The 227,936-nt window shown below is 39.0% G+C and overlaps 2 protein-coding genes across 12 annotated transcripts; both read left to right on the plus strand.

The window, feature by feature from the left end:
- The first annotated feature begins 21,237 nt into the window (after positions 1-21,237).
- On the plus strand, positions 21,238-48,411 carry UBE2D3 (ubiquitin conjugating enzyme E2 D3). 11 transcript variants are annotated; one of them, XM_073237240.1, is made up of 9 exons: positions 21,238-21,367; positions 22,722-22,885; positions 35,835-35,898; positions 35,985-36,016; positions 41,178-41,255; positions 42,320-42,425; positions 44,570-44,663; positions 45,068-45,117; positions 46,937-48,411. In XM_073237240.1, the coding sequence occupies exons 2-8, from the start codon at positions 22,862-22,864 to the stop codon at positions 45,114-45,116; spliced, it is 447 nt and encodes a 148-aa protein (XP_073093341.1). In that variant the 5' UTR covers positions 21,238-21,367; positions 22,722-22,861; the 3' UTR covers position 45,117; positions 46,937-48,411. The 11 variants fall into 11 exon arrangements, with proteins under 11 accessions (XP_073093341.1, XP_017509734.1, XP_017509736.1 ...); XM_017654245.3 differs by having other exon boundaries at positions 21,299-21,441; XM_017654247.3 differs by lacking the exon at positions 21,238-21,367 and adding an exon at positions 21,558-21,735.
- A 12,060-nt stretch (positions 48,412-60,471) lies between these two features.
- Positions 60,472-213,329, plus strand: MANBA (mannosidase beta). Its single transcript, XM_037020209.2, has 17 exons — positions 60,472-60,744; positions 75,698-75,792; positions 78,396-78,501; positions 79,308-79,478; positions 84,308-84,431; positions 107,358-107,533; positions 108,495-108,605; positions 166,714-166,865; positions 168,826-168,943; positions 170,197-170,283; positions 173,147-173,314; positions 185,470-185,688; positions 190,688-190,852; positions 204,792-204,936; positions 207,839-207,981; positions 208,812-209,069; positions 211,431-213,329. Exons 1-17 carry the CDS (start codon positions 60,568-60,570, stop codon positions 211,653-211,655), a joined length of 2,640 nt encoding a protein of 879 aa, XP_036876104.2. The 5' UTR covers positions 60,472-60,567; the 3' UTR covers positions 211,656-213,329.
- The last annotated feature ends 14,607 nt before the right edge of the window (positions 213,330-227,936 follow it).

Below are 227,936 nucleotides of genomic sequence, written 5' to 3' on the forward strand. Positions count from 1 at the left end.
TTAGCCATTCTGATGGATGTATAGTGGCATCTCATTTGGGCATTAATTTTCATTTTCCTGATGACTGTTGAGGTTGAGCACCATTTTATGTTATTTGCCATTTGGAGAGCCTCTGCCCTGAAGTGCTTGTTCAGGTTTCTTGCCAATATTTCTGTTGGGTGGTCAGTCTTTTTCTTACTGATTTTTAGGGTTTGCTTATATCCTGGATATGAGTCCTGGTCAAATATGTGTGCACTAAATATCCTTTCCCATAACGTGGCTTGCCTTTTCTCATTTTCTTAATGGTATCTTCTGAAAAGAAGTTAATTTTAATGTAATGTACTTTACCAGTCTTTTCCATTCTTAAATTATTTTGAGTGTGCCATCTAGTTCTTATAACCCTAATTGATAAAGTAGCAGGTACCAGGAGTTGTTACAGGAAATGGACCCTCAAAGTGGGATTCTGGGGTTGGGTTAGAAACACACATCACACAGGTATAAAATCAATCACAGGGATAACCTCATTGCTACAGGGACAGGGCCACAGGTAATCATGGCATACAGTACTGTTAGGATCACCATTAATAGCATGGGATGGAGTGAAGGTGGGGAGAATGGATCACCATGATAACCATAGTAATTATGAGGATTGTGGACCCACCAGGCTTCCTTTATGGTCCTAAACAGAATGTCCATAGGAAAAAGTAAACTGTAGAAACTATGAGTATGCGATGGAGAATGCATGCAGAGAATCAGAATTCCACTGCAGTTTTGAAGGAGAGTCCATCTCCTATAATCAGCAGGCAGATAAGGTAGATTTGTAGCACCATTAAATGCTCAATTCTCCCAGTTTTCTCACTGTAGGTTAGAGCATTGGTGAGGAATTAGTGGGGTTTGAAGACAGAATGGGGACATTTGGGCAGACAAGAACAGAGCTGAGAACTCTGAACCTCCATCGTCCCCTGAATTTCCTTTGTTCTCTGAGGAAACCAGCCTCCTGTGCATGGTGGCATTTGGTGACTGCATTTGGGGAGCTCTCTCACAGGCTGATATCTATTCTCCTCAGAACTTAACCTTGCCACCTCCCAGTACTTCCAGTTAAATCCCAAGATAGCCTAAGTCAGAGAAGTAGACAGCCTGCTCTGGCAAGAGGCAACCTCCACAGGTGTTACAGACCTTGCCATTTTGATCAGCAGGAACCTGGGTTCTGAGGATGTAGCAGCAAGGAGAATAAACAGGGTTTGTCATGGCAAATTTATTGGCATGGGTTCACTCACCTGATAATCAAGATTTAATATATTCACATTAATAATTTTCCAGGGTGAGGCTTGGACTCAGTAATAGTCTATAAACAGTAAATATCCTACAAATGAAATTTGAAGTAATAATTTCAAAATACCAGCAGTTCCCTTGCATACTGTAGAGGAGAGAGTACAGAGGCCTCCTAGTTTTCATGTCCTTAAGAAATACGTTGATGGTGGGAGCCCTGGTGTCCCCGCAGAGCTCTGAAGTGGCTGTACTTGGTCTGCCAGGATGATGGTGATGCTGCAGCAAGATTGGGTTTCCTAATCTTAGCAGGAATAATGGAATCCCAAAGTAGTAGAGGCCACACAATACCTATGACCATCAGGGAAGAGGTGGGCACAATTACCATAATAAGCCAAAGAAGAATGTTAACCGGAGTGTTTTGACCCCCAAGAAAAGGTGGTAATGGCTAAATGATCAGAGCTCCCTGGAAATGAAATAGATTAAGTAACCTACTAAGATGCTGCTTGACATACATAGGTGGGACAATTTTGGGAAGTAAACTAACTTGTATTATTATCATGAAATTTGAAGCATGGCATCCAGTTCACAGAGCTGGGACTCCTTGATGATGGGAAGAGATTGGGTGCCTGTGGAGAAAGCCCTGCAATGCAGTCACAGCTGTAAACCACGAATCTTCCCCTAATCCAGTAGTTCCCAAACTTATGTGCACATTAGAACACCTTCAAATTCTGAAGTCCTGGACATGCCCCAGACCAGTGAAATCCTAGTTCTGGGGGTGGACCCAGGCATTGGTATTTTTTTAAGCTCCCCAGGTAATTACCAGTGAGCAAGTTAGGGCATCCCTGCTCCAACCCTTCTTTACTGGCCATTTACTCGAGAAAGGAAAATATCCAGATCTTCTGATGCTTATTAGATACTATATCTTAACTTATACTAATACCTAGAGACCCCAAACTGCAATCTGGACAACTGGCTAAAATAGGGGCCTCAAGAAAGTCAAGTGATAGATGAACTCTTGGCCTGAGTCTGGCTAACAGTGAGTCCAGAGAGACCCATACTGCTCATTATTTCCCATACTGCTGGTTATTTCCCCAGTCCCAGATGTTTAGTAAGAATAGATGTATTTTGATAATTGAAGCTGTCTTCATTTTGGTTTCCTGATGAATGGAGTGATGCTCTTATGGTAGGAAGGGCTTTGTAGAAGTTTAGAACTTCTTGATACCACTCCCCCACCAAGAGAGTAAATGAAAAATAACTCATCCCTGGGGAAGTTGCAGAAATTAATGTCTCCATGCTGACACAGTTACACATAGCACATTCCTGTGTGAATTCCCTTTGTGGTCACCAGATGGGCCATGGAGAGTAACGGTGTAAAAACACGGAAGGTAGTGAAGAATGACTGGATTATTGCAAGCCTTAAGCAGGTGGCGATGCCAACTGCAGTTGCTGTTCTAGGTGTTGTATCTTGGAAGACATTATTTAATAGAGACTTTGACATGTTATATAGGTATTAATCTGGGAGGGTCCCCCACTCCGCTTTCAATCAGTAAGGAAAATCAGGAGCAGATTGCATTTAAGTGGCAGGGACAACTAAGCCCTTACTGACTTGTCTCAAGACTATGTCAATATTCCTATTTTTTCTGTAATGTGAAGGAACCTTGATCATCTTGCTTTGCCATAGAGCATCACACTGGGCTATATTATAATTATAGTAATGAAATTATGTTAAATGAACCCAATAAGCAGGAAGTAGCAAGCGCTCTATGTGATTTGATAAGACATAGGCACACCAGAAGATGCTAGATAAACCTTGCAAAACTTCCAGGACCTGCTGCAAGTTTCTAGAGGCCTAGAGACCTGAGACAGGTTAAGGTATTCATTCAAGTGAGTGACAGGGTGTTGTGTTTTCCACCACTACAACAAAGAAAAAGGTAAAATGTGTAGCAGCCTTTTTGGGTTCTGGAGGTAACAAAACACAGTACAGTTGGGTGACCTGCTCTAACCTTTCTGGGTAACTGTAAGACTGGTTTTGAGTGGGTCCAAGAGCAAACTGTCTTGTCAGTTGGGATTTATGACTAGGCAGATCCAATGACGCTGGAAGTTTGTGTGGTAGAGATGTTATACAGAGCCTCGTGTAAGATCCAGTAGAATTACAGCACAGAGCCCTCAGTTTGGAAGTAAAGCTGTAGCTTCCTCAGCCAACAATACTTTGTTTTGTTTTGTTTCTTTAAGAGCAGCACCTGGTTTGTTACTGATACCTAGTAGAGAAGGAACACCTGACCATCAAGACAGAATGATCGAACTGCCCATCACAAACTAGTGGTATCTGAGTCCCCAGATCATACAGCTGGATAAACACAGCAGCAGTCCACTCCCTGTGTAACAGGGAACATGACCACAGCTAAAGTGAATGAGCAGGTGCCTCAGGCTACAGTAATCCTTGCCCCTACTCCTTCAGCAGTTCTCCCTCAGCCCATATAAACTGACTTCATAAGGAGTTCCCTCTGACCAGTTAATGGAAGGGTCTTGTTCATTCACAAAAGGATCTGCAGTAAGCTGGCAGTAGTTGGATATAAGTGGTCACTACACAGCATCATCACTCATTAGTGGCCCTGACATACAATAATAAAGGGAAATCCTTCCATCCAGGAGAACTGTAGGAGACATGACCTGACGTAAAGGTATATGCTGGTTCATTGTTAATGGCTTATGAATTGACAGGCTGGGCAGGAACTTAGAACAAATTGGAAAACTGGTTCAGTTTATGGAACCAGCTGGGAGATAAAAACTTACAAATTTGGGATGCTGACCTGTAGGATGAAGTATATACCTAAAACCAAGCAATAATGGTGCTGTCTTCCCCAGAAGATATGCAAAGTGAAGATGAGAATGGTTCCTCTGTTTTCTATATATCTAATTTATGAAAAAACTACTGACAGCATGTTTTCTGAATTTGGTGAAAAGCATAAAATCACAAATCTGCACAGCTCAGTGAACCACAAGCTGGAAAATTATAATGAAAATCACACCCATACACACTGTAGTCAAACTGATAAAAAAACAAAACAAAAAATCTTAAAAGCATCCAGAAAAATTATATTACACATGAGGGCAATTATATGAATTTTTAAAAATATGCTTTTTAATGGAAGCATAGCATACATATGGAAAAGTACACAAGTGCAATTGTATAACACAACTCATAACAAAATGAATATAATTATGTAACCACCACCCAAAACAATTACTATAACATTAATACTCCCTTTTTAATAATTACTTTTCTTCCTTCCCAATGGCAATCACTATTCTGAATTCTAACTTCAAAGATTAGATCTGTGGGTAGTTAATCTTTATATAAACTGAATGCATAATGTATCTGGTTTCCTTCCTTTAACATTGTGAGATTCATCCATGTTGTTACCTGAAGCAGTTGTTCATTTTCATTGCTATACAGTATTCTACATTATGAATATACTACAATTTATTTATCCATTCTAATTTTGATGGACACTGGAGATATTTCCATTGTTTGGCTATTATGACAAGTGTGTTATGAGCATTTTTGTGTATGTCTTTTGGTGTACACATTTACGCATTTTTGCTAGATTCTCTATTATACCTAATAACCCACTTAAGAATTTTTGGTCCCTGAAACTTTGGACTTAAATGGTTGTTGAGGTCTTAGTACTCAAGGGAGGAACAGTTTCTAGGAAACATGGCTTCCATTAATTAGAAGTGGACACTGCTCACTGAAAAGTTTGGGCTTTTTCTATCGCTAACCAGCAGTGAGAAGAGAATCACTCTGGCAGGTCTGAGGGATCTCTTTTAATGGGTAATTGAATTGCTGTTATAAAGGGGAGGAAATAGACTATATATGGAATGTAGGGTATTCACTGAGATGGTTCTTAGTATTCTCTTGGCCAATAGTCCAATTAAAAACTAGGATAATCCGAGGATGGCGGCATGAGTAGAGCAGTGGAAAACTCCTCCCCGGAACACATAGATCTATGAAAATATAACAAAGAAAACTCTTCCTAAAATAGAGACCAGAGGACACAGGACAACATCCAGACCACATCCACACCTGCAAGAACCCAGCGCCTTGCAAAAGGGGAGAGGAAGGCCACAAACCAACAAGAAGGGAAGCTCTTCCAGCGGTCACTCGTACCAGCTCTGCAAACTATCTCTATCACCATGAAAAGGCAAAACTACAGGCAGATAAAGATCACAGAGACAAAACCTGAGAAGGAGACAGACCTAACCAGTCCTCCTTAAAAAGAATTCAAAATAAAAATCATGAACATGCTGTCAGAGATGCAGAGAAAAATGCAAGAGCAATGGGATGAAGTCCAGAGGGAGATCACAGATATCAGGAAGGATATCACAGAAGTGAAACAATCCCTGGAAGGATTTATAAGCAGAATGGATAAGATGCAAGAGGCCATTGAAGGAATAGAAACCAGAGAACAGGAACGTATAGAAGCTGACATAGAGAGAGATAAAAGGATCTCCAGGAATGAAACCACACTAAGAAAACTATGTGACCAATCCAAAAGGAATAATATTCATATTATAGGGGTACCAGAAGAAGAAGAAAGAGGAAAAGGGATAGACAGTCTCTTTGAAGAAATAATTGCTGAAAACTTCCCCAAACTGGGGGAGGAAATAATCGAACAGACCACGGAATTACACAGAACCTCCAACAGAAAGGATCCAAGGAGGACAACACCAAGACACATAATAATTAAAATGGTAAGGATCAAGGACAAGGAAAGAGTTTTAAAGGCAGCTAGAGAGAAAAAGGTCACCTATAAAGGAAAACCCATCAGGCTAACATCAGACTTCTTGACAGAAACCCTACAGGCCAGAAGAGAATGGCATGACATATTTAATGCAATGAAACAGAAGGGCCTTGAACCAAGGATACTATATCCAGCACGACTATCATTTAAATATGATGGCTGGATTAAACAATTCCCAGACAAGCAAAAGCTAAGGGAATATGCTTCCCACAAACCACCTCTACAGGGCATCCTACAGGGACTGCTCTAGATGGGAGCACTCCTAAAAAGAGCACAGAACAAAACACACAACATATGAAGAATGGAGGAGGAGGAATAAGAAGGGAGAGAAGAAAAGAATCTCCAGACAGTGTATATAACAGCTCAATAAGCAAGCTAAGTTAGGCAGTAAGATACTAAAGAGGGTAACCTTGAACCTTTGGTAACCACGAATCTAAAGCCTGCAATGGCAATAAGTACATATCTCTCAATAGTCACCCTAAGTGTAAATGGACTTAATGCACCAATCAAAAGACACAGAGTAACAGAATGGATAAAAAAGCAAGACCCATCTATATGCTGCTTACAAGAAACTCACCTTAAACCCAAAGACAAGCACAGACTAAAAGTCAAGGGATGAAAAAACATATTTCAGACAAACAACAGTGAGAAGAAAGCAGGGGTTGCAGTACTAATATCAGACAAAATAGACTTCAAAACAAAGAAAGCAACAAGAGATAAAGAAGGACACTACATAATGATAAAGGGCTCAGTCCAACAAGAGGATATAACCATTCTAAATAAATATGCACCTAATACAGGAGCACCAGCATATGTGAAACAAATACTAACAGATCTAAAGAGGGAAATAGACTGCAATGCATTCATTTTAGGAGACTTCACCACACCACTCACCCCAAAGGATAGATCCACTGGGCAGAAAATAAGTAAGGACACAGAGGCACTGAACAACACACTAGAACAGATGGACCTAATAGACATCTATAGAACTCTACATCCAAAAGCAACAGGATATACATTCTTCTCAAGTGCACATGGAACATTCTCCAGAATAGACCGCATACTAGCTCACAAAAAGAGCCTCAGTAAATTCCAAAATATTTAAATTCTATCAACCAATTTTTCAGACCACAAAGGTATAAAAGTAGAAATAAATTCTACAAAGAAAACAAAAAGGCTCACAAACACATGGAGGCTTAACAACATGCTACTAAATAATCAATGGATCAATGAACAAATCAAAATAGAGATCAAGGAATATATAGAAACAAATGACAACAACAACACCAAGCCCCAACTTCTGTGGGACGAAGCGAAAGCAGTCTTAAGAGGAAAGTATATAGCAATCCAGGCACACTTGAAGAAGGAAGAACAATCCCAAATGAATAGTCTAACATCACAATTATCAAAACTGGAAAAAGAAGAACAAATGAGGCCTAAAGTCAGCAGAAGGAGGGACATAATAAAGGTCAGAGAAGAAATAAACAAAATTGAGAAGAATAAAACAATAGCAAAAATCAACGAAACCAAGAGCTGGTTCCTTGAGAAAATAAACAAAATAGATAAGCCTATAGCCAAACTTATTGAGAGAAAAAGAGAATCAACACAAATCAACGTAATCAGAAATGAGAATGGAAAAATCATGACAGACTCCACAGAAATACAAAGAATTATTAAAGACTACTATGAAAACCTATATGCCAACAAGCTGGAATACCTAGAAAAAATGGACAACTTCCTAGAAAAATACAACCTCCCAAGACTGACCAAGTAAGAAACACAAAAGTTAAACAAACCAATTACGAGCAAAGAAATTGAAACGGTAATCAAAAAACTACCCAAGAACAAAACCCCGGGGCCGGATGGATTTACCTCGGAATTTTATCAGACACACAGAGAAGACATAATACCCATTCTCCTTAAACTGTTCCAAAAAATAGAAGAAGAGGGAAAACTCCCAAACTCATTCTATGAAGCCAACATCACCCTAATACCAAAACCAGGCAAAGACCCCACCAAAAAAGAAAATTACAGACCAATATCCCTGATGAATGTAGATGCAAAAATACTCAATAAAATATTAGCAAACAGAATTCAACAGTATATCAAAAGGATCATACACCATGACCAAGTGGGGTTCATCCCAGGGATGCATGGATGGTACAACATTCGAAAATCCATCAACATCATCCACCACATCAACAAAAAGAAAGACAAAAACCACATGATCATCTCCATAGATGCTGAAAAAGCATCTGACAAAATTCATCATCCATTCATGATAAAAACTCTCAGCAAAATGGGAATAGAGGGCAAGTACCTCAACATAATAAAGGCCATATATGATAAACCCACAGGCAACATCATACTTAACAGCAAGAAGCTGAAAGCTTTTCACCTAAGATCGGAGACAAGACAGGGATGCCCACTCTCCCCACTGTTATTCAACATAGTACTGAAGGTCCTAGCCACACCAATCAGACAAAACAAAGAAATACAAGGAATCCAGATTGCTAAAGAAGATGTTAAACTGTCACTATTTGCAGATTATATGATTACTGTACATAAAAAACCCTAGAGACTCCACTCCAAAACTACTAGAACTGATATCGGAATACAGCAAAATTGCAGGATACAAAATTAATACACAGAAATCCGTAGCTTTCCTATACACTAACAATGAATCAATAGAAAGAGAAATCAGGAAAACAATTCCATTCACCATTGCATCAAAAAGAATAAAATACCTAAGAATAAACCCAACCAAAGAAGTGAAAGACTTATACTCTGAAAACTACAAGTCACTCTTAAGAGAAATTAAAGGGGACACTAATAAATGGAAACTCATCCCATGCTCATGGCTAGGAAGAATTAATATTGTCAAAATGGCCATCCTGCCCAAAGTAATATACAGATTTGATGCAATCCCTCTCAAATTACCAGCAACATTCTTCAATGAATTGGAACAAATAATTCAAAAATTCATATGGAAACACCAAAGACCCCCAATAGCCAAAGCAATCCTGAAAAAGAAGAATAAAGTAGGGGGATCTCACTCCCCAACGTCAAGCTCTACTACAAAGCCATAGTAATCAAGACAATTTGGTACTGGCACAAGAACAGAGCCACAGACCAGTGGAACAGATTAGAGACTCCAGAAATTAACCCAAACATATATGGTCAATTAATATTTGATAAAGGAGCTATGGACATACAATGGCAAAATGACAGTCTCTTCCACAGATGGTGCTGGCAAAACTGGACAGCCACATGTAGGAGAATGAAACTGGATCATTGTCTAACCCCATATACAAAGGTAAACTCAAAATGGATCAAAGACCTGAATGTAAGTCATGAAACCATTAAACTCTTGGAAAAGAACATAGGCAAAAACCTCTTAGACATAAACATGAGTGACCTCTTCTTGAACATATCTCCCCAGGCAAGGGAAACAACAGCAAAAATGAGTAAGTGGGACTACATTAAGCTGAAAAGCTTCTGTACAGCAAAAGACACCATCAATAGAACAAAAAGGAACCCTACAGTATGGGAGAATATATTTGAAAATGACAGATCCGATAAAGGCTTGACGTCCAGAGTATATTAAGAGCTCACACGCCTCAACAAACAAAAAACAAATAACCTAATTAAAAAATGAGCAGAGGAACTGAACAAACAGTTCTCTAAAAAAGAAATACAGATGGCCAACAGACACATGAAAAGATGCTCCACATCGCTAATTATCAGAGAAATGCAAATTAAAACTACAATGAGGTATCACCTCACACCAGTAAGGATAGCTGCCATCCAAAAGACAAACAACAACAAATGTTGGCGAGGCTGTGGAGAAAGAGGAATCCTCCTACACTGCTGGTGGGAATGTAAATTAGTTCAACCATTGTGGAAAGCAGTATGGAGGTTCATCACAATGCTCAAAACAGACCTACCATTTGACCCAGGAATTCCACTCCTAGGAATTTACCCTAAGAATGCAGCAATCAAGTTTGAGAAAGACAGATGCAGCCCTATGTTTATCGCAGCACTATTTACAATAGCCATGAATTGGAAGCAACCTAAATGTCCATTGGTAGATGAATGGATAAAGAAGATGTGGTACATATACACAAAGGAATACTACTCAGCCATAAGAGGTGGAAAAATCCAACCATTTGCAGCAACATGGATGGAGCTGGAGAGTATTATGCTCAGTGAAATAAGCCAAGCAGAGAAAGAGAAATACCAAATGATTTCACTCATCTGAGGAGTATAAGAACAAAGGAAAAACTGAAGGAACAAAACAGCAGCGGAATTACAGAACCCAAAAATAGACTAACAGGTACCAAAGGGAAAGGAACTGGGGAGGATGGGTGGGCAGGGAGGGATAAGGGGGGAGAAGAAGAAGGGGGGTATTAAGATTAGCATGCATGGGGGGGAGGGAGAAAGGGGAGGGTCGGCTGCACAACACAGAGAGGACAAGTAGTGGTTCTACAACATTTTGTTAAGCTGATGGACAGTAACCGTAATGTGGTTTTTAGGGGGGACCTGATATAGGGGAGAGCATAGTAAACATAGTATTCTTCATGTAAGTGTAGATTAAAGATTGAAAAAAAAAAAAAAAAGAAAGAAAGAAAAGGGGGATTACTCCTTGATAGGATAAAACTCAGTAAATCAAAGATAACGCATGCTTTAAACATCCTTAATGTTGATCACTTAAAGGGTGTCAGATGATCAGCTATGGAGGTACTCTTTTCTGATAATATTCCTTTCTCTTAATAAAAAAAAAAAAAAAGCAGTTACTGTGTGCTGACCTCCAATGAGTTCTACACAGTGGTATAGAGGGCATGTCAAAGTGTGGGCAAAGGGTCTGTTTGTTTCTATGCAGAAGATCAAGGCCTAGCTTGGCTACCCAGAAAATGAACTAAGATACGATATGAGGAGGAGCTTCCGGCATCAGCACTCTCTGGAGGACTTGTGCCAGGGGACGATCATCAAAAAGCCTCCACAGGGATCCGGACGATGCTGCGGTTGTGGCTGCATCCACCCCACCGTTTCCTGGACTTGCCATTGGAATGAGGAGGGAGATGTCCAGGCTGGCATGTGCATACAGTGAGACAGCGAATTTGACCGGATCTGTACTGTTGGAACTCAACCAGGAGTTGGGAGAGGTGCAAGTTGTAGCACTCCAAAATCTTATGACTATAGACTATCTACGGTTAAAAGAACATATGGGATGTGAACAGATCCCAGAAATGGGTTGCTTTAATTTGTCTGATTTCTCTCAGACTGTTCAAGTACAGTTGGACAATATCCATCATGTCATAGATAAATTTTCACAAATGCCTAGGGTGCCTAAATGGTTTTCTTGGCTTCACTGGAGATGGACGGTAATTATAGATTTGCTTTGTTTATGTCACTGTATTCCTATTATGTTAATATGTAAGTGCAAGTTAGTTAGTAGTTTAAAACCTATACATGCTTAAGGTACTCTACAAGAAGACATGTCAAAGAAATAATCAATCCTCCCATGTTTTCTTCCATATGCTACCTCTATAGTTTTTCTTCTTCCTTCCTAATTACAACCCTTAAATAGAATTCGTGCCTCATATCGAATTTACCGAGTATCATAATTCCTCCAGGTGGTAAAGATACCTCGAGACAAGTGCTGGGCATAGAAGCCACAGGGCATAAATCTGCAAAGAAGTAAAAAGCTAACCTTTTCAAACAATATGGCTTCTCTCTCACTTACCAACTTTACATTTCCCTGTATGGCCCCGGAAGATGACTGGTTAGCCAGAGACGGGTAAGATTCCTCAAGGGAGGAACAACCTAAGACAGTCACAGTCACAGGGGGGCCATCAGGTGAGAAATTGGGGATCAACAGTGGTGAGGCTCAGAACCTCACCCCCCCCTGTTTTGAGAGAAATCTTCTGCATCCGTGGATGTTTTGCTGCCCTTGTCTAGCTTGGATTAATACTTAGTCCATAGGCACACACCTGATCATCTACATTTGCCCTCTTACAGCACTAAACTATGTTTTCTACCTTTATCTTGCATCTACCTACCATTCAGCATTTTATTAAAAATAAAAATAATAATAATAATAAAGGGAGAAATGTGGGATCCACATAAAAAAAAAAAACTAGGATAATCCAAAAAGGACCTCTCTAGGACTCATCTTATAAGAATGAATGTTTGGGTCACCCCACTTGGTAAAAAATCCCATTCAGGTTAGGTCCAAGCAAAGAGTGGGACAAAACTAGAATAGGTGGTGAAAGAAAGCAGCTATGCTTATCAGTCTAGGTCTCATGCTGAGCTAAAAGGCAGGTTAGACTGATTATGTTGTTACTTGCTTTTTCCCCCAATTACATATATGAATAATTCTGGAGTGGCTAATGTTTATGGTTTTGGGTGAGAGTAAAACAATACCACCTCATGTTGATTTTGTAACTAATGGGAGGAGAATGCATAGTGGAAAAGAGTGAGGTGAATGTATTTTCCCTGGCTCCCTCCATTAGAGGTTACCTTCAACTGGATGTGTATCTTAACCAAAGGTCATTGCCTCTCAAAGTAAACTCTTCACAATTCTCCCTCCTTCCAGATTCTGGCTAACTTCTGTGCCAAAGGGTGGTGCAACTCCTTTGCTGTAGGCCCTGTGTTACAGAACTGTCCTTGTAATTCTCTTATCCCCTTTACATTTGTAAAGAGTCCCTTCGAAAATAAAACTTCCTTAAATTATCCTGAGTATATCATGTTACCTATTAGGACTCTGACACTCGATTTTTTTTATCTTTTGTATCGCCTCTTGCCTAAAATCTACTTGGATATTAGCATAGAGACACAATCTTTCTGTTAATGTTTGCATGATATATTTTTTCACCTTAAGCTTTTTCTGTATTTTGATATTTAAGATCTCTTGAAAGCAGGTGTGTATCTTTAGAAATCCAAGATGGTGGTCTTTGTATTTTAAGTGTGATGATCAATTTACATTTAATGTACTGATATGTGGGGCTTTAAAGATGCCATCCTACTGTTTTTTCCCCAATTTCTGTCTTTCCTGTTAACTTTTTTCTCTATTTTCTGTGGGATTGACCAAGTTTCCCTCCCACCATCTGCCCCCGCTTTTTCTTTTGATTAGCATTTTAGTTATATGTCGTTTTACAATTCTTTTGTTCTAGAAATTAGAATGTGCATCCTTGACTATCAAAGCCTACTTACATTAGTACTTTCTCCACTTCTTGGACAATGTGAACATTTTAAACCACTTTATTTACCCTCTCCTCTTGATTAATGTTATTATAATGTTTTAAACCTGTTGTTTTTAATACTACAGTGTATTAGCATTGTTTTGTAAAGTTAAGTCATTGAGATTTACCCTTGTTGTTTTTCCTTTTCGCTGCTCTCCATCTCTTCCAGAATCTGAGAGCTTCAATACGAGATCATTTCTCTCTGCCCACAGGCCACCCTTTCTTCTAAGCCAGAAATGTTGGTGACAACTTTTCAGTTTCTTTTTGCTTGAAAATATCTTTATTTTGCTTTAATTTTTGAAAGCTATATTTGAATATAAATTCTAAGTTGGAGTATTTTTAGGTCTCTGAGGGTAGCATCATTTTGGTTGCACAGCATGTCTTATTCATTTGATAACGTACTATGTCTTTGTTCTCTGGATACTTAAATTTTTCCTCTCTTTAGTTTCCAACAGTTTTACTACAATTGTGTTTACATGTAATTTTCTTTGCCTTTTTCTTGCTTAAGGCTTATAGTGCTTCTTGAATCTGAGGCATGATACCTTTTGTTTATAGACATCTCTTCAAGTATCCATTTATTACATTCGCTCATTCCTAATTATAACTGTATTAGACTTTTTTATTTTGTACCCTATACCATATGTCTTAAACTTTTTCCAGTTTTTTTATCCTTTGCCTCTCTGTAAATCTGCACATAAATTCTGAACTTCCAATTCCCTAATTTTAAAGGGAGGAATGCTTTGTAGGAAACATGGCTATTAAATCCATCTGCTGGGTTTTTGTTATATCTTTCAATAATAGAATTTCCACTTGGTTCTTTGTGTTACCATTTTCTATAGATATTCTTCCTCTTATAAGTTCCTGAACATATTAATCATACTTGAGTCATCATCTCATAATCCCTGTGGGTTCTGTTTCTGTGATCTGTTGCTTCTCTTTTGGTCTCATCTTCTCATATACCTGATTATTTTTTATGTGTGCTGGATATTGCAGAGGCATTTTGACTCTCTGAATAGCATTACTTTTCCCTGGAGAGGATTTCTTTTTCTTCTGTTAGGCAGCTCAATGGGGCCATTCACAGACTCAGATCACTAGAATCCAGTTAGGGCCTGAGATGATTCAATCCCTGCCAGTTCTGATCTATTTTCAGTTACTCTGACTCTTCAGGTACCACCCTTCAGGGTCTCATCTGAAAGACTGAGATGTTTCCCTCTTCATTGGTGAGCCCTAAACTCCAATTTTTCTCCCTTTTCACCCCCATGTAGGCCTGAACTTGGAAAAAGTTTTTCACCTTCTCAGGTGCTTTTGAGACAGATGCCTCCAGCAAAGGGGACCCCAAAAGGCCTCAAGCATCTCTCCAACCTTTCTCTCCTAGACCATGGTCCTGTAATCCTCACCAATTTGGTAGCTTTCCAATGCCTTTAAACAGATGTTGGGGGGTTTGTTTGTTTGGGCCCAGCTTTTCTAGTTGTTCTCAGCAGAAACATGATCAAAGCCACCTAATTCTTCATTACCAGAAGTGCAACTGCAGGGGACTCACTTTTGTCAAAAATTTACTGGATGTTCCCTTCCCACTCCTTATCAAAACAAACAAGGTTAATAGATAAGCTGTAGATAAACTATAAGTATATAATAAGCACAATAATGTATTTGTTAATTATGTTATAATCAATATTAATATATTAGGTATGGAATATGCTTACATATTGTATATCATATAATATGTATGTTACATTATATTTTATTTATAACATTATATATTATATATGACATATAATAAATGTCCAGGACCCCTGAAGTAACTGTTACTCAGGGATTTGTAACTCAAAGAAGGGAAACATGGCTAAAAGCAAAGACATGGTCTCAGGAATGTTAAAAGTATGTTTGAAGGAACATGAGGAACCCAGTTTGGTTAGAGATTTTATGTTTAAAGTTCTCATTTTCTCTGTACAATAGGAAAAGCTCTCATTTTTATTCTCTGTACAACAGGAAACCATTGAAAACATTATTGCGGTATCTTTTAATAAAAGTTGTTTAGCCTTACAGTTACATAAAAGATAAACTGGAGAATTGCAAGAGCAGAGGTGGAGAAACCCTCTGGAATCTACAGTAATGGACCAAATATGAGATGATGAGAGGCATCACAGTGTAATGAAAAGAATGTTGACTTCAAAATCACAGGACTTATAATTACTGGTCCTGTCAACTTGGGCAAGTCACTTAACCTGTCTGATTCTGCTTCTTATTTAAATGCCCGTCACCCTGTAGGCCTTCAATAGAATGATGAAATGTGTTAATAACTTAAGCTTAAGTCACAGACTGATTATACAAATATAATGATGATGAAAATCTTTAAAAATGTATATTATAAAAAGGTATTACATACATTTGAAAGCACAAAGAAAGCAAAAGTGGATAAGGAAGGAGAAGGGTGAAAGAAAAAAATTACTCAAATATGTTTAATCTTAGTGACTGGGTAGTATGTTCAACTAAATAGGGCAATCAGAAGAGAAACTAATTTTGGAAATCAAGATAAGGCTGAGGGAGAAAAATACACTCTGTTGTGTTTTGGTTTATTATCTTGTTGGGAGAACAGAAATAGATTCTTTCTGGCCACGTGAAAGCCAAAGGACATCAATGAAAGAATAAACAAAGGTTTCCTAAAGGCCTAGTAGAGGAAACTGTTCATTATATATAGAACAGAGCAGTCAGTATAGACATGCCAAATTTAAAAGAACCTAAATTGTGGCAGTTAGTTCTATATTTATGTTTCAAAAGGAAATTTAACTTGTAAAAAAATTAAAATCAAGTAAGCACATGTATTAATTTTATTACTTTACATTTTTCCACATTTAATATACAAACTTTGGTTTCATGGTTATTTAAGAGTTAAGAGCATAGAGATTTCTTAACAAGTTATATTTTGTTACTTTTATTACAATATTGTTAAAGATTATTATAATGTCGATACATGATTTTATTGTAACATTCTAATAAAAATAACTGGGTGGGGAGCTTCAAAAATTTTTTTCGTAAGGTAAATATACTACCACTAAAAATACTCTAACCCATAAATACACCAAGTTTACCCCCTGTGCTATGGGTCCTTAGTGCAGTTACTCCAACTATTTCAGGTCTTTCTCACTCACATGGTACTTAGATTATTTCACCAGCATCTCAAGTGGTCTCTGCCTGTAGTCTTCACCCCAACACACATTTTTCTTCATGATTCACATGGCTATCATAGTTACCTTTTTGTGATTAAAACCTGATCAAGACTTCTTTAAGCTAAAAGTTCAGTTCTCCATCCATATCCATCAGCATAAAATCTAAACTCATTAACATGGCATATTAAGGCCCTCAAGATATCCAGCCTATTCTTTCAACTGTTTTTTGTCTCTTCTCACACATCCCTCCCCCTGCCCCCCGCCCTGCCCCTCCACCCCCCCACTACTGTAGACAAAGTACTCCCAAAGTAAGTTTTGGAAACTACAAGTTATCACCAGATCAGGTTCTCTGAGACTTTACTTTGTTTCCCCTGCCTAGGAGCCTTCCTCTCTTTCCTTTTTCCAGCTACTCCTTTTCTTCGTTTGTTTAAAGATAACTCTCTTCCAGAAACTCTCCCAGACCACTCCAGCTGGATTAGGTACATTAATATTACTCTGTGCATATATTTATGTCATAGAACACACTATGGTGATTGTCTGATCCATAATGTCTCCCCACTTAAAAGACTTTCTTAAAGGTGACATCTGAGTCTTTCATCTATGTATCTTCAGCATCTAGTTAAGAGCCTAGCACTTAATAAGCATTCAATTTCTTTTTTGTGAATGAGCATTTAGGATGATGAGAATAATTCCATCAACAAATCTCTATTAACATTCTTCACCCTAAACCTCAAAGACTTCCATCTAGCCTAGTGCGACCTGAATAGCGCTGAGTGACAATGTTTGACAGTCTCTTGGTCTTGCTTCAACTTACATCAAAAGTAGTCCTATATTACAAATAGGTGTGTTTTTTTAAACTGTTGGTAAATAAGGAGGCTTTTTGGAAGGCAGGATGTACTATTATATATGAATACAATGTTACAGTGATTGGATTTCAAGGTAGCAAGTACTAAAAAGGCAATTTATGGTTATATAAAACTAAATCACCATAAGGGGAGGGGGAAGAAAGGGGCCATTAATATTAGCATGTATAATGTGGGGGGAGGCACGGGGAGGGCTGTGCAACACAGAGAAGACAAGTAGTGACTCTACAGCATCTTACTACGCTGATGGACAGTGACTGTAATGGGGTTTGTGCGGGGGACTTAGTGAAGGGGGGAGTCTAGTAAACATAATGTTTCTCATGTAATTGTACATTAATGATACCAAAAAAAACCGGAACCACCATAGCCTCAATTGTTCTCTAGGGTAGATGATATAGTGCTTGAGCAAAGAGAAGGAAGAAGAAAAAAGGCTTTCTCCTTATCCCCAGTTCCCTCAAGAACAGTTTAAATTTGCCTTTGACATTTTCTTTCCCACTTCTTTCTGCACACCTCTTCACCCAGTCTCCAATGTCCTTACCTTGGCTTTTGTCCCTAATTATAGTCCTATTCAAGCCAGTGGCAAGCATTTAGTCCTACCCCTAAAATGCCCCAGAGTAATCTTCCCTCTCACTCCATTGGTGCAGAATAGAAAGAAAACAAGGAAAAGCTAAATTCACACAAATCTATAAATATCTAACTTTATCTTAATTCTGGGGTTATTTAAATTACTCATGGAGAAGTGTATTTCAAGCATTGTAGCATCCAAGATTCGTTCTTCATATTGTTCTTTCTATAAGATGTGGAATCTTTATCATGCTCTTACCAGGGAAAGCCCAGTCTCATTATTAATGACTTATTATGGCTGAGATTTAGTGTGCTTTGATGATGTGATATCTCTGAAATTGTCATACTTCTAATACTGAATAAACCAAATTCTTTTAAGTTTCTTTGTAGATATAGTAGAATGTTTTTTAGTAAGTTTCATTCTTTCTTTTAGTGTCAAGTGTTGAATCACTGTTTCTGTGCAATGAAAAAATGAACAGGTACTAGATAGCATGTATTAGAAACTAAGTCTCATGAAAGTGCCTCCATTAAGTCACTTGGATACCTTATAGTTCTGATCCTTTAGAACCACTATGTACAATATCACTAACTTAAAATGATGTAATAAAACAATTTAAAATTTAACATCACAACTTACTAAAGTATTCTCACCAGGATATATTTAAATAATCAAATCCAGATTGGTACAGTGATCATTTCTGGCCTAAGTCACACCCTATCTCTGTTTACTATAGATTTCTTTTTGTTGTTATTGAAGCAAGAAAAATTATAATTATTGTTGGGAAGCAATTTTAATTCCTTATTTTTATTTAAGTACTGATAGAGTTAATTCATATGTTGGGACCCACAAAATGGGAGGCCACCCCATGTGGGGCATCAGAAATGTAAACTTATGTCTATGTTAAAACTTTATAGTCCCTTCAAGGCTTAACAACAGGCATAAGCCTTTTTGACTCTACCTAAGATTTTTTAACATGAAGTTCATGGATAGAATTCAGGGGTTGTGTGAACTTGGATGGAGAATAAAAATTATATTTTTACTGATCTCTAACTGAGAATTAGCATTTTCTTCAATTTTTAGTGTACCCAACAGCTGAACATATGTCTCTCACTAATAGGAATCACAGATCCTTCTTTATATCATATTACAAGTGTTGCAAACTCTGGAAATGCCATTTATCATTATATCAAAATTAAGTCTTTATTAGATCCACCACTAGATCTCACTGTATTGATAAAACATATAGTCCTATATGAAAAACTTATATTTCTTTAATATTTTGAGACTTTATTTTGGTCTGCATTCTATTTTATGCATTTATAAACATTATTCAAAGCAGAGTCCACAGCTTCACCTGACTGCCAAACTGGTTGTGGCACAATAAAGGTAAGAACTCTGACCTCAAATTTGTCCCAGTCTGCTGTACTATTGAGAAGATTAACATGTTCCATTATACTTCCCTACTGAAGCCTATTTAGGTAAGGGTACACAAATTGGCTTCTCTGGAACTTTTATTCATGGACCTTCTGGATATTTTGACTTCCCTTTGGGTAGATAGGAATGTTTCCTACCACTCTTTTGCCTCTGACCTTCTGAAATAACAAAGTAAGTCATATTAAGTCAAAATAAGAGTCAGATGGCATTGAAAGTAGAAATATAAAACATCCTATTCTACTTTTTAAATTAAGAGACAATATGTAATTCCATTTAATACATTTTCTGAAATTAACGGCATGAGTTCAAATTCTACTTCTGGTGTTCATTAACTATGTGACCTTGTGATAGTAACTTAAAGAAACTGATACACAGAGAAATTATTTGTAAAAGGGAATTAATAAGCACAGTGCATGGTACATGGTAGGTGTTCCATAAGTATTATCTATATTATTATTATTATCACATTTGTTTCACCCTGTGGCCAGTTTATGCCTGGCTAGTAACTTTCTTATATTTATACAGCATTGTAGTCTACAGTGCCCTTTCACATACATTATGACATTTAAACCACACAATAACCCTGTAAGGACAGCTATTGTAATTCGGTTTAGTGTTAAAGAAACTAAGGTAAGTAACCATACAGTATCACACAAATGGGAAGCAACAGAGCAGGAACTCAAATCTGGATTTCTCCCTCCACTCCAATTGCCTAATTTTGTGTTTCTACTCTATCAGACTTCTATACCAGTTGAAAAAAACAAAGATGATTGTGGTTGGAAAGAAGCAGGTATCCTACAGGCCATGAAGCGAGCACTTTAGTGCTTTGCCTCACAGGGTGGTTCTCAGACCAATCTGTATCATCTGCGAGCTTGTTAGAATCTCAGGCTCTATAGGGGCCTACTAAAACAAAATTCGCATTTTTTGAACAAAATCTCTAGGCGATTCACATAACAGTTTTGAGAAGTACTGTTTCACTAATTGCTCTAGTGACACTATTATGATCACTTGAACAGTGTATATTAGCCCATTTGTCCCAGACCTATTGAGTTTTCATAAGAAAGACTTTGAGGAAATAACTTGCTGCTCTCCTTTTTTAAGAAGTATATGTACAAGTTTATATTTCCATTTAATTCTTAAAGATCTCCACTTTATTAAGCGGGGTCATTTGACAAATGTTAGAAAAGTGACCAGGTTAAGTTACCCTTAAATTTCTTTTAGAAATGTCTTACTAGGGTTTGACTGAAGAACGCACTAGATAGCAAAATCACTCGCCGTACTTTTACACCTAGCTGAATAAAACCGGCCAATCCCATCTTTCTGTTTCTTCTGGATGTTTCAATATCGAGTTTTCGGACCCAAAACTCTGATTTCTTGACCAAGTTTCACAAGTTTGTGGCCCTAGGAATTGAAAGGAACAGAAGGAAAACGATTTTAAGCTTATTCTGATACCTAAACCTTGGGTTTAGTGAACGCTGATTACAGAAGCAAATACCGCCCCCCCCCCCCATCACTATCTTCCATTCTAATCAGTTTATAGTTGAGCTGATTCATAGGAGTGTTCTAACTCTGTGAACGGGTCTGTAGGCTGGCTCTTGTCGGTATTGATCCTCTAGGGTGAGAAATGCAGATTTCGGCAGGTGGGAGCGCTGATTAGCGGTCCGCCCGGCTCTACAGATATGATTGGGGTGCCTCCTCCCACTAGTTAATCAACCCAGATCGGCAGGCTAGTATAATTCGCTCACCTGCTCCACAGGAAACTTCAAAAGTCGAATCAACCAGGACCAAAGGTGCCTAGTAATTAACCTATGGTACCTCCCACCGCACATTCCTTATTGGGCGCGTGAGGGACGTAGGCGTCGGCGCGCGACCTCACTAGCCCGGGGAATTCCATTTCCTCCCTCCCGCCTGCATCAGCATTCATGGGCGGTGCTTCCCGGGCGAAGGCCCGCCTCAGCGCGAGCCGATGCCTCATTGTGTCTCGCGAGAATTTGCGGATTTGGGGGCGGACCCCCACAAGGAAGAGCGCACAAAACTGCCCGTAAGTCATTGCTGAGCTACAGCTCCTGTTAACCAGCCACGAGGTTCTCGCGAGATCCGCCTCCTCAATACCAAGTGAGGAAATTGGGGAACGCTGCTGGGAGGGGCGTGGGGGTCGACCGAGCAGCTGCCGCTTCCATTACCTTCCGCCCATGGTCTCCTTCCGGTTCTCGATGCTTCTCTGAATCTAAGGGTTTCCGCCGCTCGTCTACCCTTCCCCCAGCCCACGACCCGCCTCCGGCCCCCGCCCTCCCAGTCCAACCTCCAATCTGTTTAGTAAGAAGGCGTTGTTCCGAAAAGAAGGAAAAGGGGGTAGCAGATATCCTCGGCCTTGGACGTGGGAAGGAACCCGTTCCCCTTCAGCCTTAGGTCTCGTCTTGTGCTCCCGACGGCGGCGGTGGCGGACTGATACGCGGCGGTGAAGAGGCAGGAGGGGGGGAGGGGCGGAGCGTGGCAGCTGGCAGTAGTTCCGTCAGAGCGGACATCTTGTGGCTGTGTCGTGCGCGTGAGCCCCGTAGGGCTGGGGAGGCACCAGCTGCCGCGCGGGGAGGAGGCCGCGGCCGCAGTTGAGGGAGGCCCCGGCCCCTCTGTACGCGTGGGTGTGGACGGCTAAGGGAAGGGAAGGGGGCCGGCCTACTAGCCGGACGGGGAAGAGGGGAGATAGAGGCCCTGGCGGCTCGAGTGCCTGGCCTGTAGGGTGGGGTGGGGTAGGGTAGGGTAGGCTGGAGGAGCCAGGGCCTCTCCTGCTTGAGGGGAGGGGAATGGGCGCGTCCTCGTGCCGGAGCCGGGGCCTCTGGGACAGCCCCGGCGCGCCGCGGCTGTGGCAGGTCGGGCGCGTGCGGGAGCGCGCTGGAAGGCGGAGTGTACGGTGGCGTCCGGGGCGCCACAGAATAGATCTAGCTGCGGGGACAGTCACGCACATCAGGCCTCTCCTTTATTTCCTTCTTCTCCCCGGCCGCATCTTTGAGCAGAAAGCGAAAGAAGTCCGGAGTCTCTTGTTCCCCCTCCCCCCAGCCTTTCTTTGCCCTAGTGACGCCGGCATAGCGCCGACTAGGCCCCGGCTCCTCCTCTGCCGGGCTCCGGACCCTGCCCCTCACCCACCCCTTTCTCCTCCGCCTCTTCCTCCCACCCCGGTCTCTTCCTTTCGGGAGGCCGGGAAGTCGAACTTGTAGCCACCCCTTCGCTCTTCCAGTCACCCTCGCCCCCTCTTCGGGCTGAAGCACAGCATAGAGGCTGTTGGTGGCTTTGCCACGCCACCCCACCCACCCCGGATCGCGACCGATTTAAGGGACCTGGATTCATCAGGGTCTCTCCGGGGCCTATGCGAGTGCTGATCTGCTCCGTTTTTGCAAAAGGCGCCTGTGTCTGGCAGAGTCGGTGTGAGACGAAGAGACGGTCCTTCCCTGCCGCCCGGATAATCAAGAGTTTTGGCCGGACCCTTGAGCACAACACCGAGAGAGAGAGAGAGAGAGAAGCCAGACGAAAAGCACAGACTATGGCGCTGAAACGGATTAATAAGGTAACCAGTGGGGCTGAAGAGATTGGGGTCGTGGGAGGAAGGAAGGTTCACGCCCGGAGGAAACCATGGGGGTGGAGGGTATAATTATGAAAAGATATATCCTTGGGTTACTTCTTCCATTGGGGGATGGGGAATATGGACATCCTTCATAAAGAAAGGTTTAAAGCTAGGGAGCAGAACACTTGTGGCAAGTGAGGTGTTGACTTGAGTATGTTTCAGTGGAATCGGTGCAGATTAGGGAGGGGGGAGTGGTTTCAGTGCTCAGTTCTGCTGGTAGAACAATTAGTCCCTTTTTGGGGGTCGGAATTGCTGCGACGCTCCAGCAGATGTCATAGTTCCCTATCCTCTGTGTTTGAAAACTTATTTTTAGTTCTAAGATCAGTGCCTTCAAAGAGGAAGACCAGTAGGAAACGTGGGAGAAGATCGTAGAAATCCGTCGGGTTCCGAACTGTATTAGTGGTTGGGGTGGAAGTCTGCCAGCCGAAGAGTGATGAATGAGGCTAGTCGGGAACTCTTAAGTCGACTCTGGGCATATTACACAAGAGTAAGTCAGGTTGGAAGGAGATCGGCTGACAGAAAGTTACCACTTCCTATGTTTTGTACTGAAGGCTTTTCACCCGAAGCTGTTTATCTGAGGCACACCGGGAACTGATGTAAAGCTTTCTGGAAGCTCCTTTCTGGCTGGAGGAGGGGGGTAAGGGGTGCGATAGCCTTTTGCGAGGTTAGATGCACCTATTTTTGCCTCAGCCCATTTAACAATACCTTCGGGGAAAAATGTTTCTCTACTTAAAATGTGGTTTGATAGTAAACTATCCATCTAGGTTGGGGAAAAATGGGATTTTTCGGAGTGAGGGGAACCTCCACCTCCGGTGGTTTAGTCTCATTTTCTTGCTCTAACTTCTATCCCGCATTTTAAGATGGCGGCTGCTTTAACTGGTTCAGGCTCTTTCCGGCATCTCCTTTTGTAATATGAAATAATATTCTTCGTTAAATGTTAACTTGTACTTACGGTTGTACGCTGCTCTAAGACCTGCTCAAGACTTAACTATATTCAAACTCTCAGACTGTAGTTCCCTTTTTTGTAACCTGTGTGTGTTGTGTGTGTGGTGGTTGGTTCTTGCACAATCGAGGGTGGAGTATTTACAGCTAACTTGAAAAAAATGTCATGGAATAAATTCAACTTGACTAAAACTAGGAGACGGAAGAGGTGGTGGGTTGGTTAGAAACTGGTTCTGATAGGTTACTTTTTAAAAAAGTTCTGTGTGGAAAGAATGACAAGGATTTGGCTTTACTGAAATAGACTTGATGTTGCTTAATTTTAATACGTGTGAGTTTTATTTAGCAAAACTGGTATTTTGTGAAAGATGAAAGCTTAGATCTTCCCTCAGTGTATGGATGCTAAAATACTAGATTTTATTTTAGATCATCATTGCATTGTCATTGTGGGCTTACGTGAAATACAAACCTAAATCTTTGTAGTTCTGAGATGATGGACAGGAAGAAAAACTTTCTAGAAGTTGAGACTAAAAATAAAAAGGATTATAAACTGACCACATTGAAGACTAGCAGCACATTGAGAAGCACTATGTTCTGTATAGTTAATACAAAGAATAAAACATTCACTACAACTCAAAACCTTTTAGCTGTGGGAGTTAATTCAGATCACTACGATGTGAAATAATTTCAAATCCATAGCTTTTTATGCATGTGGAACAGACACATGAAGGAAGGTCTCAATTGATTTTTTTTCTTTTGCAGGTGATACCCAGCTGCTGTGACACCACTTTAATGATTTAATAGCTCTAGAGAGGCAATATAATGGTTAAGGGTGTAAACTTTGGAGCAGAAATGCTTCAGCTAGAACTCTAGGACTGGGCAAGTTACCTGTATGCCTTAAAATGAATGTTATATTCAAACAATAAATGGTTGAGTGCCTAGGATGTACCAGACACTATTCTAGATGCTAGAGATGCAGCAATGAACAAAACAAATTTTAAATTCCTAGGAGTTTTTTTGGGGGGGAAGGGGGATTAAATAGGTTAATGTGTGGTTTTGAACAGGCCACTGCACTTGGCATTCAGATTATTACTACTGCTATATTAATATCACTTTTTAATCTTCTAAACCTTACTGAAGAACTTGTGTGGTCTAATACTCTTGTTTCTTGTTAGTACCACATTTTGAAGATTTGTATAATGAAGTTAACACTTTACAAATAGGAAAAACAAGTGTTTATGTGAGACATTGATTGAAGCTATAGAAAATTTTTGACATCCATGTGGTTTTGGTGTTCATCTGTTACTGTCAGAATCAACTTGGTGAAACTTAGGTAAAATAAATGCATTCCAGATCCAAAAGAATTTAGCAGGTGGACCACTCTGATGGAACGAACATGCTCTTTTAGTCACCTCTACTCTAGAAATGAGGTCAAGTTGGCATTGATGTTAGTATGATTTTTCTTGTGTCCTGTACCTATTTTGAATTTATTCTTGTCTGAATTCCCTGCATTCCAAATACTAAGATAATGTCTGTATTCCTCATAGATATTGTATTGAGATGCTTATTGGAATGTTTTAAACATCAGTAATTTGATCAAGCCTTTGAGTTTATTTTCCTAAAGTTTATGTTGTTAAAGTTCATTTGAATATTCCTTAGACCAAGCAGCTTTATCAAACTTTACTTTTTTTTTTTTTTCTGTATTATGTACTTAGACAAGCTGTTCTCTGGTCTTAATGGGTCTATTTATTAAACCAGAGGAATCAAAATTGAGAGCCCAAAAGTGATTAGTACTATATGGGGGCCATAGACAGTTTTATTCTTTCTAATGAAATAACTACATTGCATGTGTTTTGGGGAAGTTTAAGGAGAACTTTACTTTTAAAGCCAAGCCTATAAATAATTCATGCCTGGAGTGTTTGAAGTGTGTCAGACTGCTTGAAAACTGTATTAACTCATTTAATCTTAAAACGACCTAAGGAAGTAGGTATCCTGTTTTTGAGATTAGAAATCTGAGGCATAGAAAGATAACCCAGAGACCTATGACAGAGTTGGGATAAGAACCTAGGCAGTCCACGGCTCCTCACAGTGTTTGTGCTCTTAACCACTATACCGTAGTGGTGTAGTATGGTTTTTGGTATTCAAAAGATTTTCTCTTGCATGTATCATTCTGCTACTAATAATAGCCAGGATGTAGCAACTACTGTGTACCAAATACTGTTTCTAAGCCCTTTATGACTTTCAACTCATGTAATCCTCAAAACAACCCTGTGAAATAGATGATCTTACTCTATTTTATACATGAGGAAACGGGTCCAGAGAGGTTAAGTTACTTGTCTGTTGTCACATAGCTCGTAAATGACTGAGAGTCAAATCAGATAGTGTACCTCAAGCACAGGCTGTTAAACTCCATGCTGTACTGCTGTTTTGAACCATTTCCCATTTTACAATTAGGTTGAATGAATGCTGTGGTTTAACTTTACTTGGGTTCTAACTAATTTGTGAATTAAGGTTTTAGCTAACATAAGTTTTATTAGGTAGTGAATCTCTTTTTGGTCTTCAAGGACTATGGGAACTACGGTGTGCCAACTAATTGCTAGGGGTATCTTAAAACAAAATACCCTTAACCCAAGGGGTCTGTTGGCTGGGTAATCCTGTGTTGTGTCTTGTGTGTGGTTCTAAGATCCTCAAGGCTTATTTATAGTTAGCCAAATTTGTAGGACATTGTGTAACTAAGGGGTGCTGATCACATAATGGCCTGAATTATTTATTTAATTTTAATAAGAGGGATTTACTTTCAACCATCATGCTTATCTGTAATCTCATTTTTGTTATACATATGTAAAGTTAAATATTCTTAATAGCACTGGGGGAAAGTTACTTACAACTAGATACTTCTGTCAAATTATATGTTAGTTCGTGGGTTCAGTACCTTTCGTCATTCATTAAGTCAATTCTTGAGGATTTTCCACAGTATTCTACTATAATATCTTTCTATTACAAAAGAAGGCACTAGATTCCTTACGTTGAGATCAAAATGTCTCATTAAATTATCAAATCCTAGATTAGCTTTTGCATTCTATTACATACGTTACTGTGAATGTGGATTTTGACATGAGTTACATTAAGATACCAAAATATTTAGATACCTTATTTAGATAAGAGTTTTTAAGGAATATAGGTACCTGGGGTCTTACCAGACTTAATGAATCATTTTCTCTGGGCACAGGCAGAATTTTGAAATGTTCCCTGGGTGATTCTGAAACTTCCCTCTGGTTAAGAATCACAGACATGGGGGTAATCATTTAATCAATACTTAACAGAGGTTTTACTGTTTTGCAAGTGGTCTAGTCTCAGGAGGTAAAAAATAAGGAAGCCTGTCATTACACATGAGAATTTCTACTTTGAGTGGAGGAAAAAGCATGTAAACACATGAATAGGGGTTTGTCACTTTACACAGCCTTCCAAGAATATAGGTCAAGTAGGGAAGACATTTAAAGAAACTAAGGAGAATCTTTATCAGATCAGATTTACCCATTTTTGTTAAAGATAGGTTCATCTAAATATCTTCACTGCGTTTTGCAATTATAGTGTGACTTCTATAACTATAATTTGCTTTGCCAAAACAACCCAGAATTTTGAAATTAACGAAAAGGATTTTTCACTCTTTAATTGGAAATTTGTGTTCTTTGGTTTTGCTACTGTAGCAATGATCTTTCAAAATTAAATAGTGTAATTAAGAATAGGTGCATTTAGTGTCTTACTAGCCAATTTACCATGTTACATAAAATTTATCATCAATTTCCTCATCCTTTTGTGGGGAGGGGAAAAGTTAAAAAGTATTTTATACTTTGCCCAAACATCCAGTTTTTAATCTTTTAAGTATACTTTCAATATACTTAGATGATTCAGAGGCCTCTAACCAATTTTTTATAAATGAATTTGTATTTGACCTTCATGATTGACTACTACTTGTTGATTTTCAGGATGGAATACTTGTTCATGTTCATCCTAGCTTTGTTATCATTTCAAAGGTAATACATAATTGGATGTTTTCAACCACTGGACTGCTGTTAATTTTTGCTTTTCACATCTATAAAATGCCCTATTTTTCTTTTAGAAATCAAAGCTTTAGAACCTAAATTTGACTTTCTGTCTTTGCCCGTTTAGATAATGTTTACAAAAGAGAACAGTGTTGAATAACCTTAAGTGACTTACCTTTAATGGTGATATAAAGAAAGAAAATTGTAGTATTCATTCAAGCCATTCTTTGTATCTTTGTCCAATGAATAAGCATAATGTCTCAGCCTCTAATAGCTACTGAACAGGAAGTATCTTGTCAGTGATGTAATGAGGCAAGTCTGCAGCACTTAACCTCTTAATCCTTGGATAAAAGAAACCTTAAAGATTTATCAGAAGAAATTACAAATTCCAAACTAAAATGATTTTAAGGGGCTATTCCTTCCCATTATTAAGTCCTATGACTAGTTCAGATCCTTAAGTCTTGTTGCCAAGCTTCTTTTGAAATAACTTGTAACCATATATTTCTGAGATGTTTCCTATCTTGCTATTTGTATCTGCATTATGGTACATATAAATTTCACGTTAACGTTAATTTTTTAAAGTTCATAGTAAATTTGATCTTAAGAACCATGAGAGTTGTTAGTTCTCTGCCTGATTGGACAATTATTAATTGTTCTGCATTTTGACCTGTATCATTGATTTGAATGTAGGTTATGAAGGATTCTTATCTCAAAATTTCTATAAAGGCGTTTACTCTTGCTTCCCACCTCATACCCTTATCTCATCCCTAAGGTAGTATTTTTTATGTTGTTCAGTATAGGTTTAAGAGGCAAGGAGTCTTTTCATAGTGCTGATTCATACAGTCATACAAATCTTGCCATTATAAGGTAAAATTTTGAAGGAAATAGACTGTTGGATAAAATAAAAAATTACCTTACCTTTCTGTAATTGTATGAGCTTTAAGTTGTCCCAGAAGTGATGATATGATAGGAAGTGTTTGTATACTACTACTGTCATATCATGTGATAATATGCAAGATGGATGGCAGATATTGGGATAACAAATGATTGTAGAACATGGTAATTGTACTCAAGGATAGAATCCATGAACTTGGCATTAAACGGTAATCACCTGTGTTAAATTTTGGCAAGCTTTTGGGAGAATGATGGAACTTGGACAAACTAGAGTAAGTTAGGGAGTTATACTTTTAAAAGCAGGAATAATAGAAACTTTTTGTAAAAACTGACTTGGGATATGTTGATCTGATTCTTAAGCAGTGGCTGTCACTGAAAGTAAGTTTAGCAGAGTGCTAGATAATTATTAGAAGTTGGTCTAATATGTCTGCTCTGTAGTTCCATTATTCATAGTAGTTCTTGTATTTCCAGTTTGTAAGATCTTTGGAGACAGTAACCATTTCTTAAACTTTGCTGTCCTCCCTTAAGGCCTTTAATGTGTGTAATACCTTGGCTTCCTGTTCTTTGTAGTCTATGGTTTAGTCATTTTACCTCATTTGAGAAAGATGTAGCGAGAATGGAGAAGCAAAAAACTGAAATTTAGCACTGTTTGGACTAGCCAGTGCCTCAGCTTTTTCATGTTTTACCTCCAGCAGTCAACTGTCAAAGAGCTCTGTGTCCTGTAATGATTGAAGCAAAGATCATCATCAAGATAAACTATAGGCTTTCTCAAGAGTCCCACAAAATGGATGGTCAAACTCACAACTTTAGTCATAAACCTCCAGAGGAGAACACTCAATGGCTTAATCTGTACTCTTTGGTTGACTCCTTTTCCTGTGAGTCTGTTTAGGTTGTTGAAAGAAAAAGCATTTTTCCCGATGAGAGAAAGTCTAGATTCTCACACCAGCCAAGTGTGTGGTTTCAGGAGAAGCAGTTCAGAGGAAGATGATCTTAAAAGGAGAAAATTGCCTCAAAAGAAGACACGGTGGCAAAGAAATGTCTAAGATTGGTGTGTTTTCTTACGCACAGTGTAGTTTTTAGCTAGTATACTCTTAACTGTATTCCTTCATCCATCATAGTGACTCTTCAGTTGAGGGGAGTCTTTAGCAACTTCATAGTGTGTGCCAGTCTCTCACCAGCTGTCTTCCTACTGCAGTGTTAATAGTGGCCAAGAGCTCACCTGAATAATGTTCTTGGGAGAGACATCGACAGAATGTGAAGACTTTACAGGTCTTGTATTTTAGCTGCTCTTTCTAGTTCTTGCCATTTTCCTCCCTAACTTCCTTTCTAGGAAGCAAAGAGCTAACATTTTCAGTTTTTACACAATTTTTAAAAAATTGATTTTGTTCCTAAAGCCCCTGAAACTTATAGGCTCTAAAATCTTTTCATAAGGTGAAAACCAAAGACAAAATTACTTTTGGAAAATCTTGGAGTAGGTGTTTCAAAGAAAATTGCTTTCCAGTCCAGTAAATACAGTTAACCTCTTGCAGTGGAACAGATAATTGTTAGTTGGCTCTCATTTAAAGGCTGTGTAACTTAAAAAATAGGTACTAGATTGATACTGAGTATAGTAGAGATGCAAACAATGAATAGTTATGGAGAAACTGGTCATAAGAAAACATGAATTTTCTGTATTTTGTTCAATCTTGGGCTTTTATTCCTTGTGTAGAATGGAGAGTTAGATAGGTATAATAGAAATTTTTTTCCTCCAGTTTGTATCTGCATTATGGTACATATAAATTTCACATTAAAGTTAATTTTTTAAAGTTCATAGTAAATTTGATCTTAAGAACCATTGGAGTTGTTGTTAGTTGTCTGCCGAATTGGTTTTTGTATCCAATTCTTTAAATATATCATTTTTGATAGGTACACAACTTGTCTCTCCTACTCAGTCTTTCCTTTCCCCTAGTAAGGGTCTCTCTAAAGTGGAATAAAGCCTACTTCCCTAAGGTGGTTGTAAGGAAAAAATGCTCAATATCTAAGATATTTTTTTTATCCCCAGCGACCAACTTCATATTCTTTCACCTAGATTATCACTATAACTTCCTAATAAAGTTACCTACTCTTCTGTCTCTTACAGTAGGAATTGCTACAATATAGGGATCAGGGTGGTCTGGGATATCCCACAAATTAAGTATAATTTTGTGTGGGCATGTATGTATTTTGGAGGATAGAGGTCAATAATTGGTCGGATTCTCAAATCCTTATCACAAGTAGTGTTACGAACCAGTGTTCTGAAAAGTATAGTTTTATATCATTAGAATTTGAAAACCTTCAAAGTAATACAGTGTTTAAGAGATCCATATCTAGTATGTATAAAAATGTGGAGTATAAATAGCAGAAACTAAGTTTGGGATACCTTTTTTACCCTGTGGGAAAGGAAGGGAGTATGGGGAGTACATGAAAGAGCTTCTGTTATAGCCGCAACATTCGTTCAAATCTGAAGGAAATGTAAAAATGGTGTTTGTCACACGTATGCATGGGTGCTTTTAAGCTATGAATTTTTAAAAATCACTTCTTTTCATCACTGCCAGTACAGAAAACAAATTTGATTTGTCTTACTCCTGCTTAAAATGCATTCCATAAGTTGTTTCCTGTTGCCTTTGGTATAGTCTTTGCCATAATATTCAAGGCTCTCAAAAGATCCAGCCCTGGTTAACCTTTCTGACCACATCTACTAATTGCTCACCTTTACTCTATCATGTCTCTGGTATACCAAACTACAAGCCAAATTTTTATAGGAGTGTACCCTTTCACAAGACTCCTGACTTCGAATAAATTTCACTATTTGGAATGGTTATCCCTTCATCAAGATCCAGCTCAAATATCACTGTTTTAAACCCAGGCAAGTTTAGTTATTTTTCAGAATTCACAAAGCATTTGAATGCCTTTGTTTTATTTAAGCACTTGGGTTGTTAAAACATAATTTTATGTTGCATTGTGCCTGCTTTCTGCTAGCTCAGTCTGGGAGGGGAGGCATTTGTGTTTTATCGTGGTACTTCCAAACTTAACTAACATTCTTGACATCAAAAAGGTGGTCTTCATATAAATGAATAAATGTTTTTGTGGTGGAACTTCAGCTAATAACTAATTATATACACTTTTCATTTTAGAAATAGATTTAAGTGAGCCTCTATTCTGTGATTAGATTGACAGTTAACTCTGTATTAGAACACATGGCTTCTTGCTCCCTCTAATTTAATTTTGAAACTTTGCTTCATTTAGGTTTCATGTGTTTTTCAGAAAGCAAGACTTGAGCATTATGTTATGTTTGGGATAAAATCTATATAATTGGTAATAGGTCCCAATAGCACTCTGCCTAGAAAGGCTCTTAACTCACTCTAATTATCTTTATACCCCTTGGATTTATTAGAAGGAACCTGGAGTAGTTGACAATCAGAGAATAGCTGTAGATAACCAGACCAAACTACAAGAAAGTATAAATAGCAGAAACCAAATGTTGGGATACTCTTTTACCTTGTGGGGGAAGGGAAAGGAATATGGGGAGCATGCAAGAGCTTCAGTTACAGCTGCAGCATTTCAGGGACTGGAGTTGTAAATCTGTGTGCCAAGCCAGCTCCTTACCGACTGTTGTCCAGTATCGTCTCTTTGAGTTAACTGTGTAATTTTAGAGCACATACTTGTCAGCAGCTCTGGTCACATCCTTAAAGCTCCTGATTAGAGAAGGAAGAAGTGTCCCTTTCAGCTTCAGTTCACAAAATCTTGGATAGGGATGACTGGACAGATCCTAATTAAGGTCAGGTCCTGGTTTAGGTTACTGTACAGTACTTTCCTAATAACAGGATGAAGGAACAAAATTCTGTGATTAGCCCTGTCTGTGTAATGGGTGATTGTCAGCCATCAATTAACCAAACACTACAACCCCATGTTGGGAGTAAAGGAAAAGCATTTCATGAATGTAGGGTAAGATGGTTGATAGAGTAGACAAAATATCTGCTACACAGAAAAGCATCTAGATGAAGACTTTTTACTGTGCTTTCTCTTTTTTTTTCCCTTGCTAAGATATACTTATGTTTCTCATTTGCTTATGCTATGGGCATAATAATGTCATGAGATTTTTAACCTTAGAGGTAAGTGCTGACTTGAAAAGCTGTTTTAATCCTTAAAATAACTACTTAGGTCATTTTTCAACATTAAATTAAAGTAGATTTTACCACAAGTTAATTAGCCTAATATTAGATCTTTATTATTTCAGAGGTATCTTGGTCATGGAGAACTTGGAAAATGAGGCATTTAGAAATTGTCTTAGAGTAATAGCATAAAATTATGGGAGTAAAAAGCTGAAATTCAGTGCTAACTAGCTGAAATTAACACCTTCACCCTAAACAAGTGATAATACCAGCATATAAAGGCTTAGTGATTCATAAATATCAGTGTGGAAAGAAAACTTGTTTAAGAAATACTACATTCTTCATAATTAAAAAGTGTTATTTTCAAGTACAATTATCAGTATTTTGCTTTAACATTATTATTGATATTTTGCTAGCCCAACCATCAGTAAGTTGCTTTTTATTTAAAAATAATTGCTAGGTATTTTTCTTGAGGCATTTTAACAAATGGGTTTATTATATACGTGATTTGGGGTAGATGTAAGAAATTCATTCTGGTAATACTTGAAATCAAATGCTTACCAGATATTTTTAGGTAGAACCACATGAAGTAACAGTTTCTGTAGTTAATGGTGAAATACTAGTAATTTCATATAACTCAACCTAACATGATTGTTAAAACTTCATACACAGATATTCTTTGAATTGCTGACCTTGGGTTTTTAATGTATAACATCATGGCCATGTAACTGCTAGATGACCATGTTACAAACAAGTGTAAAGATTAATCACATAGGCAAAAGATTTACAAAAGCTAATGCTATAGTATGTAGCCTATTTATGAAGCAGTTTTGCTTTTAGTAAGCAAATGATTTTAGTGCCTACCCAGGAAATCTTGCTTTCAGGATGGGTGGTCTACAAGTGGTCTGCTTGCTGGAGTACCTAGTACATTATGTAGATGCCACAGTGCTTTTATTCTTCCCTGTAAAAACAGACATTTCTATTTTAGAATGAGTAAATAAGCCTAGGAAATAGTGGATCTAAGATGGATTAAAAGTGAGACTCAATTGCATTTGTAAGTAAGTTTGTATTTGGTTATTAATAGCATTTTTGAAAATTCAGATCATCTGTTCTATGGGAAAGAGGTAGGAGGATGGTTTGGAACAGGTAAGTTTTTAACCTTAAAATAGACCCCCTTTTTTTGACCCTTATGTTCATTAAGAAAAAAGGGAATTAGACTCATAAGCTAGCTTCTGGTTTATATTTTTTTGGTGGGCCAGTTAAACAACAGAACTTGTTACATAAATTCTGGAACATGGAAAAATTCCCTGTTCATATCAGCTATACTATGCTCGATTCTTAACCTACAGCAATATCTGTAGACCTTGAGATGGTATTAAAATAGATTGCCATTAAAACTGGCTGATCATAGGGTGCAAATAATTGCTATATGAGACTTAACCTGGCCTATGAAGAAGTTGTTTTCTCAGATGCTTGATTAATTCAAGTTGCCAGTACATTTCTTTTTTAATGAGAAGCAAAGTAGTTTTCAAATATTTATTTCAGAACCATTTGATTTTTTTTTTTTTTTTTTTTAAGCTAAAACCATTTTAGGTTTCTTTTAACCAGTTGTTTAACTCTGAGATAAGACTTCCTATAATTTCTGGTCAGAATTAAGAGTGGAGTGAATTGCCTCTTGTTCTTATTTATGTTGAACATAATGCTGTATTTACATAGGCAAGCATAAAGGCCTGATCTCATCTTCCATCGTGATAAAATTTTGAACCACGAGAGCTCTGGCTGTCCTAAAGCAGTTGTGGTATATGAGCTTCAGAAGCAAGTTGGCAGTGTGTCAGTACAATTCTTTATTTCTTTCTCCCAGTTTTAATAAGATACAATTGACACACAACATACTAGTTTGAGAGGTACAACATAATGAGATAGATATATGTTTCATATTGATAGATATGTAAATGATTAATACAAAGACAAATTCTGCATTGGTTTTTTTGGATGGTGTGAATTTTGAATGATAATTCCTAAACAGTTGACCATTTCTGAAGTACATTTCGACAATACAATAGAGGCAAGTATTTGCTGTAGTTACCTTCCTGCAATGTTGCATATTCCCTGCCTTTTTCTTAGAAACCCATTATCATCTCATGGGTCTGTAAATCTCTCTAGAGATTTATATATAAACAGGCATATCATCTTTAAAAAAGAAAACTTAGTAAAGAAATAACTTCATTTTCTTACTACATTATTCATTATTTGTTAACGCACAAGTCATTGAAGGGCTAAGTACGTATTTGTTGTAAATACCAAAGTCAGATGGAATTGTGGGAACTGCATGTTTTGCTAAGAGCAAACTCTCTACCTGGTCAGGTAGGTTCTTACAGAGACGTAGTTTTATACAACATAGAGTAAAAAGACAAGGTTAAATTGAGGAAAGGAGATTAAAAGGGGGTACCTACGTAGTCCCCTAAGAGATCTTTGAAGTAGAAAATAAAGGCTTAATACAGAAATAACAGAGGGCTTAATACAGTAGAAATGAGGGCCTCCAAGATGGTCTGAAAGTGCAGCAAATGACAATGTTGAGAACTGCTTTGTTCTTGCAGAAAGTATTTGATAAGAGGACAGCTTTTGTTCACTTAATAAAAATTTCATGTCAATATGTATATACTTTTGTGATCCCTAGCCAAGATGATTATCTCAGTGTGTCCATTAAATAACAGTGTCCTAGGAACTAGATTCCTGCTTTCTCTCTTTTAATAGAATGTATTAGTGTAAATTGTGATGGATATATCCTTTAAAGAAAGGGTGAAAATAACTGGAAGTAGTTGACTCTTTGCTTACTTACGTTTTCTGTTACAGTTGCATGACATACCATTTTCTGTCTTGATGTAGGAACTTAGTGATTTGGCCCGTGACCCTCCAGCACAATGTTCTGCAGGTCCAGTTGGGGATGATAGTAAGTAACACTCAAGTTGACTTTATGGCTAATTCCAAAAAAGTTTATGTATTTTTAGATAATAACAAGAGTTTTTCTTTTTCTAGTGTTTCATTGGCAAGCCACAATTATGGGACCTGTAAGTATTAAGAGTTAAATAAGACTTTGCTTTTAATTGAAAATTCAGCATCGATCTAGATACAATATTTAACTTGCTCTTTAGGTTTATTTTATCATATAGTAATTCTATTTTGGGTGTGCTATAGTTCATACTGCATTTGAAAGAAAGAATAATAAACTAGTCCTTTGTTATGTATACTGTGTCTATCTCTTCAGGTTTTAGAGTTAAAGCATCTCTGACCTCCAAATACTTCTTCAGGTCTAGTTTTTTTCTTAGCTGTGTGTAAAGAAAGCATTGTCAAGAGTCTCCTTAACTGACTCTCGTAGTGTTACTCAAAAGATCTAACTATTCCTATAGCTGTCAAAAATTAGCTTTAATTGTATTATTTTGATAGTTGATATTTTATAAACTTTAGTTTTATGAAAAATTTAAGAATATTTAGATAGAAAGTGGTATTTTGAATACAGCAAAATTCCTTTCTATACCTGGGTAGATAAGAGACTATGCTGGATAATTAGATAATCAGTTAGGGATACTCTCTAATAAGAATTTCACAGAATTAGAATACAGTAAAACATCCTGGGATAAGACTGTATCTTGCACAGTAATTAACATTGTTTCTTATTTGGAAGGCACTTGAGGATTTGTATTCTACATTGTATGTGTGTCCTACTGAATTTTCTGTTTTTTTCCCCTTTTTTGGTGATTTAATTTAAACAAATGGCAATAATTTACTAAGTGAGATGATAGTCAATAAGTAGATGTTTATAATTCTAAAACAATAAATGCGCTTGGAAAAGCTAGCCAGCAGATAGGTTGGATCAACAAGTGTTTGTTCAGTAGTTCTGATTTTGATGACTTGAACCTCTTTTTCTGTCTCAACCAACACAAACCCTATCAATCTTTAGGGATCTTTAAAATCTGGGATTTTCAGCTCATCTTTGATCCACAGGGTGCTTTAGATGTCTCAAAATATTAGCTGTCGGTAGTAATAGTTAGTAATCTAGACTTCTTAATTGGATGGTACATAATAAACCAACTCTTTAAAACCAGTGTGATGTTCTCCTTGACTTTTGAGATTGCACCTTTTAACTGTTCTTTCCAAAAGGTAAGGAATATACCTGTAATAAATCAAAGTGTAGCATTAATGAATGTTTATGCTAATAATTTTCCAGAGAATAGTAAATACAAAATTGCATATTCTGCTGTTCTTTAGCTGTTTAATTTGCTTTCATTTTCAGGGAACATTTCATTTATTTTATATGTAATTCAGACTATGGCTATTTCTTCAAAAGATTTTTTTTTTCCAGCTATTCCCTTATTAACAAAAACAAAAACATTTATACAACAAGCAATTTTGCTTTGGTAGCATTTCCTGAAACAGACTTATATTCTAAGGGTTAATTTTCACTATTGGAGAATCTCAGGAAGGCATCAGATATTATAAAAATCCACCCAAAATACAGGTTTTACTGTGTTCTTTGTAAGTTAGCGCCTAACTTTAGATAGTGGGGTCATCAATGAAATAACTTGAGTTATTTTGGCTTTTGATTGCATCTTTGTGGGAAAAAAAATGGTTTGATGAGAGAAATACTATTTTTTTCATATGTGGCATGCAGGTGTAACCTAAGACAAATAGGGCCAGTGGTAGCATAACAACCCATAAATTGCACCTTTGCTGGGAGAACAAAAATAATAACGCACATTACTTTAGCTTTGGAGTACTCTGCGGGTCACAGTTAAAGTGAGAGTAGTGCCACAGAACTAAAAATTCCTGACTTGCTAAGGAATGAAACATCAAATTTAAGGTTCAATACAGAGAAGTAACTATTGAATTTTAGTGGGTTTCAGTCAAGAAATGCTCTTGGTCATTAAAGTTAGGAGGCGAAAGTGCTTGGTTGTAATAACCATATGTGCTGGCTTATTTCTGAAGGTACAATAGTTTGGGCACACAAATACTGTTAAAAAACCAAACCTTTGAAAGAATTGACAGAGCATTGCTAGTTAATTTAAACATAGGTTTTTTTATACTTTGTTATTTAAGGACAATTCCCATTAAGAATTGATGCAGTACAGAGATATTAACTTACCTATTCTGAGACTTAAATACTTGATTTTTCTTTATGGCACTGGCAGAAAGAGTTATTTTGTAAAATTATTTGAAGAACCACACTGACTTCCACATAATCTGTGATAGAGAGAGCCATAGAAGAAAGTATCATGCTTGTGAATAATGGAACCTTTGGCAGCCTGAGCAGAATTTGCTATAAAAACCATCTGAAGTACAATAATTGGCCTCTAGTTCATTGTTTTATTGGACCGTAGTGGTTGTTTTTTCAAGTTAAATGTATTATGTCATTTCCTGCAGAGGGGCTTATGATACATGAAAACTCTTCCTTCAGTGCCTTATTTTTTTAAGGTGCTTGGTAGTCTAGTGAAAAGGGGAAATTATATGTGAATAAGTTATGTTAGGTAATAGTAACTGTACAGGAAGAGGTATAAAAGAAGGGCTGCCAGCAGACTGGACTAAAGGAAAGGCTGTATTATGTATCTTTAAGGGCATTTAAGCTTAAGATAGATGCTACAGTCTATATAATATAGAGAAAAAGGAGGTGTGAAACATACCTATTTTATGTACAATTATTCTGGAGAAGAGGTGGAAGATGACACAAAATAGATTGATGGGAACCATATTATAAAGCTCCTTGTGTGCTTAGGAGTTTGAACTGTATCTTGAAAGCTATGCTAGATTTCAAGCAGGGGAGTAACTTCTATCTTTAAAGGACAAGTTCAGCATTAGTGAGGAATAAATGGAAAAAGGCCAAGGTGAAGGCAGAAATGAGCCATTGCCATAGTATAGACAAAGTAAGATCTTAACTAAGGTGGTAGTGGCAGTGGGTCATGAAGAGGAGGCTAGTTAAGAGATTTTAAGGATCTTTAAGATTTGTAACTACTAAGAGAAAAGGTGAATCCTGATTTGGGGCTTTATTATTGTGGTTTGACTTTCTGACACATGAGATACCCAAGTAGAAGTACTCATAGATACTTGAATATATTTCCTGAAATGAATAACTACAGTAGGGAAAGACTCAAGAGTTACCAAAATAAGTATACGGGTTAGGAGATAGAAGCTGAAGATAGCCTGGTAGGAATACCGACATTACTGGTTTTGTCATAAGGAGTACAGACACTGAGAAGGGAGTGACTTTGATAAAGCAACACTGGGGTAGGTTTTTAAGGAATAGATTTAACAAGTTCTTTTTTTTTAAGATTTGGGTCAATTTTAATTTGATATTGGTCAAAGTGTTCCTTTTTGTTTTTCTGTTTGCTAGCAATTTATAGTAAATTTTGATAAAAAGCCTCAAATTTCTTAGATGGCATAGTTTGACTATCTCTGGACCTACTGATGCCTATTTCTGCATTTTGTGGTTTTACCAGTTTTTCTTTGATTTGCTGGAATTTTAGTGTTCAGTTGTAACATTGAAATATTCTCATCCCATAAGTCCTTTTTTTTTTGAACAAGTGAAACAAAATTTGGTTTTGTCTAAATACCATCGTTAGATTGCCTTTATTCAGAAGCAGTCAGATCTAACAGCAATTGATTACATGAAACTTGGGATGAAAGCTTAAACAGAACCTTTATAGTTAGGTTTTATAAAAACTTGAACTATTTAGGCTTACCCTTAAATTGGCTAATTGTATGCAATATAAACACATTTTTAGTACTAGCCTATATCATAAAATTAAATGCTGTTTGATGCGTCTGATCCCTGCTAATGTAATGTTAGCAAAGATCATTAGCTAACTTAATAAATTCAGATCACTTTTCAGGTGCTTGCTTTATTTTTTCCATACTTCTCAGATGCTACTTACCAGTCTCAGTGTTTTTTAATTAAAATTTTGCAGAAAATATGGAAAAGAGGATCTTTGGAATAGGAAGGACTTAATTTAAATTGTAGCTCTTCCATTTACCTACGTATAGGTTTCTTTGAACTTGATCGGTAAAATCATCCTTTTACTTTTTAACCCTCACAACCCTGTTGATTTTTCGTAGTATCTGTAATATTTCATTGCATGTTTCTTTATAGGACTGTAAGCCCATCAAAATAATAAATTGTTCTCTCTGGCCCTTACTTCTATATTTCTAATATGTAGAAAGGAGTCAGATTAATTCAACTAGTGCTCAGTTATTTTACAGAGGGCTGGGGGTTAAAAGCTATATTAAAATGTCAGTCCTACAAATTATAAAGGTTTTTATTTGCCTGACATCCAGAATGGGCATAGTGAAAGGCTCCTATAAGCACTTTATATATACTCTCTAATGCACAGGAATGGATGTTGGTAATGATTCAGTTACTGTAAATGTTCAAAACACATCTTCAGGTTGCATACCCAGAAGCAGTTAAGAAATTTCACATTTTCTTTACCTTATAAATCACTCTTTCATCATCACTCCTTGATCCATTCATTGATCAGAGGTCTTCGTGAGAAATAGGTTTCAATCTTGGTTCTGTTATATACCATGTGTATACTTGAGTTACTACTTTTAAGACCCATTTTATTCATCTATAAAATGGGAGCAGTGATACTATTTGTCTGGTATTGGTGAAGTTAAATGCTAAAATCTTAGGAAGTAATTTTTCCCAAATGTTACTTGTTTTAAAACTGTTTTGTTGCTGTTCCATTTCTCTTAATGAAGGTGGTGGTATGTTACCTCCAGTAGCTAACATTTTGGTTTGCCAGTGGCCAGAAAGCCTTGTTGAGGTACAGAGTCATTTGTGTTGTATACATGGTTTTATTAGAAGAAATATTCTACAAATGTGTAAGATACTTACTTTCAAATTATAGTTCAATACATAATACTGTTTATAGAATTTGTTGTTAAGTGTACTTTTTGAGAATCAATCTAGAACACTTGTGCTTCTAGATAATTATTAAAATTCTTTGGTGACTTATGTAAAATGGGATCTAAGTAAATTAGGGTTCATTGTTCTATAGTAGTAAATTTTGATTTTTTTCATTAATACAAACTGAGTTGTGTAATAATTGACATTGTAGTATAGAAGATAGGTAATTTTAGTTGATAAAAAGAAGTGCTTCAACAATAGAAATGTTATATGGGTTAAGTTTAGCAATAATATTTTAAATATTGGAGTTAATCATATTTTTCTTTTCACAGAATGACAGCCCATATCAAGGCGGTGTATTCTTTTTGACAATTCATTTTCCTACAGACTACCCCTTCAAACCACCTAAGGCAAGTATTTTCTCCCAAAATGTTAGTATAGATTTATGCTTTATTTCAGAAGAATAGAGTGTCTTAGAAATTAGGGTTCTACGTAATTAAGGCTAAGTTTTCTGTGTGTGTGTGTGTGTGGAGTGGCTGGTTAGTAAATGCTGACTCAGCAATTAGTTAAAAGAAGAGCTAGACCTGGGTTTGAACTTTGTAAATGGAAATAAGAATTAATTGCCTTATCCTAAATGTTGTAAGGCTCCAGTATACTATGTGGAGACTTTTTTCCCTTTCCTGTACTTACACAGATACGGATTATTATAGTGTCTTATAATAGTAAGCTTCAAAATGTTGATGTTCAGTAAGTTGCAAATAGTGCTGCAACTTAATTTGTGTTTGGGTATAGACAGACTAATGATTTTGGGGGTTGAGTTTGCATACATAACTGAATAAAGCTATAAAACTTAGTTTATGCATTGATCCTACTTTTCGATATGAAAAGCATGTACTCCTAGACTTCTAATAGCAACAAAAATTCAACATACGTAGAACATTGCCAGTTGACTGTAGCCCTCTTTGCAGTTTTGTTAAAGGTACAACAGAACAGTTTACCTGAAACTTTTGTGATACTCAAATTTATGTACAGTGGGAATGAAGACTCAAATACATACCTTTGCAACTTGATAACCTTTAAATAAGCTGATCCAAAAACTGGGTTACGTTCAGGTGTTCCTTGTTTTTAATGAATGTTACATACCCATCAAATTGCTGTTTGACACTCACAACATGGTAGAGCCAAAGTTAACCTTCAGAGCATCCCACCTTATCATTAATAATAAAATTATGCTCCCAAATTGTATTTTCCATCTTAATTTTTAAAAGGGAGTCCCCGGGGGATCTTGGTCAGGATATAAAAACCAGTTTCTGTAATTTTTAGCCCTTTTATGTGTGTGTATTAGGTTTTGGCCATTTGATTTTTAAGGATTGTGACAGTATTTTAAGCCTTGATATTAAGTCATCTACTTAAGTTTAGGATGTTTGTTTTTATTTGGCGGGAAAAATACCTAAAGGTTTTTTATTTATTTTAGGTTGCATTTACAACAAGAATTTATCATCCAAATATTAACAGTAATGGCAGCATTTGTCTCGATATTCTAAGATCACAGTGGTCTCCTGCTTTAACTATTTCTAAAGGTAAAATACTATCAGAGAAGTAGTCTTTAGCTGCTTCAATTTTCTAATAAAGTAGTTTCATTTGGGGGCCTACTTAACTGGGTCTTTATTACAATATTTTGGTAAGAGGTGGGGAAGGAATAAGAGGTTATATCATTTTTGCTTTTAGCACTGATGAAAGAAATTTTTGTAGGAAGAAGTTAAAATTCAAATTAGAGTGTTAGGAGCATTGTATGCAGATAGTAATAGCAGAGTTGATTTTAATAAATTTCTGTGGTATTTCTCAATCCCAAGCCACTCTCACATACATCTCACTCACTTTTTGCCTTTTAATGAACATGGTATATATACCTAAATATACCTTTTAAATCTTGAGGTTTTCATTGTAGGAAAATTCTGGTCTTTGCTTTCCTATGTTATTTTTAGATAAAAAGCCTTTTTAAAAGCTTTTAGTTAGGTGATATGTGAACATAGTGTGTAAGTTGTTCCTATCTAATAGTCTGAAATAGAGGCTTGGAAATGTTTCCTGATCAGTTATGGACTTCTACTTTTAATAGGGATCCATTATGTGACATATGTATTAGGTTGTCCAATCTCCACATGAATATCCCAGATGGAGACGGAGTTTCTCCCCATCTTTTCTCCTTTTTGAATGACTGGTGATTTTTATGTCACTTCTACTTAAAAATAAAATTGCCTACCACAAATCTACTTAATAGGAAAGAAGTCTGCCTTCCAATAACTTTTAGTGTTATCTGATAGTGGTTTAGCTTTCCTTAAGTACACTAAATAGGTTTTTAATGTTAGTTGTGACGTTGTTTCAGATATTTGAGGAAAGAGCTGATTCTAGCATTCTCATTTTCTGGCTGAATAATTAATGCAGCATTCCTCAAATTATTTCTTGGGATAGTTAGTAGTATTTTACCAAAAAACATTTTTGGTTTTTTTTATGAGTATGGTAAATGCAAAGTAAAAACAGGTTGGGGTTTTTTTTTGTTGTTGTTTGTTTTTTCAGACAGGCCATCATAAAATCTTCCATATGCTTGAACAGTGCATTTGAGTCTCCTAAAGGGTTGGTGTAGCATTTCCCATACTTGACCTAGAACTCACTTTTTGGGGTGAGAAAGAAAACCAATTTAGGTGAATACTGTGATAATTCTTTCGAGTGTGACATAATTTTAGAATTATTTTTCACCCTCTTGGATATATTCCAGTTTTCTTTCAAATCAGGCTGCCTTAACACCAGATACATACAAGATAACTTAATAACTAGGTTCCAAGTTTTTTACCATTGCTGGGAATGCCCTGTAATACCAAACGCTGTGTTTCTGTAAATGTGAAATTGGGTTTAAGGTCTGCCACACTGTGCTTGGGTCCAAAATTTTATTTTCCATAATAATATATTACATTCATGTCTTTTTTATGGTATAGCTTTGTCTTCATCTGAAGACGGTCATAACCATTTTAAGCTTTTCTATCTTAGAATTTTATAACACTTCCCTTGCACACTCTCTGGCATATAACAGGCATTCAAGATGAATTAGATGTATGCTACTCTATGATAGTTGGCATCTTCTAAGTTGATATGTTGAACAGGTCAGGATGAAAGCTAGAGTAGATGGCTTACTTAGAAATAGATCTTAGTGATATGACCTCTGCCTTATAAATTCAAGGAGATAGAACATATATGTTCAGTGGAGCAGCTAGAAGTTTTTTGAAACCCTGAAGGCAGGTCAGAGAATGGTTTCTACACCATGCCTAACTAACAGTAGTAGTGCGTGGATATTCCCCAAATGTGAAAATATTTTGTTTTTACCTGCTCAGAATACCAAGAAACTTAAGTTACTTAAATTTTGATGCCACTTCTTGAAAATAATAATAAACTAGTGTGGCATCATTGGACTATCTCTGAAATTCTGAATTTGGCAATATTCTTATAACTAGTCACTGTTAAACTTGATGTCAACAAAGCTCTGTTTTTAGCATTCCCTATTTACAGGGAGCTTGTCTCCTGTGAAGTAGAAGCTCTGTAAAGCTTTGTCTCATTCAGATAAAGATATAAACTGATAAAAATCTTTTGATGATTGCAGTTTATAGTACATGTTTTTAAATATACTTTTATTTATCCAAATTCCCAGTGCTGAGTAATATTTGTTTTCTTGCAGTTCTTTTATCCATTTGTTCACTGCTATGTGATCCAAACCCAGATGACCCCCTAGTGCCAGAGATTGCACGGATCTATAAGACAGACAGAGATAAGTAAGTATGTAGTAGTTGAAGGAAGTAATATAGAGTGACTCTTCTTAATGAAGTAGGCCTATTCTCTGCTTTAAGTTGTGGCAGTGCCAAGATAACTTGATGCTTATTTCTGGTAAGATAATCTGAAATGTACAGAAAGCTCATTATTCATACGTGATTGTTTTTAAAATTACTAGGTTTTAGTTTATGTGACGGTGAACAGCCCTTCTAAAATATTTTTCTATCATGTTCAGTGCTTTGTCACTTTAATTTTGGGGGGACTTTCCACCTCAATTAATGTCTTTAAATAAAAATATATTAGTATTGTTTAAAGTTGGTCTAAATTTCTCGTATTTGTATTATCTTTACGACTTCATTATAACTTTGTATGTTGTAATTAATGCCAAGTATACTTGTTCAATTAGGTACAATAGGTTAGCAAGAGAGTGGACAGAGAAATACGCTATGTTGTAGGGTAAGAGGATCTCACTCTATGGTGCGCTTATTCATGGTATTGCCAGCACTTGAGTGCTGCATGCTTTAAAGCATTGTATTAACTAACAAAAGGTAACAGATCTGGTAGTTTTCTGAAAACTGTACATTTAACTGCTTAATCTCTGTTTAGTGTGAAAGTATTCCTAGTAGTCATCATTGCTTGAAAGTATTTTTGCATGGCAAAGCAGTTAATATAGTGCTAGTAAGAGATAGAAACTTAAGTAGTATCTTTCAAACCACCATGTTTAAATTGTAAATCTGCTACATTTTAAACTTCATACCGATACTGTATGGAATGTGATGATTTAGTTCAAATTTTGCTAAGAGACAATAATGTAAGGGAAGAACACATCTAGTTAAGCCTCAGCATCTAAACTAAATGTTCATTACTGACAAGCATGCATTGGTGTCAGCGATATTTTGTGGCTCCCAGTATGCTAATTGAAACCTTTTGTTTTAAAGTGCTGGCTTTTTCAAAACTGAAGGCACAAAATAGCAGACTCTCAGACACTGACAAAGGACTAATAGTTACCAAAGGGGTGGGGTTGGGGAGGGAGGGAGAAGGGGATTAAGGGGCACTATAATTAACACTCACAATATAGGTAGGTCACGGGAGGGGAGTACAGTACAGAGAAGACAAGTAATGATTCTATAACATCTTTCACTGAGGGACAGTGACCACAATAGAGGGGATGAGGACTTGATAACACGGGTAAGTGTTGAAACCACTGTGTTGTTTCTGTGAAGCCATCATGAGATTGTATATCAATGATACTTAAATAAAAAAATAAAGTGCTCACATTTTGAGAAGGTATCCTTAAATGAGGTGACCATGAATTGGTAGAAAGAATTTCTGTGAAAATTTAGAAAAGTGGTTGAACCATGCTTAGTTCATCTGAAATGAAGCTAGTTAGTATATTATAAAGTTCAAGCTAAATAATCTAAAAGGTCATCACTATTTTTTTGTTGGTAAGTAACCTATGGCATTGTGTATTACAGGGAGAAAGCAATAGCACTGATCATTATTGGTGATCTTTCTCAGTAATAAGGAACCTTGCTTATGTGTGAATTACTTGTTGATCTTAAAGATGCTCCAAGTTGTACTGGAGATTGCCTTTCATCATGTCTGAAGTGGGGCTTGTACATAAACTCCTGTTACACACATTTTTGAAGTAACACAAGTGGTTCTAATTAACACCATTCATATCCACCCCCTCTTGAAAACTGATCTTTTACCACCCCCACACCCCTCTATGTCTTAATCTTCTACCAGTGCCTAAGTCTTAAAGATATTTTCTGGTGTTACCCAGAGTCAAGTAACTTATCGAAGTCTAGGGTTCAGGTAAATGTCTAGTTAATTGTTTGGTTCCAGCCTTAATGAAAATTGCTTATAGGTGTATAGAATGTATGTGCTGTTCTGACATAGTTCATGAGGAACTGTAAAACCATTTTTTAAATGTTAAAATTTGTTGAAATGGCTACTAACTGTAGAATTTCTCATAGAAATTAACTCAATGATAGGGGAGAGAAAGGTCTTTGATTTTATTAGCCTCTACAATCTCAATGCCTCTTTATTACATTTATTAAAACATCTTTCAGTGTACATGGAACATGGCATTGAAAGTATAAGGTTCCACTTGCCCACATTGCTTTGAACCAATGCTGTTTTCCCCTATTGGCTTTATTCTAATCATAGCCATTAGAGATGACTCCATGATGAGTCTGCAGGTAAAATAGAAATCTTCCTTTAAGTATTAAAAATTCTTAAACTTTTAAAATAACATCTTCTTTATTTACAGGTACAACAGAATATCTCGGGAATGGACTCAGAAGTATGCCATGTGATGCTACCTTAAAGTCAGAATAACCTGCATTATAGCTGGAATAAACTTTAAATTACTGTTCCTTTTTTGATTTTCTTATCCGGCTGCTCCCCTATCAGACCTCATCTTTTTTAATTTTATTTTTTGTTTACCTCCCTCCATTCATTCACATGCTCATCTGAGAAGACTTACTAAGTTCTTCCAGCTTTGGACAATAACTGCTTTTAGAAACTGTAAAGTAGTTACAAGAGAACAGTTGCCCAAGATTCAGAATTTTTTAAAAAAATGGAGCATGTGTATTATGTGGCCAATGTCTTCACTCTAACTTGGTTATGAGACTAAATCCATTCCTCACTGCTCTAACATGCTGAAGAACTCACCTGAGGGGGAGGGAGATGGATGCTCAGTTGTCACATCAAAGGAAGCAGCATTACTCTAGCATCCATTCTTGTTTAAGCCTTCCACTGTTAGAGATTTGAGGTTACGTGATATACTATATGCTCATAACTGATGTGGCTGGAGAATTGGTATTGAATTCATAGCATCAGCAGAACAGAAAATGTGATGTATCTTATGCATGTCAATAAAGGAATGACCTGTTCTTGTTCTACAGAGAATGGAAATTGGAAGTCAAACACCCTTTGTATTCCAAAATAGAGTCTCAAAACATTTTGTAATTTTCATTTAAATTGTTAGGAGGCTTGGAGCTATTAGTTAATCTATCTTCCAATACACTGTTTAATATAGCACTGAATAAATGATGCAAGTTGTCAATGGATGAGTGATCAACTAATAGCTCTGCTAGTAATTGATTTATTTTTCTTCAATAAAGTTGCATAAACCAATGAGTTAGCTGCCTGAATTAATCAGTATGGGAAACAATCTTTTGTAAATGCAAAGCTGTTTTTGTATATACTGTTGGGATTTGCTTCATTGTTTGGCATCAAATGATGATGTAAAGTTCAAAAGAGTGAATATTTTGCCATGTTCAGTTAAAAGTGCACAGTCTGTTACAGGTTGACACATTGATTGACCTGATTTATGCAGAATTAATAAGCTATTCAAATAGTGTAGCTTTAGTATGCTGCACATGATACTGGCAGCCCTGGAGTTCATAGGTGGACTTGGGACCCAGCAGTTTTGAAACATGTAATACGGAGTTTAAGAAATTTATTTTCCAGGTGCAACCCCCATCTAACTAAATTTTTTCTTTGCCTTGTACACTTGACAGCTGGAAAAACCATAACATGGGAGTAATGGTCAAATTTACAAAATAAAGTACTGTTTTGGTGTGGGAGTTGTCATAAGGCTGTGTTGAAGTGACTTAACTGTGGGATATTGGGTATCCATTGAAATGGATTTGTTCAGCCATTTACATTAATGAGCATTTAAATGCAACATATCATTTCAGGTGACAACATGAATGAATAAAAGTCAATGCTATTGGATTATTTTTGTTTGACAAGTGCTATCTGTGCCACTGACTTCTGTAGTAACAAGGGCATTATCATTCTTCACTTTAATTTTAATCCTATAGTTTTTCTTTCTAGTTTGATTTGCCCATTACTTTCTTGCAGTCCTGTATTTGATTTCTAGGACATCTGTGACTTCTCCACATCCACATTTTGCACTGCTAACACTTATGTGCAATCTTACTCCTTGTCTGCACACAGATGTGGAAAGCTAGTTATAAAATAAATGTTAAAGCTTGATTTTTATAAACATTTTAATACGTAGTTTGGACATGGTTTATTGACTTCAGGTTCTCTAAACAAAGTGAAACGCATGCCTTCTGAAGATGTATGTTCTTTCTGGCTTTGTTCATTTTGTAATAAGCATTTCATTGAGAAATACCAAGCAATACAATTTTCCGATGAGTGAATTTTCTTAATTTTATCTTTCACTTTAAAAATGACTCTTAAGGGTAGCTGCCATACTGTTGAAACTATTTTGGATTCAAATTACAAATAAATTAGTAACAGCTCCACAAGGTAAGGAGTACAGTTCTTTGGTTCTATTTTCACATTGGTTATTCTCTGTTCTTAAGTTTTTAGTAGGCATATCATATCTTGAAAACAAACATGAATAAAACATTCGTTAGCTTCTGGACCCCTAACTGGCTTTCATATTGACCTTTTTTAGCCATAGATGACCTTTAAGTATTTATATATGATGACTTAAACTGTTGACGATCAAGATTGGTAGATGTCCAGTTCTCTGACTTGATGCTTTTCTATATTTCTTATGTCACTTCTAAGGGAATAAGCCATAAAGGCTTCTCCAGGTTTAAAAGAACAGTAAAGTACCTGGGAAAAACATTTTTGAATGTATGGACACGACTTGAGATCAATGAAAACTTTCAAGAGTCCAAGAGTTTGCCCTTTGCCCCCTCAGACATTACTAGTGCCATGTGTGGGACTGAAATGAATACTAAATCTGAGAACTGGTTATTTCTATACATTTCCTGTATCTTAATGCATAAACATATATATATATAAGTCTCAACCTATGAGAATCATAGTTCAGTTGACCTGTTAATGGTAAATTACATTTTAAGTGACTCATTTTTGTTCCTGGGCAAGTTTGCAATGTGATACTTTTAAAAGCTTATTGCTTTCTTGTGTGGGTGTACTCACTGTTTTTTAAAGTATGAACCACAGATAACTAGTGGTCTCAGGGGTAGTGAAACACTCACTTTTTTTTTATTGGCTTAGTTGAAATATGCTTCAGATATGTTGTGTTAGCGATCTTGGGGTGACTCAGTCGTGTTTTGTGTTGGCATAACAAAACTGTTACGTGATTGTTGATTACACTTTTAAGTGAATTTGTCTATGAGGAAACCAGTGCAAGTCACTAAATATTGTCTTACAGTGACATCTGCATAACACTTGTAATAGCTAAAGTTAACAGCTTAAAGGAATTGTTGCCATTAAAGTCTATGTTTAAAGGCGCTTTGGTCTTACTCAGTACTTCCAGCTAAGATGAAATCCACACTTTAACCTAATTGTGTAAGTTCTGTCTTGAGCTGTTAGAAACAAAACTGGTTTACAAAGAATTTAGGGTGGTGGTTCTCAAAAGTGTGGTCCTGATACCAGTATAATTTGGAAAACTTTAAAAGGGGAATTACCATACCCCACTCCAGGCTTGCTTATTGAGCATCTGTGGCATGGCACCTAGAAGGCAGTTTTATAAAGCTGGCCAGGTGGTGATGAATTGTGCTAGCTTACGCTTGTAATAGCATTAATACTTGGTTACTGTACTTTTGCAACTCTTGGTGTTTAGTGCCTGCCTGTAAGAGAACATGTTAGATTGTATGCTCAGTTATTACATTTTTATCTAATATCTGAAAATTTGTAATACTTGGAATTAAAAATGCTGTAGGTTGGTAAACATTCAAAATACATAAACAACCAAATTGAGTAACAGTCTACACTCTAACATTCAAATTTATAATGAAAATCTTAACTTTATTCAGGTATATATAGTTAACCAGTGCCAAGTAATATTTAAAAAGCAGCCAAGTACAAATTGTGCCAAGTTTTTGTTGGTTAGGTAGCAGAACAAGGATTTGACCCTGCTCCTACAATGTGGTCTTGTACTAAGCTTATTTTGAGTGAGAAGGTAAGATGTGCTTAAGGTGTTGGCAGCTCACTGAATTTAACATAACATACCCTAAGATAGCTCTTAAACTTTGTACTTTCCCACTGTAATGGAAAAGTAAATGCTAAAGATACTTGGAACAGAATCTAAAAACATGATAGTCTCCTCCTACCCTCCCCCCCCGCCCCCAACCACACACACACAAAATTGCTACAGAATGGAACTGTATTTAAAGAAAAAGTTTTCTGGAAGGGCTAGGAAGACTGAAGTTGGCTGAATTGTTCGTTTCTCCAGTAACTACCATTTTGCATTCTTTCCTGCTACCCTCTAACGACTTGTTCTTGCCTCATTTTGAAGAATTTATGGTTAATTCTCACAACGTTCTCATATGAATATGTTTTGGTTAAGTTTCCCTTGTCAGTTATCTCTTACTAAGTTGTACAAATTTCTGGATAAAATTTTTAAATTCTAAGAGGCCCCTAATTTTTTTTCTGTCTTACAGAAAATGCTTTTACAAAATAATTTTCATTTTTTACATACTCTGAACCTTATATAACGTTTATTTCTTCTTCAGCATATCAAATTTGAATTATATCCAGGGCAAACAATGGAGTACTTTCATGCCCTAGTTGCTTGCTTAAGAACAGTTAACCATTGTAATTTCCTAACCTTTCAGTCATCTCTCCTGGACTCCTATCTAGCTTCCTATTCATTATCCAGCTGGCTACCTACCTAACTGGGTATGTTTAAGATGACTAAAACTCGTTTTGCTACACACACATAAACAACCTACCTCTTGGCCTCGTAAATGTAAACATTCCTTGAGTTGTACTGGTCCAAAACAAGCACCAACCTTGATTTCTCACACTCCACTTCCAAATTAAGCAGCAATCCTGTCATACTTACAAATTTTATTCATAATCTACCTATTCACATATAGCTTGCTACCGTGGTCTAAACTATCTCAACGTGGATTATTGCAACAGCCTCCTGGGTGGTCACCCTGCTTTTTACTTTGCAATAATCTGTCCCAACCATGACACCCAGCATAAGCCTCTTAAATCATGTCAGATCATGTCATCGCTGCTCAAAACCTAGCGGTTTCCCATGATTCAGAGCAAAAGCCAAAATACTAGAGCAATTCACAAGCTGTAGTAACTCTTCCCACCACCTCTGTTTTTTCTTTTTTGCCCCACCATCTCTTCTCCCATAGCTCAGTGACACAGGCCTCTGCTGAGACTAACACAGTAGGCTTTCTCAAACCTGACGTTTGTGCTTGTTCTTCACTTGGTCTGAAATTACCTTAATCTTAGATGCCGAAAGATTCCCTCTTCCTGAATTGTTATATCTCTGTTCAAATGCCTACTTACCGAAGTGGTTTATCTATATCATACTAACACAGCACTGCCATTATAGAGAGCACCATAGCATATTCAGTACTTGCAAATGGTAGTTAATTGTTCCACAACCCCATCCCAGAATGTATGCTCTGTGTCTGTTCTGCTCTTTACTGCTCAGTGACTAGATGACTACCTTGGCACATTGTTAGGTGGCTAAATAATTATGACTATAAGCACTGGTAGACATTGCCAAATGTATTCCTTGCTTTTAACTCCAAAAGTACAAAAAAAAACCCTGCAGTATCCTATGGAAAAATACAGTAGTTCCCCCACCCCCCCTCACTTACCTGCAGTTTCAATTACCCATGGTCATTTGTGGTCTGAAGCAGATGATCCCTCTGACATTTTCAGAAGTCAGTAGTAGCCTAACATGTTTCAATGCCTGTCATTCATCTCACTTCATCTTATGTAGGCATTTTGTCTCATAGCACATGAAGAGTGAGTACAGTACAATAAGGTATGTTGAGACCACATTCACATAACTTGTTAGTATATTATAATTCTATTGTTAATCACACTGTGCCTAATTTATAAATTAAACTGTCATATATATGTATAGGAGAAAACAGTATATATAGGGTTGGCACAATCCCTAGTTTCAGGCATCCACTGGTGTTCTTGGTTGATAAGCAGGGACTAATGAATGGAATCTTCTGTACTATCTGACTACTATAAGCAAAATACTATGACAGTGAGTAGATGGGTATTTCAGTTTCAATCAGTACAGATGATTACCCTCTCCTGTGAAGAAGGAACCAAATATGTAAAAACATCTTTTTAGCATGTTAATCTGTTAAGGAAGAAAGGTATTCTCAAACCAAAGTAAATTGAAACCATGAACCCCAAAAGGAAGCAGAATATAACCAGAAACCAGCTTTCATCTTGAAAACATCTAAAAAAAAAAACACAAGTGAATTGTATAATTTTTGAGACACTGGCCAAGTCCAGAAAGTATCCAGAGTGTTGTCAAAGAAAAGAAACCCATCGTAATACAACGGGAGTCTGCTTATATTGAAACTTACTATATTCAAAATTTACTATGAAACTACAGTAATCAAGAGTATGGTACTAGCGTAAAGATAAACATATAGGTCAATGAAATAGAATTGGGAGTGCAGAAATAAAACCATATATCTGATCAATTGATTGTTCCATAAGGATGCCAAGACCACTCAAGGGGGAAAGAAGAGTCTCTTCAACAAATGGTGCTGAGACAGCTGGATATAGTCACATGCAAAAGAATGAATTTGGATTCCTGCCTCAAATTACATGTAAAAATTAACTCAAAATGGTTTGAAGTCCTAAATGTAAGATCTAAAAACATAAAACTCTTAGAAGATAAACAGGAGTAAATTTTCATGACTTTGGATTTGGCAATACATTCTCAGATATGATACCAAAAGCACAAGCAGTGAAAGAAAAAGTAGGTAAATTGGACTTTATCAGAATTCTAAACTTCTGTGTGTCAAAGAATACTACTGAAGTGAGCACAACCTACAGTACAGGAGGAAATATTTGCAAACCATATACCTGATAAGGGTTTAGTATCTAGAATACATTAATAGGTTTAATAGCCCAGTATATACAGCTAAATAAATAATTAGGGCAGTGGAAGATATGATGGAATTATGAGTGTGGCACAGAGAAATGTAAAAATAGGAAAGAGTCTAAAAACAGACATGAGTCAGTCTAACATGTCTATTGGAGTTTGAGTTCAGTTTGTTGCCTCTAGGCTCCAATTGTACCTTTCAATATATCTTCGACAAACTGAATTCCTTTAAGCATTTCTCCTTTAAAACGAACATGATGTTAAGCTTTCTCAGTAAAGGGCAACGGAGGGATGTGGCAGGAGAAAAGAGGCTCTCCAGGTTTCCTGGTGTGGGTTGGGGGTGGGCTGGTGTGAGTGTGAAGACATCAGTAAATGTCCACAGGTCCGGGACATGATCTTGCAGCCTTGGCCAGGTGAGAATCCTTTTTTTTCAGGTGGTATCTTTTTGCAGCTTTCTTGAGACAGAAACCAAAGTTCCTGCATGGCCTACACACAGCTTCCTATTCTTCCTTCCTGGAGAGCCCCACCCCTGAGCTCACTTCAACAAGCTTCTACTCAGCCCTTGTGCTGTCCATCTGTGATCCAGCTGTCCACACAAAGTTGCCACTTGTTCTGCAAGTAAAATAGGTTACTTGCAAAGAAACAACGTATTGACTCAAGAGCAAAAATGAAAGATCCTTCATAAATCTTGGAAGTAGATGAGAGTTGAATATTTTCTTCAGTGCTCTGAGAAACAAATAGCTACCACTCTAAGGAATGACTTGGATAAATTTGAAAAACATTCTATTGAACAAAAGTTAAAAAACAGTTTGTGATTCCATTTCCATGACGTTCAAGGAGAGACAAATTTAAACTATGGTGAGACAAATCAGAACAGTGGTTACCTGGGATGGGGGGAATGTGGTTAGAAAGAAACACAAGGGAACTTTCTAGAATAAAATGTTCTGTATCTTAGTGGGATTAGTGATTACACAAGTATTTCCACTTGCTAAAACCCACTGAATTGTATACTGTAATTGTTAGTTTTGTGGGTCAATTTGACTGGGCCACGAAATGTCCTGACAACTGGTTAAACATTATTTCTGAGGTGTATCTTTGGAGGTGTTTCCAGAAGAGATTAACACTGAATCATTAATTCAGATCAGATTAAATAGGTAGACTAAGTAAATCAGATTGTCCTGCCTGATGTGAATCAGCATCACCTAATCCACAGAGGGCCTAAATAGAACAAAAAGGCAGAGGAAAGAGAGAATTTGCTCTCTGCTTAACTACCTGAGCTAGGACATGAATGTTCTTCCATATACAAACATCCTTTAAAAGATAGTCTGCAACAAAAGTAGTGCCTCTGGATACACAATGTTCAGAAATATAAGAGACCCAAGCAGAATTGTCTCAATATTTTCGAGCAAATATGAAATCTTTATCATTGTAAAATGTATAAAATTGAATCAGATCAAAAGTTAGCATTTAAGTTGAGATGTGCTGTAAGTATAAAATTCACAGTAGATTTTGAAGTCTTAGTATGGAAAAGTGAAATATCTCAATAATTATATTGAATACATGTTGAAATAATGTTTTGAACATAATAGTTTAATAAAATGTATTATTGAAATTAATTTTACCTGTTTCTTTTTACTTTTTAAAATGTGACTATAAATATTTTTCAGTGACATATGAGTCTCACATTTCATTTCTGTTGTCTAATTTTTATTGGATAACCCTAGAATGATTGAGTAACCTAATGAATAAAAATTGGAGAGAGTATTGTCTTTGCCTGAATTCCCTAGCAGACAGAGAGAGACTGAGGAAAGCTTAATTAATATTTAAGGAGGAGGTACATTTCCAGAATAGTGACAGTAGAGGAAAAGAGAAGTGAGGCAGAGAAAGCAGGAAAGAACTTTAGGGCAGTGCTGAGGAAGCCTGATTCCAAGTGATGACAGCAGCCAAAATCATCTTGGGACTGGGTAGGTCAGGCCTGGACTGGGGCTCCTAGGCCCATGTAGGTTGCCTTGGTGGGTTGTCTTGTCTCTCTTGGGTCACAGTTACTGTGATTTCCCACTGACAGTTAACACTGGGCATGGATGTGGTAAGAGAGAGTCCACTGACTCCCCTAGGTTCCAAATATAATTCCCCTGCATTCATTAGGTTGCAGCAACCCTAGCTTCATCTGTTAATCAGAGTTCATTACCCCAGCCAGTACATTAACTCCATTTTCCACCTGTTTGTTTCATAGAATGAAGAAACCAAAGTGACTTCAAAGTATTAGTCACAACTTCCAACTGGGTGGAACCCTGTACCCTCCCCACCCCTGGAAGCAAGACTTCTGACCTAACAGAGTCCATGGTTTCAAGGACAGGAAATTCTAATTTAATCAGTGAGTCACTGAGAGTGATGATGAGAGGAGCTACTCCTTATTCTGCATGTTGGTTCTTATACCTGTGTATTCCGTTTCTGGGGAACATGGTACCATACCCTGGCCAGAGTCCAGAGCATCCACTGCATCCTGAAGGACGACGTTCCGACGCCACAAGATGCCATCCTACAGCTGACACCAGAGCTTGGATTTCCACAGCCCATTCCACTGTTTTTCTTAGGTTGGTTGCTATGCTCCTGAGTGATAGGCTGATGGATAAAATTAATGATTCTCAAGGTCATGAGCCTATCTTCACATCTTCTTTGACATCAAGTCCATCTATTTTCTAAGGCAATATTGTAGGGATACCATGTCTAAAGATCAAGAGTTCTATAAATTCTCAGATGGTGCTAGTAGATACATTGCATTCAGGGAAGGCAGAGCATATTCACAATATGTATTAATTCCAGTAGGTCAATTTGGTGCTCTAGCAAGGAGGAGGGGGTCCAAAGTAATCAATCAGCCAGGTGGCTGGCTGGTCCTCCTGAGAAGTGGTTCCATTATCTAGGGCTCAGCATCAGTCCCTGCTCCTGGCTGGTTGGCAATCAGAAAAGGCAGCACTACCATCCTTGGTGAGAGAAAGCCCACATTGTTGGGTCCACGCAGTCTTTATTCCCGTTACTCTGGCCTCTTTCTTCACATGCTCAGTGTCAAGTAATGGAGTGGTACACAGAGAGGCTGGCTAAAATCCATAGGACTGTCTTTCTATGTACTTGATGGTCAAGAGCCTGCTCTGTGGTACATGTTCTCTTGTGAGCATAAATGAGAGACACAAAGAAACCGCATGTGTTGTGCCCACTCCTACAGTGCCCATCTGCTGCATGTTATCTACTCAGACCTCCGTGTCACCCATCTTCCGTGCTCTGTTTTCATGCTTACTTCTTTTAAGGCCCTGATCAACAAGACTTGGCTCTGCCCAGGCATCAGTATATAATAGTTCCTTAGGCCACCCGTCCTTTTACATCAAGTGAAAAACGAAAAGGAGTGTCTCACACAACTCTGTGCACTGGGAAGATTTCTCTTCACAGGTGTCATTCGGGGACGCTCCTGACTGGGGCTGTAATGTGGCCGATGTCTATGGTGGACAGCTTTACTGAGTCCAAGTCAGGCCTATATGGCCTATATACTGTGGACAATTCCTATTTCTGTTTCCTGAATTTCCTAATCCTGACCCAGACAATCACTCTAGCCATCTTGGTTTTCAAAAGGAACTATCCTCCCTGTGTCTGGGATTGCCTGAGACCTCACAGTCATTCCATATCCCTATCAAGTTACTCTCACCCTGTGTGAGGCCTTCCTCCCACTAACTCAAATGCCTGAAACAGAACTTGAGTCCTCTCCTGCCCCAGCTTTGTTGCTCTTGACTATATTTCCATTGACCTGATTTATGTACAATTCACTTTTGAAGACATAATCCTCTACCCAGATGGCAACCCTGAAACAATTTGGCATCTTCCTGACCCTTACATCAGTCTTGCCCATTGATTACTTATCTGAAATATTTCCAGTTCTCTTACTTCTTCCAAGTGTGACCCATGCCTTTTTGGCCCACTCTTTTGTCCCCCTGCTATACAGTGCTTAGCCTCACTTACTAACATGTCCAATTTGCACTCAAGCAGGTCATTCTTTATAGGAACTGGAACTCCTTGGAATTTCTCTCTCTCCAGAAGGTTTTTTTTTTTTTTTAGCTTCTCTGCCTAAAATAATGGATTCTCCTATACCCTAATATTCCCACTCATATGTGTCTGGCTTTGGCCCACTACCCAGTTTAGACAAAGAAGTCATCCATGCTGACCTTGCCAATCACTCACCCCACCCCTTATGAAAAATATATCATCTTTCCTGAAAACACTCCATCCATTTACATGAACAGTGAAGGATTCAGGCCTTTCTTAGGGCAACTAGATCCAACCCTATGCCACTATACCATAGAGTTCAATTCCACAGAAATGACCTTCATCCCTGTTAATAACATTCCTGAATATAACATATCTAAATGTAGCTCTGACCTGGGGATACCCCTTTATTAACGTAATTGGAAATTGGGAGGCCAACATCTTCCCCATCCCCAACACCTCTGGGGGAATTGATCAATGTTCAGGGAAAACATGGAAACTCAATAATACCACTCTCCTAAGGAGGTCCCCCTTCTCTTATATAATCTCATGAACTCAACTAGTTCCACGAAGATCCCCAAACCCTTCCTATTAACTCAGAGTCTCTGTATCCTATAGTGCCACTGTAATCCTCTCGCAACTCTTTCCAGCCAAACTACTCCCCTATGAATAGATGATTATTACCCAGTTTATACCCTATCATGGCTTAATAACCCCTGGGCTACCTGGAAACCTGCAATGTTCCCAACAGAACTGGGCATCAATACTACCCACACTAAAGTCTGAAAATGAGGGTACAACAGTGTAGTCTTCCTTGCAGACTCTGGATATTTCTTCCTCACCTAGCCAGGAACCAGTAGTTTTAGAGCATTACTCCCCAATGCATATAATCTGACCTCTGTAGGCCCCTCTGCCCAGATATCTAATTCAGGTTTCTTTCTCTACCAATCTTTTCAAAAGAATCCTATAAGAGACCTTGATTTCAGTTTCACACCTTTTGGCAACTGGTGGACCACCAATAATCCTAGTATTGATAGAAAAGGAATGGACCACTTTATCTTAACATATTTTTTTCTGGTTATATGGTATTGGTGAACTTGAAAAATCCATTAGAAATATTTCCATTTTAGTACAACAGTCCTGGGAGGCTACTGCATCTATCATAGAAGAACAACAAGCAATAATAGACTCCTTGGCTGACATAGTCTTTTAGAACTGAAGAGCTTGTGACATGTTAGCTGCCCAATTGGATGGACTATGCTCGCTCTTAGGAAAATGTTGTTTTTCCATAAATAAATCTGGAAAGCTTGTTCAACAATTAGATGTATAAAAGGCTAACACCGCCGTATTAGAAAAAACCCAAGATATTTTTGGGATTGTCTGATCTTTTTAGCTGGTTACCTACTGGACTTGAAAATCTATTCTGCTAAGGTCTCCAGCTATTCTTCCAGATTATTTTACTATCACTCACATGGTTTGTATTCCTTATGTTGTTCCTGATCACTGTTTCCAAATGTATCCAACTTCTCTGGATACAGTGTATCATGGCCTTAATCCCCAAATGTCAGACTCTCTAACCCACTTTTCCTGCTTTAAACAACAGTCACCTCTATCTAAAATATCTGTCAGATCCTGTCCCAACACACAACTGCCTTGTTACTCAAATGAGCCTAATCTGACCCAGCTCCTAGACAGCCCCATATACTAAACCATTTTCCCCCCACCAAGGGACCAGCTGGATAGATTGACCCAGGGCAATAAATATAACCACCCTAGCAATGAAATGGGACCTTCCTCAAACAAAAAAAGAGAAAAACTGATCATCAATGCCTCCATTGGACACATTTTTATCAAAAGGGGGAAATATGAACACACTTAAAAATTTTTTTTCAGGAATCAAGACAGTCACATTTGTTGGACAATAGAAATCAATCAGGTTGACGTTTGTGGAGGCAAGGCCAAACACATAATCACTTGTGGATAAAGTGAAGGTTCCTGTGGCCAGGATTCTCACCTAGCCCTGGTCAGCTAGCTCACTACACGCGTGTGGGCAATGCAGCGTTATTGACTCTATATAAAAGAGCTCCGCCCAGTACTCTGGGTGGAGGTTGAGACAACGGAGGATTACCTGCAGACTGTTGGATGCAGATGTAACTCTAGTGCTCGGCCTACCATTGGGAGAACAAGCCGGGTAATAAACCTTTTCGCCCTAGGAATGTTCTACTATCGTTTCTGTGGTCACACTGAATCCATAGCGAACTTGCCCCGGGCTGAAACCCATTGGCAAGACATCACTCTAATATGAACCTGAACTTTGAACTGTGCTATACAAGTTTTTTTATTTTCCTCTCCCCAATCCAGCCTTTATTGTCACCGTTTCATGGCTGAGCAGGCGGGAGGGGGCTCAACCCCCAGCCTGGCTGTTCCCAGACCCAGAGACAGCTGGAAAGGACCTGCAAGCCTTCTATATCAGGCACTGAGGGAAAGGGGCTGAGGGAAAGGGGAAAGGTCTCGGCTTCTGCTTTCAAGGACTAACTTGAATTCTGCTGACTTCCACCTTGTAGTACTTCAAAACCCAGCTGAAAATCGTAACTTTGTAGTTCTAAGAGGTCTTCCTCTACCAACCGCACCTAACAAGCACCCTGACCTCTTGACAGCACCAATCATAATTTTGACAGATAACTTAAGATGATTTTCTTTATTTTAGCTTTGCAGTTTTTCCCTTTGTAAGTCTCCTCCCTTTTGCAGTATCCCGGAACACAGTTCAAGTGCATGTTGAATCTGTGTCTCCTTAGGCTGCAGGCTGACAAACCCTCAATAAATCTGTTTAACCTGCCCGGGACCCTCGCTTCCTTTCCAGGTCCACAGCGCCCGCCAACGGCTACTCCTAGCTGCTTGTCAGGCCGCCCAGCTGAGGGGAGCGGGGCGGGGCCGGATGGGGGTGGGGCCGGGCTCTGGGGAGATCGCGGGAGCCAGGTCTGCTCTCCAGGGCGCGGCGCTTCCGCCAGGACCTTGGGGCCGCTGCCGGCATGCACCTCCACCTGCTCCTACTGCTCGCTTTGTGCGGTGTGAGTCCCGCTGTCGCGGAGCGCAGCTTCAGCTTGCTGGGAGGCTGGACGATCCGCAACAAGAACGGTTCGCTGGAGCTGCCCGGGAGGGTCCCGGGTTGCGTGCACAGCGCGCTGTTCCAGAGCGGCCTCATCCAGGTACCGCGGGCGGCCCCCCGCCGCGAGCCTGCGCCCGCGCCCACCTCGTGCCGAGCGGGCCCTGGGACGCCTGGGACGCCTGGCGCCGACTTCCCCTTTGTATCACGCGGTCCGTGGGGGGGATGCCCGGGCAGTTAATCGCTGTTGGCGGAGAGCACCGCTGGGGCCCAGGCTTGGGGAAGACTGGGCGAGCACCCTTGGGGCATCAGTAACTTTGAAAAGTGGAAGTATAGATAGGGCAAACGGTATTTCCACGGGCGGTTTACTTGCTGCCATGGTTCTCTGCAGAAGCGTGTATAGCAAAGAACGTTGTCACTGTCAAAACAGAAGGCCGGAGGTTACAGTTTCAGCAACTTGGGTACTATGGGGTCAGTAGTTTTCTGCTAAGTAAGTGTTAGCTATTCAGTAATGTCTCAGTTCTTCATTTTCATTTTTAGGCCTCAGAGGGACAGATTTGGGTTTGATGCAGCACATAGGTGGACCGGAATAAGACCCGCAAGTGTAATGTTAGGATTGTCAGTGCCAGTGGAAAGGTGAAATAACTTTTAAGGCTGATTGGGCTATGATGAAAGGTGCTATTTCTTCTCAGGGCACGTGAGAATACATGCTTCTTTCTTCTCTCAATACATGCTTCAATTTATAGACTCCTTGTGGAGGACGTTTTCCTGTTTGGCTGCCTGTGTGCAGAGGTTTGCAAACAGATTTCCCCCTTCCACTTAAAAAAATTTTTTTAATTTTGTGTGTGTCATTATTATTTAATATCTTCAGAATTCACAAACATAATACGTATGGTACATAATCACATTTAAAACATGTATCCTAAAGGGTAGAGGTTGGTGCCTATTTTCCTAGAATATTAAGTACATGTCTTTTGTTCTTAAGATACTAAAGACCAAATAGCAGATAAAGAAGATTAATTGTACTGTAGACCAGTGGTCTTGAAAATCAAGAACCTCTGGTTTGAAACTGAAACTAATCCTTCTCTATACATTTTGTAATTTCAGTGAGTTGCCAAATATCCAAGTAGTGAACAAGCCGCTAAGATCAACAGAGTTGGTAGAAAAATTAAATATAAAATTTAAGCATTTCATGTGGTTATAAGCTGTTGGGTACTTTTGACCTATCCCTAAGCTGCAACGCTTTTCTGATTAACTTACTAGACCTATGAAAATTATCCTGTAGATAGAGTGTTTATTTCTCTAGATTCAGCACTTGTTATTTTACTTCCTTTGACTTTTTTTTTTAAATTATCAAATGTACATCACAGTGGTTCAGCAGTCCCTCTCCCCCTTGGTAAGCCCTGGTCACTTCTCAGTGTCTATGAGTCTAATGCTATTTTGTTCCTTCTGTTTTGCTTTGCTTTTATATTCCACAAATAAGTGAAATCATATGGTACTTGTCTTTCTCCGCCTGGATTTTTTCACGGAGCATGATACCCTCTAGGTCCATCCATGTTGTTGCAAATGGCAAGATTTCTTTTCTTTTATGACTGAATGATATTCCATTGTGTATATGTACCACATCTTCTTTATCCATTCAGCTATTGATAGACACTTAGGTTGCTTCCATATCTTGGCTATTGCAAGTGCAGCAATAAACATAGGGGTATACATGTCTTTTTGAATCAGGGATTTTGTTTTCTCTGGTTAAATTCCTAGGAGTGGACCCCCTTCCACTGTTTCTGTGGCTCTGTTTGCTGAGTGCTGTTTACTTGTTCTTTAATCATCTTTTCCTGGGACAAGATGTACTTGATAAGTGGTTTGCATGCATTGTCTCCATCTTCATAACACTTCTGTACAATGGGTCTTCTTATTTGCATGTTATAGATGATGAGTTATGGAGTCCAGAGAAGTTAGAGAACTGATCTAAGATCACACAACAACTAACTAGCAGAAATGGAATTCTAACTCAGGCTGGCCTGACTCCACAACGTGGATTCTGCACTGTGCTATACTGACTCTGGTGTTTTGAAAAATCGTGTTTTTAAACAACTGTAGTTGACTGTCAGGAATGTCATTCAAAGTTTACTTAAATGACAGGACAACTAGAGTTATGGAGATTTTCGGATCTGGTATGGGTCTGCTTTTTTACAAGAATGTATATTAGAAAGGACGTGAATGTTGTAAATAACGTTGACAATACTCTAGTTTGTCTTTTAAGTAATTCTCCAACTTAAGAACTTTATCTATTTTTAGTTAACATACTACTTGTGAGATACAGACCACAGCTGACCTTGCTACCCTGAGGCTTCACCCTCGCATGCCTTGAGAATGCCTGTGTTTATTTTTCAGGGTCTCTTCTTGCCACATTTTACTGATATAATTAAGCCAAGGGAAAATATTAGTGGCTTTAGCAAATCATATTATTGTTCATTGTTACAGGGCAACATGTCAAGAAACAATGGTTATTGGTTAACGGGAATGAAGTTGCTCATATTATGAAGTAACTGACTTTTCCTCAACCTTTCTTCATGGAAATAATTTACAATGTCTGTTAAATCTGTTCATAAATTCTTAGAAAACCTTTAACTTTCAATAAGGTGGATGTGGGTCTTAAATGGTAGTGCGATGAGATATGGGGAGGCTTTCTGGGGGTTGGGGAACTCCAGGCCTATTGACAAGAATCAGCAACGTCAACATTGTTCTTGAATAATGTGATGCTGGTATTCTACCTGCTTATCACAACATCCCTTTCTGGTGTTCACCTCAAGAAATATTCTGTAGTTTGGAGCAGACACTGGCCCAAATACTGGGATTATGTGAGAACTTGAAATATGTCTTGCTGAAGTCATTCATTTATTCATTCATTCACCTAATTATCTCGTAAGTATTTATTCAGAATCTTCAGTGTGGCAGGCACTGTTTGTAAGTGCTTGACATCAAATGGGGGAAAGAATATGGTCTTTGTTCCAATAGACATTCTAGTGGGGGAGATAGACAACCAATTAATTGATAAAATTATGGTAGGTGGTTCACCGAAGGAAAATAAAGCAGTTTAAAGGAAGAGTGAGTGAAGGCTAGTTAGGAAGAATTGCTGTTTTAAAGAAAAGTAGTTAAAGACAGCCATTTTGATAAAGGGACTTTTTTAAATTTAATTTTTTATTAAGTTATTATTGATATACACTCTTATGAAGGTTTCACATGAAAAAATAATGTGGTTACTACATTTACCCATATTACCAAGTCCTCACCCATACCCTAATGCAGTCACTGTCCATCAGTGTAGTCAGATGCCACAGATTCACTGTTTGCCTTCTCTGTGCTACACGGTGATAAAGTGACTTTTAAGCAGAGATCTTTTTGATAAGGTAAGTTTTAAGAAGGGCATTCCTAGCAAAGAGGAAAAAAAGGTGAGAGTGGGGAAGGGAGAGGTTGGAACATGCTTGACAAGTTCTAGAAATAGTAGGCAGGCGCCTGTGGCTGGAGCCCTGTGAGCCAGTGGGGAGGCAGGGAGGTGTAGGTTCAAAGTAGCCATCTAGGACAGATCATGCAGGGCTTGTAAGGCCTGGGAACACTTTGGGTTTTATTCTACATGTGATGGGAAACCATTGAGGGTTTTGAGCTTTCAGTGGCATGATTAGATTTGCCCTTTAGAAGGTTCTTTTGGCTGTTGTATGAAGACTGCAGTGCATCAGAAGAAAGCATGGTGAGCAGGCAGGGAACCGGTGCAGGGGACCTGTGAGATGATCTCAGAGCAGTGAAATGGGGAGAACACATAGGTGTGAGGGAAAAAGGAGTCAGTGAAAACTTCAGGATTTTTCCATTTGGGCAGTTGGTTAAATGGAATTTGTATTTACTGAGAGGCTCTGGCCAGCCTTGGGTGTTCCACAAGTGACTGGCCTATATAGAATCTATATATAGAATATAGAATCCAAATTCAGTGCTTGGGGCGACTTTGGGGCTCCTTGCTAAAGGTTATCATTCATCCATTCAGCTTACTACCATATCACACACTAAAATAGGCATTAGAAATAAAAAAAGGAATGAGTAAGACTCAGTTCCTATTTTGCGAGGACTCACATTCTAGTGAGGCAGGAAACCTGATTAATAACCATATGATGTACCAAGTGTTTAGATAAGGGGACTCCTGTAAGGAATGTTCTTAGCTTTCCTATGCAATTCCTCAGGGGTATAATTTTGAAAACCTTTTTTAAATAAAAGATTTCTCAGTGCACCCAAATTAGGAAATATAGAGAAGTAAGAAGAAGAAAACTAGGAACCTAGCTTCCGAGGTAACTGCTATTAAAAGTAAAAAAATATATCCATTCAGAATTTTTCTATGTATATACATTTATGATAATCATTTAAATTTACAGTTTAACAACTTTTTTGTACTAAATATTTTGTTTTACATGCAGCAAACATTTCTACAAACCATCTTTTTTGTTGTTGTTGAAGTATCATTGATATACAATCTTTTTTTAAGTGTACTTTTTATTCAAGTATTGTTGATATATAATATTATATTGGTTTCAAATACACAGCACAGTGATTCAACAGTTACACACATTATTAGATCCTCACCTCAACTAGCACAGTTACTATCTATAAACATAGAAAGATATTACAGAATCATTGGCTATATTCTCCATGCTGCATTTCCATCCCCATGACAGATTTCCATCCCCAATGCAGGTTTTTGTGCCTCTTTATCCCCCTCACAGACACACACACACACACACACACACACACACACACACACACACACACCTCAACCTACATGGTAATTGCCTGTCACTTCTCAGTGTCTGTGGGTCTACTGCTGTTCTGTTCACTTTGTTTTGTTTTGTTTTAGAGTCCACAAATAAGTGAACTCATATGGTATTAGTCTTTATCTGGCTTATTTCACTTAGCATAATACCCTCTTGGTCCATCCATGTTGTCACAAATGGCAGGATTTCTTTTTTTATGGCTGAATAATATTCCATTGTGTGATATACAATCTTTTACTGGTTTCAAGTATACAGTGCAGTGGTTCAACAGTTATCTATAGTATTAAATCCTCACCCCCACTAGTGCAGTTACTATTTGTCAACACAGGAAGATGTTAGAGAATCATTGGCTATATTCTCCATGCTGTGCACTAACCCTGTGACCAACTTATGTTATGACTGAGAATTTTTGTGCCTCTTTATCGCTCTCACTTTCCCTGCCCACCCACCCCAACTCCTCCCCCATGGTAACCACCTCAGTGTCTGTGTGTCTACTGTTATTTTGTTCATTTTTACAAACTATCTTGAATGGCTCTTTTTATACCACTGTATGTTTGCCATCATTTATAATGAGTCACTTACTGCAGGGTATGTACTTTTTTATCTTTTAATGTGTACTTTAAAGTTGTTCTCTGTAAAAGTTGTACCAGTTTTACACTCCTATCGTCATTTTATCAGAGTGCTCATTTTAAGTGCTGGATTTGGATATTTTTTTAAAAAACAAAAACAAAAATTTACTTTCTAGTGAGGTTGAACACCTTTTATATGTTTATTATGTTTATTGGTGATTTTGAGGTAGGGCAGGGACATGGGACAAGCATCATGTTAACTTTTCCTGCCTATGATGAAAAATGCTGAGATATGAACAGTATGGTAAGAAGAGGAACGACTCCATCTTAAGGCTAGAATTCCATTTTAAAAGCAGAAAGTTGAGAAGTTAGATTCCTAACATATTCTTTGCTAATCAGCCAACAACCTATCTTAAAACAGGGCAAGCAGTCTTAACTGATGTGTTTCCAGTGCTTGAGAGAGCCCACTATCTTGGAGAGGAACCGGATCAATAAATTCCTTGTGTTAAGTTTATCTTACAGAATATCTAGAGGACTGACTGTGGATAGTAATGTAATGTCTCTCATCAGAGAGAGACATCATGAGACCAAGTGTCAAGCCTGCGCCCAACAACCCCCGCTACCCTCCTTAGCCCCATTCTTGAAAGCCTTAAAAGACAGAATCCTAAGCCCTTACGTACACGTCCTCTCTGAGGCTGCCCACACTCCCGTTTCTTTGAGTGTGTACTTTTTGCCTTAAATAAAAAGTTCTCACTGCTCAACTTGCTGCATTTTGTCTCTGTGCTCTTCCAGTGGTAAGTGTCTTTGTTAACTTCGTTATTTCACTGTTTTCTAGACTCAGCACAAGTCTTCACTCTCTCTGTTCTACTTCAGCTTCCTTGCTCTCTGCTGCCTGCAAGGCAGCTGCCATTCCCTGCTACTCTTACTTTAATGACTTCCTTCCTTATGTGTACTCTTCCAGCCTACTGGAGCATCTTGTTCAAATTCAAGAACCCTCCCCATCCAAGTTAAGGTTCTCACCTGGTACATAGAGAGAGAGCCCTCCTCAGACACAGCTGCCTGGCAACAGTTTGGGGTTACTTATTCATGTTTTTTATTTTTCTATTGGCCTCCACCTTTTAAAATACGAATTTGTTAGACCCCTTTACTTGTTATATATGTTCAAAACTTTCCATTTGTTAGATTTGTTAGTGGTGTGTTATGTCACAAAAATGTTTTAAGTTTTATATGTAATATTGTAAGGTTTTTTCCTTTTATAATAGTTTCTGTTTTAGTATTATGCTATGAAAGTAATTTCCCCTTTCCCAGTTAAATATCTACATATATTTCCCCCTTTTGGTATCTTTTATAGTTTTCTTTTGTATATGTTTAAATTTTTGATTCATATGAGTTTTTAAAAATGGTTAATCAGTTTTTTATATCCCATGATTTGAACAATTTTCCCCTTTGTCCACTAATAAAAAAACAGTACCTTTAGCGTGTACAAAATTCTCATCTACTGATACAATTTTCTAATTCCCTCTTAAAATTCTTTTAAAAGGAATGATAAATATTTATGCTTATTGTACAAAAAAATTGATGTAGGAAAATATACACTACAAGGAAGAAGAAAAAAAACAAACTATAAAGCAGAGGTAACTACTGTTAAATTTTTCCTGTTTATTTTTACAGATTTTTCTAAAATATGCAAACAAATGCAGTAACATACAAATGAAATCAATTCCTGAGACAGTTTTGTAATCTACTTCTTCGTTTAAAATATATGGTGAACACCTATCTTTACCTACAAGTATCTATAAATGTAGATCTAGAATAATTTTTAATGACTGTATAGTCCATCATAAAGATGTGTTCTTACTCAAAATCTGTACTTAAAAATAAGAAAATACAAATTATAAATATTTGAATATTTAAAGTACACATATACTAAAAAATGGTAGGCACCAAATGCATAGTACTTTTTCCTCTAAATTTTATTATGACCTTATATTCTTCACATGTAATTGGGACGAGTGGTCAGAAAAGGCTCTTTTTTAGATGTGTAAATTTATGAAGTATAAACTATAAGATTATATCATAGTAGCTATACATGAGACTAACAAGTTAGTCTTAATTATTTTGTCCAAGGAGCCATGAGTCTGTCCATGGAGGCCCTAATCTGCAGGTTATCACACATAAATACATTCCAATGAAACATATACATGAGTGTGGATAAATGTATATTTTAGTACTCTTTAAGTAGCCAAGAATATTCAGTTGTCATGTGAATATACTTCTAAACTTTTTATTATGGTGAATTTCAGACAAATAAAAAAATAGAGTAGCAAAAGAAACTCTCATTTACCCATCACCTGGCTTGAACAGTTATCAATTCAGGGCTAATTGTGTTTCTTCCCCCACCTTCCTTGCCATCCTTTATTTTGAAGCAATCCTAGACATCATATCATTTCATCACAACATGTCAGTGTGGATCTCTAACCACAATGCCAGCATCGCCCATATGAATATTTTTGATGAGTTTCAGAGGAAGAAGTCCCAGGTTTATGGTTCAAAATGTCTAAACATTAATTTATTCTAAAATAGAAGGTACTTTTTCTGATTGCTATACTAACCTTATACTGAGGACTTAAGAATGGAATGTTTGACCTTACTTTGATTGTTTCATGATGTGAAATGATCTCAAAAGCTTTTAGAAAAGGAACCATTTAAAGATCTGTTGTCTTCTAAAAGTTTGACTGCTTAAACAATGTGTGACATTAAGGACATACAGTAGCTAAGGACTCTGTATTTGAAGTTTAAATTTGAACAGAAATGGTCATCAATTAATAATGTCACTCAACTTTTAGGAAGAGAGAGCCATGAGGTTTAAGCCCTCATTTTTAAAAAATTTATTTATTTATTTATTATTTTTTTTAAATTAAATTAAATTTAAATTTTTTTTGAGAGGGTATCTCTTATTTATTGATCAAATGGTTGTTAACAACAATAAAATTCTGTATAGGGGACTCAATGCACAATCATTAATCAACCTCAAGCCTAATTCTCAACAGTCTCCAATCTTCTGAAGCATAATGAACAAGTTCTTACATGGTGAACAAGTTCTTACATAGTGAATAAGTTCTTACATGGTGAGCAGTGCAAGGGCAGTCATCACAGAAACTTTCGGTTTTGATCACGCATCATGAACTATAAACAATCAAGTCAGGTATGATTATTCATTTGATTTTTTATACTTGATTTATATGTGAATCCCACATTTCTCCCTTTTTTTTTAAAGTAAAATGCTGAAGTGGTAGGTAGATGCAAGATAAAGATAGAAAGCATAATTTAGTGCTGTAAGAGGGCAAGTGTAGATGATCAGGTCTGTGCCTATAGACTAAGTATTAATCCAAGCTAGACAAGGGCAACAAAACATCCACGGATGCAGAAGATTTCTCTCAAAACGGGGGGTGAAGTTCTAAGCCTCACCTCTGTTGATCCCCAATTTCTCACCTGATGGCCCCCCTGCGACTGTGCCTGTCTTAGGTTGTTCCTCCCTTGAGGAATCTTACCTGTCTCCAAGCCCTCATTTTTTAAAAAAAGAAATCTTTTAAAAATCCTGATTTTTAGACTGGACATATGCTTCCTTTTTGATATGACATGGGGTGTGGTATAGAAGGATTTGCTTCTCATGGCCTGACACTGAGAATCAAAGGATCATCTGAGGGTTGAATCCTTAGGTGAGGGCTGGCTGGTCCTTGCCACATGTGAGTGTTAACCTACTCTATGAAATTATCTTCAAGTAATGTTTGTTTGGTGTCTTCTATGTATAATGTACTGTCCTTGGCCCTGCCAGGTATGCTTGTTCATAAAATTCCAACAAATGCCCTGGGAGTGGGTGTAATTATTCACATTGACTGAAGCTTAGAGAAATTATGGTCTAAGACTGTGCATCTGATAAACGATGGGGCAAGTGTTCAATGCACATCTATTTTTCACATTCCTCACTGCTTTTTTACAAGAAGAATAAATAGTAAGCAAAGGGAACAATTGTTGCTTTAATTTAAAGATGTCCAGTGAAAACAGTGATAATAATGCAATATACTGTTGTTTAAAATATACCACCAAAAGCATCTTATTTACTAAAATTGTCAATAAATGGAAGCATTTCCTGAGGGTCAATTGACCCATCACTTCTCTATTTTTGGCCTCATGGAAAACTCTTAGTTTTAGTCATCACCCCTGTGCCAGAATTGTTCAGATACCTTTATCTCTAACTGCTACCTTGTCCCGAGTTGTAGCGGGAAATTTTGCTCCACTTTTTTACCTGAATGTCTTCATGGCATTTTGAGACTCAATGCAAATGCTTCTTTCAGTCTTCCCAATCCTTAGTTTCTCTTATATTATCTATTTCTAATAAAAGCACCAACAGTTTCTCAGTGAATGAGGCCTGGAATTTTAATGCCATTTTTGCATTTGTTTTTACTTTTCATGTTTGTTCTTAGTTGCTGGATCTTGCAGTTCCAGCCTACGTCTTTTGTTTTTTAATTTTTATTAAAGTATCATTGTTATACAATCTTATATTGGTTTCAGATGTACAACACAGTGGTTCAGCAGTTACCCACATTATCAAATCCTCACCTCCTCTAGTGCAGTTATTAGCCATCAATGTAGAAAGATGTTAGAGAGTCACTGACTATGTTCTCCATGCTGTACTACTGTCCCTGTTACCAACTGATATTGTAATTGTGAATTATTGTGCCCCTTCATCTCCCTCCTCCTCCCCCCATTCACCTCAGCTCTGCCCCCTTGGCAACCACTAGTCACTCCTCCATGTCTGAGTATACTGCTGTTTTGTTCCTTCTGTTTCGCTTTGTTTTTATATTCCACAAACAAGTGAAATCATATGGTATTTATCTTTCTCTGCCTGGCTTATTTCACTGAGCATGATACCCTCTAGGTCCATCCATGTTGTTGCAAATGGCAGGATTTCTTTTATTTTTATGGCTGAATCATATTCCATTTTGTATTATGTACCACCTCTTTATCCATTCAGCTATTGATGAACACTTAGGTTTTCCATCCTACATCTTATAACCATTTCCTTCTAATCATTTACACTGTTAGCAGCCTCACTTATTGCTTTCTTTTTAAGAAAGAGGTCAGTTAATTTTAATGACTTAGAAATGGATAAAGGATGTAAATGATGAAAAAATTTAAAAGTAGGATATATAATGAAAAGCAAGTCTTCCTTCTATCCCTGTCTTCTTGCTGTCCCATCCCTTGCATAGAGACAACCACTGTTAATCAGTTTCTTGTAAGTATTCATACATCTTGTGATACATGTCTATGTATGTAATTATCTTTTCTCCCCAGAAATGACAGCATTCTATGTATATTGTTTGATACTGACTTTTTTCTTTAACTTAATGTATTTTAGGAATAACTTCAGATCGGTACACATAACTGTAATCCTAGCTGTCATTTATCCAGTGCTCACTATATGCCATTTCTAAGCACTTTCCATACATTACCGGCTGCAAATTTCGTACTGATCCCGGGAGGTACTATTATTATCTCCATTCTAGAACTTAGAAAATGCAAGCATAGAGGTATTCAGTGAGCTTTACAAAGTACCACAGGTATTTGGGTTGAGCTGGGACTCAAACCGGTGAGAGAAAGATTGCCCCCACTGCTGCTTTACCTGCTAGCTCCACTCACCTCCTAGCTTCACCTCAGACGCAGGGCTGTGTGTCCCTGCTTCCGCTGCCCAGTCTCATTCCCTGAGCAAGGGGATCTCTTCCTCTGACCCTTCACATCAGTCCAGAATCTCTCTCCAGGCATTTATCGTAATCTTTAATGAGTTCTAGTCTGGCCCTTACGAGTGGGTGAAGAAAACTGTCTCGTTTCTCCTTTTAAATCTTCTTTGGTCAGATAATGAGTTTCCTTAAACAAACCCCTTTTCACCTAAAGCTGTATTGGATGGGAAGCAGTATTGACTAAGCTTCAGGATTTTCGCAAAATAGGTATTAAGGCCAACCAAAAATGTTCTGACTGACTCAGGAGCTTGAGATCTCGTTCCTATGTGCCCCTCTGACGGAAGAATCGTAGCTGAAGCTCATATGAAGAGACCGAGCCTGGGAGAGCATAGCTTCTTCAGAATGGAACACGTAACCGCCCCTGTGAAATTTAGAGTAGCTTACCTTCCCATTAATATATTTTTTCTGTTTTTATTATATAGTACTCAATACATGGAAAATTACATGCACATGTGTGTTTGTGATTTTTAAGATCAGTAATTAAATGAATACCCATGCCATTAGGGTCTAGCTTATGGGCCTGCGCATGCCCGGTGCCACTGCAGGCACCTTGTCCGCCCACCCCATTGCCTGCCTCCCCCACGGTAACCACTATCCTGAATTATTATTCTCTTTTTACAAATAAAGGTTTTATCAAATATCTGTGTATCTTAGTATATTGTTTAATTTTGCTTGTTTTCAAATAAATGTCTTCCTACACTTTATTTTTTTGCCTGTGTGTCCAGGAAAACAATATCTGTAAATGAAACAATTACAAAGACGTCCTTTTTTCCTTAACTGCATTTGAAGCAATTGTTTCTGCAATAGGATCAAATTGGACTGAACCAGAACTGGGGAGTGGAAAACTACACCTGGGTAAGGAGGCTAATACAGATAGGCAGGTAAAATAGATGATGTGCAGAAGCTTACAGAGAAAATGAGACTGATAATTGCCATTTGCATCATGTGATGACACATAGTTTGTTGATATACAGTAAATATGGTAAATATCAATTAAAAATAATTAGCTCAGGCCCCACATAACATGTTTATCTCTTCTACTCCGTAGGTAGCACTTGACATTGTAACTATTAATGGCCTTTGTGACACTGATGGCAATATTAGGTAATATTAGACTCTAGGTAATATATAGACTCTAGGGCCAAATTTCCTGGGTCTGAGTCAGTGCTCTGCCACTTATTAGCCAGTTGGCTTTGAGCCTTGGACTCCATTAGTAGATGGGAGTGATGGTAATACCTGCCTTATCAGGTCAGAAAGTAGCTTCATATTTTGGAGTTTTAGTTTCTTCCTGTATAAAATGACATTTACTGCACATACTTGTATTGAAGATTGTATGAGTGCCTGTCTTGGAGGCTGGTATATATAGGGTCAACAAATAATAGATACTGTTACTGTTTTTAGGGTTCATGGGTTTGCTTAGCAACTCAGCGATTTGCATGGGTCCTTGCTCTCAGACAGCTGCTGAGCTGCTCTTTGCTTTAAACAGGAGTCATGATTTTAATATTGGCAAAGGGGGTCAGACCAATCGAGAACTGAATTAAGTTGGTTGCTTAGCATTTGGAATGGTTAGTAGAAATGTAAGCTAAGCCTCTGCAACTTTTACTTTATGAAGAGTAAGATATTTTCCCTTAGTAAGAGAAACTTTTTTAGTAGACTATTTTGGGGAGCAATTTTAGATTCACAGCAAAATTGATTAGAAAGTACAGATAATTCTCTTATGTTCCCACACACGTGCAGGTGCTCATGATCAACATCCCCAGCAGAGTGCTGCTTCTCTTCCCATCAAGGAACCCACATGGATGCATCATAATCACCCCAGATCTACAGTTTACATAGTGTTCACTCTTGGTGGTGTACTTATATGCGTTTGACAAATGTACAATGACATATATTTTGAGTAGTTTCATGCTCTAAAAATCTTGTTTTCTCTGCTGGTTCATCCTCTCCTCCCGCATCCCTGGCAACCACTGATCCTTTAACCGTCTCCATCGTTTTGCCTTTTCCAGAGCATCATGTAGTTGGAATCAGTGTAGGCTTCTCATTATGGCTTCTTTCAAGTAAGGGAAAATTTAACATCCAAATACTGTTTGGCTAGAAAAATCCTCTCAGAAGCTTGCCCTCCTGAACTCAACATGCAGCTTCCTTTAAGTCTCAGGGAGACAGGCAGGGTACTGGAGCCCTGGGAGCCAGATGATCATCAGGCAGCCCTAAGGCTTAACAGAGTGGCATGTCGCAACTGCGTTAGCCTTCACACCTTCCTTCTCATGGTATTTTTAACTGCACTAGAGTAAGTCTATGGTGTAGAGTTATAAATAAGGCTGGGTGCAAACACATGGGCACACCAGTTATTCGTGTCTCTTCAAACGTGGGTCCTTAAGTATTTATTCTGTGTTTATTCATTGGAGAGGCTGAGTTCTGTTTGGTGGGAAGAGCAGAAAAAGAAGCAAGTTGTCTGGGCCTGGCGCACCCTGTTCAGCAGAATAAAACCTCACTGTTAGTTAGACCTTAAAAGTCAGTTTGTTATCTGTTGTTATTAAATGTCATGAACTATTCCCTCCCTTAGTAGCTTGTCAAAATATTTCTTCCAGTCAGAAGTGGTTTCTGGAAGATAGCTTCCTTCCCATTGTGATACACACCTAGTGATGTAGTGCCTCTTATAGATTTGTGCTCTGAGCAGGTGGCCCACTGGCCATCACCAGGCTAACGTGGTCATCCAGCCCTTACTGCTGTGGAACTTAGACACAGTTGGCTTTTCTTTCTCCCTCTGGAGTTGCAGTCTCTAAGCAAATCACCCTTGGCCCCCGGCCCGTCCGAGGGGAGAAGCCCTCTTGAGCTCTGTATAGCCCTGCTGCTGTGCACAACCAGGGGATCCAAAAAGCTTCACTTAGGACTTTCCATTCTGCCTTCTGGCTGACTGGGAGCCCCTGTCTGGGAAGTAAAGGGTGGGAAATGGGTAGGCTAAGCAAGACATAAGGGTTGTGACTGGGAGGACTTGGGGATGGACACTCTGATGAAACAGCACCCGTGAGTACACAGCAGGCTGGGCTTTTACGGTGGAGGTTGGCAACCCTTTTCAGTAAAGGGCAAAGTATAATGTGTAAAGGGAGGGGCATGGCTGTGCTCCAGTAAGACTTTATTTATTGATACATGTCCCTTCTTAGTTCGCTGACCAAGCGGGAACAGGCCGCTAGCTGCATTCGGCCCGTGGGCTGCCGATTGCTGACTTGGTCTGGGATAACATGGACAGCCTGAGTTCCTGAAGTCTGATGGTTTCTGTGCCGCCTCCGTTTTCTCTGCACGGATCCTTTCTGTGCTCACTGTGTAAAGCTGAGTGAAAAATGGCTTTGGAAATGCCAAGTGAACCCAAGGAGTGGGCGTGGCACAGCCCTTTGGGAGCTGAGAAGCATTCCGCCTTGAGGCCAGCTGAGATAGTGGCAGCTGTCAGTGCAGTGAGGGCCCTGGATGAGGCAGTCTGTCTGTCTTTCTGTCCTGCATCCTCCGCCAGTATCTTGGAGGTTCTGTGTTGGATTCTTGCAGGGGAAGCCAATCTTAATCTCCACCCATGTCCTTTGCTTGTGTAACTGCATTATCTACATCTCAGAGCCCTTTCATTTCAGGTGCTCTGTTGGACTTTTTCTTAAAACATATTTTAGTACTTTTAGTATGTAAATGCCATTATCTACTTTGAGTGGTAGTGGTCTCTTAAATGGGTGGGGCTTTAGCTTTGAGGGTGGGATGTGGTGGCAGATGAAATGCTTATACTAGAATTCATTAATTCTTAGGTGATGAATAGCTATCATTAATAATTTATTTCATGTTTGTTTAATTTTTAAGTTTTTGCATATTTAATTATCTATCATAATTTTTATCAACAGGATCCATACTACAGATTTAATGACCTTAACTACAGATGGATTTCCTTGGATAACTGGACCTATAGGAAGAAATTTAAAATCCCCTTTGACATTAGGTATGTATGCATATATATAGACATTAGGTAAGTATACAGATATATATTAGTGTCTATATACTTACTTGTTTATCATTTGAGCTTTTTTTCTGTTTCTGTCTCTGCAATAATGTTTTGTTTGCTTAGGTTGCATAACAGGGAGTTGTCAGACTTAAGCTCTGTACTCTAAAAGTGAATATATGATTTATCTTTTGACTTATATATGAGGATGATGTCATAGATCATTGGTCACAAATTAGGTCTTGTTCAGTCACTTTTTTCCAGTGGTTATAATGTAATCACCTAGACTTAGTCCATTGTTTTAATTGCATTTCCTTCTCCCAGTGCCCCAGTATCAATAGCGTGTATATATTTATAACTGGTGAAGTAGGATCAGAGATACACCATTTGTTTGGTGTGGTATTACAGCCATTGAGACCATGGCATTGGCCTTTTGTCATGTTAAGGCCAAGAGGAAAAGCATGGTATAGTTTTCAGTAATGTTCCATGTAGCAGAATGTAACCCAATTTTATCTGTTGCCATTATTGTTAAAAAAAAATTCTTCTGTCCCTTTTTTATGACCAGTGCCTTGAATGAGAAAAGAAGCCAGGAAGAATATGGTGCTGAGTGTCCTGGTGCTCCTTCACTCCAGGCTCTTAATACCAGAACATACTTGAAATGTCTGGATTAGGTGTCTTCTTGCACACCTTTTCTTCCTTTCCCTGTGTTCAGTTTCTGAGTCCTGTTATTTCTGCCTGTCATTCCTTTTGATCCGGACCCTTCCTCCTCATTTCCAGGTTTTCAACTTTACCTGGTCCTTTATTGGTGAGTGCCTGGAATTAGCGAATCTGCCTAACTAAATTTCTTGCCTTGTCTTTTTATTCTCCAGTCTTTTGTATGTAGAAACACTTGGCTCATCTTCCCAAAATACTGATTTTACTGTGACATTCTTACTCAGGAGCAACCGTGTCTACCTTTTTGGTTGGCAAATCAAGTTCAATCTTCTCTGCTTGTCTGTAAAAATGCTGCTGAATGTTGCCCATCCCTGTACCACTCTTTGTCCTCTGCCCCGCCCCGCCCCGCCCCGCCCTGCTAACTGCCTAGCTCTCTCCCCTTAGCACTGCCACCCACTCCTGACCCGAATCAGTCAGACCTCTGCCCGCCAGTGTGACCGATGCTGTCAGCGCTCCATGATGCTGGTAGCACTTTGGTGTTTGTTCTCCCTCTGGGGGAGGGGGAGCCTACCCTCCGCCTAGGCATTTCTACTCATTAAACACAAGTTGCAGCTCTATGGAGACATAATTCACACACCATACAATTCACACACTTAAAGTGGCTTTTAGTGTATTCACAGAGTTGTGTAACCATCACTATGATCACTTTTATAGCATATTTCTCATCCCTAAAAGAAATCCATACCCATTCGTAGTGTTTCTCCACTCTCAATATCTTGCCCTCTGCATCCCTGTCGCAGAGCTAGGCAACCACTGATGTATTTCCTATCTCTATGGATTTGTCTCTTCTGGGACTCACATAGAAATGGAATCATACAGTATGTAGTCCCTGTGACTGGCTCCTTTCACTTAGCTAATTTTTCAAATTTCATCCATGTTGTCACATTTGCCAGTATTTCATTTTTTAAAATTATCAAATAGTTTTTTATTGTATGGAGATACCACATTTAAAAAACACTTACAATTTCCAAATGCACTGACTTTTTTCTAGAACTTCAGGAAGTTCTTATGAGAACCACATTAAATAACAGATACAAAACGCTGTCACAAACTATTACCTTTACTGACACTACATCAGGGAACACATTAGCCAGCTAACAAGTATCTGTGAGTGAATGTTATGTGCCCAGCACTCTGCTAAGCCTTACAGGGAATTAAAACACTCTGAATTTAAGGAATCTGCAATCTGATTGACATTCAAGCCAAAAACAATTATCAAAGCCTATTATCCTGTAAGTTCTTGTTTCCTTCTTGAAGTTTTTCCTTATGACATGAATCCTGATAGCTCTTGTTGTCTGTCCAATAAGGCTAAACTACAAAGTAGAAGAGATGGAGAACTATTCTTTTGTTTCTTGTGTTTTTGGCTTGAATGTCAATCAGATTGCAGATTCCTTAAATTCAGAGTGTTTTAATTCCCAGTAAGGCTTAGCAGAGTGCTGGGCACATAACATTCACTCACAGGTACTTGTTAGCTGGCTAATGTTGTTCCCTGATGTAGTGTCAGTAAAGGTAAAAGTTTGTGACAGCGTTTTGTATCTGTTATTTAATGTGGTTCTCATAAGAACTTCCTGAAGTTCTAGAAAAAAGTCAGTGCATTTGGAAATTGTAAGTGTGCCCATGATTTTATGGTGATTGAAATATTATGAAGAAAGATAAGCTGGATCACTCAACATAAAAAAGTGTGTTAAACCACTGTGCCTGAAAATTTTACTGGAAACTGCCTTTTAAAAATGTTTATTTTCTGTGAAAGATTTATTCTTTATTTATTAATATATATTATATTTATTTCATGTTTTCTTATTCTTTTAATATTTATCAGTTCCTAATAAAAAGACTTATCTACATTAATGTTTTACATGTCTTGTTTTAAAAATCTTTTCTTTTTTTAGCAAATGGAAAAAAGTAAATTTGATTTTTGAGGGTGTTGATACAGTTGCAAAAGTCCTGTTCAATAATGTTACTATTGGGAAAACAGACAACATGTTCAAAAGATACGTAAGTATATTATGACATCAGGTTAAAAAAAACCCCACTTCCATGTGTTTGTGTCCATTGTTACTGTGAGTAGAGAAAGGCGTACAGTTGCTGCGCAGGCAGGCATGCTCTCTGCAGCCCTGGGTAAGCACTGTCTCTCTTCATGTTTGCAGAATGATGGAAACACTATAGACTCTGTGGAGTTACTGTGGGGATTTAATAAGCTATGTAATTATATAAAATGAGTGACACAGTTCTCGGCACATGGGAGCTATTCAACAAATGCTATTCCTGTCGCTTTTATTTGGTGACCCAGAGTTTCATGGGAAATGACAATTGGCAAAATATTTTAAAAGAAAATGTTCCTTCCTTTCTGGGATAATTACAAGATCATCTCCTGATCTACTTCCCTTTCAAGGGTAGACGTTTCAAAACAAAAATAACTTATGACTTAGAAAACATGTTATTCATACCCAAGAATCAGATTGTCAAGAGGCGTCTAGGAAATCCTGGGCAGTCTAAGGCTTTATATGTAAATAGCCAGAGTAGACATTCCACGGCTAAAGATACTTTCTGCTTGATCTACTTACCTAGGACCATCTTCTGTCTGTGAAAATAGTAGGGGAAACCTAGAAATCTACATTTGGGTAGGAGAATGTGCTCAGTTACAACTAAGAGCGAGCAATTAAGTGATACTATTTCCAAGAAGTGTTTCCTTACGCAAAAAGGCTAAATAAACCTAAGGATCTCCAGTCTAGTTTTCATATTTTTGCCTGTATCTAAAATTTTGCACATGAGGCCATGTCTGTTCTTTCCTTTTAATTCAGAGCTTTGATATTACCAGCGTGGTCAGGGATGTGAACTCCGTTGAGCTGAGTTTCCAGTCACCGGTCTTGTATGCGGCCCAGCAGAGCAAAGCTCACACTGAGTACGAGGTGCCCCCAAACTGCCCTCCACGTGTACAGAAGGGCGAATGCCATGTCAACTTTATTCGAAAGGTAATGGTCTCCAAAAATGGGTAGGGCTTTAGCTTTGAGGGTGGGATGTGCTGGCATATGAAGTGCTTGTTTGAAGACTCGAGGGCTTTCCTGCCCCCTTTGTGGGATTTGAAAACTTGAGGGAAGAACCAGAAGATACGAATTTTTGTAGAGAATCTTTCTAGGTTTCCTCACTGAAGCTCACTTCAGAACTTCAGGAAAGTCAGGAAAGGAAGAAAAACAGGAGCCTGATGATGTAACTTTACAAATTACTTTTTAACATTTAGGTCATTTGGTTTTTCACCAGATTATAAGGTTCTTATTTATTAGTGATTCTTGTTACTGGGGTGCCTTCTGCAAATGTTAATATATTTGCTGATATGTTCTTATATTTTACTGCTAGGTTCTCATAAAATCTAATAAAAAGATAATAAAATCTGCAAGGTGATTGTTTCTCTTGCATCTGATTTCACTCTAGATGATTCTGATTTATTCTAATACATGGTCGACTTAATATTCTATGTGACATTGAGTTTTTTATATAAAATATTTTCACATATATCACAGAATTTGCCATTTTAGCCATTTTCAAGTGTAGAGTTCAGTTGTATTAACTGTATTCACGCTGTTGTGAAACCAGTCTCCCAAACTTTTTATCTTGTAAAACTGAAACTCTACACCCATTAAAAAATATCTCCCCATTTCCCCATCTCCTAGCTCCTGACAACCACCATTCTTTCTATGAGTTTGACACTTCTAGATCCCTTATATAAGTGGAATCATACAGTGTTTGACAGGCTTATTTCATTTAGCGTAATGTTCTCACAGTTCATACATGTTGTAATATAAGTCAGAATTTCCTTCCTTTTAAGGCTGGGTGATATTCCATTTTATATACATACCACATTTTTGTTTAATCATTCACTGTTGATGGACATGTGGGTTGCTTCCATCTTTTGGCTGTTGTGAATAATGCTGCTATGTATGAAGGTACAAATATTTGAGACCCTACTTTCAATTCTTATGGGTATATATCCAGAAGTGGGACAACTGGGTTGTATGGTAATTCTATTTTTAATTTTTTGAGGAATTGGCATTTAGTTTTAACAACACAAGTAATCATTGGTTTCATTGTGAAGATAATAAGTACTTTTCAGCACTTACTAAAACCTCCGTTGATAAATTCCAATTATTTAAGTTAAGTGGCTCTGTTTAGATTGGATGGACTTAAGTTTCCTTAATATAAGTACTAAGGTCAAAATTACACCTCCTCCAGTTTGGTTAAATGTACCCAAATTTGTGTTATTGCCTCAATATGTCCCCTGTAGTCTCTGCTTCCTTCTCAGTCCACCTTGGATTGGGATCCATTGCTTCAGATACTCTTTTAGCAATATTTTGCACCATCCTCCTTGTTTCCCACCTGTCTCTCAGAGTTCCTTCTGAGTCTTTTCGTCCAGATGAACCTGCTCCTCTTAAGTTCCATTTTTCAGGCCTCTGTCTGTTATGGACATTTTTCTCCTCTCATACCCTCTCTAGGCTATCTCTTTTTTTTAATACTTCTTCAATAACGGATTGAATTTCTAATGACTCCTAATATTGTATCGTCAGTTTAGAACTCTCTTCAGTTCCAGACTTCATACTCGATTGCCTGTCATCCTCACCTGGTTGATTCACAGAAACCTAAAGCTCACGGTGGCCAATACCACATGTGGGACCAAAACCCTCTTTCAGGGCTCCCTGTCTCACTGAATGGAACACTGTCCACAGTGGTTCTCAAGTCAGACACCCAAGAGTTATTTTTGACACCTCCCTTTCTCTTTTTTCCTTCCTCCAGTCAAATATGAAGTCCTATTAATGAAGTGGATCTTACCTCTTCAATAGTTCTTCAAGCTGCCCAGGCTCCATTTCTGCTTCCATGCTTGAGTTCAGTCTGTCATAACTTCTTGCATGAAATATTGCCCTGGCCACTTACGTGGTATCCCTACAGCCTCCCTTGACTTCCTCCAATTAGTTTTCCATGAAACAGCCAGAATGTTCTTTTCAGACAAAAATCACCACAGCACTCACCTTCATGTTAAAACTCTTCAACAGTTTCTTATTGCCATTAGGCTAAAGTCTAATGCTCTTAGCTCTGTCTGGCCCATGTCCACTTTTCCAGTCTTCTTCCCACCTCTCCCATTGTTCTGTTTACATATCCTGGAAGGCATCAGATTTCTTTGCACCTTGAGGCCTTTGTACATGTTTCTTCTGAAAGGGATGCTTTCATTTCCTTCTTTAAATACACTACACAAGTGATAGTCACCCTTCAAGTTCTCCATGTAAAAGTCCCTATATGTGATGTACTTCTAGCCTGTAACATAGAAGTCACTTCACAAATATTTTTTGAATAAGTGAAAACTTACTTGGAGAGGTTGCATTTGTAGCCCTTGTTGGAGAAAACAGTCTGTCTTATAAGAGATTGAATATATTTGTCTCTTTCTCCCTATCCCTAATAAAAGGATAACATATATGAACTTAAAAGTTTTCTAGTGAATATTCCCAAGATGGTTTTCATTCCAAACACGGGAATCTGATATGTAACTGGTGAATTTAGACACATGCAGATACTAAGCAGTGGTTTTAATTTTTTGTTTTTGTCTGTAATGGAAACTAATTTCTTTCTGGTTTAGATAAATGTAGACTTTAAGAAATAACACTTAAAGAAGTTTGGCCAAATCCTCAGGCTCTACTCTATAAATGCTCCATTAGAAAGATCTTAGTTCTTCCTCTGGTGTTTGTTCCTTTTTAGAAGTTGAACTTACAGCTTCAACTCATTTAAATTAACTATGTTTTGAAAATAATTTTCTTCTTTAAAGAAAAGGAAATTAGAAAAGTTCTTCTTGAAAAGGGATTTATTTTAAGGGAACCATTTCCTGCTTTTGAATTTGAACCTTTGTAATATGGAAATAGAGTGTCTGAAGGGAGAGACAGGTAACCAGGCTGAAAAAGATTGAATAATATGTTTGCCCTGGCACCTGTGTCAGTGTCTTAATTTTGAACTGTTTTGGTTTGCCAGTTCAAAAACAAGGACTTCTGAATTCATACTGGAGGAAATAGGGGTTGGCAAGTCTAGCTGGAGGTTTCTAAACCTGTTTATAAATATCTTTATCTTTCAATATGTTTGTTTTCTCATTCTTTATAGTTATTACATTTGAATACAATGTAGTTATTACTTTTAAATACAATAGTAGGTTCAGAGATATTTTGGAGAAGTTTAAGTAATAATTGTGTTGCTTCAGTGTAATAGACTTTTGAAGAATAAATGTATATAACTAGATTTTATGTTCTTAGAACATTGCTGCCAAATTTAACTATGTTGAGTAGATTGATATATTAGTTATTGTATTAGTTATCTATTGCTGGGTAACGACTTACTCCAAAACTTACCAGCTTAAAGCAACATTTATTCTCACAGTTTCTGTCAGACAGGAACCTGACTGTGGCTTAACTGGGTGCCTGTGGCTCAAGGTTGAGTCACAGTCAAGCTGTGGACCAAGGGCCACAGTCATCTTAAGGCTTGACTTACGTTCACTCATGGTGATGCGCGAGCCTCCAGGCAGCTTCCAAGCTCATTCATGTGAGCTTCCCCACAGAGCTGCCTCACAGCATGGCAGGCATCTTCCCCCTTGGCCAAGAGGAAGCAGGAGAGGGTTCCCAAAATGGAAGGTGCAGCCTTTTATAACTTACTTTTGGAAGTGATATCACCTCTGCTGTATTCTGTTGGTTAGAAGTGATTCACTAGGTTTAACCCATACTGAAGGGGAGGGGATTATACTTGGGCACTAATACCAGTAGCAAGTCAGTGTGGGCCATTTTTTAAATACAATAGTAGGTTCAGAGATATTTTGAGTTCACACCGCACACACACACACACACACACACACACACACACTGTTGTGGATTAATTGTATGGCCCCATACCCACAGATTTGTGTGTTGAAGTTCTAATCTTTGGTAGCTCAAAATGTAACCCTATTTGGAGATAAGGTCTTCAAAGAGGTGATTAAGTTAAAATGAGACCATTAGGGTGGTCCCTAGTCTGGTGTGAATGAAGTCCTTACAAGAAGAGGAAATTTGGATAACAGAGAAAGACACTAGGGACACATGGGTGTGCACAGAAGGCCACGTGAGGGCAGAGTGAGAGGGGGCCTCCTGCAGCCAGGGAGACAGGCTTTAGAAGAAACCAAGCTGGACACCTTGATCTTGGACTTTGCAGCTTCCATACTGTGAGAACAGACATTTCTGCTGTTTAAGCCACCCGATCTGTGGCATTTTGTTATGGCAGCCTGTGGATAAAGTGAAGGTTCCTGTGGCCAGGATTCTTACCTGGCCCTGGTTGGCTAGCTCACTACACATGTGTGGGCAATACATCGTTATTGACTATATAAAGGACTCTCTCTGCCCAGTGCTCTGGGCAACATGGTGGCACAGCTGAAAGGCTGCAGGAGAGCAGAGACTGGAGTGGTGATAGTGCCAAGGACAGAGACTGAGACAGCTGTGGGGCCAGAGGGGCCCAGAGTCTGAGACTGGCTTGCTGCATGCAGACTCGCTCTGAGTGGGTGGGATTCTAGTGATTGACCTGCCACCGTGTGAATAAAGCTGGGTATAAACCCTTTCACCCCACGAACATTCTACTGTCATTTCTTCGGTCACATTAGATCCATAGTGAACTTGCCCAGAGCTGAAACCCACTGGCAAGACACAGCCCTAGCAAACTAATCTACACTTATATAGTATTTTAAAAGAAGGTTTTTCATAATGTTTAAATTTCATGGCAATCAATTTGTCTTTTTTTCCCTTTGAAATTACAGGAGCAGTGTTCCTTTAGTTGGGACTGGGGGCCATCCTTTCCCACTCAGGGTATCTGGAAAGATGTTAGAATTGAAGCCTATAACACATGTCACCTGGACTATATCACGTTTTCCCCTGCGTATGGTAAGATGACAGATGTGATTTCTTGTTTTTCTTTTTTTTGAGTCTCCTCTGTATTATAAAAATGGGTCAATAATTTGACTACAGAAATATATTTTTCAGAGACTTCTTTTTAAGACTTTTGTGGCACATTAAATTTGTAAAAGTGAAAAATATATACAGACTGACTCATCATGAAAATATACACCATAAAACAGGGAAGTAGGTAGGTAAATATATTTTAGCGTATTTTGAGAGAGAAAAAGAGACAAAGGAAGAAAGAAAGATTAGTTCTAAGTTTTCCCAAGCTGAATATTCTTTCTTAAAAGAGTCGCACCTTCTGGTTTGTTTCCCTTTTTGCTGCCTCTGTAGTTGAGTGCTTGGCTTGCTCACGTTGTGAGCTGAGTCTCTCCTTTGAGGGCCTTGTTAAGAGCTGAAAATAAACTGGGAAGCAAACAAGGTGTAAGGGAAGTTTTGTAAGGTAAAGAGCACTGATGCTTTGTTTGAAGACATTATTCACAAGGGAGGAGCATCGAATGAGCCCCAGAAATGTCACGGATGTGAATGACCCAGTTAAAAACAGGTCGGATATTTGTAAGAGTTCTTTGCCCAGCACTGTGTGTGTTGCTCATTGAAAAGAAACAGAGTAAGAATACCTCACCCTTGCACTTTGGGTGGGGTGGGGGAGGAGACAGAAATAATCACCAAACCAAACTGATTACACAGCAGTCTTCGTGGGTGGTAGCCTGTCTTGCCTGAAGGTTTCAGCCTTGGGCAAGGTCACTATGGATTCAATGGGACTGAGAGATGAAAATGGAACGTTCGGCTTTATTTTCCCTGCGGTTTGTCACCCACAAGAATCATGTCTGCATCCAGCAGTCTGCAGGTCTGTAATCCACCTGTCTCTGCCTCTGCCCAGTGCTCTTATATAGTGACTCAGTGAGTAACAGCTCACTGCTTACGGGTGTGGAAGCTGTAGCCAGCAGCAGGCCAGTTACGTCATCAAGCAGTTTAGGGGCAGGTGAGGAACTTCCATTTTCCCCACAGAGTTCAGGAAAACAAAGGTCAGTATTTGAGAAGTTAGGAAAATCAGGGTGAAGGTGGAGGCAAGTGGCATTTTAAATGGTAGCTCCAGTTCCATGCCAGCCTAACTAGATGAAATCAGAAAGCAAGACTGTGGTGTGTCAGTACAGGAGCTCTATTACCCGTAGGGCTCTGGTGACCTCAGATTACTATTCCATGGAACCAAATCTGTTTTCTAAAGGCAGAAGACAAGAGCAAATCAGATGGCTGATGACTGAGGAGGTGATTAGGCACTGCTGGCATTTTTAAATGTTAAAAAGGCATTAAAGGATCTAATTTAAATCGCACATGCAAATGTGGCTGTTATTGCTCTCTAGTTTAGAGCTTCTCAAACTGTTCTTTGGAGATAGAGTCTGAATGGAGTCCTGCTACTAACATCTAATAATGGAGCATTCTCTCCCATCCCCACCCATAATTTTTCTCAGGTATATATAAAATCTAGTAAGAAGGGGTCTGTTTGCAAAAACTTATTTATTTAATAATTTTGAAGCCTAATCAGTATTTAGGTGGTGTGCAAAAAGTGCTGAGTTCTAGCTACCCTGCTACCTGAAGGAATTTGAGTAACACTGTTCTTACTTAATTTAAAGTTTTCAATATGTAGCTAAACATTTCCTGAATATGAGTCATGAGAGCTCAGTTTATTAGTCACTAGTGACCGGCGAATTTTATTTGAATTAAATCAATTTAAATGATGCTTAAAATTTAATTTAGATTCAGTGCAATCAGTTCCTCATATCAACTACGTTTTTGATGTTAACATAGAGAAAAATGGTTCCTGTTTAGAAGATATGCCTTGTGCATAGTAAGGAGTAATTCTTGTATTTTTGATTGATTTTTATAGATTTCAATTTGGTTACTTGATGTAATAAATAAAACTGAAGTGTTAGAAGAGGAACTTTCTTTAGGTGTGTTTTCAGAGTTTTTTCAGTTTGTATTTGGAAGACAGCAGTCATCAGTGAAATCAATAGGAATTTAAAAGTCAGAAAACAATAAAAATGATATAATATGTCCTGAATTATGTATTTGGTACCTGCTATGAGGCAGGCATTGTGAGAGTTACTAAAATTTAAAAGAAAAGGATTTTATAATAAAAAACACATACATGTAATTTTTATTTAAAGTCAAATATATTAATTGAAACAACGTAAGTGTGAAATGAGGTTGGTCAAAATGAATGCCAGTGGTGGCTATCTCTGGGTAATAGTACTACAGATAGTTTGTATTTTATTTTTCTGTCAACTCTTCTTTCTAAATTGAGCCCATATTGTTTCTATGGTATGGAAGGAAAAGTAGTTAAAATTATCTCTAGTAATTTCAGCCAACTCATTATGAAAGGCTAAACTAATTTGACTCTGTGGCACTTTCTGCTTTCTCCCTATTGAGACTAGAAAGAATCTTTTTGCTTTTCCAAATTGTGGAGCAAGTGAAGATTCCCATGGCCAGGATTCTCACCTGGCCCTGATTGGCTTGCTCACTACTCATGTGTGGGCAATACGATGTTATTGACTATATGTGAAGAGCTCCGCCCAGTGCTCTGGGTGACACGGTGGCACGGCTGCACGGCTGCAGGAGAGCAGAGACGAGACTGGAGTGGTGGCAGCACCGAGGACAGAGACTGAGACGGCTGCAGGGATAGAAAGGTCCAGAGGCAGAGACTGGCTTGCTGCATGGATGGGATTCTAGGGACTGACCTGCCACTGTGGGAATAAAGTTGGGTATAAACCCTTTCACCCCAAGAACTTTCTACTGTCATTTCTTTGGTCTCATTGAATCTATAGTGAACTTGCCTGGGGCTGAAACCCATTGGCAAGACATGAATATTCAAATTATTTCTTAATTTAAAATTGGTGAGTATAGCCCTGAAGATCAAATGACCATATGCCTCAGTTTTATTGCATATGATATGACAGAAAAAGGGCTGTTAGACCTTTAAAAAATCAACTTGAAATTCCTGTGACTTAACTTACTTTGTATATATATGTGTGTGGGTGTGTATATTTCTTTTCTGCATTCTTAGTCCTTGTCATTTCTAAACTTTTACACTCCTCAATATCCTGTGGTCATTTGATTTTGCCCTAACCTCAGCTTCCTTAATGATTTTTACATATTCTTAATGTTTAATATAATAAAAACAAATTTATATTTGAAAAAAATATTGAGGTTAAAGGAAAATAAGAATTACTCCCATTATCTCTTAGGCTTTTGTTTTTTAGGTATTAAGATGTACCAATTCATTGATAAGACTTACTTAAAAAAAAAAAAGTCTGGGCTGAATTTGGGTTTCCAAGGTGTGTGAGGAGGGGAGATGGGGAGAAGACAACTGCTAGGGGTGGATGCCCCAATTCCAAAGATTAGGACTTTTACAAGCAAATGCTCTCATTCCAAATGCAGGCTCTGTGTGGGGTGGTCGTGCATTTGTGCACGTGTGTGTGTGTGTGTGTGTGTGTGAGAGAGACAGAGAGACAGAGACATATATCTACTTACTGACTGTCTTCTCCATGCCAGATCTTTCATATTTGTGATCTGACAAGAATTGGTCACATTATACCCTAGAATTTATTTGAGAGGAGTGATTGTCTAGTTTTATGAGATTCTCATAAGCTTACATGAGCGTATCAGGTTCAGATATATAATAAGTATGTTCTGTTGAAATGCTCCCTTGTTTAATCTTTTGTTACCACAGTTAGAATAAAATAGCATAGACATGCTTTTCAACACGTGAGCTGTGGGTCTTTGAGCTGCGCTTGGGCCCTTTCACACTCACAGAGGCTGCGTTCCCCCACCCAGTCACGTTTGCTTGCTGTCTGGGCCCAAGTGCTCTGCCCCTCATTCTTGCAGATGCAGCCTTGAGTTGGAGGAGTGTCTGTGGCTGTCAGCTAGACCCTGACGTGCCCACAGAGGCCTGTACTGAAGGTGGTCGCCGCCCTTTGCTTACTTAGTCCAGAGAACATGGTGTTACAACATTGCAAAAATTTGTCAGTCTTGTTTAGCGCCTTTTTTGATGCATTCATTCACTTTTTTCTTGCATTCATTTTGAGTCATTTTTTCATTCTTCTTTCAATTACTTCACCCATAGAATAACAGTATTCACCCTTGAAAATATCATTATGGGTCGGTAGGTTCCTTGAATAATCTGTCTTCTGATTAGGTGCCTTGGTTGCGTAAGTAAATTTTTTTTTCTTGGAATTTACCAATTTATCCCTGTGTTGGAGAGAATTTTGCTTTGCATTAGTTTTGTCTTGATTCCATCTCTGGTGACTTTTGTCCTCCTGAGTAGGCAGGGAGATCTTAGTGCTTGGTAAAGAAGGGGAAAACATCTGTAACTAACTGTGAGCCTGCCTTCTGGCCGACCCAAGCTGTTAGCTCTTTGCAAAGCGGCTTCTAAAGTTCATCCCTTAGTTCTAGCAGGAGCACAGGAAAATATCCTATATCTGAATTTAAACATTCTGTGGCATGGGCATTTCAGCTTGTTGTCATTACTGTTTTGTCAAATGTGCAGAGATACCTTTTCACTGCAGCATTTCAGCACCTATTAAAGATGTAGGAAAAAGCAAGCAGGCAAAAGGCGGAGCTGTGAGGAGCTCTGCAGCCAAAGCTAATCAAGGCAGCTATCTTTGAATAGCTTTTCCCCCAATGAGGGGAAGCATTGTTTTCATCTTACATAAGCAATCCACCAATGTCTGCATATGCCTCCCATGCTGACCTGAATGTCTGTCCATTTATTTCCCTGCTAGCTGTTAACCCCCCAGCTAACATCCTGTAATCTTAACTGTTACTTTTTGTGTATACTTTATTATTTATTTATTTATCTATTTTTATTTTGGTGTCATTAATATACAATTACACGAGCAACGTTCTGGTTACTAGATTCCCCCCATTATCAAGTCCCCACCACATACCCCATTACAGACACTGTCCGTCAGCGTAGTAAGATGCTATAGAGTCACTCCTTGTCTTCTCTGTGCTGTACTGTCTTCCCCATGCACCCCCCTACATTATGTGTGCTAATTGTAATGCCCCTTTCCCCCCTTATCCCTCCCTTCCTACACATCCTCCCCAGGCCCATTCCCTTTGGTAACTGTTAGTCCATTCTTGGGTTCTGTGAGTCTGCTGCTGTTTTGTTCCTTCAGTTTTTGCAGATGAGTAAAATCATTTGATACTTGCCTTTCTCTGCCTGGCTTATTTCACTGAGCATTAATACCCTCTAGCTCCATCCATGTTGTTACAAATGGTAGGATTTGTTTTTGTCTTATGGCTGAATAATATTCCTTTGTGTATATGCATCACATCTTCTTTATCCATTCATCTACTGATGGACACTTAGGTTGCTTCCATTTCCTGGCTGTTGTAAATAAAGCTGCGATAAACATAGGGGTGCATATATATGTCTTTTTCAAACTGGGCTCCTGCATTCTTAGGGTAAATTCTTAGGAGTGAAATTCCTGAGTCAAATGGTATTTCTATTTTTAGTTTTTTGAGGAACCTCCATATTGCTTTCCACAATGGTTAAACTAATTTACATTCCCACCAGCAGTGTAGGAGGGTTCCCCTTTCTCCACAACCTCGCCAACAACATTTGTTGTTGTCTGTCTTTTGGATGGTGGCCATCCTAACTGGTGTGAGGTGATATCTCAATGTGGTTTTAATTTGCATTTCTCTGATGATTAGCGATGTGGAGCATCTTTTCATATCTCTGTTGGCCATCTGAATTTCTTCTTTGGAAAAGTATCTGTTCAGATCCTTTGCCCATTTTTTAATTGGTTTATTTGCTTTTTGTTTGTTGAGGTGCGTGAGCTCTTTGTATATTTTGGATGTCAACCCCTTATCAGTATGTCATTTATGAATATATTCTCCTATACTGTAGGATGCCTTTTTGTTCTACTGATGGTGTTCTTTGCTGTACAGAAGCTTTTTAGTTTGTTATGGTCCCACTTGTTCATTTTTAGTTTTGTTTCCTTTGCCTGAGGAAATATGTTCATGAAGAAGTTGCTCGTGTTTATATTTAAGAGAGTTTTGCCTGTGTTTTCTTCTAAGACTTTTATGGTTTCATGACTTACATTCAGGTCTTTGATCCATTTCAAATTTACTTTTGTGTATGGAGTTAGACAGTAATCCAGTTTCATTGTCTTACATGGAGCTGTCCAGTTTTGCCAACACCAGTTGTTGAAGAGGCTGTCATTTCTCCATTGTATATCCATGGCTCCTTTATCATATATTCATTGACCATATATGCTTGGGTTAATATCTAGACTCTATTCTGTTCCACTGGTCTATGGGTCTGTTCTTGTGCCAGTACCAAATTGTCTTGATTACTGTGGCTTTGTAGTAGAGCTTGAAGTTGGGAAGCGAGATCTCCCATGCTTTATTCTTCCATCTCAGAATTGCTTTGGCTATTCAGGGTCTTTTGTGGTTCCATATGAATTTTAGAACTATTTGTTCCAGTTCATTGAAGAATGCTGTTGGTATTTTGATAGGGATTGCATTGTATCTGTAGATTGCTTTAGGCAGGATGGCCATTTTGACAATATTTTTCCTACCCAAGAGCATGGGATGAATTTCCATTTATTAGTATCCCCTTTAATTTCTCTTAAGAGTGTCTTGTAGTTTTCATAGTATAGGTCTTTCACTTCCTTGGTTAGGTTTATTCCTAGGTATTTTATTCTTTTTGATGCAATTGTGAATGGAATTGTTTTCTTGATATCTCTCTCTGCTAGTTCATCATTAGTATATAGGAATGCAACATATTTCTGTGTATTAATTTTGTATCCTGCAACTTTGCTGAATTCAGATATTAGATATAGTAGTTTTGGAATGGATTCTTTAGGGTTCTTTATATACAATATCATGTCATCTGCAAACAGTGACAGTTTGACTTCTTCCTTATCAATGTGGATGCCTTTTATTTCTTTGTGTTGTCTGATTGCTGTGGCTAGGATCTCCAGTACTATGTTGAATTAAAGCTGGGAGAGTGGGCATCCTTATCTTGTTCCTGATCTTAGAGGAAAAGCTTTCAGCTTCTCACTGTTAAGTATGATGTTGCCTCTGGGTTTGTCATATATGGCCTTTATTATTATGTTGAGGTACTTGCCCTCTATACCCATTTTATTGACAGTTTTTATCATGAATGGATGTTGAATTTTGTCAAATTCTTTTTCTGCATTTATGGAGATCATCATGTGGTTTTTGTCCTTTTTGTTCATGTGGTGGATGATGTTGATGGATTTTCGAATGTTATATCATCCTTGATTCCCTGTGATGAATCCCACTTGGTCATGGTGTATGATCCTCTTAATGTATTTTTGAATTCAGTTTGCTAATATTTTGTTGAGTATTTTTGCATCTATGTTCATCAGGGATATTGGTCTGTAATTTTCTTTTTTTGTGGTGTCTTTGCCTGCTTTTGCTATTAGAGTGATGCTGGCTTCATAGAATGGGTTTGGAAGTATTCCCTCCTCTTCTATTTTTTGGAAAACTTTAAGGAGAATGAGTATTATGTCTTTTCTAAATGTCGGATAAAATTCAAAGGTGAATCCATCTGGTCCAGGGGTTTTGTTTTTGGGTAGTTTTTTTTATTACTGATTCAGTTTCGTTGCTGGTAATTGGTCTGTTCAGATTTTCTGTTTCTTCCTTGGTCAGTCTTGGAAGGTTGTATTTTTCTAGAAAGTTGTCCGTTTCTTCTAGGTCATCCAGTTTTTTAGCATGTCGATTTTCATAGTATTATCTAATGATTCTTTGTATTTCTGTGGTGTCTGTTGTGATTTTTCCTTTTCCATTTCTGATTCTGTTGTGTGTGTAGATTCTCTTTTTCTCTTAATAAGTCTGGCTAGGGGTTTATCTATTTTCTTAATTTTCTCAAAGTACCAGCTCTTGGTTTCATTGATTGTTTCTATTGTTTATTCTTCTAAATTTTATTTATTTCTTCTCTGATCTTCATTATGTCCCTCCTTCTGTGGACTTTGGGCCTCATTTGTTCTTTTTCCAGTTTCAATAATTGTGACTTTAGACTATTCATTTGGGATTGTTCTTCCTTCTTTAAATAGGCCTGGATTGCTATATACTTTCTGCTTAGAACTGCCTTCTCTCTGTGTCCCACAGAAGTTGGGGCATTGTGCTGTTGTTTTCATTGGTCTCCATATATTGCTTGATCTCTATTTTAATTTGGTCATTGATCCATTGATTATTTAGAAGCATGTTGTTAAGCCTCTATGTGTTTGTGAGCCTTTTTGTTTTCTTTGTGCAATTTATTTCTAGTTTAATATCTTTGTGATCTGAGAAGTTGATTGGTAGGATTACAATGTTTCTGAATTTACTGAGGCTCTTTTTGTGGCCTTGTATGTGGTCTATTCTGGAAGATGATCTGTGTGCACTTGAGAGGAATGTGTATCCTGCTGCTTTTGGATGTAGAGTTCTGTAGATGTCTATTAGGTCCATCTGTTCTAGTGTGTTGTTCAGTGCCTCTCTGTCCTTACTTATTTTCTGTCTGGTGGATCTGTCCTTTGGAGTGAGTGGAGTGTTGAAGTCTCCTAGAATGAATGCATTGCATTCTATTTCCTCCTTTAAATCTGATAGTGTTTGTTTCACATATGTAGGTGCTCCTGTGTTGGGTGCATAGATATTTATAATGGTTATATCCTCTTGTTGGACTGACCCTTTTATCATTATGTAATGTCCTTATTTGTCTCTTGTTACTTTCTTTGTTTTGAAGTCTATTTTGTCAGATACAAGAACCACAACACCTGCTTTTTTCTTTCTTTTTTTTTTTGCATTTTAAATTTTTATTAAGGTATGATTGATACACACTCTTATGAAGGTTTCACATGAAAAAACAATGTGGTTACCACCCATACCCCAAAGCAGTCACTGTCCATCAGTGCAACAGTATGCCAGAGATCCACTATGTCCCTTCTCTGTGATACACTGTTCTCCCTGTGATCCCCCACACCATGTTTATCCACCACATTATGTTTAGTACATAATACCCCTCCGTCCCCTTCTCCCTCCCTCACCCCTCCCTTTTGGGAAGCACTAGTTCATTCTTGAAGTCTCGAAGTCTGCTGCCACTTTGTTCCTTTGGTTTTGCTTCATTGTTATATGCCACAAATGAGGGAAATCATTTGGCATTTGTCTTTCTCTGCCTGGTGTATTTCACTGCATAATGTCCTCCGGCTCCATCATGTTGTTGCAAATGGTAGGATTTGTTTCTTTCTTATGACGGAATAATATTCCATTGTATATATGTACCACATCTTCTTTATCCATTCATCTACAGATGGACACTTAGGTTGCTTCCATATCTTGCCTATTGTAAAAAGTGCTGCGATAAACATAGGGGTGCATATGTCTTTTTGAATCTGAGAAGTTGTATTCTTTGGGTATATTCCAAGGAATGGGATTCTGGGGTCAAATGGTATTTCTATTTTTACTTTTTTGAGGAACCTCCATATTGCTTTCCGCAATGGTTGAACTAGCTTACATTCCCACCAGCAGTGTAAGAGGGTTTCCCTTTCTCCACATCCTCACCAGCATTTGTTTTTCTTAGTCTTTTCAATGCTGGCCATCCTTACTGGTGTGAGGTGATATCCCATTGTGGTTTTAATTTACATTTCCCTGATGATTAGTGATGTGGAGCATCTTTTCATGTGTCTGTTGGCCATCTGCATTTCTTCTTTGGAGAACTGTCTCTTCATATCCTCTGCCTATTTGTTAATCAGGTTATTTGCTTTTTGGGTGTTGAGGTGTGTAAGTTCTTTATATATTTTGGATGTTAACCCCTTATCGGATATGTCATTTACAAATATATTCTCCCATCTTGTAGGATCCCTTTTTGTTTTGTTGAGGATGTCCTTTGTCGTACAAACTGTTTTAGTTTGATGTAGTCCTATGAGTTCATTTTTGCTTTTGTTTCCCTTTCTTGAGGAGATGGATTCAGGAAGAATTTGCTCATGCGTACATTCAGGAGATGTTTGCCTATGTTGTCTTCTAAGAGTTTTATGGTTTCATGACATACATTCAAGTGTTTAATCCATTTTGATTTTACTTTTGTGTCTAGGGTTAAACAATAATCCAGTTTCGTTTTCTTGTATGTAGCTGTCCAGTTTTTCCTACACCAGCTGTTGAAGAGGCTGTCATTTCCCCATTCTTTGTCCATGGCTCCTTTATCATATGTTAACTGACCATATATGGTTGGGTTATATCAGGGCTCTCTAGTCTGTTCCATTGGTCCATGGGTCTGTTCTTGTGCCAGTACCAAATTGTCTTGATTACTGTGGATTTGTTGTAGAGCTTGAAGTTGGGGAACATAATTCCCCCTGCTTTATTCTTCCTTCTCAGGATTGCTTTGGCTATTTGGGGTCTTTGGTGGTTCCATATGAAATTTAGGATGATTTTCTCTAGTTCATTGAAGAATGCCATTGGTATTTTGATAGGAATTGCATTGAATCTATAGATTGCTTTAGGCAGGATGGCCGTTTTGATAATATTAATTCTTCTTATCCATGAGCATGGGATGTGTTTCCAGTTATTGGTATCTTCTTTAATTTCTCTCATCAGTGCCTTGTAGTTTTCATAGTATAGGTCTTTCACTTCCTTGGTTAGGTTTATTCCTAGGTATTTTATTCTTTTTGATGGTATTGTGAATGGAATTGTTTTCCTGATTTCTCTCTCTGCTAGTTCACTGTCAGTGTATAAGAATGCCACAGATTTCTGTGTATTAATTTTGTATCCTGCAAATTTGCTGTATTCAGATGGTAGATCTAGTAGTTTTAGAGTGGATTCTTTATGTTTTTTTTATGTACAATATATGTCATCTGCAAACAGGGACAGTTTAACTTCTTCCTTGCCAATCTGGATGCCTTTTATTTCTTTGTGTTGTCTCATTGCTGTGGCTAGGACCTCCAGTACTGTGTTGAATAGAAATGGGGAGAGTGGGCATCCTTGTCTTGCTCCTGATCTTAAAGGAAAGCTTTCAGCTTCTCACTGTTAAGTATAATGTTGGCTGTGGGTTTGTCATATATGGCCTTTTTTATGTTGAGTTACTTGCCCTCTATACCCATTTTGTTGACAGTTTTTATCATGAATGGATATTGAATTTTGTCAAATATTTTTTCAGCATCTATGGAGATCATCATGTGGTGGATGATGTTGATGGATTTTCAAATGTTATATCATCCCTGCATCCCTGTGATGAATCCCACTTGGTCATGGTGTATGATCCTCTTGATGTATTTTTGAATCAGTTTGCTAATATTTCATTGAGTTTTGTTGCATCTATGTTCATCAGGGATATTGGTCTGTAATTTTCTTTTTTTGTGGTGTCTTTGCCTGGGTTTGGTATTAGAGTGATGCTGGCTTCATAGAATGGGTTTGGAGGTATTCCCTCCTCTTCTATTTTTTGGAAAACTTTAAGGAGAATGGATATTATGTCTTCTCTAAATGTCTAGTAAAAGTCAGTGGTGAATCCATCTGGCCTGGGTGTTTTGTTCTTGGGTGGTTTTTTGATCACCAATTTAATTTCAGTGCTGGTAATTGGTCTGTTTAGATTTTCTGTTTCTTCCTTGGTCAGACTTGGAAGGTTCTATTTTTCTACGAAGTTGTCCATTTCTTCTAAGTTTTCCAGCTTGTTAGCATTTAGTATTCTCATAGTATTCTCTAATGATTCTTTTTATTTCTGTGTGGTCCATTGTGATTTTTCCTTTCTTGTTTCTGATTCTGTTGATGTGTGTAGATTCTCTTTTTCTTTTAATAAGTCTGGCTACGGGCCTATCTATTTTGTTTATTTTCTCAAAGAACCAGCTCTTGGTTTCATTGATTTTTTTCTATTTTTTATTCTTCTCAATTTTATTCATTTCTTCTCTGTTTTTATTATGTCCCTCCTTCTGCTGACTTTGGGCCTCATTTGTTCTTCTTTTTCCAATTTCAATCATTGTGACTTTAGACTATTCATTTGGGATTGTTCTTCCTTCTTTAAATAGGCCTGGATTGCTATATACTTTCTGCTTAGAACTGCCTTCGCTGCGTCCCACAGAAGTTGGGGCTTTGTGCTGTTGTCATTTGTCTCCATATATTGCTTGATCTCTATTTTAATTTGGTCATTGATCCATTGATTATATAGGAGCATGTTGTTAATCCTCCATGTGTTTGTGAGCCTTTTTGTTTTCTTTGTACAATTTATTTCTAGTTTTATGCTTTTGTGGTCTGAAAAGTTGGTTGGTAGAATTTCAAGCTTTTTGTATTTAGGCTCTTTTTGTGGCCTAGTATGTGGTCTTTTCTGGAAAATTTTCCATGTGCACTTGAGAAGAATGTGTATCCTGCTGCTTTTGGGTGTAGAGTTCTGTAGATGTCTATTAGGTCCATCTGTTCTAGTGTGTTGTTCAGTGCCTCTGTGTCCTTACTTATTTTCTGTCTGGTGAATCTGTCCTTTGTAGTGAGTGGTGTGTTGAAGTCTCCTAAAATTTATGAATTGCATTCTATTTCCTCCTTTAATTCTGTTAGTATTTTTTTCACATATGTTGGTGCTCCTGTATTGGGTGCAAATATATTTATAATGATTATATCCTCTTGTTGGACTGACCCCTTTATCATTATATAATGTCCTTCTTTATCTCTTGTTACTTTCTTTGTTTTGAAGTCTATTTTATCTGATACTAGTACTGCAACACCTGCTTTTTTCTCCCTATTGTTTGCATGAAATATCTTTTTCCTTCCCTTGACTTTTAGTCTGTGTATGTCTTTGGGTTTGAAGTGAGCCTCTTGTAAGCAGCATATAGATGGGTCTTGCTTTTTTTTTTTTTTTTTTTTTTTTCTGAAAAACTGTTTATATTATCTTTGTTACATAATTAAAATGAACAAATGTATACATTTATTTCCTTAAAAGAATTTTTATACATGATCTTTGTGACCCTGTAAGACATGTAACTTTATTTTCACTTACAGCTGAGGACAGAGACTCAGAGGAGCTAAGTGACTTTCCCGGAATTACACAGTACATAGGGCAAAGCCAGATTGGAATTGCATTTTTTTTTTTTTTTTTTTTTTTTGAGAGAGCATCTCTCATATTTATTGATCAAATGGTTGTTAACAACAATAAAATTCAGTATAGGGGGGTCAACGCTCAATGTACAATCATTAATCCATCTCAAGCCTAATTCTCGTCAGTCTCCAATCTTCTGAAGCATAACGAACAAGTTCTTACATGGTGAACGAATTCTTACATAGTGAATAAATTCTTACATGGTGAACAGTACAAGGGCAGTCATCACAGAAACTTTCAGTTTTGATCATGCAATATGACCTATAAACAATCAGGTCAAATATGAATATTCATTTGATTTTTGTACTTGATCTATATGTTGATCCCCCATTTCTCCTACTATTATTATTATTTTTATTTTTAATAAAATGCTGAAGTGGTAGGTAGATGCAAGATAAAGGTAGAAAACATAGTTTAGTGCTGTAAGAGGGCAAATGTAGATGATCAGGTGTGTGCCTATGGACTAAGTATTAATCCAGGCTAGACAAGGGCATCAAGACATCCACGGATGCAGAAGATTTCTCTCAAAGCAGGGGAGGTGAGGTTCTGAGCCTCACCTCTGTTGATCCCCAAATTCCCACCTGATGGCCCCCCTGCGACTGTGCCTGTCTTAGGTTGTTCCTCCCTTGAGGAATCTTACCCGTCTCTGGCTAACCAGTCATCTTCCGGGGCCATACAGGGAAATGTAAAGTTGGTAAGTGAGAGAGAAGCCATATTGTTTGCAAAGGTTAGCTTTTTACTTCTTTGCAGATTTATGCCCTGTGGCTTCTATGCCCAGCACTTGTCTCAAGGTATCTTTACCACCTGGAGGAATTATGATACTCGGTAAATTCGATATGAGGCACGAATTCTATTTAAGGGTTGTAATTAGGAAGGAAGAAGAAAAGCTATAGATGTAGCATACGAAGGAAACTTGGGAGGATTGATTATTTCTTTGACATATCTTCTTGTATAGTACCTTAAGTATGTATAGGTTTTAAACTACTAACTAATTTTCACACATATATTAACATAATAGGAATACGGTGACATAAACAAAGCAAATCTATAATTACCATCCATCTCCAGTGAAGCCAAGAAAACCATTTAGGCACCCTAGGCATTTGTGAAAATTTATCTATGATATGATGGATATTGTCCAACTGTACTTGAACCATCAGACAAATTAAAGCAGCCCATTTCTGGGATCTGTTCACATCCCATATGTTCTTTTAACCATAGATAGTCTATAGTCATGAGATTTTGGAGTGCTACAACTTGCACCCCTCCCAACTCCTGGTTGAGTTCCAACAGTACAGATACGGTCAAATTCGTTGTCTCACTGTATGCACATGCCAGCCTAGACATCTCCCTCCTCATTCTTATGGCAAGTCCAGGAGATGGTGGGCTGGATGCAGCCACAACCGCAGCATCGTCCGAATCCCTGTGGAGGCTTTTTGATGATCATCCCCCGGCACAAGTCCTCCAGAGAGTGCTGATGCCGGAAGCTCCTCCTCATATCCTATCTTAGTTCATTTTCTGGGTATCCAAGCTAGGCCTTGATCTCCTGCATAGAAACAAACAGACCCTTTGCCCACACTTTGACATGCCCTCTATACCACTGTGCAGAACTCATTGGAGGTCAGCACACAGTAACTGCTTTTTTTTTTTTTTTTTAAATTAAGAGAAAGGAATATTATCAGAAAAGAGTACCTCCATAGCTGATCATCTGACACCCTTTAAGTGATCAACATTAAGGATATTTAAAGCATGCGTTGATCTTTGATTTACCAATAGTTTTATCCTGTTAAGGAGTAATCCCCCTTTTCCTTCTTTCTTTCTTTCTTTCTTTTTTTTTTTTTTTTTTTTAAATTTTTAATCTACACTTACATGAAGAATACTATGTTTACTATGCTCTCCCCTATATCAGGTCCCCCCTAACAACCACATTATGGTTACTGTCCATCAGCTTAGCAAAATGTTGTAGAGTCACTACTTGTCCTCTCTGTGTTGTGCAGCCCACCCTCCCCTTGCTCCCTCCCCCCCATGCATGCTAATCTTAATAACCCCCTTTTTCTTCCCCCCCCTTATCCCTCCCTGCCCACCCATCCTCCCCAGTTCCTTTCCCTTTGGTACCTGTTAGTCCATTTTTGGGTTCTGTAACTTCACTGCTGTTTTGTTCCTTCAGTTTTTCCTTTGTTCCTATACTCCTCAGATGAGTGACATCATTTGGTATTTCTCTTTCTCCGCTTGGCTTATTTCACTGAGCATAATACTCTCCAGCTCCATCCATGTTGCTGCAAATGGTTGGATTTTTCCACTTCTTATGGCTGAGTAGTATTCCATTGTGTATATGGACCACATCTTCTTTATCCATTCATCTACCGATGGACATTTAGGTTGCTTCCAATTCTTGGCTATTGTAAATAGTGCTGCGATAAACATAGGAGTGCATCTGTCTTTCTCAAACTTGATTGCTGCGTTCTTAGGGTAAATTCCTAGGAGTGGGATTCCTGGGTCAAAAGGTAGGTCTGTTTTGAGCATTTTGATGAACCTCCAAACTGCTTTCCACAATGGTTGAACTAATTTACATTCCCACCAGCAGTGTAGGAGGGTTCCCCTTTCTCCACAGCCTCGCCAACATTTGTTGTTGTTTGTCTTTTGGATGGCAGCTATCCTTACTGGTGTGAGGTGATACCTCATTGTAGTTTTAATTTGCATTTCTCTGATAATTAGCGATGTGGAGCATCTTTTCATGTGTCTCTTGGCCATCTGTATTTCTTTTTTGGAGAACTGTCTGTTCAGTTCCTCTGCCCATTTTTTAATTGGGTTATTTGTTTTTTGTTTGTTGAGGGGTGTGAGCTCTTTATATATTCTGGACGTCAAGCCTTTATCGGATCTGTCATTTTCAAATATATTCTCCCATACTGTAGGGTTCCTTTTTGTTCTATTGATGGTGTCTTTCGCTGTACAGAAGCTTTTCAGCTTAATGTAGTCCCACTTGCTCATTTTTGCTGTTGTTTTCCTTGCCCGGGGAGATATGGTCAAGAAGAGATCACTCATGTTTATGTCTAAGAGGTTTTTGCCTATGTTTTTTTCCAAGAGTTTAATGGTTTCATGCCTTACATTCAGGTCTTTGATCCATTTTGAGTTTACCTTTGTATATGGGGTTAGACAATGGTCCAGTTTCATTCTCCTACATGTAGCTGTCCAGTTTTGCCAGCACCATCTGTTGAAGAGACTGTCATTTTGCCATTGTATGTCCATGGCTCCTTTATCAAATATTAATTGACCATATATGTTTGGGTTAATTTCTGGGGTCTCTAATCTGTTCCACTGGTCTGTGGCTCTGTTCTTGTGCCAGTACCAAATTGTCTTGATTACTATGGCTTTGTAGTAGAGCTTGAAGTTGGGGAGTGAGATCCCCCCTACTTTATTCTTCTTTTTCAGGATTGCTTTGGCTATTCGGGGTCTTTGGTGTTTCCATATGAATTTTTGAATTATTTGTTCCAATTCATTGAAGAATGTTGCTGGTAATTTGAGAGGGATTGCATCAAATTTGTATATTGTTTTCGGCAGGATGGCCATTTTGACGATATTAATTCTTCCTAGCCATGAGCATGGGATGAGTTTCCATTTATTAGTGTCCCCTTTAATTTCTCTTAAGAGTGACTTGTAGTTTTCAGAGTATAAGTCTTTCACTTCCTTGGTTAGGTTTATTCCTAGGTATTTTATTCTTTTTGATGCAATGGTGAATGGAATTGTTTTCCTGATTTCTCTTTCTATTGATTCGTTGTTAGTGTATAGGAAAGCTACAGATTTCTGTGTGTTGATTTTGTATCCTGCAACTTTTCTGTATTCCGATATCAGTTCTAGTAGTTTTGGAGTGGAGTCTTTAGGGTTTTTTATGTACAGTATCATATCATCTGCAAATAGTGACAGTTTAACTTCTTCTTTACCAATCTGGATTCCTTGTATTTCTTTGTTTTGTCTGATTGCCGTGGCTAGGACCTCCAGTACTATGTTAAATAACAGTGGGGAGAGTGGGCATCCCTGTCTGGTTCCCGATCTCAGTGGAAATGCTTTCAGCTTCTCGCTGTTCAGTATAATGCTGGCTGTGGGTTTATCATATATGGCCTTTATTATGTTGAGGTACTTGCCCTCTATTCCCATTTTGCTGAGAGTTTTTATCATGAATGGATGTTGAATTTTGTCAAATGCTTTTTCAGCATCTATGGAGATGATCATGTGGTTTTTGTCTTTCTTTTTGTTGATGTGGTGGATGATGTTGATGGATTTTCGAATGTTGTACCATCCTTGCATCCCTGGGATGAACCCCACTTGGTCATGGTGTATGATCCTTTTGATATACTGTTGAATTCTGTTTGCTAATATTTTATTGAGTATTTTTGCATCTACATTCATCAGGGATATTGGTCTGTAATTTTCTTTTTTGGTGGGGTCTTTTCCTGGTTTTGGTATTAGGGTGATGTTGGCTTCATAGAATGAGTTTGGGAGTATTCCCTCTTCTTCTATTTTGTGGAACACTTTAAGGAGAATGGGTATTATGTCTTCTCTGTGTGTCTGATAAAATTCCGAGGTAAATCCGTCCGGCCCCGGGGTTTTGTTCTTGGGTAGTTTTTTGATTACTGTTTCAATTTCTTTGCTTGTAATTGGTTTGTTTAACTTTTGTGTTTCTTCCTTGGTCAGTCTTGGGAGGTTGTATTTTTCTAGGAAGTTGTCCATTTCTTCTAGGTTTTCCAGCTTGTTGGCATATAGGTTTTCATAGTAGTCTTTAATAATTCTTTGTATTTCTGTGGAGTCTGTCGTGATTTTTCCATTCTCATTTCTGATTATGTTGATTTGTGTTGACTCTCTTTTTCTCTTAATAAGTTGGGCTAGAGGCTTATCTATTTTGTTTATTTTCTCAAAGAACCAGCTCTTGGTTTCGTTGATTTTTGCTATTGTTTTATTCTTCTCGATTTTGTTTATTTCTTCTCTGATCTTTATTATGTCCCTCCTTCTCCTGACTTTAGGCCTCATTTGTTCTTCTTTTTCCAGTTTTAATAATTGTGATGTTAGACTATTCATTTGGGATTGTTCTTCCTTCTTCAAGTGTGCCTGGATTGCTATATACTTTCCTCTTAAGACTGCTTTCGCTGCATCCCACAGAAGTTGGGGCTTAGTGTTGTTGTTGTCATTTGTTTCTATATATTCCTTGATCTCTATTTTGATTTGTTCATTGACCCATTGATTATTTAGTAGCATGTTGTTAAGCCTCCATGTGTTTGTGAGCCTTTTTGTTTTCTTTGTAGAATTTATTTCTACTTTCATACCTTTGTGGTCTGAAAAATTGGTTGGTAGAATTTCAATATTGTGGAATTTACTGAGGCTCTTTTTGTGAGCTAGTATGTGGTCTATTCTGGAGAATGTTCCATGTGCACTTGAGAAGAATGTATATCCTGTTGCTTTTGGATGTAAAGTTCTATAGATGTCTATTAGGTCCATCTGTTCTAGTGTGTTGTTCAGTGCCTGTGTGTCTTTACTTATTTTCTGCCCGGTGGATCTATCCTTTGGGGTGAGTGGTGTGTTGAAGTCTCCTACAATGAATGCATTGCAGTCTATTTCCCTCTTTAGTTCTGTTAGTATTTGCTTCACATATGCTGGTGCTCCTGTATTGGGTGCATATATATTTAGAATGGTTATATCCTCTTGTTGGACTGAGCCCTTTATCATTATGTAGTGTCCTTCTTTATCTCTTGTTACTTTCTTTGTTTTGAAGTCTATTTTGTCTGATATTAGTACTGCAACCCCTGCTTTCTTCTCACTGTTGTTTGCCTGAAATATGTTTTTCCATCCCTTGACTTTTAGTCTATGCTTATCTTTGGGTTTAAGGTGAGTTTCTTGTAAGCAGCATATAGATGGGTCTTGCTTTTTTATCCATTCTATTACTCTATGTCTTTTGATTGGTGCATTAAGTCCATTTACATTTAGGGTGACTATTGAAAGATATGTACTTATTGCCATTACAGGCTTTAGATTCGTGGTTACCAAAGGTTCAAGGTTGGCTTCTTTAGTATCTTACTGCCTAACTTAGCTCGCTTATTGAGCTGTTATATACACTGTCTGGATATTCTTTTCTTCTCTCCCTTCTTATTCCTCCTCCTCCATTCTTCATATGTTGTGTGTTTTGTTCTGTGCTCTTTTTAGGGGTGCTCCCATCTAGAGCAGTCCCTGTAGGATGCCCTGTAGAGGTGGTTTGTGGGAAGCAAATTCCCTCAGCTTTTGCTTGTCTGGAATTGTTTGATCCCACCATCATATTTAAATGATAGTCGTGCTGGATACAGTATCCTTGGTTCAAGGCCCTTCTGTTTCATTGCATTAAGTATATCATGCCATTCTCTTCTGGCCTGTAGGGTTTCTGTTGAGAAGTCTGATGTTAGCCTGATTGGTTTTCCTTTATAGGTGACCTTTTTCTCTCTAGCTGCCTTTAAAACTCTTTCCTTGTCCTTGATCCTTGCCATTTTAATTATTATGTGTCTTGGTGTTGTCCTCCTTGGATCCTTTCTGTTGGGGGTTCTGTATAATTCCATGGTCTGTTCGATTATTTCCTCCCCCAGTTTGGGGAAGTTTTCAGCAATTATTTCTTCAAAGACACTTTCTATCCCTTTTCCTCTTTCTTCCTCTTCTGGTATCCCTATAATACGAATGTTTTTCCTTTTGTATTGGTCACATATTTCTCTTAGTGTTGTTTCATTCCTGGAGATCCTTTTATCTCTCTCTATGTCAGCTTCTATACGTTCCTGTTCTCTGGCTTCTATTCCTTCAATGGCCTCTTGCATCTTATCCATTCTGCTTATAAATCCTTCCAGGGATTGTTTCACTTCAGTGATCTCTTTCCTGACATCTGTGATCTCCTTCCGGACTTCATCCCACTGCTCTTGCATTTTTCTCTGCATCTCATCCCATTGCTCTTGCATTTTTTTCTGCATCTCTGTCAGCATGTTCATGATTTTTATTTTGAATTCTGTTTCAGGAAGACTAGTTAGGTCTGTCTCCTTCTCAGGTGTTGTCTCTGTGATCTTTGTCTGCCTGTAGTTTTGCCTTTTCATGGTGATAGAGATAGTTTGCAGAGCTGGTACAAGTGACCGCTGGAAGAGCTTCCCTTCTTGTTGGTTTGTAGCCTTTTCCTGGGAGAATAGCGACCTCTAGTGGCTTGTGCTGGGCAGCTGTGCGCAGACAGGGCTTCTGCTTCCTGCCCAGTTGCTTTGGGGTTTATCTCTGCTGTTGCTGTGGGCTTGGCCTGGCTGGGGCTGTTCCTCCAAAATGGTGGAGCCCCGTTGGAGGGGGAGCAGCCAGGAGACTATTTATCTCCGTAAGGGGCCTCTGTGCTCCCTGCTGCCCAGGGGGTTAGAGTGCCCAGAGATCCCCAGATTCCCTGCTTCTGGTCTAAGTGACCTGTCCTGCCCCTTTAAGATTTCCAAAAAGCACTCTCCAAACCAAAACAACAGCAGCAACATTGAGAGAGGGAACAGAAACAAAGAGAAAAAAAAAAAAGGAAAAAAAAGGAAAAAACAAGCGATTTTTTTTTTTTTTTTTTTTTGTCCTCAGGTGCCGGTCCCAGGCACCCGCTCACTGGTCCTGCTGCCCTGTCTCCCTAGCACCAGGGTCCCTGTCCTTTCAAGGCTTCCAAAAAGCACCCACCCACCGGTCCCGCAGGGAAGGAATGCTCAATATTCTTTGTCCTCAGGCACTGGTCCCACGCACCCGCTCACCAGTCCCGCCGCCCTGCCTCCCTAGCACCGGGGTCCCTGTCCCTTCAAGGCTTCCAAAAAGCACTCGGCAAAAAGAGAGAAAAAAAAGGGGAAAAACGCGCGATTTCTTCCGTCCTCAGGTGCTGGTCTCAGGCACCCACCCACCGGTCCCACAGGGAAAAATGCGGGATATTCTTTGTCCTCAGGTGCCGGTCCCAGGCACCCGCTCACCAGTCCCGCCGCCCTGCCTCCCTAGCACCGGGGTCCCTGTCCCTTTTAGGCTTCCAAAAAGCACTCACAGAAAAGAGAAAAAAAAAAGGGGAAAAACGCGCGATTTCCTCTGTCCTCAAGTGCCGGTCTCAGGCACCCGCCCACCGGTCCCGCAGGGAAAAACGGGGGATATTCTTTGTCCTCAGGCGCCAGTCCCAGCCACCCGCTCACCAGTCCCGCCACCGTGCCTCCCTAGCACTGGGGTCCCCGTCCCTTCAAGGCTTCCAAAAAGCGCTCGCCAAAAAGAGAAAAAAAAAAAAAAGGGGAAACACGCGTGACCTCCTCCGTCCTCAGGCACTGGTCTCAGGCACCCGCCCCCAGGTCTCGCAGGGAGAAACGCGGGATATTCTTTGTCCTCCGGCGCCGTTCCCAGGCACCTCCTCACTGGTCCCACCACCCTGCCTCCCCAGCAACGGGGGCCCGTCCCTCTAAGGCTTCCAAAAAGCGCTCGCCAAAAAAAAAAAAAAAAAAAAAACCGCTCCGGTTTCTCTCCACCCGCCGGGAGCCGGGGGGAGGGGCGCTCGGGTCCCGCCGGGCTGGGGCTTGTATCTTACCCCCTTCACAAGGCGCTGGGTTCTTGCAGGTGTGGATGTGGTCTGGATGTTGTCCTGTGTCCTGTGGTCTCTATTTTAGGAAGATTTTTCTTTGTTATATTTTCATAGCTCTATGTGTTTTTGGGAGGAGATTTCCACTGCTCTACTCACGCCGCCATCTTGGCTCCGCCCCCTTAAATGGTATTTTTATTTTTAGTTCTTTGAGGAACCTCCATATTGCTTTCCACAATAGTTGAACTAATTTACATTCCCACCAGCACTGTAGGAGAGTTCCCCTTTCTCTGCATCCTTGCCAGCATTTGTTCTTCCTAGTCTTTCAATGTTGGCCATCCTAACTGGTGTGAGGTGATATCTCATTGCGGTTTTAATTTGCATTTCTCTGATGATTAGTGATGTGGAGCATCTTTTTATGTGCCTGTTGGCCATCTGAATTTCTTCTTTGGAAAAGTGTCTGTTCAGATCCTCTGCCATTTTTTAATAGGGTTATTTGCTTTTTGGGTGTTGTGTGTTCTTTGTATATTTTGGATGTTAACCCCTTATCAGGTATGTCATTTATGAATAAATTCTCCCATACTGTAGGATGCCTTTTTGTTCTACTGATGGTGTCCTTTGCTGTACAGAAACTTTTTAGTCTGATGTAGTCCCATTTGTTCATTTTTATTTTGTTTTGCTTGCCCGACGAGATATGTTCATGAAAAGCTGCTCATGTTTATATTAAAGAGAGTTTTGCCTATGTTTTCTTCTTCTAAGAGTTTATGGTTTCCTGACTTATCTTCAGGTCCATTTCAAGTTTACTTTTGTATATGGAGCTAGACAGTAATCCAGTTCCATTCTCTTACATATAACTGTCCAGTTTTGCCAACACCAGTTGTTGAAGAAGCTGTCCTTTCTCCATTGTATGTCTATGGCTCTTTTGTCATATATTAATTGGCCATATATGTGTGAGTTTATATCTGGACTCCATTCTATTCCATTCATCTATGGCTCTGTTTTTGCCTATTGAAGTTTTATGGCTTATGATTGCAACATATTTTGAGTAGAAGTACATATGAATTATATAATATTGGTTGTTATTCTTTATAATGAGGATTAAACTATAAAGATTAAAAGATAATTTCCCCTGAGCCTTTTATTATGTTTGTGGAGCACTTTAAATGTTTAGAAGCTGCTTTAGTCTTTCCTTAAGTAAATCCTAAGGAGGGTAGCAATATTGCCTAGCATGTTTTATATATTTGTATATATACACATAAAATATGCTATTTCTTTTCTCTTTATGCCTTAGATAACAGTACTCTGCAGTGGACTCTTGAAATACAGGCTTCTTTGGATACTGCCAGCTCAGACCCAGTTCATGGTCAAGTGATTGTAGCCATCCCTAAACTACAAATAGAGCACACGTACAGCATTAAACTTCAACCTTGGGAAAGGATTGTTGAATTATTGGTGAATATTAACAAGGTGAATGGTGATACTTCCTTAGAAGCACTAATTGAAAAGCAATACTGTTAAAAAGAAATGCTTAGAAAGAAAGGACTGAATATGAAAGAAAAAGTATGTATGTGATTAATCTGGCATCCTTTCCTCTCAAGAAGTCAGGTGTGTTATTAATTTTTCGCAGTGTTTATAGTATCTTAAATCCAACATAAATTTAAGCATTATATTTAAATACAGTGATTATTTTTGATAAAGTTATTTTGAATATTGGTGTTTATTCTACATGCAGAATTCTAATTCTAAACTCATGATCTCTGGTGGGTAGAAGTGGGCTGGATTTTACCATTTTTTTTCCTTTTTCTTATTTCTCTAATTGATAATTGTGTACTGAATGCAGTTCAGGATGAAACAAATGAACATTCATAACTGTTCAGATAACTTAAGAACTCAAAACAATATCTAGTTCTGGGTTTCAAAGAAGAGTTAACCCCAAAGTCCAATTCTAAATGTGGAGGGTGTAGAATAAGTGTGAGCTTGAATGTTAGGAGTGGGAAGAGTTGTCTTTCTGAGCAACCATGTTCTGTTCTTTCTGTTTTGGTATGTTAATCCATGCTAAACTCTAGCATATTGATTTTTCAATTTCTGTGAATTGGCATGGTTTAGCTTAATATGGGGGGAATACTCATATTGTTTTAGAAACTGCAATTTCTGTGCTTGCTCTATGAGAGATTGATATAGTGTTCTGAATCACTGTATTATTTTACTGAAAATATGCCATGGATTACTTAGAATGACTTTTATTATTTCTTAAGAGAATGTTACTGTGTTTAAAAATCTGTGTTTAATAGTATATTGAGGAACTGAGTTGATTCTTTATTTGTCATAACCCAAGCAAAATTAAATGCAGTAATTTCAAGAGATTTATGGCAAATGAATTTGAGATATGGATAAATCTTTCAAATATTTTTATTGCTCTTCAATAAAGAATGTTACAGTGGAAACTTGGTGGCCTCATGGACATGGAAACCAGACTGGGTACAACACAACAGTTCTTTTTAAACTGAATGGAGGCTTAAGTATTAAAAAATCAGCTAAGGTAAGCAAATGGTTTAAATTATTTTGTGAATAAAAGTATATTTCCTGTTAAGTAGCAACACAGATATTTGTGGGAAACGAAGAAACCAACAGAACTCCCGTAACCCTACCCCTGAGAGAGAATCACTAGGAACAGATTATGCATTCAAAAGCTTCTGTGTGTGTGTGTATATTTTTAAATGGATCAGACTTTATATGTTATTTTACTTATAAACATTTTCCTGTGTTTATAATTAATTATACTTTATATCAAAGTAATACATGTATAATTTTAAAGCTCAAATATTACTATAGAAAGTCCATATAAAAAATTGGATCCCATGCCCAACCTTTGCTATTCCTATTTTTTACTACTCAGAATCAATAATTTTTAACTTTAACTTTATTCTATTTATTTTCTTTTTCCCAAATAACATGCTTCTGCTGGTGTTCTCTAATTTTTCAATTTCGTATGTATTGACTTCAAACCTAGAGGATGAAGCTATAGCTCTCATACAGGATTCTCTCTGATGATCCCTGTGTGGTCCCCAGTGCACACATTTTGCCCTCCCTTTGCTCTCCCAGTGTATGCATATGGCCATTTTTGTTAACTCATTATTTAGTGTTTACATTGTTACATTGACATGACAATACTATTCAAAGCTGAAACACCTAGTATATAAAGCTCTATTTCCTTTCTTGTGCAACTTTCTATTTTCCTAAGTTAATAATTGCATCGTATTTCCAGTTGCTTTATTTTTCCTTTGCCTTTTCTGAATCATATACAAACTCTCTGACATACTTGAAATATTTTTTAAACCTAGTCACACTCACTAGGTAATCTATCCATTGTTTATGACTATTAGTATTTTACTTTTTGTTATTTCTTAGAACTCTCTCCATTTTCTCATCTCCATGATCTTGCTTGCTTAATCTCTGGATCTTCCACTTAACTGTTGTCCTGGAAATTTCTTTCATTATCATTCTAGGAAGTCCCTTCAGTGTGTTCTAGGGATTCTATGTATTTCCTTCATCTTTCTCTTGGATTAAACATGGAATCCCATTTCTTTGGACCCATGTTTCTCTTTTCCTTTTTTGATTTTCTACTTTTGGTGAAGCACTTTCTCCAGCAGATTTATGAGACTGAGTATATGGGAGATAACAATTTTGGGGAATTTGTAAATATGCTAGTACATAAAGTCTATCTTCAGAGTTACTTAATAATTTGGCTGTGTGTGGAAGTGTAGGTTAGAAATAATTTTCCTTCAGGATTTTGAAGATATTGCTTCATTACCTTTTATTTTTTAGTATTTTTGTTTTGAAATATAATCACCTTATAATTTCTGTTTTCTTGTGTAGAAACAATGATTTTTATTTGCTTTGAGGATTTCTTTGAGAATCTAAAATTTAAAAATTTGAAAATGTTTATTATGTTAGTAATCTTGTAGGCTCCTCTGATCTAGAAATTCAATCTGGAAATTTTCTTGTATAATATCTTATATAAGTTTTCATTCATTATCTTTGTTCTATTTTTAGATATAACTATTAAGATATTTGGACCTCCTAGACTGAGCAGTATTCGTAGATTTTCCCCTTCTATATTCTAGCTTGTTTTTTTTTTTCAGTTTTCTAGGTGACTTACTTCATTTTGTCTTCAATTTTTTAAATTGCATGTTTTATTTTTTGTTATCACACAATTTCTAAAGAGTTTTAGTTATTTTTTTTTTTTTTTTTTTTTTTTTGAGAGGGCATCTCTCATATTTATTGATCAAATGGTTGTTAACAACAATAAAATTCAGTATAGGGGGGGTCAATGCTCAATGTACAATCATTAATCCATCTCAAGCCTAATTCTCGTCAGTCTCCAATCTTCTGAAGCATAACGAACAAGTTCTTACATGGTGAACGAATTCTTACAGAGTGAATAAATTCTTACATGGTGAACAGTACAAGGGCATTCATCACAGAAACTTTCGGTTTTGATCATGCAATATGACCTATAAACCATCAGGTCAAATATGAATATTCATTTGATTTTTGTACTTGATTTATATGTTGATCCCACATTTCTCCTATTATTATTATTATTTTTCTTTTTAATAAAATGCTGAAGTGGTAGGTAGATGCAAGATAAAGGTAGAAAACATAGTTTAGTGCTGTAAGAAGGCAAATATAGATGATCAGATGATCAGGTGTGTGCCTATGGACTAAGTATTAATCCAGGCTAGACAAGGGCAGCAAGACATCCACGGATGCAGAAGATTTCTCTCAAAGCAGGGGGGGTGAGGTTCTGAGCCTCACCTCTGTTGATCCCCAAATTCTCACCTGATGGCCCCCCTGCGACTGTGCCTGTCTTAGGTTGTTCCTCCCTTGAGGAATCTTACCCGTCTCTGGCTAACCAGTCATCTTCCGGGGCCATACAGGGAAATGTAAAGTTGGTAAGTGAGAGAGAAGCCATATTGTTTGCAAAGGTTAGCTTTTTACTTCTTTGCAGATTTATGCCCTGTGGCTTCTATGCCCAGCACTTGTCTCGAGGTATCTTTACCACCTGGAGGAATTATGATACTCGGTAAATTCGATATGAGGCACGAATTCTATTTAAGGTTTGTAATTAGGAAGGAAGAAGAAAAGCTATAGATGTAGCATATGAAGGAAACTTGGGAGGATTGATTATTTCTTTGACATATCTTCTTGTATAGTACCTTAAGTATGTATAGGTTTTAAACTACTAACTAATTTGCACACACATATTAACATAATAGGAATACGGTGACATAAACAAAGCAAATCTATAATTACCAGCCATCTCCAGTGAAGCCAAGAAAACCATTTAGGCACCCTAGGCATTTGTGAAAATTTATCTATGATATGATGGATATTGTCCAACTGTACTTGAACCATCAGACAAATTAAAGCAGCCCATTTCTGGGATCTGTTCACATCCCATATGTTCTTTTAACCATAGATAGTCTATAGTCATGAAATTTTGGGGTGCTACAACTTGCACCCCTCCCAACTCCTGGTTGAGTTCCAACAGTACAGATCCAGTCAGATTCGTTGTCTCACTGTATGCACATGCCAGCCTAGACATCTCCCTCCTCCTTCTTATGGCAAGTCCAGGAGACGGTGGGCTGGATGCAGCCACAACCGCAGCATCGTCCGGATCCCTGTGGAGGCTTTTTGATGATCATCCCCCGGCACGAGTCCTCCAGAGAGTGCTGATGCCGGAAGCTCCTCCTCATATCGTATCTTAGTTCATTTTCTGGGTATCCAAGCTAGGCCTTGATCTTCTGCGTAGAAACAAACAGACCCTTTGCCCACACTATGACATGCCCTCTATACCACTGTGCAGAACTCATTGGAGGTCAGCACACAGTAACTGCTTTTTTTTTTTTTTTAATTAAGAGAAAGGAATATTATCAGAAAAGAGTACCTCCATAGCTGATCATCTGACACCCTTTAAGTGATCAACATTAAGGATATTTAAAGCATGCGTTGATCTTTGATTTACCAATAGTTTTATCCTGTTAAGGAGTAATCCCCCTTTTCTTTCTTTCTTTTTTTTTTTTTAAATTTTTAATCTACACTTACCTGAAGAATACTATGTTTACTATGCTCTCCCCTATATCAGGTCCCCCCTAACAACCACATTACGGTTACTGTCCATCAGCTTAGCAAAATGTGGTAGAGTCACTACTTGTCCTCTCTGTGTTGTGCAGCCCACCCTCCCCTTTCTCCCTCCCCCCCATGCATGCTAATCTTAATACCCCCCTTCTTCTTCCCCCCCCTTATCCCTCCCTGCCCACCCATCCTCCCCAGTTCCTTTCCCTTTGGTACCTGTTAGTCCATTTTTGGGTTCTGTAATTCTGCTGCTGTTTTGTTCCTTCAGTTTTTCCTTTGTTCCTATACTCCTCAGATGAGTGAAATCATTTGGTATTTCTCTTTCTCCGCTTGGCTTATTTCACTGAGCATAATACTCTCCAGCTCCATCCATGTTGCTGCAAATGGTTGGATTTTTCCACTTCTTATGGCTGAGTAGTATTCCATTGTGTATATGTACCACATCTTCTTTATCCATTCATCTGCAGATGGACATTTAGGTTGCTTCCAATTCTTGGCTATTGTAAATAGTGCTGCGATAAACATAGGAGTGCATCTGTCTTTCTCAAACTTGATTGCTGCGTTCTTAGGGTAAATTCCTAGGAGTGGAATTCCTGGGTCAAATGGTAGGTCTGTTCTGAGCATTTTGATGCACCTCCATACTGCTTTCCACAATGGTTGAACTAATTTACATTCCCACCAGCAGTGTAGGAGGGTTCCCCTTTCTCCACAGCCTCGCCAACATTTGTTGTTGTTTGTCTTTTGGATGGCAGCTATCCTTACTGGTGTGAGGTGATACCTCATTGTAGTTTTAATTTGCATTTCTCTGATAATTAGCGATGTGGAGCATCTTTTCATGTGTCTCTTGGCCATCTGTATTTCTTTTTTGGAGAACTGTCTGTTCAGTTCCTCTGCCCATTTTTTAATTGGGTTATTTGTTTTTTGTTTGTTGAGGCGTGTGAGCTCTTTATATATTCTGGACGTCAAGCCTTTATCAGATCTGTCATTTTCAAATATATTCTCCCATACTGTAGGGTTCCTTTCTGTTCTATTGATGGTGTCCTTCGCTGTACAGAAGCTTTTCAGCTTAATGTAGTCCCACTTGCTCATTTTTGCTGTTGTTTTCCTTGCCCGGGGAGATATGTTCAAGAAGAGATCACTCATGTTTATATCTAAGAGGTTTTTGCCTATGTTTTTTTCCAAGAGTTTAATGGTTTCGTGACTTACATTCAGGTCTTTGATCCATTTTGAGTTTACCTTTGTATATGGGGTTAGACAATGGTCCAGTTTCATTCTCCTACATGTAGCTGTCCAGTTTTGCCAGCACCATCTGTTGAAGAGACTGTCATTTTGCCATTGTATGTCCATGGCTCCTTTATCAAATATTAATTGACCATATATGTTTGGGTTAATTTCTGGGGTCTCTAATCTGTTCCACTGGTCTGTGGCTCTGTTCTTGTGCCAGTACCAAATTGTCTTGATTACTATGGCTTTGTAGTAGAGCTTGAAGTTGGGGAGTGAGATCCCCCCTACTTTATTCTTCTTTTTCAGGATTGCTTTGGCTATTCGGGGTCTTTGGTGTTTCCATATGAATTTTTGAATTATTTGTTCCAATTCATTGAAGAATGTTGCTGGTAATTTGAGAGGGATTGCATCAAATTTGTATATTGTTTTCGGCAGGATGGCCATTTTGACGATATTAATTCTTCCTAGCCATGAGCATGGGATGAGTTTCCATTTATTAGTGTCCCCTTTAATTTCTCTTAAGAGTGACTTGTAGTTTTCAGAGTATAAGTCTTTCACTTCCTTGGTTAGGTTTATTCCTAGGTATTTTATTCTTTTTGATGCAATGGTGAATGGAATTGTTTTCCTGATTTCTCTTTCTATTGATTCGTTGTTAGTGTATAGGAAAGCTACAGATTTCTGTGTGTTGATTTTGTATCCTGCAACTTTGCTGTATTCCGATATCAGTTCTAGTAGTTTTGGAGTGGAGTCTTTAGGGTTTTTTATGTACAGTATCATATCATCTGCAAATAGTGACAGTTTAACTTCTTCTTTACCAATCTGGATTCCTTGTATTTCTTTGTTTTGTCTGATTGCCGTGGCTAGGACCTCCAGTACTATGTTAAATAACAGTGGGGAGAGTGGGCATCCCTGTCTGGTTCCCGATCTCAGTGGAAATGCTTTCAGCTTCTCGCTGTTCAGTATAATGCTGGCTGTGGGTTTATCATATATGGCCTTTATTATGTTGAGGTACTTGCCCTCTATTCCCATTTTGCTGAGAGTTTTTATCATGAATGGATGTTGAATTTTGTCAAATGCTTTTTCAGCATCTATGGAGATGATCATGTGGTTTTTGTCTTTCTTTTTGTTGATGTGGTGGATGATGTTGATGGATTTTCGAATGTTGTACCATCCTTGCATCCCTGGGATGAACCCCACTTGGTCATGGTGTATGATCCTTTTGATATACTGTTGAATTCTGTTTGCTAATATTTTATTGAGTATTTTTGCATCTACATTCATCAGGGATATTGGTCTGTAATTTTCTTTTTTGGTGGGGTCTTTTCCTGGTTTTGGTATTAGGGTGATGTTGGCTTCATAGAATGAGTTTGGGAGTATTCCCTCTTCTTCTATTTTGTGGAACACTTTAAGGAGAATGGGTATTATGTCTTCTCTGTGTGTCTGATAAAATTCCGAGGTAAATCCGTCCGGCCCCGGGGTTTTGTTCTTGGGTAGTTTTTTGATTACTGTTTCAATTTCTTTGCTTGTAATTGGTTTGTTTAACTTTTGTGTTTCTTCCTTGGTCAGTCTTGGGAGGTTGTATTTTTCTAGGAAGTTGTCCATTTCTTCTAGGTTTTCCAGCTTGTTGGCATATAGGTTTTCATAGTAGTCTTTAATAATTCTTTGTATTTCTGTGGAGTCTGTCGTGATTTTTCCATTCTCATTTCTGATTATGTTGATTTGTGTTGACTCTCTTTTTCTCTTAATAAGTTGGGCTAGAGGCTTATCTATTTTGTTTATTTTCTCAAAGAACCAGCTCTTGGTTTCGTTGATTTTTGCTATTGTTTTATTCTTCTCAATTTTGTTTATTTCTTCTCTGATCTTTATTATGTCCCTCCTTCTGCTGACTTTAGGCCTCATTTGTTCTTCTTTTTCCAGTTTTAATAGTTGTGATGTTAGACTATTCATTTGGGATTGTTCTTCCTTCTTCAAGTGTGCCTGGATTGCTATATACTTTCCTCTTAAGACTGCTTTCGCTGCATCCCACAGAAGTTGGGGCTTAGTGTTGTTGTTGTCATTTGTTTCTATATATTCCTTGATCTCTATTTTGATTTGTTCATTGATCCATTGATTATTTAGTAGCATGTTGTTAAGCCTCCATGTGTTTGTGAGCCTTTTTGTTTTCTTTGTAGAATTTATTTCTACTTTCATACCTTTGTGGTCTGAAAAATTGGTTGGTAGAATTTCAATATTTTGGAATTTACTGAGGCTCTTTTTGTGAGCTAGTATGTGGTCTATTCTGGAGAATGTTCCATGTGCACTTGAGAAGAATGTATATCCTGTTGCTTTTGGATGTAAAGTTCTATAGATGTCTATTAGGTCCATCTGTTCTAGTGTGTTGTTCAGTGCCTGTGTGTCTTTACTTATTTTCTGCCCGGTGGATCTATCCTTTGGGGTGAGTGGTGTGTTGAAGTCTCCTACAATGAATGCATTGCAGTCTATTTCCCTCTTTAGTTCTGTTAGTATTTGCTTCACATATGCTGGTGCTCCTGTATTGGGTGCATATATATTTAGAATGGTTATATCCTCTTGTTGGACTGAGCCCTTTATCATTATGTAGTGGCCTTCTTTATCTCTTGTTACTTTCTTTGTTTTGAAGTCTATTTTGTCTGATATTAGTACTGCAACCCCTGCTTTCTTCTCACTGTTGTTTGCCTGAAATATGTTTTTCCATCCCTTGACTTTTAGTCTATGCTTATCTTTGGGTTTAAGGTGAGTTTCTTGTAAGCAGCATATAGATGGGTCTTGCTTTTTTATCCATTCTATTACTCTATGTCTTTTGATTGGTGCATTAAGTCCATTTACATTTAGGGTGACTATTGAAAGATATGTACTTATTGCCATTGCAGGCTTTAGATTCGTGGTTACCAAAGGTTCAAGGTTAGCTTCTTTAGTATCTTACTGCCTAACTTAGCTCGCTTATTGAGCTGTTATATACACTGTCTGGAGAGTCTTTTCTTCTCTCCCTTCTTATTCCTCCTCCTCCATTCTTCATATGTTGTGTGTTTTGTTCTGTGCTCTTTTTAGGGGTGCTCCCATCTAGAGCAGTCCCTGTAGGATGCCCTGTAGAGGTGGTTTGTGGGAAGCAAATTCCCTCAGCTTTTGCTTGTCTGGGAATTGTTTGATCCCACCATCATATTTAAATGATAGTCGTGCTGGATACAGTATCCTTGGTTCAAGGCCCTTCTGTTTCATTGCATTAAGTATATCATGCCATTCTCTTCTGGCCTGTAGGGTTTCTGTTGAGAAGTCTGATGTTAGCCTGATTGGTTTTCCTTTATAGGTGACCTTTTTCTCTCTAGCTGCCTTTAAAACTCTTTCCTTGTCCTTGATCCTTGCCATTTTAATTATTATGTGTCTTGGTGTTGTCCTCCTTGGATCCTTTCTGTTGGGGGTTCTGTATAATTCCATGGTCTGTTCGATTATTTCCTCCCCCAGTTTGGGGAAGTTTTCAGCAATTATTTCTTCAAAGACACTTTCTATCCCTTTTCCTCTTTCTTCCTCTTCTGGTATCCCTATAATACGAATGTTTTTCCTTTTGTATTGGTCACATATTTCTCTTAGTGTTGTTTCATTCCTGGAGATCCTTTTATCTCTCTCTATGTCAGCTTCTATACGTTCCTGTTCTCTGGCTTCTATTCCTTCAATGGCCTCTTGCATCTTATCCATTCTGCTTATAAATCCTTCCAGGGATTGTTTCACTTCTGTGATCTCTTTCCTGACATCTGTGATCTCCTTCCGGACTTCATCCCACTGCTCTTGCATTTTTCTCTGCATCTCATCCCATTGCTCTTGCATTTTTTTCTGCATCTCTGTCAGCATGTTCATGATTTTTATTTTGAATTCTTTTTCAGGAAGACTAGTTAGGTCTGTCTCCTTCTCAGGTGTTGTCTCTGTGATCTTTGTCTGCCTGTAGTTTTGCCTTTTCATGGTGATAGAGATAGTTTGCAGAGCTGGTACAAGTGACCGCTGGAAGAGCTTCCCTTCTTGTTGGTTTGTAGCCTTTTCCTGGGAGAATAGCGACCTCTAGTAGCTTGTGCTGGGCAGCTGTGCGCAGACAGGGCTTCTGCTTCCTGCCCAGTTGCTTTGGGGTTTATCTCCGCTGTTGCTGTGGGCTTGGCCTGGCTGGGGCTGTTCCTCCAAAATGGTGGAGCCCCGTTGGAGGGGGAGCAGCCAGGAGACTATTTATCTCCGTAAGGGGCCTCTGTGCTCCCTGCTGCCCAGGGGGTTAGAGTGCCCAGAGATCCCCAGATTCCCTGCTTCTGGTCTAAGTGACCTGTCCTGCCCCTTTAAGATTTCCAAAAAGCACTCTCCAAACCAAAACAACAGCAGCAACAATGAGAGAGGGAACAGAAACAAAGAGGAAAAAAAAAAGGAAAAAAAAGGAAAAAACAAGCGATTTTTTTTTTTTTTTTTTTTTGTCCTCAGGTGTCGGTCCCAGGCACCCGCTCACTGGTCCTGCTGCCCTGTCTCCCTAGCACCAGGGTCCCTGTCCTTTCAAGGCTTCCAAAAAGCACCCACCCACCGGTCCCGCAGGGAAGGAACGCTCAATATTCTTTGTCCTCAGGCACTGGTCCCACGCACCCGCTCACCAGTCCCGCCGCCCTGCCTCCCTAGCACCGGGGTCCCTGTCCCTTCAAGGCTTCCAAAAAGCACTCGGCAAAAAGAGAGAAAAAAAAAGGGAAAAAACGCGCGATTTCTTCCGTCCTCAGGTGCTGGTCTCAGGCACCCACCCACCGGTCCCACAGGGAAAAATGCGGGATATTCTTTGTCCTCAGGTGCCGGTCCCAGGCACCCGCTCACCAGTCCCGCCGCCCTGCCTCCCTAGCACCGGGGTCCCTGTCCCTTTTAGGCTTCCAAAAAGCACTCGCAGAAAAGAGAAAAAAAAAAGGGGAAAAACGCGCGATTTCCTCTGTCCTCAAGTGCCGGTCTCAGGCACCCGCCCACCGGTCCCGCAGGGAAAAACGGGGGATATTCTTTGTCCTCAGGCGCCGGTCCCAGCCACCCGCTCACCAGTCCCGCCACCGTGCCTCCCTAGCACTGGGGTCCCCGTCCCTTCAAGGCTTCCAAAAAGCGCTCACCAAAAAGAGAAAAAAAAAAAAGGGGAAAAACGCGCGACCTCCTCCGTCCTCAGGCTCCGGTCTCAGGCACCCGCCCCCAGGTCTCGCAGGGAGAAACGCGGGATATTCTTTGTCCTCCGGCGCCGTTCCCAGGCACCTCCTCACCGGTCCCGCCACCCTGCCTCCCCAGCAACGGGGGCCCGTCCCTCTAAGGCTTCCAAAAAGCGCTCGCCAAAAAAAAAAAAAAAAAAAAACCGCTCCGGTTTCTCTCCACCCGCCGGGAGCCAGGGGGAGGGGCGCTCGGGTCCCGCCGGGCTGGGGCTTGTATCTTACCCCCTTCACAAGGCGCTGGGTTCTTGCAGGTGTGGATGTGGTCTGGATGTTGTCCTGTGTCCTGTGGTCTCTATTTTAGGAAGATTTTTCTTTGTTATATTTTCATAGCTCTATGTGTTTTTGGGAGGAGATTTCCACTGCTCTACTCACGCCGCCATCTTGGCTCCGCCCCGAGTTTTAGTTATTTTTAAAATTGTAATTGTATCCTATTTGTATTTCATGGTTATAATATCTTCTCTTTTCTCTTAGAATGTTAATTATAAGTATTTTTGAGGTTTCACTGTATTATTTTTGTTTTCCAATTCCTATATTTCTTCTGTTTGTTTTGGTCTCTTCTTTCTTATTGGAGATATTCCTTGAATGTCTATTGGTCTTAGGTGTCCATTCATTCTGAAGATTAAGGCACAGAAATGCAAGTGAGCTTCAGTGTTATGTTCAGGTTAAACCCAACTTTATCATTTAGTGATGCCTACATGTCGGTAGTTGTCTAGTGTGTGTGTGTGTGTGTGTGTTTGTGTGTGTCAACCTTGCCAGTGAGGACATTCTCTAGCCTGGGGAGTGTAAGACTGGTTGTGAGCATTCAGGGAGTGTAGTTCAGAAGGGGATTCAAGTTCTACCCACTGAGCACAGAGTTTCTTCCATCCCCCCTCTCACAGTGCACTTCATGTCCTCAAGCTTCTCTAATTCTGAAAGGCAAAGTGATAGGTGAGCTTCTGGATCCCTTCTCCAAAACACTGTACTTGAATTCTGCTTTGAGAATTAAAACATTTTATAGGTGAACTTGAAATGGATCAAAGACCTGAATGTAAGTCATGAAACCATAAAACTCTTAGCAGAAAACATAGGCAAAACTCTTTTGATTATAAACATGAGCAACTTTTTCCTGAACACTTCTCCTTGGGCAAGGGAAACAAAATAAAAAATGAACAAGTGGGACTCACCTGACTAAAAAGCTTCTGTACAGCAAAGGATACCATCAGCAGAACAAAAAGGCATCCTATAATATGGGAGAATATATTCATTAATGATTTATCTAATAAAGGGCTAACATCTAAATTATATAAAGAACTTGCACACCTCAACACCCAAAAATGATTATAAAATGGGTGGAAGATCTGAACAGACACTTCTCTAAAGTAATACAGATGGCTAACAGGCACATGAAAAGATGCTCCACATTGCTAATCATCAGGGAAATGCAAATTAAAACCACAATGAGATATCACCTCACACCAGTTAGGATGGCCAACATCCAAAAGACAAGAAACAATAAGTGCTGGTGAGGATGCAGAGAAAGGGGAACCTTCTTACACTGTTGGTGGGAATGTAAATTGGTTCAACTTCTGTGGAAAGCAATGTGGAAGTTCCTCAAAAAAGTAAAAATATAAATACCATTTGATCCAGTATCTCACTTACAGGTATTTACCTGAAGAAAACAAGATCTCTGATTAAAAAAGACATATGCACCCCTATGTTTATCACTGCAATGTTTACAGTAGCCAAGATATGGAAGCAACTTAAGTGTCCAATAGATGAATGGATAAAGAAGATGTGGTACATATACATGATGGAATATTATTCAGCCATAAGGAGAAAACAAATCCTATCATTTGCAACAGCATGGATGGAGCTAGAGGGTATTATGCTCACTGAAATAATCCAGGTGGAGAAAGACTCCAATTACCAAATGACTTTACTCATTTGTGGAGTATGACAACAAAGCAGAACTGAAGGAACAAAACAGCAATTTCACATACCCCAAGAAGGGACTAGTGGTTACCAAAGGGAAGGGGTTGGGGAAGGATTAGGGAATTAAGGGGCACTATAATTCGCAATCACAAAATAGGTAGGTCATGGGGAAGGTAGTACAGCATGGAGAAGACAAGTAATGATAGACAGTGACCATAGTAGAGGGGTGAGGACTTGATAATATGGGCGAATGCTGAAACCAGTGTGTTGTTTATGTGAAGCCATCATGAGATTGTTTATCAATGATACTTTAATAAAAGAAGAAACATTTTGTAAGTTACTATACATAAAACTGCCTCTTCATATCACTTTAACAATTTAAAAACTGAGTCAGGATTGGAATGGGCACTTTCTAGGGAGGACAGTGGGGAAAAGTAGTCTCTGTCCTCTAAATGATACTCTCAAGTTTCCTCTAGAGAAGGCTCCCCTCCCCATCTATTAAGGATTGATATTTTAAAAAATATTTAATAAAAATGTTCTTCCTTGAAGGCGTAGCCATCTGATTTGCTTTTAAGTGTATGAATAAATCTATGGTAACCTCAGCTAGAGGATATTGAGAGGAAAATTTGACTTCATTCTAAAGCACGGTCTTGCCTGGTTTGGGATACCACCTTAAGGAGAGGAAAAAACTGCGCTTGGGTATGTATTGGGTATAGGCTCCTTATTTAGTCCTTCATGTGCCTCATGCCTTGTGCTAATATGTGTCAGAGAAATGTGCCTGCATATAGGCAGGCCTCGGAGATATGCAGGTGTGGTTCCAGACTACTGCAGGGAAGCAAATATTGTAATAAAGGAAGTGAGATGAATTTTTTGGTTTCCCAATGCATATAAAAGTTATGTTTACACTATATTGGAGTTTATTAAATGTACCATGGCATTTTGTCTAAAAAAAAAATTGTATGTGCCTTAATTAGAAAATACTAGTCATCATCTGAGCTTTCAGCAACTTATAATCACTGATCACAGATCACCAAAACAAATATAGTAATAATACAAAAGTTTGAAATATTGGGAGAATTACCAAAATGTGATAAAGAAACAAAAAATGGTCAAACACTGTTGGCAAAGTGGCACTGCCAGGCTTGCTTGACACAGGGTTGCCACAACCATCAATTTGTAAGAACTGCAGTCTTTGCAAAGCACAGACAAGTGAAGTGCAATAAAACAAGGTCTGTCTGTAGACAAAGTGGGGCAGTAAAGATGCGGTGACTTGGATCTGGCTTAGAATAGTGCATAGTGAGTGGTAGCGATGTTGCTTCCCTTTGCAGATTTCCTCCTTTGCCTGACGTCATCCTTTGGTGTTTGTAGTTGGCTGGGGCTGTACCTGTGGGTTCCCTCTCACATTTGGCATTACCTCTCCTGTGGGCCCTCCAGTGGGCCAGACACCGTGCTAAGTTTGCAGATCCACCAAAGTTCAAGAGCTCGATTTCTCTGTTTCCTTAATTGTACTCTGTATTTTCTGAGACACTGTGAGTGTGTGTATGTGCATGGTATGTACAGGTAGAATGTCTTAGAGCTGTGTACAGAGCCGAAGCATTCACTCTTATTCTAACCCTAGTGGCAGAAGATGTGTGCTGTCTTCCAGAGTCTGTTTTGTGTCATATTCATCGAAATGTGAAAAACTGAGTCATTCCAAGTTACAACAGAGGAAGAAGAGGAACTTGTGTGTTTTCCTGTTTGTGAGAAATAGTTCTTTTTCACTCAGGCTAATATTGGTTGCATCACTGTTCATTACATGTAAAGATGCCACTCTCTGAGTTGACCAGCCACAGGAGTGAAAGAAAATGTATTGCTCAATGCCTTGTGTTGATGCATGTCTGTGAAGTGATTTTGGGTGTGGCTGCTATAAAGTTTGTTACTTTTGAGGCTCATTCATTGACTGAGCACTCAAAGAGCATCTCTGGGCTTCAGTCACATGACTAGGCTCTGATGATAGAGTAGTGAATAAGACACTGTTTCATTTCTCTCTAAGAGCTTAATAAAGCTAATAATTTAGTTGGGCAATTGGGTAATTAAGCAATTGCAATAAAGTGTGATAAGTACTTTAGAGAAAGATAGAGTACCGTGGAAGCACAGAGCAGGGTCATTGTGGGAAGATTCCTGGAGAAGGTGATACCTTTGTTTGGAGGGATAAGTAGAATTTGACCAAGCAGTGCAACAGAGAGGCAGAGGGACAAGAATATGTCAAGCTCCAGGGACTCTAAGGAATATTGTATATTTGTGGAGGCAAAGAAATTTCAATGTGGCTATATTTGAGTTTGTAGTAGAACAAGGGGTGATGTTGCAGACGGAGGCTAGGCAAAATCATGCCGGGCCTAGTAAACCATGCGAAGGGACCAGGCTGTCCTGAGAGCAGTGGGAAATATGTGAAGGGTTTTAAGGAGAGAGCAAGGATCATACTTGTTTTACAAAGACTGTGTAGATCAGATTGGAAGAAAGACAAGAGTGGGAGGCTAGTTAGAATACTACGGTGGTATTTCGGGCACAAGGTGGTGATTGCTCAGTCTGTACAGCTGAGGAAATAGGTTTGAGAGAGATTTGGGAGGTAATACCATCAGGCTTGATGATGTGGGAATGCGAGAGAAGAATGAGTTCTTTAGTTGCTGATTTTGGGCTACTGAACAGGGTGTAGTTCCATTCTTTGAATTAAACTTCTCAGAAAGAAGAGCAGGTTTGAGGGATGGGATAGGGTGGAAATGATTTCTGTGTTTTATAAGAGTGATTAAAAATGCCCAAGGAATATTATTTGTCGGGTATTTCATTATATAGGTCTGGATCTTAGGAGTTAGATCTGGGTTAGAGATAGATGTGTACATCAACAGAATATTCTTTGAACAATGCAGGGGTTAGAGGCTGTGATCTCCCACACAGTAAAAAATCTGCATGTAACCTTTGACTCTCCAAAAACCTAACTGTTAGTAGCCTTCTGTTGACCAAAAGCCTTACTGATAATATAAATGGTTGGTTAACACATATTATGTATATTATATGAATTATATGTTGTGTTCTTACAGTAAAGGAAGCTAGAGAAAGTGTTCTCAGATTGTTGCAAGTCTCCAAAAAATTTTCCAATGTATTTATTGAAAAAATCCACACCTGGCAGTCCAAACCTGCGTTTTTCAAGGGTCAGATGTACTTAATTGTAGCCATGGGAAGGGATGAGCTATCTGAGAGACTGCTTGGAGAGGAAGGCTAGGCTAGAACCCCCAGGGAGTCATATTCATTAAGCATGGAAAGAGAAAAGAAGCCTGTAGAGGAACTTAAAGGAGTGGCCGAGAGGTAGAGGGAAAACCAGTTTGAGTGGCAGTCACAGAAGCCAGAGGAAGAGAGTATTTTAAGATGCCGAGAATGTTCAAAAAGTGTCAGATACTGCAGGGAGCTCATATCGGAAAAGAAGTGAGAAAGATCCTTTAGATGTGGCAGTGTAACAACAGCTGACGTCTTCCAAGATGGACATCAGATTGGTGGAGGGGATGGCAGGTGGAGGAATGGCTGAAGGTGAAGAAGTAGAGACCAGGGGTATGGGCAACTCTTTAAAAATGTTCGTTTGGAACCACACCTGAGCCAGGTGGTAATGATGGCCAGTTGGGATCAGAGATTGGCTATATGCAGAGGACTGTGCAAGTACCTAAATATGTTTTAAGTATGGAGAACCAGCTTTTCATGGATGGAGAAAGGTGGTATACATAGGGGAAAGCTAGAATACATTGGAATTGGAGCTAATAGTGTGAGCTCATGATTTTAGCATATATAGATGGATATAAAATAAATACAGATGTAAAGATGTGCATGTGTATTTACAGACATACACATGCACACATACTCATTTTCTAGCTCTTCCCAGGCCTTCCCAGAGGTCCTGGAAACAGTGGCACCCTAGTAGCAATGAAAGAGCTAGTGTCCATATCTTGGTTTTTAAATAACTTTGCTGCAAGGTGTCAGGGATCTTTGGAGAAATGATGGATTCCAGGGCTGGAGCCTAGACTGTGTTGTTGCACTAGAAAGTAAGAAGGTGCTCAAGACTGACAGGACAGGCTAAAGGGACCCAGGAGCCAGTTTGATGGGCACCTACTGGCCAAACCTGAGAGCAATTGAGTATTAAAATGAAGAGAAGGAGTAAAAGATTATAACCCATTGAACATACTAAAAATCCTTGGGTGCACACCGATATGAATAAATCATTGAATAAAGTAAGTGAGAGATAAAGGAAAGTTATTCATTAAAGTGTAATGCCAACTAATAAATGTAGAAGCAGTTATAGAATCAGAGTAATCATTTGATAACCACCACAGGCATGAGTAATTCCAGCGAATGGAGCTAAAACTAGACGGTAAAAGTGGTGTGAAATAGGGGTGTTTGTATAGCCTCAAGCATGTCTCAACAAAATACTTGTTCATTCTCATGGAGAAAAAAATTCAGTGGAGAAACCTAGCAGACGCTATCTTGATGAAGTGAGGAAGGTTATTTCCACCACGGAGACAAAGTGCGTGCCCACTTGGCAGCTGCAGCAGGAAGCATACAGCATCCCTGGTGTGCTACTCCCGCCTAAGCAGGTAACCTGGGTCTAATCATGAGGATGCATCAGACAATCCCAAATTGAGCTCTGTTAGCTGAAATCTTCAAATCCTCTCCAATATTTTCTTTCGGTGGAAAAGTATATTTTCTTTCTGTGGAGTTCAGTAGAGTTTGAAGAAGAAAAAGTAAGCCTGAGAAGGAGAGTTTCAGGCGTTCTGGTCAGATAACCTTTTTCTCTAGAGGGAGCAGGGCTCTAATGTTGTCTGCTGAGAATAATGTGGTAGGGATGCGGGACAAGTTAATATTTGAGGAAAATGAAGGCTTGATATAGTCACTCTAGAGAAAGGGCTAGGAAGGGCTAAGGTAATATGGGAGATTGTGAGGCAGCATTGAAGGCCCAGTTGAGGTTGAAATCTGTGACTGTTTCTGAGAGTCGGAATATGATCATTTAGGAAGAACTACTGATTTCTGATTGTGACATGTTGGGCTGGTTTGGTAGTGTTTTGCAAGACATTATAGGTATGTGGTTTGCTTTGAAATTGTTTTCTGGGTGTACCCTGCTTGAACACGTTAATTAAATCCCATGTATTTGAGCAATATTTTAAAGGTTTAAGGTGAGGCTTGGGTCCAAAACTAGGCATCTTTCTCTGCTGTGGATTTTGAGATTATCTTCCTATTTCTAAAATGCTATAGGAATGGTAATTCTTTTACCATGTAGGAGTCTTACGGTACTATCTTATTTAGCCTGGTAAAACCTTACTATAACATATTCATCAGTTTTTGTATTCTGCTCATTAGAAGATTCAAAAGAGAGCCATGAAGGTGATTAGCAGAAAGAAAGGATATAGGAATAGATATTTAACTGGAAGGAGAGCTGAGGCCATGTTAGCTAATTCTTTAATTTGTTATTTATGATATTTTTCATTCAGCTGTAGTAGGAGAGATGTGGAAGAGGAAGCGAGCTTGAAGTGGAGCATGTCAGATTGAGGTTGTGCACAGCGGAGGCTGTGTGGTCGTTAAGGTGTGTACTCCAGAATGGGCAACTGAGGACCATCTCAGAATTCATCTACAGTGGGAACGTTGAATGGAATTTACTCCCATTTGTCTGTTTGACTGGGATGGTACAAGTTGCATTAAATGATCCCTTATGCTTCCCTGTAATTCCTTAATTGCCCAAAAGAGGAAACCATAATGATGTAAAAATTTGAGCTCTTTGCCAGATTCAGGAATCAAAGTTTGTGTTGAAATTTAGATAAAAAGTATAGATTAATGTCAAATTTGGTAAGAGAGAGATGATACTTAATTCACCTTTGTTTCCATCTTACCCTATGCCCTTCCAGTGTGCAACTATCAGTGTATTCTCTGTGTCCATGGGTCTATTTCTGTTTTGCTTTTTTAGATTCCACATAGAATTGAAATCATGGCATTTGTCTTTCTTTGACTGGCTTATTTCACTTAGTATAATACCCTGTAGGTCGATTCATGTTGTCACAGATGGCAGAATTTCTTGTTTATGGCTGAGTAATATTCCTTTGTGTGCATACCACATCTTTTTTAACCATTCAGCTCTTGATGGACACTTAGGTTGCCTCCCTATCTTGGCTATTGTAAATGATGCTGCAGTAAGCATAGGGGTGCATTTATCTTTTTGAATCAGATACTTTGTTTTTGTCAGGTAAATTCCTAGGAGTGAAATTACTGGGTCATACGGTATTTCTAGTATTAGTTTTTTGAGAAACCTCCAAACTGCTTTCCATAGTGGCTGTACCAATTTACATTTACAGTGTTGTAACAGTGTACAATTGTTCCTTTTTTGGAGTAAATGCTTTAAATATGAAGGGAAGTAATATGAGGAAAAATTAATTGGCACCTTAATAAAGAAACTAAAAAAATTAAAGTGTTGGGATATTATATATCTGTCAAACAAGTCATCTTAAGAATGATCTTAGATTCTGAGTCTGGGAGAATCAGCTTTATCAGTTTGGGACACCAACTTAATTTTTAACACAATAGAAGTTTTGTATATAAATGGTAGTGGGAGAGGCTACTCTGGGTAAATAATACAAATAATTTTCCCAATCTTTTTTTTTTTTTTTTTTTTGCCATTTTCTGCCTAGGTTAACTGAATATTTTTATCATCCTAATTGATTACATTGAATTATCTAGGTGACATGTGTTAAAGGCATAATAAATATTTTTGGATGACTATTATGGTTTACCTTTCTAGAAAAATAAGAATCAATTAGTTGATGTTTCTCTTTGGCATAACTTATTTAAACACTCTTCTAAGTATTCCCTTTATAAGAGGAATCCTTTTGAAGATGGCGGTGTGAGTAGAGCAGTGGAAATCTCCTCCCAAAAACACATAGAGCTATGAAAATATAACAAAGAAAAATCTTCCTAAAATAGAGACCACAGGAAACAGGACAACATCCAGACCACATCCACACCTGCAAGAACCCAGCGCCTTGCGAAGGGGGTAAGATACAAGCCCCGGCCCGGTGGGACCCGAGTGCCCCTCCCCCCGGCTCCCGGCGGGTGGAAAGAAACTGGAGCGGCTTTTTTTTTTTTTTTTTTTGGCAAGTGCTTTTTGGAAGCCTTAAAGGGACAGGGACCCCGTTGCTAGGGAGGCAGGGTGGCGGGACCAGTGAGCGGGTGCCTGGGACCGGCACTTGAGGACGGAGGAAATCACACGTTTTTCCCCTTTATTTTTCTCTTTTTGGCGAGTGCTTTTTGGAAGCCTTAAAGGGACAGGGACCCCAGTGCTAGGGAGGCAGGGTGGCGGGACTGGTGAGCGGGTGCCTGGGACCGGCGCCTGAGGACAAAGAATATCCCGCGTTTTTCCCTGCGGGACCGGTGGGCGGGTGCCTGAGACAGGCACCTGAGGATGGAGGAAATCGCGTGTTTTTCCCCTTTTTTTCCCTCTTTTTGGCGAGTGCTTTTTGGAAGCCTTAAAGGGACAGGGACCCTGGTGCTAGGGAGGCAGGGCGGCGGGACTGGTGAGCAGGTGCCTGGGACCGGCGCCTGAGGACAAAGAATATCGCGCGTTTTTCCCTGCGGGACCAGTGGGCGGGTGCTTTTTGGAAGCCTTGAAGGGACAGGGACCCTGGTGCTAGGGAGGCAGGGCAGCAGGACCAGGGAGCGGGTGCCTGGGACCGGCGCCTGAGGACAAAAAAAAAAATCAACGTGTTTTTTCCTTTTTTTTTTTTTTTTTCTGTTCCCTCTCTCATTTTTGCTGTTGTCGTTTTGGTTTGGAGAGTGCTTTTTGGAAGTCTTAAAGGGGCAGGACAGGTCACTTAGACCAGAGGCAGGGAATCTGGGGATCTCTGGGCACTCTCACCCCCTGGACAGCAGGGAGCACAAAGGCCCCTTACGGAGATAAATACCCTCCCAGCCGCTCCCCCTTCAACGGGGCTCCACCATTTTGGAGGAGCAGCCCCAGCCAGGCCACGCCCACAGCAACAGCAGAGATAAACCCCATAGCAACCGGGCAGGAAGCAGAAGCCCTGTCTGCACACAGCTGCCCAGCACAAGCCACTAGAGGTCGCTATTCTCCCAGGTGAGGAAGGCCACAAACCAACAAGAATGGAAGCTCTTCCATCGGTCACTTGTACCAGCTCTGCACACTATCTCTACCACCATGAAAAGACAAAACTACAGGCAGACAAAGATCACAGAGACAACACCTGAGGAGACAGACCTAACCAGTCCTCCTGAAAAAGAATTCAAAATAAAAATCATGAACATGCTGACAGAGATGCAGAGAAAAATGCAAGAGCAATGGGATGAAGTCCGGAGGGAGATCACAGATGTCAGGAAGGAGATCACAGAAGTGAAACAATCCCTGGAAGGATTTATAGGCAAAATGGATAAGATGCAAGAGGCCATTGAAGGAATAGAAGACAGAGAACAGGAACGTATAGAAGCTGACATAGAGAGAGATAAAAGGATCTCAAGGAATGAAACAACACTAAGAGAACTATGTGACCAAGCCAAAAGGAATAATATTCGTATTATAGGGATACCAGAAGAAGAAGAAAGAGGAAAAGGGATAGAGAGTCTCTTTGAAGAAATAATTGCTGAAAACTTCCCCTGTTGGATTCCCCTGAGGAAGGCGCCGCCCCAAATCACTCACCAAAGACGTTTCTTGATGCAACAAGCAAGAGGAATTTATTCAGAAGCCAACTAGTTGGGGTCCAAGTCAGCCCGTTGCAGCGGGTCTCAATGAGGACCCTGAGCACTTACAACTAAGTGGTTATATAGGATTTTCTGAGGCATTCAGCCCTAGAGGATTACCATGGTTACAGATTGTTTTGTAATAACAAGATAACAATACTACATAGCAAGATAACAATACTACAAAGGCAGTAATTTTTCAAACCTACGATTTCTGGGTTGGTGCCACGTCCTGGGGGTGTAGCAAGGTAGGGTCGGCATTTATGATTAACTAACCGAGAGGTTAGCGCTGCCAGCAGTCATGATTGATTAACTTGTTTTTCCAGAGGAGTTACCTGGTTTCAGTTGTTCCCTCTGAGTCATATATCAGAATGGCTTTTTGGGCTTCAAGATGGCCACTCTTAGGCTAACTTATTTCTCAGGGAGGTTGGGGTCCTACACCCCAAACTGGGGGAGGAAATAATCGAACAGACCATGGAATTACACAGAACCTCCAACAGAAAGGATCCAAGGAGGACAACACCAAGACACATAGTAATTAAAATGGTAAGGATCAAGGACAAGGAAAGAGTTTTAAAGGCAGCTAGAGAGAAAAAGGTCACCTATAAAGGAAAACCCATCAGGCTAACATCAGACTTCTCGACAGAAACCCTACAGGCCAGAAGAGAATGGCATGATATACTTAATGCAATGAAACAGAAGGGCCTTGAACCAAGGATACTATATCCAGCACGACTATCATTTAAATATGATGGCGGGATTAAACAATTCCCAGACAAGCAAAAGCTGAGGGAATTTGCTTCCCACAAACCACCTCTACAGGGCATCCTACAGGGACTGCTCTAAATGGGAGCACCCCTAAAAAGAGCACAGAACAAAACACACAACATATGAAGAATGGAGGAGGAGGAATAAGAAGGGAGAGAAGAAAAGAATCTCCAGACAGTGTATATAACAGCTCAATAAGCGAGCTAAGTTAGGCAGTAAGATACTAAAGAGGGTAACCTTGAACCTTTGGTAACCACGAATCTAAAGCCTGCAATGGCAATAAGTACATATCTCTCAATAGTCACCCTAAATGTAAATGGACTTAATGCACCAATCAAAAGACACAGAGTAATAGAATGGATAAAAAAGCAAGACCCATCTATATGCTGCTTACAAGAAACTCACCTTAAACCCAAAGATAAGCATAGACTTAAAGTCAAGGGATGGAAAAACATATTTCAGGCAAACAACAGTCAGAAGAAAGCAGGGGTTGCAGTACTAATATCAGACAAAATAGACTTCAAAACAAAGAAAGTAAAAAGAGATAAAGAAGGACACTACATAATGATAAAGGGCTCAGTCCAACAAGAGGATATAACCATTCTAAATATATATGCACCCAATACAGGAGCACCAGCATATGTGAAGCAAATACTAACAGAACTAAAGAGGGAAATAGACTGCAATGCATTCATTTTAGGAGACTTCAACACACCACTCACCCCGAAGGATAGATCCACTGGGCAGAAAATAAGTAAGGACACAGAGGCACTGAACAACACCCTAGAACAGATGGACCTAATAGACATCTATAGAACTCTACATCCAAAAGCAACAGGATATACATTCTTCTCAAGTGCACATGGAACATTCTCCAGAATAGACCACATACTAGCTCACAAAAAGAGCCTCAGTAAACTCCAAAATATTGAAATTCTACCAACCAATTTTTCAGACCACAAAGGTATAAAAGTAGAAATAAATTCTACAAAGAAAAAGGCTCACAAACACATGGAGTCTTAACAACATGCTACTAAATAATCAATGGATCAATGAACAAATCAAAATAGAGATCAAGGAATATATAGAAACAAATGACAACAACAACACTAAGCCCCAACTTCTGTGGGACGCAGCGAAAGCAGTCTTAAGAGGAAAGTATATAGCAATTCAGGCACACTTGAAGAAGGAAGAACAATCCCAAATGAATAGTCTAACATCACAATTATCAAAACTGGAAAAAGAAGAACAAATGAGGCCGAAAGTCAGCAGAAGGAGGGACATAATAAAGATCAGAGAAGAAATAAACAAAATTGAGAAGAATAAAACAATTGCAAAAATCAACAAAACCAAGAGCTGGTTCTTTGAGAAAATAAACAAAATAGATAAGCATCTAGCCCAACTTATTAAGAGAAAAAGAGAATCAACACAAATCAACATAATCAGAAATGAGAATGGAAAAATCACGACAGACTCCACAGAAATACAAAGAATTATTAAAGACTACTATGAAAACCTATATGCCAACAAGCTGGAAAACCTAGAAGAAATGGACAACTTCCTAGAAAAATACAACCTCCCAAGACTGACCAAGGAAGAAACACAAAAATTAAACAAACCAATTACGAGCAAAGAAATTGAAACGGTAATCAAAAAACTACCCAAGAATATAAGAGGAATCCTTTTGTTAAAGGCATCAGAAGGTAGTTACTGTTTATATTTGACCTGGCATCAGAATTCTCCAATGAACTTATTATATGGAAATAGAAAAAGTAATATCTATTCTATAATTAGAAATTGTTTTTGCACAGTTTCCCAAGTCAGAAGAGGTAAAAGATTGTCCTTAGCTATTACAATTAGAAAAAATAATGGAGATTCCTTCTTTTTTAAAATTTCACTTTGTTCTTCATTTCTTAAGTTCCCAGTCTCATCATTGCAGTGTTCACAGTACAGAGTGAGAGCACAACGCCAGTGGGTATTTTTTGTTTAAGTTTTCTTCTTGGCTCTCTGAAGACCTTAAAAGTACATAGCCAAAATATATGGAATTCAGAATAATCAAGGTGTATTTCTGACCACTTCTGTACTTTTGATCAATACTGATAGTCTACAGAGATTATGAAGTGTGTCTCCTTCTGTATTCCCTAGGTTTCCAGCCATAGCAAATGGAGTAGTTTAAAACAAAAAGACTTTATTTTCTCATAGTTGTGGAGGGTAGAAATCCAAAATTAAGGGGTTGCCAGGGCTACCAGGGGCCTTCCTTACCTCTTCCAGTGTCTGGTGTTGCTGGTAATCCTTGGCATTACTCTGGTCTGTACCTCTGTCATCATACAGCTTTCTCCTCATGCATGTCGTTGCTTTTCTTATAGGGACATCAGCCATCAGATTAGAGCGTGCCCTACTCCAGTGTGACCTCATTTGAATTTAACTAATTATACCTGCAAAGACCCTATTTCCAGATAAGGTCACATTCTGAGTTTCAGAAGTGACACAAATTTTGAGGGGGCACTGTTCAACCCAGTATACCTTTTTTGGTCATTATCCATGTCAAAATTTAATTAAGCATTTCCAGAGTGAGTGCAGGCAGTGGCTTATCCAGGGTGGGCCATGGGAGCAGTTAGCCCCTAGTTTAGGCAGTAAGTGGGTGTGTTGTGTGTGGACTACAGGTTGGACTGTTTTTTATTATTAGTATGTCTGATGGTTATATACCATATCAGTAATAAAATACTCCTCCCCCCAAAATCTTTTGTTGATCTAAGTTTTACCCATGTGTGTGCTTATTCTTGAGTTTTAACAACATGTGTGTAGGCTTCAGTTTAGAACATTTTTATTATAGACCTTTTAATAAATGTTATATTCTACATGGAAGTAAATTCAGAGAATTCACTTATATAGTTGAGCCCAGACTCATGGAAACTCAGCTTCGTCCAGTTATTTCAGAACTAAATTTGTGATAGTTTGGAATTGTTTAAATGTATTTTTGGACACAGTTTATGTCCTGAGTCACTGTCTTGTTGCATATTCTTGCACTTAAATGTAGTTAGAACCAGTGATAGCATGGTGATTATAAAAAAGAAGAAACTCAAAATGAATTATTTCAGTGTGACCTCTTGGAGTTTTTATTTTTATGTTTAAAATCTGAAATAATAAGAAAAAATTGATAAGCTGGACTTCATTAACTTTTAAAACTTCTGCTCTGCCAAAGACAATGTCAAGAGAATGAGAAGACAAGGTGCAGCCAGGACAAAATATTTGCGGAAGACATATGTGAAACAGAATACACAGGGAACTCTAAAATTAAACATTAAGAAAACCTAATTAAAAAATATGTCAAGACCATAACAGAAACCTCAACAAAGAGAAATACAGATGGCAAATAAGCATATGAAAAGATACTCCGCATCATATGTCATCAGGGAAATGCAGATTAAAACTACAGTATGATAGCATTAACACCTATTAGAATGGCCAAAAAACTGGAACATTGACAATTCCAAATGCTGGGGAGGATAGAGAACAATGGGAACTCTCACTCATTGTTGGTGGGAATGAAAAATGATTGGAATAAGTCACTTTGGCAGGCAGTTTGGTCATTTTTTATGAAACTAAACATACTCTTATCATATCATCCAGCAATCAACATGCTCAGTATTTACCTAAAGGAGTTGAAAACTTATGTCTGTACAAAAGCCTGCACATAGACGTCTGTGGCAACTTTCTTCCTAAGAGCAAAACTTGGAAGCAACCAGTGAAGTGATAAACTGTGTTCCATCAGACATTGGAATATTTTTCAGTACTAAAAAGAAATGAAGTAAGTGATAGAAAAAGATATTTCATGTAACTAATAGGGAGAAAAAAGCAGGAGTTGCAGTACTTGTATCAGACAGAATAGACATCAAAACAAAGAAAATCACAAGATACAAAGAAGGATATTACATAATGATAAAGGGGTCACTCCAACAAGAGAATATAACCATTATAAATATATATGCACCCAATACAGGAGCACCAGCATATGTGAAACAAATACTAACAGAATTAAGGGAGGAAATAGAATGCAATTCATTAATTTTAGGAGACTTTAACACACCACTCACTACAAAGGACAGATTCACCAGACAGAAAATAAGTAAGGACACAGAGGCACTGAACAACACACTAGAACAGATGGACCTAATAGACATCTACAGAACTCTACACCTAAAAGCAGCAGGATACACATTCTTCTCAAGTGCACATGGAACATTTTTAAGAATAGGTCATATACTAGGTCACAAAAAGAGCCTTGGTAAATTCAAAAAGATTGAAATTGTACCAACCAGCTTCTCAGATCACAAAGGTATGAAACGAGAAATAAATTATGCAAAGAACACAAAAAGTCCCACAAACACATGGAGGCTTCACAACATGCTCCTAAATAACCAATGGATCAATGACCAAATAAAAACAGAGATCAAGCAATATATGGAGGCAAATGACAACAATAATCCAACACCTCAAAATCTGTGGGATGCAGCAAAGGCCATGCTAAGAGGAAAGTATATTGCAATACAGACCTACCTCAGGAAAGAAGAACAATCTCATATGAACAGTCTAAACTCACAATTAACAAAACTAAAAAAAGAAGAACAAATGAGGCCCAAAGTCAGTGGAAGGAGGGACATAATAAAGAGCAGAGCAGAAATAAATCAAATCAAGAGGAATAAAACAATAGAAAGAATCAATGAAAGCAGGAGCTGGTTCTTTGGGAAAATAAACAAAATAGATAAACCACTAGCCAGACTTACCAAGAAAAAAAGAGAGTCTACACACATAAACAGAATCAGAAATGAGAAAGGAAAGTCAAAACAGACATCACAGAAATACAAAGAATGATTTAACAATACTGTGAAACATTATATGGTAAACTGGATAACGTGGAAGAAATGGACAACTTTCTAGAAAAATACAGCCTTCCAAGGCCGACACAGGAAGAAACAGAAAATCTGAATAGACCAATTATTAGCAAAGAAATTGAATTGGTAATCAAACTACCTAAGAACAAAATGCCTGGCCAGATGGTTTCACTGCTGAATTTTGTCAAACATTTAGTGAAGACCTAATACCCATCCTCCTTAAAGTTTTCCAAAAAGTAGAAGAGGGAATATTCCCAAACTCATTATATGAGGCCAGCATCACTCTAATACCAAAACCAGGCAAAGACAACACAAAAAAAGAAACTTATAGACCAATATCCCTGATGAACATAGATGCAAATATACTCAACAAACTATTAGCAAACCAAATTAAAAAGTACATCAAAAAGATCATCCATCATGATCAAGTGGGATTTCTTCTGGGGATGCAAGGATGGTACAATATTAGAAAATCCATCAACATCATCCACCATATCAACAAAAAGAAGGACAAAAACCAAATGGTCATCTCCATAGGTGCTGAAAAGGCATTTGACAATATTCAACATCCATTCATGATAAAAACTCTCAACAAAATGGGTATAGAGGGCAAGTACCTCAACATAATAAAGGCTATATAGACAAACCCACAGCCAACATCATACTTAACAGCGAGAAGCTGAAAGCTTTTCCTTTAAGATTGGGAACAAGACAAGGATCCCCACTTTCTCCACTTTTATTCAACATAGTTCTGGAGGTCCTAGCCATGGCAATCAGACAACACAAAGAAATACAAGGCATCCAGATCAGCAAGGAAGAAGTCAAACTGTCTCTGTTTGCAGATGACATGATATTGTACATAAAAAGCCATAAGGAACCCACCCCAAAACTACTAGATCTTATATCTGAATACAGTAAAGTTGCAGGATACAAAATTAATACACAGAAATGTGTTATATTCCTATACACTAATGATGAACTAGTAGAAAGAGAAATCAGAGAAACAATTCCATTCACAATTGCATCAAAAGGAATAAAATACCTAGGAATAAATCTAATGAAGGAAGTGAAAGACCTATACTCTGAAAACTACAAGCACTCATAGGAGAAATTAAAGAAGATACACGTAAATGGAAACACATGCCATGCTCATGGATAGGAAGAATTAATATCGTCAAAATGGCCATCCTGCCTAAAGCAATCTACAGATTCAATGCAATCCCTATCAAAATATCAACAGCATTCTTCAGTGAACTAGGGCAAATAGTTAAAAAAGTCAGGCAGATAAAGACAAATACCAAATGATTTTCCTCATTTGTGGAGTATAACAATGAAGGAAAACTGAAAGAACAAAAAAGCATCAGACTCCAAGACTCCAAGAAAGGACTAGCGATTACCAAAGGGGAGAGGTGTGGGGGGCAGGTGGGGAGGGAGGGAGAAGGGGATTGAGGGGTATTATGATTAGTACACATGGTGTGTGTGTGGATCATGGGGAAGACAGTGTAGCACAGAGAAGGCAAATAGTGACTCTGTGGCATCTTACTACACTGATGGACAGTGACTGCAATGGGGCATGGGGGGGACTTGATAGTATGGGTGAACATAGTAACCACATTGTTTTCATGTGAAACCTTCATAAGAGTATATATCAATAATACCTTAATAAAAAAATGAGCTATCAAGTCATGAAATGACATGGAGGGACCTTAAGTGCATATTACTAAGTGAAAGAAGCCAATCTGAAAGGACTACCTACCATATGATTGCAAGTATATGACATTCTAGAAAAAACAAAACTATGGAGACAGTAAGAAGGTTGAGACATTGGGTGGAGGAGGGAGGGATGAATAGGTGGGGCATCAAAGATTTTTAAGGCAGCGAGAATACCCTGTGTAATGCCATAATGATGGATACATACCATTTTACACTTGTCCAACCTCATAGATTGTACCACACCCAGTGACCCCTAATGTAAACTGTAGACTTTGGGGGGTTATGGTGTGTCAATATAGGTTCATCAGTTATAACAAATGTACTCCTGTCATGGTGGATGTTGATAATGGGGGAGGCTAGGCATGGGAAATTTCTGTACTCTTCCCTCAGTTTTGCTGTGAATCCTAAACTGCCCTCAAAAAACAAAAAGTCTTTTTTAAAGAAAACCTTAAAATAGAGAAAAGTTACCTGTCATGTGCAATATGTAATATTTAATCTGTCAAATGCATATTTGAAGCCATATATGAAGGATTTTACTGATTGTATTACCCTTGGAATTGAAATTTATTCTTTGTTAATTGTTGTAAAACTGAAGGAAGAATCGGAATAAACCATGACATTAGTGGTGCACTTTAGCAGTGGCAGATAGTGAAAGAAATCTCGGAAATCTTTTTGATAGCACTCCACATGCTTCATACAGCGATCACACGTGTGATTAATCAGGTATGTCCATATAAGTGGAAGATTTGATATACAGAAATCATTCTTACATATTTGGAAAGATTGCAGCCGAACTCACAGAAGGTGTCTTGAAACAGCTGGGTCGTTGTTCCATGAACATGTGTGGTGGTCAGCGTTCACAGTGGACATCAAACAAGCACAAGTAGATTAATCCCACGTATTATTTCTGCCTCCTGGAAATCGTTCTTTGAACTTTGTAGAATTTGCTCTTTTGGAAACATGTTTTCATATGTGATGTTTTCTGGAACTTTGGAAAATTTTTATTCTTTTTAATCTTGCCTCATTGTTGGAAAAAGCTGCAAGAACTCTTTCCAGGGCAAGGTGGAATGCTCACTGTGATGCTGGGGCACAGTAAAGCTCAAGTTTGAAAAGTGAATCTCAACTTTGAAGTCTTGTGTGATCCAAAGAAATGTGGACACCCGTGAGTCAGCTCAGATTTTGTCCTCCCTGATAAAGATTTTCTTTTCGGAGTTACCTTTTATTCCCCCTGGTGTAGAATTTGTGATGAGGTTGATCAGATACAAATGTATTTTCAAATAGCTGGTATCTGCTTTGAGCCATGTACAGTGAAACAACAAGCTTCAGACTCTTTGAAGTTAAGTGCACATGAACTTTGGTGAAGGTTATTTAAAGTGCAAAACAAAATGTAAAGAAATGGACATTTATGTAGAAAAAAAGAACTACATTTTGAAGAGGAAATTGTGCCAGGAGAAACAACAAAAGATTCTGATCTTACACTATCTAGAGAAATCGAAACAGCAATGTTGGATGTCCCATTTTCTCCGAGAACTGGGTACTTGTTCTAAAGTAATGGATCAAGTAATGTATGTGTTCACTATCATTCAGCCATTTTTTATGATTTTTCAGAGAGATACTTGAGAAGTGGACATTTTTTGACCAGAGAGGCATTTGTAAGCAGTTTGAACAAATCTCGAAGAAACAAAGGTGTGGATACTGCGGCATTTTTTGTGAATTTTATGTGAAGTGGGATTTCTATGAATCTTTGCCAACCTTTATGTCTGATACTTTACCCAAATATTTGTATATCCTTGGCTTCATTTGAAAGACCATTTCTAAGTTAAAATTAATAAAAGGTGTTTACTCATAAACTATGCAAGGATAGATTGACAAACTGGGCTGTATTCAGTATATGCAAGGATCAATTTTGACAAAACACTTGACATTTTTGGAAGCTAAGGCTCAAAATAGAAAATGTTATTATTCATTTCTATAACAAACCAATATGCAGATGTTATTTCCTTTTTTGAAAAACAAATATATGAATCCATTACTTTTCCTTCTTTTATATTCTAATACTTATTTTACGTAAAAATAGCATGATTATTCATAGAAAGATAAAGGAAAACTTAGTGTCTGAATTTCTTTTCTGGCTAGTATCATGATTCATTTCATTATTACTGAAAATAATTTTGTCATAAATAAGGGGGTGTCAGATACATTAAAAATTTGTCTGACTAGAAAGCTCTCAGGTAACTATGGTGACGTAAACATTAATGTGTTAACTTGCAGCTGTGCTGTCTGCAGACTTGTAAGGCACAAGACGGCCTCTCTGGTGTGCCTATGTTGGCCTATTGAGGGGACTTCTTCGTGAAGGACCAGCACTTGTTCTCAATCCTTCTGAATGCTAGAGCACTTTCAGATCAGACAGAATGTGAGGTTTCATTGTCTTTGAAAATGCAGAATAGTAGATGTGAGATGATTTTGGAAGAAACATTTTGGAAATCCTTGAAAATTATTTGAAAAATATTTCATGTAATATTTATCAGTATTTAGAAATGTTATTTTTTTAAAAGAAGAAAATTACTCTTTTAAAAATGTAGTGATACTCTGACAGCATATTTTTTTTATTTTAAAAAACATACTGAAATCTGTAACAATAACTTAAAAAATTTTTTTATTTTGGTATCATTAATCTACAATTACATGAGGAACATTATGTTTACTAGACTGCCCCCATTACCAGGTCCCCCACACAAACCCCATTACAGTCACTGTCCATCAGCGTAGTAAGATGTTGTAGAATCACTACTTGTCTTCTCTGTGTTGCACAGCCCTCCCCGTGTCTCCCCCACATTATACATGCTAATCATAATGCCCCCTTTCCTTTTTATCCCCCTTATCCCTCCCTTCCCACCCATCCTCCCCAGTCCCTTTCCCTTTGGTAACTGTTAGTCTATTCTTGGGTTCTGTGATTCTGCTGCTGTTTTGTTCCTTCAGTTTTTCTCTTTGTTCTTATACTCCACATATGAGTGAAATCATTTGGTACTTGTCTTTCTCTGCCAGGCTTATTTCACTGAGCATAATACCCTCTAGCTCCATCCATGTTGTTGCAAATGGTAGGATTTGTTTTCCTCTTGTGTTTGAATAATATTTCGTTGTGTATATGTACCACATCTTCTTTATTCATTCATCTACTGATGGGCACTTAAGTTGCTTCCATTTCTTGGCTATTGTAAATAATGCTGTGATAAACATAGGGGTGCATCTGTCTTTTTCAAACTGGGCTGCTGCATTCTTAGGGTAAATTCCTAGAAGTGGAATTCCTGGGTCAAATGGTATTTCTATTTTGAGCTTTTTGAGGAACCTCCACACTGTTTTCCACAATGGTTGAACTAATTTACATTCCCACCAGCAGTGTAGAAGGGTTCCCCTTTCTCCCAACCTCGCCAACATTTCTTGTTGTTTGTCTTTTGGATGGTAGCCATCCTTACTGGTGTAAGGTGATATCTCATTGTGGATTTAATTTGCATTTCTCTGATAACTAGCGATGTGGAGCATATTTTCATGTGTCTTTTGGCCATCTGAATTTCTTCTTCAGAGAACTGTCTGCTCAGCTCCTCTGCCCATTTTTTAATTGGATTATTTGCTTTTTGTTTGTTGAGGTGTGTGAGCTCTTTATATATTTTGGATGTCAACCCTTTATTGGGTCTGTCATTTTTGAATATATTCTCCCATACTGTAGGATACCTTTTTGTTCTATTGATGGTGTCCTTTGCTGTACAGAAGCTTTTCAGCTTGATATAGTCCCATTTGTTCATTTTTGCATTTGTTTCCCTTGCCCGGGGAGATATGTTCAAGAAGAGGTCACTCATGTTTATGTCTAAGAGATTTTTGCCTATGTTTTTTTCTAAGAGTTTTATGGTTTCATGACTTAGATTCAAGTCTTTGATCCATTTCCAATTTACTTTTGTGTATGGAATTAGACAATGGTCCAGTTTCATTCTCTTACATGTAGCTGTCCAGTTTTGCCAGCACCATCTATTGAAGAGGCTGTCTTTTCCCCATTTGTATGTCCATGGCTTCTTTATCGTGTATTAATTGACCATATATGTTTGGGTTAATGTCTGGAGTCTCTATTCTGTTCCACTGGTCTGTGGCTCTGTTCTTGTGCCAGTACCAAATTGTCTTGATTACTGTGGCTTTGTAGTAGAGCTTGAAGTTGGAGAGCGAGATCTCCCCACTTTATTCTTCCTTCTCAGGATTGCTTTGGCTATTTGGGGTCTTTGATGTTTCCATGTGAATTTTAGAAATATTTGTTCCAGTTCATTGAAGAATGCTGTTGCAAATTTGGTAGGGATTGCATTGTATCTCTTTATTTCTTTAGGCAGGATGGCCATTTTGACAATATTAATTCTTCCTTGCCAAGAGCATGGAATGAGTTTCCATTTGTTAGTGTCTTCTTAATTTCTCTTAAGAGTGTCCTGTAGTTTTCAGGGCATAGGTCTTTCACGTCCTTGGTTAAGTTTATTCCTAGGTATTGTATTCTTTCTGATGCACTTGTGAATGAAATTGTTTTTCTTATTTCTCTTTCAATTAGTTCGTTGTTAGTGTTTAGGAAAGCCACAGATTTCTGTGTATTAATTTTGTATCCTGCAACTTTGCTGCATTCCGATTTTAGTTGTAGTAGTTTTGGTGTGGCATATTTAGGGTTTTTTATGTACAATATCATGTCATCTGAAAATAGTGACTGCTTGACTTCTTTACCAATCTGGATTCCTTGTATTCTTTGTTTTGTCTAACTGCTATTGCTATGACCTCCAGTACTATGTTGAATAACAGTGGGGAGAGTGGGCATCCCTGTCTTTTTCCCAATGTCAGAGGAAAAGCTTTCAGCTTCTTGCTGTTCAGTATGATGTTGGCTGTGGGTTTATCATATATGGCCTTTATTATGTTGAGGTGCTTGCCCTCTGTACCCATTTTGTTGAGAGTTTTTATCATGAATGGATGTTGAATTTTGTTGAGTGCTTTTTCAGCGTCTCTGGTGATGATCATGTGTTTTTTGTCCTTTTTGTTGGTGTTTGTTATCCTTTGTGGTGTTTGTTGTCCTTTGTGGTGGATGATGTTGATGGATTTTCGAATGTTGTACCATCCTTGCATCCCTGAGATGAATCCCACTTGGTCATGGTGTATGATCTTTTTTTTTTTTTTTTAGGCAGAAAAAATTTTTATTTACTCATTTATATGCATTTTACATAACAATATATAAGAAAAAGTTAAATACTTTACAAGCTATAATTTTCTGAATGAATTTTTTTTTTTTTTTTTTTTGAGAGGGCATCTCTCATATTTATTGATCAAATGGTTGTTAACAACAATAAAATTCAGTATAGGGGGGTCAATGCTCAATGTACAATCATTAATCCATCTCAAGCCTAATTCTCGTCAGTCTCCAATCTTCTGAAGCATAATGAACAAGTTCTTACATGGTGAACGAATTCTTACAGAGTGAATAAATTCTTACATGGTGAACAGTACAAGGGCATTCATCACAGAAACTTTCGGTTTTGATCATGCAATATGACCTATAAACCATCAGGTCAAATATGAATATTCATTTGATTTTTGTACTTGATTTATATGTTGATCCCACATTTCTCCTATTATTATTATTATTTTTATTTTTAATAAAATGCTGAAGTGGTAGGTAGATGCAAGATAAAGGTAGAAAACATAGTTTAGTGCTGTAAGAAGGCAAATGTAGATGATCAGATGATCAGGTGTGTGCCTATGGACTAAGTATTAATCCAGGCTAGACAAGGGCAGCAAGACATCCACGGATGCAGAAGATTTCTCTCAAAGCAGGGGGGGTGAGGTTCTGAGCCTCACCTCTGTTGATCCCCAAATTCTCACCTGATGGCCCCCCTGCGACTGTGCCTGTCTTAGGTTGTTCCTCCCTTGAGGAATCTTACCCGTCTCTGGCTAACCAGTCATCTTCCGGGGCCATACAGGGAAATGTAAAGTTGGTAAGTGAGAGAGAAGCCATATTGTTTGCAAAGGTTAGCTTTTTACTTCTTTGCAGATTTATGCCCTGTGGCTTCTATGCCCAGCACTTGTCTCGAGGTATCTTTACCACCTGGAGGAATTATGATACTCGGTAAATTCGATATGAGGCACGAATTCTATTTAAGGGTTGTAATTAGGAAGGAAGAAGAAAAGCTATAGATGTAGCATATGAAGGAAACTTGGGAGGATTGATTATTTCTTTGACATATCTTCTTGTATAGTACCTTAAGTATGTATAGGTTTTAAACTACTAACTAATTTGCACACACATATTAACATAATAGGAATACGGTGACATAAACAAAGCAAATCTATAATTACCAGCCATCTCCAGTGAAGCCAAGAAAACCATTTAGGCACCCTAGGCATTTGTGAAAATTTATCTATGATATGATGGATATTTTCCAACTGTACTTGAACCATCAGACAAATTAAAGCAGCCCATTTCTGGGATCTGTTCACATCCCATATGTTCTTTTAACCATAGATAGTCTATAGTCATGAGATTTTGGGGTGCTACAACTTGCACCCCTCCCAACTCCTGGTTGAGTTCCAACAGTACAGATCCAGTCAAATTCGTTGTCTCACTGTATGCACATGCCAGCCTAGACATCTCCCTCCTCATTCTTATGGCAAGTCCAGGAGACGGTGGGCTGGATGCAGCCACAACCGCAGCATCGTCCGGATCCCTGTGGAGGCTTTTTGATGATCATCCCCCGGCACGAGTCCTCCAGAGAGTGCTGATGCCGGAAGCTCCTCCTCATATCGTATCTTAGTTCATTTTCTGGGTATCCAAGCTAGGCCTTGATCTTCTGCATAGAAACAAACAGACCCTTTGCCCACACTTTGACATGCCCTCTATACCACTGTGCAGAACTCATTGGAGGTCAGCACACAGTAACTGCTTTTTTTTTTTTTTTTTTTTAATTAAGAGAAAGGAATATTATCAGAAAAGAGTACCTCCATAGCTGATCATCTGACATCCTTTAAGTGATCAACATTAAGGATATTTAAAGCATGCGTTGATCTTTGATTTACCAATAGTTTTATCCTGTTAAGGAGTAATCCCCCTTTTCTTTCTTTCTTTCTTTTTTTTTTAAATTTTTAATCTACACTTACCTGAAGAATACTATGTTTACTACGCTCTCCCCTATATCAGGTCCCCCCTAACAACCACATTACGGTTACTGTCCATCAGCTTAGCAAAATGTGGTAGAGTCACTACTTGTCCTCTCTGTGTTGTGCAGCGCACCCTCCCCTTTCTCCCTCCCCCCCATGCATGCTAATCTTAATACCCCCCTTCTTCTTCCCCCCCCTTATCCCTCCCTGCCCACCCATCCTCCCCAGTTCCTTTCCCTTTGGTACCTGTTAGTCCATTTTTGGGTTCTGTAATTCTGCTGCTGTTTTGTTCCTTCAGTTTTTCCTTTGTTCCTATACTCCTCAGATGAGTGAAATCATTTGGTATTTCTCTTTCTCCGCTTGGCTTATTTCACTGAGCATAATACTCTCCAGCTCCATCCATGTTGCTGCAAATGGTTGGATTTTTCCACTTCTTATGGCTGAGTAGTATTCCATTGTGTATATGTACCACATCTTCTTTATCCATTCATCTACAGATGGACATTTAGGTTGCTTCCAATTCTTGGCTATTGTAAATAGTGCTGCGATAAACATAGGAGTGCATCTGTCTTTCTCAAACTTGATTGCTGCGTTCTTAGGGTAAATTCCTAGGAGTGGAATTCCTGGGTCAAATGGTAGGTCTGTTTTGAGCATTTTGATGCACCTCCATACTGCTTTCCACAATGGTTGAACTAATTTACATTCCCACCAGCAGTGTAGGAGGGTTCCCCTTTCTCCACAGCCTCGCCAACATTTGTTGTTGTTTGTCTTTTGGATGGCAGCTATCCTTACTGGTGTGAGGTGATACCTCATTGTAGTTTTAATTTGCATTTCTCTGATAATTTGCGATGTGGAGCATCTTTTCATGTGTCTCTTGGCCATCTGTATTTCTTTTTTGGAGAACTGTCTGTTCAGTTCCTCTGCCCATTTTTTAATTGGGTTATTTGTTTTTTGTTTGTTGAGGCGTGTGAGCTCTTTATATATTCTGGACGTCAAGCCTTTATCAGATCTGTCATTTTCAAATATATTCTCCCATACTGTAGGGTTCCTTTTTATTCTATTGATGGTGTCTTTCGCTGTACAGAAGCTTTTCAGCTTAATGTAGTCCCACTTGCTCATTTTTGCTGTTGTTTTCCTTGCCCGGGGAGATATGTTCAAGAAGAGATCACTCATGTTTATGTCTAAGAGGTTTTTGCCTATGTTTTTTTCCAAGAGTTTAATGGTTTCGTGACTTACATTCAGGTCTTTGATCCATTTTGAGTTTACCTTTGTATATGGGGTTAGACAATGGTCCAGTTTCATTCTCCTACATGTAGCTGTCCAGTTTTGCCAGCACCATCTGTTGAAGAGACTGTCATTTTGCCATTGTATGTCCATGGCTCCTTTATCAAATATTAATTGACCATATATGTTTGGGTTAATTTCTGGGGTCTCTAATCTGTTCCACTGGTCTGTGGCTCTGTTCTTGTGCCAGTACCAAATTGTCTTGATTACTATGGCTTTGTAGTAGAGCTTGAAGTTGGGGAGTGAGATCCCCCCTACTTTATTCTTCTTTTTCAGGATTGCTTTGGCTATTCGGGGTCTTTGGTGTTTCCATATGAATTTTTGAATTATTTGTTCCAATTCATTGAAGAATGTTGCTGGTAATTTGAGAGGGATTGCATCAAATCTGTATATTGCTTTGGGCAGGATGGCCATTTTGACGATATTAATTCTTCCTAGCCATGAGCATGGGATGAGTTTCCATTTATTAGTGTCCCCTTTAATTTCTCTTAAGAGTGACTTGTAGTTTTCAGAGTATAAGTCTTTCACTTCCTTGGTTAGGTTTATTCCTAGGTATTTTATTCTTTTTGATGCAATGGTGAATGGAATTGTTTTCCTGATTTCTCTTTCTATTGATTCGTTGTTAGTGTATAGGAAAGCTACAGATTTCTGTGTGTTGATTTTGTATCCTGCAACTTTGCTGTATTCCGATATCAGTTCTAGTAGTTTTGGAGTGGAGTCTTTAGGGTTTTTTATGTACAGTATCATATCATCTGCAAATAGTGACAGTTTAACTTCTTCTTTACCAATCTGGATTCCTTGTATTTCTTTGTTTTGTCTGATTGCCGTGGCTAGGACCTCCAGTACTATGTTAAATAACAGTGGGGAGAGTGGGCATCCCTGTCTGGTTCCCGATCTCAGTGGAAATGCTTTCAGCTTCTCGCTGTTCAGTATAATGCTGGCTGTGGGTTTATCATATATGGCCTTTATTATGTTGAGGTACTTGCCCTCTATTCCCATTTTGCTGAGAGTTTTTATCATGAATGGATGTTGAATTTTGTCAAATGCTTTTTCAGCATCTATGGAGATGATCATGTGGTTTTTGTCTTTCTTTTTGTTGATGTGGTGGATGATGTTGATGGATTTTCGAATGTTGTACCATCCTTGCATCCCTGGGATGAACCCCACTTGGTCATGGTGTATGATCCTTTTGATATACTGTTGAATTCTGTTTGCTAATATTTTATTGAGTATTTTTGCATCTACATTCATCAGGGATATTGGTCTGTAATTTTCTTTTTTGGTGGGGTCTTTTCCTGGTTTTGGTATTAGGGTGATGTTGGCTTCATAGAATGAGTTTGGGAGTATTCCCTCTTCTTCTATTTTGTGGAACACTTTAAGGAGAATGGGTATTATGTCTTCTCTGTGTGTCTGATAAAATTCCGAGGTAAATCCATCCGGCCCCGGGGTTTTGTTCTTGGGTAGTTTTTTGATTACTGTTTCAATTTCTTTGCTTGTAATTGGTTTGTTTAACTTTTGTGTTTCTTCCTTGGTCAGTCTTGGGAGGTTGTATTTTTCTAGGAAGTTGTCCATTTCTTCTAGGTTTTCCAGCTTGTTGGCATATAGGTTTTCATAGTAGTCTTTAATAATTCTTTGTATTTCTGTGGAGTCTGTCGTGATTTTTCCATTCTCATTTCTGATTATGTTGATTTGTGTTGACTCTCTTTTTCTCTTAATAAGTTGGGCTAGAGGCTTATCTATTTTGTTTATTTTCTCAAAGAACCAGCTCTTGGTTTCGTTGATTTTTGCTATTGTTTTATTCTTCTCAATTTTGTTTATTTCTTCTCTGATCTTTATTATGTCCCTCCTTCTGCTGACTTTAGGCCTCATTTGTTCTTCTTTTTCCAGTTTTAATAATTGTGATGTTAGACTATTCATTTGGGATTGTTCTTCCTTCTTCAAGTGTGCCTGGATTGCTATATACTTTCCTCTTAAGACTGCTTTCGCTGCATCCCACAGAAGTTGGGGCTTAGTGTTGTTGTTGTCATTTGTTTCTATATATTCCTTGATCTCTATTTTGATTTGTTCATTGATCCATTGATTATTTAGTAGCATGTTGTTAAGCCTCCATGTGTTTGTGAGCCTTTTTGTTTTCTTTGTAGAATTTATTTCTACTTTCATACCTTTGTGGTCTGAAAAATTGGTTGGTAGAATTTCAATATTGTGGAATTTACTGAGGCTCTTTTTGTGAGCTAGTATGTGGTCTATTCTGGAGAATGTTCCATGTGCACTTGAGAAGAATGTATATCCTGTTGCTTTTGGATGTAGAGTTCTATAGATGTCTATTAGGTCCATCTGTTCTAGTGTGTTGTTCAGTGCCTGTGTGTCTTTACTTATTTTCTGCCCGGTGGATCTATCCTTTGGGGTGAGTGGTGTGTTGAAGTCTCCTACAATGAATGCATTGCAGTCTATTTCCCTCTTTAGTTCTGTTAGTATTTGCTTCACATATGCTGGTGCTCCTGTATTGGGTGCATATATATTTAGAATGGTTATATCCTCTTGTTGGACTGAGCCCTTTATCATTATGTAGTGTCCTTCTTTATCTCTTGTTACTTTCTTTGTTTTGAAGTCTATTTTGTCTGATATTAGTACTGCAACCCCTGCTTTCTTCTCACTGTTGTTTGCCTGAAATATGTTTTTCCATCCCTTGACTTTTAGTCTATGCTTATCTTTGGGTTTAAGGTGAGTTTCTTGTAAGCAGCATATAGATGGGTCTTGCTTTTTTATCCATTCTATTACTCTATGTCTTTTGATTGGTGCATTAAGTCCATTTACATTTAGGGTGACTATTGAAAGATATGTACTTATTGCCATTGCAGGCTTTAGATTCGTGGTTACCAAAGGTTCAAGGTTAGCTTCTTTAGTATCTTACTGCCTAACTTAGCTCGCTTATTGAGCTGTTATATACACTGTCTGGAGAGTCTTTTCTTCTCTCCCTTCTTATTCCTCCTCCTCCCTTCTTCATATGTTGTGTGTTTTGTTCTGTGCTCTTTTTAGGGGTGCTCCCATCTAGAGCAGTCCCTGTAGGATGCCCTGTAGAGGTGGTTTGTGGGAAGCAAATTCCCTCAGCTTTTGCTTGTCTGGGAATTGTTTGATCCCACCATCATATTTAAATGATAGTCGTGCTGGATACAGTATCCTTGGTTCAAGGCCCTTCTGTTTCATTGCATTAAGTATATCATGCCATTCTCTTCTGGCCTGTAGGGTTTCTGTTGAGAAGTCTGATGTTAGCCTGATTGGTTTTCCTTTATAGGTGACCTTTTTCTCTCTAGCTGCCTTTAAAACTCTTTCCTTGTCCTTGATCCTTGCCATTTTAATTATTATGTGTCTTGGTGTTGTCCTCCTTGGATCCTTTCTGTTGGGGGTTCTGTATAATTCCATGGTCTGTTCGATTATTTCCTCCCCCAGTTTGGGGAAGTTTTCAGCAATTATTTCTTCAAAGACCCTTTCTATCCCTTTTCCTCTTTCTTCCTCTTCTGGTATCCCTATAATACGAATGTTTTTCCTTTTGTATTGGTCACATATTTCTCTTAGTGTTGTTTCATTCCTGGAGATCCTTTTATCTCTCTCTATGTCAGCTTCTATACGTTCCTGTTCTCTGGCTTCTATTCCTTCAATGGCCTCTTGCATCTTATCCATTCTGCTTATAAATCCTTCCAGGGATTGTTTCACTTCTGTGATCTCTTTCCTGACATCTGTGATCTCCTTCCGGACTTCATCCCACTGCTCTTGCATTTTTCTCTGCATCTCATCCCACTGCTCTTGCATTTTTCTCTGCATCTCATCCCATTGCTCTTGCATTTTTTTCTGCATCTCTGTCAGCATGTTCATGATTTTTATTTTGAATTCTTTTTCAGGAGGACTAGTTAGGTCTGTCTCCTTCTCAGGTGTTGTCTCTGTGATCTTTGTCTGCCTGTAGTTTTGCCTTTTCATGGTGATAGAGATAGTTTGCAGAGCTGGTACAAGTGACCGCTGGAAGAGCTTCCCTTCTTGTTGGTTTGTAGCCTTTTCCTGGGAGAATAGCGACCTCTAGTGGCTTGTGCTGGGCAGCTGTGCGCAGACAGGGCTTCTGCTTCCTGCCCAGTTGCTTTGGGGTTTATCTCCGCTGTTGCTGTGGGCTTGGCCTGGCTGGGGCTGTTCCTCCAAAATGGTGGAGCCCCCCTTCACAAGGCGCTGGGTTCTTGCAGGTGTGGATGTGGTCTGGATGTTGTCCTGTGTCCTGTGGTCTCTATTTTAGGAAGATTTTTCTTTGTTATATTTTCATAGCTCTATGTGTTTTTGGGAGGAGATTTCCACTGCTCTACTCACGCCGCCATCTTGGCTCCTGTATGATCCTTTTTATGTATTTTTGAATTCTGTTTGCTAATATTTTGTTTAGTATTTTTGCATCTATGTTCATCAGGGATATTGGTCTGTAATTTTCTTTTTTAGTGGTGTCTTTGCCTGGTTTTGCTGTTAGAGTGATGCTGGCTTCATGGAAAAAGTTTGGAAGTATTCCCTCCTCTTCTATTTTTTGTAAAACTTTAAGGTGAATGGATATTAGGTGTTCTCTATATGTCTGATAAAATTCAGCGGTGACTCCATCTGGCCTGTGGCTTTTGTTCTTGGGTAGTTTTTTGTTTACCGATTCAATTTCGTTGCGGGTAATTGGTGTGTTTAGACTTTCTGTTTCTTCCTTGGTCAGTCTTGGAAGGTTGTATTTTTCTATTAAGTTGTCCATTTCTTCTAGGATTTCTATCTTTTTAGCATATGGATTCTCATTGTATTCTCTAATGATTCTTTGTATTTCTGTGGGGTCTGTCTTGATTTTTCCTTTCTCATTTCTGATTCTGTTGATGTGTGTTGGTTCCCTTTTTTCTTAATAAGTCTGACTAGAGGCTTATCTATTTTGTTTATTTACTCAAACTGCTCTTGGTTTCATTGATTTTTTAGTGTTTTACTTTTCTCCATTTTATTTATTTCTTCTCTGGTCTTTATTATGTCTCTCCTCTGCTGACTTGGCCTTATTTGTTCTTTTTCCAATTTCAATAATTGTGACTTTAGACTATTCTTTAGGGATTGTTCTTCCTTCTTTAAATAGGCCTGGATTGCTATATACTTTCCTCTTAGAACTGCCTTCGCTGCATCCCACAGAAGTTGTGGCATTGTGCTTTTGTTTTTATTTGTCTCTGTATATTGTTTGATCTCAATTTTAATTTGGTAATTGATCCATTGATTATTTAGGAGCATGTTGTTAAGCCTCCATGTGTTTGTGAGCCTTTTTGCTTTCTTTGTACAATTTATTTCTAGTTTTATACCTTTGTGGTTTGAGAAGTTAGTTGGTAAAATTTCAATCTTTTTGAGTTTACTGTGTCTCTTTTTGTGGCCTAGTATGTGGTCTATTCTGGAGAATGTTCCATGTGCACTTGAGAAGAATGTGTATTCTGCTGCTTTTGGGTGTAGAGTTCTGTAGATGTCTGTTAAATCCATCTGTTCTAGTGTGTTTTTCAGTGCCTCTGTGTCCTTACTTATTTTCTGTCTGATGAATCTGTCCTTTGGAGTGAGTGGTGTGTTGAAGTCTCCTAAGATGAATGCATTGCATTCTATTTCCTCCTTTAATTCTGTTAGTATTTGTTTCTCATGTGTTGGTTCTCCTGTTTGGGTGCATATATATTTTCTGTCTGGTGGATCTGTCCTTTGGAGTGAGTTTTTGTGTTGTAGTCTCCTAGAACAAATGTATTGCATTATATTTCCTCCTTTTATTCTCTTAGTATTTGTTTCACATATGTTGGTCTCCTTTATTGGGTTCATATATATTTATAATGGTTATATCCTCTTGTTGGACTGACCCCTTTATCGTTATGTAATGTCCTTCTTTATCTCTTGTTACTTTCTTGTTTTGAAGTCTATTTTGTCTGATACAAGTACTGCAACATCTGTTTTTTTCTCCCTATCTTTTTCCATCCCTTGACTTTTAGTCTGTGTATGTCTTTGGGTTTGAAGTGGGTCTCTTGTAAGCATCAAATAGATGGGTCTTGCTTTTTTATCCTTTCTATTATTCAATGTCTTGTGATTGGCGCATTCAGTCCTTTTACATTTAGGGTGATTATTGAAAGATATGTACTTATTGCCATTGCAGGATTTAGATTTGTGGTGGCCAAAGGTTCAAGGGTAGCTTCTTTCCTATCTAACCATCTAACTTAACTCTCTTATTAAGCTATTATAAACACAGTCTGATGATTCTTTGTTTCTCTCCCTTCTTATTCATCCTCCTCCATTCTTTACATGTTTGGTATTTTATTCTGTACTGTTTTGTGTTTCCTTTGACTGCTTTTGTGAATAGTTGACTTTATTTTTTTTCCTTTAGTTAGTATTTGGTTTGTCTGCTTTCTTTGGTGTGATTTTATTTTCCCTGGTGACATTTATTTATCCTTAGAAGTGCTTCCATCTAGTGAAATCCCTTTAAAATATTCTGTAGGGGTGGTTTGTTGAAGGCAACTTCCCGTAATTTTACTTGTCTGGGATTTGTTTAATTCCTCCTTCTTACTTAAATGATAATTGTGCTGGACACTGTATCCTTGGTTCAAAGCCATTCTGTTTCATTGCATTAAATATATCATGCCATTCTCTTCTGGCCTGTAAGGTTTCTGTTGAGAAGTCTTATGATAGCCTGATGTGTTTTCCTTTGTAGGTGACCTTTTTTCTGCCTCTTCCTGCCTTTAATATTCTGTCCTTGTCCTTGATCTTTGCCATTTTAATGATTATGTGTCTTGGTGTTGTTCTCCTTGGGTCCCTTGTGTTGGGAGATCTGTGGGCTTCCATGGTCTGAGAGACTATTTCCTCCCCCAGTTTGGGTAAGTTTTCAGCAATTGTTTCTTCAAATACACTTTCTATCCCTTTTTCTCTCTCTTCTTCTTTTGGTACCCCTATAATGCGAATATTGTTCCATTTGGATTGGTCACACGGTTCTCTTTATATTCCTTCATTCTTGGAGATCCTTTTATCTCTCCCTGTGTCAGCTTCTCTGTATTCCTGTTCTCTGATTTCTATTCCATTAACAGCCTCTTGCACCTCATCCAGTCTGCTCTTAAGTCCTTCCAGAAATTGTTTTATTTCTGTATTCTCCCTCCTAACTTGATCCTGTAGCTCTTGCATATTTCTCTGCAGGTCCATCAACATGGTTCTGACCTTTATTTTGAATTCTTTTTCAGGAAGATTGGTTAAATCTATGTCCCCAGGCTCCGTCTTGGATGTTGTTTGCGTAATTCTGGACTATATCAAATTCTTCTGCCTTTTCATGGTGATTGAGGTAGTTGTAGGCAGTTGACGTGTGTGTCAGCTGGTAGAAAAAAGTCCCTTTGTGCTTGCTGGTCGCCTTGCCCTTCTCCACTGCCTGTGCTAGTTACCTGCACACAGGCTCAGCTTCTGGTTTTATTTCCTGGGCTGCTGCAAGCGGGGTAGACGTTCTGGCAGCCCAGAGCCCCACGGGGAGTTGCAGGTGCACCAGGTGTGCTGTTCTGCGAGAATGGTGACCCTTTGTGCCATGTCCCGGCTTCCTCTGTATGTACTGGACTGCCTCGCCCCAGCAGGGCCTCTGAGTCTGGCCTGGGTGGCTGCAGAGGGGACTCTGGGCGTTTGCTTTGGGCACAGCTGTTCTCAGGCTGCTCCTCTGCTGTGGTGAGGCCACGCCAGAGGGGTAATGGATGGGAAGCTGTTTATCGCCATGAGGGGTTTCCGAGCTGCATTCCCATCCAGGGGGTTTGGGTGCCTGGAGTTCCCCGGCATTCCCAGCAGCTCAGCTCAGTGTGCCACGATGGCTCCATCCAGCTGTGAGGCCCCTGTCCCTTTAAGCCTTTCAAAAAGCTCTCGCTTTTCTTTTTTCCCAGGGAAGTCAGCTGTGGGGACCCGCTTGCAGGTTTTATTGTTCCATTTCCCTAACATCCAGCACACCATGCACTGTGTGTCTGTGCTCCCAGTTTGGATGACTAAAGCTGTGTATTTAGCAGTCCTGGGCTCCCTCTCCCTCCCTGCTCCGACTCCTTTCCTCCTACCAGTGTGGTGGGGTGGGGGTAGCACTCGGGTCCCACCGGCCGCAGCTTGTGTCTTACCCCCTTTGTGAGGTGCTGAGTTCTTGCAGATGTAGATGTAGCCTGACTGTTGTACTGTATCTTCTAGTCTCTCTTTTAGGAATAGTTGTATTTTCAAAAATATATATGGTTTTGGGAGGAGATTTCTGCTACCCTACTTACGCTACCATCTTGGCTCTGCCAACAATAACTTCTTACTTAATTCCCAGTTCTTAACTGGGGGATAAAAGGAAAGGAGTGACACACAGCAGCAATTCACCAGAGAAATCCGCTTTATTAGGGAAAGGTGCTGGGTTATATAGGAAGGGACATGGGGTGATTGTGGTGTTACTTCTATGGGGCTGGTGGCTATTGGCTAGGTGTTGGGATTGGGAGGGGAGCGAGAGGTGATTGGGCTTCAGGTGGCGCCAGCGGGAACCGAGGACCCTGAAGAGAAGCCAGAAGTTCGCCATCTTACTGGTGGGGGCCCTTCATTCCCCCCTTTCTCCTCTATGGGGTTGTGGACGTTGCTTTCTCTCTGACTGCTTCCTGCTGAATGGGGGTGGAGAAGGGAGTGAGGGCTTGAGGATTGGGAGGAAAGGGTTGATAGGACTCCCCACAGTAAGGATGAGTAGATGTGGACTTCTTCAGGTTGGAAATCAATGAAGGTTCCCTGTAACCATAGGTCGAGGACCTATTGATTACAATGGTGCCAAGAGGATATGGGTGTCAGGAGCCAGGCGTCTGTGGCCATTGTTTCCAGGAACAGTTTCCAGCGGAGAGAGGGATCCATCTCAGTGTGTGGTGAGGAGGTTATGTGAGGGTGAGGGATCTTCTGTGGCCAGAAGCTGGTAGTTCCTGAGTAAAAACTGGTTGAAAGCTTGATTAGAGATTTTTCCGACTTGGGATTTGATGAACTTTATTATACAGGGTAAGAAGAGACAGGCGAGAAAAATGATTATTATGGGGCCTGCAATGGGCCAGAGCCAGGTAAGGAGGGGGTTTGTTAGTATTGAAGAGAATGGGTTGGAATTGGAAGCAGAGTGGAGGCTGGAGGCAAGGTCGGTGAGTTTGGTAATGTCAGTTTCTATAATGCCGGATTCGTTGATGTAAAAGCAGCACTCTTCCCGGAGGAAGACGCAGGTGCCGCCCTTGTTGGCTGTAAGCAGATCTACGGCCCGCCGGTTTTGAAGGGTGACTTTAGCTAGCGAAGTGACCTGTCTTTGGAGAGAGGCTAGGGAATCGGCAGTGGATGTCAGGGCTCCCTCAAGTTTGGTGTTGAGATCTCTAACTGCCCATAGAGAGTGACCCAAGGCTCCTCCCGAAAACCCTGCCCCAATGGCTGAGGTGGTCAAAGAGATACCGACCATGATGGGAAGGAAAGCAACCCTTTTTGTGCGCAAGGGCAAGGGAGGTTGGAGCTCAAGAAATTCTGCCATGCTGTAAAGTGTAAGCTGTGGGATTAGGGTGACAAGAATACAGGGTGTATCGGAGTTGGGAGGCAGTGAGTTGAAAAGACTGCCATTACACCAAAAGAAGTGTCCTGGTTGCGTAAAAGTCTTAGAGCCGGAGGTAGGGGTGTAGATAGAGAGGCAGTGAAGAGCGCTGGAGGGGGGGGGGTGGAGTTGGGCCTACACAGTGGTGGATGGTGAGATTATCTGCGTATTCTGGTTCCCATAGGGGTATGTCTGCCAGGGGGCGGAGGGGTTGTCCTTCTGCATGGAAGGAGTAGTTGGAAATATTAAGGGGCACAGCGGCCAGCAGTGGGCGCTGTAGTGATGTGCATAAGAAACAACTGGCAGTGTTGAGGGTGTGGTTGAGAAAGATGGTGGTGTCTTGAATGAGCTGTGACCAAGAGTAGGAGGAATAAGAAGATGAAGAGGTGCCATCAAGAGTTTGGATAATGACTTTTTCGGAATGTCCGATATCTGATGCAACTTGAGAGATCTGGGAGTGAGAGGGAACATACTCTCGAGAGGTATGAAGGGTACCGTGGGGGGTCAAGGACCCCCCATAGTAAACTGAGGTTGTGACTCCGGCAGCCCATTGAGAGTCCCAGGGATCTGGGATTGATAAGGAGAATGAGCCATTGGGATATTTCATGAAACGGTTGGAGGAGTAATACTGTGGGTACTGGAAGTTACCCATATAGTGAATGGTGCAAGACCAGTAGGGACATCCCCTGTAGGTGTCTTGCCATCGCCTGCAATAGGCTTGTCTTTGGTCATAGAGGAAGCAGAGGTAGGGAGAATAAAGGTAGCTGTTAGTGAACACTTTGGTGGAGGGAGGAAAGTGGAGGTATAAAGGCTCAGAGCAGCTTTTCAGAGGACAGTCTGATGTGGCAATGAGGGCAGTAACTTTTGTTTGATCCTGTGTGTAAGTCTGTCTGACTTTGAATCACCATACAAAGGAGGCTGGGGTGGCGGGGAAGACAACAGGAATGAGGAAAAAAAGCGAGAGAGCGGTAAAGGAGGAAAAAGTCATGATTCGGGTATGGATGGCAAAGAGGGTGAATTGGAGATGTGGAGTTTCAAGGAATCAGAGGGATGAGGCGTGGTAGAGTAGACAGCATCTTGGGCTGTATCCGAAGGACTCTGGATTGTGACTGATGGGTCTTGGGTGTCCAGAGAAGGTGGGTCCTGGGTATTTGGTTTCAACCTGGAGATATGAATCCAAGGGGTGACAGAGTTATCAGGCAGTGAGAGCTTGGTGGCCGAGGGGGTGCAGAGAATAACTGGGTGTGGACCTTCCCATTTTGGGGTGAGAGAGGGCCAATCCTCTGCCGGCTTATAAAACACTAGTTGGCCGGGCTGTAAGACAGGAGGATTTTGGGAGGCGGATGGATCAGGAAGGAGCCAATCCTGATATTTCCACAATTCAGTGCAGAGGAGAGAGAGTAGTGGAAGGGCCATATTGGGAGGAATTGGTCCTTTGTGGGAAGGGAGCCCCGGGGGTAGAATCAGGCGGCCGTACATGATCTCAAAGGGTGACAAGAAGGAAGGTTACTTTGGGAGGGCCTGAATGCGGAGTAGAGCTAAGGGAAGTAAGCAAACCCAGTCAAGGTGTAGTTCTAGAGATAGTTTGGTCAGGATGTCCTTTAGAGTCCTATTGGCTCTTTCTACTTTTCCCAAAGCTTGTGGTCGATAAGGGCAATGTAAATGCCAGGGGAGCGAGAGCGACTTGGAGAGGTTCTGGATAATTTGGGCAGTGAACTCAGGGCCGTTATCTGATTGGAGGGAAGTGGGCATCCCGAACCTAGGAAAGATCTGGGTGAGGAGGATAGAGGCACCTGCAGACACTCATTTGTTAGTGGTGGGGAAAGCTTCGACCCATCCTGAAAATGTATCTACTAACACGAGTAGGTATCTGGTACGCCGTACAGGGGGCATGTTAGTGAAGTCTATTTGCCAATCTGCGGCGGGGACATTACCCCTTCCTTGATGAGCTGGGAAGGGTCAGGCCTTGAGGGGGGTATTAGGGTTAGTGCGTTGGCAGATGGTGCACCTGCAGGTGATTTGGTTAAGTAGGGTTTTGTCTTCAGGAGAGAGAGAAAAAAAAGATTGTAAAAAATGGATCAAGGATTGGGGGCTGGGATGGAACAGATCATGTAAGAGGCGGAAGAGAGACTCTTTGTCCTGGGAACAGAGGGTGTCTTGTGATAAGGCTAAAACCGCAAGGGCAGATGGATTGTTGTCTGGTGTGTCTTCTAATAGGGCAACTGACCGGGCTACTCTGTCAGCTTTGTTGTTACCTCTTGCAATGGGGGAGTTATCCTTTTTATGTGATTTGCAGTGGACTATGCCTAGTCGGTGTGGAAGTTGTGAAGCCTCTAGAAGTTTAGTAATTAAGGCTGAATTAGTTATGGAATTTCCTTTTGTGGTGAGGAGGCCTCGTTCTTTCCATACTGCTGCGTGAGACAAGAGAATGTGGAATACGTACTTGGAGTCAGTGTACAATGTGAGAGACGTGTCCTGGGCCAGAGTGCAAGCTCTGGTGGCTGCAATGAGTTCAGCCGGATGATTGGTTGTACCAGGGGGTAGGGCTCGTGCCTCAATGACATCTTCGAGGGAGACTACTGCGTATCCTGCGTAGTGGGTGCCCTCATGTTTAAAGGAGGACCCATCAGTAAACCAGATGAGGTCGGAGTGTGAGAGGGCTCCTTCAGAGATCGTGAAGTGGCACGGAAGGAAGTTGTGAAGGGCTTCTAGGCAATCATGCGAGGGAGTATGAGGAGAGTAGGGTAGAGGAAGAAGAGTGGCCGGATTCAGGGGCTGGCAGGGGAGGAAAGAAATGTCTGGATTTTGGAGGAAGGAGGACAGTAAGGTCAGGAGTCTGGAGGGAGGGAGAGTCTGTAAACTTTTGTAGGTTAAGAGATCTTTTAGGTGATGTGGGGACAGAATGGTAAGGGGCACCCCAAATGTTAGTTTATGAGCTTCTTTCTGCAAGAGCTGCCCAGTGGCTAATGCCCGTAGGCAGGGGGCCCATCCCCGAACTGTGGGATCTAATATCCTGGAGAGATAAGCTACTGGGGCAAAGGATGGGCCATAATATTGGCCTAGGACTCCTAGAGCTTGACTGGACCTCTCATGAATGTATAATGAGAAGGGTTTCGACAAATCAGGGAGATGGAGAGCTGGAGTTTCCACAAGGGCTTGATGGAGCTTAATGAAGGAGTGTTGGGCTGAGGATGATAATGGTTCTTCAGGGGGGCCCTTGCTGAGGTCGTATAGGTGGCTTGCCAATAGGGAGAAGTTAGGGATCCACGCTCTAAAATACCCAGCCAGGCCTAGAAAGGAAAGAATTTCTGTCTTGGTTTTGGGAACGGGCAGGTCAGAGAGGAGTCATTTTCTGTCTAAGCTAATGGACTTTCTTTGTTGAGACAGAAGGAATCCAAGGTAAGTGACAGAAGGGGAAGAGATTTGAGCTTTGATGGGGGATACCCGGTAACCTCTGGAAGCTAGAAGGATAAGTAGAGAGGCAGTGTCAAGTTGAGACTGTTCCCACGAGGGACTGCAGAGTAGAAGATCGTCTGCATATTGCAATAAAGTGTACTCGGAGTGATCATGATGAAACTGTTTGAGGTCCTGAGCTAGGACTTGTCCAAAAATATGGGGACTATCTTGGAAGCCTTGTGGCAAAACTGTCCAAGTAAGTTGTTCAGAATGTCTCGTGCATGCGTCCGTCCAGGTGAAGGTGAAAAAATCTTGGGAGGAGGGGTCCAGAGGGATAGAAAAGAATGCATCCTTGAGATCTAGGACTGAGAAGTGGGATGCCGAGGCAGGGATCTGCGATAAAGGAGTGTATGGATTTGGAACTAAGGGTGGATAGGGACAATGGCCATGTTGATGAGGCAAAGGTCTTGGACAAGGCGGAAAGATCCGTTGGTTTTTTTAACAGTTAATATGGGGTATTAAATGGGGAGTGAGTGGGTCTGAGGTAATTTTTGTTTAAGAGATCTTGAATGATGGGTTGGAGGCCTATGAGGGCTGAAGTGGTTAGGGGGTATTGGGCCAGACAGATATACTGAGAGGGGTCACGTAATTTGATAGAGGCAGGGGGACATAGGGCCATGGAGGGGCTTGTAATGTCCCAAACTTTGGGATTTACAGGGTGTATGAGGGCGGAACTGGAGCTTTCATTGGGTAGAGGGGGGTCATCGGCTATGAGGGCCATCAGAAAGGGAGCACTGGGGGCTGTGGGAGTGGATATAGTTATAGAAACATGGAGGAGAGAAAGGATGTCCCGTCCTAGTAAAGGAATGGGACACTGGGGCATAACCAGGAAGGAGTGAGAGAAAGGTATGGGATTGTCTTGGATTGTGCATAAGAGGGGGGCGGTTTTTAATGGGAAAATCTCTTTTCCTCCTACCCCGACTGTAGGAGTAATGGCAGGCGTGGTAGGGCCCCAGTATTCTCGCAAGACTAAGAATGTGGCTCCTGCATCTAGGAGGAAGGAGATGGGGCAACCGTCTACTATTAAAGTAACCCTGGGCTCCTGTTTAGTGATGGAAATGGTTGGGTGAGAAGCCCCTGGGCCCTGTCAATCTTCTTCTGCCAGCCCCACTACGGCGGGCTTAGGATGGGGGTTGTTCGTCCAGCCTCCCCTTTGGGTGGTTGGGCAATCAGAACCCCAGTGGCCCATTTTGTGGCATCTGGGGCATGGGGTGGTAGGAGATCTGGGGGAGGGGCACGCCCTTGACCAATATCCCTCTTTTCCACACTTGAAACAAGCTCCTGGGTGGGGCTTGTTTGTAGAGGGGCGCCCAGGTTGTGGTTTTATCAGCTGGGCCAACATTTGGAAATTGGCCTGATCAGCCTTTTGTTTACAGCGTTCTTTCTCCTCCTCCTGGTTAAGGAAAACTTTAAAGGCCACTGTTAGGATCTCAGTCTGTGGGGTAGCGGGGCCCTGTTCTAACTTTTTGAGTTTAGCTTTAATGTCGGGGTAACTTTGAGCTAGGAAGTATGTCATAAGGACATGTCTTCCTTCAGGTGTTTCTGGGTCCAGGCTGTTATACTGTAATAGAGCTTGAGTGAGTCTGTCTAAGAACTCGGAGGGGATTTCATCTCTCTTTTGAATTATGTCTTGGAGCTTTTGAAAATTGACTACTTTACGAGCTGCCTTTTTCAGACCTGCTATTAAGCAGGAGGCAAAAATATCTCGAGAGTGGAGACCCACGGCGGTGTTATAATCCCAGTGTGGGTCTTGTTCGGGGACAGGAGTGGGGCCAGGGGGATAGGTGGGGTCAGTCCTGTGGGTTTCGGTAGTGTGTGTTTGGGCGAAGTCCCAAACTCGTCTATACTCTTCAGGGAGGAGAGTATTGGCCAGGAGCATGAAAATGTCATGATGTGTGAGGCTGTAAGACTGGAGGGTCCATTGAAACTCCCTGATGTATGTCATGGGATCAGTGGAAAAGGAACCTAGGCATTTCTCTAGTTGGGCTTAATCTCCTAAGGAGAAAGGGATATGAATGTGCACGATGCCTTCGGATCTTGCTACCTCCCGGAGGGGGGCCATAATTTTGGGAGACCCTCGGGACCTAGTCTGAGGGGGACTGAAGGGTTCTGGCTCAGTCTGTGGGGGGGAAACAGGTGATGGGGGCAAAGATGCGATAATTTTGGGAGGCCCTCGAGACTGAGCCTAAGGGTGCAAAGATGGAGGAGGCTCCTGGAACTTAGTTAGAGGGGAGCTGAAAGGCTCAGGCTCGATCTGCGGGAGAGGGGAGGTGAGGGGGCCGGAGGAGGAGGGGGTGAGGTGGGGGAGGAGATGGTGGTGGAGGGAGGAGAGGAGGGGGAAGGGAGAGGACAGGAGGCTTCTGCGGGGGTGGAGGCAGCAGTGGCGGCGATGGTAGAGGAAGGGGGAGGGGCTGTTGTAGGAGAAGAGGGGGGAGGGAGAGGACGGGAGGCTTCTGTGGGGGTGGAGGCAGCGGAGGCGGTGGAGGTGGAAGGGTTGTAGGAGTGGGAGGGGCCGAAGGGGGAAGCCTGTATGGCGGAGGCTCGTCAGCTGTGTCAAAGGTAATTGAAGAGGGACTGGGAGTGTGGGGAGGGGAGGGAGATGGCTTGCAGGCTAGGAGAACTTGGGGCGGGGAGCAGGTGGTGCAGAGGCTGGGATTTTGAGCTAGGAGGCGAAAAGCTTCAATATAGGGAATCTCCTTCCATTTTTTCAGGTGCTGGCAGTAGTTAAAAAGATCACGAGTGATGTTAGGATCAAGAGTTCCCCCTGCAGGCCATTGGTTGTGATTGTCTAGGGGGTATGTCGGCCAATCTTGGGAGCAGTATTTACGGAGAAGTTTTGGTTTTATATCAGGCGTCAGGGATGGGGTAGCCAGATGCTTAAGCAGGCATTCAAGAGGTGAACTTTCAGGGAGGGATGAGGAGGCTCCCATGGCTAAAGGACAGAGAAGGAGACAAACAGGGGAAGACGAATGGAGATTCTTGGACTGGGAGCAGACCGCAACGAGACAAAGGGTGTCCCCGATGATCCTTGGTGGTCTGTGGAAACTCATATACGAGTCGGAATTTCTTAGGAAGTGTGGGTCGTCACCCAGACTTCCCTAAGAAGGCAGAGTGCCGGAGTCACGAGGTACCTAGCACTAGGAATTTTCGGCAGACAGAATGGATTTCGGCAGATGGAACAGAAGGAGGAGGGGGGAAAAAGGGAGTGTTCTCATCTGCAAAGGAGTCACCTCGTTTATGGCTGTTGGAGGAGGGGCCTGAGGGTCCACCGCAGCCGTGAAGGCCTGAGGCGGGGATTTATGGCTGTCGGAGGAGGGGCCTGAGGGTCCGCTGCAGCCGTGAAGGCCTGAGGCAGGGAGAGTTCCCTCCTCATCCCCCAGTGTCAGGGCCTTGCCGGACGATCACGGTCAATGGCACTGCGATAGCTCTGGGAAGAGTGGCCCACCCCGGGGGGGGGGGAAACTTACCTAAAGGCCAGAGAGGAGTGGTGAGTGTGATGAGTCAGCGCCGGAAAAAGAGGACGAGGGCAAGCTACTGCTGGTGTCGGGGGGAAGACGGGGCCCAGTTGGGGTGTCCCGTCTCCTGGGTTTCGGCACCAATGAAAGGAAGGGAGCGACACACAGCAGCAATTCACTGGAGAGTTCCTCTTTATTAGGGAAAGGTGCTGGGTTATATAGGAAGGGGCATGGGGTGATTGTGGTGTTACTTCTACGGGGCTGGTGGCTGTTGGCTAGGTGCTGGGATTGGGAGGGGGGCGAGAGGTGATTGGGGTTCAGGTGGCGCCGGCAGGAACCGAGGACCCCTGAAGAGAAGCCGGAAGTTCACCATCTTACTGGTGGGGGCTCTTCAGGGGACAGAAGGGAAATTTTTTTTGTTTATTAAGGTATCATTGATATACACTCTTATGAAGGTTTCACACAAAAAACAATGTGGTTATTACCTTTGTCCTTATTATCGAGTCCCCGCCATACCCCATTGCAGTCACTGACCATGACAACTTTGTAAGTGTTTGATTACAAACAGCTGAGAAGTAGTCAGTTTATGAATCAGTGATTCATTATATCATCACCTGCTTGGTCTGCCAGAGAAAGAAATTTGAGTACAGAATTTACTTACAAGTCACACACCTCACAAGCCCTATAAAAATATTCCTAACTGTTGTCTGAAAAATGCATTCAGTTTCCAGTACTTTGTAAGTTTATTCTTCTATTTTCAAAAATCCTGAAGCTAATTAAAACACTTAATCTAGAGAGCTGTCTCTAGAACCTTCAACAATCAATAGAAAAGTTTGGAAATTAAAAATTCAAACTGCTTGACATGTGTTCTTAGATTCACCTTTTTTTTTAATTCAGTAGTTTATATAGTTGGGCTGCTTAAAATATTTCTTGATCTTGTAAGAAGATAATATGTTTACTCTGAATATAAATATGTGTCATTTAGGGATCTTTTCAAAAAACATCTTTCAAAGCCCACTATTTCCTCTAAAGTAAATACCTGTAATAGAAGAAGGCTTTTATGTTACCTATCAAGACTGCCAGAGGACATGGAGAATTACTGACACTAATCTTAAGACCCATGAGCCTTTAACCTGTCAGAGAATGCCCACAGGAAAAGGTGGCTAGTAATTACTGCTTCACCTCTGAGCCACTGTCCAGTGGTTAGGAATTGCTTTGACCCAAGTCATAAAATTGTTATTTCAAAAGTTGGGAGATAGGGATAGCTGTCTTTTTGAAGAAAACTTGCACAGAAAAGAAAAAAATTGTGTTTTGTCATTAGTACTATTTGTAGCATCAATAGCTATAAACAAGTAAGTGAATTCTATTTTCCAGATTAGTGATTCTCAGAATTTTTTTGGATTCCAAGTTTGCTTTACATTCATAAAATTTATTGAGAATCTTGAAGTGTGTTTCTTTATGTGGCTAAATATTAAAACTAATAATTAAATATTTATTGATTCATTTTAAATCACAGTAATAAATCCATGACATGACATAAAATATGTGAGTTATTTTAGGAAAAATAAATTTGCAAAATAACATCAGTGAGAATGACATGGTTTTATATGTTTTCAAATCTCTTTAATGTCTTGTTTAATAGAACACAGCTGGATTCTCTCATCTGTTTCTGCATTCAGTTTGCAGTATGTTGTTTTTGTGGAAACATATGGAAAGAGTCTGACTTTACACAGATACGTAGTTGGAAAAGAGAGAAGTACTTTAATAGCCTTTTCAGATACTTGTAGATATTCTTCGGTACCACACCAGAATTTACAAAGTGGTAGTTTTCTTGACGGTTGCTTGTGGTGTGGAATCTGAAGCCGATTCAATGAAGTGTTTGTACTCTGTTACATTAAAATCTACTGGTCTATGTTGCACCTTTAATGAACCTTCTATCCATGTGGGATATTATAATATAATGCATTGGTTATTTGAAAAATGTTGCTATTCTGAGATTTCCAAATGTTTCCAAATGTTGAAACATTTCATTATACAATACTGTATTCACATTTGTTAATGTCACCATTAATGTCACTGAAAAGTCTTTATTGGGAAGCTCTTAAGCTCATGGTAGTGGGTACAGGTTTTCTTAAATCCTAAGTTTTACTTGTAAGTTTGAGTTTTATTATTGGCTACAATACTGCTGCTTATTTTCTTTGAAGTGATAAGGGTCACTTTATTCATTGTCAAGGAAATGTCTGCCAAAGAGCCAAGTCTGACTAACCATAGATTGTCTGGCAGTTCTTTCAAGTTAAAATGAAGTTTCAGTGAACCAGATGGCTAATTCAGCTTTCAGCACAACAGTGGCCCAGATGCTTTTCCTCAAGACATCCGTTGTGCAGGGTGCTTTATGGGAATTTCCCATTTTATCATTTCTTTACACAGACAATTACAGTGATTTGTCCTCAAGGTTGAGACTTAATAGACTTAATAATTTTTACTGCTTTATCAAGGACGTTCTTAAGTGAAACTAGCTTTTTTTTCTTTCTTTTCTTTCCTGCTAATGCATGAGGGTGCATACAGTGATTACCGCACAGTTTGGAGTTACTGCCTTGATTGCTGTTAAGGTGCCTGCAGTGTTCCTCACCAGTTACTTTTGTTAACGGAGCAGATGTTAACACAGTTGTTGCAGGATGACCTTGAAATTTAAAAAAAAGTTATTCAGTATTTTGAATATTTCAGCATTTCTTGTATTTTGTTGCCAAGGGTTCACATATAAAACATCTTCTTTGCTGATTCATTGTGCCAATGAACAGGCAAAAGGAAAACAGCAAACCCATTATTCTGGAGATTCCCCCACGTGTAAGGCCAAAGGATGATGCTGCAGATGAGACACCAACTCGGCTTCATGGTGCAGCCTTGCTACCTGGATGAGTCCCTGTGGCATCGCCAAGTGACAGTGCTGGGATTTCTTTTTCTGACTTTCACCCAGTAGGCACACAGCCATGTCACCTACAAAGTCATGCTTCTCCAGGCAGTGCAGCACGATAACCAACTCTGTAAGCTCTTCCAGTGGCTTTTTCATTTCTAGACTGAAAAACATTAGAATGCAGTGTGAAGCAATATATTACAGCATGATAAACAGTGTTTGCCTGTTAAAGAGCTTTTCATGTCTAAGTTTAAAACAGCTCCTTTTTCTTTATATTTTGAATGATTTGTCTCGAAATGACACTACAACTTAACTGGTACCATAAATATTATTTTAAAAATGCTTCATTGCATTAGATACAAGAAGATAAGTTATTAACATTTATAAATTCGAGGGAAATACAGCTTTCATCATAATTTCATTTCTTATTTGTTTTCTTTTTTGGAGCACTTTCTTCCCTTCCGTAAGTCAGAAGACTCTCTTGATGTATTATCAGTTTCTTTTTTTTTTTCAGCATGTTTAGTTGTAGATAGTGTGGTGGTAGGTTGAGAATGTTGGTTGGTCTTCTAATCTCATTTCAGGACAATTCATCTTAAATTAGGAAAAAGCATATTATAAAGTTTCTTTTAGAATGAGATAAAATAAACTCTAGCATGAGTTTCAATTAAAGTTAACACTTGTTTTTATTTGATAACTTAAGTTATTACTGTGAAGCTGTAGGTTGTAAGCAACACTTTGGGATTCAAAATAAGAATTTTTTGAACAACAATGAATCCACAGAGATTGTTGCTGGAATAACCAGATAGCTAGTAAAAGCACAATGAAAGTACTGAGAACAAACTGAGTTATCTGGAAACACACCTCCTCATACCCTGAACCTGTATGTTAGAACTGGAACACACTAGAACGTTCAAGTGCTTGTTCCATTAGCTGACAGTGTTGCTGCCATCACACGTCATGCAGCGTGGGAGTGAAAAAGGCTCAAGTTCTAGCTTTACTATGAGAACAGTTTTGAACTTAAAGACCCTCTGAAAGGTTCCCAGGATCCCCTGTGGTCCCCTGGCCACACTTAGAGATCCATTGTTCTAGATGTTTGAATCCACCATCACTGTTTTAAAAGTTACCTCTGAAATCTGTGGTACATTTTTTCCATTTTGCAACCCTAACGCAGGTGTGGTAATTTCATGTCACGGTCCTTATTCTTCAAGATCCAGGCTTACTCTGTGTCTTTCATAAAACGAACTCTCTTTCTTGTCATGTCATATGAATAAGGCCAAAGGTAAGGAAGTGGAGTAATGGTGGGCACTTTTATTACATGAAATAAGTTGATATATTTTTTTATTTTTAATTAGAGTAGAAATGCATAATCTTAGTTCAATGGTAGTCTTTATAGGTGTAGAACCATGTCCCTCATTCTTTGATCCAGCTTATGACTAGAAAGAATAAAGATTTGGATGAGAATGTCAGCCTTCTCTGTTTAGGGTCTTGCTGCTTGCGCTTAACTGTGGACTAGACTATCACAGGGACAGTGAAACCTGGCTGGACTGTTAGCTTCCTCTCCTGTAGCAATGATAGCATTGGAGTGTGTGTGTACTCTAAACTCTCTTCCAAGTGGACCACTATGTACATCTACACTCACACTGCCTGAACTCGCTCATTGAGTTTAATATGATAATTAGAATTAAATTACCCATTAAACTGATATTACAGTAATGTGCTGTTAAAATTGGGAAGTTGTTAAATTATAAAATAACTTGTGCTTTGTTTCTTTGATTCTAGGATGCACATTTTAACAACACTAAAGTAAGAATGTGTTTTTTAATCAAAGATGGATCAGTTTAACTGGTGGCATTTCTCCCCCCTATTTTTATAGAATAGTGTTTGTTTTAATTTTGAAATATTATCTTCAAATATATTTCTTTTGATGTACTTACAAATGTCTATTTCATGAGGAGGACTACAGTATTTTTCATTCTTAAATGTTTTCTGTATTTTCCTTTTAAAAGAATCTGGCAACAATTTATGTTTTTTTCTGAAATGTGTATTTCCACATTGAGTGTTTCATAGCAAATAGGAAATTAACATTAAATCATGCTTATTGTTCAAAAGTTTGCTTTCCTTTTTAAGAAAGACTTCTTTTGCTTATGTTTTAAAAATGATATTCAGTAAATTTAATTCTGTTCAAAACAGGTGTATTTTAGGACAGTGGAACTTATAGAAGAACCCATAGAAGGATCTCCTGGCCTGAGTTTCTACTTCAAAATTAATGGATTCCCCATATTTCTGAAAGGCTCTAATTGGATCCCAGCAGATTCCTTCCAGGATCGAGTGACCTCTGATTTGTAAGTTACCATCTTTCTTGTTCCTCTTTTTATTAAATGTCTCACAAAGCTTAAAGTTACTCATTTTACTTTCTTTAGTTTCAGTGGAAAGGACTAAGATGTAGTATAGAATTCTAGGATGATGGAAACTTTAGAATGGAAAGGATTTTCATATCATGTTCCATTTCATGAGCTGTAGGTAGACTTACAGCAAACCTATTTGAGACTGCTAAAACCATACTGTTTTTAGAAAACTACTATATATTTTCTCTTTAGGAATGAGAAAATAGCTGATGCACAATTTGGATAGTTAATCCCTGAGAAATAAAGATGATTAAGGTTGGTTTCAATTTTTTGAAGAATACTTTCAATGTTTTTGAACATGCTTTAAAAAATATGGGAACTTATATTTATGTCTTCATGCTGAAGATACTTGCATATTCCTTTACTTTTACCTTAATAAAAAGAACTAAAAAATATCTTTAAAATTCTGGAACTAGAAAAATATTTAAAGTGTGTTTCTGAAGCTTTGAGAATAGAGCTGTACAAGAAAATAATATTTCCTGAATGATGTGTAAACTCTCTTTGTGATAGTGAAAGTAAACTTTGTGAAGTGAAAATAAGCAGATTTAACTTATTTATAAATGTGTAAGTATGCATTGCAGTATTTTACTTGAAGTTTAGAATGTAAGTGCGGTTCGTAATTAAACTATAATTTTGCCAGAGTTGTAGTTATTCCCTTTTACCTTTAAAATGTGTACATTGTTTTGAATTTCACGTGAAAATGAAATTATTCTCCAGACATAGACACAAATCACTTGTTGTCTCTTGCCTTTTTCAAATGCTCCTCTCTTTTCCTGGCTGGTTTTGGCCTTGGCTGTAAAGCACAGCAAGGCCAGTTAGTAAACCTGCCTGTAGGTGGCTTTGCTGAGAGCACAGTGCTCTGGGGTCCTGCCCAGCCAGTTATTGGGCTTTTCATCCTTTGTGCTGTTCTGGAAATGGAGGGTATGTGCTCTCAAAGTGGCTGTCAACTCCTAAATTTTCCTGAGGGTAACGAGAATGGAAATTGGAAAAAGCAGAGAAATTTACTATAGAAAAAAGTACAGATGGTCCTTGACTTACGATGGCTACACTTGCAATTTTTCGGCTTTATGATGGTAAGAAAACACTGTGCACTCAGTGTAAATTGTACTTTGAATTTTGAAATAGTATCTTTCCCGGGGCTCGCGGTGTGCAGTGTGAGGTGCTCTCATGATGCTGAGCAGCATAGGTCGGGTGATCGAGAGGGTAGACACCCGACACTTCGGCCATTCTGTGCCTGTGAAGCCATTCGGTTTTTCACTATCAGTACAGTGTTCAGTACCTTACATGAGATATTCAACATGTTGGTTTAAAATAGGCTCTATGTTAGATGATTTTGCCCAACTGTGGGCAAATGAAAGTGTTCTAAGCAGGTTTGAGGCAGGCTAGACTATGTTGGTCAGGAGATGAGGTGAACTGAATGCATTTGCAGTTACTATTATCTTCAAACTAACAATAGGTTTATTGGGACGTATGGCCATCATAAGTTGAAGAAGATCGGTACTGTGCTGCAGGAATTGTAAAAAAGGAGCTAAGAGTGAGTTAGGTACTATTATTCAAACTTTGATTTCCGTCTTACAATTTGAAATGGTTATATAAAATTAGTGTGTATTTTCCAAAGTTTACAGCAAATAGCTTTAAGATAAAAATTTATTATTAAAAATGGTACAGTAACGTTACTGAGAATTGAGAAAGCAAAGATATCACCCATAATTTTTCTAGGTTTGTTTATTTTATGTGGTTACAGTTAATGTGTGTGTAATTTTGTCCCACTTTCTTAACTTAGCATTATATCCAAATCATCATAATTTTAAAATGTGTTTTTCTAACAGATTTCAAATGTGTTTATAAACCACAATGTGCTGAAATTAACATTTGTTATTAAAATTTCTTTTCTTAGGTTACGGCTCCTTTTGCAGTCTGCTGTGGATGCTAATATGAATACTCTCCGTGTTTGGGGAGGAGGAATTTATGAACGGGATGAATTCTATGAAATCTGTGATGAACTGGGAATAATGGTGAGTAGGTGACAGCATTTTGTTGACTGATATGTCACTGTATCCTCAGTTTGACCCCGAATGTTCTGAATGGGTAATAGTGCTCATACCTTCTTTTCTCAGATCCAGGAATGTTGTTCCATTTTTTGCAAAAGAATGAATGGCATCTTATAATCCCAGAGCCGGAGTTGCTAGTGAATATTATAATTATTTAATTATTCAAAAATGATATACATTCTCTGTATTAGTTATATCTAAGTATATTTGTCTATATTTTCTTTGTGATCTGAGGGCATGCATAAAAAAAAGAAAATATTAAGAAGTTTTAACTTTAAGGAGATCTAATGGGACCTGGAGAGGAGAAAAATAATAAAATTAAAGTAAGAGAAGAGGTGTTTAGCATTCTCATTAAGGACTCTGAACATGTTTTGTATTGGTGAGTGTTAAGCAAAGGAAATATATTCTTTTAATTCTTATATTAGAGTTCTAAAATATAAAGTACTCCATAGAAGAATTACAATATTACTGATAAAATATGATGGTAGTGATCAGGTGACAATATTCTATAATGCTCATCGAGTGCCAGGCATGGTTGTGCTCCGCATCTATTTTATTTCTCTTCATGTCCATCCTGTGCGGTTGTTTCTGTTGTTCTCTATCCCCATTTCACATGCAAGGAAGCAGACGTGTGGAGAGGTTAAATAACTCGCTCAAACTCCCACAGTGGGTATAAGGTGGAATCAAGGTTCCTTCCACTCAGGCTGACTGAGTCGGGGGCCTGTCCTCTTAGCTGCTGCATATTGGCCTCCTTGGGAATGAACTTGTGTGGTTCATTACTGCCATGTCCATGTAGTAATCCTTTTTGGCCAGAGAAAGTTAATCCCTTTATAAATGGAGTATGTTTCTTCACAGCCCAGTCTATCCCTGAATACCACATTCCCAATTAAAATTAGTCAGTGAGGCAGTGAGGAAGCTTTTTTGAATTTCATATTCCCTTCAACACATCACTGGTGTCTTAACTTGAATTCTTTTTCCTTCTGTTTGTTCTCTGCCTGTGTACACTTCTCAGGCTTCCCTGGAGTTTTGTGCAGTTCTGGGAAGTCCTGAGGTCTTGGGCATCTTCCCCAGGGCCTCATGCGTGACTGGTGTCCCAGTGATCACACTCACCCCCTAATGTTTTTCATAAAGATAATCCCCAAGGTTCTGAATGAAGAATTTCTGTCTGTGTAATAAAAATTGATGGAAGTACTTTATTGCGTTTTATTTGATGATAGGTATGGCAGGATTTTATGTTTGCCTGTGCGCTATATCCGACTGAAGACAACTTCATGGATTCAGTGAGAGAAGAAGTAGCTTACCAGGTACATTTCCACCATTCCAAGAATAAGATAAACACTGAAGTGTCAGTTTTGCCTTTGTTATCCCTCTTCTTGTTTCTTTTTGTTCTTTCACTAAACTCCATGAAAAATCACAGTCAGGGAATTGACTCCCTAGTTGGTTCCACCCAGTGTCATGGCTTTAATGCCGCCTGTATGCTGATGACTTTTATATTTTATTCCTGGCCCTGATGTCGCTGCTGCGTTTCTGGTCCTTACCTCCAGTTGCCGACTCAGTGGTTTGACTGGCATCTCAAGTGAACATGTCTGAGCCAAACTTACATTACCTTCACCAAACTTGCTGTTCCTGCAGGTTTCCCCACCTCAATATAACAGCAATACCGGTCTTTGTATTTTTCAGGTCAAAAATATAAAGTGGTTCTTGATTCCTTAATTTCTTCTGCATTCCATATATACACACTTATATTTACAGATCTGTAAATTGCAGAGAAATAATTATATCCTAGCTCTCTCCACTGAAAAGGTCTAGAAACAATAAACAACCTAGTAACCTAGTATTGCTGAGCATCCTTATATTGAAATAATCTTTCCCATTTAAGAAAAGGGCTCCTTAGAGAAGTGGCTGGTTCCAGGCCTGGGACAGGAAATATATTAGATGATCATGGAATACGTTGATGTACAGATAGTGAGGAAGCTACCAAAGATATGTCAAAAGAACTTTGATGAGACTCTGACCCACCATAAGTGGGACAATTTGAGATTCAATCAGGATAAGAATGTCAGTGGACTAAAACCCATCAAGTTTATTAAAATCCATGAGTTAATAATTAGAGTGTCTGTGGATGTATAGTTATAGTTGCGTGAGAAACCAAAAAATGCAAGGAAGTGTTGATACAGTGCTCAAGAGAGTGCTTACTGTTGGGAGGAGAAAGGGACTGTGATTGGGAGGAGGTGCACGAGGGCCTCTGGGGTAGTTGGCAAAGTTCTCTTTCTGGGTCTGGGTAGTGGTTACAAGGTGATTGCCTTACAATAATTCACTACAAGTTGTTTTCTGTATTTTTGTTTTACTTTTAAAAAGAAAGTTTAAGAAGTGCGAATCGAATTGTGCCTTGCTCAGGGCCCTCTAGATAAAGGGAAAGCTCCTCGCCGAGCACTAGGCTGCCGGCCCGCCGCTGCAGCTTCTCCAGCACTGTCTTCCTGTGCCCCGAAATGCCTCCCCATCACCCTCCCTGAGGACCTCTCGCTCATTCTCTTCTGGCACCTTTTACCCTGAGCATGACTTTTTCTGCGAAAAACCTTACTATATCTGCACATCCAGATTAGGTCACTTGCTCTTCATGAAACACATCACACTTTGAATTAGATATTTGGAGTTTCATTACCCCTGCAAGATGGGAATCCCCCCGAGGCCTTGGGCCCATTCCCTCCAGTGCCCCTCACCTGGTTGGATCATTCATCCAGTGGATTAGATGGATGGATGGATGAGATACTTTTAAAATATTGCTTATAGTTATGTAGGTTACAAACATATCAGTTTTATTTTTAATTTTCTCTCATACAAATATTAAAATATGACATCTGTGTGCTTTCAGTTCTTTTATGTGTTATTGAAAGGAGAATTTTTTCATGTAGAGTTTGTTAAAATCTTAAAGTAAAACTTACCATAAAATTCCAGTTCATTTTGAAAGGGGTGTGTAGCACAGAGTCCTGCAGCTTTTTCTTCTTCAGTATTTATTTTTGTGTTTTCATCAGCACCACAGATAAGCAGCCACAGTTGGTAGCAGCCTTCACTTGCTTGGTCACATACAGAGGTAAATAAAGGAAGTGCTGTTTATTAGGTTGGTTTGAAAAAAAAGCCCCACAAGACTTTCATTTTTAAAAATGAGATGTATCTCTTTAGTGCATCTGTAATGCTTCTCTGTTCATGTCTGTGGTACTTTGCGTCTTGAATGGCCACCACAGTGAGAACTCAGCTAGGCTCCATGTCTGTAATTACCCACTATAGGGAATGAGAGGCTGTAAATACCAGTGAGGTTGTATTTCTAACCCATATTCCAAAATAATTTCTCTTGACCATTGACTCACTCTGTTGTACTCCTAGAGATTTAGTTCCCTCTTTGCTGGTGTGTATCTCCTAGGAACCTGCTTGCTCTGGGTAGTGGCTGGTCCACGTGAGCCCTGTTCACCAGACCTCAGACCTCAGTTCTAGAGGCAGGTGATGCTTTCAGATCAATTCTCTTAATTTCTTTTTCTGTACTTGGATATATTTAGTAACTCACTTAAATCTTAGTTGAATTCTCAGGACATGATATTGGCAGTTATTTCCTTTAGAATATTCCATATGCCTTTAACTTCCAGAGTATCTCTGGTGGTCACTTGCTTTTTAAAGGCCTCTCTGTTGTCCTGTGCCTTTCTGATCTCAGCGGGGACTGCATGGGAACTTGCTTCAGCTTTGAGCGGTACTGGGTATTTACCTCACTTGCTGCTTCACACAAAACTCCGTCTTGCTCTTGGGAATTTAAACCCTGGGATCTAATATCTCCTGCTTTTTGTATTTCTTAGATCCTTTTTGTGGCAAGTCAGCTAATGAAGAGGTTGATTTATTTTTCTTTTTTATAAGAGGGATTATGTTTCATTCAGTGTTTATATAGCAGAGAAGAGGAAACTTGTTTTGTCAGTGTTTACAAATCTAAATAAAAAGAATCTCAGAGATTTCTCAAAACATACTCCAGCAAGTAACTTTATTACTAGTCATTGTCTAACATGTTATCCATCACATAAGCATTTATGTGCAAAAACGCAATAGTTATAATTTTATAAGTAATTATAACTTGGTTTCTTTTATGTTGATCATTTGAAAATTATGTTATGTTTTCTTAAATTTTAGATCAGGAGACTGAAATCTCATCCTTCCATCATCATATGGAGTGGCAATAATGAAAATGAAGCAGCGCTCATGACAAACTGGTATGGCATAGATCCCAGGGTCCTGCACACCTACATCGATGATTATGTGGCACTTTATGTGAAAAACATCCGAGAGGTTGTACTGACAGTAAGTAATGATGTTTAATGTAGAATTTAAGACCTTATTTTAAAAATGGATCAATTTAAATATTGGTATAGTATATTATTATCCTTTTTGGGGGCAACCTTCAACAATATCGTTTTAATGCACAGTAGCCCATTGTAATGCCGCAGCATGTAAAAGGATTTGTGGGTTATGGATGTCTTTGAGAATTAACTTATCTGTGGAACTCACCATACAAATACCAATATTGCGTTTACAATTGCACGTCATGGACTCTTTGGAGCCTGTCATGGGTTCCTATAATGTCAAATTTCTACTTTAGATGATTTAATGATATGCTGCTTCTCTCTCTTTTTTTAATATATATTAATATGCTTAATTCTGTGAATTAACTTTCTAATAATCTAGTCTTAGCATAAGCCCTAATTATAGTGCTTTATTCTTTTAGTCTATGTTAGATCTGATTTGCTAATATTTTAGTTAGAATTAAAAAATTCACATTCACAAGTGAAATTGGTCTATGGTAAGAATTGTAAATTCAAGTACCTAGAGGAGCCAAATTTGTTAAAAAACAGTTAGAGTAGATAAGCTCACAAAGAGAGAAGAAGGGACTGTGGTATTAAGAGAATAGATGTTGGGTCTTATAACATTTATACTCAGCATTAAGAAATACTATCTAAACATAATCATTGGTAGATAGATTTGACCCATAAAACTCAGCTTGTAGCATTTGGTATGTATGTATGTGTTTGCACTCACTTCACAGAGTGGGTTAGGAGGCTTTTTTTAAAATTAAGGTATCATTGATACACAATCTTATGAAGGTTTCACATGACCAACATTGTGGTTTCAACATTCACCCATATTATCAAGTCCCCCTGTCCCCCACCCCATTGCAATCACTGTCTATCAGCATAATAAGATGCTATAGAGTCATTACTTATCTTCTAAGAGGGTTTCTTTTTAATGTCTAGGGACAGTTTTTCTTTTTTATTGAAGTATGTTTGATATATAATCTTATATTGGTTTCAAATATACAAACCAGTATTTTAACAGTTATGCATATTATTAAATACTTACCCCCATTAGAGCAGTTACAGTCAACATAAAAAGATGTTACAGAAAATCATTGACTATATTCTCCATGTTGTGCTACTATCCCCCTGACCAGCTTATATTATGATTGAGAATTTTTGTGCCCTTTTGTCCCCCTCACCCTCCCTATCCACCACCCCAGCCACTCCCCTGTGGAAACCACCAATCACTTCTCAGTGTCTATGAGTCTGCTGCTGTTTTGTTCATTCTGTTTTGCTTTGAATTTGTATTCCACAAATAAGATAAATCATGTGGTATTTGTCTTTCTCCATCTGGCTTATTTCACTTAGCATAATACCCTCTAGGTCCATCTGTGTTGTTGTAAATGCCAGGTTTTTTCTTTTCATGGCTGAATAACATTCCATTGTGTATTTGTACCACATCTTCTTTATCCACTCATCTGTTGATGGACACTTAGGTTGCTTCCATATCTTGGCTATTGCAAATAATGCAGCAGTTAACATAGGGGTGCATATATGTTTTCAAATCAGGGATCTTGTTTTCTTCAGGTAAATTCCTAGAAGTGGAATTACTAGGTCATATTTCTATCTATTTCTCATTTCTTGAGGAACCTGTGAACTGCTTTCCACAGTGTCTGCACCAATTTACATTCCTACCAACAGTGTAGGAGGGTTTCCTTTTCTCCACATCCTTGCTAACACTTGTTATTTTTTGCCTTTCAGATAGTGGCCATTCTAGCTGGTGTGAGTTGGTATCTCAGTGTGATTTTGATTTGCAGTTCCCTGCTTAGTGATATGGAGCATCTCTTCATGTGCCTGTTGGCCATCTGTATTTCTTCTTTGGAAAAAAATGTCTGTTCAGGTGGTCTGCCCATTTATTAATTGGGTTATTTGTTTTTTTGGTGTTGAGTCATATGGGTTCTTTATGTATTTTGGATGTTAACCCCTAAGGACAATTTAAATAAAACACAGATTATTGATTTTATTGAGATCAGTTCACCTATAAAACAGTCTGGATCCAGTGCCTTTTTATTTGGGACACAGTTTTCCTCCCCCACCCTGTATATTTGATTTCTTCTATGGTTATTATCCATTTTGTGTTTACAAGTTCTTCTGGGACTAGACATATTTATATTTTCTAGGCACATAGCATTTCATCTAGAATTTAAAAGTATCTGTATTAAGTAGCCATGCTTTCCTTTAGTAGCAGGTATGTAGGCTGAGAGACACTAGAATTGCCAAAGCAAGAAAACTTTAGGTGTGGAAGTTGCTCTTTTTCCTGTATGTGTGTATGTGTGTGTATGTTTGTGTGCTTGTGTCCATTGTGGATGTCTAGGGGTATCTCTGGAAGCAGAGATTTCCATAGACAGGGAGAGAAGAATGGACACAACTGGCTCAGCTGCTGTATGAGCTCAACTGGCTCAGCTCCTCTTCTTTTCTCTCCTCTCCTCCCCTCCACTTACATTCCCTTCTCTTCTTAGAGACTCATATTTTTGACACCCTTTGCCCATTTCACCCATCCTACCCTCACCTCTGGCAACCACCAATCTGTTCTCTGTATCTATGAGCTCAGTGGTTTTTAAAAATTTTGTTTTGTTTTGTTTTTAGAGTCCACATATAAATGACATCATATGGTATTTGCCTTCTCTGCTTGACTTAATTTGCTTAGCGTAATGCCTTCACAATCCATCCATGTTGTCACAAATGGCAAGATTTCATATTTTTACAATTGAATAATACTCCATTATACACCCTACCCCCCCACACACACATCCCACATTTTCTTTATCCATTCATCCATTGATGGACATTTAGGTTGTTTCCATAGCTTGGCTATTGTAAATAATGCTATAGTGAACATGGAGTACACATATCTCTTTGAGTTAGTGTTTTTGTTTTCTTCAGATAAATATCCAAAAGCTGAATTACTGGGTTGGATGGTATTTCAGTTTTTTTGAGGAACTTCCATACTGTTTTTCATATTGACTACACCGGTTTACATTCCCACCAGCTGTGCCTGAGGGCTCCCTTTTTCCCATATATTTGCCAGCATTTGCTGTTTCTTGTCTTTTTGATAATAGTTACCTAACAGGTATGGGGTGATATCTCATTATGGCTTTGATTTGCATTTCTTGGATGATTAAATGACATTGAGCACCTTTTTATGCATCTGCTGGCCTTAAGTATGTCTTTTTTAGAAAAATGTCTATTCAGATCCTCTGCTCATTTTTTAATCAGTTCTTTTGGTGTTGAGTTGTATGAATTCTTTATATAATCTGGATATTCCCATTTAGCAGATGTATCACTTGCAAATATTTTCTCCCATTCAGTAGGTTGTCTTTTCATTTTGTCGATGGTTTCCTTTGCTGTGCAGAAGCTTTTAAGTTTGATAGTCCCACTTGTTTATTTTCGGTCCCAAATCCAAAAAATCATCACCAAGACCAATGTCAAGGAGCTTATGTTTTCTTCTAGGAGTTTTATGATTTTATTCTTACATTCAAGTCTTTAATCCATTTTGAGTTAATTTTTGTGTAAGCTGTAAGATAGTGATCCAGCTCCATTCTTTTGCATGTGGCTGTCCAGTTTTCCCAACACTATTGATTGAAGAGACTGCCTTTCCCCACTTATATTCTTGCCTCCTTTGTCATAGATTAATTCACCATATAAGCATGAGTTTATTTCTAGGCTCTCTATTCTGTTCCATTGATATATGTATCTGTTTTTATGCCAATACAATACTGTTTTAATTATTGTGGCTTGGTAATAGAATTTGAAGTCAGGGAGTGTGACACCCTCAGCTTTGTTCTTTTTTCAAGCTTGCTTTGGCTATTCAGCATCTTTTGATCCATACAAATTTTTGGATTGTTCATTCCATTTCTGTGAAAAATGCCATTGGTATTTTGATAGGGATTGTATTGAATCTGTAGATTGCTTTGGGTAGTATGGACATTTTAATAATATTAATTTTTCCAGTCCATGAGTATGGAATATCTTTCCATTTATTTGTGTCTTTTTCAATGTTTTTCATTGTTGTCTCATAGTTCAGAGTATAGGTCTTTCACCTCTTGGTTAAATTTATTCCTAAATATTTTATTCTTTTTGATGTTGTAAATGGGATTATTTTCTTAATTTCTCTTTCTGATAGTTGATTATTTGTATATAGAATTACAACAGATTTCTGTACATTGATTTTGTATCCTGCAGTTCTACTGTGTTTTTTCATTAGTTCTAATAGTTTTTTGGTAGTCTTTAGAGTCTTCTATACACAATATCATGTCATCTGCAAATAGTGATAGTTTTACTTTTTCCTTTCCAATTTAGATGCCTTTTCTTTTTCTTGTGCAATTGCTCTGCCTATAACTTCTGATACTATGTTGAATAAAAGCGGTGAGGATGGGCATTCTTGTCTTGTCTTAGAGGGAAAGCTTTGAATTTTTCACCATTGAATATGATGTTAGCTGTGGGTTGGTCATATATGGTCTTTATTATGTTGAGATAGGTGCCCTCTGTATCCACTTTATTGAGAGTTTGTATCATAAATGGATGTTGAACTTTGTCACATGCTTTTTCTGCATCTATTGAGAGGATCATATGATTTTTTTTATCCTTTATTAATATGACTTATCACATTGATTGATGTGCATATGTTTGAACCATCCATACATTCCTGGAATAAATCTCACTTAATCATGGTGTATGATCCTTTTACTATGTTGTTGAATTTGGTTTGCTAATATTTTGTTGAGGGTTTTGCATGTATTTTCATCAAGGATATTGGCCTGTAACCTTCTTTTCTTGTGATTTCTTTGTCTGGTTTTGGTATTGGTAATGATGGCCTTGTAATGTGTTTGGAAGTATTCCCTCCTCTTCTGTTTTTTGGAATAGTTTGCAAAGGACTGGGATTAATTCTTCTTTGAACTCTGGTAGAATTTACCAGTCAAGCCATAAGGTCCTGGACTTTTGTTTGTTGGGAGCTTTTGATTGCCTATCTGTTTGTCAGGAGTTTTTGATTACTTGTTCAGTTTAAGATTTTCTGTTTCTTCATGGTTCAGTCTTGGCAGGTTGTATATTTCTAGGAATGTATCCATTTCTTTAAGGTTGTCCAATTTGTTGGCATATAGTTGTTCATAGTAGTCTCTTATGATCATTTGTATTTCTGTGGTATCAGTTTTAATGTCTCCTCTTTATTTCTGATTTTATTTATTTGAGTCCTTTCTCCTTTTTTCTTGATGAGCCTAGCTAAAGGTTTGCCAATTTTGTTTATCTTTTCAAAGAACCAGGTCTTGGTTTGACTAATATTTTCTATGTCTTTTTAGTCCCTACTTCATTTATTTCTGCTCTGCTCTTTGTTATTTTCTTCCTTCTACTAACTTTGAGCCTTGTTTGTTTTTAGTTCCTTGAGGTATAAAGTTAGGTTTATTATTTGTGATATTTCTTGTTCCTTGATGTAGGCATTTATTGCTGTGATCTTCCCACCTAAATCTACTCTTGCTGTTTCCCAAAAGTTTTGGTATGCTGTATTTCCACTTTCATTTGTCTCAATATATATTTACCTTTGATTTGTTTGTTCATCCATTGGTTATTCAGTAACATATTGTTTAATCTCCACATATTTGTGAATTGTCTAGTTTTCTTCTTATAATTGATTTCTAGTTTCATGCCATTATGGTCAGAGAAAGATGCTTGATATGATTTCAATCTTCTTAAATTTTTAATGACTTATTTTGTGGCCTAACATATGACCTATCCTGGAGAATGTTGCATGTGTACTTGAGAAGGATGTGTATACTATTGCTTTTGGGTGTAAAGTTCTGTGTATCTCTATTAAGTCCATCTATCATGTTGTCTAAGAATATTTTCTTACTGGTTTTCTGTTTGAATAAGGTATCCATTGATGTAAGTGAGGTATTAAAATCCCTTCCTGTTAATTATATTGCTATTTCTCCATTTAGGTCTGTTAATATTTGCTTTATATATTTAGATGCTTCTATGTTGGATGTATAAATATTTATAAATGTTACATTCTCTGTTGGATTGGTCCCTTTTATCATTAGGTATGCTCTTCTTTGTTGTTATAATTTTGTTTTAAAATCTATTTTGTCTCATGTAAGTATAGCTACAACAGACTTTCTTTTAGATTCTATTTGCATGGAATATCTTTCTCCACCTCTTCACTTTCAGTCTGTATGATATAAGACTTCTAAAATTCTAGAATTATAAGTATTTAAGTAGAATTTGATATACCTCATATAGGAATATGTTGGTGTACAATATAAGGCTCAAAGGTGAGGAAAGAGCTGGTTGCCAATGCCATCTGAGGGCCCTTTCTTATGGCCATTCTCTTTGTACCACTTTTTTTTTTTTATTAAATGGGAGATCCGATTTATTTATCTATAGCAAAGCAATAAACATGAACTTTCTTTGAAAGCTAGGTCAGTTCACCAGTTCATTTTCAGGTAATGCTGGCTTTCAGTTTTAGTGTCAAGGTGTTTTTTTTTTTAATTGAAGTATATACAGCCTTATATTGGTTTCAGATTGTACTGCTTCTTTTTAATAGGCATATTATACTTGTATTTACTACATAGATATGTATTATATATTAGTATATATTTTTTTATTTTTTGGCAGGGAGAGGAATAAGCATTTCTGTTTTTGCTTTTTAAAAACTAATGTTTAATATGTGATTTAATATCTGATAGTTTTACAATTTGTCTCTGTAATAAGATGTTTGAAATATTTGGGTATATCCTGATGCAGTTTGAAAAGGGATATATTTAAAGAATAGTATGTGATTTCGGCCCCCAAATAAGCCCAGTTGATGGTACTATTCCATTTATGTGAAGAAACCAAAGTAAGAATTCATGAAAACCATTGGCTCACATTTTCAACTTATCTAATATGCTGTCATTTGTCATGAAGAATTTTTCTATTCACAAAATGTGATGGTATAAGTTTTAATTAATATTAATAGAACATTTATTTTATAATCTTTTTACTCACAGTACTGGTATTATGTTTTTCATATCTGATGGATTTAAGAAATGGATTTTAATATCTGAGGATTTTTATTTCACAGTAGTGGTTAAGAGTTTGTGACTCCAAATCCTGGTTGGGCCACTTCTGTCTGTGTAATCTTGGACAAGTAACTTAATATTTATTTTCCCATCTATAAAACTGGGTTAAAAATAGGGACCAACTCTTAAAATTCCTTATGTAGATTAAGTGAGATAAAGGATGGAAGGTGCATTTCACAGACTTTGGCACATAGATAGCCTTTTAATTCTACTCATCATCATCCTTGTTATTTTCACTCAACAAGATAGGTATTCAGATACTTAAAAACTTTAATCTCTAATTAAAACACTGCATTCTTAAACTTAAAATTATCTTCTCCATTTTTGGAATGGAAATATGATGCATTTCTCACAAGGGATCTTTACATTTTTAAATGATTTTCTAAGCAATAATTGATGTTTGCCAATTTCTTTGGAGGTGGACAGGATTAAGTACTATATAATCATTTCTGTTATTTCTATCAAGCATAAGGCATTTAAGGACCATAAATTGATCTATCCATATACTAACTGTAATGATTAGTTTCCTATTGCACTTCATGCTTTTTTTAAAGTTGTGACTCTCTTGGTTCATCTTATGGTATCTCTGGTCCAAATAAGCATTTAAGGGCATGACATAGGAATAAGTCAACCATAAGATTTGAGAGTAAAACTGAGGCCTCAAGAGGAAATAATACAAAAATGGAAAGAAATCATAGTGCTTCATCAGGGGTGTATATTATTAGGCAGAGACTTAGTAATTGTGCTGACTGGCTTACTAAATTGTTCAACAATCTGGAGGGATGGCGAGAAATGAATTAAGCTTGATTAATCAAGGCTAATTAATTAGACCTCTCAAATTTTACTTAATAGACATTGTAACAAAGCCATTGTTTAAAATTTAACACTACTCGTAATCTTACCGTGCTTTAAAAATAGTTCTAAAATTCATCCAATATCTGCTGAGTACTTATTACCAGGAGCAAAGCCTCATTCCCAATGCTATGGGGAAACTTACCTTCATGGAGCTTCTGGTCTGCTTGCAGGGGAAATGTGCAGTTCTACAGGGCAGAGTGACAGAAGTGCTCTGAAAAATGTAGATTCAAAGTGTTGGGAACTATGTGGAAGAACCACTAATTTCAGCTGGAAGGATCTAGGAAGGCTTTCAAGTAAAAAGTGACATTTAAACCAAGCCTCCTTGAAGGTAGAGTAGAATTTGAGGCAAAGGAGTGAGTGTTCAGTGGGTATTTTAGGGCAAGAAAACAATGTGAGTAAAGGTAAAAAGATGAGAAAGTATATGTATGTGTTGGAAGCAGCAAGCAGTGCATAGTGCCTGAAGCAAAGGGCTCCCGAACTGGTGCGGGAGAGTCAAGGATAGAAAAAGGCAGTTTGGAAACAAATCTCAAAAGGACTTTGAATCACGTTACAGAGTTGGGCTTCATTGAGTAACAGTGGGAAGCAGTGGACATTGTAGGGGAGGGGACAAACTTTATCTGACCCATGTTCTAGGTTTCTTTAGTAGAGAAGAAGTAGGGAAGTAAGAGATTCTAGGCAAGGAAACCAGTTTCAAGTTAGAGAATGCCAGGCATTGGTATATTAATTATTATTATATTAAGATTATTATAATATATTAACATGTTAATGATAAAGGTGCTTTATAGAATTTAATTTTTATAGCTACCCTGGAAAATAAGTAATACGATCTTTATTTTAGAGAGACTACATTGGAGGGTTAGAAAGATTAATTACTCAAGGTCATACAGGTTATAGGTCATAGAACCCAATGGAGTGGGGCTGGAATGGTGGTGATGGAAAAAAAATATTTGAATTCAGAGTGACTAATGTGGGAGGTGAAAAAGAGGGAGAGAAACTGAAGATGACTCCTACTTGGTTACCATTAATGAAGGTAGGAACAGAGTCAAACACGTTTGAGATTAGTAACTAAGGAATTCTTCAAGTTTGGATTTGAGATGTTGGCATGAGAAGCCAGCTGTAAATGTGGAGCCGGTTATTGGGAATGGAAGTGTGGAGGTCAAGTAGGCTGGGAGAAATCAGAACATTAGCAAGAGGGGAAGCGTGGGAGAGGGCACAGAACAAGGAGAGGGTGAGACAGAGCAGTGTCCTGGGAATGGAGAGGGAGCTGAAGAAGGAAGAACCAGAAAGGTCTGAGGAAACCAGAACCTGGAAGGGTAGTAACCAACAGCCAGGGGTTGAGAGAACTTCAAAAATAATGAGTGGGGAATAGGCCATTAATTGTGTGCCAGAGAGGGAATAGTGTGGGGATTTTTGCTTTATTTGGTAAGGGGAAGTCCATGGGTAGTTTTTGAAAAACAAAAACAGAAAACAAAAACAATTTCGGTGAAGTGGAATGATCAGGAACTGAATGTCAGGGCCTGAGGAGTGAGTGGGTGGTTAAGAACTCTGACGGACTGCAGGGCATCAGGGAATTTTTTATTAGGATGAGGTGAGTCTTACACTAAGGGAATAGGGTAGTGGATAGTGATTTTTTTTTTAAGGAGTGGAGGATAATTTATTGACTACAGCTCCAAAGTGAAATAAGATGACCAGAAGACAGACAGGCTGGCAATGGTGAAGAACAAGAATTTTTTTTTTCTGAGACAGAAGAGAAATAGGAAAAAAATAATATACCAAGAAAAAGTGAGATCTAATGGACAAAAGTTTAGAAAATTATTTTCTGAAAATCTGTTTCTCAGGGAGGCCTTACTCACCTTCCATAATATGCTTTTTACTTTCCTTAAAGAGCCCTGTACTCTTCCTTCAAAATATTTGTCATACTTTTAATTACTTGTTCAGCCTCTTGTTTCACCACTAGATTTCAATCTACTCTTTTATGAAGTCAGCATGTCTGTCTTATTCGCAGCTGAGCCTACAGTACCTAGGGAGAACGGCATGCCCGGCACCTAGTAAATGCTCAGAAAAGATTTAATGGGTTTAATACATGGCCATGCCATAGATTTTCTGAGTCTCACTTTGCAGTGCTGAAAAATACCTGACCCACAATGAGCAGTCGATGAATACTTGCTAAATGAGTGATTCTTCTCAGTGAAATAGGAAGTGAGTTCATTTATTGAAGTGATAATAACTAAAGGATTGGGGCTGTGTCTGTGTGTAGGCTCCACATTAAGTACTTATACACCAGCTGCTGAAACAAAGAAACCAGAGTTTCAGTGGCTTACATGATCAGAGTTTCTTTCTTACTAACACTGCAAAATGTCTGCTCCTGATGGACAGGCAGCTCTCCTCTTTCCAGAGACTTGGGCTCCTTCCATCTTGCAGCTCCATCATCTGCTAGGCCTTTGCCTGCAGTTGGGGAAGAGGGACTGAATGAGGCTGTGGTGTCACAGAGATGCCAAGAGGTTAGGAGGCCACTTCCTAGGGACTGCTCTATGGTACGGAAATGGGAACATGAATTTCAGTGGACATTGAGCCATCTCTTCCATACATGAGTTATTTACCATTTGTGATGGCCCTACAAAGGAGGTACTGTCATTAACTCTCTTTTACAGACAAGACTATTGAGGCTTACACTTGTCAAAAAACAGTAAGGTTCTATTTTGAGATTTAAGCTCAGATCCATCTAACTCAGTACCTTCTATTCTTTTTTACTTTTTTTTACAAAGTGTCATTGATACACAATCTTATGATGGTTTTACATGAACAACACTGTGGTTTCAACATTCAGCCATATTATCAAGTATTCATCCCCCCATTGCAGTCACTGTCCAGCAGCATAGTGAGATGCTATAGAGTCATTATTTGTCTTCTCTGTGCTGTACTGCCTTCCCCATGACCTACCTATATTGTGAGTGCTAATTATAATGCCCCTTAATCCCCTTCTCTCTCCCTCCCCACCCACCCTTCCCAACCTTTTTCCTTTTGGTAACTGCTAGTCACTTGGAGTCTGTGGGTCTGCTGCTGTTTTGTTCCTTCAGTTTTGCTTTGTTGTTATACTCCACAGATGAGTGAAATCATTTGGTACTTGTCTTTCTCTGCCTGGCTTATTTCACTGAGCATAATACCCTCTAGCTCCATCCATGTTGTTGCAAATGGTAGGATTTGTTTTCTTCTTATGGCTGAATAATATTCCATTGTGTATATGTACCACATCTTTATCCATTCATCTACTGTTGGGCACTTAGGTTGCTTCCATATCTTGGCTATTGTAAATAGTGCGGCAATAAACATAAGGGTGCAATATGTTTTTTTGAATCAGGGATCTTATTTTCTTTGGGTAAATTCCTAGGAGTGGAATTCCTGGGTCAAATGGTGTTTCTATTTTTAGTTTTTTGAGGAATCTCCATACTGCTTTCCACAATGGTTGAACTAGCTTACATTTCCACCAGCAGTGTAGGAGGGTTCCCCTTTCTCTGCATCCTCGCCAGCATTTGTTGTTGTTTGTCTTTTGGATGGTGGTGATCCTTACTGGTGTGAGGTGATATCTCATTGTGGTTTTAATATACATTTCTCTGATGGTTAGTGATGTAGAGCACAATAGCTTCTATTCTTAACCACTAGACCTGTGTTTCTTAGATGGAGGCAATATTGTTCCCAAGTGACAAGGAATCATTTGGCAATATCTGTAGACAATTTTTTTTGGGTGGTGGGTGGAGCTAATGGAGAGCAGCCAAGGGTGCTGCTAAATATCCTAGAATGCATAGGACCCACCCCACCAACACACACACACACACACACACAAACAAAAATTATTAGGTCCAGAATGTCAAGAGTGCCAAGGTTGAGAAATTCTACACTAGACTGTGCATTACCCCTGATGGCAGAGGGTAAGGAAGAGGTAAGACATAATTGAAAAAGATTAGGAACAGCTGCTGTGAGGAATAAGCTAAGTATTAATTATGAAAAGATACAAAGGATTGATGAGTAGCAGATAGGTGCTAGTAGCAGTTGAATGTGGAGGAAAGTAAATGGTTCTATTATTTTTATATCAGGTATTGGTATTTCTGGGTCTTTATTGTACTTTTAAAGTAGTAAGTGGTCCATATTTTACTGAGTGAAAATATTGTTCTTTAAACCATTTTATTTCTGAACTCAGAATGACAAGACTCGTCCTTTTATTGTATCCAGTCCTACAAATGGGGCCGAATCCATTGCAGAAGGCTGGGTTGCTGCCAACCCATATGACACACATTTTGGTGATGTACACTTTTATGACTATATCAATGATTGTTGGAATTGGAAACTTTTCCCAAAAGCTCGATTTGCATCTGAATATGGATATCAGTCCTGGCCTTCCTTCAGTACATTAGAAAAGGTAAGCCATCTTTGATTTTCCAATGGTTCAGAATGGTAGACTATGAGGATTGTTACTTGCTTAACAGTGGTTCAGAAACTCAAATGAAATCTACTCTTATTTCAGTGAAAGTTTAGGAAGAAGATGAAGAAGAGAAACATTTTTTTCCCTTTAACTTTGGGGAGGTAAACTCTTGTACCTCCCCCAAAACATTTTGGGGATGATAACTTTTCTATATTGCTTTTAATTAAGTTCCTTCAGAAACAGTTAAGAATTAAATGGGAACCAATGGTTGCTCACCCTGACTGACTATCACACGTGAAGACAACTCTAGGCACCGCTGATCGGCTTTGAGTGTCTATATATTTGCCTATTTGCTAATATCATATAATTGGGATTATCAATTATGTGATCTTTTGAGACTGACTTTCACTTAGTGTGAAGTTTTCACAGTTCATCCATGTTTTATCATGTATGACTATGTCATTCTTTTTTATTGCCAACTAATATTCCATTGTATGGTGATGCCACATTGTGTTTATCCATTCATCAGTTGATATACATTTGTGTCATTCCCACTTAGGACCATTATGAATAATGCTGTGATGATCATTGGTCTACATATTTTGTGTGAACATGTATTTTTATTCTATGAAGTATATATCAGGGTAGAGTGTCTGTGTCATTTGGTAACTCTGTGTTTAACATTCTGAGGACTGGCAAACATTTCCACAGTAGCTACATGTTACATTCCCACCAGCAGTGTATGAGAGTTCCAATTTCTGTACATCTTTCTATTTTTGTTTTTCACATTTCTCTGGAAATTTATATTTACTGGAAATTTGCCTTTCTTTGATAGCTAATCACTTTGAGTATCCTTTCATGTGCTTGTTGGTCATTTGTATATCTTCCTTGGAGAAATGTCTATTCATATTCTTTGCCCATTTTTTAATTGGGTTATTTGTATTTTTATTATTGAATTTTAAGAGTGTGTATATATATGTACACACACATACACACACATATATATGTGTTTATGTTCTGGATATGTTTTTTATCAAACAAATGATTTATAAATACTTTCTCCCAATCTGTGGGTTGTCTTTTTACTTATTTATGGTGTAATTTAAAGCATGAAAGTTTTAAATTTTGATGAAATCACAAATATCAATCTTCTCTTTTATCTCTTGTGTGTTTGGTGTTTTATCAAACTTAAGATCACAAATGTTTATCCCTGTGTTGTCTTCTAGTTTTAGGTCTTACATTTAGGTCTGTGATCTGTTTTGAGTTAACCATTCTATATGGTATGAGGTAGGTATCCAGGAGCATTCTTTTGTGTCCCAACACCATTTACTGAGAACATTAGTCTTGCCTCCATGGAATCTCTTGACCCGTTTGTCGAAAATCAATTGACTATAAATGATAAGGTTTATTTCAGGCTTCTCAATTCTGTTCCAGTGATCTGTGTGTCTGTTTCATGCCAACATACCCTGTCATGATTACTGTAGCTTAGTAGTAAGTTTTGAAAGTAGAAAGTGTGTATCTACCAACTTTTCTCTTCTTCTAAGATTGTTTTGACTGTTCTTAGTGCCTTGTATTTCCATCTTACCGATTTCTGTAAAAAAGCCAGCTGGATTTGGATAGGAATTATGTTCAATCTGTAGATTGGTTTGCAAAGTATTGCTATCTTAACAATATTAAATCTTCTGATACACAATATGTTATGTTTTCCTTAATTTATTTCAACACTATTTTGTTTTAGTGTACAGTCCAGTATTGTGGGGATGATCCTGTGGGAATACTGTTGTTTCAAAATGAAGGATAATGGAGTTCCCTTCCCTCACTCAGTTAGGAACAAGTGCTGAGGATGGAAAGAAGGAATGGAAGAAGCAAAAATGTTTACTGAGCAGATGCTCTGTATCAGGGACCCATTGTTTCATTTAACAGTAATCCATCCCCTCCTCTTTCACTGAGGCCTAGGAGAAAACTGAGGCCCTGAAGAGTGAGAGCTCTGTTAGTGGCCCCAGATAGTGAGTAGCATATCTGGATTCAGACTTACTGGCCTGACCCCAGAGCGGATCCAATTTCCTTTCACTGCCTTTCCAAATGGCATTAAAAATTGCTAAACCTTTTTCTTAAATCTATAAGCATTTCTATTCACCTCCCGATAATAATGGAATAGCCATGCTTTTGTGAAATTCCTGATGATGTTCAAACATACTAAACACTGTATTTTAAAATAGGGACAGGTGAAGATACATTTTATTCACTATGAACCCCTGGTTTAGCCACTGCCTTTTTTCAAGCTCCATTGCTGGTTGAGGATTTGAATAGGTAATTGGGAAAAGAAAAGAAACCAAAAGAATAACTTAACATAAAACTTTGGCTATTTTCTTTAAAGTCTTTTCTCTGTATTCAACAAAAATATTAAAACATCTTGCTCTAGTTTGAGATACATTACTTTATAAAATAATCATATTTCAACAGGCCATTATCAATATCACACAGTGATTAAAAACTTGGGCTTTAGAATAAACACACCTGAATTTGAATACTAGAGCTTCTGCTTTCTAGCTACATTGCCTGGGAGAAATTACTTAATTTTTTTGAATGTCAGTGTTCTTTTCTGTAAATTGGGGTTAGTTGTAGTAAATACCTCTTAGGGGTGATTGTGTGTGTGTGTGTGTGTGTGTGCGCGTGCACGTGCGCGCTAGCACAGGTATGTACATGTGCATGTGATTGTGTGTCAGGATTAAGTTAATACGCTGAAGCATTTGGTACAGTTTTTGACCGAGAATGAGAGCCCATGAGATGTAAGCCATTGTTCCTATTAATATGGCCCATTCTAGACATGATTTGTATGAAAGTTTTATCTTCAGATGCATCTGGGTTTAAAGAACTAGAGGCTAGAGCTAGATTGCACTTACTAGTTTTAGATCTTGGGCAAATTACTTAAGCTTTCTGTGCCTGGTTCCCTCCTCTTGAAATAGAATAAAGAATGCAGGATCCCAGTTTCAAAAAGACAGATGTACCCCTATGTTTATCACTGCACTATTTACAATAGCCAAGATATGGAAGCAACCTAAGTGCCCATCAGTAGATGAATGGGTAAATATGATGTGGTACATATACACAATGGAATATTATTCAGCCATAAGAAGAAAACAAATCCTACCATTTGCAAGAACATGGATGGAGCTAGAGGGTATTATGCTCAGTGAAATAAGCCAGGCAGAGAAAGACAAGTACCAAATGATTTCACTCATCTGTGGAGCATAAGAACAAAGCAAAAACTGAAGGAACAAAACAGCAGCAGACTCACAGAACCCAAGAATGGACTAACAGTTGCCAAAGGGAAAGGGACTGGGGAGGGAGGGTTAAGGGGAATAAGGGGCATTATGATTAGCACACATAATTTAGAGGGGGGCATGGGGAAGGCAGTATAGCACAGAGAAGACAAGTAGTGACTCTATTACATCTTACTATGCTGACGGACAGTGACTGTAATGGGGTATGTGGTGGGGACTTGATAATGGGGGGAATCTAGTAATCACAATGTTGCTCATGTGATTGTATATTAATGATATCAAAATTAAAAAAATAAAAAAAATAGAGTAATAATAGTACCTACTCATAGGGTTGTTGTAGGGATTAAATGAGTTAATATTCTTAAAGTAATTAGAACCTTACCTGCCACTTTCTAATTCCTTCTGGTAACATTGTTACAGCTGAACTTTACAAGACTTTTAAACCATAGCTATCAGAGGGTAGAAAGCTTCCTTCATAATCAAAGATCAGGCTTACTGGTTATGGGATACATTCAAATCATTGCTAATCAGAGGGCTGGGATCCACAGGGGGCAGTTCAGACTTTAAAAAGGGAGAAGCATAGAAAGAAGGGAAGACTATTGGTAAAGGTCTCTGCATCTCAGGTGTGTACAAGATGACCGTAAATAGTTATAGCTCTGTTTTAAGTAAGTAAGAGCAATAATTAGTGTTCTCTCTACTGTCTCTGGTGGTAAAACTTTTGAAAACAGATATAATTTGGAAAAATTTCCACACTAAATATGGCTAATGTACATTACTTACATTTTGGTATAAATAAATTCCTGAAGAACAACTTTTTCCACTAAAGGTGATTGGTCTATATACATTGCATGATTACTGGGAATTATATGTCATATTTTATGAACAGGGATTAAATGTTTTAATTTTTAGGGTTTTTGATGGGGGGTAGAATATGTTTTTTCAAAGTGCCTTTGTAACTTGCATTAAAGCCCCTCAGATATTGTCAGATGTAGGCAGCAATTGTCTTATATACCTTTTGCAGATGCTAACAGTGCATTAAATCAGGCCTGGAAGCCAGAATTATTGTCCTTTTTTTTTTCTGTGAAAGTACACTACTAATGTTGTAGTATGTTTTTGCTTTTTACTTTGAACTGATGATAGCTTTTCAATGGGATAAAAGAAAGATTTCTAAGTTGTGCTTGTCTTTAAAAAAAGATTTATTATTAGGGGAAAGGAGTATCATTGATTTGTGTCATCACTATATCAAAATTAAACATGTGCATATCAAATATATTTAGTAATGACTGAGAAACAAATGAACAAGTGCTGAAAGAATTTATCATCTTAGTAGTGATACATTACTCCTGTTAAAGAATCAACAGTTTTAACAGAATGTTGATTTTAATGTCTTACTCAGTTTTGACAAGTTATTCACTTCGATAAAATGACATTTCAAAATACACATTACAAATGTTTAAAAAGTCAGGACTATGTCTTAAGACAAGACTTTTAATATAAATAACAAAATGTAACTTTCTAGGTTTGACTAAGGGAGGAGGTCGGTGCCAAATCCTGGTTTGTGGTTTGACCTTGTGCAGGACACCTGTGAAATTAGACTCACAGAGCAAACCATGGGCTCTTTCCCGATGTGTAGAGTATATTTCATCTACACAGAAGTTAGGTAGTTTCACTCCTAACTTCCCAGTTCATACCTCTTGTTCTTTACTTAAAAGGTTTCATCTGAAGAGGACTGGTCTTACGAAAGCAAATTTTCACGTCATCGGCAACATCATGAAGATGGTAACAAGGCAATGCTTTTCCAGGCTGCAATTCATTTCACGCTCCCCCAAAGCAGAGATCCATTACAAAGATTCAAAGATACCATTTACCTAACTCAGGTAAGGCATTTCCATTCTAGAGTTCAACAGGATAACATAAGAGATCATGTAGATATTTGTAAGTCTGATGTGGAGAAAAATATTCAGGTTTTCAATTTACTGATCAAAATAGATATATAATGCCACAAAAAGACTTGACATAGTTAATTTTTTGGCATTTGTCACTTTTACAAGAACAGCTCACAAAATTCTACAAAAAATTGTGCAGTAAAGTGTTCTTTAGTTAGAGATTAGTATTAAGGTTCAGTAATCAAGACACTGGCATTTCTCAAGTATAAAATGGAATAATGGAACACAATAGAATCCAGAAACAGACTCATGTGTAATGTAGTTGCCCGATATGGCAACAGTGCCACGGCAATCCTGTGGGGAAGGATAATCTTATCAATAAAAACAGTGCCATGTCAAGTGGGTATCTTAATGGGAAAATAAATGAACAGTGAAATTCCATATACAAAAATTATCTGTGATTAAATACTCAACTGTGAAAGGTTCGAGGAGAACACAATATCTGTGTGATCTTGGCATAAGCAAAGAATTTTTAAACAGGATATAAAAACACTATGAAGGAAAATAATGATAAATTAGACTTCATTAAAATTATGGACTTTTGTATATCAAAGACACCATTAAGAGAACAAAAAGGCAAACCACAGATTGGGGAACAGCATTTATGATACATATATCTGATAAAAGGTTTGTATTCAGAATAGAGACCTTTTATAAAGCAATAAAAAAAAGACAGATAACCTGTTAAAAAATGGACAGAAATCTTGAACAGGCACTTTACCAAAGAAGATCTCCAAATGGTCAGTAAAAGTATGCAAATGTGCTCAGTTTCATTCTTAATCAGGGAAATGCAAACTAAAGCCATATCAGGATGCCACCACACACAATGTACACAAGGTAATTTTAGCACAATGGCTAAAATTAAAGAGATTGACAATATCAGGTGTTGGTGAGGAGGTGGAACAGCTGGAACTTCTGGACATTGTTTGTAGGAGTGGAAATTTATTTAACCACTTTGGAAAACTTTATGGTCATTTTTACCCAAGCTAAACATTGCTTCATCTTTGAATCAGCATTTCTACTCCTAGCTGTGTACCCATGAAAAAAATGATTGCATATGTCTGCTGACATCTAAACTAATGTTTATAGCAGCTTTGTTAATAATAGCCCCAAACTGGAAATAACATATATGTTCTTCAACAGAAGAATTTATAAACAAATTGTGGTATATTTATACAATGGAATACTCTATAGCAATAAAAAAGAATGAGTCACTAATGACAGCATCAACTTGGATGAATCTAACAGACATTCTTTTGAGCAAAAGAAACTTTGAAGTGTCAATATAGACAAAATTAATCAGGATGATAGAGAACAAATTAGTGGTAACCACTCTTGTGGAGGGGGATGGTGAATTATGATTAGAAAAGGGTATAAGGGAACTTTATAGAGGGCTAAAAAAGCTTTATACCTTGGTCTGGTTGCTAGTTACATGGGTATACACATATGTTAAAATTCACTGAGTTTTACATTTAAGATCTGTGCATCTTACATTAATGCACCTCATTGGATTATTTTAAAAACAGCTCTATTGAGATATAACTGGCATACCATCAGATTCACTCATTTTAAGTGTAAACTAAGTAATTCTTAATATACTTACCGAGTCATGTAACCATCCCACCGCAGTCCACCTTTAGAACATTTCTGACAACCCAAAAAGATACCTTGTGCCCATTTGCAGCCACTCTCCTTTTTCACCTTTGGCCCAAGGAAAACATTAATCTGCTTTTTATCTCTCTAGATTTTACTTTTCTCAATATTTTATATAACTGGAGTCATATAATATGTAATCTTTTGCATCTGGCTTCTTTTGCTGAACACAAAGTTTTTGATGTTTTTCCATGTTACAGCGTATATCTGTACTTCATATTTTTTGCTAAATACTATTCTATTGTATGGATATACAATGTTTTATTTATCCATTCATCAGTTGGTGGCTGTTTGGATTACTTCCAATTTTTGTCTGTTATGAAGAATACTGCTATGAATATTTGCATACAAATCTTTGTGCATATATTTTCATTTCTCTTGGATAGAAATATATGAGTGAAGTTGCTGAGTTATATGGTACATTTATGCTTAACTTTTTAAGAAACAAATTTTAGATAACATATTCATCTTAATGTTAGCATTTGCTTTTTTTATTTGACTATTCATTTCATGAGCCTGGGAACTACACATACATGTAAGACTATATTAAAGCCATTGCTTATTCACCTGATGTTCTTTGCCATACTTATGTTAAATTCTGAGATCAGGTAAGAGCCTAATCCCAAGCATATGAATTGATTTGAAGTAGATCAGAAGTTTTTGTTAAACATGATCACATTTTAATTTTTGCTTCTTAGCTCCTAAGGATGTTCTAATTTTTTTATCCAAACTTCATGCTCACTCTCTCAGTTTTCTTCATATGAAAATACAAAATCTTGGATGGAAGCAAAAGCAGAAAACTATAGCCAAAAGAATATTCTGATTTAGAAGGCAATACAGTGCTTAGGAAAATTGTAGTGTTTCAATTATGATCTTATCACTTAGGGAAGTTTTGCCAGTGTGATATGTAATTTGTGAACTTGCCTTGTGGAACACAAGTTTAAAGATAATGTGGATATATCTGTATTAAAGTGTAGCAGTCCATCCTTACTATCTTTTCCTAGCTGATGTTCTATAAAAGTGTCATCGTTTTGATCTATGAAATCGGATGACCCTTCTGTGTGTGTGTGTGAGTGAACCTTTTCAGCTGTTGTTTTTCATGCTGGCTTTTCTCCTCCCAGCTGTTCGTTTTATTCCTGTTTCCTCAAAACCACATTCAAAGACCTGACAAAAATAATTGTTCCTTCTGAACCCATTAGCATTAGAAGTACATAATTGTACAGATCTGGGTGTGCCAGTGGAATTATTTGTTGCTGGTTTTTGTTGGCCTTGGCTTTTGTCTGGTGATTTAGCAGTGTCCTAGTGTCCTGTCAGGCACTGGCTGGGAATCTGAACTTGCTAGTTTTACCCTGGAACTTAATGAGGTACTAACTGGGATCTGAGATTAAAGAAATCAGAATTATGATATTTTTGTTTTTAGTATTCGATTTTCTTGACTGAAATGTAGCAGGAAGTGTTAGGGTAAAAAGTTCTCCCTTCCCCCCCTCCCCCTTGTTACTGTAACTTTAGAACGACCTTCATCAATGTGTGTATTGGAAGGAAAACCTTTCTTTGGCCCATTCCCTCTGTTCCCGTCCCCCCACCCCTGCTCTCCTTTCCATGGCTGCCACTCTGTTCTGAGACACAGGTACTTGCGTGTGTGGCACTTTTTAAGACAACCCACTATGCAACTGTTTTTTTTTTTTTGTAACTTTCAGAAAAATCTCAGTGGCAAAAGCTGTGCAGTAAGTTTCTTCACATTTAGATCCGTCCTGATTTTATCTCTATCTTATAACTGCAAAGATACCCAACCAGGATCTTCTTTCTTTAATTCTTCTAATGTTCCCAAATATTCTTGCCTTTCCTTTCATTCTCCTATCTTATCCTGTTATATGGTTTTCCAAATAGTTGACATACCTAAGCACACCCTCTTCATCTGTGTCACACAGAGCTCGCTGCTTTGTTTGAGGGGTATTTTTATTAACATGTATAAACTGTTAAGTGACTTCCTCCACCAGCATGGCCTCTTATTGTCCACTTAGAGAGAAGCTGGAGCTCCTCTCTGTCTTTGCTGATCCCTTAGTTTATAGCCCTTTCTAGGGCTTTCATTTATTCTTCACATATTTATTGAGTGTATATTGAGGGCAAGATGCTGGGAGATGTCCTTGAGAGAATCGTATTCTTTTGGCATCCATTTCTTCTCCCCACATTGCAAGTAATTTGATCATAAGAACTAAGAAAAAAAAAGGCAGGCTATGCTGTAGGCCCAGGTGTTGATGACACCTTTTACCTTGGACTAGTTACTTGTTTGTAAGCAGCGCTGAGATGTGATAGAAGACCAGGCTATGCAGAGCTTTTAAGATGGGAATAGGGTGGGTAAAGGAGGGGAGTGAAGGTAAGATTATTAGCATAGTATATTGTATACTAGTATACTATATTTATATGCACCATGTAATTTAGCAGCCAGGCAGACAATCAGCATTCTTTGGGTGTCTGCTAAATGCCTGCCCCTGGACCATAAGGTGCTTCGTATACCTTCTCATCTAAGTCTAACAACACCTCCTGACCTCTGTGTTACTATTTCCATTCTTTACATGAGGAAACAGACGCTCAGGAAGCTTAAATATTTCACCTAAATTCTCAGGGCAATAAATGGAGAAAGTTTCAAATTTTTAAGCTATAACATTATATCCTTTCACAATTGAGATGAAGGAAATTGTACAACTACTGTGGTATTTGGTTAAATTATAACATTAATTGTCAGCAGACATCAGAACATCAGGAAGCAGTCATCAAAAATTTGGCACATTAAAAAGGCCTAATTGAAACAATAGAGAAAAATCAATAAAACCAAAAGTTAGTTCTTTGTAAAGATCAACAAAATTGAAAAACCTTTAGCTAGACTGGCCAGCAAGAAAAGAGAGAAGACTCAAATTAACTAAAATCAGGAATGAAAGGAAACACTACTATTGACCTTACGGAAATAAAAAGGGTGATAAGGGAATACAGTGAACGACTGTATGACTATGGCCTAGATGAATGGACAAATGCCTAGAGGGAACAAACCATGAAAACTGATTTAAGAAATAATGGAAAATCTCAGTAGACCTATAACAACTAAAGAGATTGAGGTAGTAATAAAAAATTTTTCCTCTAAAAAGATGGCTTCGCTAGTGAATTCTAAAAACTCCTATAAGGAAAAATTAACACCAATCCTTTACAAACTCTTAGAAAAAATAGAAGAGGAGAAAACACTTCTTAACATTCTGTAAAATCTTCATTATCCTGATACAAAAATCAGAGAAAGACATACCAAGAAAAGCAAATAATAGACCGATGTCTCTTATAAATATAGACAGAATAAAATCTTCAACAAAATACTAACAATCCAAAACCAGTAGCATATAAAAATGTTTATACACCATGGTCCAGTGGAACTTTTCCCAGAAATGTAAGATTGGTTCAACAAATGAAAAGTAATCAATGTAATAAACCATATTAATAAAGGAAAAAATAACCACACAATCATCTCAATAATGAAGAAAAAGCATTAAACAAAATCCAATGCCCTTTCATAATAAAATCATTCAACAAACTAGGAATAGAAGGGAGTTGCTCAACCTGATCAAGGGCATCTATGAAGAACCTATAGCTAATAACTTCTTTAATGGTGAAAGACAGAAAGCTTTTCCCCAAGATCAGGAACAAAACAAGGATGCCTGCTGTTGCCACTTCTATTCAACATTGTACTGGAGATTCTAGGCAGGACAATTAGGCAAGCAAATAAAAGGCATCCAGGTTGGTAGGAAGGAGTAAAACTATCTCTGTTTGCAGATGACATGATCTTACATGTAGAAAACCATAAAAAATCTACCTAAAAACCTATTAGTGCTAATAAACATATTCAACAAATTTGGAGACTATAAGATACACAAAGCAGTTGCATTTTTTTCCTTATTAAAGTATTGTTGATATACAATCTTATACTGGTTTCAAATATCCAACATGGTGGTTCAAGAGTTACTCATCTTATTAAATCCTCACCCTCTCTAGTGCGGTTACTATCTATCAACATAGTAAGATATTACAGTCATTGACTATATTCTCCACACTGTACTACTGTCCCTGTGACCAAATTATATTATGATTGTGAATTATTCTGCTCCTTTATCCCCTTCACCTTCCTCCCCAACCAGCCCCACTCCCTCCCCCATGATAACCACCAGTCATTTCTCAGTGTCGATGAGTCTACTGCTGTTTTATTCTTTCTGTTTTAAAGCAGTTACAATTTGAAATGAAATTAAGTAAACAATACCATTTACAATAGTATCAAAAAGAATAAAATACTTAAGAATATATTTAACCAAAGAGATGCAAGAATTGTACACTGAAAACTGCAAAGCATTGTTGAAGGAAATTAAAGAAATGGAAAGACATCCTGTGTTCCTGGATTGGAAGATGTTCTAACGTTAAGATGGTAGTGCTCCCTAAATTGATCTACAGATTCAGCACAATCCCTAAATTGATCTACAGATTCAACACAATCAAAATTCTTACTACTGTTTTTTGGGAAATGGGCAAAGTGACCCTAATCATATGGAAATGCAAGGCACTCAGAATAGTCAAAACAATCTTGAAACAAATTTGGAAGACTCACACTTCTGCTTTGAAAACTTACTATAGAGCTACAGCAGTCAAGATAGGGTGGTACTCACATAAGGCCAGACATATAGATTGAATATAGATTGACTGAATAGAATTGAGAGTCCAGAAATAAACACATGCATCTATGGTGAATTATTTCCTACAGGAGTGCTAAGACAATAAAATAGAGAATAGTGTTTTGAGCAAATAATGCTGGAACAATTGATTATATCCACAAGCGAAAGAATGAATTTGGATTATATACCTCATACCATATACAAAAATTTACTTAAATTAGGTCAAAGATACAAATGTAAGAACTAAAACTATAAAACTCTTAGAAGAAAACATGGGTGTAAGTCTAGTGAATTTTGATTAGTCAACAGTTTCTTAGATAGGACACCTAAAGCACAAGCAACCTAATAAAAAATAGATAAATGGGACTTCATCGAAGTTAAAGACTTGTGTGTGTCTAAGGACACTATCACAAAAGTGAAAAGAAAATCTACAGAATGGGAGAAAAGACTTGTAAGTCACATATCTAATAAGGATTTAATGCCCAGTATATATAAAAAGTTCTCACAACTCAATACCATTATTGGTAAAGACAACTCAGTTAAAAAAATGGGTGTAAGATTTGAATAAACATTTCTCCAAAGAAAAGGACAAATAAGTACATGAAAAGATGCTTGACTTTGTTAATCATTAGAGAAATGCAAACCCAAACCACAATTAGATACCACTCACACTGATTGGGATATCTAGAATAAAAAAAGAAGATAAATATTGGCAAGTGTTTAGTCAGAACCAATATGATGGATGAGTGGATGGATGGATAGATGGAGATTTATCGCAGAAATTGGATCACATATTTATGGAGGCTGAGAAGTCCTACAGCCTGCCATCTGTAAGGTGCAAAGCTGGATAGCCAGTGATGTAATTCAGTTCGAGCCTGAACGCTTGAGAACTGAGGGGCACCGGTGTTAAGTCCTGGGGCCCAAAGGCCCGAGAACCAGAAGTTCCAATGTCTAAAGTCAGGTCAAGATGGACATCCCAGCTCAGAGAGAGGGGCAAGGGAAACAAAATAAGAAATGAACAAGTGGGACTACATCAAACTAAAAAGCTTCTGTACAACAAAGGACACCATTAGCAGAACAAAAAAGCATCCTATAGTATGGGTACTTACCCGATAAGGGATTAACATCCAAAATATATAAAAAGCTCAAATGCATCCACACCAAAAAAACAAATAACCCAATTGAAAGATGGCCAGAGGACCTGAACAGACATTTCTCCAAAGAAGAAATACAGATAGCCAACAGGCACATGAAAAGATGCCCCACATTGCTAATTATCAGGGAAATGTAAATGAAAACTACAATGAGATATCACCTCATACTTGTTAGAATGGCCACTACCCAAAAGACAAAAAATAACAAGCATTGGTCAGGATGTGGAGAAATGGGAACCCTCCTACACTGTTGGTGGGAATGTCAGTTGATGCAGACACTGTGGAAAGCAGTATGGAGGTTCCTCAAAAAACTAAAAATAGAAATACCATTCAACCCAGTAATTCCACTTCTGGGAATTTACCCCAAGAAAACAAAATCCCTGATTCAAAAAGATATATGCATCCCTATGTTTATAACTGCATTATTTACAATAACCAAAATATAGAAGCAACCTAAGTGTCCATAAACAGATGAATAGATAAAGGAGATGTGGCACATATACAATGGAATATTATTCATCCGTGAAAAGAAATCTTGTCATTTGTAATAACACGGATGGATCTAGAGGGTATTATACTTAGTAAAATAATTGGTGGAGAAAGGCCAATACCATGTGATTTCTCTTATTTGTGGAATATAAAAACAAAGCAAAACAGAACGAACAAAACAGCAGTAGACTCATAGACACTGTGAAGTGACTAGTGATTGCCATGGGGGAGGGGTTAGGGTGGATCGGTGGGAAGAGTGAGGGGGATTAAGGGGCACAATAATTTGCAATCCCAATATAGGTTGATGGTAGTACAGCACAGAGAATATAATTAATAATTCTGTAACATCTTTCTATGTTGATAGACAGTAACCACACTAGAGGGGGTGAGGATACAATAATATGGGGTAACTGTTGAACCACTGTGTTGTATAGTTGAAACCCATGTAAGATTGTATATCAGCAATACTTCAATGAAAAAGAAAAGAAAATTTGCCTTTCCTGTGCCTTTTTGTTCTATTCAGGCCCTCATTGGACTATGCCCTCTGGCATTGGTGCAGGTGGATCTTCTTAATCTACTCACTCAACATAAACATCCTCACAGACGTAGCCAGAAGGAATGTTTTGCCAGCTGTTTGGGCATCCCTTAGCCCCAACAAGTTCATACCACAAAGTCAGCCATCACAGTAAGGGTTTGGAGAGATTGGAACTCTGTATGTTGCTGGTGAAAATGTAAAATGGTAACAGTTGCTGTGGGAAAGCTTGTTAGTTTCTCAGTAAGTTAAACATGGGGTTACCATAGGACCGACCCAGTGATTCTGCTCTTAGGTATAGATCCAGGAAAATTGAAAACATTTGTTCACACAAAAATGTGTGTACAATATTCACAGCAGCATTTTTCATAATGGCCAAAAGGTTAAAACAATCCGAATGTCTATCAACTGATGAGTTATTTTACTAAGTATAATACCCTCTAGATCCATCCATGTTATTACAAATGACAAGATTTCTTTTCTTTTCATGGATGAATAATATTCCATCACAAAATGTGGCATGACCATCCAATGAAATATCACTGAGCAATAAAAAGGAGGGAAATACTGAGATGTGCTGTAACATGGATGAACTTTAAAAGCATGCTAAGTGAAGAAAGCCAGTCACAAAGGCCACACATTGTAACATTCCACTCCTATGAAGTGTCCAGAATAGGCAAATCCATAGAGACCAAGTAGGTAAGTCGTTTCTAGATGCAGAGGAGAGGGGAAAAGGAATATTGACTGTTAACCAGTAGTGTTTCTTTTTGGGGTGATGAAAATATTCTGGAATTAGGTAGTGGTGAGTGTTGGACAACCTGTGTTTGTGCTAAAAACTAATGAATTGTGAACTCTAAAAGGGTGAGTTGTATGGTGTGAAACATGGCTTTACGTGAAGACTCATATTGTCAGGATAATTTTAAGTGAATGCAGTATATAAACCACATTCTGTCAGGAGAACATAAGTCACACGGCTACTTCTCGTTCCAAGGCAGGGGGTGTGATTCTGGAGCACGTAGCCCAGCCACGCCTCTGTCTCTCTGGAGGACAGGGATAATAGGTGTTTGCAGACAGCTAGCAACCTCCTTCACAGTGGCAGAGCTGGAATTGGAACCTGGGTCTTGGTGTCCTGCTCCAAGATCTTCTTACCATACCATCTGTTTCTCTAAGGGGACTGATTTCATGAGTGTAATCAAGCAAGCTGCTGAAAATAGGCATGTTTTTGAAACTAAAATAAGATTTGTCTGCTAACAGTGGGACTGAGTAACCTAGGAAATGACTAACCATTTATGCTTCTTACATGTAAAGATTGCCCTCTTTCAGAAAAGGTGCATGGGTAGAAATAAAGGTACAATTTTTAAAGGGAAAGGGACAGTTCAGGAGATTTTCCAGGGAACTAGAATTGCACAATATCCTGTTAAGAAGGACAGAGGGCAGTGGTTGCCTGCGTTTTCATGAACAATGGTGTCATTCATTAGCTTTGATTGGCTCCCCCTGGTTTGGGTAAACCCATATCTGTGTTACTAGCATGGCTCCATCTGTCTGTGGTGTGTACTGCACAGTGCTAGAGCCCCAAGCACTCAAGAGTCTTGGTTATTTGCCTTCATACCAAGTTCAGGTATGATAGGCTACTAGTTGGAGCTTACCTAGTGCTTTTCTCCTTCCCAGCAAGAGGTAGGAGCCCTGCTTGCATTAAAAAAATTTTTAAGTTTAAAAATTGTAGAGGATTATTAATATTTACCTATTAAGCTAGAAAAGATAAATTACAGTGAGGAGATTGTTAGAATAGATACACAGAAATAAATATATCTTGCAGGTAGTTCTGAAAATTGGAATAGTTTTGGAGCTGAAAATTCAAATGTTTGTAGGGGCCAGGAAGATAATTTAAATGGGAGAGAGGATGATTATTGGAAATTGTGGCAAATTAGAGTGTACAGGTCCTGACTTAAGGCATTAAACAACAATATCACATCAAGAAGCAAAAAACACCTGCTATGTAGGCCAATTAAAACCTGTGTGGGGCTGAGTTGAGCTTGGAGGCTATCAGTTTATGGCAGCTTCTTGACTGGCATATAATACAGCAATGTGCAACAGGGACTTTAGAATTTGTCATATATTACTATCAAAAGAGACAACACAAGAAGTGAAGAAATTAATTTGAACATAAAATGTTCTTACCTCTTGTTATTTAAAGAAAAAAACTGGAAAACCTTCAGATGCCTAGTAATTGGAAAATAATCAAACTGTGATAGAATTATGTAGCCATTTGAAGCACAGAGGTGTGCAGAAAGTGCCAGCACATGGAAATGTACGTATGTGAAAAGGAGAGTAGAATACAAAGGTAAATGTGTATGTCAAATGTTACAACGTATATGTCCCTACAACCAAGCTAACATTGGAACAGGTTTAACAAAGATGGGAAAAGAATTTGGAGCAATAAAATTTGACGCATCAGACTTTTTTTCCCCTGAAAAGAAGTTTAAATTCACTGGGAAAAAAAAAGAAAATGCAGTCACCTCTACCAAGGCCATCAGTAAAATACTTAGTTGTCCTTTGGATTAGATCTAACTATGCACAAGCCTGACTGTTTTACTGGGCTAGGGCTTGGTCCTAGAAGGCTTCTTTTTTGCCTAAAGAGATGACTTAAGTTCCCGTGCTGGTAGGCACTGACATTTCATTCCCACCTCAGAATTCTAGGTTTTACTGTTTTCCAATCCACCCTACTTTGCACATCTGATCAAGGGAAGTGATTCCAGTGCACACTTCTTGAGTGATGCCCCTCCTTCCATACCGCTCCTGAGTCTGTGCAGAGCCAGGTTCCTGGGGGTAAAGCGGGGTGTCGTAGGGCTCTCCCCCTTTTCAGTATATCCGGAGTGGCCCCTGCTTTGGGGATGCATCAGGGCCTGGCAGTCCCAGAACTGTGGGCCGGCACTGAAAGTGGAGTCCGCAGTGGCTGCTCTTTCGTGCCTATGCCTGGCCTGTGCGGGCTGGGCCGGCAGCTTCTGGGAGGTCTGCTGGCCAGAATCCCGCTCCTCTGAGCGTTACTCGTCGCTGTGGTGACAACTTCCTCAATTTCTCCTCTAGTGATTGTCTCATACCCAGTCCATCAGGCAGTAGCTGCTTTCCCAGGAATCTCAGAAGGCGAAGGGAGGCTTCTTGGCACTGGGCCTCGGGTTTGTGCTTCAGGGGTGGGGACTGTGGCTGGCTTGATTTTGTACCCATAGACCAGTTTTAGCTTGGTTGGTGGGGGCGTTGTTTGGAGGCTCAGGGTCATTTAAATGAGTTCAGATATTATCAGATCTTTTAAACAAATGTAACGGTTACTTTCCATACTGACATGAGGTAAAAACCTCTATTGCTTTCAAGTGGGCATGGATTGATACTTGGTGCTGTCACTGCATCAGTTTCTCCTGAAACAGATTTCAGTATTTCTTGGATGCCTCATCTTCACTGAACTTTCTGGAAATTGCTCCACAACATTGATTTTGTAGAATAACTCAACAAATACATGAACACTTATTCCAGGGATTAATTTCTCTGTGCTAGTTATCCATGCCTAGAAGTAGAAAAATCTCTGTTCTTTAGTTTGTACAGACTGGTATATTTACAAAAGAACTTGGCTAAAGATCCAGAGTCTAATTGCAGATTAGCTTGACTGGCATAGATGAGAACTCTTAGGTCTGTTTCTCTGTCGTTCCCCTGACTTAGGGTCAGACTAACATACTCAGATTGTGTCCTGTGGTCCTGTTAAGTTGGCACCATTGCCATTCTGTTTGTGAGATTCTTCCTTTCTTCAGAGAGCATTGACCTGCTGTCATGGCTGTGGTGCCAGTGGTCTGGTTCCTGAATCAGAAGGGCATTTCCTTATCTGTTCACAGCTGGTTTATCTCTTGCCTGGAAGATTTTCATAGCTTTCTAAAGGGTTTCCTTAAGTCCCCTCTGACGCCCTGCAATCCATTCTCTTTCCAGTAGTCAGTCTTTTACACTTCCCCCTTTAGCTTCCAGGCTTTCTGTGACTTCCAGTTGCCTTTAGGATGCACCCCAAAACCTGTCCAGGCCTTGCCCCTGCATCTCACCAGCCTCCTGTCCGTTGCTTCCAGCTTTCTGTGCTCAGGCTGCCTTGGCCCTTTCGGCGCTGCACGTGTGCATCCTCTTCTCCCCACACGTGTCCTCTTTGGCTGCAGGGTTCTGCCCTCTCTCTTTCCTCTTCCTTGAGACGATCTCACCCCTTGGCTGGGTCCATGTCCCCTGCCTCTGATTAAGGCCTCTTTCCTGTGCGAGGTGATAAACTCCAGGGGTGTGTGTCGGATCTTCTTTGCTGAGAGAATTACTAGCATGTAACACATACTGTAGGTACTTTATTGAATGGCCATTTCTTCTTGCTTTACCCCTCTGGAATTTTATGGCTCTGCCTCATGTAAGTTGTAACTCTACCTGTGATTTCCTCACTAGCCAGCCTACCTCTATCTAAGCTTTTCCAGCTTCATAGGAAGGCATCTGGCTTTAGTCTTCTAGTGGCCACATATGCATCCTCCTTTGTCTTCCTCTGAAAATCCAGGCTGTCCTCCAAGGCCAACCTTTTTCTCTGAGCAATCATTGCAGCCTGACCATCTCTCCAGGTTCTCCATGGTGAACTCTCCTAATGAGCCTGATGACTTCTCACTCACGGACTTCTTCTACCACTCCAAGCCCAGTGTCAGAAGCAGCAGCAGTAAGAGACTGATTTTTCAGGAATGATGACAGTAATTAAGGGTCCTGCATGAAGTGCTTTAGCGCCTCTTAAAAAGAACTGAATTTGCTTGTCTCATTGTTGCAATTTGCCATCTGTTCTGCTATAATGAAGGAATTGCATTCATAAGAAATTTTACTTTATCAACAGTCATGATGTAAAAACAATGCATGGTTAGAAAGAAGGTTTAGGAATTGGACAGTATCAGATTCAAAGTAATTTTTCCTATAGAATTTTTTTCTAATAAAAATTTAAAAAAAAAGCTGAAAATGTGTTAGTAAAATGCATCACTGCAAAAAACTTAGTGTTTGACTAGTGGAATTTGCTCTGGGATTGTCTTGGTTTTCTGTCAGTGCCTGCACTGTCATTAGCAAAGAACCTTTTCCAGCACCCTTATTTTCTCTATCACCTATTGCTATAGTAAATCAAGCACCAAGACTGCCAGACAAACCAGCTGTTATAGACAGGCAGCTTAATGGTATATGTAATACTGGCCAACTTCCCTAATATATCCAATTTGCTTTTAAAAAACCTGAAGCCTGTGATTTTCTCGGATCTCAATTGCCTTCATCAAACAATAATACCTGTGTCTTAATGTTTTTCCCTGAATCAGGTGATGCAGGCCCAGTGTGTCAAAACAGAAACTGAATTTTACCGCCGCAGTCGCAGTGAGGTTGTGGAGGGAGAGGGGCACACCATGGGGGCACTTTATTGGCAGCTGAATGACATCTGGCAGGCTCCCTCCTGGGCTTCTCTAGGTAAGTGCTGCCGCATTCTTCACGTGAGTGAGCAGAGGCAGTGGGGTGGGGCGAGGTGCTGGGAGAGTGCAGAGCCCAGGGCTCAGGCTGACCCGGCAGAGAGCTCCCACGGAGGTAGGTAGCCGGTGTGTGACCTGTGGCCACACCACCCACCTTCACAGTCCTTCCAGGCCCTTAGTGGTGGCCTTGCTGTGAGTTCTGTGTAGAGTCACTGTAACTACAGGGAGAGGAAATCCCAGGGCAAAATACCTCCAGAACCAAAAGCAGTCAAAGGGAGAAATAAAGTTTAAAACCCGTTTATTGCCTGAAAACTGCAGTCTGGGCCATCTCCCTTTCTTGCTCAGGCAGAAGCAAAACCAGCCCTCCCCCTCACCTCTCAGGTTCAGATAAGCCCTCTGTTGCCCAGGTAATTACCCATTGATATGGAGATGGACAACTTCTGGCTCTCCACCCCTGAGAATGCCTTTTGATATGCATATGCACCAAAGCCAGGCAAGATATTCTGGAAATATTACAATTTTACCCACAGACACCAAAGCGGGAATGAAGGGGATAGATTCATGCGTGACAGCCACATGTCTCATAATTATTGCTAGAATTTTGGATTTACTGAAGAAGACTTTCTGGGGCAAAAGGAGCATTTCTTAAGCATCCCTTCTTCTATTTAGTGGAATTCAACCAAGTGGAAGGTTGGCCCAGCTGAGTGTTAAAATGTCTCTTTCCCTGACTCCCCTTCAAGTCGAAGTCACCTTTATTTTACCCTACTTATGTGTTGGGGGAAAGGTGGGAGAGTCAGAAATCCAAGGAGGAAGGGTTATCAGTTGAACCAGCTCAAGTAGCCACAGGTCAGATGACTGGCATGGTTCCTGTACTTTGCATTAGTCTGTGTATTTTGGTACATTTAAAAAAATTAAGGGGTAATAATGAATCTTTGGCCTTCACTCAAGGTGGTTTGAAGCAAAGCTCAGTTAATAATATAAATGAAAGTTTTGGGTCCAAAATGAGGAAAGCCCATAAAGGAAAAAGGCTGTTTTGCTGGGTGAGGTGCTTGACCTCACAGAGAGTGCAAATCCAGATCCCCACCTGCTTTGAATAGTGGCAGTCACCTCCTGCAGGGAACTGGAGCTTCATCAACACCAACCAGATAAAAGGGTATTGAATGGGAATCAGGGCTAGACTGTGGGGGAGTCGCCTTTCTGGGATGCTTACAAGTGAACAAAGAGATATTGTTCAGGGACACTTGGCCCCTGACCCGGCTCTCTGTTTGTGGATGAGGTTGTGGGCTTCTGAGGCTGAGCTTGGTACAAGATCTGGGAGAACCAAGGGTGGGTAAATCTGAGTACAAGGGTGGGATGGCACAGCAAGAATTTGAGTTGTAGCGGGACAATGCCTCCATGGAGGGGTCACTGTTCCTACCTGTGAGAGAAAACAGGTGCCAGGGAGACACTGTGACAACTTAGGCTGTATCTGCTCCTGCTCTGGTCAGCCTCTTAGCTGCTGTTTAATTCTGCTTAATTAGCTCAATAAATCTGATGTTTACAGTGTATGCAGGTCATGGTAGGAGGAGATCTGTAGCACCTTTTATCAGCTCAATAGTGCTATGCTAAAAGAGATCTATAGCTATGTGGCATGTATAGATTCTTATATTTCTTTTTTAAAAATTAGTGTCAGTATATATCATTTTACAAATACAGATGTCCACATGGGCGTTTTGCTTGGCTTATAAACTTGGAGAGTTACAGAGCGGATGGTCGAGCCAGAAGTCACAGCATTCTGAGATGGTTATACAGAGGGAGAGTGTTATGTTGCTCTCTAAACTTTGTCACTGATCAGGGACTAGGGTGTGTGTCAGCGAGACCTCTGCTTCGATTGCCATTCTCTTGAATGTATTCTGTTTGTGGCCTTGATCGCTGGAACCATGCATTTAAGTCTATACCACACGTGAGTGTTTAAGTCAACTTAGGCCTGAGCCTTCTTCCATATACAAGAAGACTTACCAAATGTAAGTTCTAGTTCATTTTAGAGATGTAATAGGAAAGGCCTCTCCTCTCCTCCCCACTCATTGTAGTTTTTAAGGGGAAGATACTAAGAGTTGGGATTGAAGTGCTGAGAGTTGATATTTTGCAAAATCTAAACAAATGAGTTCTATCTGAACCTCAGAAGTCCATTCCTCTGTCTCCACAGCTTGCACTGTAAGTTCTGGAAGCACCTTCTCCTTCCCTTCCCTCCCCCCACCCCTGGAAGTTGTTCAGTGATGCAGTGCTTTGTGGGGAAGGGTCTTTCTGGAATAGAGACATGTTTAAATAGTTATTAGTTTGTGGGTTTAGCAATCTACACATGCCAACAGGGCAGAGAATGCTACAGGTTGACAGCTCCTAATTTTCTGTGAGGAACTGTCAGTAACTGCCATGGGTTTGCATACGGCTGACTTGCCAGCCATATTTGTGATAGTGTCTCTCTGTCTTGCTCAGAGGATTTTGTGCTATGGCAAAAGGAGACTTTGAGTTCCAAGTAGCTCTTCTAAGTATTTGTGAGAGGTGTTCCCTGACGTGCCACTGGTCTCCTTCATGAGTACATAGTGGGAAAAGGAACATTGGTGCATTGAGCTCCTGGAAGCAGAACTGTGTTTGAGAAAGGGCTAGCTGGGAGTCCAGCCTGGGCTCAGTGTGCTGCTGGTGGTGTGTTTGACTTAACAGTGTAAGCCAACATTTCCTTATGTGCACGGTGTGAAGTCAGTGCTGCCCCACCTGGATGTGAGGCTGCACGAGGTCCCGTCGGACAGGCTCCTCGCGCTCAGCAGACGTGGCCCCTGCGCTGTGGCAGATCCTCACAGATGGGCCGCGTGCACATGATTCTGACTGCTCAGCTCTGACCAGCTCCTAACTTCCCTGACTGTTTTTAGAGTATGGAGGAAAGTGGAAAATGCTTCATTACTTTGCTCGGCATTTCTTCACACCTCTTTTGCCAGTGGGCTTTGAGAACAAAGATGTGTTCTTCATTTACGGTGTGTCAGACCTTCGCCAGGACTGTAAGGTGATGCTCACAGTAAGTTGCTTAGATTTTTTCCTAAGATGGAAAATTTTAGATGATTTCTTTAGTTACTTCATTATATTTCTTTTGGGGAAAATATTTGTATCAATGTTTCTAGTGCTTGTAGCAGAAAATGGGCTGTCCTTTGAGTCAGAATACTTGTATGTATTTAGGGTAAAACTCTGCCGTTTATTCTATGACCTTAAGCCTTAATGTCTTGGTGATTCAGTTTCCCCATCTGTAAAATGATCTATCAACCTAATCTTCTTAAAGGATTCAGTAGGTAGTGAATAAAATAATCAGGTGAAAGTGAATTATAAACTGTAAAAGGTCACAAATGTAAGGTTATACAATCATGGGAAGCTGGAAATAGCCTAAACATTATGAAAAGAAATCCTTAAAAATGGTGTGTTGAAGTGGAAATCAGTAAAATTATTGGGAATATATGTGGGAAAATAATCTTGTAATTAAAATAGTGCTAGGAGAGGGTAAAAACTCAAAGAAGTTTGGATGGCTACTGTTTGGAGGACACTGAAAATAAATCATGCTCATGGCACAATTACAGTGCCCAGGTACTGTGTCTTCCAGGGATCACTGTATTCAGTCCTTCCAACAGCCTGAAAAGTTAGTGTTGTCCTCACTATATATGAAGAAACGGAGACATTGAGAAGTTGAGAAACTTGCTCAGTTACAAAGCTAGTACTTAGTGGGGCTGGCTTTAAACCCTGGTTTCATTGTCTCTTGATCAGTTATGCTGTTCAGACTTTCATCTGTTACTACTACTGTTCTTCTGTAAAGAGGCCAGTCACCCAGAACGTTTGTTTTTGCTCTGTCTGTCTTCCCAGGTGAGAGTCCATGCATGGAGGTCCCTGGAGCCTTTGTGCTCTCACAGGACTGAGTGTTTTGTGATGAAAGCTGGGGAGGCTGTTCTCCTCTATAAGGAGCCGGTACCCAAATTGTTGAGGAGATGTGGACCTTGTACACGGCAAAGCTGTGTGGTTTCCTTTTACCTTTCAACTGACAGCAAACCTGTGAGCTCAGCCAACCATCACTTCCTGTCCTCCCTGCGGAGCGCCGAGGGGCTGCGCAAGGCACATATCACCGTAAGCCCGGGCTGGGGGGGTCAGCCTGGTCTTAGGAAGCTGGCCTGCCTCTGGCACAGCAGCGCAGCGTAATGGACCCTGCTTTTTGCAGAGCTTCCTCGTGGTACTGGGTTTATGGGGACCTGAGGAGGATCGGACCCTTTCTCACTAGAAGCAAAGATCAAATGTTTTTTACCTCTAGTTGAGCATTTATCAGACTTCCAGTTCCTGCTGCTCCTGCTGTCCTGTAGTCCTCCCTGTGGGGCTGGCGGGATGGAGGGAGAGGCAGCTGGAGTCCTCGCACCGCAGACGGCCCCTCCAGAGGCTCCAGGCTCTGTGCTGGGTGCTTCGCTGCATCAGCCCTGGGGTATCACCGTCGGGTTTACATGTGAGCAAACCAGTTTGAGGGGGTGAGGATGGGCCCGAGGTACTGTAGCCAGGAAGCGTCCGAGCCCAGGAGGAGTATTCTGAGTTTTTTAGTAGTTTATTAATTTTTAAGAATTTCACTCCATCCTCTTTGATTTATGGCTTTGAAGTAACTTAATCACCAAATCTCTTTATAATTGACAAGAAAAATATGAGATGATCAGGATGTGTTGTTATAAAAATTGTGCAGCTGGAGAATTTGGAATCTGTCTAGTTGGTTGAAAACCTTTCCTTTTCTCATCCCCAAAACATTGTGATTGACAATATTTTTCTAGAAAATTTCATTCTTTATTTTTCCTGAATTTTATTTTACACTTTTACATCACTGAGAAGGCTTGAGAGAAGTTTTTGCATTTAATTTAGAAATAACCATATAAAAACTCAGTCCTTGAAAACATCTTCCTTACCAATCAATGAAATGTTCACCTAATGAAATCTAAGTTTGTAACAATTGTAAAAGTTGTAATGTAGAACAGATATGAAGGAAATATTTACATAGCTTCTTCCCAGAAAAAAAATAATCTATGTGTTGAAGAGATTTGTGGTCTCCAGACTTAGGATCTGAAATCTTTTTCTCTTTCCTTAGCTCATCCTTCATTACCGCGGGACAGTGAGGGTGGGAAAGAAGTAGGACTTGTTTCTTTGTGCTACCTCGGGTGGATTTCAATGGGACTTGCCCTTCCTAAAGGGGTATAACAGTAAGAGTAATAATAATTAACATGAATGGCAGGCTAAATATAGGCTAGTCACTTGGGTGTATGTGTTCTACCCATAGGGGGTGCTGAGAACTTGTTTTCCTGGCTCCCTGAAGTGAGGGTGTAAGCTTGAACCTCAGGCTCTGCACCACATGTACCGAGAGGAGATTTCCAGTCGAAAGAGGGTGCCAAGAGCGAGCAGACACCGGGGTCCCGTCTGGCCTTGACCTTGGCCTTAGCCCTGGCCCCACAGTAGCTGAGGCCTCTCTGGCGGCTGTTCGAACTAACTGTGTGCCTGTGACCATGTTAGGGTCTTCATTGCAGCAGCCGGGTGGCATGATTTGGGAATGTGACATCTGGCTTTAAGCCTGAATCTCACACCCCTTGACAGCTACCTCATACACTTTATTAAGTTTCTTTTCTGTTTCTTCCAAAGTAAGTTTTCTTATTTATAACTCAGAACCCTGCATGAAGTTTAAGGCTAAAATTTCATACAGTAAAATTTTCCCTTTGAAATTCTTTATGTCACACATAATGCATAGTGTCACTCCTATGGCATGACATGCCTGCATCCTGAGGAGTCATGTTTCATGACAAATGCCCTGCTTTGAATACCAGGTCCCACCTAGCTGCACCCTCACACAGACCCCCACCCCTAGGGCGCAGCCCAGTGTCACTCTGACATGCGCTAGTTCACTAATTAATGACAAGACTTAAGCTGTGCTCTCCCTTGAGAGCACATTCTGTGGGACTTGCACACATTCAAAGCGCTGCTCGTGGGTTTCACAGGACTGTGCAGTAGGAGAGAGAAGGCCTAACACGGGAGCTTTTGTAGATGCCTGGCAGGCTGCCGTCTGGATTGATGGATCTTTTCAGAAAACCAGTTCCGTGGTTTTGCTCTGCAGCTGGCTCCAGATATATCCTGAGAGTCATTTAAACTGCTCAAGCCCTTATGCAAAAATGTTCCTGAGAAAAACTGTAAAAGATAATAAAGCTTTGAGCTTCTTGTGAAATACTCTCCTTAATGTTTGGAGACTACATATTTCTACACTTTGTGTGAGATTACAATTTGGTAGTTTTCCACAGCCCTAAATAATTTCCATGCATTTTTTAGTCTGTGACACAGTACATGGAATATATGACCTAAGCAGTTGCAGAACCAAAGCTGTAGAAATGCGCTCCTTGTTAGGCCCACGTAAATGTTCTGATAGAATAGAGAGCTCTTCCCTCATCTTTCACTTCTTTAATCTTTTTCTTTCAGGCCGTCATTTCTCAGCAAGGTGACACATTTGTTTTTGATCTGGAAACCTCAGCTGTTGCTCCCTTTGTCTGGTTGGATGTAGGAAGCATCCCAGGGAGGTTCAGTGACAATGGTTTCCTCATGACTGAGAAGACCCGGACTGTACTGTTTTACCCTTGGAAACCCACCAACACTAGCGAATTGGAGCAGTCTTTTCACGTGACTTCCCTGACCGATATTTCCTGAGGGAATCCAGGTTGTGTTTTAAGTGGACACGGGAATAAAACATTTCGAAGACACTGACTGGAACTGAAGGCCGCCAGAGCCGGGCTGAAGGAGCCAGGAAACATGCTGCTCGCTGCCCTGCCTCTCTGCCCTGCCGCTCTGTGGAGCATGCACAGCGTGTGCCCTCAGGGAAGGCTGTGTGCCCGCAGGCGCCCTCCAGCAGGGCTGTGCCTCGGTGCCTTCCAGCCTGTGCTGGGCCTGCCGTGTCAGCTCTGTCCCTCACAGCCCAGGCACCACACATACCTGCTGGAACCAGGAAGGGAAGCCCATGCAGAGTGCTCTCCGGGAACCGTAGGAACGGGGCCCCTGTGGTCTCTGTAGAACTCTGCGTGGAAGGTTTGTAGGTCCTGTAGGCCTTTCGCTGTTAACACTGACAGGTACTGAATGATCAAAGTGAAACAGCTTTGTTACTATTTTCAGAGGAAATGGAGGTTCAAATGTCACAATACCAAGAGATTCCTGGGGGGAGGCCATATTGGTGGGGTTGCTGGAAAGCTTTGGGGGATTGATTGTTGCCACTTGGTTACTTTTCAGGTAGATTCCTTTTTCATCGGTGGGTGTTGTTATAAAATACTGCTTTAACTTCTCTGATCAAAGGCGTTAGAGTGATTCTGCTCGGAAGGATAAGCTCTCATTGACACGGACCTCCCCTTCGTGGTTTGGAGACTGCGTGACCTGCCATAGGTTGGCGCCCTACTTACGTGTGAGCTTCATCTGGCTCAGTTCAAGGGGCTTTCCAATTCACAGGCTGCTTTTTAGATTCGGACTTGTTGGCCTTGGCAGCAAAGTGATGTTTCCTCTAGCTTAGGTTTAAATCATTTCATTTATAATGATTGTTTCCACAAAATCATTATTCATTACCGTGTAATAAAATTATGTTGATAATAGAGCAAATGGAGTTAAATGTTAGGAAGTAGCCAATTTGGGTAAAGGTATATAGGAAATTTTTTTGTATTGCTTTGCACCTTTTCCTTAGGTGTGAAATTATATAGAAATTTAATTGTTACATAAATTGCATTGACAACTTGATATTTCATCTGTGGCTTATTTAATGATTCCATAAACATTCAGTTGTGTGAGTACTGTGCTGGACATTAATTCCCATTTAGCTCTAACCAAGTTTTTATTATACCTGATAAGCTGGCATTGTTCAAAGAATCCAGGCTAAGGTACTTGAGGGGTTTTCTCTGGGAAGAATCATGTAACTGGTTACGGAATGGACTGACGACAAGTTTGGCTTTAAAATAAAAATTAATTAGGTAATAGTTTTGGTCTGTGAAGCTTTAGGCCATGGTTGAGTGATTAAAAAGAAAAGAAATGTAGACAATCTTGCCCTCTCCTTGAGTATCTAAGGGTTTCCCATTTTATGTAAATGTGAATAAAGCCTGGGGCTTAGAGATGTAATTCAGAAGATTCTTACTTGATAAATATTATGTCATTTTCCTGTCAGTGTTGAAAATCCTATTTGTCTAATTATTGCTGGGGTATGGGGGCCCTGTGCTCCATTGAACTGAAGTCTCCGCTCTGCCAGGCACACTGTGAGATGGGTTTTGAAGTTAAGGGCCATAATTTACATCACAGTTCTGCTCTTATGGGCTCAATAACTTTAATAAAGTTATTTAACTTCTGTGTCCAGTTTTCTTGTGGTAAAATGGAAATAATTACACTCACCTTGTAAGTTTGTTTTGAAGAATAAATAAAAAATTTAGGTAAAGGGCCCAGCCCAGTGCTGGAAATTTCTGAGAGCTCTGCGAATGGAAGGCTGACTGGCGTGCAATCCTCTTGTGCTAAGGAGGCAGGGCTTCTAGCAGTTCTGCCACTTTTGGTTGTGTAACATTGGACAACAATTTGACCTCCTGGACTTTAATTTTCTCATGTGTAAAATGGAGATAATAATCTCTAACATCTAAGGTAGTTGTGAGGGCTAAACCAAAAGGGTCTGGAACAAAATAAATGCTAAATAGCTGGTGGTTATACTTTTTTTAATGTCATGATTATTATCATCACCCAATTAATACATGAAGCAATAGTAAAAAATGAAGCAAATAAAGGCAAATATCTTTTTTAAAAAATTGTTTAAGAGGAAGAAAGGTCTCAACAAAGAATGAGTTTGTAAAGAAAGAATAAACTAATGAATGGTCATAAATGCTGACAACAATTTATAGAGGGCGAGGAATGTGCTGTATACCATGAATTCTGTAAGAGAATAGGAACTTTCAAGACATCCTTCTACAGTTCATATGTGGCACTGAGGTTAAATCATTTCTACTATTTTAGTATTTATTTCACTGCATTTACTGGAATAGAGTCTGATGTACCTACTCTCCTATTCTTGGCTTTGGATTTTTGAGAAGGTTTTTGGTTAGTAGTTAGACTAAAGTTACCAGAATGTGAAGACTAGGGGTAGGTCCTTCAATCCTGCTGGTTGCAAAGCATATTCCAGAGAGAGAGAGAGAGAGAGAGGGTGCTCAGCCCACAGGATTACATCTTCCCATTTTAGAATGAAGAGAACAATAAAAATGGTAATTTTTCCATTCACATGCACTATAACTCTTATTTTTTTCTTACCTGATTTTTCATTGTGAGCAGTTTTTAAGCCATGAAAAGTCACTTGGAAAATAAATACGAAGATTTTGTTCTCTGTTGGAATGAAAGTGAACTGGAGTGCAGGAGAAATAAGAATGTGTTTTCCACGCATTCCTAAAGTGATAGAGACCTGAGACAGAAAGAATATTCTCTTGGGCTACTGCTGGCTCTCAGATATGAAACTTACTCCCCAACCTGGTAAAATACAGGGAGAAAAACAAGTAGGCATTGTTTGTAGGGGAAATTCAAAGCACTTCAAAATATTCCCAGAGACTATTGAATCTTATCCATTCAATAAGCCCATAAAATTAGAAGGGATATGCAGAGAAGTTATTTAGTAATGTTTCCAAATGAATGGGGGAGTTTTTGTTTTCTAATTGGCTTCTGGGGTAGCACCAGAGGTTATGAACCAGAGATATTGTTCAAGACCCTACAAATCCTGGACAGTTCCAGTGTTAAGACACATTTGTATTCTGACTCCAAAGACTGTTTACATTAAGAATTGACTCATTCATTTACCAAGGATTTATTGAGGGCCTCTCTGAGCAGGCACCGTCCTTGTCACTGGGTATTGCAATGAAGAGGCAGACATGTCTGTGCTCCTGAACTGTCTGTTGTAGGGGGAGACAGACAGTAGGCAAGTGAGCAAGTCTGTCTCAGCTGGGGACAAGTCCTATAAGGTTTATGTGTCAGTGCTGGGGGAGCAGCATTACATAAGGCCATCTTGTTCAACAGTTGAGAAAAGAGTTTTTGAAAGTTTATGATTAAAAAAAAAGAAAAAATGTTTCCAATTGAGAAAGGAGTCTTAAAAGGCCTTCCCTGTAATAAGTATAGGGCCCAGGATGGCTAATGAGTAGTTAATGCTGGCTTATGATTATTATTCCTCAAAGGAGAAGGTTGGCTGTGGCTGGAGTGACCAGGGCCTAGACGTCCTACATTTTCCCTGCTGAAGAAAAAACAATTTAAACCTCTCTACTAGGAGAAAATAACCACCAGCTTCTGTGACCTGAGCTGAAGGAGAATCAGGTAGAAAGCCAAACAAGTTTCTAATTCCCTTTTTCCTTAATCTCCTTTCCAATTTTGTTGAAGCAAAGTCATTGAGTGGCAAGAGGCACACCAGCTGTTGGGTGGCTGTGCAAAGTTCTGCTCTTTCCAGCAGAGGCCGCTTGTGCACAGGAACGAGGCTGGTGGCTGGTGGAGGGGACCGCCTTGCACCAGGGCACTGGCTTCCTCAGAGCACGGTGGGCAGGAGCCTAAGGGTGAGCTTGCAGGGCCCTCACACCACCCCTCCCAGCTTCGCTTCAGAGAGCTGGAAGCCAGGGCCTTGGGGTGCAGCAGACTTTCTTAAAGGAAAGAAGAAAAGGGAGGGAGGGAGGGAGGGAGAGACACAGGGAGGGTGAGGGAGAAAGGGGAGTGAGGGAGAAAGGGGAGTGAGCGAGAGAGAGAACAAGGAAGGGAGCGAATGAGAAAAGGGGAAGGGCGGGAGGCAGGCTGCCAGGGAGACAGACAGACAGACAGACAGACTATAAAGGTTGGAAGGGGGGGACCTGTTCTTGCACGGAGACTCCCAGCTCACACAAGAGGCAGGACACCACCTGGCTGATCTTGAGTCAGGTTGGCAGGATGGCTTTTTCGGCTCTCTGCCTCTTGGTTCACTTCGTTTCCCTCCGTCGTTGCTACCTTGGCAAAAGGGTGGCATCTGAATGATTTTTAACCCTAATTTAGTTATTGTGTGTCTCTTAAATCCTGACACAAAGCCTCCAGAATAGATGGTTGACTGGGGAGAGGTCAGATGATCTCTTAAAAGGCACAGTGACTGAGTGTGGATAGGACTGAAGCTGGGAGTTAGGGCAGGATTTGAAAAAAGGAGTGGCATTCAGGTGACGAAGAAGGAGTGAGGGAGGCATCTTTCCTGGCCCAGCTCAGCCCCTCCTCTCTAAGGAGGTGGCACTGTGGGCCTGTGGGCGGCTTACTGCCAATGCATTCTTCCTTGAAGCTTTAAACTTGGAGTTTCTTTGCTTTTCAGAACCAAAATGGTCCCTGGCCCATATGCTGTGTACATATGTTGATCATCATTAAAGATGTGCTTTTGCCAAGGTGGGAAAGAGGTCTGGGCCAAATGGTGGCTTTGACCTTCCCAGATGAAAACTAGGACGAGGATGGCTGAGAACGGCTCGGACGTCAGGCTGACAAGTCCCCATGTCTGTCTGTGAACATGTAAACACGTCCTGAGCATGTCTGTCCCATCTGTGGGGGATGTCAAGTTACCTCTGGCACTGGGTCCCAGGCAGTGATGGAAGGGGCAGGGGTGCGACTTGGAAGAGTCAAGAATGCTGCTTTTGGGCCCCTCTGCCTGGTGGCAGGACGTGTCTGTGAACAGAGATGGGTCTTCACGGGATGTGATTTCTGGGCCTTTGGCCTCTGGGCCAGGCTGGCCTTCAGCTGTGAGGCAGGATTCTGCATGAACACAGTGGTCTGCCAGGAGCATTTTGGAGGCCCTCCCTTGAATTATTGGGAGAAGGAAGTAGCAGAGAGGGGCAGAGTGTTGAGAAAAAGCTCCTGAGGACCCCAAAGCTAAATGAGGAGTGTGAAGCTGGAGGGAGAATAATGGGTAGGATGAGGTCTAAGATCACATGCCCCTTGTGCCCCTCTGCAGCCTGTTCCCAGGGGCTGCTGTCAAGTGCCACTTGCTCCAAGCTGCCGGTCCACCTGGTGATGGGACACCGGTTGTCCATGCCTGCCCGTGGCCAGCTTAACTTTCCCTGTCCTAGGCACGCCTGTGTGACCTTCCCCCTCGGAGCAGCCAGGCTCTCTGAGGGTGCAGAGCTCGTGTGAGTGTGAAGGCTGAATCCAGCATGCACTCTTTACAGGAGCCCAGGCACCCCAAGGCACCTCGGCATCTCTGTCAATCTGTGGACAGTGGCACTTGAAATCCCTCCCTGTTTACCTCTCAGATTTGAGTAAATATTTGAAAATATTTTATAAATGAAAGCATTCCTATTTAAAGGTTTTTTTAAAAGGAGTTTTTTACAAAAGGGAACCATTTCAAAAGCAAAAGGGAACATTTACATTTGAACAAAGTAATAAACAAGTGTCCTGCAAAAGAATAAAAACCCATGGCATGAAGTTTCTCATTTAAATTTTTGAAGCAAAATAATTTCAGCTGTGCATTTTTGCCTTAGGAAAAGGAAACTGCAAAAACAGTTTTGAAATGAAAACAAAATCTCTCTTTTTGTCAGAGACAAGACCGACCAACCTGCCTGTCTCCTATCCAGCCTCTCCTCGGGACCTTCCCTGGCCTGACACACTCCCACTGTCAGAGTAGCAGTTTCATCTCATCTTCCGTGCCAACGCGTTTGCCTTTGGTGATGGATGTTTTCCGTGATTGTGGCATATAAATTGAAACTAATGTTGGCATATAAATTGGAACTAGAAAGAGCCTTTAGGTTCAGCCTCCATCAGTTAAGTAAGGATGTTTGATCTGTGCTAGGACTGAGACCAGTTCACCAAAACCACCCCCCCTCTTAATACTGGGAACAAAAGTAGATCACCCCCTAGCCACCCGCTCTTAGTGTGGCCATGGGAATGAAAGTTTTCTCCAGTACCATGTGAGGAGGAAGTGTACTCCTACCTGCTCTTTTTCCCTCCCTGCTGACTGGGACCAGTACCCCCAGCAAGGCCTTGGGAGCCAAGGGTCAGACTGGATCCTTCATGACTAAGGGCAGAGGGACATTGTCCCTGTCCCTGTGCCCTGCTGCAGATGTGGTTCATTACTGGAATCAGGAGATGCTGCGGCTAAAGGCTTTATGTGTGCCTCAGTTTCCTTATCTGTCAGACAGGCACAAAATTCTTAGTTCACAGGTTGTTTCAGCAAGTTATATGAGTTAATGAAGGATGACCGCTCATTGTAGGCCTGGTATGTCACAGATAGTCAAGAAATCTCGATTGAATACATACCTTCATCCCTTGAGGGTCGTTGTGATATTTCAATGAAATAATCACTCTGGACAGAGATGTCAGTGTGGAAAAAAAGCTTGTTGATGGAAGTGAGTGAGAAGATGCTGTTTCAGCCCCTTCTTCTCATTTTGAGAAGCCGGAACAATTTGTGAAGCTGGTCGTTTCCCAGGGTAACAGAAGCAGCTGTTGCCGAGACAATGGAATCCACACTACCAGAGAATGACATCCATGTAATTTCAACCCCTCCTTAGCATCTCCCCCAACCCCAAACCAACTGTGGACCTGGAAAACCAGTGTAGTCTCGGCAATTGTTGTTTAAATGAAGCAGCAGGCCATAGTGAGGACTAAAGGGAAGAGATGTTTTCACATCCTCAGGTTTTCAAAAAAAAGAAGGCAATTTAGATGGTCCCTTAGGTGACCTTTACAATACTGTCCAGCTCTATGTTCTGTGACCTTTAGAGAATGAACAGAATTTTAGTTTTGCCTTTTGACTCTTGTGCCTCCCCAAGCCCATGACCCGGGGAAGCACTACTCAGGAATAAAAGTTCCCCTCAAAAACATGAAATACGGAGAAAGAGATGAAACCAGTGACCTCTACAATTCATTCCTTAAATAATTCATATTTTAAGCATCTCAAGCCTGATACTGGGGGGAAATCAAGACATATTAACATTGATGCAACATACCATTCTTAGTGATGCTCTGTGTTCATTTTGCATTTTGGTTGGGATGCATTATGACTCCATCATCTTTGTACAGATAGTATGAATTTTTTTCTTTCTCTTTTAAATATAGCATCTTTTCTTCAGAGGACTTCAGACATCGTTATGGAATAAGCTGTGGGATCACATAGACCTGGATTTGAATCTGGGGTGAGTTAGTTAATTTTCATATTATCTCATTCCTCATTGTAAAATTGGGGTTAAATATGTACCTCATAGGAATGGTTTGAAAATTATCATTAGAAATTAATGCAAAGGGGCTGGCAGGTAATAAATGGTCAAACCCACCCGGCTCCCTCCTGTCCTTCTCTGCTAAGGTGCAGAAGGTCCAGTCCGTGGGTGTGTGACCACACTCCGTGGTGGGGACTGGGGATGTCTGTGCCACACACGGCTGCTGCAGGGCACTCAGGTGGGCACACGAGCAGCCACAGCAGGGCTTCCTTCTGCCTAAAAGGAAAGACTGCTGATCCTGAAATAGTCTAGGTTAGGCTTGCAGAGTATAGAAACCTCAAAAGATCACAAAGTTTCTGAAGAAGCTATTTTAAATGGCTTCCTGCTGAGAGACAAGCTTTCTGGGGAGGTTTATTTCAGGTCCATTGTAACTTTCCACCTGATCGCCTACATTTCTTCTGCTATTTATCCCCATCTGCTGGTACAATGTGAAAGACACTCCTTCCTCAGAGGCACAGTCTGGGTAGCCTTTTTGTTTGAGCACCATGCAGAAGCTCAGGCCAGTACTGAGATCTGGAAGGAGGAAGAAGAAGTTTCTGGAACAGAAGAGAAATAGGGCTTCTTATTAAGGAAGGGGAATGTTATTCTTAGTTTCAGTATGAGGGGCTTGTTCCTCCTGAAGTCAGTTTCTCTTTAAAGTGACCTTCTGGTATAGAAACTGTTAGGTCCGGGACCTGGAGAATAGTAACATTCTACTCCGCACCTACAGCTTCAAACATCAACCATTGTTTAATTTACTCATGAATTTTCCATTTGGGCAGGGCTCTGCAGAATAGCTTGTCTACTCAGGCAACATAGCTGAGGCAGCTTGAAGGCTAGACAGGTGTGACTCAATGTCTGGCGGCTGGAATTCTCTCAAGGCTCTGACACCCTCACACTCCTGCCAGTTGAAGCTGGCTTTGGCTGTGACCTCAGTGAAGGCTGCTGGCTGAACACCTACATGTGGCCTCTCCTTGTGGCCACTTGGCTCCCTCAGAACATGGTATCTGGGAATGACCCTGGGAGACTGGGCGGAAGCTATATTGCGTTTTCTGACTTAACCTTGATAGTTACTTAATATCACTTCTACCCTTGTCACAGGCCTGCCTAGATACAGAGGGACAGAATAGGCCCTCTCCCTTTGGAGGAGTGTCAGTATCATACTGTAAACAGAGACCTTGTCTTGACCAGCTAGAAAATAGCCATCTGCCACAGAGAGGAACTAGTGTGGAATAGAGTGGGCTTGGTATGAGAGAATTAAGGAGAGTCAGGGCTAATTTTTTTTTTTTTTTTACTTTAGAGATACAACTTTAAAAAACTGGAACAATGGCTTGGGGTATGTACAGAAATGGCAATGTAATAGGAAACAAGTAAAATTTAAAAATATTTTATTTATTTGGAACACACTGTAAAATGAAGAATCCAAATGATTTCATATCAAAGAATCAAGTCCTTCTAAGAAGGACCTTTTCTATTTCAAGATTATTCATCTATGATTTCTAGTATTTCTAGTATTTTTATGGTTTAATTTTTTTATTGAAATATAGTTGATAAGCAATATATTGGTTTTAAATGTACAATATAGTGATTCAACAATTATATACTTACTAAATGCTCACCACAATAAGTGTAGTTACCATCTGTTGACATAAAAAGAAAATACAGTATTATTGGCTAAATTCCCTATGCGGTACTTTGATCCCCATGACTAATTTCTTATAATTTGAAGTTTGTATCTCTCTCTTTATCCCCTTCACCTTTTTGTCCATCCCCCCTTCCTCCCCCAAGGCAACCATGAGTCTGTTCTTTGTGTTTATGAGTATATTTCTGTTTTGTTCATTTGTCCTTTTTTTTTACATTCCATATATAAGTGTAATCATACGGTATTTGTCTTACTCTGTCTGACTTATTTCACTTATTGTAATGCACTCTAGATCCATCCATTTTGTTGCAAATAGCAAGATTTTATTCCTTTTAATGGTTGTGTAATATTCCATTATATATATGTATCACATCTTCTTTATCTGTTCATCTTCTGATGAGCATTTAGGTTGCAACATACCTTAGCTATTGTGAATAATGCTACAGTAAACATAAGAGTCATATATCTTTCTGAATTAGTGATTTTTTTTTCTCTGGGTATATCTCCAGAAGTAGAATTGCTGGGTCATATGGTATTTCTATTTTTAATTTTTTTTGAGAGACCTCCATACTGCTTTCCATAGTAGCTATACCAATTTACATTCCCACCAACAGCGCACAAGGGTTTCCTTTTCTCCACATCCTCACCAATATTTGTTATTTTATGTTTTCTTGATGTTAGCCATTTTAGCTGGTGTGAAGTGATATCTCATTGTGGTTTTGATTTGTATTTTCCTGATGAGCATTTTTTCATGTGTCTGATGGCCGTCTGTATGTCTTATTTGGAAAATATCTTTTCAGTTCCTCTTATTCTACCATTTTTAAATTGGATTATTTGTCTTTTGGTATTGAGTTCTATGAGTTCTTTATATACTCTGGATATTAGCATCTTACTGGATATATCATTTGCAAATATCTTCTTCCATACAGTAGGCTGCCTTTTCATTTTGATAGTTTACTTTGTTGTGCCAGAAGCATTTAGTTGATGTTCCACTTGTTTTAACATTTTACTTTTGTTTCTCTTTCCATAGGGAGACACATCCAGAAAAGGATTAATAATGCTAGTGTTCAAGAGTTTACTGCATATGCTTTCTTCTAGGAGTTTTACGGTGTCAGGTCTAACATATAGGTCTTGAGTTCATTTTGAGTTTATTTTTTTGTGTGGTATAAGACAGTGATCTGGTTTCATTCTTTTGCATGTAGCTGTCCAGTTTTTCCAACACCATTTGTTGAAGAGACTGTCTTTCTCCTTTATACATTCTTGCCTCCTTTTTCATATATTATTTGACCATGTAAGAGTGGGTTTATTTCTTGGCTCTTAATACTGTTCCATTGATTGATATGTCTGTTTTTGTGCTAGTACAATACTGTTTTGATTAGTGTAGCTTTGTAGTATAGTTTGAAACCTGGTAATGTAATAAGTCTAGTTTTGTTCTTTTTCAAGATTGCTTTGGATAATCAGGGTCTTCTGTGGTACTATACAGATTTTAGGATTATTTGCTCTATTTCTGTGAAAATCGCCTTTGATATTTTGATAGGGATTGCACTGAATCTGTAGATTGCTTTGATAGGCCACTTTAACAATATTAATTTTTCCAATCCATGAGTGTGATATCTTTCTATTTATTCCCATCTTCAATTTCTTTTATCAATGTCTTGTGGTTTTCAGAGTACAGATTTTTCACCTCCTTGGTTAGATTATTTATAAAATCCTAGGTATTTTACTCTTTTTGATGCAATTGTAAATGGGATTGTTTTCTTAATTTCTCTTGCTGCTAGTTTATTATTTGTATATAGAAATGCAACAGATTTCTGTATAGTGATTTTGTATTCTGTGAATTTACTTAATTCATTTATTCTAATAGTTTTTTGGTGGAATCTTTAGGGTTCTTTCTCTACAGTATCATGTCATCTGCAAATAGTGACAGTTTACTTCTTCCTTACTAATTCAGATGCCTTTTCTTTCTTTTTCTTGTCTGATTGCTGTGGCTAGGACTTCCAGTACTGTTGGATGAAAGTGGTGAGTGTGGGCATCCTGGGTTCCTGATCTTAGAAGAAAAGCTTTTAGCTTTTCACCTTTGAGTATGGATATTAGCTGTGGGTTTGTCATATATAGCCTTTATTATGATGAGATATGTTCCCTTTATACCTACTTTGTTGAGAGTTTTTTATCATGAATGGATGTTGAATTTTGTCAAATGATTTTTCGGTACCTATTGAGATGATCATGTTTTTTTATCTTTCCTTTTGTTAATGTGATATATCACACTGATTTGCAGATACTGAAACATCCTTTTATCCTGGAATAAATCCCACTTGGTTGTAGTGAATGATCTTTTTAATGTATTTTTTAATTTGGTTTGCTAATAATTTGAGCATTTTTACATCAGGTGTTCCATTAGGAATATTGGTCTGTAATTTTCTTTTTTTGTAGTGTCTTTGTCTGGTTTTGGTATCAGGATAATGCTGACATCATAGAATGAATTTGGAAGGTTTCTTTCCTCTTAAATTTTTTAGAATAGGTTTGAGTAGGATAGGTATTAGCCGCTCTTTAAATGTTTGGTACAATTTTCCCGTGAATCTATCTCATTGTGGACTTATGTTTATGAGGAATTTTTTACTACTTATTCAGTTTCATTACTAGTAGTTGGTCTGTTCTGATTTTCTCTTTTTTCCTGGTTCAGTCTTGGAAGATTTTATGTTTCTAGGAATTTATCCATTTCCTCTACGTTGTCCAACTTGTTGGCACATAATCTTCATAGTAATCTCTTATATTGTTTATATTTCTGTGGTGTCAGTTGTTACTTCTCCTCATCATTTCTGATTGAGTCTTCTCTTTTTTTCCTGCTGAGTCTAGCTAAAGGTTTATCAATTTTGTTTATCTTTTCAAAGAATCAGTTCTTAGTTTCAGTGATCTTTTGTTTTTGAAATCTCTATTTCATTTATTTGTCCTTTGATCTTTATTATTTCCTTCCTTCTACTAATTTTATGCTTTATTCTTTCTTCTACTTCCTTTAGGTGTAGGGTTATATTACTTATTTGAAATATTCCTTGTTTCTTGAGCTAGGCCTGTATTGCTATAAACTTCCCGCTTAGGACTGACTTTCCTGTTTCCCAAGATTTTGAACTGTTGTATTTCTATTTTCATTGTTCTCCATTAAAGAAAATTTTCTCTTCAGTTTTTTCCATGACCCATTGGTTGTTTAGTAGCATGTTTTTAACCTCCACATTTGTGTTTTTTCCAGTTTTTCTCTTATAATTGATTTTCAGTTTCATACTGCTGTTGGAAAAGATGGTTGGTATTTCACTCTTCTTAAATTTATTAAGACTTTCTTTGAGGTCTAACATGTGATCTATCCTGGAGGATATTCCATGTGAACTTGAAAAGATTGTACCTTCTACTGTTTTTAGATATGTTCTGTATTTATCTGTTAAGTCCATTTGGTCTAGTGTGTGCTTCATAACCACTGTTTCCTCATTGGTTTTCTGTCTGGATGATCTATCCATTAATGTAAGTGGGGTGTTAAAGTCCTCTACTATTATTGAATTATTGTCAGTTTCTCCCTTTATGCCTGTTAACATTTAAGTCCTTTGATGAGCATATAGATTCTTAAAATTGTTGTATCTTTTTTGCTGGATTGAGCCTTTAATGATTATGTAATTCCTTCTTTGTCTTTTGTTACAGTCTTTGTTTTGAAGTTTATTTTGTCTGATATAAATACTGTTACTTTGGCTTTTTCAAAATTTCCATTTGCATGGAATATCTTTTCAATTCCTTCAGTTTAGTCTGTGTTTGTCTTTGGGTCTGAAGTGAGTCTTTTGTAGGCAGCATATGGATGAGTCTTGTTTTTTTATCCTTTTTTGATTGGAGCTTTTAGTCCACTTACATTTAAAGTAATTACTGTTAGGTAAATTTACATTTAAATTTACACTTACATTTAAAGTAATTACTGTTAGGTTAAAAACTGAAAATCAATTATAAGAGAAAAACTGGAAAAAACACAAATGTGGAGGTTAAAAACATGCTACTAAACAACCAATGGGTCATGGAAAAAACTGAAGAGAAAATTTTCTTTAGGTATGTACTTACTGCCATTTTCTTAAATGTTTTCTGGTTGTTTTTGTTTTTCTCTGATCCTTTATTCTTCTCTTGATTTCTTCCCTTGTGCATGATGACTTTCTTTAGTGTTATGGTTGAGGATTCCTTTATCTTTATTTCCTGTGCATTGTTAAGTTTTTGGTTTGTGGTTACCATGGGGTTCACATATGACATCCTACATATATATTAAGTTGATGGTCATTTAAGTTCAAATACATTGCAACAGCACTACATTTTTTACTCCTCCCCCTCCATGTTTTAATGTATGTCTTCTTTACACTGTCTTTATTTAGTGATTCCATTAACTAATTTTTAGGTGTAATTGATGTTACTACTTTTGTCTTTTTAACCTTCATACTAGCTTTTAAGTGATTGATCTACTACCTTTGCTAAATGTTTACTTTTACCTGTGAAATTTTTTTATTTCATAGTTTTCTTGCTTCTAGTTATAGCCTTTTCTCTTTCTTTCTTAAAGAATTCCCATTTCTTGTAAGGCCAATTTACTGGGGTTAACCCATAAACTTACGTTTATCTATGAAGCTCTTTATCTTGCCTTCAATTCTGAATGATAACCTTGTCAGGTAGAGTATTTTTAGTTGTAGGTTTCTTGCCTTTCAGCACTTTTAATATATCCTGCCACTCCCTTCTGGCCCTAGTTTCTGCTGAAAACTCAGCTGATACCTTATGTAGCTTCCCTTTTAATCAACTCATTGCTTTTATCTTCCTGCTTTTAAGATTCTCTCTTTATCTTTAATCTTTACTGTTTAAATTATTATATGTCTTCAATTATAACTATTAGGTATAAAAATATCATTTTAATTATTATATTATTATGTGTAAAAGACTCACTTAAAAAAAAAAGAGAACCCAGCCTCCTTGGGTTCATCTTGTTTGGGGCTCTCTCTGCTTCCTGGACCTGGATGTCTTTATTTCTTTCCCCATATTAGGTAAGTTTCCTGCTATTATTCTTCAAATAAGCTTTCTACCTCTCCCGCTCTACTGGGATTCTTCAAATGTGAATGTTAGTACACTTGATGTTATCCCAGGAGTCCCTTAGCCTGTCCTCATTTCTTTTCATTCTTTTTTCTTTTTGCTATTCAGCTTGAGTGTTTTCCCTACCCTGTCTTCCAGATTGCTGATCTTTTCTTCTGCATCCTCTAATCTGCTATTGATTCCTTCTACTGTATTTTTAATTAAAGTTATTCAGTGTATTTTTCAGCTCCAACAGGTTCTTTAAGATTTTCTATCTTATTTGTTGAAATCCTCCCTGAGTTCATCCATTCTTCTCTCAAGTCCAGCAAGCATCTTTAGAACTATTACTTTGAACCCTTCATTAGATAGATTCATTCTTTCATCTAAGTCTTTTCCTGGAGTTTTGTCTTATTCTGTTGTTTGGTGCATATTCTTTTGTCTGCTCATTTTGTTTGACTTTGTGTTTGTTTCTGTGAATTAGGTGAAAGGGTTACCTCTTCTACTCTTGAACAGTAATCTTGTATAGGAAGGACCTCTGGGTATACTGAGTGTGCCTGGCAGTTTTAGCTGGCTGGCTGGAGACCAGGTGACTATGGGCCAGGGGATCCTGTTGCTGGGGCTCCTACATGGTTGCTAGCTGGTACCATGCTGGTTGTGCCATGGCATGCTCCATGTATCTCGGGGGTAGAGACAGCTGGTGGGGGCAGCAGCAGGTGAAGGTGAATTTAGATGAGCATTATGCTGGTGCTGCCTTGGTGAGTCTGCTGACTCTCTGGTGGGCATGAGTGGGCACTGGGAGGCCACCTCTGTTAAGTCTAGAGTTGGTGTGTGTACCTAGACCCATGCTATCAGTGTGCAGAGGGAAGGTGGACAATGGTGCTCACCAGCACCTCTCATCCTAGAGTGAATTCCAGCAGTTCCACTGCCAAATGGTGGGTGCTTTAGTTCTAAAAATAGGACTTCTTTGACTTATAGAGTAGATGCACTTTAAACCACTTTCTGTCACTGGCCAGGAAAATCTGTGCTTGGGTCCCTCAGTGGTATTCCTCACGGGTCATCGAGCTGGGGATGTGGTTCCTGCCATTACTTTGTCGTTGTTTCTCTGCTGTTTTTTATGTGACCTTTCTATCTCTTGCTGTATAGAAAGTGTTCACTCAGACCTCAGTTCTTCCTCAGGAGGAACTGCTCTGTATATAGGTGTAGATTTGGTGTGTAGGTGGAAACAGGTGGGTGGGTTCAGGCTCTTTCTATGCTACCACCTTCTCCAAACTCGTGTGGTTTAATTTTTGATACATCTGGAAATTATTTTGATGAAAGGAGAGAAGAGTTCGATCGACCTTTTTTCTTCAGTAATTTATGAGTTGGAACATATACTTATTAATCATCCTTTCCTCGTTGATTGAAATTTTACTTTTATCATATACTAAATTCCTATGTATTAGGAGGGTCTACTTCTAGACTCGATTATTTTAATCTACTTTTTATTCCTACCAAGATATAATCTTCCAACTCATGAGCTCTGGAGCTGGACAGACCTGGGTGTAAACTTAGGAGCAATTTAGCCATTGCCTACTTGAACTCTTGAAGCCTCAATTCTTTCTCTGTAAATTGGGGATAATTCTGTGTACCTCATTGGGTTATTTTCAGGATTAAATGACATTACATGTTGTACAAAAGCAGTCAACATTAATTCCCAGCACTTACACAAGTTGAGCTCTTAGGGAAACTGGCTCTGAGATGAGACTCATGTGCAAGATGTTATTCAGGAGCATCCTGGATCAACAGCTGTAGGAGGGCAGGAACTGAAGCAGTACAGGGTGGGTGGAAGAGCTGAGCTGTGATGCAGACCCAAACACCACCTCAGCCAACCTTGAGGGTGCTCTGGAGTTCGAACAGCACTTCAGTGTTGTCCTGAGGTAGAGGGTTTTTATACACTATGTCAATCAGTGTTGCATGGAAAGGGTGTGACCTGGGTTAGGTGGGTTTTGCAGCGGAGGCAGTCCCTGAAGGCCATTTGCCAAGTGCTCCCAGCAGGGCCATAAAGTCCTTTGTTAA

This window comes from Manis javanica, chromosome 5 (assembly GCF_040802235.1).
Source record: "Manis javanica isolate MJ-LG chromosome 5, MJ_LKY, whole genome shotgun sequence".
In the NCBI taxonomy this organism is placed as follows: Eukaryota; Metazoa; Chordata; class Mammalia; order Pholidota; family Manidae; genus Manis; species Manis javanica.

Coding starts and splice junctions, on each gene's coding strand:
- UBE2D3 (XM_073237237.1), top strand. CDS start 22,688: ATGCGAGTGCTGATCTGCTCCGTTTTTGCAAAAGGCGCCTGTGTCTGG. Junction 36,017..41,177: donor AAGCCACAATTATGGGACCT/GTAAGTATTAAG, acceptor TTCTTTTCACAG/AATGACAGCCCATATCAAGG. Junction 42,426..44,569: donor TGCTTTAACTATTTCTAAAG/GTAAAATACTAT, acceptor GTTTTCTTGCAG/TTCTTTTATCCATTTGTTCA.
- MANBA (XM_037020209.2), top strand. CDS start 60,568: ATGCACCTCCACCTGCTCCTACTGCTCGCTTTGTGCGGTGTGAGTCCC. Junction 166,866..168,825: donor GATCGAGTGACCTCTGATTT/GTAAGTTACCAT, acceptor TTCTTTTCTTAG/GTTACGGCTCCTTTTGCAGT. Junction 204,937..207,838: donor TCCCTCCTGGGCTTCTCTAG/GTAAGTGCTGCC, acceptor GACTGTTTTTAG/AGTATGGAGGAAAGTGGAAA.